Here is a 274,345-nt window from a genome sequence, read left to right on the forward strand (position 1 = left end):
GTAGAAGCTGCAGGTTTGTGAGGTGCTGTCAGAGAAGCTTGGCAAGTAATTGCAATATATTTTGTAGATGGGTAAACTGGTAGTGAAGGGAATTAATGAATAGGGTGGCGGTTTGGGTATCAATCGGGCAAATTGCTTTGTTCTGGATGATACTGAGTTTCTTGAATGTTGCTGGAGCGACACTCCTCACACTCCTAACTTGTAGGTGGTGGAAAGGCTATGGGATTCAGATGTCATTCATCACAGGACACCCAGCCGCTGACCTGCTCATGTAGCCACAGTATTTATGAGCTGGTCCAGTTGTGCTTCTGGTCAATGATGACCTTTAGTATGTTGATGGTGGGGGAACTCTGTAATAATAATCCTATTAAATGCCAGTAGGATTGTTGGAGGTGACTATGGCCTGGTAGTTCTGTGGCATGAATGATAAATGCCACTTATCAGCCCATGTCTGAATGTTTTCTGGGTATTGCTGCATGCAGGAGTGGACTGCTTCATTTTCTGAGGAGTTGTGAATGGAATTGATTATTCCACAATCATCAGAAAGCACCCACATTTCTGACGTATGAAGGAAAGGTCATGGGAGACTGCCCTGAGGAACTCCTGCAGCAGTATCTTGAGGCTGCAATGATTCATTTTCAGCAATTGCAACCAATTGACTTGGCGCAAGGTATGACCAGCCTTTGAATGTATCCAATTGATGCCCATTGCTTTCATTTTTACCCACAGTCCTTTAAACCTCAAGTGGTATTGGTATTGGTTTATTATTGTCACTGTACCGAGGTACAGTGAAAAACTTGTCTTGCATACCAATCGTACAGGTCAATTCATTACACAGTGCAGTTACACTGGGTTAGTACAGAGTACATTGATGTTGTACAGGTAAAAACAATAATAGTACAGAGTAAAGTGTCACAGCTACAGAGAAAGTGCAGTGCAATATGGTGCAAGGTCACAACAAGGTAGATGAGAGGGCATAGTCCATCTCATCATATAAGGGAACCGTTCAATAGTCTTATCATAGTGGGGTAGAAGCTGTCCTTAAGTCTGGTGGTACGTGCCCTCAGGTTCCTGTATCTTCTACCCGATGGAAGAGGAGAGAAGAGAGAATGTCCCCGGTGGGTGGGGTCTTTGATTATGATGGCTGCTTCACCAAGACAGCAAGAGGTAAAGACAGAGAGGTAAAGACAAATAATGAAACCCAAACTGGGCATTGATGAGCAGGTTATTGGAGAGTAAATGCCACTTATATATTAGGGTTGATGATACCATCCATTATATTAATAGCAATTGATAATGAAATTATTGGGTGCTAATTAGGCAGATTAGATTTGTTCTGCTTTTCATGAACAGGGCAGATCTGGGTAATTTTTCACATTGTCAGGTAGATGCTAGTGTTCTCATTGCATTTTACAGCTTGGCTAGAGGTGCAGCTTGTTCTGGAGTATTAGCCTTCAGTACCGTAGCAAGGATGATAGCTGGTCTCACTTAGGTTGATATCACATGGAATGAATCACAAATGGCTGAATGCAAGCTTCACTGATGGTGAGCACCTCAGGGGGAAGCTGAGATGAACTGCACAGGTACACATGTGGCATATACAGCCTGTGGCTTGAAAGGCCAAAGATCAAATTTGCAGCCACAGCTTTGGTGACCTTTGGAGTGATTTTTGTGCCTGCTCCACCATTCCATTAGATCATGACTGATTTTCTGCTTCAGAGTCACCTTGCTGCACTGACCACTTATCCCTCGATTTCCTTAATGTCTAAAAATAATCAATATACTTGGTCTTTAATTGAATATTGAGGCCCTACAACCCCCTTGGGTAGAGAACTGTGAAGATTTATTACCTTCTGGGTGAAGAAATTACTTCTCATCTTTGTCCTAAATTGAGTATCTTTTATTCCGAGATTTACTCCTGGTTCTAGTTACCCCGCGAGAATAAACATTATCCCTGCATCCATCCCGTAAAACTCTTATGAATTTTGTATGATCTTCCAAACTCAAGAGTCCATCGACGAAGTCTGCTCAGTATTTCTTCATAGGACAATCCCCGACCCCACAAATTAATCCAGTGAATCTTTGTTGCACCCTCTCTGCCACAATATACCTTTTCCTACGTGAAAATTGATGGTATTAATGTACGTTTGTTTTCATCTGGTGGTGATGTACGAATTTTGCATTGAAGAACTATACCGCTTGTTTTCAGTGAGGATTATTGCTCCCACAACTGCAGACGATGTGCAGCTTTTATAACAAGAATAAAAGATATTGCTGCATTCTTACAAGTAATAAATGTTAAATGTTTAATATGCCACTTATAAAGCAAATAAAAATAATTCCAAGAATGCAAACACATAATGCACCTTCCGACTTTCACAGAACCCAAATTTTGCTCATTCTTCCGCAGCCGCACTCCGACAGCCCGTTATCCCGCTGCGCTGCTGCTTCTGGGAAGTGTGGCAAGGGAGGTCGGGGCTCCCGTCGATGCATCGGGGTCAGAGTTGACGAGTGGTTACTATGGCGGCTTCGATAGTTGTTAGTAGGCCGCTGGCCTTGTGGCGGGGCGTCGGTGCTCTATTTACTGCCGGCCCGGGGAGGTGCAGCTTGGGAGCTGGGTGTAGGTCCGTTGCACATGAGAGCCGAGGCTGGAAGACTGAGACTGTACGAACGCCTGGAGCGAGGTGCTACAGTGAAAACGCAACGGGACCAGAGCTGCGAGTGCATCACCTAGAGGCAGAGTCGGCAGGTAACCCCTGTGGTCACCCTGCCCCGGGGTAGTTGGATGGATTGTAGATAGAAGGAAGGAGGGAGGGAACAAGTAGCAGGCAGCAACCCTGGTCCGAGTTTGAATTTGCCTTTTTCCTGGTGATCTGAATCCAAGGTTGTCCTTGTATGCAATCTTCACAAAAATATTGCAGCTGGAATCCTTTCTGTTTCTGTCGAAGGGTTGTGGCGGGTTCCCCTCTCGTTACTTCAGTGTGCAATTTTTTCCTAATTGGTTATTTCCTACTTAAATCACCATTTAATGGAGCAAAACCTTACTCCTGAATTTAAATGATCTTTTCACACGAAACGTTTCTCCTAAACGATTATGCCTAAACTCGTTGGAGCACAAGATGCAAACAATTTGATCCTTTCTTTTTCATTCCACAATATAAGACTTTGGTGCCAGCACTGTGAAAAAAGTTATTTTTACATATGGGGAAAAAGCAATTTAAAATGAGGCAAATCCCGAAATTTGCTTTGCAGTAGGTGTTTAAATGTTCGAACATAGAACGCAGAACAGTACAGCAAAGGAACAGGCCCTTTGGCCCATCAAGTTTGTGTGAACATGATGCAGAATTAAACTAAATCTCTTCTGTCTGTACATGATCCATATTCCCCCATTTCCCTGCACGTGTGCCTATCTAATAGCCTTTTAAACACCACTACTGTTTCCGTTCCACCACTCCCATGGCAGCCTATTCCAGCACCTACCAGTCTCTGTGTAGGAAAAAAAAACTAGCCCCACACATCTTTTTTAAAAAAAACTTGCCTTGCACATCTACTGTTTTCTGGCCATCAGACTTGGGTCACAGTTTGTGTCTTACTTCTGTTAAAGTTACAGGACTTTCCAGGAATACAAAATGTTAGTCACATGTATATCGAAACAAACAGTGAAATGCATCTTTGCATAAAATGTTCTGGGGGCAGCTCGCAAGTGTCGCCGTGCTTCTGGTTCCAACATAGTATGCCCACAACTTCCTAAGTGTCTTTGGAATGTGGGAGGAAACCGGAGCACCTGGAGGAAACCAATGCATTCACAGGGAGAACGTACACACTCCTTACAGACAACGGCTGGAATTGAACCTGGGTTGCTGGCGCTGTGATGGAGTTATGCTAACCGCTTGGTGCTTTGCTATCTCTTAACTAAATTTCAGTTTTAAAGCATGTAAATTAAAAGCAATGAATTCAGACAGTTTGGAGGAAATCATAGGGATGGTGATTTGTTTTCCAGTTCTGGTGGATTTCAAATAAGCATAGCTTATAGATACAATCTAGTGGTTAAGTGAAAGGATCGTTTACAGTATGTTGCACATTGAACAAATAAGCATTAAATATTGTCACGTCAAAGTCGTTTATTTATATTCTTAATAGCCTATTTGTGTAAACCCAACATTGGCTTCATGAGTGTTTATAACAGTTGTCTTCTATGTGTTTCCACTTGAAGCTTAAAATAATCTTCATGTAAACAGACAGCACATCCTGGAGAGGATGTTATTAGGAATTGATATTGTGAATAAATTACACAAATAGTATCAATAGATTCAGCTTAAAAACTTAGATACCCACTATTTTCCTCCTGAGTCCTGATGCAGGGTTTCGACCCAAAACATCAACAATTTCTTTCCTGCCACAGATGCTGCATGACCCGCTGAGTTCCTCCAGCAGATTGTTTGTTGTTCCAGATTCCAGCATCTGCAGTCTCTTGTGTCTCTACTATTTTCTCCTTTTGTTAGCTGCAAATTGTTCACTTAACAAACTCTCTGATGCTTCACTCAGTTTTTCAGTATTCATTCTCCTTTGTATTCCCATATTCTCTACACTCCTTCAATAACAATTATTACCCAGATAGTCATTAGTCCTAGCTAGCAGGCTGAATCCTCGGGTACCCTCAGAACCTATCCCAACAAATGCTCACTTTCCCAACTCCTTTCATTATTCTTTCACCTTCTCCTAACTTACGAAGGTAATGTCTTTCTCTCCTAAAGCGTTACTTTTATTGCGTGTATTGTCACAATAGTTCAGTTTTATAAAACATGGTGCTCTCTAAGTAATGTAACTGTAAACATACAATAATACTATAAAAAGATCCATGTACACAAAAATGATCTGTATTACACTTGGTATCATTACTCTCTGTATCATATTTCAAGCAAAATTTTGAGAATTTCTCCAAGAATGCAAAGCAATTGAGTCAGAATTTCTGCACTCTTAAATAAAATTTAATTCCAAAACATGTAAATAAACTTCAAAGTGTCCTTAAAGTGGCACGAATATTCACTAAAAGGAATTCACCAATGTTATTTCATCTTCCTCATAATCTTCCAAGTTCTTTCACTTTACTCACCTTTGCAATGGAACTTGATTTCTCTGAGGAGGCTGTGAGTAATTTTTTAAAGGCGAGGCATTAGCCTTCACCTAATAGCTCTCCTTTATTCATAATTATAACATGACTCCTTTGTAAAACAAAAAGGGTAGATGACAACTATCAGGTTCCCCAAATCTTATGATCACCATTATCCATTCTAGTTCTGAGCGATTCTGTCTTAATGGTAACTCTCATTCTCAGGTAAGCATTTTGCAAAAGCTGTCTAAAGGTTCTTCTGTTGATGAAGCCAGTCATCTGAATTTTTCCAGTGATATTGAAAAATGGAATTAGGTGGTAAAAGATGTCATGTTATTAGCAGCAGCATTTTTGATGTTCTTGTCCCTCTGTCTCTGTAATTAATGAATCCAGGAAAAGAATTGGAGAGCACCACAGTTAGACCTAATTGCATCACCAGTAGGAAAATGATTCTACATGATTGTTCAGAAACATATCTAAGGTGTAAAGAATTAGTCTTTTGGAATGTATAGTAATATACATAGTATAGTAATCCCACAAAATAAGTTTTAGATTTGTTAAATATTATCTTTTCCCAAATAAGATTGCATCCAGAGGTCCTAACATGGATTGCAATTAAATCTTGAGCTGTGATGGAACCACATTTGGAGCTCTGTTTGTCTTTGATTTTATGGGCCTTCATTTCTTGGTAAATATAGAATTTTAAGGTGCAGCAATTCGAACTTGAATTTGTATAGCACCTTTAGTAATAGCAACATTGATTTAATGTAATGTTAATATAGGAGGATTATTGAACAAAAGCTCTCCCCAAACCACAAAAAAAAGTTGTTTGGGCAGATGGTAAAAGCTTTGATGATATTGATAGGTTTTGAGGAGCATAGAATGGGGGAGTGATTAAGACAGAAACTTAAAAAGTGTCACATCCTGGCAGCTAAAGACAAGGCCACTATGGTAATACAAGTAAAATACAAGATGAACAAGAGATATATATTGGAAGTAGGGTAGATAGAGCTTGAACATATTAGAGATGAAGGATTTGGCAGACGTTGGGGAAAATGAGTATTTTAAGATTTAGAAGCTGGCATGGGTCTTTGAGCACAGAGCTGAAGACTGAATATGGGCAGTTAAGTTTTGGATCAACTGAATTTTATGGGGGTAGATGGGAGGCTAGACAGTCTTGTGCTGTAACAGACAAGGCTAAAATTAACAAAGGTGTTAATGAGGTTTTAGCAGTATTTGAGCTAAGATAGTTGTGGAGTTGGGTGATGTTACAGAGGTGCAAGGACGTGATGATCATAGTAATGCTGCTCATGTGTGGCTGGTAGTTTGCCTTTGTTTATGTACAAAACCAAAATTGAGAACAGTCTGGTTGAGCTTCTCAGTTGTTAGGGAGAGGAATGGAGTGAATAGCTAGGAACTGTTTGTAGGAAGAGTTGAAGATGACTTTTTTTGCCTCGTATTTAATTGGCAAACATTTCTGTCAATACATCAGTAGATGTTAAGCAGCCTGGTAACTTGATGACAGTGAAGTGATTGAGAGATGTGATGGTGAAGCAGAACTGTATGTTATGATAAATATACAACTAACATGCACACTACTGGATTGAAGAGCAAAAACGGGGGGGGGGGGGGGGGGGGGAGTGGGAAGAAGTGCTGGAAATACTCAGCAGGTCAGACAGCATCTGTGGGAGGAAGAACAAAGTCAATGTTTGAGGACAATGACCTGAAACCTGACCCTGCTGTACAACACAATCTTCCAACGATAAAAGGAAAGTTTAAAAAAAAACTGCAAATCGTGCAAAATCTAAAATAAAAACAGAAAATGCTGGAAATGCTCAGCAGGTTGGGCTGTATATATGGGAAGAGATCAAGAACTCAAACTTGATGTAAATCTTGTGTTCTGTTGACTGGCATTTCACTTGTTTCCTGTTACTGAGGTTGAGTTGATTGGCCCATAGTACCTTTTAGAATAACAATATAACATTCACACATTTTTTGCATTATTCCTTTATCCAAGGAAGATTGAAATATGGTAGTTAGAGCTTATGATATTATCTGGCTCTGCACATTGGGACGTGCCTCACCTGGACAGCACAGAAGCACAGCTAGTAGAGTCGCTGCCTCACAGTGCTAAAGACTCTGGTTCAATTCTGACCTCGGGTGCTATCTGTGTGGAGTTTGCAGATTCTCCCTGTGATCACATGCGTTTCCTCTGGGTGCTCTGGTTTCCTCCCACCTTCCATAGGTGTGCAGGTTGGAAGGTTAATTGGGCACAGTAAATTGATCTTAGTGTGTCGGTGAGGGGTAGAATCTAGGGGGAGTTGATGAGGATGCAGGGAGAATAAAACTGGGATTATCGTAGGGTTAATATAAATGGGTGGTTGATGGTCACTGTGGAGTCAGTGGACCAAAGGGCCTGTTTCTTCTGTATCTCCTTATGATTTTATGATTCTGTGATCTGGCTTCTAGTTTATTTTGATTAATGCAAACTATGTAGCATAACTCTTCTGCCTTTTTTTTTGTTTTATCCAATATCTCTGCACACCTATCCTCAATTGCAAAATAACTTCATTCTTATTTTGATGTAATGCCTTCTGATTTCACAAAGTCTCCTTTTATTTCTCTATTTGATTTTACTATTCCTCTTGCATACAATAAGGACTTAGTTTAATATTTTACTTTAGTTTGTGAATTCTACAAAAGTTATAGAAGATGGCAGATTATTTCCATTTCTCTATATTTTAACAGGAATTGTTGTATTTGGAATAAATAGACCACAGTCCAAAAATGCAATCAGCAAAAACCTTGTGGAAATGGTAAGCACAAGTATGCACTTACATTTGTATTTCATTGGAAAGGAAAGGAAGAACTAGGGGAAAATAACTGGTGATTTATAAGAACATCATTGGAAAATGGTATAATGCCCAAGGACTAGAAAACAGATAATGGTAGTCTTCGATTTAAAAAGGAGATGGAACAAATCCAGATAGTCACAGACTAATTTCTGAGAGGAAGGATTATACTAATAAAAAAGAAATTCCCCAAACCTGAAATATAAAGAATAGTCAATTTGGTTTCAAACAAGACATGCAGCACCAACCTTATTCAGTACTTTGAAGAAGTAAGGAAATTATTTGGATTGTCAAATGGCTTTGATGAAGTAGTGGATTAATAATTCATGACTGGAGCCTTCATATGTTCAGTCAGGCTACATATCATGGAGAAGAATGGGTAATGCTGGCATTAAATGTATTTTTTGAGATTGGTGGAAGTTGAGAAATTGTGTTTTTGAGCCATTGTTCATTTTGCCATTTATATGAATAATTTGGACTTGGAAACAGAATTACAATTTCAAAGTTTGCATATACCACCAAATTGGTGGACTTATTTAATACTGAGAAGAATTGCAAAAAATATAGGACATAAATACAGTTCCAATATGGACATGTAAATGGCATATTAATTTTTATATAGATACACATCTAATGTTGCAGTTTGATAGGAGGAACAACAATAAATTTTCAATGTGGGTAGAGGAGAAGGATCTAAAAGGAGAAAGATCAAGGGTCACATATTCAGAAATCACTAAAGTGGCATTACAAGTTTGATGGGATTGGCTTAGGGATGATATTTCCATATAGCTTTACTAAAACCAGGGAGTATAAAAATAAAACGAGTGGTTAGAGTGAAAAAGCTTCATGCCATGTGGAGCAGATGACTGAGGAGAAGCTGAGTAGATACGTTAGAAAGAAAGGAATCAAAGAATAAACTGGTGAGGTGGCAGAATGTTCCTGTGTGAGATAAAGATGGGCACACAAATGCTATACATTATATTGTTTTGACATTGTTCCTCGGAATCTTTGATTTATATATTAATGTTTTTCTCTTATTTAGATGATAGCAGCAATGGAAGAAGTGAAACGTGATAATAGTGTTCGAACAGTTATATTGCGCAGTGAGGTACCAGGAATATTTTGTGCAGGTTTGTCATCAGCATTAGCTTTCAAATAAGTTTAAACAACATACTTCCGGAATAGAAGCAATGTGATCAGTCTTTCATTTCTAAAAGACCATTTGAAATGTTTGCACAAGTTTATTTAGCGTTGCTGTAAATTGTTGCTTGCTATGTGTATAACGCATACAAGCATAAACATTTTTACTTTTTAATGTTTAATTTTGAAATATGATTGAAAAATATAGGTTTTTATTAACAGCATTTTCAGTTGATATTGACATCTTTATCTTGTAATGAACAGTTCAGAATTCTTCTGAACACATCCAAGGCAATGAAGTGTCTGTTTATTAACCTGGACCAGGCAGACAATGCTGCTTTGCTGGCCAAGGTGCTTGAAGAATTACAGGAAGATCGTCACACAAATTTAACACTACAAAAAGAAATATTGGTACTGGTGACCGAAACCTGGTAAAGGAGAAATTTTAGGGAGTTGATTAGAAGATCAAAGGAAGCTAAAGATGCTTATGGAGAAAATTGAAGCTCCTGTAGCCTACATAGCTGCCATTGATGGATCAAAGCAAATTAAGGTTAGAAAAAGTTACAGAAGTGGAGATGGGCAATACTACAGAAGGATTTGAACAAAAGAACTGGGGATTTCTCTTGTTTGTGATTGCATCTGACTTTCATTATTGGAATGTTTCATATTTTGGAAATTCTCAAAATAAATTTTAGAGGAAGTATTGTGGAATAATTGGAGTTTGTATTGGAACATTTGTTTAGAACTGCTAAATTATTTTTATTTAAACTTACAACTGATTTTTGGGATAAATACCACAGGTATTTCAAAATGGATAGCAGTTCAGATTTGCACAAACTTGAGACTTGGGTTCAAGCTGAAGTGCAGCTTTCTGTTCCAGTGAACCACTGGCACTGGAATACTTGTACTGCACTAGTGAACAATTCATGGAATCCATTGGGACAGTGGACACTTGCTCAGACTTCTCAATTCTTTGAAATCTGTGTGCTGAGACTGCAGCAGATTAGACATAGTGCAAGTAGAGCAGTCTCATTGAATTCAAAGGAAAAGAATAGCTGCCAAAAGAACAGTAAGTAGACCATTTTATTTGATGTAATTACTTTTATGTGGCAAACAGCTTCGTAACATGCTCCACCCATAAATGAAATGATGACAAGTTCTTTATTTTTTCCAATTTATCATTCTTTTTTTCCCCAGAGAGGGTTAACTATTTTCCCCACTTTTGTGGTGGTCTGTAATAACAATTTTATTATGAAAAAGTTTGCATTATATTTAATAGACTAAAATATTATGAAAGGAGAACAAGTGGTTGATTATCATGCAATTTTGTCAATTTGTAAATCAAGCAAGTTGAATGGAGTGATGCTATCTTTTTATAGAGCTTGTTCTTCGCTAACTTAAAATTTAGGACTGGTTCTAACTTATTGCCTTTATGACAGTAAAATTAAAGACTGCAAGCATGAAAGTAGAAGTGAGGAGATTTTGTTAATGCGGAAGATTTTCAGGACATGAATTGTCCTGTGAGAAACAGTACCGGATGTATCACCAATGATATTTCCCTCTTGATGAACTGTCCCACCTTCTTCCCTTTCCTCACATACTGATGACTTTTGTTTCTCAGCTCATTCTGTTCACTCTGTACTCATCTTTGCGACTTCTCTTCTTCCCTTTAGCCGCTCCCCTTTTGCCCAAAGGAAACCAAGCATTCTTATAGATAATTAAGAACATTAAGCTAGTGCAAAATAACTTAAAAGTAAATCAACTTCCTCTTTAGTTGCTAAACCTTTGCCCTTCAATCCCCATTGAGATCAATGAGAATTTGGAACCTGCACCTGATGGAAGATCTAAGCGATGTGGGGAGTCCTGACATCACTGAGCCCTGCCAGTCAACTACATGTGAATCTATGGGCAACACAAACTGTCGATTATGAGTCTCTAAATTTACCCCTAAGTCCTGGGCTTGTGTGTTTCATTGTTTCTATGTAGAAGTCTGGAACTTGCTTGAATTTCAACATCTGAATGCCAGTGTTTCCAATCAGAACTTTTGGCAAAAAAAAGTCAGCAAGATATGACCCAGTAATGGTTGTATTGGTTTCATAACTGTAGCACTAAGCCAGTAATGCAATTGACTCTGAAACTGAATCTTAAATTTTAGACTAGTCCACTGAAGCACAGAGTGAAATTGATAATGGCCTTTGTTATTTCTGTTGTTCATATTTGCCATAATGCATTTTATGTTGCCCTGTCCACCCATCTCTTCACCCCGAGCAAAAGTATTTGGGTAAACATGCCAATTTTTGATGGTTGCCTTTCTTAAAAAAAAATCAGTCTATCTTGAAGTTTTATGTATGGCTTTTGCAGTGTAACAGCTGTCATTCTGAAATAATCTGTTCTCCACCTTTCAGTAACTAGCTTCATTTGGTGACAACACTTGTTGTAAAACTGAAAATTCTCTAATCTACATTGTTTTGTGCCATTGACTGCCCAGTTTTCTTCTTTGAGCAAGAAGTGTTATCTATTCCCAATTAATAATATTTGGGCTATCATAATAATGCACCATTCTTCCGTAACATGTAAATTAACCCCAGACTTAATCGGGCTCAAGTTTGTTAACTCCAGTAATCTGCTCCCTGAATGTTCAGAAATCCTGATGGTTTGGCATCTGGCTCACAAGGTGCTGATGCCTGTGCTCCACTCTATGTAGCAAGGGCTGAGATTCCCACATTCCCCCCTATGTAGTGGGGCTTGGGGTTCTTGCACTTCCTTGAAATTCACCGGGACCTCCTTTGCATTCTTGAATGAAAGTCACCAGGTTCTGTTCCCCACATTCCCTTGAAACTTAGCAGGTTCACTGGAAAATTTATTATTTTACTGTGTAACGTTTAGGGGGAAGAAAGTGAGTTAAAGGTATCAGAACAAGAAGTTATAGGTTTAAGGTGAGAGGAGGGAGTTTTGAAGGGAATTTGAGGGGAATTTTTTTTACACAGAGTGGTTGATACAGTATCTGGAACTCACTGCCAAAGGACATGGTGGAATCGGATACAATCACCACGCTTAAATGACATTCAGACAGGTAAGGCATAGAAGGATATGGACCTAATATGGGCAAAGGGGATTAGTGTAGGTGGACAGAAAGGTCATCATGGATATGGTGGGTCGAAGGGCCAACTTCTGTGTTATATGACTCTATTTATGTGAGAAATGTGTAGAAGTATTAATTAGAATAACTTCCAACAGTTTGGAAAATCTGCCAGTCCGGCACATCCACAATCCCAAGGATTAATGGAGTATACTCATTTTTTGGCTATCATGAACTCGGAGGCAAGAACAAAGTGCAGTTCTCAGAAGAATGAGTATTCTTTATCACGTATTATAGCTTGGGTCCACTGGATACTGGAAATTTACAATACTTTAGCAATGAGTGAAGTTTTATTTAAAAATTTATAATCAACACTAAAATTCATAATCGTTTGAATTTTCAATTCAAGATAAGTTTTGACACTTTGCCACCATCTGTTCTTGTGAAAATGTTTATAAGGGTTTTAACAATTTTTTTTAAAGAGCCCTTTATACTTTTTGAATTTGTAATGAACAATTGCAGAGTTTTTCTGCAAATATTTATACAGCTGAAAATTGAGATACATTGAAAGTAGCGAAGGAAGCTCAACATTCAAAATAGTCCAGCTGATGCACATAGCTTTTTGGATAATTTAATCATGTTTCTTTCTGTATGATCCTGCTGTTTATGCTGGTTAATTGTTTTTATAGTGTACTCATTGTAATCAGAACTTTCCTAGGAAATCTGCAGAGAGGTGACAGCCAAGCTGTTTCCTGATTCAATGAATTGATATTTGTAACAATGTGACAACACCAGTTAAGTAGCAATTTCCTGAAAACAACGTTGCAGCAATAATGATAAACTTTTTCTGCAGTTTGATCGACTTGCAATTGGAAAACATGGTTTTCTTCTGATTAGCAAGATCATTTTAAAAGAAAAAAAATGGGTTTCTTAATGGCCTAGTGAGTAAAAGTATTCCATGGTACTGAGCTATGTCAGTCAGGAGGGTCCCAGGTTTCATCCTTGCTTTAGGTTTAGTTGATATTTAACTGAACTAGTAGCAGAACAGTACATTTGATCTGTCTTATCAATTCCTGCTCCTGGTCAGGCTCATTACAAACAAACAAAATATCTTGGAAATACTCAGTTTTTACTCCAGTGATCCTGATGTGATCCTGACCTTGAGTGTTATCTTTGTGCAGTTTGAGCATTCTCCTTGTGACTGCATAGGTTTCCCCCTGGAGTTCTCCAGTTTCCCTCTACTTCCCTAAGATGTGCTGGTAGGTATTGTTAGTATAGGTAAATGGCAAAAGAACCAAAGGGGAGGTGATGGGTATGTGAGAGAAAATTGGTTATAGTGAAATAAGATGAAAGGGACTGATGCATCCCTCGGCTGGAAGCAGGCTTAGATGATGGGCTGAAAGGCCTTTGTTGTAACAAGTAAGTTAAGATGTAGTGAAAGTGGGAGTTAAATAGGAGAGGTCTATGATTAGGGAACAAAAGGAGAAGTTAACTGGCATAAGGGGTGATAGTGCAAGATAAAAGGGGTGGTAATGGGTGGTAATATAGCCAATAAACATGGATCTCCAGGGGAATAGCAGAAACCAGTTGAATTGTTGATCTTGGTGTTGTGTCTGCAAAGCTGCAATGAATCCAATCAGAAAATAACATCTGCACAAGGATCAGCTCCTTGAGATTTTTTGACCTCTGCTCCTTAATTGTGCCAAAGTGGAAGTAAGATGATGAATGATAAATTCAAACAACAAACAACTAGAAGCTTGGATCATATTTGGGAGCAGAAACGGTTCAATGCACAGTGCTTCAGTGTTCATATAAATTGCATTTGGTCTCCCCAGTGTAGATGAGACCAGATTATGAACAGTGAGTACAGTATACTAAATTGAGAGAAATACAAGTTATTTGCTGATTCAATCTCGTGGCCTTTGGGAGGAGGATAAGATGTTGGCGGAGAGCCTGGAGTGAATCAGAGAATCAAGGGGAGAATAGTTCCTTTGAAGTGCTGAAAGAGGAGGGTAATATATGTTTAGTGGTGGCATTATGTTGCATGTGCTAGAAATGGCAGAGGATGATCAGTATGAAAGCTGGAAGGTGAAAACAAAGGAAAAGTCTGTAATGTCTCTGGTGATGGGGAGGTGAATGGTTCAAAGCAGACGTAGGAGAAATGGAACAGGTATTTGAGGACCCTATCAACTACAACTACAGTGGAGGAGGATACTCGGTGGAGAAAAAAGGAAGATGGATATAGATGCTACAGGCATGATTGAGGTAGAGGTAAGAGAGGAGGGAGAGATGTGTTTTTGATTAGGGAGAACATTACAGTAGTATTTCGAGAGGATATTCCGTTGGGGGGTGGGGGTGGTGGGGGAGGTTGTCTAGTGAGTCTATATGGGTAGAAATTAGAAGAGGGTAATCACCTTGATGGGATTGTACTATAGGCCCTGCCAGTAGTCAGTGGGAATTAGGGGAGCAAACATGTAGAGAGATGGCAGATAGCTTAGGAATAACAGAGTTGTACTAGTGGGACTGCTGTATTGCTAAGGGATTTATGGGGCAGAATTTGTTAAGAGCATCCAGAAAAGTTTCCTCAAGCAAAGTGCAGATGGCTGAACTAGAGAGGGAGCAACACTTGACCTCCTATTGGGAAATGAGACTGGGCAAATGGCTGAAGTGTCAGTGGGAGAGCACTTTGAAGTTGAAGTCCAAAATTGCATCAAAGCTAATTTTGATGGTATTAGACAGGAACTTGCAAAGGTTGATTGGGAGAGGTTGTTAGAAGGTAAAGGGATGTCTGGCAAGTGGGAGCCTTTTAAAAGTGAGGCTGAGGGTTCAGAGCCAACATGTTCCTGTTAGAGTGAAGGGCAAGGCTGACAGGGCTAGGGCGTCCTGGCTGATGAGGGATATTGAGGCTCTGGTCAGGAAAAAGGAGGAGGCATATGTCAGGAATAGACAGCTGGGATCAAGTGAATCCCTTGAAGGGTATAAAGGATATAGGAGTACACTTAAGAAGGCAATCAGGAGGGCAAAAAGAGGACATAAAATAGGATTCTCTTTTATCTTGTCTGTAAAAGCTAAGAAGTGCTAAAAGTATGCTTTTTAGAGGAAAAGGGTAACTAGGGGGAGAATTTTGTAGTAGTTTATTTTGGAAGCTATCAATGACATCACCAGAACTTCAATAACTACAACCACATCAAACCAATAAAGAACAGCTATGCTCCCTTCATCTTTTCTATAATGTCATGTTGAGACTTGGGGGCACCCTTTTCAAGAAAATCTACAACCATTCCCCAAGCAGTTTGTTGATTGGGAATATTATCATTTGCAGATTTATGGTGATTCCCATACATGATAAATTCTTCTGCTCAAAAAGACATAAATTGTCAAGTTATTATTAACAACATCATATCAATCAACTTGCTCTGCAATTTCCCAAAAATCTTGCATATGGAACCATTGAATGATATAATCAGGAATATTTTCTTTAAGAATATAAGAAAAAGAAGCAAGATTAGGCTACAAGACTCTTTTTGCCTGCTTCACTAGGTCCCCTTAAAGAACAATGTTGTTGTCTATATGTGGAGCCATGGGAGATGGGCAAAGTATGAATATTTCTCATCTGAATTTACCATAGAGAAAGGCATGGATACTGGGGAATTCAGGGGAAGACAATACTGATGTCTGGAAAGATATCTACATTATTAGAGAGGAGGTGCTGGCAGTCTTAAAGCGTAGAAAGGTGGATAAATCCCCGGGGCCTGACCAAGTGTGTCATATGACATTGTGAAGCCAGGGAAGAAATTGCTGGGGCCCTGAAAGAGATATTTGTATCATTGTCCCCCCTTCCTTCCCCTCCCCCCCACCCCAACCATGCTCTTCTTCCCTCTCTTCGCCTATCTTTTTTTCTACCCCCCTTTCCTCCTCCTTTGACCCATCACCCGGTGGATCTACTCTCTCCTCCTCCCCCGCACCTGCCTGTCACTGTCTCTTACCTGCATCTACCTAGCACCACCTTGTGCCCACCCTGCCTCCCCTCTTTCGTCCACCTATCACGGCTCTGCTTTTCCCTCCTATATATTGGGCTTCCCCTCTTCCTATCTTCAGTCCTGAAGAAGGGTCCTGACCTGAAACGTTGACCGTCTGCTTTTCTCCACGGATTCTGTGTGGCCTGCTGAGTTTCTCCAACATCGTAGTGTTTTTCATCTAGATTTCAGCATCTGCAGTCCTTTGTTTCTCTATGTTTAAGGAGATGTAGATTTCTAGACACTAAAGGCATCAAGGGGTATGGAGAGAGTAGGAATGTGGTATTGTGACAGAAGATCAGCTGTGATTGTGTTGAATCACGGAACATGGTCAAAAAGCCAAAGGGCTAACTCCTGGTCCTGTTTTCCTGTGCTTCTATTTCCAACCTTGCCTGTTCCAGTGAAAGGGCATTGCCCTGCTGGGTATTCCAGATTTTCTGCTTTTATCATAGTTCTGCATTTGCTGTATTTAGTTTTGCTGTACTTTTACTCTGTCAAGTACATGTGTGAATGTTAAAAGAGAACAAATATAATTCCACCGAGGAGTCGCTAGTTAGTAACCAGCTGAGATAACTTGTCTATAAGGGAGAGTGCCTCATTTGATGAGGTACCAGGTAACTAGTACTACTGAGAAGCTTTACTATCTGTTTCTTAATATTGTCCTTTCCAGCACCAAGAGGCAACATATCATTTTAGACTTCAGGGCATGAATGCTTATACACCTGGTTCCAGAATCTCCAACGCTTTCTGTTGTAGTATTTTTATTACAGATAGGGGTGCAGATGAATGCATTATGTGTAAGGTCGTTGATGTAGGATAGTTGGTCCTGTGAAATCCAAATTTGTTAAATTTAACCTCCTAAGGATCTTATCTCCTGTCTTAGTTGCCTTTCACTTGTCTTGTCAGATACTTTCCTCCTAGAAAAAAATTACTTTATCATGCTTCCATAGTTTATGTTGAATGCTAAATGAAGAAGAAATATGTACATATCCAGAAAATGCTGGAAACACTCAGCAGGAACTGTGAAAAGAGAAAAAGAGTAAACATTTCAGGTCGAGGACCCTTCATCAGAACTGGGAAAAGAGAAAACAGTTTTAAGTTGCAGAGAGGGTAGCGGAAGGAGGGATAGGACAAAAGGAATGTTTCTGATAGGATTAGGCTAGAGTTGCCATGGTGATGAATTAGAGATGAAGTTGTCCTGTTGATGAGGTAATTAGGGCAGTGAGAACATGAACAAAAGTTATGAAATGAGGCCAGTTAGAGAGTGAAAATATGACAAAGAACATAGATATTGCATCGTACAGATTTGTAGGCCATGTCTGGCAGGTTATTTGATAGTGGGGAGAGATGAACTTAGCCAATATTACAGATGGATGACTTGCAACAAAACTAGTTAGTCTTGATACAGACAAAGAAAGTGAATTACTTGAAGTCAGCCAATTTGTTATTGAGTCTGGAAGGCTAAATTGTGTAAAGAAGGCAGATAATATGCTGTCCTTCAAACTTACATTGGGTATTATTATTAACAGTGCTAGGATGGGAAGGGAAGATGTGATGGAATCTTATTGGAGCCAGCAGAAATTGCGAAGGATGATCCGCTGAATGTGGAGGCTGGTGGGATGGAAGGTGAGGACAGAGGAACTCTATCCTTGCTCAATTCAGGAGTAGGGGGTTTGAGAATGGAGGTATGGGAAATAGATGAAATGGAGTCATGAACTCCATCAGCTATGGTAGAGGAAGCTCTGCTTCAAGAAGAAGGAAGACATCTCTTTTGTGGCAAGTCTTAATATTGGAGTAAATACTACTGAAGTGGAGGGACTGGTAAAATGGAAAGAAGTCCTTACAGGAGGTGGTGTGAGAGGAAGTCTAGCTGAGATAGCTGTGAGAGCTTGTGATGGATGTTTGATGCTGGACTATCCCCCCGAGATGGAAATCCATAAAGAGAGGGGAAGAGTCAGAGATTGATCATATGGAAATAGCAGCAAAAGTACTGGTTTTTAAATTTTGTATGAAAGTACTGGAAAAAAAAAAGTAGTTAAGCATGGGGGATTTTGTAGGACTGGTACAAAGACTGTTTCAATTATCCCATGGAACCACTCGGCCTCGCATGAATTCCCATAGCTAAATCTTTAATCTGGAAAAAGTAACTGGAGTTAGAGGAGAAGTTCAGTGTGAGAATGACTTCAGCCAGGTTAATGAGTGTGATGGTGGAGGGGAACTGGGCTTCTGTTCAAGAAGGAAGTGGACAACCCTCAGACCATCCTGGTATGTAATGGATTATATGTCCATGGTAAAGATGAGTAAGTTGGAGGGCATTAGAAATGTCATGGATGTAAGTGGGAAGGGTTTGGACCTGGGAAGGAAGGATGAAATCAAGAAAAAATAGGTGGGGCAAGACCATGCTGAAACAATGGGTCTGTCAGATAGTCCTGCTTATGGATGGTGGGCTAAAGGAAGAAACGGGTTCAGAAGGGGGCAAGTTAAAGTGGATGAGGAGAGTGCAGAAATCAAGCCAGTCATTGTCATGTGGGCAGGTAGCAATAAATAGATCTAGAGACAGCTCGAGGCCAGGAATGAGGTCCAGGTGGATCAGAAATATGTTTTCTCTCTTTCCCAGTTCTGATGGAGGTTCTGCAACTGATATGTTAACTCTGTTTCTCTTTCCATGGATGTTACCTGACCTGCTGTGTGTTCCAGCATTTTATTTATTTTTATTTCTGATTTCAGAATCAGCATACTTTTGATTTTCAGGAATATATCTAGTTTAGGTTCTATAGCAGTAAATCAAAATGGCCAAGTATTTTGTATCTTTTTTTTCTGAAGGGAAAACAACAAGTACATTGCAATAGGGTCACTGACACTTAACGAGCAATTGAACAAGCAACAAAATCCTCAATTTTTTCTTAATATTAAAAAAAAATTTCAGTACTTTGAAGTGGATGCATATGCTGCAGCCCATCTTAGTAGCTGGAGAAACATAAATGCTAGGAGGCCCATTACGTATTATTTTATAATGAAAGAAATTTTCATCTGATTTCCTAATTCAACAACAGTCTTTCAAATGTTTTTGTTGATATGTTATATCTCTTTCATTAACCACATAACCTAAATGAGCTGTGCAATTCTGATGCAACACAAATTAGTCATCTGATTCTGGGCTTCAATGAATACAGCCAGTTGCTAAATGATAATTTAACTATGCTTGCATCAAAAGTATTTTTTTCCTTTGTAAGATGGATCCTGGCCTCCCCACAACCTTGTTTGTAGGAACAGTAATTTAAAATTATGTGGGATAGAATTTACTTTGGCTGCTGCCATATGTTGTTGCTCTAATGGCAACCAAAGTTTGTGGTTGGAACCATTGACTTAGGAATGCATTTGATTCCTGGAAGAGAGTTTAACCATGTTTAACAAATGATCTTTTAATAAAGCTGAAGCAAGTTTTTTGAGGGAAGATGTGAAGTGCAGACTGGTAACTTTATAAAACTGAGCAAAAATTGCGTTAGCAGAAAGCTCAAATAAGCTGCCGGAAGTTGTTTGTCATTTGAACATTACAGTCTGGTATGCTTGTATCAGATATTAGATGCTATCTAAGAAAAACAACATGAAAAGGGTCATGGTTGAGAAAACAAGATTAACTATTACTATTATTGGTAACTCCAAAAAGTATATTGTTTTTGATTTTTATGTTTATAGTTACATGTAAGACTTAATTTTTAGAGTTAGTCTGTACAGAGGATAGTGCTGTGAAAATATTTAATTTAAATAAGTTGTGTATGTCAAGTTAAGTTTAATTTTAACTTTGTTAATTTATATTGAAGCCATCCTGGACCTTATTTTAGATATTATGGATTTACTATTTATTACAGTCTGAAAAGTTGAAAGACATGGTCTTATTATTTATATTCCGCCTTTAATATAGAAAAGTATCTCCAATGACTTCAATTGAATACTCTAATATATTTTGACTACTATTTGGTTAAAAAGATTTTAGGAGGCATGATGACATACTTATTTAAAAAGATGGGTCTCAAAGGAGGAGAAAGCAGAAAAGAGACTAAGGAGAGAAGGTCAGAACACTGAGTCTATGGTGAAGGTATCGTGGTATGCGGAACTAGAGTGTGGATGCACAGGAGACCAGAATTAGTTGTAATTTGGAATTCACTGCGTAATGGAATGGTAAATATAGATTCAACAATGATCTTAAAGGAACTGGTTAAGTACAAAGGAAGAACTGCAGAGATATAGGGGAATGGGGCTACTTTTGATGGATAGGTAGCTGAATGGCATCCTTTTGTGCTGTATTACTTTATGAAAACTGGTTCTTGGTTTGTTGGGGTGTGAGTGCATGAGATGGTGCAGTGAGTTGGTGGAAAATTATAAAGAAGAGGGGCAAAGTCATGAATTACTTAAAAATAAGAATGAAAACTTTAAAATGAAGGTGTTGGCATACAAGGATCAAGGTCAACATGGGCAAGCAGTGATCGCATGGATAAGAGTATAGGCAGGACAATTTTAGAAAAGTTGACAATTAAGGAGAATGGGAGGTTGGGATAAAATTGGCATGGTATAATTTGAATGTGATATGCAAGGCTGAGGTTTTCATTGGCAACTGTGCTCAAGTGGAGAGAGGTCAATAATCTTATGAAGGTGAGAGTAAGATATGATATCTTTATCAAAACACAGTAAAATGCATCTTTTATGTCGAGTGTTCTGGGGGCAGTCCTCAAGTGTCGCCACGCTTCAGCGCCATCTTAGCAAGTTCACAACTTCCTAACCTGTACATCTTTGGTATGTGGGAGGAAACCAGAGCGCCTAGAGGAAACCCACGCAGACACTGGGAGAGCATACAAACTCCTTATAGACAGTGGCTGGAATTGAACCCGGGTCACTGGCGCTGTGATAGTGTTACACTAACTGCGACAGTACCGTGCCTGCCCCCGAAAGTGACACCTACTTTAAAAAAGGAGGAGGAGTGATGAGGTTGAAAGTTCTATTCATAGTTGTATAAGATGCAGAGGCTAACAGCATTCTTGTTCAGCCACAGATAGTGGTTGAGGACTGGGCAGAAATTTGTTTCTCAAGAGGAAAGAAAAGGTGTTAGCTTTAGTCTTGCCACTGTTTAATTTTTGAGTGTTCCAACTTGTCCATTACTGATATTGGCCAAGGAATTGCAGTGTTGAGACGAGATGGGAGAAATGGTGCTATAGATCATCAATATACAACTGGGGACTGATCCCATCTCTTCATCTGTTATTGGATCATGCAAATAATGAAGGGGGGCAATATAGAACTATGGGAGATTCTAGAGCCAATGATGCTATGGTAGAAAGAGAACTGTGGTTGTCAGTCCCATTAACTGAATGGTTGATAAAGATTAAGCCACTATGGTCAGTATGAAAACAGAAAATGCTGGAGGTACTCACCAATGCTGGAGATGCTCACCAATCAGGCAGCATCCGTGGAGAGAGAAAACAAAGTCATAGAGTAATACAGCATGGAAATAGGCCCTTTGGTCCAACTGGTCCATGCTGACCACAGCATCCTCTCTGCTAGTCCCAGTTGCCCACATTCGGCCCATAACCCTCCAAGCTCCTCCCTTCCATGTACCTATCCAAATGTTTCTTAAATGTTGCAGTTGTACCCGCCTCGACTACTTCCTCTGGCAGCTCATTCCAGGTACTCACTACCCTCTGTGTAAAGTATTTACCTCTCAGGTCTCTTTTAAATCTCTGCCCTCTGGCTATGGACTTCCCAACCTGAGGAAAAGACTATGACCGTCCACCTTATCCATACCCCTGATGATTTTATAAACTTGTATGAGGTCACCCGCTAATTCTCCTAAGCTCCAAGGAATAAAGATTCGGTGTGGCTAACCCCTTCCCATAATTCAGGCCCTTTAGTCCAGGCAGCGTCCTCGTAAATCTCTTCTGCAACCTCCCCAGCTTTACGATGTCTGTCCTATAACAGGCTGACCAAAACTGTACACTATACTCCAAGTGCGGCCTCACCAATGACTTGTATAACTGCAACATAATGTCCCTACCCCTAAACTCGATGCCCTGAGGTTAGTATGCTTAATGCCTTCTTCACCATCCTGTCTACTTGTGCGGCTGCTTTCAGCAAACTGTGCACTTGTGCTTCCAGGTCCTTCTGTTCCACAACACTCATCAGTGCCCTGCCATTAACTGAATAAGTCCTACCCTGGTTGACTGTCCAAAATGCATCACCTCACAATTATGTAAGTTGAAATCCATTTGCCATTTCTCAGCCCATCACCCTAACTGATCAAGATCTCTTGGCAATTCATTGTAACCTGATTCACTATCAATAAGACCCCCTAACTTAGTATCATCAGCAAACTTGCTAATTGTGCCATATACATTCATATCCAAATCATTTACATAAATAATGAATAATAGAGGTCCCAACACTGACCCTGGGGCACCCTACTAGTCACAGGCCTCCTGTCGGAGAATCGACCTTCAACCATCACTGCTTCCTATCATTGAGCTAATTATGAATCCACCTCACTAGCTCCCCCTGAATCCCATGCAACCTAACCTTCCAAGTAAGCCTGCCTTGCGGAATCTTGTCAAAGATCTTACTAAAGTCCATATAGACAACAACCACTGCCCTACCTTCATCTATCCCCTTAGTTACCTCTTCGAAAAACTCCAAAAGATTCGTCAGACATGACCTCCCACACACAAAACCATGCTGACTATTCCTGAACAGGCCTTGACTATCAAAGTGATGGTAGATTTTGTCTCCCAAAATTCCCTCCAGTAACTTCCCTACAACTGAAGTCAGGCCTGCCAGCCTGTAGTTCCCTGGCCTGTCCTTGCTACTCTTCTTGATGAATGGAACAACATTAACCACCCTCCAGTCTCTGACTAACGACGAAGCAAATATCTCTGCAAGGTCCTCTGCGATTTCTTTCCTGGCCTCCCGTAACGTCCGGAGGTGCACTTGGTCAGGCCCTGGGGATTTGCCCACCTTAATGCGTTTAAAGGCTGCAAATACCTCCTTCCTCATAATATGCATAGGATCCAAGATCTCACTAATGATTACCCTCATTTCTCTGGCATCCATGATATTTTCCTTAGTAAACACTGAGAAGAAATAGACATTAAAAATCTTGGCCATCTCCTGCAGCTCCAGACGTAGGCGGCCCTGATGGTTTTTAAGAGGACCTAGTCTCTCCCTAGTCACCCTCTTACTGTTAATATAACTGAAGAACCTCTTGGGATTATTTTTAACCCTGCCTGCCAGATCCATATTGTACCCTCTTTTTGCCCTCCTGATTTCCCTCTTAATCCTGGTCTTAAACTTCTTATATTTGTCGAGGGATTCATTTGTACCCAGCTACCTAAACACAATGTACACTTCCTTCTTTTTCCTGACCGGAGCCTTGATATCTCTCATCAGCTAGGGTTCCCTGAACTTGGTACGTCTACCTTTCACCATATTAGGAACATGCTGCCCTGGACTCCTGATGTGACCCTTTTAAAAGCTTCCCACTTGCCAACTGTTCCTTTGCCTTTAAATAGTGTCACCCAGTCAACCCCAGCTAGATCCTGCCTAATGCCCTCAAAGTTGGCCCTGCTCCTTTTCAGGAATTTAACTTTGGACCTATTCTATCTTTTTCCATAACTGTTTTAAAACTAATAGAATTGTGGTCACTGGACCCAAAATGCTCCCTTACTTGGACTGCCTCGTTCCCTAAGAGGAGGTCCAGTATTGCTCCTTCCTGAGTAGGTTTCTCTATATATTGCGTGAGGAAACTATCTTGGACGCACTGCACAAATTGCACCCCATCCATGCCCTTTGCACTCTGGGTGGCTCAGTCCATATGGGGTAAATTGAAATCTCCCACTAGCACTCCCCTACTATTCTCACAACTACGTGTAATTTGTCAACACATCTGCTCCTCAAGCTCCCACTGTCTATTGGAGGATCTGTAATATAGCCCTATCAAGGTGTCTATTCCCTTCTTATTTCTACGTTCTACCCAAATGGCTTCGTTAGATGATCCCTCAAGAATATCCCCTCTAAGCACTGCTGTTAAGTCCTCCCTAATCAAAAAGGCAACAGTGCCTCTACTCTCATCTGTTCCTCTGTCATGCCTAAAGCATTGGTATCCTGGAATACTGAGCTGCCAGTCCTGCCCTTCTCCCAGCCACATTTCTGTTATGGCCACAATATCCCAGTCCCTGAAGGCAATCCATGCCCTCAGTTTGTCCGCCTTACCTGTTAAGCTACATGCATTGAAATAGCTGCAATTTAAAGCAGCTGCTATCTGCCCTTTTACTGTAAACATGGCTATCCTGATTGCTAGGCTCTTTGGTTTCTGCATGTATCCCTGTCTTCTCAATGACTTTGCTCTCTCGAGTCCCATCACCCAATCTAGTTTAAACCCTCCCTAGTGGCAAAAGCAAATTTCCCTGCTAGGATATTGGTCCTACTATGTCCTGCTTAATGCCCTCAAAGTTGGGCCTGCTCCAGTTCAGGACAAATTTCCCTGCTAGGATATTAGAGTCAATATTTCAAATCAATGACCTTCAATAAAAAGTGATTAACCTGAAATGCTAACTCTTGTTTCATTCTCCACAAATGCCGTGTGCCCTGCTGAGTAAAGTCATAGAGAGATACAGCATGGAAATAGGCCCTTTGGCTCACCAAGTCTGTGCCAAACATAGACTGCCCTTTTATATTAATCCCTTTTTTTGGCCACATTCTCAACAACTCCCCCCCCCCCCCCCCCTATGATTCTACCACTCATGTACTCATGTACACACCTGGGGTAATTTTACAGTAGCCAATTAACCTACCAACTCTCTTGCCTCTCTCGGTGTGCTGTGCCATTCTGATGCGACACAGATATGTTATCTGATACTGAGCTTTTGCGATTGCAACCAGTTGCTAAATGGTAATTTAGCATGATTGCATTAAAAATTTGTTTTCCTCTGTAAGGTGGATCCTGGCCTCTGCTCATAACCCTCTAACTCTTCAGTAGGCTTAAACTACTAACACTTTGGCATCTCTAGTACCTCTGTCATTTTTTTGTGTTTTTGACAGATTTCCAATATCTGCAGTGTTTTTTTTGTTGCTTTTAGGCCACAGTCAGAGTATGTAATTTTTAACAGAGTAAGGACATTCCAGAGTCCTTGCAGAACTGAAACCTGATTGGAGAGATTCAACATAGAGTTGCAGAAAAGTTGCATCTTGATTTGGGAATTGGCATCATATTCAAGAACTTCAGAGGGGTGGATATTTGCAAGGATAATAAAAGGCTGAGCTTGTGATGATAATTTTGAAAGAGCAAGGCATTATGAAATACTTCACAATTATTTTATGATCATATCATTGGATTTTACCCTTTGTCAGGTAATCATGCTTTAATCTACAGCTGCTATTTGAAGAAAAGCACTTGACTTTCTTTGCATTACTCATGCACATACTGCTATCACTTTCCTTCCAAGAATTTAATTGTTTTTTGTGATATATTACTTCAGTGACACAAGTAATTCAGGTCACCGATTCTAAGTATCTAGAATCCTTCTGAGAATATTGTAAGTAGTCAGGCATAAACATTGAGACAATATTCAAAGCACAGAAAGCAGAAGTCTGTAAACATGTATTTAAATCTTATTCTCTAAGGTATGACTGATCATAGAATCATAAGTCTCTGATCAGGAACTTCTAGGTGTCTAGGCGAGCATTTGTGTTGGCAGCAATCCTGACCTATAGTGATATGGTATTGGTCACATGCCTAACATCACCACCTGGGAAGCATTTGTCCAGGATTGTCATTTAACCAAGTGTGGTTTGTGTGTTAATGACATATCAGTGCTTGCTGCTGACAAATAACCTGCACTTGATTTGTGTTGTTCTCATTTTAGTGGTGACAAAGCACTGTGTGGTGACAGGGTCTTCCATAAAGTAATGGTATCACATGAAAGGAGCCAGAACAAACAATGCCCCCAATTTCTTTGTCAGGTGGCTAAGCCACACCAGCTGGCTGTTAAAGCTACAAAACGTTAAATGTTTCTGACATTCAGAAACAATTGAACACTATTTAATGTTCTTATTTTAAAAAAGGTTTAATAAAAGGCTTAACTTACAGACATTTAAAACATCCAGGTTGGTCTGTTTTGTGGATTCCCCACAATATGTGATGGGAGATTGCCACAACTTTGGGCTTCTTCGATTCACTTCAGACTTGGGATTGTTGTGAAGGAATTGACATTAACAGAATTGCATGAGTTGCTTGCACTAGTTGGAGTAATGCAGGTCAACACCGGCAGCATTGTTGAGAAGTTCCTGCAAAATCTGGGCCATCGTAATGCAGTGTGGCTTGAACACAGTAAGCCAGTGGCAAAAAAAGTTATGGAATCTGCCTTGTAACAGCCACAGTATTTTGAAGTAGATTATTTTATTTTTAAGAATAGATTGGCTAGTACCAATGTAAATAACTGCTGTGGTCCAGATAATAAGCTGATGGGTTCTCAACAGAAGAAGTTAAGCGAGTGGTGGAAATGGCCTACTGGAAAGTAAATTTAGGTTCTGGCTCTGCACTAGAGGATATAGTTATAGATTTAAGGGACCAACAGTTGAAAGGAAAACATTTTGTTTACTTACTATTCAACCTATCAGGTTCCTACTGGCTCCTAGCAAAGCAAATCCCATCAGTCCCATTCCCTCCTCTCATTTCCCCATGGCAATTTATTCCCTCTCGCATGCCCATCAACTTCCCTTTGATTTTTTGCCACTTATCCACACTGAGGGGTAATTTATAGGTGCTAAATAATGCAGCAGCTCAAGTTTGAGAAGTTGGAGGAAACCAGAGTACCTAAGTGAAACCCATGCAGGCTCAGGGAGAATGTGCAAACTCGACACAGACAGAGCCTGAAGTCAGGATCGAACCGGAATCCCTGGAGCTATGAGGCAGTTGTTGGATGTGTGGAAAAAGCATCTAGAAAACCTTAGATTGAAACAACCAATGGGATTGTCAATATTTTAAAATTAATGGACTACGCCATCTGTAGTCTCTTTAAGCTGTAAATTTTAGTTTGAAAAGCCTACCTCAGTTACACTTGAGTGGATGGGATTGGCAAAGTAGCATCAGTTAGTGTTTTTAAATTCTGATGTCAGAAAGCTAATTTAGCAATTTACAGGTGTCAAACATTGTACTGCATCAGTGCAAGATGTCATGTTACTTGTGCATGGTTTATGTTCTGCTTTTATCTGGTCATTAATTTTTCCTTGAACTTGAGAACATGCGTTCATATGCTCATTTGAAGTCAGTCAGCTGTTTTGTTTCCTCCACTAAGTGATGTAATTTAAAAAAATACATATGTTGATTAAACAATGCTAGTATAAAATTAAAAATCAACAGAATAAAATTCTTGACGTCACCGAGTATCTGGCTGGTGCCAAACAAATTATTTTAATATCAGCATTATATGCCTAGAAAGTTAATTGCATGAAACTTTGTTTCACCAACCCCCCCCCCCCCCCCCCATCCCATCCAAGTGAAATACAAATGACTATAGGTTGTTTCATGTCACTCTAGAAATCTGTAAAGCACTTCTGAGTGCAAGTTATTTTGCAATCCCAATCCAATTTGTGCATCAGGTGTGTATAGGATAACAGCAAACTCCCAACCATCTGCCATTCTGCTGCCATCCTGATTCATTTATTCAGTTAAATCTCTTCCAAATCATAAGCTCTCTGTGGCAGTATCCTGACTCCTACCAACTATTGCTATGCTGTTGTCTTCCCACTCTTATTATCCATCATTGCATGCAGCAATGCCACCCCAACTCACCACAGCAAACTGAATCCAGATGGCACAACCTGGGTGCATGTCTCAGATGTGTAACATCTGGTCTGTTGTGCCTGAGGCCTAGGTCATCCATTAGGGTGCATGAGAATTTTAAGGCCATAGCTCTTGTAATTTGGTGTAGTTGTGATCAATTGTGGAGCTGTTGACTTTATCAAAGTTTTACAGTACAAATCTACTTCCACATTTTGGCTATAACCTTGTAAAACCTGGCAAATTAAGTCACCTTTAGTACTTCATTTCAATGGGGGGAAATTTATACTTCATGACTTTTTATTATCTGATTTCTGTCTGCTATGTAAATCCACTTTTGAATTTGTTCATGTTCTTTATTACTGACAATCTTTCTATGTACATATGCAGTCAACTTATTCAAATGCAACAACTGACTTCTTTTCAAAAGGAAACACCACTACCTTGCAAAAGAGTACCACGTGACATTGGAAATTATGAGTACTAAAGGAATGTGTTATACACCACCTTGGCCTTTTGCTGGGTCTGTGAATGTACATGTCTCTCGTTTATTGCTCACATACAGAATAAAACCCACATTCTGCTCCTGTGATTATTGTTTGCTGTGGATAGACTGAGATCATTAAAAATATATATAGAACCTTTAATTCTAGAATGTGTAATTGCATTTTGTTTTGTCAGTAGGCTTCCTTTTAAATTGCAGAACTTTTACAGGAGGGATTTGCATTCCAAGAAATGCTTTGTGTGAGCATTTTTGTAGTTGACATTTTGATCATTCAATTTCTTTGAACATTGTTTCACTTGCGTATTTACGAAGTAGGCTTAGAAACTTCTAACTTGTTAATATTTATAATCACTTGTTTAGGTGCTGCTGATCTCCATGAATTGCTCATTTGCAGCTAGCCCAAGCTGAGGTTAAAGAGTTCTAATTTGATACTGCAATTTTGCTTAATTGAGGAATTGAGGAGTAATTGCATTCATCAAAATCCAATGTTCTGATTACACCATAATACTTTTTTTCACAAAGCATTTTTGTTTAAATGTGCTAATTACCTCATGCAGGAACTGACTTGGAAAAGTTCTTCCATCTGTTGATCCAAAAAGTCACATAATTGGTCGTTAACAAAGGTACATGAGCAGTTTGCCACTGCCTCTGATTTCTTTGGAATTTCTTTCACTGTTTACTGTTTTATGGCAATGACAGAAACTCTATTTGCACCATAGAGGTTCCACTTCACTTTTGACAGTAACAGTTGTGGAGAATTGAATTGTCCTTGACTTCCTTTGTGTTATTTAACTAGTTCAAATGTGTTTTTTCTATCATGTTATCAAAATAACAAAATTATTGCAAATGAATTAATCAAGAAAATTTTTCAAATTTTGTTATTGCTGTTATTTTCTGAAAATCTGAAGTTGAAGTGGAGTGGTTGTTGTGCTGTATTAGTGGGATGCATTTTCTTGTAACTCAAAAATAAGAATTTGGTAAGCCTTCAGATAGAGATGTCTACTTTGATGTTGAGCATTTTTACATGGAATAGTCCTGCAGAGCAGCAAAGGCTATGGGGAAAATGTGGGAGCTGAGCACAAACAACAGGGTGAGTCATTATTTGGTCCAGTTCATTATAAAACACCAATGAATACATAATCAGTATTACATGATTTTGCTAAGTTTTACCTTAACTGAATCAGAGAATAAGGCAACAACAGAAATTCTAGAAATGATAATTATTTTGGAACCACAATTGTTATAATTTACAACTTCACTTTATTTAATCATTTGCTTTATCTGAAATTTCATATACCTTTTTTTTAAAAAAGGGAGACTGAGTGGTTTGTTTTAAGATGCAACCTGTGTTGTGGACTTCTGTTAAGTCCATGCAAATCACAGTTACTTCAGCAGTACTGGATTACATTCATGAATAGTAGGGTTTAGTATTTTCTTGAGTTGCCTGTAATTTTAACTTACAAGTGAATGATTTGGTTTTGAAAGATTATGGTTTTTTTTCCTTAATGAATGTAGTTATAATCATACTCAAAAAGCTCATTGCCAACCATGAATGTGAGGCATTTCTTGATCATTACTTCACTGCCTTGCATATTCAGTCCCAATAACATTGGTGCACAATGGCTGCATTGTACTATCTACAGGATGGACTGCAGCAGGTCATCAGACTTTTTCACAACACTCCTTAAATTTATGGCTTCTAGCAGACATCATTGATTCCAGTTGTTTTCTGTGTCATAAGGCAGTCCAAAAAAAAGACTTCATTTTCAAGTAATTAATTCCTGGATCTACAGGTCATTTTGGTCAAAATGATCTAGGAGTTTATTCACAGGTGTTAATCATGGTGAATTTCTGAGCAGGCTAGGCATTGTGGACACTCTGCAGTATGTTACTTGGGAGTCACCAAGTTAGCTGTGAGACATTGACAGAGTAGAGCTTTCTTTGTGGAACAGTGCCCTTCGGCATTAATGTTTCTGTGGCACTGTTTCTGTTGCCATCATTATTTAGGTGCCAAGTTGACGGAGGTGAGAGACCATACGAGGAAGTGGTTTGTTCAGCAGTCATTATTGGCAAAAGTGACATTGATGTTCTTAGAGTCATAGAGTTATACAGCAAGAAACAGGCCCTTTGGCCCAACTCATCATGAAGACCAAGATGTCTCTCTGAGCTAGTCCCGTTTGCCTGCGTTTGTTCCATATCTTTCTAAATCTTTACTATCCGTGCACCTGTAGTCTCTTGCTTAGATGATGCCCTTATACTTGGGCTTTGGTTATGACACAATCATGTTCCAAGCAATTCTTCAAGAGGAGGGCAGTGTTGGAGTTGTCTTTTCCTACACCTTCTATGCCAGTCCTTTCCAACTCTGGCATTGAAGTCATCAAGGTGGATCCCTTGGGTCTTTGATCAGTGATAGCTCAAAATTGGAGCAGAATTCTTCTATCACCTCACCTGTTACTTCCAGATTTGGGGTATATCCACTAATAAGTGAAGCATGCCCAGTACCTTCCACAAAATAAGTAGTATACACAAGATAGATATTATTCTAAGAAGAGGAATATGAATCACTAATTTTTCAGAATTAATAACCACTTTCATTACACAAATTAGAAGCAACAAAAGTCTGTAAATGTTCAACTTCTTTGTTCCAATTTACTTTGGTCTCAACTTCATAACTTATTCAAATCACTCCTCAGAAAATTATTAATCTGCATGAAACAGTACTTAAAAAAAGGAAATACTTAAATAAGAAAGAGGAACAGAAAATGTAATGCTAATAAATATAGCATTTCAATACATTCTTGTACAAACGGTGAAATACAAATGCATTTGTAAAATCAAAGTTTTCACACCTTTGGCTTCACCACAATTATGATTGACACTTTACATTAATTGTGCCAATTTAACCAAATCATTACAGCTTTGTATTGTTAAGCTATATTTGAAAGTTGAATTCTTTCAACTTGAGTGGGCACGTAAAGCTTATGTTATTGGCTGCTTACATAGCTAAAGAAAGGATAATCAGGCTGGGCATATAACAAACAAATGATCAATACAATACTGAAAATTTTACACCTGCACTGGAGTTTTTTTTTCATTTTTAGGCAAGTTGTTGTTATCAAAGGGATGTTTGGTCATCAGGAAACATTTTTTATCATCTCTAATTAACAAATTTTGCTTGTTATTTAATTATCTTTTTGTTGCACTTCTACCCAAAGTATCAAACTGCTGAATAATTTCTGACCAGATATTCATCTGGTTCCTCATTGTCGTAATTGATGTACTACTAGCTGCTTCATCAGATGAATCCACTTCACTTCTGTAATTTTTGAAGTTGGTGAAAAAAATCTTTAAGATCTTGGTTTTGAGACTGTAACATAAGTAAGGCTGAAAAGTTATCCATTGTATTATTCTGAGCGATGGCTGACATCCAAAGGAATTAGGTAACTTACTTTTCTGAAAACAAAGCAGAACTCATTTTGGGATGAAAGAGCCTTTTTAACGCCAGGGCCTAATGAGCTCTAAATAGGAAACAAGCAAGCTGGTTGAAAAATGGCTGTTTGCTTCCTTTCATAACAAATCAACAATTGCTTTTTTTTCCTTCTTGCAGACCAACTGCTAATATGCAAAAGAATTCAGTGCCCCTTTGAGTGAGAGACATCTTGCTGTTAATTTTAAAACTAATGAAGACAGGTGGTGCTACATTTGGAATACATTTTGTGCTATTTTAAGTTGATTGTTAAAACTTAACTGTTCTTCAAGATGGGGTAGCAAGTTTTTCCCTCTGATTTACACCTCTCATCTCTATTACAAAAGTGACATTTCATATTGGATAGTAGTTATAGTGATAGTTGTGGTCTTCCAGCATTTCACCTTCACTTTGCATGTGGATAGTGAATGCTGATGGGCTATTGGAATTGATCCAGTCTTTTTCTGTATATGTATTCTTCTGACCTGGAATTGCTTTTCTGGTTGGGTGCCGAAACTAGCAGTAAACCCTACACTTCCTTAAACTTAATTGACTAACTCAACATTAAATAAATCAAAAAGTAGCTGAATCTAGGACCTTTTTGTGCTACGTTGTTTGGAATGGCATTGCATATCACTACAGATCGACAAACAAAGTTGACTGTAGGTTTTATTAAATCTGGGAAATTAAAGGTCCTATTTCCTACATTTTGTGATGTGTCTATTCATATCAGTGAATGCCCTTGATATGTAGAAAACCTCCTGTTTGAAGACTAAAGGTGCAAAATTGAAGAGCTTATTAATTTTGTTTGGGGGGGGTGTGGGGGTGGTGGATAATTACCTTACTATCATGGATTAATCAGATATGACAGTTGGGTGGAGGGCGGGGGGTTGTTTTAGAGTCATAGTTATACAGTCCAACTCATCCATGCCAATCAAGATGCCTACCTGAACTGGTCCCATTTGCCTGCGTTTGGCCCATATCTCTCTAAACCATTCCTATCCATGTACATGTCTAAAGGTCTTTTAAACGTAGTAATTATACCCACCTCTACCACTTCCTCTGGCAGCTTGTTCCATATATCCACCCCCTCTGTGTGGGGGAAAAGCTTGCCCCACAGGTTCCCTTTTAAATCGTTCTCGTCTTACCTTAAACTTGTGCCCTCTGGTTTTAGACTCCCCTATACTGGGAAAAAGACTATTATTCACTGAAATCAAATTCACGCGATACATTGTCAATGCAGTAACCTTAGTATTTTGTTTTGGAACCATTGGCGTCATGGTGGAATCTTAAATGTTGCACCTCTTTTAATATGATCTATTGATCTTAGTTTTAACGAATAAGTGAGCTTACAGATCTCATTAAATCCACTGTACTTTGTATGAATATTTTTAGAAGTCTGATGTGATATGCCAGTAGGTTTAAAAAGTTGTTTAACTATTGTAGATTTGACAATAGATTATTTAGTAATCAAGTGCAGATGATTGGTATTAACTGTATAGTAGACCCTTAGCAGGTAGGGGCTTTTAATTAGCTTGAGTATACTGCACCATTCAGTACCTTACCCACTTTCCCATCTGACCCCTGTATCCCTTGATTTCCTTCATGTCGAAAAGTGAAGTGAGATTGACTGCCCTTGTTATCAATGCAACACTTAGCTGATTGTACTGTGTTAAGGAACCCTAGAAGAACTGAAGTCAGTGGACATCAAGGGCAAAATACTTCTATGATTGGAATCACACCTCCCACTAAGGAAAGATGATTGTGGTCGTTGGAAGACAATCACCTCAACCCCAGGATATCACTGCTGGAGTTCTTCAGGCATTGTCCTGAGCCAAATATCTTAACTGCTTCAATAATCATCTTTCTTCCATCATATGGTCAGAGGTGAGGATGTTCGCTGATGATTGCACTATTTTTGCAATCCATGTCTACATGCAGCAGGACAATGACAATATTTAGGCATAGGCTGGTAAGTGTCAAGTAAAGAGAGTCATTGCTAGACAATGATCATCTCTGACAAGAGAGTCTAGTCATCAATCTATGACATTCAATGTCATTACTATTTGGTCCCCCATGTGGAGTAACGATTGACCAGAAATTTAACCAGACCAGCTACATAAACACAAGTCTACAAGAACAGGTCAGGATTGGTTATTCTGTGGGAACTGACATACCAAAGCCTTTCCACAAGACAGGAGCATGGTAGAATACTCTCCATTTGCCTGAATGAGTGAAGCTTCATTTATATTCAAAAAACTCGACACATTCCGGATCAAAACAATCCCCTTGATCAGTGCCCCATCACCACCCTAAACATTTATTCCCTCCACCACCATCACACTGTGGATGCAATGTGTGCCATCTACAGCAGGTACTGAAGTCACTCACATAGGTTATTCTTCCAAACTGTGACTTCTGCCGTTAAGTAGGAGAAGGGCAACAGGCCATTTGGAATACCACCATTTAAGTTGCACACCATACTTGGAAACATCATCATTCCTTCACTGGATCTAAGTCATTGTATTCCCTCCTTGAAAGCACTGTAGAAGAACCTTCAACAAAAGGGCTGCATTAAGGAACAGGCAATGAGTTGAAATGTTACTTTCAATCCATGGTAACTTATTAACTCCATTCATGTGAACCCTTATTTTATGCAACACCCTTTTCTTTTGCTACCTTATCAAATAATTTGTGAAATTTCATGATGCCTATGGGTTTCCCATTAATCGACATTGCTGGATACATGCTTAAAAAAAGAGCAGTATGGTTTTTTGAAGGGAAATTCTGTTTGACAAATCTATTTGTTTTTTTTAAAATTATGTATCCACCTGTGTCGATTCTTCCTTCGGAGGAAGCGATCCAAAGACTCCCGAGTCTTTGAGAGAAAACATTTTGCCTCCTCTCTGTCCTAAGTGGGCAAACCATTCATTTTTAAATAGTGACTCCTGGTTCTAGGTTCTCCCAAGAGGAAAATCTAATCTATTCTACACCCATCCTCAGAATTTTAGAAGTTTCACTGAACCTGCCCCTCAGTGGTTACAAGCCTGTTTATCCATTCCCTTCCTCGTAAGTCACACTTATTCCAGTTATTAGTCCACTTAACCTTCTCTGAACTATTCTAATGCATTCTCATCCTTCCTTAAATAAGGAAACCTCAAGAAGGCAACATCTATCATCAAAGATACCCACCAACTGGGCCATGCCATCTTTTCACAGCTACCATTGGGCAGGAGGTAGAGAAGTCTGAAATCCCACACCACCGAGTTCAAGAACAGATATTTCCCTTCAACCATTAGTTTTTCATTGCACCTGTGCATACACATACTTGTGCATATGACAATAAACTCGACTTTGACAATACTGTACAGTGTACTCCAGATGTGGTCTCATTAATTTACTATGTAACTGAAGCATAATTTCCCTACTTATGCGTCCAATTCCCCCCAGGAATGAACAATAACATTAGCTTTCCTTATTATATCTTATACCAACATATTGTCCAAGGGGAAACTCTTGGCTTTTCCTGTCCATCTCATCTGTTATTGTGCGCTCCCATCACATGGAGGCCATTTGGCTCATCAAGTTAAGTGTGCTCTCTGGGCAGTCCCATATATTCAATCCCTACTTCTTTCTCTGTAACCATTTCTCCCTCACATGCCTACCTCCACTTTGACTCTCCTCACTGAGAAGAAATTACAGTACAGGTGATCCCTGTGTTATGGGGGTGTTCCTAAAAAAAAAGTCTGTATCTCAGTTTTCTGTAATGCAAAGCCTCGTCATATGTGCATATATCAAGAAACCAGAAATGGAGGAAAAAAATTGTGTTTATTCATTTACTTTTTTTGCCCCCACATAAATTCCGTGAGAACGAATTTTATTTTGTATCTCAAGTTTTTTGGGTTATGATCTCTGAATTCTGTAAGGGCGAATTTCCTTTACCTGAACAGCTATAATGCAGGGGTTTCCTGCAGTCAATTAATTTGCCAACCAGAACATTTTTGGGATGTGGGAGGAAACTGGAGCACCTGGGGGAAACGCATGTGGCCACACTCCACAAACCTGCAAAAGGTTGAGCTTAATATTGGTGTAGTTAAGATTTCTCTTGTCATTTAAATGTGGAAAGACCTCAGGTATGCAGTTCAGTACAATGGTTTCAGCCCAGGAATGAGTGATGCCTAAGCTTGGTCACAGATGGAGGGGTGGGATGGGAGCTGGTGGGAATGTGCAGGAAAAGTAAAAATAATTTAGTGACCAAGTTTGCAGGAAAAGTAGAAATAAATTGTATTTGACAAGCCATGGGGCTATGTGTACTTCCCAAGATTCCTTGAGAAGCCCAACTTCTTGAAAGATGTGGCATATGACATCATCAGGAGATGGGGTTGTATTTTACTGCATGTGAACAAGTGGGGCTTTCGTTCATCAAGGTTAGGAAGCATTGACTTCGTATTGGATAATATATTATGTAACAGTGCAGTAAAACTTGGTGCTGTTTGCTTTCAAGGCAGGTGTTTGTAAAAATAAATATTATTACTTCAGTTAGTTTAAAAGTAACCTGCTGTGATGGACAATAAATGTAGACATTCTTGACTGGAATTAAAATAACTACAAGCACCAATAACAACTCTGTAAAGGAAATGTCGGATTGAGAGAACAATTCTGATAATGGGCGGAATTGTTCTTTTTTTTGTTGATGTCATGTCAGTTTCTACCACAATAATCTTGATATTCTTTATAATATACTTTCTGCTTAAGTTCTGTAGAACTTGAGCAATTGTAGTTTCTGGGAAAGACATACTGTTTCAATATAATCTTGGCTTGAATGCAAAGGTTGACGTAACATCAGGGATAACAGAAGCAACATTTGAATACACCATTGTTCAGCTTCAGAATTTTTGAAGTAAATGTTGTATTGGTGAAAAGAATGAATCAGTACAGGCTTGCGGATGTAGTGCATTAGTCTGCCTGTGTAAAATGTAACTGTTGGCACATGGATCCATTCCCACTGTAAAATGCTAATATTGTCTGCAATAATTTCGCTGTGCCATTATTCAGTTCTAGAGTTACTAAGTCAATGTTATTTGGAACACCGTGTGTTTAATTTTTTGGTGCTAGTTAGATACCACTGAGCAGAAATGATTGATTCTGATTGTCAATTGGTGCTGTTAAGTTTTCTATGCCATCTAGTTTCTCCAAAGTCATCTAGTTTCTTCACAATTTAAATTTATTAATCTATACTTCACAGTAACTTGTTTATTGATTTACAATTTTTCTAATGTTATATGAATGGAATTGAATGGTTGTAAGACAAAAATAAGATTGTATCTTTCCAGGAAAGGTTACCATATTTTTGGTTCAGTCTACTGTAATCCTCACTAGTAGTTTACATTGCTATCTGCACTTGACATAATGAAATAATGCCAGTGGTATTTAATATATATAAGATACTGTGGGACATCAGGCAGTTTGTTCAAAGGTTGTTATTTGATTGAGGTGTTTAAAGAAAATGGCAAATACTTGAGTTTAGTTTTTGTTTGTAACCATTTTTACACTTAAGGATTATCTTTAATTTTAGATTGTGTGAATTTTAAGTTTTATATATTTATGACTTTAATTATGTCTTCCTTAATCTTGTGCTTGAAAATGGCAATGAAGTGGGTGTTACACCTTTTGAGCATGTTTTTTCAGTGCACTGGTACCTTGCCCAGCACTCAGGATATGATCTTGAATGAAAGCTGTAAAGGAATTGGCAATAAAGGATATTATAGCATTATACATGGAGAGATGTGTTACTGACAGCAGTGCTGTGCTGAGAATTTGGTGCAAACCCTGTACTCCTGTTGCTGTGTATTGAACCTGAATGCTGGGAATCTGATACTCCCCGACCAATGAATTGCCCCAGGGCTTGGTGTGAAGATACTGTCTGTAGCGGCTAGAGTTGTGCAGGCTGGTGTGAGCAGTGCAGCCACTCAGTGCTGATCTGTGGGGCTTAGGCCTGCATGCTGGCTGGCTCAGTGAGTGTGGGTTCGGTAGGCTTGTTACCATTGAGAAATCTCTGGGCCAAGAAGAGCTGTGCAGCCGAACAACAAGAAGGGGTCTTGGCAGCTTTCATCATATCTGACAAGAGGTGATGCAAGAGACCATGTGGTCTGGACATTTTATTGACACATGGCTCAAGTGGAGTATAACCACCTGTATAATCCCTATTCTAACTAATTTGTATTCTTTAATGAAGAATGGTATTATATTTTTCTTGTATGCTTTACTGGATTTATCAATACTAGCTTCCAAATAAGACCACAAGAAAGAGGAGGAAGAGTAGGCAAATAGGCCCCTTGAACCATCATTATTCATCAGTTCATGGTTGATCCATTCTTGACCTCTATAGGACTTCCCATGCCCCTCAACTCCCTTGTTGTTCAAATGGATATCAGTGTTTGCCTTAAGTATATACGCAATGACTGTGTCTTTACAATTGTCTGACATAGAGAATTCCAGAGATTCATAATCCTCTGTGTGAAGACATTCCTCCTCATCTTTACCTTAATTCTAGATAGGGGAAACATCCATTCAGCATTCACCTTGTCAGTTCCCCTCAGCCTCTTCATATACCGACCCCTTCATCCTAGGAATCAACTGAGAAACCCTTCTCCCCATTGCCTCCAATGCAAGTATTACAAATTCTTTAAATAGTAGGTTATGGAATTGAACATGAGAAATGATGAAAAGTCATCTATCTGAAACAGCAACTTTTTTTCTCTCTCTGTTGATACTGCCTAACTTGCTGAGTATTTAAAGTATTTTCTACTTTTGTTTCAGATTTCTAGTGTCCTTTTCCCTTCTTTTGGGTCTGTGAAGTTTTTTAGTTTTTATTTGTTGGGAATGTTTTATCTCAACGTTTTCCACTGTTCATTTAACAAAAAATCCACTGGCCATCTGGGGAACTCAGAAGAGTGAAATATTACTGCTATGTGCATTTTGTTTTACTTGCATAATTTCTCTAAATATATGTACCCAAGCCATCAGACTTTGAAATGAGATATCTTATTTTTTCGATGATGTTTATAGCCCTTTTGAGAAATACAGGGCCCTTGTGTTCAAGTTAAGAGTACATTCTGTATTAATCAGATTTATTTATTTTGCAGGTGCTGATTTGAAGGAGAGAGCAAAAATGCAGCCTAATGAAGTTGGTCCATTTGTTTCCAAGGCTAGAAATGTAATTAATGAACTTGGTAAGTTGTGATCCAGAGAATAATAAACATTTGCTATTGTAAATACAATATTTGGAAATATGCTTTCTTATGGTTAAACTTTGACATAAAGGTAATATTTGAAATATTTTTACAATATATGTTCTGATGGTTTTGCTTATTTTGATAACTGTATCAATGCATTCAATATGGAATTGCTGAATGAAACTTTTTAAAAAACCTATAGTTCAACTATGTCATGAGAAAAATGAGACCATCATTAATTTACAAATTGGCAGTTGTGAGAAATGTGAGGAATGTAAATCCAGGCTATAGAGCAAAATTAAGGGAAGAAACCAATATAATTAAGTGTAGAATCAAGTAAAATTCAGGTACCTAAAAATGGGATAGATTCAGAAAATCTTCAGTAGCTCAAATGTGATGTGCGCAAGGCCTGAATTTGCATTTTACCACAACTAAATCTTATACCCCAGCATATCCTGCACTCCATTACTATTGAGTCAGGTGACCAACCTAAGTTCAGTGAATAGTGTAGAAAAGCACGTTAGGAGTAACATTCATTATTATTGAAATTAAGGTGCCAACTTGATAAAGCTCCAACATCTGACTTTTAGCATGGTTGAGGACCAGAGAGAGGAAGCTAAAGGGCTCAATTCTGCAGTTCCTTTCCCTACTGAGTTCACAGGGCTTGTTCTCTTTTTGTCATCTTTGAGGAGCAGTGGCTTCGGAGGCTAAATTTCTCTAAATCACTTGTAATGGAGGTATATGGCCTTCCAGTGGGCAGATCTTGAGTTTCACATCTGTGGCTGGACTGTTTTGCTGTTCAGGTACTGTCATCCTCCATGTACTAGTTTCTAGATTATCTGAGGTAGCAGTTGCTGATTTCTGCCATATCCTGCACTTGCTATTCACCATGGAAATTAAGCTGAATATTTATGCTCTACACTCAAGGAAGACAAGCTTCCTCTGTATTTCCTTCACAGAGAACATGAGGTTGAACAGACACTAGCATAGTGGAAATGCATAGTTGGCCAGGTAGCAGTTGTGGAGAGAGAAACAGATATAATGATCTTCATCAGCATTTGGTCATTCCTAATATTCAGGCAGTGAAAGAATAAATTGCGCTGCATGTTGTGCTGCTATGTGGAACCTGGAGCTCTTGATGTATCGCAGGGGATATCACACTGATCCAATGTTCAAATTGTGGTGTTTTACAACAGAAACTTTGAGATACAAGTAGTCCACAGATTATGACAGGGTTCCATTCCTGAGAATCGTTTGTAACCCGAGCTATTCATAAGTTGGAAATGAGCCCAGCCGCCTGAGTTGTGGCTCATGGGATGGGGGTGGAGGTAGATGGGGAGAGAAGAAGGCACGCAGAAGTGCCCTGTTCCTGCCTAGCAGAAGATGCCTGCAGCCCTGCAGCAGCTGGCAAATCCATCCCCATCTATCCTGCTGGTCTCCCAAATGCTCAATCACATGTACAGGCTGTCCATAATTTAGGCATTCGTAACCTGGGGAGGACCTGTATTCAATACTAGGAATCAAAGAAGCTTGCATTACTCATCTATTCTCCGGCAGTTCACCTTGCATAACATATTTCAGGGATGTCACTGTACAAAGGGGTGGATCTTTGGAGACTGAGATCCCCTACTTCCTTGTCTTCTGTTTCCTTTTAGTTCACCAGCTGCTGTACATGAGTACAGCCATTGTGAAAGCCACTAAGCCACCAGGAGTTATGTTGATAGAGCCACTTTCCTCCTTAAAATGATATCCTGCCGTCTACACTATGGATGCCTGCCTGTCGTAACAAGCAAAGTATTTTTTTTCCGGCAAAAATTAGCCAAAGGTGAGCAGAGTCCTTGCCTGAAGACCTGCAATGAGAGAAAGAGCAGGAGAACAAGAGGATGGATGTGAGCGGTGGCAAGATCAGCACCTGACACAGCAGAGAGAAGATCTTGGTAGGCGGTATGGAGGGAAGCCCTTTCTGGATATGTAGTCGTAGACAATCTAATAGTGCACAGGTTCTCTCAAGGACCACACTTCAGAAGTTGTCAGCCCACCCATTCACATTCACTACTGATTAGGAACCTGTGCACAACAGCTGCCAATTATTTTAATTTGAGAAGACCCATTAGCAGATCACAGGGGCATAGCCATTATCTTGGGTTCCAGTGGACCTTTCGTGCAGAAGCTCCTGAAGGACCTGATTTCTGTATTCAGAGATCAGAGGAACACATTAGAGTGGATTACTAATATGGAACTTCTGCTCGTTGACACATCATCATTATCATACTACCTGTGCAATGATAACCCTTCAAAATGTTGGTGCATACAGAACTTTCTAATTCTCATAACTGTTCATTGTTTCAGCAAACCTGTATATGATGTATCCTCAAAATAATTTGGCGCAACAGCATACCAGCCTTGACTCATTAAACCTGTGGTTTTGGGCATCCTTCACCAAATAGCAACCAATTAGTTTCTGCATTAAATGGCCTTAACAATCTCAAATGACTGAATTCCTTGAGCCTTGGAGGTATCTGACTTGATAGGTGTGCCTACGGTAACAATATTGCGAGGAATGCCCATGATCAACTCTTGTTCTAAATGAGGTGGCTTCTAGTGCAGCTTTCTAGTGTGATTGGCTGCAGTCTGGGATAGTGGGTATGGAATATAGACAGGGGCACTGATTGAAAGCGAGTGGTGAAAGGAGAAAAGCTAATGTCGTGAGTGGGGACATTATGTTCAAGTTGTTTTGCTGCTTGGACTCATGACACAGGTAGACAGTGGGGTGTGCCTTTACTTTAGGCTAGAGAGCACAACTGGTTGTAGAATTGTCAACCCATTAGCCAAATCCCACAATATAGCTGTCTGTTCCAAGTCAGTTCTTTGTTGCAAAGTACTGCTTTTGTTCCCGTTGGTGGAGAGCCATCTATTCTGGTGACATCTCTGTTGTCTGTTCATGGAGAACAATTAGCTGCTCTTGGGTGGAATCTTTTTGTACACTCTTGACTGCAAGCTGCTCCTGGGTAACAGCAGAGCTGTGTTAGCTTAGTCTCATTCTATATAGAAATACAAAGGTTTTGTCAGTACCAGCTTGGGATAGGGCATATTACCTCCAAATTGGAAATGATACTCTTGTGTCTTCTCATGTTCTCTTCACTAATTTGAATACTGACTTCTTCATATTGTCGTGTCTGGTAGTCCAAAAAATGAGCCAAATATTTCACTATAAGTTTGTACCAGCCTTCCCTAATGCTCCACTATTATGGTCTGAAGGGCATGGTAATGTGCGTAATCACTAATGTCAAAAAGTTGAAGAAAGAACTTTCTTGAGGAAGATGTACGCTGCAAATTCTCAGGCAGTGGCCCAAGATGGATTTGACCTTTGAGGAGGAAGCAAAGCTCAACCCTTCAATTAATATTATGGAGGAAAGGCTTTTTTTTTGCAAGGCTATTCATTGCATGAGATAGTTGACCACTATGCAGTAAAATATTTGGAGTAGGGGGCCTTCATTGTTTAAGGCCAAGTGAATGTAGTTGAACGTTATATGGCATTTGTTGTCACTGTGGCATGTGATCTGTGTGTATTTGCATAGGATACACATGAAGGACGTGACTGAATAACCAGAAGTGTGTAAGATAGTCTTTTTGATAAAATGCTTCCATATAACACGATGGACATGACATTCTATTACATTGCTCAATGTCTTAATGCGGTAAGTTTATAGAACAGGATATTTGGCCAAAATCCAGCAGTTAAGGCAGACTCAAAACATATTGAGGGATAATTGAATGAAAATTGTCATAGTTATGGAGTCATAAAGCTTAGAAATTGCCCACCTTAACCATGCCTACCATCAAATACCTATCTATAGAAAAAATGTAGCTGAGAAAGATAAGTTATTAGAAGAGACTAGGAGAGTGATGTTAGTTTCGGGTCAGTTCAGCTAAGAGCCATCACACACACTATGGCCTGAATGGCTACCTCCTGTGGCATAAACATCTGTGATTCCATGGATAAGTGTGGGAATGGGTGAGGGGTAATCACTAAAGGAGGGTTTTGTAAGACCTGATTTTTCTCAGATTCTTCCAGCTTGAGTGTGGCTTTCTCCTACACTAGTTTGTGTGGTACTATATGTTCTCATAGTTCTCAAACTAATTGAAACATTTAAAATTGAGGGTGATCTCTGTTTTGGGTTAGTTCCCTCCCACCTTGCAGAGTCCTACAGGCAAATGTATTGCTTAAGTTTTGCTTGCTTGAAGAGTGTAAATAAGAATTAGGCAAAGTTGTCAGGCTGCAGAGCAATCTGTGTGCAAATAAATAATTGATAATTATATTGGTAGTAAACTTGCTTTGTAGAGTTAGTTTATTGAATTCAGGCAGTCAAGCTATGTAATGAAACTAATCAGGCATTAGCTGCTGCAGTATAGATATCTGGTAACTTGGATAGAGCATTTTTGTTGGGCCTTTGAATGCAACATTAGTCAGGGTACAAAAGAGTAAGAGGAAATATTTAGTTTCCTGCATTCTTTACTCAATATATTGCAATGTTGGCTAGCTTTACATTGGCAGTCTTTCAGAGGCGATTAATCATTTTCCTCATCTGCCTCTACGTCCTCTACATTTTGGATACTGCAATTACACTGACAGCCATTTCCTGCCAGGTCACCAGGTTTCCTCTAAGTAATTGCCTAGGATGCCAAAGAAGAAATGTTCTGTGCTGCATTTTATTTCATAGGAGCTAATTTCTTTCTTTCTGGATCTGTCTCTCCCTTTGCCAGTAAAAAAAAAATTATCTGATTTTTAAATAGTTGTTGGAATCTTCAAGGGCTTGTAGTTGGATATTTTTTTTCTAGCAACAAATGCTCACTTGCAGCCCTAATCCAATATGTAATTGCCTGATTTTTGGTATTTTGCTTGCCATTTGTAGCTCAAGGTGCCTTAATAACGTGCTTATTTTGTACCTCTGATACATTTTATTTAATATCTGTGAATGCAATTGATTTTCTTTTCCTATCTTGACTTACAAACCTGAAAATATACCATCCATATGTAGTCTATTTAACAATATTGTCAAATTTGATCCAAAGTAGTTCTAGAATTATTAAAGACTTTTGGATAGATGAAGGGTCTTGACCCGAAACGTCGACTGTTCATTCCCTCCACAGATGCTGCCTGACCTGCTGAGTTCCTCCAGTTTCTTGTTTCTTGCTCCAGATTCCAGCACTTGCAGTCTCTGTCTACTTTTTGGATCTTGCAATGTTCACTTTGGGGAGACTATGTGAGAGCATTTATACATCTGGTGATAATTGCCAAAAAATTTCTACAGCAAAGTATTAGAAGTGCACTGTCTAACATAAACATTTTATTTTGTAAGTAAAATTACTTACTAAGCTTTTTTTTTTAGCTCTTCTCATACAATTTTCTAACTTCAATCAAAATGAGTTTGAAATCTGGGTCCTTTCTATAAAATGTATTGGAAAAGATATTGTTAATTGAAGTGTTAAAGTTTTAAGTGATATTTGTTTTCTTCTGTTGAATCAGTGTATTTTTACATATATGTGTGTTCTTGTTAAATTCAATGCATATGAAGCAGTTTTTATTGGTCATCGCAGTTTTTGACAAGTTCAATATACCATTTTTTGGAAAGATCTTAAACAAATAGGAAAGCAGTGCATTTTGGATTGGAGGAAATTCCAAGTCAGCTGCAAGAATCAAGACCTAGAGCAGATGCATTTTGTGGGAGAGCAGAATGAGAGTATCAACTTTAGACTCAAAAGAGCAGAGTGAGCATTTGGACTAGATTCTTGGTGGAAAAGATTGAGGATCTGGATGGATTTAAAATTCATGATTAAGATCTTGTAATTGCTATATCAGTGGATGGAAAGCCAGTACAGCTTGACAGAGCAGTAGTGATGGAAGCTTGAAACTTAGTGTTTGAGAGGGCCAAGGTGTTTTAAATCAGGCTTTCAAACTGGAGGAGGATGGATTGGTGGTGGTGAGGAGTGGGGTGATAAAATTAGAAGGGAATGCAATTTTAAAGAAGAAATTGATGCACAAGTAGAATAGAGAACGGGAACCAGAGGGCATCAAAAATCCATTTCCATTGGGGCACAGCAAAAAAATGTTTGAATTCCGCTGGATTAGTTGATCTGACTTTAATTCACTATTGGGTGGAAGAATTATCACACAAGGATTACAATGGCTGAAGTAGACTGTGATGTCATCAGGACAACTGGAAGTGTGCAATAAATGTGGCTTGTAGTAATTGGCCATGTTTTTATTGTGGATAGGAGATTACCGAGTAATCTTTCATATTGCTTGACAGTTGTAGTTTTCTATATTTGATGCCAAAGGCAAGAGATTGCAAGTCGTCTTGATGCTGTTTGAAAGTCTGATAAAGGTGAGAACTCCAGATGCCTGCATGCAGGTGTAATCTTTGCAGCCAGGTATTAAAGAGATGTCTTATTTGTGGCACATTCCAGCTACAGGGTAGTGTAGTTAATAAATAGATGCTCCAGTGATGGGAGGGAAGTGAAAAAGTGTTCTCAAGGGGTCAGAGGAACCTGGACAGACTGGTAAAGAACAGTGCTTTTCTTTCAACATTAAATTTCAAATGACATTAACAGTAGAGCAGGTGACTTTTTTTTGTGCAAGGGGGCCTTGGAGACCAATGAGAGGTTGCTGTAAGGCCTCTGTAATAATTTAAGTGTGTCGATAAATGTCTGCACTATGGGGGATCCTGCAATGCAGGCACATGCCTGTTTCTGCTATGTCTACTTCTGAGAACTGAAGGAGAAGTAAATGTATCCTTTTCTTGAGTAATGGAGATCAGGAGAAATAGCCTGGAATGATTTTGAGGCTAGGAAGCTGGAAGCGTATTTGGGCTGCAATGAAGACAGGCACGGTAGTGTAGTGGTTAGCGTAATGCTATTACAGCGCCAGCGACCCGGGTTCAATTCCGGCCACTGTAAGGAGTTTGTATATTCTCCCTGCGTCTGCGTGGGTTTCCTCCAGGTGCTCCGGTTTCCTCCCACATTCCAAGACGTATGGGTTAGGAAGTTGTGGGCATGCTATGTTGGTGTCGGACGCATGGCAACACTTGTGGGCTGCCCCCAGGACACTCTATGCAAAATATGTATTTCACTGTGTGTTTTGATGTAGATGTAACTAATAAAGACATCTTATATCTTTGTGAGGTCAAATATATTTGAGTTTTGTACCTTCTAAGCAGCATGGTTTCAGATGAAATTGAGTTAGTGAAACCTTGTGTTCTGTGAACAATAAGAAATGCCTATTTATCATACTAGTGAGACTGATAATCTTGCTGTAGGTGAATTTTGCATTTGGCTATACTGTTGATGTCATTTTGGTGAAATTGACAATGGATAAAAAGTGCTCAGGAGAATGAAAATCCTGCTGATAAATGAGGAAATGAATTTCCCAAAGAGTGCTAAGGCACCCAGGCATGTGCAAAATTGCTTTACTCTGGATTAAATCAATTTTCAACAGCACAATGCTGTTATTTCACCCCCTGAGTTGTATGATTGAATTCCTAGTGTTTTCAGAAAGCATTACGATGTGAGAGATAGATGAAGAGTAAATAAGATATAAATTTCAACACAGAGGGAGGCTATTTGGTTCGCTGCCACTTTGTTACTCGGTCTTAAAGATGGAAACTACTTGAAGATATTTAGTTGTGTAGATATCACATGAAATATAAGCATGATGATGTCTGATAGAAAAGGATCAACATTTTGGTGTGGTGCTTCCCAGGCAATAAGCATACATGCTCAAAAAAAAGTCTTTCACCATCATAGTTCCCCTCACTTGAAGACAGCTCAATGTTGATTTATAGTTTCATGAATATAGTTTATCATCTGGTCCTGTTAACCCATTAGGAGTTATGGTGACCTTGATAAGGTATTTGGCTATTGGAGTCGTTGCTGTATTGGAGACAGCACAGGATATAAATTAAGGGTATGTTTGTAATAAACTATTTAATCTGGCAGTATTCTCCTGCTTTTAAATTCTGGCCTTAGAAGAATGGATGACTATTTATTTTGTTTAAAGAATGATTTCTAAGCATGAATGTGGGGAGAGTTTTGTCTTGTAGCTTTTCACTGAGGTTTGAATTGCAAAACAAGACAACCTTATTTAAGTACGCAGTGGTTGCATTACAGAATGACAACTAATCGCCCTAATAATGCTAGCCTTTTAAGAACAAATTGAAGAACAGTTGGTAGAGCTTGGTTTTCAATCATAAAAATTAGTTAGGAGGAGCTGTTTAATATTTTCTCCTCATGGTTCTAGAACTTTTTCCTTCTAATGAATGCTGTAATACAGAAGTAGCCATTTTGAACACAAAATGGGCTGGATCATCCTCTGTTTAGTCCCCCACCTACGCCACCTTTCTTCCATCTCTCTCCCTTCTCTACACTTCATGTGTTATTTGTAGTTCTGTAGATCTACTTCCCCTGGCAACCTGGCTATCATGGCCATTCCACGAAGACCAAAGTTGCCTGATCTGAAACTAGATCTTGGGTGGCATATCCTGTCTGTAAACCTTGACGGCCATTTAAGTGTTCTACTCTCAAAGGCATTTGAACATTTTTTTATCATTTAAGTGTCTCCATCATTTAAAAAAATCTAAAATATTAAGATATAATAAAGAAAAATAGAACACACTCATTTCTTTTACTTAGCTTTTCGGTCAAAGTCAGCGAGCTAATGGTTGTTTGTGCTCTGCCCTTGGTCTTAATGGTGAGTCCAGTAGTGGAGCTGGAGGTCATATACGCTGGAATAAGACCTACCATCCCCCCCTCAACTCTTAGGTTGTTTCTGCCTTTCATATTGTAATGCACAGATATGGAAGACAGAGGTGAGCTCAACCATGAAAAGGGTTTCACCAGCAGTTTGCTGCAGAACAGCCAGAAAAAGCTGTTTGATACAGGGCTTTTTTTATTTGTACGTGGGATATGGATATCTCAGGCAAGACCAGCATTTGTTTCTCATCCCCAATTGCCTTCCATGGATACTTTAATTTTATTACTGCTTGTACATGTAATGGCTTTCCTTTTCAGCAGCCATACTTTTTCCCCAAATGAGCATACACTTGAGTACTTGGTGAATGCATTTATGGGCTCCAGCCATCTTTGTCGACTGGCTTGTCTAATGGAATTTATTTCTCAGTTGTGTTAGTTTAAATCAATGTAGATTTAATTAAAAGTAAATTGAGTGAAGGGTAAACTGAAAATTGAAGTGCTTCTACTGATCTCATGGTACCTGGATAGGAAAGTTCTAGAGGGATATGGGCCAAACGTGGGCAAATGGGACGAGCTTAATGATCATCTTGCTCGGCATGGACGAGTTGGGCCGTGGGACCTGTTTCCATGCTGTATTGCTCTATGGCTATGAATTGCTTTGTTTATTCCTCTTGTATATGAAAATTTGTGCAGCAAGATAAAACAGTACATTAAGGCTTGGAGTACTGTACAGTAGATCATGTACATGGTAAGAAAGAGTTCATGCTTCCTGAGGTGCTAATCAGTGATTCATTGCTCCTACTTTCACCATGGACAACAGCACTTAATAAAAACAAGTAAAGCATTGCCATTAGGAGGAACGGCAAGAATGAAATATTTAATGCTGCATTTACATACTTGTGAAAGTGGTTTTTTGAATAGAATAAACCCATGAGGGTTAAATGTTATAGTTATCCTGAGGGCCTACCTAAGAATAAAATACTCCCCCAAAGTAGAAGTTAGTAATATATTTTGCATCAGTTTTTGGATAAGTGTTGATGAATTATGAAAATTTCTGTTTTTATTGTTTAGTGAGAAATATATCAGTTTATGAATTAAAATTCTTCTAATTAACCTAAATTGAAGAACTGAGAACATTATTAAAGAATGATTTTATTTCATTTGCTGCTGTGCATGACCCAATTTGATAAAGCATAGCCCATGAAGAAAAGCTTTTGTGCAACGTTTAACTCAGTCATAAAAAAATTTAGTCTCTAACATTTCTTTCAGTCATTGTGAATGTCTGTTCAATGAAGTTACTTCAGTAATACAAGCATGCCGTATGGATGCTTTTCATTCTTCTTCAACCGCTATAACCACAGAAGGAATGCAATTGACTGACCTGTGCTTTTAGTTACAGGAAAAATAAAATGTAGAAAAAAGTAATGGCAAGCTTAATGCAGCTTGATTAGCTGTTTCTGAAATATGTGTATGCTAATGGTAAAATTTTGTAGCTTTAGGAAAGTTAAGAGCAATATAAAATCCATTGCAACAAAGTTCCCTTTATGAAATTATTTTAATACTTCAAAGGAAAACTATTTAATTTTGAGTTTTGGGCAACCTGCTTATTAAATCCTACCTATAATTACATCCATTTAGGAATGCACAGAGTTTAAATATTTTTTCAGTGATCTTGTTCCAAATTATGAACAGATGTTTGCTACTTTTATATTACCTTTGTACCACCTTATGCAAATAAAATGTTAAATAATTAAACTGAAATCCTAGAGTAAATGTGGCATCTTTATGCATATTTATTAACTTGTTTCTTTTAAAGGACTGGCAGATCTTAATTGCATCCTAAAACAACTGATTGAATCTAATTGTTAGTGGTTACTTTCCAGCGCCCTGGTCTGTTATGGAATCTGAATAAACAGGAAATTGTTTATACTGATTAATGTGGCACATTTCTGACTTAATGCAAGTATCATTATGGCTTTCTCCAATGGCATTTAAATTCACAAGAATGGAACAATGGATTCTTGTGATTTTACCACCAAATCCTTTGACGCAGTACAACAGGATTATGTTGAGAATGTCAAAGGGTGATCCAAAAGGAGTGCATTCATACCTCCTGCCAAGTATAAGATGTATGTCTAAACAACTCCTTTTGAGATTCAAAGCTGCTGTGTTTCCTCCTTGGCTGCATACAAGATCTAGGACCATAATATTGATAATTGCCAGAAAGAGAAGACTGTTGTTTGAAGAGAAGGACAATGGGTTGTATGGTGCGCTAACACCTAAGAAACCACATCAGCCAGAGAGGAAGCACATCCCTTTGCCAACATCCATAAATCTCAGGATTCGGCAGATGGTGAGGAATAAGCCTGATGTATGACATTTACGTGAAACATCAAGGTGTTTAACACAAACACAAAGTCTCCAGAGCTGAGGAAAAATATTTTGCTGTGACAGATGAACAACTCTGAACTCAGGACAGGAATTGCTGGAGGGCGTTGATGGATATGGAAACATGCATCCCTATATTCTGTCTGATGGAATACAAAGCTAATAGTGGCTGCTCAGCTCCACTGATTCTAGCAGGTGGTTTTTGGTCATGCTATGGTCGTGTAGAATTACAGTAATATATTTTATAGTGAGTTTTGCTGCATATTCAAGCTTTTTTTGGAGCCTTCATCATAGAATGTGCTGAAGTGACTGTTTGTTGTCTAGTGTAGAGATTACCAAACTTTTTTTTTGCTGCTCTCTACTTGAGAAAGTTTTGATTGCCAACTAATTATAGATGTTGAATTATAACTATTATAGACAGGCTGGTCTTTAATGTTGTAGATTATTGCTGATTGTTGACCAGATGACCAATGCTCATTAATAATACTTGGCTCTATCATCATATGGGGATAGGTGGTGGGGATGTATGATGCATTTTTATCTGAGGTGGTTGTATAGCAGAGGATGCTATAGTTTGTTGAAGGGAACGTTTGAGTCAATGCTAGTAGTATGTATGTCCACTAGTATATTGAACATAGTAAGTGTACATTGAAATATGGTAGCCTTGAATTCCTTTTAATTAAAATAAAATCATAGAATTATTTTAGCACAAGAGGCCATTTGATCTATCATGTCTGAGCTGGGCCTTCGTAGAACAATCTGGTCAGTCTCTTTTCCCCCCGGCCTTGTTATAATCTTAATGGAAAATAATTTTCATCTTTTTTAATCATTGTGGCCACGCATCCAACCTATTTTCTTTAACTTCTCTGAACATCTTGTTTTTAGGAATATTAAGTGCCCAGCCCTGTCATTGTTTTACCGGTTATTGTCATCACATTGTGTTTCCACGTGGTTATTGTACCTTGTACCTTCAGCTCATCAACTTTATTAATCATGTTTTGTCTGATTAGACATGTGTATTCTAAATCTGTCTTATATCTCCTCTTGTGTCTGGTCCCACCAAATTTTGTACTTCCTACTCTAGTGCTATCCAACACTCCCACTCATTTGTGCATTATTCCCTTGTTCTACTACAAATGCTAGTGCTCACCCACTAAATAATTTAGTTTAAACTCTACCCAAGCACAAAGGTGAACCTCTTCACAAAGACATTGAATTCTGTACAAGTACAAACCCATCCATCTTAAATTAGTCTCTCCTACTCCAGAGCTTATGGAACTATTCCAAACAACTGATGCTTAAGTCTCCAGATACATATTAATATATCCTATCCAATGAATTTGACCCTTCGATGCTCAGAGTAATCCAGGGATTCCTATCTTTGGAGTCAGACTCTTTAAATTTCCTTCCCTTGAGCATCAGCTAGAACTGAATGAAAGAAAAATGCCAGTGTAATTGGGTTGGAAAATTGAGATATGTGCTATTTTAATTTATGGAAAAGAGTGTGAGTTGACCCAGCCTAATGGGGGAAGAGAGTAAAAGGGTTGGAAGGTGGATGGAACGGCCCTTAAAGAGTATGGGGACTAAATAATCTTTATGAATGAATTGAAATGGCTAGGTGGTGAATGTGGAAGAACATGTGAATTAGAAGTAGGGCACATGTTCCTTTTGTCTGCTCCACTCTTCAACAAGATCATGGTAGATCTGATTTTAACCTCAACTCTGCATTCTAGTATACCCAGAGTAACCTTTCAGCCCCTTGCTTATCAAGTATCTACTATCTCTGCCTCAGAAATATTCAAAAAATCTGCTTCCACCATGCTTTGAGGCAGAGTCCAAAACTCATGGCTCATGAGAGAAAATTCTTTGCTTCTGCTGTTTAAAATGGACAACCCTTTATTTTAAAGCAGCGACCCCCTCCCTGCCTACACACCTAGTTCTAAATTCTCCTGTAAGAGGAAATGTCCTCTCCATTTCCAGCTGCCGAGGATGGATATGGAGGGGATTTAATGTTTCTTAATCGAGTCTCCTCTCGAAACTACAGTGGTACAGTCCTAACCTGTCTAACCTTTTGTCATAGGACATCTGGCCTATTCCAGGTATCAGTTGAGTAAACTTTCTCTGGATTCCTTCCAAAGTATCAACAACCATTCTTAATTATAAGATCAATACTAAAACAATACTTCAGATGTAGTTAGAAACAGTAGTAGGCAACTTGATCCCCTGAGCTACTCTGTCTTTTAATAGGATCATAACTGATCTGACAGTAACATCAACCCCAAATTTCCACCTACCCTAGTACCCTTTTAACCCCTTGCTTAACAAGACTATCTGCTTCTAATTAAAAATATGGAAATATGCATCCATTGGAAGAGAGCTCTGAAGACTAATATCCTTTTGAGAGAAAAATAATTGTCCTGTCTCATTCTTAAATGGATGACTTTTTTTTTCTAAACAGTAACCACTAGTTGTAGATTACCTCACTTGAAGAAATAGCCAATCCAAATCCACCCTCTCAAGACCTCAACCCCTTCTTCCCACCACCCCCCCCCCCCCCCACCCCCAGGAGGTATTTCAATCAAATCACCTCCCACTCTTCTAAATTCTGGTGAATACAAGCCTATCCCGTCCAAACCTTTTGCATAAGACCACCTGTCCATTATAGCAAGCTGCAGAAATTTAGTTCAATTAGAACAATATGTTTGTTTTTTTTACACACCCATCAGTACTAAGAAAACTGAAGCCACAGATCCCCACATAAGTATTAGGTGTACACAATCTCTAATTTGAAAGAGTGATATACAATCTATTGGGGTGTGCCTGAATCACGCCCAAGAGCAATGAACATGGATACAGAAGTCCCCAATTTTTCTGATGACTCCTTCATTACCTTTAGCCTGACCAAGCTCCAACATTAGATGCCTCATTGGGTCAAGATGTGAAGCACAAGCATCTTGTTGTCTCCCAACAGTTATGCTAGAAAATCTGGACATCCAACTCATGCTAGATTCAGTATCTCAATGGGCAGGAACAATGTTCTTTAATCATATTTAATAATATTTAACTTAATACCATGATTAACTTTTAGTAATTTATGAATATTTTCCTTTGTTTGTGACAGTCATAAAATGCCTTTTGACAGCTGGTAGGCCTGGGGGCAAGGCTTTATTCTGAAATGATTTCTAGGCCCAAACATGTATCCTCTTCAGGAAAGACCTGTGCCTCATTGATCAAGGGATGCCTTCCAGGACTAAATTTGTAGCTGTAGGTGCAGAGTAAGCAGGACAGCAGAAAATATGGTGGACAGCTGGAACTTTGATGTTGTGGCCATTACGGAGACTTGGTTGCAAGAGAAACAGGCAGCTCACCATTCTGAGGTTTTGATGTTTCAGACATGGAAGAGGAAGAGGTGGAAGAAATGCATTAACTAATCAGAGAGAATGTCACAGCTGCATTCAGAGCACATACTGGAGGGCTCATCTACTGAGGCAATATGGCTGGAGCTCAAAAATAAGAAAAGTGCAATCACTCATAATTATGCTATAGGCCTCCCACTGGGAGATAGAGGAACAGATATGTAGACAGATTAGGGAAATATATAAAAGCAACAGGCTGACTTTAACTTCACCAATATTGACTGGGACTTCTTTAGTGCAAGATGTTTAGATGGGACAGTGTGTGGATAGTTCAGCTAGAGGAGGGACCATACTGGACCTTGTATTGGGAAATGAGCTGGCCAGGTGACTGATCTTTCAGTGGGAGAACATTTTGGAAACAGTGATCACAACTCCTTAAGTTATAAGATAGTTTTGAATAAGGATAAATCTGAACTTTGCAGGAAAGTACCACATTGGGGGAGAGCAAATTACATTACTAGATAGGAGCTAGTGGGAGTTGATTGAGAGCAGATGTTATTAGGCAAGTCCTCATCTGACATGATAGCTGTTTGAGGACCAGCTGATCAGAGTTCAAGACTGGCATGTTCCAGTAAGGAAGAAGAACAAGGATGGTAAGGTAAGGGAACCTTGGATGACAAGAGAGGTTGTGAATTTAGTCAAAAAGTAAATGGAAGATATGTAAGGTCTAGGAAACTAAAATGGGATGAGGCCCTTGAATATAAAGAAAGCAGGAAAGGACTCAAGCAGGAGATGAGGAGGGCCAACAGGGACCATGAAATGTCCTTGGCAAATAGGATTAAAGAAAATCCCAAGGCAATTTGTACTTGCATTAAAAACAAAACTAAGGATAAAGGAAGGCATTTATGCTTGGAGTCAGAGGATGTGGTCAAAGTACTAAAAGAGTATTTTGCCTTGGTATTCGCCAAGGAGAAGGACATGGAGGATAGTGAGAGGAATGTGGGGCATGCTGATGTGCTAGGGCATCTTGAAATCAAGAAGGAGGTGGTGCTGGGTGTCTTGAAAAGCATTAAGTTAGATAAATCCCCAAGGTCTGATGGGATATATCCCACGTTATTGAAAGAGGCAAGAGAGGAGATAGCTGGGACCTTGACAAAGATCTTTTTATCCTTACTTGCAACAAGTGAGATCCTGGATAACTGGAGAACAGTCAGTGTTGTTCCTTTGTTCAAGAAGGGAAATAGGAATAATCCAGGAAATTATAGGCCAGTGAGCCTTACATCAGTGGTAGGGAAGCTATTGGAAAGGATTCTTAGGGATAGGATTTACACATATTTGAAAAAACATGGCCTAATTAGGGACAGACAGCATGGCTTTGTGCGGGGCAGGTAATGTCTCACAAGCTTGATAAAAGTTTTTTGAGGAGGTGATGGAAGTGATTGATGAGGGTAGGGCAGTGGATGTTTTCTACATGGACATCAGAAAGGCATTTCACAAGGCCCCTCATGGTAGGCTGATCCAGAAGATGCATGGGACCCATGGTGACTTGGTAGTTTGGATTCAGAATTGGCTTGCCCATAGAAGACACAGGATAGTAGTGGAAGGATGTTATTCTGGTTGGAGGTCCATGACCAGTAGTGTTCTGCAGGGGTCAGTGCTGGGAACTCTGGTGTTTGTGATATACATAAACGACTTTGAAAATGTAGATGGATGGGTTAGTAAGTTTGCAGACGACACAAGGATTGGTGGACTTGTGGACAGTGAAGAGGGTTGTTAAAGGATACAACTATAAATCAGTTACAGAAATGGGAGGAGAAATGGCAGATGGAATTTAATTCAGACAACTCTGAGGTGTTGCACTTTGAGAGGTCAAATGTAAGGGGGAAAGTATACAGTTGATGGCAGGATCCTTAACGGCATTGATGTACAGAAGGATCTTGGGGTCCAAGTCCATAGATCCCTGAAAGTGGCCACACAAGTAGATATGCTGGTAAAGAAGGTGTATGACATGCTTGCTTTCATTGGTCGGGGCATTGAGTATAAAGGTAAGATAGTCATGCTGCAGCTATGTAAAACTTTGCTTAGGTCACACTTGGAGTACTGTGTGCAATTCTGGTCACCCCCATCACGGGAAGGATGTGGAGGCTTTGTAAAGGGTACAGAAGAGATTTACCAGGATGCTGCCTGGATTAGAGGTCATGAACGATAATGAGAGGCTGGACAAACTTGGGTTGTTTTCTCTGGGGCGTCAGTGGCTGAGGGAGAGCTAATGGAGGTTTATAAAATTATGAGAGGCATAGATATGGTAGATGGTCAGAATCTTTTTTTCCCCAGAGTAGAAATTTAAAATACTATAGGATATGCATTTAAGGTGAAAGGGAAAAAGTTTAAAGGAGATGTGTGGAGCAAGTTTTTTTTTAAAGAGTGTAGGTGCATGGAAATGAGCTGCCAGGGGCAATGTTGGAAGCAGATACAATATTAGTGTTTAAGAGGCTTGCAGATTGACACATGAATATGCAGGGATTGAAGGGATATGGATCATGTACAGGCAGAAGAGAATTAGTTTAATTTGGCATCATGTTTGACACAGACATTGTGGGCCGAAGGGCCTGTTTCTATGCTGTACTCTTCTATGTTCTAAATGTAGGCCCTTAGTTTCAGGTATGAAGCTATTGCAGAATCATTAACTCAAGATTATGCCTGTATCTTGTGTGAACACTCAATAATAGGAATGGTAGGTTAGAAAAAAATGAAATAAAAAAACAAAAAAAAATGTGAGCAATGCCATAAAGAGATCCTTATGAGGGCATGTTAAAGGACAAAGATAACTAAGCCATGAAAATTACAAGATCAAAGGGAACTCTTGTTGCTGAGAATGATTTGAATCAGAATTAAATTCCTGGGGGAACAACTGTTTTTGAGCTTAGATACAGAAGGCATCCATTTATTAGCGCTGTGTTAGAACAATTTGAAGGATAGCTGAACAAACATGGACACTAATAGTGCAAAAACAGCATAGGTTCATTGGTTGGGATTTTGTTTTCAGCAGTGAACAAAAAGCACCAGCCCTTCACTTCACATTCATTCACACACACATTTTCTTTTGGAATGGGGTTTGGATTTCCGAAACAGGCACTCCATTTGTCATCAAAAGGGCCTACCAAGTGCATAGATAAATGAGATTTAAGATGTTCTCAAAGTCTCCTTGAAAACGTGCGATGTCCCACTGATTTCTGGGAATTGCTGGCCAATGACTGTTTAAAGAGCAGAGGTAGCGTTCAGGATGGTACTAACAATATCGTCCATGTACTGGGAACATGCAGAAGCCCAAAGTAAATGACAGAGGAGCACACCAGCTCCAAATCTAACAGCTGAGGCCCCACCTGCAATAAGATCTGTGGGTCTCATATTAACTTTATCAGTGTAGAGGAAGCAAATCATTCTCAACCTTGAGGGATCACTTAAGAAGAAAAACAGAGGTGAGTACCAGAACCTCGCCATTACTTCTGCAAAATTCAACTGGAGTATAATGCTGGGAATACAATGGTTTCATAACACAGGTGGTTTGGGAGGAAGGGGAGAAGAGTTAAAGTAATAGCAAAAAGCAAACCTATGTTGTCTTATCTGGTGCACTGACATAAGGAAGTGGTGGGTAGAGAGGAAGGACAGAAGATTGAGTATCACATCACGTTTACAGATCCATTATTTCAGGGGCATATTATCAAAATTTAGACAAAGCTCAACCAAACATACACTTGAACAACATTTATTGGTTTCTTATCCAAATGTTAACATAAACTAGTTTAGAATAAACAGTGGAAATTCCCAGATTATTGAAAGTTTGAGAAATGGCATTTCTCATGAATTTGATACACTTGATACATTACAAATATTTGTGGGGAACTTCTGACTGAAAATTGTTTTTGGCTTTAATGCAGCTTTTTGATATTGTGTAGGTGTTAAGGCAGTATATTGGCATATAATATTATCTTATTTGTAATGTAGCAGCGTTTTTGCTGTTGTCCATTTTCTGTTTTTCATTTTGATTTAGATTTTGTTGAGATGCACTATTCTGAATGTGTAAACCAGCTAACAATTGAAGGCAAGGAAAAGGCTCCTCAAGAATTGAGCATTACTGAAGTTTCCAGATAGATTGAGGCATTCATCTAATAGGTTCATGAAAATATCCCTTATGTTTATTTTCTGGATATTAAGGAAATCAAGGGAAATACAGTTAGTATAAGAAAGTGGTACTCAGATAAAAAGATCAGTGATTATCTTACTAAAGAATGGCACATGTGCAAGGGGCCAAATAGCCTATATTGTTCTCATTTCATATGTTTTTCATTATCTTTCAAGAATTCATTGCATTTTTATATCAATTACAGACTAAACTTGGCGTAGATTAAATCTAGTAATGAATACAAATACCATTTGCACAACTTAATAACGTTAATAACTACAGTCAACCTCTGATGCCTAGTAAGTGAACAATTTTAAATAGGACACATCATTCCTTGGAGCTGAGAATTACTTTGGCAGCTTTAAAAACATCAACATGTTTTTTCCCTCCTATGTAATATCTTTCTTACTCTATTTCTTTATGTAATTGATTCATCCTTCTTAGTCCTATTCATTTCACAAATTTTTTTGTCTCATTGGTTAAGGAGGTAGTGTTTGTCCCAATGTTAACCAAAGTTCTAGGTCCTCTATCGGCCTCCTACTGCTATCATTTCAGTTCCAGTAACACTTAGCAAAATATATTTAATATCTAAAAATACATAAACCAGCCTAGAAGCCCATTCCATCAAGATCTAGACTAATTTTGTCAATTATAATTGTTATCTTTCACTCTCTTTTGTTGATAATTGTGCTCAACCTTATTTTTTCTCTACTGTTTTATTGACACTAAAACATTTGCACTTTTAAGTACTTGCTGAAAGAGATGGCTTTTATGCAGGATCTGAAGGGAGGAGAAAGCACATTGGCAAAGACTATTGAGGAAGGAAATTCAGATCTAAGGGCCTAAAGAGAAGGTAGCTAGGAACATATACAAAAGTTCTGACTCGGAGGAATGTGGAAATCATGTTGGGTTTTGTAAGGTTAGAGAGAGGAAGGTGGCTCCATGAATTGATTTGAAAATAAGAGACAAAAATTTGTTTAGCAGAATTAAGTGTTTTGTGAAGTTGTGAAAGTCTTTACTTGCTAGGTGCACAGAACACACTGTTGGTTTAGGACAAAGAATAGAATTTGAACTTTAACAACATGACTTTAGTGGAAATGGGGTTGATCTGCGAATATAAAAAAACTGTAAATTTTTGGACCAGTAAGGCTGAAAATCTCAACAGTGACAAATTTGTGTGCTGCTTTACACTGATGTCATTTGAAGGGAGCTTTATGCCAAAGGAAAAAGTACATGTGCCAATGAAAAACCTGTCAACGACTCAGGATTCAAAACTTGATCAAAAACTTGGATTCCTAATAAATGTTAAGACAGTCATATATGTGCACAAAATTTCTCCATTCTGGGGTAAGCCAATTTTCAACTGCACAGGATTGTTGTTTGGGAGTTGTGCAAACTAATTTATAGGCCAAGGCCTTTAAAACTAAGGCTTTCTAGAATCATTGTAGTACTTATGATAATTGGCACCTGGGAACTACCTGATCAAAGGTTTATTAAATTCATTTGCGAAAAATAAGTGCAGACAGCTTTCATGGCATATAAAGATCGCACATATACAGCTTACAATTTATTCTCTAAAATATAAAATAAAAATGCATTCACTTGTGTTTGTGTATTAAGTTTTGTGATTATGTTCACCACACAATTTCCTTGGTCTCTGAATCATTATGTTGTAATATTTTGTTAAATCCATTTTGTTCAACCAATCCTGTGATTTAAAAATAGTACATGGGCAGCTCTTGAAAATTTTCTGCTTGGAGCTTTGATTAAACTGGCAGCTCAGGTGGTTAATCCTTTGGCACGGGCTTATGCAGATAGTTAAGGACAAACAGGCAGTCGTTAGAGAGCTGGTAAATAAGCTAAACAAAAACTCCATGCTGGTTTTGGAGAAATTATCAGCCATAAATGTACATGTGGCTAATTATCAGGCACGTGTGCCATTTTTATAGTCTAAGGAAACTGCCAAGCAATGATCATCTCCAGCAAGAGATTCTCTAACCATCTACCTTTGTCATTCAATGGCAATGCCATATGTCCCACCATTAACATCCTATGACTAGAAATGTAACCAGAGCAGTCATGAAATATCATGCTGATAAGAGCAAGTCATAGGTTGTATATGCTGCAGAGAATGACTTGCTTCCTAATGCCCTGAGGGCTTTCCATCAAATATAAGGCACAGATTAGGAGTTTAATGGAATAATCTGCACTTGCCTGAATAAGTACAACACCAACAATACTCAAAAGATTCGGCAGCATCTCCCTAACCTGTGTGATATACCACCAAGAAGGACAAGGGCAGCAAGTGCATGGGAATCACTACCTGCAGGTTCCCTTCCAAATCACATACCATCCTGACTTTCAAATAATAGTCAGTCCTTTAGTGCCTAAACCCTGGAACTCTCCACCCAACAGTACTGTGGAAGTACCTTTGCCAAAAGGATTGCAGTGTTTCAAGGCAGTGGGTAACCACTACCTTCTTGAACACATTGGGAATGAGCAATAAATGCTGGCTTTGCCAGCAAACCACAGACTCTAGAAAAAAGGAAAAGAAATGGAATGAAATTCCTATAATTGACCTTGACTCACTCGGTAAAGGTAATTTCCTGATTTCGAGGCACCACGTTGACTTACAACACAGACTGACAACAATGCACCTAAAGTAATAATGAGTGCATTACTGAAATTTGCAGTGCTGACCAATATTATAAAATGTGAAAGCTCCTCCAAAATGTTGACAAATTAAAAATGTTGTCTTGTAAAAACGTATGGTTGCAGATAAGTAATAAGGAAAACCCAAATCTTGAAGTTACAACATTTCCATTGCATTTTTTTAAAAAAATGGTTAGAGTTTTCCTTTAAGGAGAAAAAAATGATGATTTTTCATTAAAAATCCATTCTTTGAAAAAGTAATTCTGAAAACAAAATGAAACTTGGATTTTCAACAGCTCAACTGGTTCAAGATCTCAGAAATGGAGTAAAATATGGAAAATGCATTGTCCAATTTGGCAGGAAGAATAAAATAAAGCACTTCATCTAAATGGTGAGAAGTTTCAGAGCTCTGAAATGCAGAGGACTCTGCATGTTCTGGATGATTTGCAAAAGGCTAGTGTCCAGGTACAACAAGAAATTAGGGAAGTTAACAGAATATTATTGCTATTTGCTAAGAGAATAGAACACAGAAGTAGTGATGTGATACTTTGGTTATGATCCTATTGAAAGATGGATTGGGCTCAGAGGACCAAGTTGCCTACTGCTCCTAATTCCTGTCTTCATGTGTGCTGCCAGGGTGGTGGTGGAAGCACAATAGTGGTGTTTAAGAGGTATTTCGACAGGCACATGATCATACAGGGAATAGAGATATATGGATCACGTGCAGGCAGATAGGTTTAGTTTAATTTTGCATCATAGCACACATAGTGGGCCAAAGGGCCTTGTTCCACTGCTATACTTTACGTTCATAATGAGTATCTTGCCATCACATCCTTTAGGCACAGTAAAATAAAATGTTTCAACATTGTTTGGGCCTTGTGTAAAACACTATGGAAGATTTGGCTAGCTTTTGGAAAGTTTTTCTACAATTGTCATATTGTCATAAATTTTTGACCATATCATCTGGTAAAACAATTGGACAAGATTAATTTTAATTATTCAACATGAGCATGCTTATGTTCACCAGCTTTCTTGATATAAAGCCCTATTTAGGTTTGACCATCCAATTAGGCTTCAACCACATTATTACAGGCCACGACTTCACACTACTAAGGGCAAAGTAAATTAACTATGTTATTGAGGATCTGATCAATTCATTAACAGCCAGGGTCGTTTTTATTAACGTTGATTGCTCCAGTTTCATCCCATATCCCAAAAGTGTTTTTTAAATTTAAATTTTATTTGCAGCGTGGTAACAGGCCCTTCCGGCCCAACGAGTCAGCGCCGCCCTTTTTTTTAAAACCCATATTAACCTACCCGTACGTCTTTAGAATGTGGGAGGAAACCGGAGCACCCAGAGGAAACCCACACAGACAGGGGAGAACGTACAAATTCCTTATAGACAGCGACGGGAATTGAACCCTGATCGCTGGCGCTGTAATAGCGTCGTGCTAACTGTGGGTGGATAGGCTAATTGGCCACTGTAAATTCTCCCCAGTGTGTGTCTTTGAGTGACAGTAAATGGGGGAGTTGATGGGAATGTATGGAAAATAAAACGGATTAGGGTACGATTAGTGTAAAAAAAAAGGGTGCTTGATGTTTGACTTGGACTTTGCGAGCTGGAAGGTTTGTTTCCATGTTGTATCTCACTATAACTCTAAGTTGCCTGGCTACTGGGAATTGAGAGGGGGAAATGAGTCTGATGGGATTACTCTACTGGGAGCTAGTATGAAACTGATGAGCTGAGTGGCCTTCTCTGTGTCCTCTTCTGTGTCATAATTAGAAGTCTGACCTCTTGATTTCCTGGATCTGGAAATTGTGACTAAAATAAGTATCTGGAAAGCTGGCAGGCTTTTTCTTTTGAGGCCATTGACAATATCATGGGAATAAAGGTAACAAGATTGCTTACTCAGAAGTGCTGCAAGGCCAGAGAATGGCCCGAAGGAATGAGATATCAATGTCACTCACCACTCCACTCATTTATCATTGGTATTGATAAAGTTTAATGGAATCACCAGATCAGCTAAAGCTGGAAAATCCAGCATGAGTTTTCTGAGTGCTGTGCACTAAGCTAACATAGAACATAGAACATCAAAGATTTTGAATGCAGTCATGAATGCTCGTGGTGTTGTAGGCTGCATTTTACTGAGTATAAACTCTATTTGAAAATATTGTCTTGCTCTCAGTTTTGCCTCTTTTTGGTCTGGAAGAGCTCTTGTATTTAATGTAGATATTGTACAGGATCATGTACATGTCATTACATTTCCCATGGTCTATGTGTTGGCTTTTATGTATTATCATGGATAGAATGAAAAAGCAGTCTTTGAGAGGAAGCAATAGAGGACTCAGCAAATATACAAGTTTATGTTTCTTATTTTCCCATTTAAAAAGTCAATGCTGATTTAGTTGTAGCTTAGTATATGAGCCTTGATGAAGGTGCATGTTGTTCGGAAAGTATCTGCTTTTTTTCTAAGTGTGTTACAGTCAACAGTACTTGGCTCCAATAAATCTGCGTACCACCCCTCCATCCACAAAACACTTCCTTTACATCCCAAATATCACATACTTTACAGTAGAGAAGTATACGGAGTGAAACTAAGGAAACAAGTAGAAACAGATAGGAGTGACCAAGGAGGGATAAAAATCTGCTTCTCAAGATTTTTTTTCAGCTTGTGGAGCAGGACTGTGTGATACTTAAAGTTTGTTATTCGAATGCAAACAGTGAACTTAAGCCACCCCTCACATTACGGCAGGTGGGGAGGGAGGTTATGTTGCACTCCTACAAAGTGGTCTGTATCACGATTTTACGCAACGTGAAGCTGTATCATCTGCACGTGCGTGAAGAAATGCGAGTTGAAAAATAAATATTTGTTTATTTAAGTTTTTCACATAAATTTTGCAGCAGTAGTGTGGTTAGTGTAATGCTATTACAGTGGCAGCAACCCGGGTGCCATTCTGGCCGCTGTCTGTAAGGAGTTTGCACATTCTCCCCATGTATCTGTGTGGGTTTCCTCTGGGTGCTCCGGTTTCCTCCGACATTCCAAAAAGACATATGGGTTAGGAAGTTGTGGGCATGCTATGTTGGCGCCGGAAGCGTGGCAAAATTTGTGGGCTGCCCCCAGACACTTTACGCAAAAGATGCATTTCACTGTGTGTTTTGATGTACATGTGACTAGTAAAGATATCTTATTTCACATCCTGGATTTTTTGGCAGTGATATCTGAATTCTATTTAGGGCGAATTTCCTTAACTCAAACTGCCATAACTCTGGGGTTGCCTGTATATTTTGCCGATCATGAAGTCACATGGGCGCAAGGGAAAACAGACATAGATGGAATACAGCCAAAATTGTAATTTCAAAGTAGGAAAGAAATGAAATAATTGGACAAAATATCATGATATATTATGAGTGATGATCAAGAGCAGAATCAAAGCACTAGATTTAATGCATGAAAATAAATAGAAATTACAACTCAAAACTGGGCTGTTGAACACAACTTAGTCATGTTGTTGTTTACCCTCCAGCCATGCAAGTAGCTGTAGTCATATTTACTCAACCCTCTTATATCTATTTTACTTCATACACCTACAAATCTAATCTTAAGTGTTCAGTTTCTGACTCGTCCACTTCTCTTGTGTGAATTTTGTAGCCACATATCTCTTTAAAGATATGATTCCAGACCTCTGATCTGAATCTCTTGCTAAATCAATCTTGTGTTTGTGACCCTTCATTTTTGTCTCAACTGCTGAAAGCAATCTTCTATTCTGTTTTTCCTTGCCTAATTATAAATATATCTGTCACTTTATCCTACAATCTGTATTGTTCTAATGAAAAAGGCTCCTGTTTTTCAAGACTTTATAGATCTCTTTATAGATCTTCATCCACTTTTCACCTCCCAATCTAGTTGTTTGTGTTGACAGCTGCTGCCTCATCCACTATCTCTTGTAGGTGAATTTCACAGCCTCATGGCTTTTCCTTTTGGCATGGAACCTGATGCTCAGAACAGGCCTTATTAATGTATTATGGAGCTTCTTGTTTTTTCTTAGCATTTATATTCTGTGCCTTGAGAATTTCATTATTTATGTATTTTGCTGCATGGATATTGCATTTCATGTCCTGTGAACCTGCACTCCTAATCCTACTTCTATTTGAATGTATCAGACTAGGATTTGGCAGAGAGCTCCAAAGGATGAGATTTGGATGGTTGAATACATGACTTCTAATTATGAGGAGTGAGAAGGGCTGCAGGATTGATGAAGGTTGAAAGACTAGAAAACATTGATGGGAGACTGTAGTGCTGGTCGATCTCATGGGATAAGGATTTAAATGTGGATGAGAATTTTAAATTGAAGACATTTCAAGATAATGTGCTAATAAAGCTGTATAAGGATAAGCATGAATGCAACTTATGATGAGATAGGATAGTAACATTGTTTTGGCTGTGCTGAAATTCATAGAAAGTGGAAGGTGGCAAATTGACCTAGAAAGCATTGGAGGTATCAGTTTGGGGATATAAATGCAACATAGAACGTTTCATTAGTAGATAGGCATGTTGATTGACGTTGGGGAAATAGAAGTAATGGTTTTATGGCTGAAAGGATATGGAGCCAGAAGCTCATCTAAAGTTTCAACAGGATACTTGGATTGTGAGTAGCCTGGTTTAACCAGAGACGATGGAGAGGAATGGAATTGATGCCATGCTATCAAATAATTGGCTGGATTTGCACAAATGTTGAAAGCGGTGGAAGGTGGGGATAAGTTACCAGCAGATAGATGCTGAATTTGTGCATCCCATAATATCATCATGGTTGATGAGGAAGAGGAGGGATGCAGTTGAATTCTTGAGGGCCTCCTGAGGTAACATTGTGGAGTATGGAGGTGAAGTCGTTTATAGAGATACTCTAGCCATACAGAAAAAGTGATTGAAATCAAATCAGAACAGTCTTGTCACCCTGAGTAATTTAGTGGAACATTGGCAGAAGATCCAGTGAGTGTTGTAAATTAGGGAAATGTACAGTATGGCTACAAATGAGAAACTGCCAACATTTGTTAAACAGTACTTAACATGAGAATACTTGCATTTTGAAAGATCAAAGGCAACATAGCATGCTTTCATGTAGTAGATTTGTCTTGTGTGTAACATGAACATATATGTCAGAATTTGCTGGGAAATGCGACCACCAGCACCTCCCCCCCCCCCCCCCCCCCCCCCCCCAAACAACGTCTCAAATATGAGCGAATCTGAGACTCTCATGTGAAAGTGAAAGCCCAAAATGTGTTAGCCTTCTAGTAAAAACTGGGGTCATGGCTTCCCCACATCCTGATGGACTTCATCTTAGGTTTTAAAAGAGGCTTATGAAATTGTTAATGCATTGCTTTTAAATTTCCAAAATTGGAAACTAGCAATATTAACCATTTTATTTAAAATGGAGGGAGGCTGAAAGCAGGAAACAAATTGCCCTGAGGTTAACATTTGTTTCAACATATTAAAAATATTATGGTAGGGCACAGAAAAGTTCAAGGTTATAAGACAAAGTTAGTGTGGTTTTGTGAAATGGAAATTACGTTTGACCCATTTATTGGAATTCTTTGAAGAGGTAAGGGATGCTGGAGATAAAGGAAAAACAGTCCAGAGGGTGTTTGATAAGATGCCACAGAAAAAAAATACCTGTGGAAGTGATATGGAGAAGTTATTAGATGCAGAGCCTTTGAATTTTGTTAAGGCAAGGGCAGAGAGATTCTTGGAAGGGAAGGGGATATGAAGTCACCAGGTACAGGTGGAAATGCAGTTGATATTACCATCAGATCAGCCATGATGATATTAAAGGCCAAGCAGGCTCAAGGGGCCGAGTTGTCTGCTTCTCCAAATGTATATGATTCATATTTATATGATTTATATTGTACTTTAATCAGTCACATACTGTACAATATACAAAGCGATAATACATTTAGCGTAGGAGACTGCTGGGTGCTGTGTGTAATCACACAGTTATGATATCCTAAACCAAAGGAGTGAAACTGCAGTCATGTATCAATGTCATTTTAACCTAAAGATGTATTATGTGCTAATAGAACATTCTGACTTGACCTATTTGTACATAATATCACATGAAAGTAATAATAAGTTTGTGTGCAGGATGCCATTTGGCTCACATTCCTTATCCTTCAGACAAAAGCAGTGGTCTCTATCACAGTGGTTACCATATATTTGAATAATTTCAAAGATTTTTCCATCCATTACTACCATCATAGAAAATAGAAAGGCAGTTATGTGTATAGAAGTTTTTTTGTAATGTCACAAAGAGATTTATTGCATTTTCATTGAAATTGGCTTTTGCCAGTTTGCCCTCATGTTCCCTCTGTCATGGTGCTCAGGATTAAATGTTGCTTTTTCTGAAAGTACCTTAAGAATTTCTATATGCTCATTTATATCCTTTTAAAACTTGAGTTCAAATTTCTCTTGTCTTTCCTTGTACCTTACACCTTGCCTCAAAGGGTCAGACCTTGGCCTTTCTCCATATCACTTCCACAAATCAGAGATTTCACTTGTGCCTTAATGGTCAGAACTGAATACAGTTCTCAAAGGGAGACCTGACCAGAACAGTATACAGCTTCAATATGCCATTCTTCGGGTTTTACTGTATTAATTTACTAATCTAACTTGACGTGTTTATTTTGTTAATTACTGTTCTGGAAAGGAAAGAAAATGTAATTATATTTATTCTGTCTTTTGTAACCTCCGGATATATAATCCACCTTAGAACCAAAGGAATAATTTTTAAGTATTGGCACAGCAACCAATTTGTGCACAGCAGGGTCTCACAAACCACAGTGAGATAATGACCAATTAATCTATTTGTGAATAGAGATGACTACTGCAATGCCTAGTACCAGTCTCTCTGCTTCTTTCTCAGTTAGTTCAGCATATTTCACAAAATACAACCTTTGTTTTCTTCTGGTATGTAAGACTTGTCCTTTCATTTTGTAACTTTCAGCTCGATTGTTCTGCCCATTTAAAAGTATTTTCCAGATCTTTCTAGAATTTAATCCTAGCAGACAAAATTGGATTACCTTTTGGGCAATTGAACCATATTGAAGCAGGTTGATTAACCTCTCATTAAAAGTTATGTTTATCAGATCACAATGAGAATTTTGACATGCTTTGTCATTCTTGTTTCTGCACGGTTTCCCTTAACAACATCATTCAAAAACTACATATATACTGATGGCTCCCACCTGCAACTATCACCTTACCTCTACTTTCATTAAATTGTCAGGCTATGTTATCAGCATGTAACAAACTGCGAGAGGAACTCAGCTGGTCAAACAGCATCTGTGGAAGCAAAGGGATGTTCGGTGTTTCGGGTCGAACCCTACATCAGGACTGAGAGCGTAGAGGGAAGATAGTGTAAAGAGGTGAGAGGGGGGGCTGAGACAAGGTGGTAGGTGATAGGAGGAACTAAGTGAGCCGGGGAATGATGGGCAGATGGAGCTGGCTGGGAGAAGGGTGGATAGAGGGAAGGTGGAGGTTTAAGAGCGAGGGTCTTGGGTAATAGCTGAAAACAGATAAAGAAAGACTAGGTGGGGGAGGGGAAGGTAGAGATGGAGGCTGGCAGGTAATAAGTGGAACCAGATGAGGGAGGGACGACAGGCACCTGTCCACAACTATCTCGACTACATCTGCTCCCACCCTGCCGCCCGTAAAGATGACATCCTCTTCTCTCAGTTTCTCCATCTCTGCAACATCTGTTCTCAAGGTGAAGCTTTCTGATCCAGGACTTCTGAAAATGTCCTCACCTTCAGGAATCATGGTTTCCCTCCTCTTGGAGCTGATGGAGCCCTCACTCACATTTTCTCCATTTCCCAGATGTCTGCTTTCATCCTCCCCCCTCCCCCCAGACAGAACAGAGATAGATATCCCCTGATCCTCGTCTTTTACTCCACCAGGCTCCACATCTAGCACGTCATCCTTCGCCATTTCCGCTACAAAAGGATACCACTACCATTCACGTCTTCCCTTCTCCAGCCCTTTCTGCTTTCTGCAGGGACCACTTTCTCTGTGACCTTCTAGTTTTCTCATCCCTCCTGACACAACACCTCCCCTCCCCCCCCACAACTGTGGGAGGTGCAACACTTGTCCCTACACCTCCTCTCTCACCACCATCCAGGGACCTACATAGTTCTTCTAGGTGAGGCAGAGATTTATGTGCATCTCCTCCACACTTGTCTATTGCATTCAGTGCTTTTGATGCAACCTCATCTGCACTGGTGAGACCAAGCATAGACTAGGCGACTATTTCATAGAGCTCACATGCTTTGTCTGAAATGGCCATCTTGAGCTTCTGGTTGCATGACATTTAAACTCCCCTGCCCATTCCTATACTGCCCTGCCTTTCCTTGGCCTTCTCCAGTGCCAGGGTGAGGCCAAACTCAGACTGAACCAAACCGTTTATAACCTAGATGACATACTTGATCCTGAGGTGAATTTTAGACCATGAAGTAACGCTGTCCATTCCCATCACAGTAACATCCGCTGCCTCAGCTCATCTTTCGAAATCCTTTATTATTTCACGTGATCCCTGATCAGTCTTAGTGTGAGGTCATCCAAGACTCTGTCTACATCTTACTCTGCAATGTCTCCTTTACCCATCATCTGTCTTTTGTATTCTGAATTGCTTATATAATATGCATTGCCATGTTTTTACAAGTCTTTGTCTTCAGATTCTCCCACAGCCTTATCTCACCCCCTCTCTGTAATCTCCTCCAGCTCATTATAATTCTCGAAAGGATTACAGACGTGAGAGCTATATTCTTACCTCCAGCTTTTCAAGGAGCAAAATACCGAAAGGCTAAACTTTTCCAAGGCAGTGATGACAGATTTTCAGTGTTCTTCAGGAATGGTTTGCGTCACATACCTGTGCTAAGGTTGCTTTACTTTAGAGGTGAAGGTCACTAAAACTCTAAACTACCTAGCCTCTGGAACTTTCCAAGCAGAGCCAGAACATAGTTTGCAGCTCACCTTTCCTTTAGGGACATCACTAATATTCTCTTCAGAAAAAAAATGATTTTCATCTGTTCCTTTAGTACAGACCAGCAGTTAATGAGTGTGTGGATGTACTAAAACTGACTGCTTTGATGATGCTTGCATAATTATACTGGACTCATTGTGCTTTGGGTTCTCAATGTACTTGGATGTTCTGAAGTCCATCATAATTAGTGCCTGTGAAGACATTCTAGGCTTCTTCACTGGAAAGAACCAGGACTAGATTGATGAGATTAATCAGAAGATCCAGATTGTCTACAGCAAACACAAGGCATTCTTGCATGCCTCAAGCAAAAAAAAACAGCTCTATGGACACCTGAGGCTGAGGTCCAACAGTAAATTATTGATCTAGAAACAGATAATTGGTGGAAAGGGAACCCACTGATAATTAAGGCATACATGGATCCTTCAGGCTCTCATGGTTATCTGTGACACAAGAACCCAAGTCCCTGTCCCACTGAGAGCCACAGTTGCCAAATTACCAGTGATGGGCAGACAGTTAGCACCTGCTGAAAGATACGTCAAAGAACTCCTCAACAATGACTGTCCTTCTTGTGAATGCCCTTGCCTCCATCCCACAACAACCTATTTGATCCTGCCTCATTGCTATCCTAACCGACAAAATGTCGTAAAGGTGACATGCCAACAAAAAAACAACAATGTCATTGGGAGCAGCTGGTATCCCCGCTGACTTCCTAAAACTTGGCAATGGGGGAATTCAGTCACAAATTCAGAAGCTCATCTTTCACATATGGGGGGAAAAAGACATACAAGTGGATATCAGAGACATTGTAATCATGACCATCAGTTTCAAAAAAAGAGACAAATTTGACTGTGGTAACCACAGGAGGCTCTCCCTACTGTCTGCTGCAGGGAAAGTCATTGCCAGGGTTCTTCCTCCTACTTGAATCGCTGAGTATATTTCATTCATCTAGCAGTACAATGTATGTGATGTACATGGTATCCCAACTTCAAGAGAAATGCAGGGAGCAGCACCAAACACTAGACATGGTCTTTATTGACTTTTCAGAAGTACTTGACTATTGTCAATCAAGAGGGTCTGTGTAGCGTCTTCAATTTCGGTTGCCCGCAGAACTTAGTCATCTTATGTCAGCTTCATGATGGCGTGCACGTTGTGATCCTAAAAAGATGGGTCCCAACAGATCCAATCTCATTACAGATTGGCATCGAGTAAGGTGGAGTCATTGCCTCCATTTTGTTTTTCAATCTTTCTCAGTGCTGTCGTACTTCCAGAGAAATTGCATGACTTATTTTATTCTCAGATTGTCTGCAGTTTACATCATATTTCCGCTGTCATGCATGGAGGTTTGGCTGTTAGGAGATGCCTATTACTTACTTTGGCTCCTCATTCTTGCTTCAGATTGTGGCATTCAGGTACATTGAGCCACTTATTTGGTCAGACTATGATTACGTGACTTTCAAGTGCAGTTAGCTAAGCTATCAAACTCCTTGAGTCATCAAACCTTTTTCTTCTTTTCAGCCTAAGTATTAATGACCTGCCAACAACTGTGTCACAAATAAATTCAATGTTAATGGTTGTGCTTGTGGAATCCAGATCATCACTTTAAAATGTAAAATTCGTATTTGATGGGGATGTAAGACTGAGATCAGAATGCTGGCAGATAGCTGAAAGACCTGTCTCAAATAATTTCTGTCTCTAATATGTCAGGGTTAATCAGTACTTCAGGAAACCCCAAGTTTCTAGTTGCTTTTCATTTTAGTTCTTCATCCCATTCCACTGTGACCTCTCTGTTTTTGGCCTTCTACACTGTTCCAACAAAATCCAATGTAAATTGAATAAAGATCATCATAGCACATTGCAGCCCTTGGGATCTATATTGGTTTTAAAAATATCAGATAACCTGCTCTTTCTATATGTGCCAAAGTTGGTCAGTTCTGATGGAAGGTCATCTACCTTTAACACTGACTCAGTTTTTTATTGCTGAAACTTAACTTGCAGGTCTGTGTGCCTCAAACATGTACCAATGGGGACCTTTGCAAAAACCACGAATATCCTTGTGCATAAGGTCAAACTATGTTATGCATGTTTGACTCATGTCCACTGACTCAACTACCAGGTGGCCTTCATCTTCCATATACCACTGATTTCTTAAACTTTATGTGCAAATTGCATGCTGTAAATAAAAATTTCTCCCCATATCCACTGAGTGCTACAGTCCTTCAGAAAAGGTCTCGAAGGTTAACAGTTTACAACAAGTGTAATCTATTATGAACCTATCAGGAATGACATCCGATGCACTAGTATAACACAGTTGCTGCTACAAATTGATTTCCTTTCACTTTAAACGCACTTGATCAGCTGATGTTACCACCCCCTTCTGCATAAAGACCATAGCAGGTGTGGAAGGTACAGATTAGGAACACAATGTTGATTTCGACATTATCACACCAAACTGCCCCTTCCAATATGGCTAATAGCAATCACAGCTTATTGAATGAGTCAGTGAGATTTGAAATTGCAACCACTGGGTTGCTCATTGAACTCTATAACATCCATACCAGGCCCCAGTCTTATAGTTTGCTTCTATCCAGCAATGTTTAGGAGTACTTTCATCAGGTAATTTCCATAGTGTAGGAAAACACACCATCATTTTCTCAAGGTCAAATATGGATGGACAATAAACCCTGCTCTTGCTTGTAGCACCCATTATCCAAGAATGAGCCAAAAATAGTTTTTAAGCCATTAGAATTGAAAAGCCAAAGTGAAAGCCTAGTTTATTGTCATATGCACAAGTACATGTATGCAAAGGTGCAATGAAAAAACTTACTTGCAGCAGCATCACAAGCACATAGCATCATACATGCAGCAAACAAACATAAATGAAACACAATTCTTATAAGAAAACACAATTAGAAGCAATTTAAATAAAGTCCATTTATTGCAAGGTGATCAAAGTGGTCAATGTTACTAAACTCTAATGATTAGGGTTGTGCTGGTTGATTCAAGAACCAAATGATTGACGGGAAGTAGCTGTTCTTGAACCTGGTGGTGTGGGACTTCAGGCTTCTGTACCTCTTGCCTGAAGATAGCTGCGAGAAGATGACATGGCCTGGATGGTGGGGATCTTTGATGATGGACCTTGCCTTCTTGAGGCAGCGCCTCCTGTCGATACTACTGATGGTGGGGAGGGATGTGCCCATGATGTATTAGGCAGAGTCCACTATTCTCTGCAGCTTATGTTCCTGTGCGTTCGAATTGCTGTACCAGACCATGATGCAGCCAATCAGGACACTTTCAACAGTACTTCTGTAGAAGTTTATTAGAGTGTTTGGGAACAAGCTGAACCTCCTTAACCTCCTAAGAAAGTAAAGACATTGGCATGCTTTCCTTGTGATTGCATCCATGTGCAGGGCCCAGGACAGGTCATCTGATATGTTAATGCCCAGGAATTTAAAGTTGCTGACTCTCTCCACCGCTGATCCCAATGTAGACTGGCGCATGTCTGCCCTCCTTCCCCTTCCTTAAGTCAACAATCAGCTCTTTAGTTTTATTGACATTGAGCGAGAGGTTGTTGTTGCGGCAACATTCAACCAGGTATCCTATCTCACTCTGGTAAGCTGATTCATCACCACCTGTACACATTATGCTTCCTACTTTCAATGGGTTCTCTTGCTTGAATGGTAGCTACTAAGTATTCTGCTGCATGCTGAACTTCTGAAGCTATCAAAATCTTTCCTTAAGTTTGTAAACTTGTTTGAATTTGTGTCTCTGTGCCTTAACCTTTCCTCTCTGCATTCATAAGCAGAGGGGAAGGCTTGATGAGCACCTGGAATTGGATCCGTTCTTATACAATGGACAACTAAGTTTATTAGGTACTGATACATGCCAAAATATTATTTTAAGATCTGTAGGGAAAGAACTTCAAACTCCAAAATTAATATTTTAACCACTTTTTCTAAAATGATTAATGGTGACTTTAATTGAAACATGTCAGTTTCTGAAATGATAATGTGTCTGTCAATGAATAAGGCAACTATTCTGTTTTACAGAAAAGAAAATAATAAATAAATTGCGACAAATCTCTGCATGCAAATACTTTCATACGTCAACAATTTTGGAAGTAGTTAAAATTACTAAGAATATGTAATGCTTTTGTTACATGTGAAGTGACTATTAATAAAACCACATTCATGTCGTTGTTCATCAACACTGTTACCAGCATTTTTCCCTTAGCATTGATGTAAAATTGAAATAAAACTGAAATTCTGAATGGAATGTTATTTCTATCACTACAGTTATAATGTACTGGAATTTTTTCGTGTAATCAACAGGTAATCTTCCAATGCCCACAATTGCCGTACTTGATGGAGCTGCCTTGGGAGGAGGTCTAGAAATGGCTCTAGCCTGTGACATTCGTGTAGCTGGTGAGAAATTAAACCATTATGTGAATGGTGAAATCTATAGCTCCCTTAAATGTGAAGTAAAAGTATGTCATCTTCAAGAAAGTGTTTTTATTTTTAAAATAATATTGTGTCCTTTGTGCACTGGATTGTTACCACAAAACACCAGTTAACACTTTTCAGTCATTCTCTTCACACAAAGAAAGGCTTAGTTACACTTTAATAAAAAAGTTTACTTTTAATACAAAATCATTCTGAAATCTACTTGTCTCTGATTACTAGTGATGAAATGAACTGGGTCAACTAAGGATTGCTGAAACCTCTGTAGACGCAGAAAAGTGTGTACGTAATTCACAAATTATGTGTTTTCTCTTGACTGCTTTGCAATGACAGAGTCTCTGTACAGATGCCATACAATTTTGAGATTGTTGATTTCAGAATATTCTTCTTTTTTGTTGTCATTCCTGAATAATTTTATTGAAAGTGACAGTCATAACAATATAGTATCAATTTCATTATATTATTGCATAATATTGGTTATGAATGCAGCTTGAACTTTTGGTTTTTATTTGTCAGTTCACGATTTTTTTAAAACTTTATTTTCACTTGGAAAAATGAGTTTTGTTTATTAATGATCATTGAATGCATGCATCAGCTTTAATCTCAATGAGCACATTTATCTCAAAATAACACCACATCCACATTTTAAAGTCATACTAAAATGTATTTAATTATTGCTCTTGCAGCTTTTCAAAGCTGCTACTACTAAAATATTAAATATTTAAAACATGAAATAAAATGTATTCCTCTAGATCTAAATATAGAACCAGGTTAATTTTGGAGAAAAATAGTAAATGCTGAAAATAGCAGGTCAGGCAGCATCTGTTGAGAGACTCAAGGACTGAGAAAAATGAAAAATGAAATGTTTTAATTTGTAGAGAAGCAGGTGAGGACGAGAGAGCAAATTAAATGCTTGTGGTAAGGTGGAAACCAAGAAACTGAATGACACAAGCTCGGGGGTTGGTGATGAAGACTTGTTAGACTGAAAACTGTCTGGAGGAGTTGCAAATAGAAAATGAATGTAGACAGAGAAAAATGGAGAAAGGGAGGGAAAAAAATTATGCTGGAACTATGAGATACAAAACATAGCAGTTGCTTAAAATCTGAAATAAAAACAATGCTGGGTATACTTAGCAGTTATCAACTTAAAAGTAGCTCTGTTTGTCTCTGTCCACAGATGCTACCTGACCTGCTGAGTATTTCTAGCATTCTTTTTTTTCATTTCAGATTTCCAGCACCTTTAGCTTTTTGTTTTCTTGAAGCATGGATGACTACATTTAAGACTAACATTCAGAAAATCTATTGTAGTTAGTGATAACATAATTTTTAATGAGTGTACAGTTATTAAAGTTCTTTGCAGTCATTGATGACTCTAGCCTGAGCGAAGGAATGGTCCACATTTGTTCTGGCTGTGGGCATTGTTATGTACATGAAATAAAACTTTGACTAATTTTGGCTACTGCAAAGATTACCCTTTCCAGAATGCTATATGGGAGATTAACAGGGCACATGTTTCAAGCCTATAATTACAACAGCCTCCTTCAGATTGCTGTTGAAAGTGTGGTTTTAATTCTCACTCTAAATTTGGCATAATTCTGGTGACTGTGGGTTGCTTCACTTTCTAAAACTTTGATTCAATCAGAGGAATGATGTATATTACAAACTTAAGCAAGCAAATTAAAAAAAAAACATTTTCTTCAAAACAGAGCATGTTGTTCACTCTGAGCTCAGAAGCTGCATGAATAGTTCCCAACAATATTCAACCAAGCAGCAAACAGTCTCAACTTCTATCATAAAATCACAAGAGATTCTGCAGATGCTGGAATCTGGAGCAACACGCATGAAATGATGGAGGAACGCAGTAGGTCAGGCAGCATCTATGGAGGGAAATAAACTGTTGATGTTTCAGGTTGAGACCTTTCATCAGGACTAGAAAAGAAGAGGGCAGAAGCCAGAAAAAAGGGTGGGGAAGGAGGAGGAGCACAAGCTGGCAGGTGATAGGCGAGTCCAGGTGAGAGGGGGGATGAAAGGGAATGATGCAAGAAGCTGAGAGATGATAGGTGGAAGAGGCAAAGGGCTGAAGAAGGAGGAATCTGGTAGGAGTGGACTGTAGACCATGGAATAAATGGAAGGAGGTGGGGAATAGGAGGGAGGTAGTGGGCAGGTCATGAGGAGGGGAGGGGAAAGAGAAGGGGTGAGGGTCAACAGGAATGAGGGAAAACAAAAGGGGGGGAGGAGAGGAAAAAAGGTGGGGGTGGGGGGGAGGAGAGGGGTTACCGAAGTTAGAGAAATCGATGTTGATGTCATCAGGTTGGAAACTACCAAGGTGGAATATGGCTATGATATCCCAGTGGCCAGCCACTTTAATTCCACTTCCCATTCCCATACTGACATGTCTATCCACGGCCCCATCTACTGCCACGTTGAGGCCAGACGCAAGTTGGAGGAACAACACGTCATATTCCGCCTTGATAGTCTCCAACCTGATGGCATCAACATCGATTTCTCTAACTTCTGTTAACCCCTCCCCTCTGTTCCCTCTTCCCCCCCCCCTTTGTTTTCCCTCATTCCTGTGGCCCCCTCACCCCTTCTCTTTCCCCTGCCCCATCCTCATGACCTGCCCACTACCTCCCTCTTAATCCCCATCTCCTTGCCTTTATTCCATGGTCTACTGTCCTCTCCTGTCAGATTTCTCCTCCTTCAGCCCTTTGCCTTTTCCACCTATCACCTCTCAGCTTCTTGCATCATTCCCTTTTGTCACCCTCTCTCCCACCCACCTACCTTCTCCCTCTCACCTGGCAACGTGTGCTCCTCCCCCTCTCCCTACCTTTTTATTCTGGCTTCTGCCCTTTTTCCTTTCCAGTCCTAATGAAGTGTCTTGACCTAAAAAGTCGACTGCTTATTTCTCTCCATAGAAGCTGCCTGACCTGCTGAGTTCCTCCAGCATTTTGTGTGTGTTGTTCAACTTCTGTCACGCTGCCAGGCCATTGACTAATCCATTTCATAGTCTATGGAATGGGTCAGTAGTCTTAATGCATTTTGAAAGCCACATGAAGTACTCTGGAAGCCAAATGTGAATTCTGTGTGGTTTAAACGGTTACCTGTTTGATTGAAGTGGTTAAGCTTTTAAAACTGCTTTGATATTTTGTGTGCTTTACAAGGATTTGAGGTGAGAAAAATGATTGGTTCCTTGTATTGAACTATCAATTCAAAGTGCTCTCCAAATCCTTTCATTGATCTTGTTGTCCAGTTGCCAAAATCTGATTGCAGAGATTTACATTTGTCCTACCACTTGGGTGTATCAAACCTTGCCCAGTTAATACTTTATTTTTGAACCCTACAAAATACGTTGTCAGCATCCACTAGCATTTAGCAGCAATATCTGGGCTAATGTGTTGTAATCTTTTTTTACAGGTCAATTTAAAAAAAAATAGAAATTCAGAATGTAGGAAGAGGAAACAGCCATTCATGCCCTTGGGCCTGTTGGACCGTCCAATATAGTCATAGGTAATCTGTGACTGAACTCTACGTAGCTGCCTTTGCCCCATATCCTAAAAAAAAATCAATCTTAAAATTAAAATTACAGTTAGCCTGAGTTCAACCTCCATTTGAAGGTCCAAGTCCCAAACTTGCACCACGCTTTGGTCCTTTAAGGCCGACCTTAACTTTTTAATTTCTCTCCCTTGACAATATGAGTCCTCTGTATATCTTGAAACCTTAAATCAAATCAGTTTCTAAATTCCATAGAAAGCATCCTTTATCTATGTAATCTCTCCTCATAATTTAACCTTTGGATTGCAGGTATCATTCTCGTAAATGTACGCTTTGGCCTATCCAAGGCTAATATATTGTTCATACATTGAAGTGACTATAGTATCTGCTGGGGTGGTCTGATTAGAATTTTGTTTCCTTAGCAAACATATCACCTTCTGTTGCTCAGCTAATTTCCTAAACTGGTTAATGATTTCCTTTCTCTAAACTTTAGTTAGCTGACATACTTTTACAAATGACTTTATTGAAAGTCACCTCAGCCTCCATATAATTAACATTCACAAACATTTCATTCCCTTCTACTTTAGACAACCTCAAAAAAACTCGGTAGGGTTTGTCAGACAAGATATACCCAGAATTAATCCATATTCCATCTCCTTGAGCAGTTGAATCTCCCTGGGTATAATCATTTTTTTGATCAACAGAATTTGAACTAATATTTATAATTCGCCTTTTAAAGTAGATGGACGTGCTATGTTCCAGTGGAAGGAAATGATTGCTCAATTGAGAGAACTTTGAGAAGATTATAGTTGAGGCATTTGGCTTTCTTTGATAACTAAATGGTCCTGAGAATTTTTCACCATTTGTTGTTATTATATTCCTCATAGCTTGTTACATCAATTGGTTCTGGTTCTCCACTGTGAAAACTATTACAATGTAATTATTCAATATGTGTGGCATTTTCTTCTACTAGTTATGAAAGGGCCTACACTGCTGTTGTCCACCTTTTTTTCATTTAATTATAATTTTTTTGTCCTGGAACTACTTGAGCATGTAAATATGTTCAAGGTAGTGATTCTTCTCCTTTGGCAGTCCCTCAGGGTCAAGGCTGACCAGCTTCCATCCTACTTTTGTGGTTCTGAGGTAGCTGATGAGGCCAGTGTAGATCCACATATGTCGCAGGAGGTGCTTGACCAGATGGTGGGGGGGGGGGTAGTATGGGAACTGGGGCTCTTGCTGTTTTCATTCAGCTTCTGAGTGCTCCTGATGAGGAGTCTGAAGGTTCTCGGTGTCTTTTTGGATGCTTCTTCTCCATCTTGAGCACACCAGGGATTCCCTCTGGCTAATGAGAATTGCAGTTTTCAGGGGAGTTTTGACAACATCTTTGAACCATTCTTCTGCCCACCTGGTAATGTCTTGCTTTAATGGAATTCAGAGTAGAGCGTCTGTTTTGGCATTCTGGTGTTGCACATGCAAAAATATGGACCAATCATTGAAGCTGGCAAACATTTCCTAGTATTTTCTGGCAGTAAGGTCAAGAACCTCTTCACAAATACTAATAATGATGGACCTTGGAGTTGTCCAGGCACTATGGGTACTCTGCATTTGCTGTTGTTTGAGAATCATCAGTTTGATAGTTAGGTGGTGTGTGAGAAGAGCCATCTTTGTTGAGGTACTTGACATCATTGACATTGGTTTTGTTGCAACAGTGTCTGTTGCCAAAGTTGTGTTGGGATCAGGCTGATGGAAACAGAGCAGATTGGGAGGCGGTCAATCCAATATTCTTTGTTCTTGCCATGATGCGGGTGATGTGCAGTCTCTTGCTCGAACAGTGACATATTCTAATGGATGCCATTGTATGGATTGGGAATGTTGCCGTGACCTCATTTTCTTGATTCTCTGAAATATGATGTTGGATATGATGTTCATGTTCCAAGTATTACATTAGGAGCAGTTGTTAGCTTTCCTCTCTCCATAAATCAGGCCTTTCCAGAGGACTGCGTCCTTTCCAACCCTGGCAATGAATTCAACCAAGAGAAGCAATTTACTGCTCTCTCTGGAGGCATGGCAGGTTTCCTCAAGATTTTGCTCAGGGCAATGCCAGAACATCCAAGTTCCTGGGCTGTGATAGAAAATTCAGGGTTGTCACCATTGTTCATGAGGATCCTGAATTTCCAGATCCCAGTCTTTATATTGACAAGTGATTTGTTTTAATGTGAGATGTACGTTACATATCAGCCACCACATGGGATTGACAGAGCAAGGTCTTGGTCCAATGGCAAAGGGGACCAAGATAACTGGAGACCAGTCTCTGCTAATTGAACATTAACACTCAGAGAACTCTTCCCTACTGCTGGTCCCTCCTTTCTCCATCCTTCCCCAGATTCAGCACCCCACCTCCACCCGCACCAATCCTTGATTCTGTCCACTGCTGAATCTTGAAGGAACTCCCAGCCCACTGCCTATGCTATCTAGAGACAGAGATAGCTACCACCTCCTTGCCGGCCTGTGGCTATACTAACCTATTATGGCCACGCAGTGCCTGATGATCTCAGCTCATGTTCTCCGATTGCCTTTTCTACTGTTTCTAAATATTTCTTGTGATCAGAAACATTTAAGAAATAATGGGGGATAAAAAGCAAATGATCATAAACATATTAAAAATAATATTGTCACATGGTTAACTGATATAAAAATATTAATATTAATTAAAATAATGTTTTTAAAAAATAGCTTCTTTTTGCTTACCTTTAGAATGAATGTTGGTGGTCCCATTCAAGTGAATGAGGTCATGCTTGATGCATATCTGGCCCCTCAATTCAGTAAGTTACAGAAAACTCCTGGACTGAATGCTGATTCCAGGGGTAAAGAGAGAGGTCTGATGTGAGTGCATCTGACCATCAGCATATTCTGTTCTTCAACACAGCAGTGTATAGGTGTGGGAGTCTTGAAGGTGCTGACTTGTGCACTGCATGTTGGAGAACCTCTACATCCCACTGCAGAGTGATCCATTCTATTGCATATGAAGCCTAAGTCCAGCTCAGTAAATTATAACTAGTACCAGAAGCTTTAATCTTGTGGAACCATACCAGTGAGGTACAGCTTTAGAGGGGATTCTCAACTGCATTAACTATATTTTATTGACTTCTGAAATAGAATACTGGGTCATGAACTTAAGCACATTGATTCTTTGGTTTCAAGTCAGGATTATGATGGTATTGCCAAAAATGTTTGCTGAAACCTTAGTTATAAATTCATTTTTTGGATACAACATGCACAGAGACAATTCTGTCTGTACTAGCTATTTGCCACAGATATCCAGAACTAATCCTACTGCACAATTTTCTCCTTAAAGCCTTGGATTTCCACTATTTCAGTTAGTTATTCTATTTTTGTTTAATAACTCCAATAACTGCTTCATTTACTGTTCCAATAATATTCCAATAACCATCTAAAAACATACATATCCTAATGTTGCTCCTTGCTCTCTGTGATCATTTTAAATTAATGTCCCCACTTCCTCTTTTGTTATTCATTTCATTGAAATATATTATATCCTTAAAATAAATATTAAATTTTCTTTTATTCATTCTACATTATAATGAATTCATCTTAGATTGGAATACAGCAAGGTCTTTATTTTTCAAGTGGTGTGGATTCTTCACATTACATCATTTCTTTCACTCAGCCCTACACTAGGATAAGGGATTAACCTTGAGTGATGATTAGTTAGAATTTGGCTTCATATCGAAACAAAGTGCTTCACTGGTGCAGTGTAGACCATAGCAGCATTGTCCACCCATAAATCATGACCATATTTCTTGTTAATCTTTTCTTGGAACTCATCAATTTAGGCTGTACCATTACACTTGATAGAGGATGCAACATTGAAGGCCTTATAAGGTGGTAAACTTTTAATCTATAAAGAAAACAATATGTACCAAGATTAATGAACATCATATTTATCTAATAATGCATTTCTCCACTTTTATTGTTACAGCCTCTTCTGCAAAAATGGGACTTGTTGAAACCAAATTGGCAATTATTCCCGGTGCAGGTATGGTCTTGCATTGTTTATTAGCTCTTAACGTTAAGGCTTTCCTTCCTTAAGATATCAAGCTCCACCATCCACCTTAACCCTTCAAATCTCCTATCATCAACCTTTTCCTCAAAGAAGTCTGTACATAACCCTTTGTACTTTTCCATTTATGCTTAATTTCCAACAACTTTTTCATCTTCAAAATCCTTGAAATGGCCACAGAAGAGGTGCCAGATAACTGGACAACTGCAAAAATAGCACCTCAATTCAAGAGGGACAGCAGGGATAAGCCATGTAATTACAGGCAGGTTAGTCTAACATCACTGATATGCAAATTACTGGAAAAAGTTCAGAGGGAACAGATTAATTTGCACCTGGAGAGGTAGAAATCAATCAAGGGTAGTCGGCACGGTTTTGTTAGGAGGAGATCCTGTCTGATTCATTTGATTGAATTTCTCAAAGAGGTAACCAAGTGTTTCAATGCAGGCAGTGAAGTTAATGAGGTCTTTGTGGACTTCAGTAAGGCCTTTGATAGGTTCTGAATGGAAGACTAGTGCAAAAGGTTAGAGTTCATGGGATCCTGGACAGTTTGGCAAATTGGACCCGAAATTGTCTTGTAATAGGAGGCTGAGGGTGACTTTCTGTAACTGGATGCCTTGACCAGTGGTGTACTAGATGGATAGTTGCTGAGATCCTTGCCTTTTATTCTAAACATTAACAATTGGAATGTGAATGTAAGAGGTATGATTAGTAAGTTTGCAGATGACATGAAAATTGGTAGTGCTGATAGTGAATACACAAGAGAGACTGCAGATGCTGGAAATCTGGAGCAACACGCACAAGATGCTGGAGGAATTCTGCAGGTCAGGTATCAAACAGTCGACGTTTCAGGCCAAGACCCTTCATCAGGACTTCATCAAAAGAAAGAGAACAGAAGCCAGAATAAAAGGGTGAGGGGAGATGAAGGAGCATGAGCTGGTGGATGATAGGTGAGAGGGGGAAGGTAGGTAGGTGGGGAAAGTGCAGAAGAACTGACTGGCAGGCAGCCAGGGCCCGCTCAACACTCCCTGTCTGCCACCTCGGGGAAAGGAGCAGCATTGAACGGTGTGGAGAGTAGTGCTGATAGTGAGGAGGATAGTCTTCACTGTCGGAACAGTCTTGGGTTGGTGAGATGGGCAGAGCAATGGTAGATGAAATTTAATCCTGAAAAACGTGAGATGCTATATTTTGCAATGATAAATTAATTTAGGATATGCACAATGAATGGAAGAACCAAAGGAAGTACTAAGGAACAGAGGGATCATTGTGTACGTGTCAAGGAATCCTGTACACAGCAGTGCTGGTAGATAAAGTGGTTAAGAAGACTTGTCTTCATTAGCTAGGGCAGAGAGTTTATGGTGCAACTATATAAAACCTTAGTTAGGCCACAACTGGGGTACTGTGTGCATTTCTGACCTCCACACTATTGGAAAGATGTGATTGCCACAGAGTGGGTGCAGAGGAGATTCAGCAGGATATTGCCTCAGACAGTCAGTTTCAACTTTGAGGAGAGACTGGATAAGCTAGGTCGGTTTTCTTTGGAGCAGAGGGGGGATCTGATAGAAGTATATAAAATTATAAAGGTAATAGATAGGACAGATGGTGAGAAACTTCAGCCCTCAACAAAGGTGTCTATAATGAGAAGTTGTTTAAGTGAGAGAATGTTTAAGGCAAGGGTTAGGCGATTTAGAGCAGCTATGAGGAAGGTTTTTTTTCACCCAGAGCGTGGTTGAAATCTAGAATGCACTGCCTGAAGAGAAAGGGGATGCCAGCACTTGCGCAACATTTAATAAGTACATTTGAAATGCCAAGGCATTCAAAGGCTATGGGCCACATGCTGGAAAATGGGATTAGTATAGCTAGGCAGTTGATGGCCAGTGTGAATGTAGTGATCTGAAGGGCCTATTTTTGTGCTTTCTGACTCTATGATTCTGTGGTGTTGCATCTAAAATCCCTATCCATTTTTCCTGCAATTCCATGTTTGAGTCCCTCAATCAGGTTTCTGGCCTTACCATCATACTGAAATGGCTCATATCAACGTCGTAAATGACATTGTTTGTGATAAGCGTACCCCCAGCTTCCCTTTTCTTATTGCTTTCTGTTAAGTTGTGGACAGAGGTTACATCATAGGTGGTACACCATTGATGTTGACTTGACCGTTGTCCTATCTACTTAACCACCTCATTGATGCTACTTCTTTATTTTTAAAAGCTTTAATAATACTGAAGGCAATGCAAGAGGACTTGTAGAAATACCCAAGCAGATATTACAGAACTTTAAATACCAAGTACAGAAGGAGATTTTGCAGCCAATCATATAAATTCTGTCCTCTCAAGTTACCACATAAGAGAGTTGTTACAAATATTAAGAGGTGGGAGGTAATTTCATTCCTCGTCACCTGTGATTTGAAATTGGTTTGCTTGCCACATTTTTTCGGCTCTGGAATATTGTTGTGTTTGTGGATTTCTTGATGGATCATATGCACTCTTTTTTGGCACTCTTTATGTTATTAGAGAGTGTGAGGCAAGGCAAAGCAGGACAGCTCAGCTGAGTGGAATGCACATCCTGGGAAGGTATGGATGCTTTCATTGTTTCAGACCAACCATGTATGCAGGATGTGTTTACAGCTACAGCAGCTTGAGCTTCATGTTTCATAGCTGAAGTGGTGGCTGGAGTCAATGTGATCCATCTTTTCAACTGGACATTTAGGGAATTGGTCACACTACAATTTAAGTGTTAACAGGCAGAAAACACATGATTGAGCAACAGTTGGACAAGGTGGAGCAGGCAGGTAATCCCTGAGTTCTCTTTGTCAATATCATTTTAACAGATTTTACCTTTTGGATATTGTGGGTGATAGTTCTCCAGATGCATTCAGAGTCAGAAGCATAGCACTGCAAGTGGCTCAGCTGCACAGGAGGGGAGGAAGAAATACGAGAGAGCAAAAGTGATAGGGGATTCAACAATTTGGGGAACAGGCTGGCATTTCTGTCGTCCTAGACGTGACTCCAGGATGGTATGTTGCCTCACTCGTGTCAGAGTCAAAGATGTCATTGAATGGCTGCAGAGCATCTTGAAGGGGGAGAATGGTCCCTATCAGTGGCAGAAAGAGGGATGAAGTCCTGCAGGCAGTTTAGCGAGTTAGGAAAAAGGTTAAAAAGCACCACCTTAAATGTGATAATACCTGGTTTACTGCCAATGTTACATGTTAATGAGTACAGAAGTAGGAAGATAAAACCAGCTGGAGAGATGGTGTAGGAGAAAGGGCTTTAGATTCCTGAGGAAATGGGACCTTTTCTGGCCAAGATAGGATCTCTGCAAGCCAGATACATTGCACCTCAACAAGAACATACCAGTTTCTGCATGGATGAATTTGCTAATGCTGTTAGGGAGGTGTAAGTTGGTATGGCAGGAGAATGGGAGCCTGACGGGAGAATCTGAATGGAGAAAAATTAAGCTGGAAACTGAAGATAGCGGTTCAGGTAAGGGGTTTTGCAGGAAGGAAAAGTGTAGGACGGAGTGTACACAAGGGTGCACAAGCAATTAGAGTCAGAGTCAGGAAATATGAAAAGATAAAATTAAATGCAAACATGCAAAAGGAAATCAGGAAGACAGTTCACATTAGATTACATCAGCATAAGGCAGCATAGTTGCACAGCTAGTAGAGCTGCTGGCTCGTGCTCCTGACTTCTGCTGCTGGCTAAGTGGAGATTGCACATTCTCCATCAAACACTTGGGTTTCCTCCAAGTGCTCTGATTTTGTCCCATTATCTCAAAGATGTACTGGTTGGTAAATTAATTGGTCAGTGTAAATTGCCCCTAGTGTGCAGGTAAGTGATAGAATCTGGAGGAAGTTGATGAGAATATGGGGGGAAAATTAGATTAGTTTAGGATTAGTGCAAATAGGTGCTTGATGGTCAGCATGGACTTGATGGGTCAAAAGGTCTGTTTCTGTGCTGTACGACTCTATGACTCCGTAAGCATTTTATTGGGCTCTGTGAAAATGGAAATGGTATAACTTATTTATTTTACTATACAAGTATGTGAATGCGCAGAGTCTGGTAAATAAGGTTAAAGAATTACAGCCATTGACAGCTATGTAGATTTATGAAGCAGTGGTGTTCAAGAAGGGAAAGGGATAGTGAGGAAAACGTTTGCAAGGCCACAGAGAAGGTGTTGGGGGATAGAACTAGTGAGTTGTTCCCGTGGACTGTCGGCATGGACGTGATGGGCTAAAAGGCCTCTTCGTGTGCTGTAACCATTCTATGGTTCATACGGACTATAAAAGTGTGGGTCTTTTGGTGAATACGCATTTGGGATTGTGTTTCTAATATTGCAATACACTGAGTTAGGTTAATTTCTCCCTGAAAACTGCTGGTCAATGTGCCTTTTTGCTGAGAACATTCCATTCACCGAGCAACTTATCCTGCTCCATGTATTCTCTGTGTATATTCATAGCCATGCTGCACTGTAAAGGAAATAATTACAAATAGCCCTACATCTGGGACTTAATGGTTTGTGCAGGAGCCTTGAAGTCCTTTATCTATTGTACCACTCCAGGTAGACTTAGGAACTTCAAAGATCTCCAGAAAGCATCATTCATAATCATTACAAAAGCCACTAGTAATCATTTGCCAACTTACTTGTAAGTAATTAATTGCTTTAAATAATGCTGATGTGGGCAGTTCATCCAATGTTGAATGGGGTAGGCCATATTTGAAGCAAAGAGCTCTAAAACCACAGCATTGGTGTCAAATCGGCATGAGCCTGACCAATCTAGTTGTCCAGAATGAATCATTAAAATAGGGCAGATGCATATTATGTACCATGTTGTAAATATTTCTGTATTCAATGTGCCAAAAACAAACAATGGAACTGACTTTACAGCCATTTGTCATTTTTATCTTGCCACGAAGCAGAATTCATGATGTGCTAAAGCAGAATTGAAGGGGCAATAACGTGCTTATTCACAGCTTTCATAGAGATTTCTTTCATTAAGTCTTGCAAACTTTACTGATTTGGGTTTGCATTTGACAAAGCTATTTAAATACAAATATTGTAATGTTCATGGATACATTTCTCTCCTTTAAATAAAGGATAATAAATAGTTAAGTGCATTGAGAATGGTGAGGCTGGTAAGGGTATGAAAGTGAAGCAAAATTGCATAATAAACAAAATACAGCTGATACGGGTCAGAGAGAATGCTTTAATGTTAGGCAGCTTTTAATACCAAATATTGAAGTTTTCATTTGTGTACTATCTTGTATGTTTTCTACATGTGTATCTTTATCTATTAGATGTATTAGTCCCTTAAGTTGTTCATCTGTGAAATTTAAGTAATGGAGGTTCCTTGTTAATCTGTAGGTTTAATAGAACGCAGAACAGTACAGCACAGGAACAGGCCCTTCAGCCCACGATGCCTGTGCCAAACACAATGCCAAATTAAATTAAATCTCTTCTGTCTGTACATAATCCATAATCCTCCATTCCTTGTATATTCATGTGTCTATCTGAAAGCCTCTTAAATGCCACTATCGTATCTGCTTCCACCACTACCTCATCAAAATACTCAGTCAAGTTATCTAAGAAATAACCTGCCCCACACAAAGCTATGCTGAATGTCCCTAATCAGGCAATGTATTTCCAAATTCACATAAATCCTTTCTCTAGAATCCTCTCCAGTAGCTTCCCTACCACTGATGTGAGGTTCACTGGTTTATAATTTCCTGGATTATTCTTATTTCCCTTCTTGAGCAAAGGAACAACATTGGCTACTCTCCAATCGTCTGGAACTTTGCCTGTTGGTAGTGAGGATGCAAAGATCTTCGTCAAGGCCCCAGCAATCTCCTCTCTTGCCTCTTTCAATAACCTGGGACATATCCCATCATGCCCTGAAGACTTATCCACCCTAATGCTTTTCAAAAGGCCTGGCACCACCACCTCCTTGATCTCTATGGTGCACAGTATTTTTACATTAATTCCTTTGTGTATCATTACATTGCATCACATAGCAAGGAGGGTCATGATACAAAAGAGTTTATTTATAAAGGGATAGAATTCAAAAGAAGGTAAGTTACGTCAAACTAGTTTCAAACCTTGATTAAACCATACATAGAGAACTATGTACAGTTCTGATCACCACACTATATAAGTGTGTAGAGGCACTAGAGAGGGTTCAGAAAAAGATTGAAGTGGAAAATATGAAGGTGTACATATCAGGAAAGGTGAATAGACTGGGACCCTAGTGAAGAAGGAAACTGAGGTGTCTATTAGAGATCTTTAAAATTAATTAGAGTCTTGATAGCATTTATCCAGAAAGAATGTTTCTACTTATAGGGAAGAGCATAACTAAAAAGCCACCAATATAAAATGGTGAAAATCAATAGTGAATTTAGAAGACACTTTTTGCCCAAAGATTAGTGAAAATAAGGTACTTGCTACCACAGGATACAAGTTGTGGGAGCTGGATAAGCACATGAGGGTGAAGGGAATAGAGGGTTGTACTAATAGATTTAGATGAGGGACCTTGGGAAGAACTTGAGTGGAGCATGAACACAGGTATGGTCTGTCTAGGCCGAATAGTCAGTTTTTATTCTATATAACCTTCATAGTTCTTGTGCAGGTGCTCAGACGCAGAAACTCAGCATAAGTGTTTAACAGAAAGTACCGAATAATGCTTATGCATAAGCTTATTAAAACAAAGGAAAAGCTACTTCTGCTTAATTTGTAGTAAACTAAAGGGAAGATAGGAGACTGTTCAATGCTTAGGGATCAATTTGGAAAGTACTGAGTACAATGTTGGTTTGAAAGTACAAAATATTACAGAGATGCACAAATCTGCTCACTTAGTAGAGAGCCCAGTAATCGTTGTAATTACAAATGTATCTCTAAGTTTATGTAAATATAATTTATCACCATATTTTCTTTAAATAAAAATGGTTGAAAGATGCATTTGTAGCTGCATAAAATTTAGCTATGGTTTGAACAGTAACAAAACTTAAGTTTCTTTCACAAGATGAGAACGTCGAGAAAATAAAACACCGAATCTGTCTAAGTCTATTATTCTACTACCAGCTGTCCTTTTACTACTCTCACCCTTCTACCTGCACCTTTATGAAGAAATATGGATTCTTTCAAAATACAAAAAATGGGTCAACAGATGTTCTTGTCTGTGAACTCGGTAAAGTGATACTGAATGAAGTAAAGAATTTTTCCACCATATGTAATTCTGGTCAGTTAACTCCCTTGAGAAATACCAGTCCACAGAATTTAAGCTGGTTGTGAACTTATAGATGTGCTTTGAAGTAGATCAGAGACTGTTTCAAAATTAAATATCTACGTGGGCTGCTAAGACAAGAATTTGCAGAGTTTATTGTGTAAAATAGTAAGACTTGCACTATTATTAATTTCCATTTCTATCCTTGAATTTGTATGTTTTGATGAACTTTTATATTTATTAAAGCAACAGTTTTTGGAGAATGAAAACATTTTACATTTTGCATGATTAACATCTAAGATCATAGTAAAATAAAAAGAAAGATACTACAAATGCTAAAAATCTGAAATGAAACAAGAAAATGCTGGAAAATTCAAGCAGAGCAGCAGTCCATAAAATGAGAGCGGAGATCATGATATGAAATTGTTAAGCTCATTATTGAGTCCAGAAGATTGTGAAAATTTATTTGAAAAATGAGGGTGATATCTGTTTAGTTTCTGTTCAACTACATTGGAACAGCGTCGAGAGCTGAAGGCAAAGAGATTAGAGTGGGAGTGAGGTACAGAATCAAATCAGCAGTTCCTTTGCAATTTCCTGATCCATTCTTCAATCACTCTCAATAGTCACTCTCCAGTCCTTGGCAAATTCTTATGCAGACAGGAGATGCATCAATTATCCTTGTCCCTTCTCTTTGATCAAAGCACCATTTTAATTTCCATCTCACTTCCACTCTAATCACTCCGTCTTCAGTCTCTTACACTATTCCAGTGAATCTCATCAATAAGTCAAAGTGCAGCACTCACCTATACTTATTTTTACTGAGAATTGGTGACCCGGATTCAAATACTGTTTGTATGTCAATCCATTCTGCTTGAGGAACCTGACGTAAAGTGCAGATGGACCCTCACTGCAGAAGGTCACTGCTTTGTCCTGGACCTGGTGGTCACTGCAGTGGCAGAATGGATGGTCATATGCATCAGCATCTGACCTCTGGCTCTTCTCAGCATTTCATATTTGACTAGGACACATGAAGTCTGAATCATGCTGAGGTCCAAAGGCCATTTGGTCAGATCACTTTGGACAAGAAAAGGTCAAAATACTGGAAATATACAGTAGGCCAGGCAGCATTCAATCTCTTTGACGTGCTGAGTATTTCTAGCATTTTCTGATTTTATTTCAGATTTCCAGCATCTGTAGTTTTCTGATTTTTCAATTACTAAAATAGTGGCTGAGATTAGGTAATTCACTCTTGTGTCATTTCCAGTTTGTGGAAATTTATTGAACAAACAATGCTTAGAAATAGTACTGTCATGTCAGCAAGGCCTAATTTTAGAAGCCTACTGTTGAGTAGCCTGGAATAAATTAATTCACTGACCTGATAATAGAGAAGGAGAGGAGGAATTTAGAACTGTGTCATTGGAATATTTACAATTCTCTTGAAATAAGTTAATTCATTAAGTACATTTGTAATTATTAGAACTAGCGTTTAAAACCATATTTTCAGCAAGCCATTTTTTTCCTCTGTTCGGTTTATTGGAAATATTAATTTGTAAGGTTAGTAGGTCATGGGTAGTTTGACAACAGTTTGAATTTATATTATATTTTTAATGTAGAAAAATATTCCGTGCTATTCTATGGCAGCATAATTAGGTAAAGATGACACTAAACCAAATAAAGATCATATTTAGGTGGGTGATATAGACACTTGGTATAAGGGGAGATATTAAGGAGGAAGATGGCCTTAGAGAAGGGGAGAAAGGTGGAGAAATTTATCAATGGAATTCCTGAGCTTGGGGCATATGTGACAGAAGACATGGATCCCCAGTGGGATGAGTGGGATGTATTTTAACTTGTTAGCCTATAAAAGGGTACTTTCACTCATAAGGGAACTGTTTTCTAACCTTATTAAATAGCAGAAGTGGTTGTTAAAGTTAGTAGAAGTCAGAGTGATGAATTGAAAATGACAATTTATGTTTCCATGTCATCATCTGAACAGGAAAAAAAGTCTGGTGTCTTTTTGAGATGAGTTAATTTCCTATTTTATAACTTTCACAGAAAGATCTGTTGTTTTACTGAGAAGAGAAATTAACATGACTAGATAGAAGTTATTTCAACTATTGAGTTGTAATTAATTAAATTCTTCAACCTATTATTTTTCAGCAAGGACCATGTTGTATGTGTTTTCTTATACTATCACTGGGAGAAGGTAATTCAGGAGTTTGGGCTTCTATGATAATTAAATAAGCCAATCTTTTCAACGAATATGGACTATTGACAAGTTTTTTAACAGCTCCCTTGCACTCTAATCAGGCCCCATATCCTATGTTTTCCCTCGCCTCATGGCAGCCATTTCTGCTGAAGTACTGTGGCTGCTATGGGGAGAGTTCTTTCAGCATTGGCCTGTTTCCAAGCACTAAGCTCAACAATGAAGAACTAACTGCAAGCTATGCATACAGGTCTTTTTTTAGCATGTGAATTTGTGTTCAATATGCTGCTTTCTAACATTCCAATTGCCAGATTTTGTGAACTTGGATGAGATTATAGTTTGGAGTGGGTGTCAGCACTGTGTGGAGCACTATATTTGCACTACATTTTCAGCAGACTAAAAGAGGTTGACCTCCAATTTTTAGTCAGGTGAATTATATGAAACAATGCTGGAAATAATATTTCAGGCTGATATTAATGTGATAGATGCAACAGACTTTAAACGAGCTTGGGGTGAGGTTAAATGTGGAGAGTGGAGGGGAAAATCAAAAAGATAGGTTAAAAGCAGGTGGTAATGGCACATTAAAATGCAATAGATGGGCCCATGGAAACTGTAAATGGCAACAGCAATTCTAAGATATATTATCCTAGAATATTAGAAAATAGGAACTCCTGTTATGTTCAACGTTGTTCCATTAACTGCTAAGTGTGGAAGTTGGTAAAGTGTCAATCAAAAAGAAATGCTGCTCATTTTTTTTTCCGGCAGGATAGTTGGAAATATTGTGACCCATATTGTTAGAGTTGCAATTAACATGACAAATATTGAGAAAAGTGCATGTGAACTAGAAGTGCTTTTGTGCATTAACTTAATTTCAATAGAACATCTACTATGCATTGCAGATAGATTTTTGATAGATTAAAAATTTTATGGAACAAATTTACCCTAAAAATTATTAGCATTTGTATTTGTTGCTATTAAAGCGCAGAGAAATGGTGAGATTCTTCATTTGGATTACCTATGATGATGTTAGTGTGATAGAAATAAGTAAGTTCATCATTTCAGCTGCATCTTTATTACTTGTATTAATAAATACAACAATCTTTATATGAATTTGCATTGTAGGTCACGAGATTTCCAATTACTATGAAAGCCAATCAATTTGCTTTTCAAGTACAGTTAATTCCACTCAAGAGCAAGAAATAATTTTCAACAAAAAAGTTGTTTGTGAAAGAAATGGTGCTCATTAGAAATTCATCTTTGTACTCTAAGAATAGTTGGAAATATTCTGACCTATATTGTGACAGTTGCAATTAATTTGATGAGTGAAAACTGATTGCGAGCTAGAAGCCAAAAGTCTGAGGAAGGTGGCTTAATTAACTTTATTCAGTAGAAAATTACAGTTTAGCAGAAGTTTAGCCTGTGGTATTTTGGCAATTGCTGTTTAATGTAAAATATTTTAAATTTATAAATTGGTCTTATAAAACTCAAAAATAGCATATTAGTGAACTGAGCTGTATGGATTAGCTGTATTTGGATAGTCATAGGAATGTGGAAATTTTAACTGGAAGGAGTATTTGAGGTGAATATGCATTTAAGGGCAAGCCAGATAAATACTTGTGGGACAAAGGAATAGGAAGTTATGCTATTAGAGTAAGATGAAAAACAGAGAATGAGGTTCACATGGATTATAAATATTGGTATAGACTAGCCTAGCTGAATGACTGTTGCTATGCAGTCCATTCTGACATATGCAGTTCTCTACAGATTGGTCAGAAGCAACATTTGATGATAATTCTATGCAGTATAGCTTTATGCTGTATCGTTATACAGATGTGTGAAAACAATGCCCATGTGATTAAAAGAGACAGGGATCCACTTATTCATGTGGTTCAAATAAACCCAGCAACCCTCAAGGCACAGATAAAAATGAAAATGAAAATTAATGCATTGGAAATGGCAATGTAGCATTATCATGAGAGGTGGCTGATTAAAAACTAGAACCTTGTGATGCATATCTTGTGACATTTTTGTAAGTTTAGGGTAAAGAGGTCAGAAAGCAGATCATAGGATTTATGTTTTTATTCCTCTCATAAATTTTACTTTGTAACTTTCCCTCCATTTTTTTCCCTTTTGGATTAAATATGTAATAACAATTTTGTTTGATCAGATTGACTCTTTAATTTTTATTTTATTCATTTCCTTTTTTAATTTTTGATTTATTGTTTTCTTATTTCTGTTTTCATTTTGCTTTATTATATGTGTGTTAATATTTCTTGTTGGAATCTACCAGTTGTTTATTTCTTGAACTTCTTTAAAGTGATTATATTTAAAGCTAACTTTTTCTTCATTCGCTTATTTCCCCTTGAGTAAACCAGTTTCTTTAAGTACTGCTCACTTGGTGATAATGTGTTTTAATAAACAAGTATCAACAAGTTGTTGATAAAGAAAACATATATCTGCCCTTAAATATGAGAATGTACAAGACTGTTGGAGTTTATTTGGCCACTTCCAAAGTCTGAAAGATATATAGTAAAAGAGGTTAAAAAAAAAAGACATGAATCAAAAATAAAATAACAAATGAATAAATCTAAATTTAAAAAATCAATGTGATGGAACAAAATTGTAAATAAATATTTCTTCTTTGGTCAGTAGCTGTCCACTGGATCTTGAATTAGTCATACTTTGCCTATGAAGGTTTGTAAGCTCTTGTGCCTTCCAGGAATTAACTGCAAAAATCATAGTTTATGTGAGTAGGAATGCCAGTTTAGTGATGAATAAGAGGTTCATGTAAATGGGGAACTAGATTGAAATATGCCAGACTGATTTCTTTTATATTTAATTAGCTTTCAAACAATTATTTAAACATTAGCCACAAAGAAAATTGATAATCACCTAACCCAGTGTTGTTCAACAAGATCTTTCTTGCAATGAGAAACTTATTCTAGATTATGGATCGAATTTCACAAAATCTTGACTTCCAGGTTACAACTCCATGTGCCATCCTGTCTGTGTATACTTCCAATCACCTACTCCCTCCCAAACCACTGTGGTGTTGGGGTGAGAAAAAATTGACCAGCTGTGTCACTGTCCACATGATTCAGGACACACAATCCAGCAAATTGTGGCCCCTAAAGTCTACTCTCAATCAGCAGAAAATGACACTTGAAACCTGTTCACTCTGTCAGTTTGACTTAAACCAAGATCACTCAACTCCAGGCCTCATGCACCTTGGATCCAGAGACAAAAGAAAGTGGGGTGAGATTGGCAGCCTTTGATATCAAGGCAGCATCTGTTCGTATACTAATTCAGAGCCCTAGTAAAAGTGAAGTTAGTGGGAATTTGAGTAGGTGGGGATGAGCTCTCCACTGGCTGGATTCGTACTGTGCAAGATGGTGGTGATTTTTATTGTCTGAAGCCCTCACCTTTGTCCTAGGAGTTTGCTGCAGCTCCAGTGCCTTAGGGCTAACTATAGATCAGCTAGGTCAGTAAGATCAGAAATGGAGAGGTTTGCTGATGACTGCACAATCTTCATTTCCGTTTGCTGCTCCTCAAATAATGTATCATTCCGATGACTCTGTGTTGCAAGACTTGGACAGCATTCAAACTTGGCCTGAAAAGTGGTAAGTAACAATTATACCACACAAATGTTAGGTATTGCTGTCTATAACAAGAGAGAGTCTGACCATCTTCCTTTAACATTGTGGTATTACCATTTTGAATTCCCCTTACCACCCATATCCTTTGATTGCCATTGACCAGGATCTGCATTGAACCAGTCGCAAGAATACTGTGACTGCAAGAGCAGTTCAGAAACTGGATTTTCTCATGAAGTCATCGAGCACAGAAACAGACCCTTTGGCCACTGAGTGTGCCCAGACCACGAAGCACCCATTTACACTAATCTTATTTTATTCTCCCCACCCTTCCATCATTGTGCCCCAGATTTTACTACTTACCTATAAGCTGGGAAAAATCACAGTGGCCAATTAACCTACCAACCTGCACATGGTTAGAATGTGGAAGGAAACTGGAGCACCCAGAGGAAACCCATGCAACCACAGGAAGAATGTGCAAATTCCACCCGTACAGCACTGAAGGTCGGAATTGAACATGAGTCATTGGAGCTGTGAGGCAGCAGCTCTACTAGTTGCACCACTGTGCTGCCACTGCGATGGGCTCATCCTCTGATAAACTAAAACTCCTTCACTACTTGCAAGGAATGTGACAGGTGTCTAATGGAATCTTTGCACATGCCTTGGTGAGTGAGTCTCAACAACACTCACTTTTAGCACTTGGAATATTCAGGGCAATGCAGATTGTTTGATTCTCTTCCCATCCACTGCCATAAACATCCACTCTATCCACCACCACCTCTGCAGCATAAATGTAAAGTTTATATACTGTAGCAACTAGCCAAAGCTTTGTCAGCCACAGCTCTCAAATCTTTAACTTCCACATCCAGATAGACAAGAGAAGCAGTCACATGGGAACACCCTACCTGCAAACTCTCCTCCAAGTTGCACACCATCCTGACATGGAAATAGCTCATCCATTGAATCAAAAATCCTGTAACTGCCACTCTAAGATCACACAGACATGTAGTTTAAAAGGGCAGCTCACCACCATCTTCACAAGAGCAATAAATGCTAGCAATGTTGCCCGAATCCTATGAATCAAAATTTAAAAAAAGCTTTATTGACCAAAGCATCCATGACCGTTGCATTGCCAGAATACATTTAAAATAGCATTGGGATGCTGTGATTTAGACGGATTAATTAAAAGACATGACCTGACTTCCCAATAGAAAGTTTGAGAAAAATGGTGCAGAAAAATGACCATAAATCTGTTAATTCTTATGTAACTTCCCAGAATTTGGGAGGATGACTCATTTAAAGTTACAGAATTCTGACGGGCATAACAGGGTAGTTGCTGGGAGGATGCTTCCCTGGTTTTAGAGGCACGAACTAGGGTTTACAACTTGGGCACCTCTACTTTTTGCTCTGATGGGATTTCTGTCTGTCCATTTTGCCTTGTTCTTACAGTGTTTTCTATTTGGCTTCTCGTCTCCAAAAGGTATATATTCCTTTTGTCCTCTCCATCAATCCCCCACCCTCTCTGCAACTGAAACCTAACATATTCTCAATTTCCTAGTTTTGATGAATGGTCTTTGACCTAAAGAGTTGATTCTTTCTCTTTTTGTAAATGCTGCTGAGTGCTTCCAGCATTTTCTGTTTTTATTTTCAACTTGAAGTTTGTTTCAAAATTGTTAAAACTGAGAGTGGGTTTGGCAAGTCAGGTCTCTAATTTTTTTTTACTGGTTTCCCACCCACATGCTGGCTGATTTAGAGGCTAATGGTCTGTTAAGTAGGGAGCTTGTAGCACATCTGCAGTCAATGAGAGCAGTTAGGTATAGAGAGATTCTAGCAGATATTATCAAGGAATAAGAAAATGGATGAATGTGCAGGCCATGATTGTGTTGGCAGTCCATGATTGTGTTGGCAGTCCAGGAAGATGTATGGTGATCAAGTGAGCATGTGATGGTGGTTTTGGGAAAGGTCAGAGTGATCTGAGCAAGCAGAGAGTAGTCGGGGATGGCTGAAGGAATAAATGGAGATTGTGGCTCTCATGATTGTGCAAAGGAGTGGTGGTCAAGATGACCGAATGGCAGATTCGGATGCTGACAAATTGGGTGGGGGGAGGGTTATGATTTATTTTGAATCTTGTTGGGCCAGAAGAAAATATTCAACCTATTCCTAGCCCAAAGTGAGTGTTGTAAAGGCACTTCCCTCATGATTGGTTTCTGCCTCTTTTCACTTGCCAGATTTCCTAAGGCTTGGGTTACCTGCTAGATGCAATTTAAGAATATAGTGCCTGCTAAGTAACTTCTTAACTCCACATGAGGATTGGATGCCTGCCCCTGTGTGTGATTGCTTTGAAACTAGAAGTGGGAAAAGTGGATTAGGCTTTTGCATCTAATATTTTTTTCCCAATTTTCACCTGCCATGACTTTTACTTCCTTTTTGAAAGTTGAGTTTCAGCACTATTTCATTAGGTTTTTTTGATTTTTTTTGTTCTTGTCCATTAACGTAATGGTCTGTACATTTTTTTAATATTTTCTCTTTATTCGTCAGCTTTAAGTGAAGATTTCGTTTTTTGGTACAATTCCAAGTAGCCCTTACTTCCCTACACAGGCAGTCCCCAGGTTAAGACAGGGTTCAGTTCCTGAGAGTTGTTGGTAACCTGAACTGTTTGTAAGTCAGAAATGAACAGAAACAATGTGGGAGAGTATCACAGAAACAGTTGTGATGGGAGAGAGAGTGGGCAGGCACATGGGGAGTGGCCTCCAGGAGGCCTCACTGACTCAGTGAGTGAGTGAATTTTCTCAGTGCTCCTAGCTCTGATCGGCTCAACCCAGCCACTGATTATTGTGGTTCTGTGGGGGGGGGGGGGGGAGGGAAGGGAAGGGAGGTGGGGGTTGGGTGGAAGGAAGGAAGAGAAGGTATGTGGAAGTGCTCCATTCCCACCAGGCGAAAGATGGTATTGGTATTGGTTTATTATTGTCACTTGTACCGAGGTACGGTGAAAAACTTGTCTTACAACCTGATTTTACAGGTCAATTCATTACACAGTGCAGTTACATCAAGTTAGTACAGAGTGCATTGATGTAATACAGGTAAAAACAAATAACAGTACAGAATAAAGTGTCACAGCTGCAGAGAAAGTGCAGTGCAATAAGGTGCAAGGTCACAACGAGGTAGATCGTGAGGTCATGAGGTCATAGGTCAAAGTCCATCTCATTGTATAAGTGAACTGTTCAATAGTCTTATCACAGTGGGGTAGAAGCTGTCCTTAAGTCTGGTGGTACGTGCCCTCAGACACCTGTATCTTCTACCCGATGGAAGAGTAGAGAAGAGAGAATGTCCCGGGTGGGTGGGGTCTTTGATTATGCTAGCTGCTTCACCAAGACAACGAGAGGTAAAGACAGGGGAGGGGAGGCTGGTGTCCATGATGTGCTGGGCTGTGTCCACAACTCTCTGCAGCTTCTTGCGGTCTTGGGCAGAGCAGTTGTCATACCAAGCCGTGATATGTCGATGCATAGATGCATGCAACCTCAGTGTCTGGCAAATCCATTCCCATCCATCCCTCCGGTCTCTCAAATGCTCTTTCATATGTATGGGGTGGACATAAGTCAGGCATGCGTAACCTGGGGAGGACCTGTAAAACAAATGTATTGCACTTCAAAGTAATGTATTTAAAGCTCCTTAGGACTCCCATTATAATGCAAGTTATTTGCTTGAATCAATGTCTTCTGATAGTGGTAAGATGATTTTATTGCTCTCTTACCTGCATTAGTTTTCTCCACAATCTCCCTGTCCCCTGCTGCAATCTGCCATGATGAGCAGGGAGCCATCAAGCAAGGTTCAAAGGTGTTTATTAAGAGTGAAAAGAAAACCAAAGGATAAATCATCTCTGAATCATTTTTTTCTTTCTTGGAATCAGATTTACACTAACATTGGCTGTACCCTAACAATAGGTTGTCACCATTGTTTCTGTTTGTGCATCCACCTCTCAAACTTAAACCCTCCCAATTAGGACTGTGGTATGAGGAAGATGAAGACAAAGAAAAAGGACTTTTCTCCCTTAAAAGATGTTATTTTAAACAAGAGCCAGATATATAATGATATAGATAAAGGTTGAGTACTAAACTTTGAATGATATAATATTATTTTACTAATTCCACCAACAGTCAAAAGCAATTCTATGATGGTACATTTTGTTGTGATTGGTCATCTCTTTAAATCATGGTAATCGCAATTCATGTTGCACAGAGCTTTACCTCCTCTTCCTTTACCTCTATCAACCTAAAAAAAATCAGTGACCTATTTAAGTATATTAAAAAAAGTCACAGTCTGGAGTAATCACACTGTTGCACAGGTGGTACGATGAAAAGACAGACATTGACTGCTCAAGAGAATCACAAGATATTATAATCTCTTCACTTTGCACTCAATGATCACCAGCTTCAGAAATATTTTTGTGGGTAGTGTAGTAATTAAATCTTGGTTACTTCATTATCATGGCTCCAGTTACTGTTTTTTAACAAATTACTTCTTAAGTTATCTTTTTATATGCATTACTTACTCTACTTTTTTGCAAGGTGGATGCTATTTAATGGTCATATTAGGGTTAAATTATAAGGACCAGTTTCTGACTTCTGAGGTTGAAGAGTGATCTATTCGAGATGTATAAAATAGATTAAATAAAATAAGCTATTTTCAGGATAATCCAGAACAAGTATAAGCTGGAGCTAGCCTATTAATAGAGGCAGTGCATCCTGGATGCTCCAAATGTCTTAGAAATACATTAAAATTCTGATAATCCTGCACTGTCAGGGTTTTACTGGTGCCAGACGATTGGATGCCATTCCTACTAATACTCCCAACACATTTTTAGATGTTGCATAGCAGTATAATATCTTTTCCAGTGAAGCAGTTGAGTTTAAAAGGAGGATGGGAAATGTGGCCCTGGTGAGTTTAAAATGAGTATGAGAATAGGGCCCTCGTGAGTTTAAAGTGAGTGTGGGAAATGGGGCACGGTCAATTTTAAAGAGAGTGCAGGAAACTGGAACAGGTGAGTTTCAAAGGGGCATGGAAAGAGGGCCCTCTGAGCTTAAAGTGAGTGTGAAAAATGGGGTCCCAGTGAGCTTAAAGAGAGCATATGAAACAAGGTGAACCAGACGCAGAATCATGGGGTTTCTAAAAACAAAAGGATAGTGGATTATCTGAATTTTATTGTAATAGTCTTTATTTACCAGAGATCTCTAAATTACTTTAGTTATTTAAATTATTTATAAAATGTTTCAAAGAATAAATTTGTAAGACTCTGCAAATGAATCAGTGGCCAAATTAACCATGTTGTGAACTGTTTATCAGTGTAAACTGTAAGTTTTCAAATTTTAAACTTTGGAATTGAATTAACTTAGCTTAGCCAATGCAGCAGTGTTTGTGTGTTTATGTGCATGTGTGTCCCATCACCAGTTGAACATGGGACTAGATTGCTGCCTGAGGGCTATATTTGGGGTTGTAGAAGAAATGAATGTTTTAACAAATTAAAATGCAATCTTATGCTGAGTCACAATTTGTAGCAAAGCAGTTTCAAAATTTTCTGAAGTGAAAATTATGCTGCTTCTCAGAAATTGCTTAATAATGTTGCCTCATGAGTCATTGCAAAATCAGCAGCTGACTTAATTTGCACATTAATTTATCTTGACTTATGATTTCAAAATTTAAAGTTGTAGCACGGCTGAGAATCTTATGGGTATTAATTTTAAATGGATGTCATGCTAAAGTGTTACAATCCATGGATGAAGGTGGATCACTCTGTTTCCCCAAAACAATGATTTTTATTACTGTTTTTAAAAATCGTAAAATGAAAGAAGAAATGATTATGCAGCTTTGCATTTTCTTGGTGCCAATGTGTCTGACTCTGATTAGATCAGCTGACCTTCTGTATTTCAGTGTTTAATTCTGCCACAAGAGCAAAGGGTGAACTGTGTTTTGTTCAACGTAGTTTGGTGCATACATGTGATGGGAAATTATAGTTTTGTGGCGACTCACCTTACTGGTATCGAACCGGCTCCCGAGATCGCGAGCATCATCAGAGGCCCCGACCCAAGATGGCGCGGAGCCCCCCTCCTTCTCCATCATTGGGCTAGGAAACCCCGAGCGTGGGAAGGTTAGGTGACCCGCGTGTGACTTCAGCGCGGGAAGAGTTTCGGTATTAAAGGGCGCACCGCACCCCTGTTGATCAATCGACTTCTGACTCCAAGCAACAGACTCCGTGTCTTTATTCTATAGTAGTGTAGCTAGCTGCTACATTGGTGACCCCGACGGGCCCAAACGTTTTTGGACCCACGATGTCTGTGCAACAAGAGGTACAAGCAGTAGCCCTTAAACTGCCCACCTTTTGGACCCTCCGGCCACGTGTCTGGTTCGACCAGGCTGAGGCCCAGTTCCAGATTCGCCAGATCACCAGGGACGACACCAAGTACTACTACGTGGTGAGCACCCTCGACCAAGACACCGCAGCCCAGGTTGAGGACTTCATCCAGGCGCCCCCGGAGGAGGAGAAGTATGATAAGTTCAAGACCTTCCTTCTTGAGACTTCCGGCCTTTCCCGACGCGAACGGGCCTCCCGCCTCCTCCAACTCGATGGGTTGGGTGACAGACCCCCCTCTGCGCTCATGAATGAGATGTTGGCCCTGGCAGACGGCCACAAACCCTGCCTGATGTTCGAGCAGGCATTTCTTGAGCAGTTACCCGACGACATCCACCTGCTCCTGGCGGATGCCGACTTCAGCGACCCCCGAAAGTGGCCGCATGTGCTGATATCCTTTGGCGGGCGAAGGAGAGCGGGGCATCTGTCGAGTGCATTGCCACGCCACGTACCCAGCGGCCCAGCAGGCCAGACCCAGCAGATGACTGCACCCCATCCGCCTCCAGGTCTGAGATACCGACCGACCAATGGTGTTTCTACCACCAGTGGTGGGGCGCAGATGCCCGCAGGTGCCAGCCACCATGTAGGTTTCCAGGAAACACCAGGACCAGCTGCCGCTGATGGCTATGGCGGCTGGCCACCTGGATAGCCTCTTGCATGTGTGGGACAGGCGTTCCGGCCGTCGTTTCCTGGTAGGTACTGGGGCAGAGGTCAGCGTCATGCCTCCCAACAGCCACGAGACTCGCAACCGCACACCAGGACCCGCCCTCAGAGCCGCCAACGGCAGCACCATCCGGACCTTTGGCACCCGTTCGGTGCAACTCCAGTTCGGCACCAGCAACTTTACCCGGAAATTCACCCTGGCCGCCATTGTGCAACCACTCCTCGGGGCAGATTTTTTTTGCGCCAACAGTCTGCTGGTTGACCTGCGGGGTAGGCGTTTGGTACATGCCAGGATGTTCCAAACGTTCTCATTGGGTGAGGCCAAGCTACCGGCCCCACACCTCGACTCCGTCACCACGTTGACCAATGAGTTCGCCAGGGTCCTGGCAGAGTTCCCGTCTGTAATAACGCCCCAGTTCTCCACCACCTTGCCCAAGCACAGCGTCCAGCATCTCATTCACTACCCAGGGCTCACCCATCCATGCCCGCGCCCGACGCCTACCCCCGGACAAGCTCCGCCTCATGAAGGAGGAATTCAAGAAGATGGAGGAGTTGGGGATCATCCGCAGGTCAGACAGCCCATGGGCCTCTCTGCTACACATGGTCCCCAAGGCAGCTGGAGGGTGGCGACCCTGCAGCAATTACCGACACCTGAACGACATAACTACCCCGGCCCGGTACCCCATGCCGCATATTCAGGACTTTGCTGCCAACCTGCACGGGCGGTCCATTTTTTCCAAGGTCGACCTCGCCCGTGGCTATCACCAGATCCCGGTGCATCCGGACAACATTCCAAAGACGGCGCTGATCATGCCTTTCGGCCTCTTTGAATTCATCCGGATGCCCTTTGGCCTCAGGAACGCTGCTCAGTCCTTCCAACGACTGATGGACGCGGTCGGGCGCAACCTTGACTTCGTCTTCATATACCTCATCGACATCTTGATCGCCAGCAGCAGCCGCCAGGGACATCTCACGCACTTCCGCCAACTCTGTTCTCACCTGAGGGATTTCGGCCTGACCATCAACCCAGCCAAATGCCAGTTCGGGCTCGAGACAATCGATTTCCTTGGCCATCGGATCGACAAACACGGCGCCTCGCCCCTGCCTGCAAAGGTCGACGCCATCTGCCACTTCGCCAAACCCACCTCCATCAAGTGCCTGCAGGAATTTCTCGGTATGGTAAACTTTTATCACCGGTTCATACCATCCGCGGCCCGCATCATGCGCCTGTTGTTTGCTCGCCTGTCGGGCGGAAGCAAGGACATTGTTTGGTCAGAGGAGGCTGACACCGCGTTTGTCAAAACCAAGCAGGCCTTGGCGGACGCAGTCAGGTTGGTGCATCCTCGTACGGACATCCCGACTGTCCTCATGGTCGACACCTCCAGCACAGCGGTCGGAGGCGTTCTAGAGCAGCTTATCGAAGGGCGTTGGCAACTGCTGGAATTCTTCAGCAGACACCTTCGACCACCAGAGATCAAGTATAGTGCCTTCGACCGTGAGCTGTTGGCATTGTACCTGGCCATCAGACACTTCTGATACTACTTAGAGGGCAGACCGTTTACAGCTTTCACCAACCACAAGCCGTTGACCTTCACTTTCAACAAGGTCTCAGATCCCTGGTCAGCACGGCAGCAGCGGCACTTGTCGTACATCTCAGAGTACACCACTGACGTCTGCCATCTGGGAAAAAGAATGTGGTCGCGGATGCACTTTCGTGGCCCACCATCCAAGTTTTGTCCCGGGGGTGGATCTCGGCACCTTGGTGGAGGCACAACAAACGGACATGGAGATGCCCAGCTATCGCACCGCAGCCTCGGGCCTGCAATTGCAAGACCTACTGGTAGATCCCGGTGAGCGCACCCTGCTCTGCGACATCTCCACCGGTAAACCCTGCCCCATCGTTCCAGCTACCTGGTGTTGACGGGTGTTTGATTCCATCCACGGTCTGGCACACCCAGTAGTCTGGATGGTGTCCGACAAGTTCGTCTGGCACGGCCTGCGTAAACAGGTTTCTGAATGGGCCTGGTCCTGTACACACTGCCAAACCTCGAAAGTACAGCAGCATGTCAAGGCCCCTCTGCAGGACTTTCAACCTACCCGCCGGAGGTTCGACCATATCCATGTTGACCTTGTCGGTCCCCTCCCAGTCTCCCGAGGAGCGCGGTACCTCCTCACGATTGTCAACTGCTTTACCCGCTGGCCTGAAGCCATTCCCCTCACGGACACCTCCACCCAGTCCTGCGCACGGGCCCTTTTGTTAACTTGGGTGGCCCATTTCGGTGTCCCGGCCCATATCACCTCAGACAGGGGAGCTCAATTCACCTCCGGCCTGTGGTCTGCCGTCGCCGACTTGTGGGGTTCCCAGGTCCACCTCACCACCGCCTATCATCCGCAATCCAATGGGCTGGTGGAGAGGTTCCATCGATACCTGAAGTCAGCACTCATAGCCCGCCTTAAGGGGCCCAACTGGGTGGACAAACTCCCCTGGGTCCTGCTGGGGATACGTACTGCGCCAAAAGAGGACCTGCATGCCTTGTCCGCAGAGATGGTCTACGGAATGCCCTTGGTCATCCTGGGCGAGTTCCTACCAGCCCCTCGGGGGCCAGAGGAAGAACCTGCTGCGACGCTCGACCGGCTGCGCAAGCGGCTTGGCAACCTGGCTCCGATACCCACCTCGTGACACGGACAGGCCCCGACCCATGTGCCGACGACCCTCTGAGGCTGAGGGACACGCACCGAACACTGCTGCAGTGGCCGTACGAAGGGCCATTCCGGGTCATCAAGAACAGTGGGTCTACATTTGTGCTGGACATTGGGGGGCGCGAGGAGGTTTTTACAATTGACCGGCTGAAGCCGGCTCATTTAGACCTGGACCAACCGGTAGTGGTCCAGCGAGCGCGACGCAGGGGCAGGTCACCCAAGTCATAGTTTATTTAATTCTGGCTTTCACAATGGTATCGCCAGTTCTGGGAGGGGGGGGGAGGGTGTGGCGTGGTGATGTGGCGACTCACCTTACCGGTATCGAACCGGCTCCTGAGATCGCGAGTGTCATCGGAGGCCCTGACCTAAGATGGCGCGGGGCCCCCCTCCTCCTCCATTGTTGGGCTAGGAAAGCCTGCACGCGGGAAGGTCAGGTGACCCGCGCGTGACGTCAGCGCAGGAACTGAAGCGCGGGAAGAGTTTCGGTATTAAAAGGCGCACCGAGCCCCTGTAGATCAATCGACTTCTGACTCCAAGCAACAGACTCCGTGTCTTTATTCTATAGTAGTGTAGCTAGCCGCTAGTTTCATAATTGTAGCTGCCTGTAAATATTATGATTATGCATAAAATATTGTTAATTAGTGGGTAGAGAGCCCTTGTACATTTAGATTGAGAAATTGACACCTCAAACATAAAATAACCGCTAATAAATTCAAAACTAAAGTAAATGTGCATTTGATAGGTGAGAAATGTTAATTCTTTTTTAATCATTTTTTTTTAAACTTTATTTTCCACTGGGGAATATTGCTCTAACTTTGTCCATAGAAAGAAAAGACATGTGCAAGCCAGTTAAGTCATCATTAAAGGATGATGATTTCCTCTTTATTGGAAAAGAACAAATGTATGGTTCTTAAAATATAGCAAGACCTGTAAGTTTTGTGAATGAAAGAGAAATACCTTCAAGGCTCACCACAGCAAAAAGAGTAGTTAACAGTGCATAATAATTCCCATCTCTGTTGCTTGGGTGTAGATATTGTCAGTCATTACACTATGCAGCAAGAATTCAAAGAGAGGATCGCTCAGAAACATGAAAAGGCCAGAAAAGCACATTGCTCATGGAGTATATTAACCCAGATAAATAATCTATGATAAGAGACTCAACTGTCTGGACCTTATGGATGTCTAGCACATAAAGATCTGAAAGCAAGTAAGGAAGTTCTGTTACTTTATTGTTCTGGTGGGTGTTCGGTAAAATGCAACCCTACCGTTGAACATTTTTGCATTTACAATAATCAGTTGATATTGGCTTGATATTCAATGTACAGTATGTGTACATCATACATCAGTACTATAAATATAAATATGCAAACATCAGTGTTAATTTCCTGTGGACTACGCATAATATTATTCTAAGTCAGCAGGATGACTTGTAGCAGCTCAAAGTTGAAAGAAAAGAGCGTGATCTCCCTTTGTATTATTTAGGCTACACAATGCATCCATGATTTTGCCAAAATTCAGAAAGTAAGAGAGATCAGATGGGAATTAGGAAAAACAACTATTTGGAATGATAATGCAATAAAGAAGGTATTTTGCTTTGTTAGCAAGAAAGAAAAACTATAATGGTATAAAAACAGAAAATGCTGCAAACACTCAGCAGATGAGGCACCATCTGTGGAAGGAGAAACAAAGTTAACATTTCAGGTCGAAGACCTTTATCAGAATTGAGAAAGGGAGAAAACCACAATGACATATTGAGTTCTACACTGAGTTACTAAGTATTTGGATTCAAACCCATAACGTGTGCCATTCTTGCATACATTTTAATGCTAATTATCCTTCGGTCTTTTGGATGAGACGTAAACTGATCTGTTTTCTCAGGTAGGCATAAAAGATCACTCCCAGCTCTTTGAAAATTCTAAGAGTTCTGGCTAATATTATCTCTCAACCAACGTTACTAAACACAGATCAGCTTCTTATTAACATTGCTTTTGTGGGAGCTTGCTGTGCATGTTGGTTGCTACAATTTATTGATTCATGGAATGTGGACTTTGCTGACAAGGCCAGTACTTAATTCCTTATCCTTAAATAGTTGCAAGTCATTTGACTGATTTAGAATAAAACATCATATACACTCCATAGGAAATGTATGCTGATGTTTACGTATTTATAATGCTGATGTATTATTTGCATATTGTTGGAATGATAAACTGAGTTATTTGTGTCTTTGAACCATCACAGTCCTTTTTGTGAAAGTTATCCTGTGGTATCAAGTAGGGAATTCACGATTTTGACTTGTTGATAATGAAGGATTGGCAATATATTTCCAATAATGCACGACTTGAAGGGGAACTTGCAGGTGGTGGCATTCCCATGCACCAACTACCCTCGTCTTGCTCGTGCAGTACTCTTAGGATTTGGTCCATGCTGTCAAAGAAACCTCAACGAGTTGCTGCAGTGCACCTTGTAGATTATACAGATTGCAACAATGGAGGTGAATGCTGGGAAAGATCCAGAAAAGGATATTAAAGACACTACAGGTTCTCCCTAGCTTACAAATGCCTGATTATGTACAGCTCGTGCACACAAATGAGCATTTTCAAGATGGGGAGTATGGATTTGCTGGCTGCTGTGAGGCTGCAGGCAACTTCAGCCACCTGGGAACTCAGTTTGTGGCCACAATTCTGACTTGTGAACCCTTTGTGGTATGAACAGTTCACAAGAACAGGACCCTGTTGTCCACCTGTGTATAAAATCCAGTTTATTTTAGTTGTGCATAATACCTGTTTTCATTAGACCTTTGTCTCTGAGTTCTCATACGTAGCCTAGCACTGCTGGAAGCTACTACCATGGAATCTTTAATGTAAAGGCAAACTGCTTTGGTCTAATTTCTCATTCAAGAGTTGGCACCTCTAATAATGTAGCACTTCGCCAGTACTGCATTGAAATGTTGGCCTAGAATCTTTTTATGGTCATTTCTTGGTCTGCAACTCAGACCTTTATCCTCCTCATCAAAGGCAAAAGTTCTACCAACTGAGTATAATTGAAATTATTAAAAGTAGGATATGTTTGCAAGTGAAAGAGGCTGTGGAATGAGGTGGAATTGAGAGGCGGGGGGGGGGGGGTGTGAAGATACTGCCATTTCTATGGTTTCAGCCACTTTGGGGGGCCTTGATATAATGGTCAGCTCTATCTCTTCCATAGAAGTGAATACATGCAGGTATGCTCCTTGCATTTTTTTATTCCTGGTTAGCTCCTGCTCCCTTTTGTAGAAGATGACTTACAACAAAATTTATCATTGAGTGTCTCATATGTTTGGATAATGTTGCTGTCATGGTTAAACAACTGGCATTGTGCTTTAGGTGCGAGTTTTGCAACAATCCTAACTATGGGCGAAGTAAGCATAAGCATTTGAATATTAGTTAAGAGTTTTGATGACCTGTGCATTTGGTGGGGAATGGCATTTGTGGTTGCATTACCTAACCTGGAACATTTATATGGGGTCATAAAACTTGTTGTGACACTGCATCTGGCTTCTTGGTGCTTTTACTCTATTTAAAAATGCTCTGTATGGACACATCTGAGATGCTTCACTATACAATGAAATCTGTGAACTTGATAAAGTTGTTGTTCAGATGGTATGCTCTGAAACAAATGTAATGGTAGTTGTGGTTGATTGTACAGGTGTACGCCAGTCTGTTTACATCAGTGACTTAACCCTGATCTACGTCCAGTTGTCAGGAGTCTGAGTGTGAGTCTGTGCTATTGCTTTGTAATGTGGCTACTGTGAGGAGTGGTGCAAGGCAGTGTAAAGGTAGAAAATTACAGCTGACATAAGTTGTATCGCTTGTGCCTTTCCGTGGTATGCCATTGTTTGTGGTTATCTCTTTGAGGCTCGGTACTTTGAGCACAAAACACTGTGCCATTAGGGAGCCCTTTTATTATCCCCTGAAAGTTTTCTTTAAAGCAAGTTCAAGCCTGCCTTGAAGAATTAAAAGCAGCACCCTGCCCATATAGAAGATATTCCTTCTGCTTAAAGTAAGGTATGTGATCTGTTGTCCCAACAGTAATTGGCACTGAAATAAACACAGTAGGTCAGACGGCTTTACTGACACTGCATCTGGCTTCTTGGTGCTTTTACTCTATTTAAAGAGACACATCCGAGATGCTTCATTGTACAATGAAATCAGTGGAAAGAGAAACAGTTAATGTTTAGGTCAAAGACCCATCATCAGAAGTAAGAAAGAGGGAAAATAAGTTAGTCAAGGTTTCAAAGAAGGTGGGGTGGGGCAATGGGTAGGACATGAAATTTACTGAAATAACATTGCTGTTAAGGGGTTGTTAAGGTCCTTTGAGTATGTAATGTGTTGCTAATATTGCAAGGTTTATGTGACTGTGTATAGCTAGACCGACTGGGAGATGTCCAGCAGACCAGAATATACAAATGAAAGAGGGGAAAAAAAAAGAGCAAGTTATCTAAGTCAATATAGAGTTCTGGAAGCTCTAGTGTGCCCAAAGATGAGGTATTGTTCCCTGAGCTTGCACTGGGCCTCATTGTAACAGTGCAGGAGGCCATAGACAGAGAAGTCAAAGTGGGAGAGGGATGGAGAGTTAAAGAGGCAGACAACCAAAAGCTCAGGGTCACTCCTGCTGACTGAGCGCAGATGTTCCACAAAGCGATTTCCCAATCTGTGTTTGGTTTCTCCAATGTAGAGCAGGCCACATTGTGAAAACTGAATGCGGTACATTAGATTGAAAGCGATGCAAGTGATTCGCTGCCTTACCTGGAAAGACTGTTGGGTCCCTGGATGGTTGAAAGGGAAGAGGTGAGAGAACAGGTATTGCTCATCCTTGCACCTGGACAGAGTAAGAACAGAGTTTCTCCTTGTCCTCCCCTTCTATTCCACCAGCCTCCACATTCAATGAATCAGCCTTTGCAATTTCCACTGCTTTTATGAGGTCCAATGCACCTCATGGAACAACAATTTTATCTGGATGTGTTGAGTCCTGCAGGCAGCTTAACAGCTACATTATTTAAACCTATCACAGAAATTCCCTTTGTTCTACCGAGTGCCTTCCCCCATCTTATCTGCTACCTAAACTAACTTATTTTCTCTCTTTCTCAGTTCTGATGGTCTTCAACCTGAAATGTCAACTGCTTTCTTTCCATGGGTGCTGCCTGATCTAAATTTTTCTAGAACTTTGTTTTTAATTCAGATTTCCAGCATTTTTTTTATTTTCACTAATTACAACTGGTCTTGTTCGCATTTAAATAACCAAATGCTGGCAACCTTGCATCCATTGCCTTGGGTGTGAAGTCGAGTATGTATTTGGTAAAGATAGCCAGAAAGCGATGTATCAAAAAAATCTATTGGAATATTTAATACTTAAATTGCCTGCTACTCTTTCAATGAGCATCTCTCACTTTTCCATCTGTGACTTGTCTCTTTTCATCTTCATATCATAAAATGAAAATCACAGAATTCCTATCTGAAAAATGATTGATTCAACTATGGGTCGTGAAGCAGAGTGCTTTGGTGAATCTTCTTGTTAGGTACTTGAAGAGCCCCTCTGCCTTTTCTTTGCCTGTAAAAGGAACATATGGGACCCAATTAGTATATTGGCATAATAGATCCATTTAGATATTGTGTTTTCATTAAACTAAGTAGCACTTGTATACAGCTAATCTATGGGGACATGTTGATATAACGTATTCAGATGTAGTGCAGTCTTCTATAAGATCTGTAACTTCCAGAATTTCCCTCTTGTAAGTCACTGGATAAGCTGTTCATGTGCTGTCATTATCCATATAAGAACCTACTGCTTTTCCCACTTCAGACCTTGTTCATAGCATTTTGGCCTTTAAATACAAGTAGTGCGATTTTAATTAGGACAGTCTCAAGAGCCACCTGGCAATACATTCATCAATGTGACTGTGACTGTCTGAGCATTTGCTTTCTTTCTTTTATATTGCTTAAAAATAACACTTCAAAGCATGTTCTATTTGTGTCCTTGACAACCATGTTAAAGTTGGATTATGTTTATTATTTACCTTGGTGCTGTTTCTCAAATCATAAAACTTCTTGCACTTAACCTCCCGGGTCTTTCAACTGACTCCAGATAGCCAATTTAGTGAACTGTTGTCATACTTTCCAAGTTTGGATTGTTTCCCTAGACTGATATTTGCCTTATCAGAAGTTTTATTTTGAACAATAAAGATCTGGATATCATGTTGTACAAAGCAAATTTGTAGTAAAATAAGAGCAGCTAATTTTGCTCCTCTACTTCACTCAAGCAATACTTAATGCCAGGCGGTAAAGACAATAACCTACCCTATGTCCTCTTCACTTTAAATAATTTGCATTTGACTGAGAAGTGAAAATGCAAGTCACACCTAAGTAATCAATATTGAACCTTTAGCACCCACAGGTTCAAATTACATGAATTTAGTAGAACGGTAGTATATTGGTTGGCATCTTCAGTTGCATTTTCTTCAAGATATTTAACTTTTAATTTGTGATAATATCAAATCAAAAAACTTCAAGACTGAAAAAGCAGAAAATGGGAATTGGTATCACAATAACTTTTGAAACTTGCCATCATCATCTTGTGCATTACAGGAGGCTAGCTGGCAGGGTCAGTTTTCCCTCTGTGTAATTCATCATCAATATCCTTCAGGTTGAGGATGGACTAATAATAAAACATCCAAAACAAAAACAGAAAATGCTAGAAATACTCAGCAGGTCAGGCTGCATCTGTAGGAAGAGAAACAGAGTTAATGTGTCAGTTCAAGGACCCTTTGTCAGTACCAAAATATCTAGATGTTGGAAGGTAGTTGGCAAGAATGTAACTTAACCGGTGCTATGTAAATGATTCTTTTAAATTTCAATTCAATCACAGTATATTGGTCTTGCTAGCAAACTTAATATTAAATGCCAATCCCTAATTGTCATTAATTAGATTATTTTACAAGGCAGGTAACAGTCAACTGCAGTGCTGTGAATCTTGGCCATGTGGACCAGATTAGGTAAAGATGACACATTTAATTCCCAAATTGGGCTTTTCCAACATTTTGGTATATTAATGGTTTTAAACCATGCTGGATTAAAAACTGCACCCTGACTTTGGTGAGGCACCCTGAGGAGATGTTCCTTCTGTTGTAACCAAGGTGTATTATACACAATCCAACAGTGGATTACTGATACTAAATTTCTAGTTACAGATTTGTTATTTAACTTAAATAAGTTACTGTCTGGATTCTGAATGCTGATCTCTTTTATTGCCATTTTGGGTAGTTTAACAAAACTTTTTCAGCCTGTTGCTGGGTAACAGGCAAGCAATATAGGCTAGCACTCTTTCAAAGCGTCACTGTGAATTATACGTCCATTCAAAGAAACCGCATACAGACCCAGGAAAACAAACTTTTTGTTTTAAATATAGTATTTTCTTCTATTAAAAAGGTATATTTTAAAAATCTCACTTTACATCCCCTTAGAAGAAAAGACAGTGACATATATAGCATATGATAACATAAGATTTACAGTTAAATAATGTTTCATTTTTTGCATACTTAAGTATATTTTCGGTTTTTTTGTGTGTCTGAGAGGTGGGGCTGGCAGTATTCTTTTTTACATCGTTGTAACAGTTCATTCATTCATGATAGCAGTTTGCTGAAGCAGTTTTGCACTGTTTTTTTTAAAACAGGTGGTACGCAGCGCCTCCCTCGTATTGTAGGAGTATCCCTGGCAAAGGAACTTATCTTTTCTGGACGAGTAGTTGACGGCACTGAAGCAAAAGCAATTGGTCTGGTTAGTCATGTTGTGGAGCAAAATGAAGCAGGAGATGCAGCCTATCACCGAGCAGTATCCCTTGCAAAAGAATTTTTACCTCAGGTACATAAATCCTTTAATATTTTTCTTTACAAGATTTCGCAGTACATTTTTTTAAATTTGCAATTTCCTTTCAAAGAATTTATAATACTAAACAAAGCTGTGACACCAGCAATAGGATTGCTAGGACATGGGCCCAACCCCCAAGTGACTAGCTCACAGCAGAATACTTCTGTTCATGGATTTGATCTGTACTTCAGAAATGGAACACACCTCTGACAGTGCAGCAGTCCCACAGTACTCTGCAGAAATGATGGCCCAATTTTTTTGTGCTCAAGATTCTGAACTTCCTGATTCTAATACTAATAAATGTGAACATAGAAGACTACGGCACAGTACAGGCCCTTCGGCCCACAATGTTGTGCCGACATTCTATCCTGCTCTAAGATCTATCTAACCCTTCCCTCCCACATAGCTCCCTATTTTTCTATCATTCATGTGTCTATCTAAGAGTCTATTAAACGTCCCTACTGTATCTGCCCCCACAACCTCTGCCGGCAGTGCGTTCCACGCTCTGCGTAAAAAAAAACACTTACCCCTGACATCCCCCTTAAATCTTCTTCCAATTACCTTAAAATTATGTCCCCTCATGTTAGCAATTATCACCCTGGGAAAAAGTCTCTGACTGTCCACTCGATCTATGCCTCTTATCATCTTGTACACCTCAATCAAGTCACCTCTCATCCTCCTCCTCTCCAAAGAGAAAAGCCCTAGCTCACTCAACCTATAAGACATGCTCTCCAATCCAGGCAACATCCTGGTAAATCTCCTCTGCACCCTCTCTAAAGCTTCCACATCCTTCGTATAACGAGGCAACCAGAACTGAACACAATACTCCAAGTGTGGTCTGACCAAAGCTCTATAGAGCTGCAACATCATCTCGTGGCTCTTGAACTCAATACCCGGACTAATGAAGGCCAACACACCATACGCCTTCTTAACAACCCTAACGACCTGCGTGGCAACCTTGAGGGATCTATGGACGTGGACCAAAAGATCCCCCTGTTCCTCCACGCTGCTAAGAATCCTGCCATTAACCTTGTATTCTGCCTTCGAATTCGATCTCCCGAAGTTTATCACTTCACACTTATCTGGGTTGAACTCATCTGCCACTTCTCAGCCCAGGTCTGCATTCTATCAATATCCTGTTGTAATCTACAGCAACCTTCTATACTATCCACAACACCACCAACTTTTGTATCATCAGCAAACTTACTAACCCACTCTTCCACATCCTCATCCCAGTCATTTATAAAAATCACAAAAAGCACGGGTCCCAGAACAGATCCCTGCGGAACGCCACTGGTCACCGACCTCCGGGCAGAATACGCTCCATCTACCACCACCCTCTGTCTTCTATGGGTGAGCCAATTCTGAATCCACACAGCCAAGTTTCACTGGATCCCATGCCTCCTGACTTTCTGAATAAGCCTTCCATGAGGAACCTTATCAAACACCTTACTAAAATCCATGTACACCACATCCACTGCTCTACCTTTATCAATGTGCTTTGTCACATCCTCAAAGAATTCATTCAGCCTCATGAGGCACAACCTGCCCCTCACAAAGCCATGCTGACTGTCCCTAATCAGTCTATGCTTCTCTAAATGCCCATAAATCCTGTCTCTAAGAATCTTCTCCTGTAATTTGCCCACCACTGAAGTAAGACTCACTGGTCTGTAATTCCCAGGGTTATCCCTACTTCCTTCCTTGAACAAAGGAACAACATTTGCCACCCTCCAATCATTCGGCACTACTCCTGTGGCGAGTGAGGATGCAAAGATTGTCACCAAAGATGCAGTATTCTCTTCTCTAGCTTCCCGTAATAACCTTGGATATATCTCGGCTGGCCCTGGTGACTTATCTATCCTGATGTTTTTCAATAGTTCCAACACATTCTCCTTCCTCACATCGACATGCCCTAGCATATCAGTCTGTCGTACGTCATCCTCATAGACGTTAAGGTCTCTCTCTCTCTCTCTCTCTCTCTCTCTCTCTCTCTCTCTCTCTCTCTCTCTCTCTCTCTCTGGTGAATACCAAAGCAAAGTATTCATTAAGGACCTCCCCACCTCTTCCAACTTCCTCTTTTATCCCTGATGTGGGCCTTGGTATTGATGTAAACCAAAGTGATACACTGCACAATGGTCAAATAGTTAAAAGAAAAATGTGGAAGGTGACCTTGAGGTAATTATGTTCTTGACCTTCTTTCCAGCAATAATTTGCAGGTTATCCAACTTTCCTGTGTTGTGTTGAGGCACTTGCATGGTATTACACATTATTTATTGCCCTGAAGCAAAGCTTTCTCCCGGTGTTTGTGCTTCCCAAAGCCTCTTCCCATCCTCATTTGTCTAACCTCATCAATCTCTTTTTCCATTTCTTTCCCCCTCACATTTATATACATCTGTGCTAGTCACCTTAAATATTTCTTGTAATAGTACATTTTACTTTCCAACCACTCTCTGGGTGAACAAAGTTTGTAAGTAATTATGTATCAGATTTATTCATGACTTCTATTTTGGCCCCTGGTTCTGGTCATACCTGTAAATAGAAACATTTCTAGATCTAGCTAGAGAAAAGAAACTTAACTCTTCAATCTTTATTGATGGACATAATTGCTGAATTCAGTAAATCTTGTTTGTGCCTCCTTCAGTGACTTTGCAGTATTTCAGTAGTATGGAGAGCAAAACTTTTCTGTCCTCCAAGTGAGCTGCATTATGGTCTGTGCAAGATGAATGTTAACTTTTCAAATGTCTTTCTAAAAATGAGCCCAGAGTTTTGTTTTCTTTTGATCTGGCCAAATGAATTTACAGTGTTTTTCTAGTTGTTTGTAATCTGGTAAACCCCATTAAGACACTCATATTCCTTGGAGATGTAGTTTCTTTTTACTTATCAAAATACATTACTTCATGGTTACCTACATTGAAGTTCATTTTCCAATTACATAGCCCATTTGAATTGTACCTCCAATTCCAAAATACAAATCGCTCATATGAATAGTTCTCAACAGGGATCACAGCACCAAACTTTTTGGAACATTCCTTCCCAGTTTTAATCTGTGTTATCACCTTTAACTAACATAATCAGTTTTCTATTTTATAGATGCTTTGCCTACATTCACCCACTTGATTGCTGACTGCTCGATATTTTTAATAATTAACATTATTTAAAGGCAGCTCCCAGAGTGCAATAAGGAGCTTGGTTTTAAATGTATTATTACTACGAGGGATTTCTTAGCAATGGGAGGTGGGTGGAACCAGCCAGCACAACCATATAAGCATCTCTCTGTGACTGAAAGACACAATATGGAAACAGTCCCTTCAGCCCAACAAGTCTGTGCCGACCATCAACTACCCTTCAATTCTATCACTCACCTACATGCTTTACAGCAGCCAATTAACCTACAAACAACACATCTTTGGGATGTGGAAGGAAACTGAAGCACCCAGAAGAAACTCACGGGGTCACAGGGAGAAGGTACAAACTCCACCCAGACAGCACCGGAGGTCAGAATTAAACGCGGGTCTCTGGTGCTGTGAGGCAGCACCTCCGTCAGCTGTGCCACTCCACCAACCCCATCAGCACTGCTGGTGACTAGTCCTGGTCTTTCAAGAAAAACTTTGGCTTTTCCTCTTTCCCCTGTGATTGCAGACTCCTCTCTGATCATACAATGTCCACGGACTGACTCCGGGGACTTCTGTAGGTGGTGATACCTCGTGCTTGTTGACTTGGTCATTCATATGGTGGGAAATTTCATGTTAATGAAATCTTTCCAGCTAGCTCTCCACATTAAATGACCTTGCCAGATTTGATGACCATTTTCCCTCCCTGCTTACGGGTTATATGTTGGGTGAATTTGAGAGTTAAGACCATCCTTAAGACCAACAATCTCGACCAAACATTTATTCATCTGTCTTTCTTTCTTGTGTTTAGCATGTGCCAATTTTTTTTTCTGCTTAACATGTTTAGAGGAAACTCAAAGAATGAGTTTGCCTTTTGGTGTCATTTATCCAATGGCAATGTCGAGAACAAAGACTCACTGTGTGGGAAATTTGCAAGGTCAAATGCCCCTCCTGTCACTCCCTGGCATTGTAGAATGCAGCAGAATTGATTGTGGTGTTTGGGAAAAGAGTATTATAACCTGCTGGGAAATTTATTTTAAGTGCAGTATTCTTACCCCTTTCTGATCAAATGTGTTTCAAGACAAGTAGTTTTAGTTATGTGAGCTGCATAATTTACATTGTTTGGATTGATTAAAAGACTTTTGTTATACACTTGACTAATTAATATGTTTATTTACCATGTGCGGCTAAGATTCTCAAGTTAGGTAAACCTGTGCTAATAATTTATTATTGTTATATTTTTAAGGGGCCTATTGCAGTGAGATTAGCAAAACTAGCCATCGACCGAGGGATAGAGGTAAATTTGGTTTGACTATGTTTTGTCTCTTATTTGTCTTAACACCTCCTGTTGAATAACAGTACAAGAAACATAGCTGATATTTAAAATTGGTTATTCTTAGTCACTGTGCAAAATACTATCCATCCTTATTTGGAGCTAAATTTTCAAACATCACGATAAATTCTCAACTGTAGCTTTAGGGGGCTGCAGCCATCAGGAATTGGTGTAAAAGTGAATATTGCCACTTGTTATTTCACTTGTGAATTGCACAGATGGTGCAAGAGTTCTGATGCAAATAGTTGTTAGCTTTGCAACACCACCAGTCTGATTCACAAAATGCTACTGTCTTATCCACTTAATGTGGCCATTCTGTTTTAGGCCACCAGGAATTGAGGTGCGTTTACAAGGGATGCCTCTGTTTTATTCTTATTCCAAGGATTTCCAGAATAGTTTCCTTGAAGGGTCTCTAGATTTTTTTAGTCCTAGATTCCTCTTCCATTTCTGGTCAACATCCTCATCTGTTATTTCTTTTCTTAAGGTCAGGCAAGATTGTGCTTTTTGAAGTGTTGTAAGTGTGAGCAGACACACAAATAATGTGTGGCATAGCCACTTGGATGTATATGAGAAAACATGTATATGAGAATGCATGTACATCAAAGTTTTATCATGTACTTTGTGACTCTTTCAAAAGGTTACCTTTTTTCTCTCTAACCTTCTCTGTTCCATTATTGCTCCAAAAAAATACTGACATTCCTCTGAATCTGACATTCTCGCATAATACTCCTCTCCATTCCACGTTGAAAGGCCTTCTGCCACCTAGGACCTAGACTCTCAAAATTCTTGCCTAAAGTTCTGTCTTTGTCTCCTTCCCTGTAAGACCTTCCTTGATCAACAGTATGAAGGCTTTTAGAACTTATTATACGGTAAACTAGATAATCCAGTATCCAACTATTCAGAAATCCCCATGGTTCAATATCTGGCTTGCCAGGTAATGTTTGCTGAGGCTCCCTTTCCACTTGCAGAGGCCCCCGATTCCTGCACTGCCTCTCCATTTACCTGTTTCATTGGAAAATTTATTATACTGTATAACATCTTAAAAAAATGGATTGAAAAAGTGCTGAGGTATTAATAGAATAATATCCAATAGTTCAGAAAATCTGCCAATCCAGCACCATGAAAGTTATGCCACATTATCGAAGTTTCACTGTATCCCTTTCAGCAGTTTTCCAGAACAATTAAACGTTTGTCTAGGTGTACATCCCAGAAAAGTAATATAGCCTTCCTAAATAACTGAATAAATAGCAACTGAAGAAATGTTTATAACCGCATGCTGCTTATAAAGAACTTTACACTGGGTGACAAGTATTGCACAATGAACCTTAGTGTAGGACCTGGAATTTAAATTTGCAGGGTGTTTAAAATTGTGTATTTTTTTCCCAGACCAAAATCTATACTCAGAGTTTGTTGGCTATTAATGATGCAAAATCGCTTGGTTCTGATGAAGAGCCTTTGGCCTGAAAACATTAGCTTTCTTTTTCCCCCACAGTTGCTGCTAAGCCAAGTATTTCCAGCATTTACAGTTTTTGTTGGATTTCATAATTTATACTTCCTTCATTTTTAGTGTTGGCCTCCTTATGTACTATTTGTTAAAATAAGACTCCGTAGATACATCAAAATGATCAAATTGTGACTGAAGAATACTTAGGGCTAACATGAACTTCGAAGCTTTATTTCCATTAGCTAGCCATAATCTTTCCCCCAGAGTGATATCCTACAGTGGCATGGTGTGAATGAGTGATGTTTGATTATCAATACAAAGCTCCATCTACTTGCCTTTATGAAAATGGATTTTGTTAACCCTGGAGCTGATACATTAGGTGACTTGAATTAGCATGGACTTTGCTTCTGGATACCGAGTTGGTCTGATGGCTCATATTTCCTTCAGCTCGAATAAAACTTTTAGTTGTCCAAGTTTGGTAATACCCCATGGTATTTTTTTTTTACCCCTGCAGCTTGAGGTTAGTACTGGAACAAAACTATAGCTAGTTAACCATTCTGATCTAGGGCACAAGAATCAGTGATTTTTGGTAAAGGTAAAGTAAAAACACATTTACCAATCTTGAATGTATATGTTGGGATGGGTGTGATGATAGTTTTACCCATCAATGGTCTATGACTTGCTATTGTTTGGTACTAAAAGTGAAGAAACATTCTTTCCCCAAAGAATACAAGACACTTAAAAATCTTCTGTGGATTCAGATGATAAACTGGACACAGTGTCCCAGGGCTATCTGAGCTTTCCATTTATAAAAGAAAACTACATATCACCATAGAATTACATGTAATCTGCAAACACAAACAAGCTGTCAGCCCAATTGGCCGTTATTGTGACGCCACACAGAGGCCTCCTTCAATTTATTGTTTCTATACTTTTTTCATCTTGCATTTATTAACTTTTCCTTAAATGCATCTTTACTGATTTATTCTACCATTGCTTGTGTCAGTGAGATTTTCATCTGATGGCTAAACCAGAACTATTGAACACAGAATATTACTGACATAATTCAAACATGATTAGAGAACTATCATAGAGTTAAAGACAATTTTTGTTAATCAAAACTAAGCACTTAAATACACAACATTTTAAAACTTCTAAATCAAGCTATACAATTAAGCTTCATTGTTTGCAATTGTTTCCCCTTCATTGAAATCCAATGGAAAATACTGTTCATGTGCCAGAAATAGTCCTGCACAGGTTGTTTATGCAGATTCCCAACTTCCAATGATAAGGATTTGTTGCAGTTCAACTCTTTGCCTCTTCAATAAGACCAGAATTCATATCCAGAGCCTACAATGACGACAGGCCCACTCTCACTGCAAGTTTCATATGCCATGAGGCTCTTACAAACCGGCCTAGGCACAGCAACTATTTTAAGATTTTGGAAAGATGGTCCACCTAATTAGCCTCTGTCCCACTTCAATATCTGCCTATGTTTAAAATTGACCCTAAACACTCTAGGTGGTACTTGCAAATGTCAAGTCATTTATCAGATTAGCCGCAGCTGAAATTGACATAGGATTTTTAAACATGACAGAGCTTCTATCTTTACCAGCCTTGTAGACGTTGAGCTCCTGATAAAGTGTAGGATTTTAAATAAAACAGCCAGTGGGTTACAGCTTAGAAGTAAATACCATAGGGCCTCATTTTTGATGCAATTGCAATGACCTGAAACTACATTTAACAGTTTTGGCTAAACCCAATTCTTGAAAAATTAATTTTTTTTTTAAAAGGAAAATAAGGCTTTGCTAACAGCATTTAATTTTAATTTGGTCAGTAAACAGAATTCTCAGTCATGAGCAGAGGACCACACGTAGTGCGCAGCTAGCTCATTCTGTAGTCTAACTTGTTTAAGCATTTTTTAAAGAAAGATACTTTGAAACATTTGGTTTGTGCGTTTTGTTTAATGTTATAATATTTATCCTGTTGAATAGGTTTTTAAAAGCACTAACATTTCGACTGGCAATTACCTTTCTTGTAATTTGTGTCATCAGTTATTACTGTTGCATTTGTAGTTGCTTGGGGATGATTTTGCCAGGTTCCAAGTGTACAGCTAGCTTCAGATTGAACAGTTCAACAAGGACTATCCTTACAACTGCAACTCTACCCGAGTTGCTTTTATCTAAAGCTATTGCTACCCAGGGAATCTGCAAATAATTAATTCCTTTACATGTTCTTTGAAAATAAGTCTCGTCTCACGGTCTTGTGCTGCTGCAGATCAAATCACCAATCTACCACCTTTTGCAGTAAAGGAATATCTGGAATATAGCTGTTCCTTCTATGAAGTTGAAGTGTACTTTGGTGTCATATTGCAAGATTTTTGTATATTAATTATTGTGAAAATAAACTCACTAACAAATTGGGTGTGTTTTATGTTAAAGTAGGATCACAAAGTTAACAATTTTTTTAGTCATATTGTGCAACCAATGAAACTAAAAGGAGTTAATGAGTCAGGCTATCACATGGAGGAGCTGTTAGTTGATTTATTATCTTAAGCGTCTTACAAACATTTACTTTACTGTGGACAAATGACCTATTGGTAGGAAGGCAGCATGGAATACCTAGTAGGTGGGGTTGAGTAGCAAGGTTGATCATTTTATGCAGGTCTGTTGGAAACAAATAACCTGAACTGAGAAACAAATGGAGAAGAAATAAGTTTTCCCTGCTTATACAGGATAGGCTAAGCATTAATGTTGATGTACGCAAGGCTTGTCTGTATGAGTGAATGCTTATGTCCAAAGGATGATGGAGGATATTTAAATAAGGTTAATAACATATGAATATGAAACTTACAATTTGTAAGTTTGGCATCTATTTGATGATCTGTAGAATAAACGAGATAGCTGTTAACATCCGGTGTCACTTCAGTGTCAAATAAAATATGTAAAGATGCAGGTGAGGATTTCATAACTTGCTACAGTACCCATTACAGGTAAGATTCAGTTTATTTTTCCACGTCATCCTCCTCCATCTTTCTCCCTCCCTTCCCTGTCTTTTCCTTTCCCATTTAATAATATTTGGTTTCTTTTTTCAGGTTGATTTGAAAACAGGCTTAGAAATTGAAGAAGCTGGTATGCTCAGGTAGATGTGATGTGTTCATGTTGGTTGTTTTAGTCTTTTAGCTGTGTTGCTCTTCAGTATCATGTAGAAGAGCTACTCTTTCACATCCTTACAATATTTTTCTTTTTGTCCTCCCTCAGCTTTAATTTTACTAGTATATTTTCTGGCCAAAACAGCTGATTAAATGAAAGATTACATTTAGTTAATTCCATTAAATAGAGGATAAATGTAAAGGAGGACTGTACTATCTGGTTAAAGTCTGAACAACAGCCAGGTGATTCTCAAATAAAGAAGGGCACTCTTCCAAGCACCTAGTTACAAAGCAGGAATTACAACAGTTACACAAGTCACATTAGCTATTCAGGAGAAAGCCCTTCTCTGTTGGGAATCATTTGGCTCCTATTCAGTCTTTTACCAGATAAATACTTTCTTCCTTCACATTTAACCTCTATTTGATGGGCAAAATTAAATGCAATCCTTTATTCATCTGCACAGTAAGAATCTAACACAATTACATCCTTTCTTTATCAAATCTCAAATTGTCCATTCTCCCCTCAGCTGTCTGCTTCTTCCAGCAACCTCATTTTGTTTAATTCCTTTCGTCTCACAATGCAATGCCTTCACAGATTCTCATCCTGATTCCTTTATGCTCCCTCTTTCAACTACTAAATCATTGAATCCCTGGCAAAGACTACAGCATTTCAAGAAGAATGCTATCCCCATCTTCTCAAGCCATGAGAATGGAAAACAAATGCTGACCTTTCACAGGAACATCAAAGTCCTATGCATGACAGAGTTCTTCCCCGATTTAATTGTCTCTCCCTTCCTCCTTCCTCATCCATACAAACTCTCATACTCATTCACAATCAGTTTCTGACCACCCTCACTATTTTAAGTCACACTCAAAACTATCTCCAACCACAATTTTCCAAGCTATATGCCGCTATCCTCTTAAGTTTTCTTCCCCCTCATTCTGGTCCTTCTCCTGCTGAGACTTCCATTTCCATTCCCTAGGGGGCAAGGAATGATACAACAAACATTCAATTTATCCATCCATCAGTAGATCTTGGTTGGTCCAGGTGACATCACAAAGCATTGAACAATATAGGTACCTTTATCAAAGATACTAACTACTTCAACAACATTTTTGAAATGCAAGATAAGTCCTGGTCTCTTCACTACAACTTGTTTTATTTAATTTGTGCTGCCTCGAGACTCGGACTAAGATGCTGAAGAGTGCAGAATTCCACTATAATCTCACCTGCTCGTGGAAACCGAGTTAATTTCAGTACACTATAGCCAAAACAATGATCCAATCCTTGCCCTTCCTGGAGCAGCATATGTGGGAATTTTCCATAGTCACATTGCATGGAAATCTAACAGTTGCAGATGTCTAACCCACACCAGCTTTGCTGATTCAAAATTTTATCCTAGTGTTGCTAAGTCACATTATCACCCTCTGAATTAAAGAGGAATTATAACTACATAATCTGCAAAGGGAAAAAAAGCAATATGATTGCTGGTCTCAATCTACAATTTTGCCTAAGGTGATTCCAGACTAAGAGGATGAAATATCACAGAAATTCACAATACAGAAGATACACTAACTGCCAAAATATAAACTTTCTCAAGTCAATGTGATGAGGTTTTGTTCAAAAGTTTTGAAGCAATCTTGGTGTGCCTGCCAACATATCCTGCTTGAGAATTGTCCAGTCTGGTTACAATGACCTTCTCTTTTGAAAGCGCAGTTACTTTTTAATGTCAGGCTCACCCATTACAATGAAACTTTGGAGAAGGGAAAATAAACAGATTAATCATCTGTGAACAGTTGTGTTCAGTTGTGAAAAAGTTTATAACTTTTGGCCATTTATTCCTGTAAGCTGTATTTTAGTATACAAGAAGTTGTCTGGATCATTATTGCTCTAAGCAGTAGTTTTAAAAATCTATCACATACATATCCCTTTAGAATTTTAGCAGTATGTTTAATGAAGAGTGGATAAAGAAATGTATTTAATAAAATTTAATGAATAAATATAAAAGGAGATATAAGTATTCTTTGGTTGTTTTCTTCATTGCTGTCTGCTTTGTCATTGCAAGCCCCTATAAAAAATACAGGATAAACAAATTAGCTGGTCAGTATGAAAATGAGCAGCAGCACATGTTCAGCCAATTTCCTTTGTGGGTAGGAAGTAGTTTGAAGATATTCAGATTTGCTTTTGAAGCTAGGTTTCAGTAACAGTGTTTTTGATAAATTCTTTCCTAGAAAGTCAGCAACAAGAGGAAGTTGCATCAGGAGTGATCACATCATAATGGAATTGTTCTTGGCCATTATTTAATGAGAATGGAAACACCAAATGGGATGTTTGAAAATGCCAAGGACTGACTCAGGAGTCTTGATGTAATGTGTTAATAGAGATGAGGGTTCATATTTTTAAACAAGATAATTATTGCACTTAACATTACCGTTAGTCTGCAAGAAAGAAAAACTGTCTCTGGGTGTGTTCATATCTGATTGGAAGCAATACAGAAATTAAGACTAGAGCAGTATTTAAGGTGTCCAGAATCAACTTCATTTTTAAAATTTGAAGTCAGAATCTCATCCTATTTCTTTTAAATTACAGGTAATTCCAACAAAGGACAGAATTGAAGGACTTAATGCCTTCAAAGAAAAACGACCACCCTGCTACACTGGGGAATAAAAAGACACAAGTAGCATGTGGAATGAAAGAAAATATTTATGGTGTTTTTCTATCTGTGGTGTTCAGATGTTTACTGAAGAAATACTGTCCAAGAGCCATAAGTGTATTATCTCATGGAAAATGTATAGTGCTGCTGTATATTTTTCTGTACATTAAACATTTGCTGCATATAAAATTTTGGATTCATATTTACCCTATTTTATGAAGCATAAAATATTGTAGCTGAGGTCCATTTCTCCTTCTGATTCAGAATAAATTTGAAGCAGTTACTAATGCCAGAAATAAGATAGGAATTGGCCCATTTAGCACCTCAAACTGTACCACCACTCAGTAGGTTCATGATTGATTTGTATTCTAACCCATATAAGTGTTTAATTGTATAATACACCCTGTTTAAATGAAGAGGCATGAACTATTAATTTCGGCCCTACCTATCGCTGTTGTGCCTTTGATATAGCTTTGTTAAAAATGTTAATCACGTTATTCAAGTTAGCAATTGACCCCATGAATTTAAATATCTCCTTAAAACTTGAATGTTGTGGATAAGATATAATTCTGAATGCCCAAAACAAACTTTTACAATTTAAAAATGGAGCATAAAGCACAGAGTTGTCAGCATTGATGAGAAAAATGTGATTTTGTATAGCATTATCAAATAAATGGACTTTTATGCAAAGTATGTATTTGTTTACATTTGTTCTCTTACCATTATTGAAGAACGAGTATAAATTGGTCAGTTTGTTAACTCACAGTTATTACAAAATAGTTGCAAGACATTGAGGCATCCTCCAAAACTACCTTAATAATCTGGCAGTTGAAATTGCTGCTGCACCAGTAAGTGATACTTAATGCAACACACTGAGATTGTCTGACCCTTCACATCTCAAGCTCTTCAAAACTTAGAACATAAACATCGAAAGGAAGTAAGAATAGTTGTAGTTTTTAGGTGGTGAGAAAGAACTTGACACATTGTACATTATATTTCTAATCCTGTTCAACAGCCTTTTCAAATTAAAGTACTGCCTAGAATATTGTAATAGTGCCTTCAGAAAATGCATAAATGCAGAGCCAGTGCAGATTTGCTTTTGGAATGCAACCGCATCATCTTATTAAATGCTAATAAGTTAGATGATCTTGGTTGCCAGCTTTTAAAGCAGAGAATATGAATAGATCATCAGAACTGTAATAATAAATTAGGAAAAGCACCAAAAATTATGCGCAAACCCCAGTGATCCTCCTGCAATTCTAATATGAACAGGCAATTAACTTGAATTTGCTTCACATGGTTGTTGAAAATTCTGATTTTTTTTACACCCAGAGCATTCTACTTAGCTTCTCTGGAAGCAGTAAAAAATTTTAATTGGTTATATTTGCAGATTTCAATAATTTTCATTAACTTCTTAAATTGATGTCAATACCTACTGTACATTGAAGCCTATCTTAATTAGTCAGTGCTTTGTAGGATCTGTAGAACTCATTGTATTTTTAATCAATATCTGTACTGACAGGCCTTACTTCAGCAGACTGTGGATGGTCAGCTTATTCAACTGCAGACCCTAAAGTGCAAATACATTCGAAATATTAGAAGACTAATCAATACCAAGATTGTTTTGTTGGACCAGCAAACAAAATGATATACTTCAGGAGCATTGCTATTTCCAAAAGAAATAAAAGCTGTCAAAACAGTATCAGTAGTAATGTGTGGATGGTAAGATTTGTGTGAAAAATGGTTATTTTAGGCATGTTAAGAATGTAGTTTGAACCACTGACACCTAAATCAATAATTCTCTACACCAGTCAGTTGAAAACTACACCACAAGAACATGTTATTGCATAGTTCTAAATTTGTCAGCATCCAGGACTTGTAAAGTTTAGCAGCAAGTATTTTGGTCACCAAGATGCTGCACATCATGTTATTAAACATGTGCAATAATTTTCTTGTCACTTCAAAAAGCTCCTACTGTTTGATTGCTTTCTGATCTCCGCAGGCAAATTCTAACACCGAATCAGAAATCTGCAATTGATCTTAACTAAGTTTATGCAAGATTGCTGGATTGTTGACATCCTGATCAATCTCTAAGAATTCACCAACATTTACTTCTGCTACAAAATGTATTACCACCAGAAGCAAAAAGAATCTAGTTTACTTGACTATCTGCCCCTCATGGATGAGCGAGCGCGCACACGCACACACACACACACACACACACACAGAATTCACACAGCTCTAATCCACATCATGGAAATAAGCAGAACCTAAAAATACAGACAGGTTCGGAATGATTAAAGATGTGTATGTGCAGATGCAACGTTTTCTGAACATGACCAGGGGTAAATATGAAAACAAATTCATTATATATAGTGTGAATGAAAAGTTTTGATTCCTTTTAAAATCTTCATTGCTCCACTTTACATTTGACTTGCAACAAATTCAGTAAAGTGCAAGCCAAGTAATGGGAAGCTATGTTTTCTCCACCACGTAGAATGTGTACTCCAAGTACCATACTGTAAGTCAACATAGACTATTTTTCATATTTCTATGAACTTTCAATAATATTATTCAAACAAACTGTAATAGAATGTTTTAAATATTGACTGTAAATCAGACTATCTTCCAGATAAATATTTGGAAAATTCTTCAAAAATAGAGCAAATAATGCACATCTGAAAAGCAGTAATATTATTAGGACTTGAGTTTTTTTTGGTTTTACCAATAAAACCAACATAACAATCCCCAAAGGCTTATTTGGAAAAATTGTTTTTCTCCCCCCACTGACAACGCTCTGCAAAAATAAATGTCAGCCATCCAAAATTCACATTTTGCTTCTCAGACTGTAAGTAACTTCCAAACTTGCATCTGAACTACAGACAAATCCCACTTTTTTTCTGTGGGATTTCCTGGCCAATAGTGTGATGGTGGTGAAACAAAAAATGGAGTAAAAGCACAGGCAGGAAGGGAGCAACAAACCAGTGTTGTGTACAACCACATGTATGAAAATGAAGATTTTTTCAATGATTAATGGACCCCATAGTGAGCTGTTTCTCAAAAGGAATTCCTGGAAGTGGAAACTCCTCCATATCCCCACCAGCTTCACAGCAAGTATTTCCCAAATGTTTTCCAAAGTTACTTGCGATGTAGTGAGAGCATACAAATAGCAATTATCCCTGATAAAAACCCCAAGGTACAATGGTGATCCAACAATAAACATCCTGTCTATGCTCTATGACGATGAGAATGAAAATGGGAAGAGTGTAGTGATGGTAGGCATAAACATTGAGGAATTGCTCACAATTAAAGGTTAGGAAGTTGAATCAGAGATATTTACATTACAACTGAAGGCCATTGCAATGAGTCCATTTGGCCTAAATGCATTTTTTTTGGGTTACTTCTACTTCCCATCTCTCTCTCTGTCTGTAGCCTTATAGGTTGCAACTCTCTCTTTGAGGGATGATATTTAAACATGGTAGATAACCTTATTTATAACCATGTAAAATATCCAAACTGTTGGCAGGTTAGCAAAGCTTGTGCAGACATTTCTATGAAACCAGATGTTTATTATAGAGGAAGTTGGAAGGCAGATAACAATTCTCAACATGTTTGCAATGGAGAGAGGAAAACAATGGTCCTGAAGTTTCACATCTTCACTTGCTTAACCATAGCCACGCTGGACCGTGGAGGATCCTAGCAAAATATTGATTTTATGTTTTTGTTTCCATTGCTGTGAATGTTGATTATTTGACAGAGTGAAGCATGCAGTGGTCAAATGGTTTAAATACTACCTTTCTTTGGCAATGGATTAGTTCTGTGAGCAAGGTAGATCTGAGATTCCAAAGCTGGGCATGGAAATGTCAACCACAAATACCTGATCTCTGAGCTAAGCTCTACTGGGGTTATTGCAAATGGTTGAAAGATGGCTCAATAGAAGCAGCTGTAAGATGTTGAGTTATAAGTGGGCTAAGATTTTAGTTGAATTGACTCAAGATATCCTGCAAATCAAAGGGGTTAAAAAGATGGAATTGTCTTCATTGGATAAACGGTGGTAAAACTACTGATAGAAAGCTGGAAGAATTGGAAGGCTGCTTGGTTTTTTCATGAGATAACTGCATTGGAACTATACATTAGCATTGTGGACAAACAGAAATGCGCTGGTTCCTTTTAGATCTTAATTCACCATATTGGGCAAACAGAATCTTTGCCTGAATGAATTTCTTAGTAATTTGATAGCTGAAATCAGTTCATGTCAAGCTTATGACTGAGCCCCCCAAAAATGTGTTCAGGCAACCTGAAGGTGAATTATCAATCAGGGACATTCCACAAACTTGGCTGAGGTGAAGAACAAAATGTGTCAAAGGTTTTAATAATTTTTAAATAGATAATTGAAAAAGTTAGTAAATTATCAACATACAGTCTGTTATTTGATCTTTATTCCAGCTGGAGTTTATCACATATGCTGCTGATTTCTGTCAGACCATAGTGGTTCTAGAAAACATGATTAGACAGATACCATTTTAATCTCCAGAATTTTGCTCCATTAGCAATTTCAGTCTCTGCATTCAATTGAAGTGTTCTGGGCACTGTGCCTAACATTTAACCACATCCTTTCAATACTTAGTTCACTCATGCTAGTGAACTTCTGCCCCATATTAATGCATATTTATACTATTTTAAAAAATAAAATGTAATTTTATTTGCATTCTGTTATAATTCATTATTACTTTAAAGCCATTTACTTATCCACAAGAAAGTCTATTAAGTCCTGGTGCTTAGTCATCCTGTTAAAACTTGTCCATGCCACTCCATCTCAAAGTCAGGTGCAGTGTCAAACACAACAGTTAAGTTGTTGAACTTCTACCTTTCAGAAAACCTCATGCAAATGACACGCTCCGACTTGCAGCCGGGTATAGCCTACCTACGTTAATATGTGATAGGTCAGGCTTTTGGAATGCTTAACCAGAAATTAGCGCCTTTCCCTGTAGTGATTGCTAATTCTGGTATTTCAGTGTAAATGAGAACCTGTACACTTGCCAGGCCAGGAAATCAACCCAGAGAGTTAGGTTGTAGCCAGGAGAACATCTAGCTCCCAATTCTTTCTATTATTAAGGTACACCGTAATCCAGTTATACCTTCCTATATCACCGTGAATCCAGGTCAGATGTAGTGTCAGATTCATTAGAGGTGCCAAGAATGGCAGAGAATGACAAATTAATGCAGAGGTTTATGAGTAGAAGAGGAAGCTTCTATTGGTGTACTGAGAGGAAGGAGAGGATGTGAACACAGAATTGTGGGAAATGGAACAGACATTGGTGAGAGACCAGTCATCTACAACAAAACAAATTCTTGGGTGACAAAAAGGGGAAAAAATTGTGATTCGCACCAACAGGCATGAATGTCTCCCTTCTGTCTCCTTGCAGTGTTCCCTCCACGTTCCTATGCATACTTAGGAGATGTAACACCCACCTTTTTACTTCCAAAGGCTTCTGTTCAATCTGCAAATGTGAGCCCAACCTTCTGGTCACCCATCACCAACTCTATCCCACTCTATGACCTCTGCTCTTGGGTTTTTATATTGTTCCAGTGAAGTTTGATGCAGGCTGAGGAAAAGCTCCTCATCTTTCAAGGTGGCACCTTAGTCTTCCTGACCTAACAACTAGTGTAATAATTTCAGATAATAGTTTACTGTCCCTCTAGGTCCACATATTATTCATTTGTCTGACTACTAATTCACTTTGCTTTGTATCTTCATTTCTTTTGCCACTTAAGTATCCTACCTTCTCTCTAATTCCCCCCACCTCTTTCTTGCATCTGATAAAATGTTAGATTCCTAATTTTTCTACAATTATGAAGGGTCATTGATATGAAACATTTACACACTTTCTTACCACATGGATACTCTGTGACCTGCTGGGAGTATTTCCAACATTTTCCATTTTCATTATACCTACAAAATTACTCTACAACTTGATTCCTTTTTTTTTGTAGTTTCTCTGCAATAGGGTTAGTCCTTGGTTGGGCAAAGATTGTTCACATAACAATAACTTTTTCAAGCTGCAAGATCAATTGAGGCCTGTTTATTTTTAAATAAAATTTACCATAGTCCCTGATTAACTAGATCCAATTTACATAATACTCTCAAATCCACAAGTTTTCTTGCTACTCAAAAACAAATGAGAATGCAAGAAAATGTTCAGATAATACAGTACCAAAAACAGTAAAGACATCAGCATTCACTGTTTTTAAGATGGTATAATCACTCAGTGACTTCTGGTACCCACACAAAAATTTAATGTGTTTTCTGTCCAGTTCGCTTTCTCTTATTTCTGTAATTTTTTCTGTCCCTTCATTTTGCTTAGCGTACCTCTTTTTACAGTGAATTGGATATTCTAACAATGGTTTGCTGCTTCAGTCTTTACATGCCTAAGTAAGGATTCTCAATCCTAGTGGCTAAAGAGACACTGGTCCATAAGTTCTATTGTGTAGCCCAGCACAGTTGAATTTATATGAAAAATAATATGTTAAAAATAAATTAGGGATTTGTTCTGCTTATTACAAAGACTGCAATTTTCTTTCCAGGTTCTCACTGCCTCTAAGTCAATGATTCATGGATGCCTAGAAATGTGCAGTAGGAAGCAATTGCTTTAGTGATTTCCACATACACATACAGAGGCAGTCTTTCACAGCACCCGAGGCCCACTTTAGTGCGACTTAAAGTTGAGATGGTTGAATCAGACCCAGGATACGGAGTCCAGTATTGGGAACCAACTTTATCCAAGTTAAAATCTCACCTCTTACAAAGACATGTAATGAATTTAATGCCATTTCTCTTCCAGACCCCTGACCTTGAAGAACTTTATTCCTTCTGACTACATATATGCTTGTCTTAATGCTGTTCACCTTTATCTGCTTGCTCCAACAGATGCTGTCTGATCTGCTGAGTATTTCCAGTATTTTCCACTTATTTTTAATTTTCCTTTTGTTCCATAGAATGTAGGAAGTCAACAGCAAACTTCTGCTATTGTGTCCAATGATTCTATTCAAGAGTGGGGAACAGAAGATGCACACTGTAGGAGGAATCTTGTCAATTCTGCAACCTCACATTACTTATCATGGTGCCCGTAAGCCACCATTATGAGAGTTTCTTTCAAAGGAAAGAACACATTTGCAGTGCAGCTAGCTTCTGAAAAAGGTCAAGACCAAGTTAAACTGAAACCCAAACGATGTCCCTTATGTGCATAATCTCACTGGCCATAGAACATCTCTTAGGGATAACAATAGAGGTTGTAATTGGCTTTGTCCCATCCTTATTGCAAGGATTGGGGGCCCAGGACCTCCTGGAATACATTTCATGTTTATTTTACCCTAAACTTTTTGCATTTAGTGCAGAAAGCAGCAGTGGTAGGAGAAACAGAAAAATTCCAAAGGATGTATGGATTGTATCTCTTTCTTCCAATTATTCCCCATCTGGGTTCCAAAATTTAATACTATCCTTAATACCCAGACAAAAAGCATGAATTCTATGCATCTTAATGAAATAACCTTTCATTATTCTAAACTCCAGAGAGCACAAGCCCATTCTAGTCATAGGCAATATGTTTAGCCCTGAAATTAACCAGATCTTGGCTTTTGTTCTTTCCTCCTCCTAACCACACCCACCACTCCTCCAGCCTTCCTGCCTCGAAATTTTATCTTCTCTACCTCTTTAAAACTTGCAACACACTAACTGCTTCCTGCTTTGGTGATGAGATCATCCAAAAATGTTAATTCTGTTTCTCCTCCTAGATGTTGCCTGACCAGATCATTTTCAGTTTTCTGTTTATATTGTATGTATTTGTTCCTGTTACTGGAATCAATATATACAAGGCAAAATAACAAAAGTGGCCCTGTACTCTAATTATACAAAATGCAGGCCTAATAGTGTTATGCAACACTGCATTGTGCTGTTTGCATAGATAGCATGTGATCCATTATGTATATACTGTGAATTATTTACTTTCTTACATAATACAGGCATTGTTTAAAATGAAGATATTTTCATTTAAACAGCCAGTTGCAGTTGAAATGCCTTTTGTTTTAATGAAAGGCATAAGTAACAATAGCCTGTGTGAACATTAAAGTGACTCACAATGTGACATTACCATTTTGTGCTATGGTTTAGTGACATCTTTGTGTCAGGCTACAAACGTTACCTGTACTAAACAAATGTATCCAGCTAAAAATCAGCAGCTTTAAAGGTTAATGTTGCAATAGGCTGATCTTAAACCAGATTTATGGGGAGATTTTGTTTTAAACTTTCAATGTTCCTGACACATTAAAATTAATGGTGAAAAAAAAATCACAGGCTGAGGAGCAAAAGAATATCTATTTGATTTAACAGAAGTACCCATTAGAAACTAAATTATTTGAGATGATTAAAGAAACTGACATGTTAATCATATCTACTTTCAGACTAAATTAGCAAAGCACGGAAATTTAACTTTAGCTACTCAAAATCAAAACACAAAACTCATGTCAAAGTTGTTGTCATGTCGCAGCTGAAACATTCCCGAGCAGACATTGTCATTACATGTAAAACAAACACCAAGAACATTGGATGTTTGGATCTGGAATTGGCCAAATAGCCATAAAATTGATTTTGAAGATGCAGCATTGACTTTGAAATATAGTTTTGAACTAGCTGATCTCAGACAAACCATATGTACTGGTTTCTGTCTGGTTGAACACACAGCAATATATTTTCATTTATCTGCAAAGGTATTCGGTGACGTGCTAATTTTAGCTGCAATATTGTATGAAAGTACACATATCTGGGATTTTCCTGAATTATAACAATGCCATTCAATCCTTAACTCACTCAATTACATTTTTTTTTAAACTGGATATCAGCATGTCAAGGACTTCCAGTTGCTTAAGAGCTCACAAGGCCAATTTTTTTTATTCCCTATTTCCTGCCACAGGAAACTTGGGCAGTGATAATTTGCCCAATTGCCCATTGTTTGCATCTACAAACAATGATGTAATCTACTTTACTGATGTTACTTGAGGGATTTATGATCCCTGGGGTCTATTAGGTCATAACTTCTTATAGGTTGTAATTAGGCTTGACAGAATTCTTTTTTTTAAATCAATGTGTCAATAAACACTGATTTTACCCCATGCTTGCAGAACGAGGAAAATGATATTTCTGCTGTTAATAATCAGAATACATTAATGTATGCACTCCAATAACTGTAACAAGAGCTGAGATGTATGCATTTTTCAATCTTTTTCTCCATTTTAATGACAAATGAACATAATGATTTAAAGCAAGTATGATTTATTTATTTTTATATCAACCTACACATTTAAAAGGGCACTTGGACAGGTACATGGATAGGAAAGGTTTAGAGAGAATTGGGCCAAATGCAACAAACTTAGATGGGAATCTTGGTTGTCATGGACCAGTTGGGCCGAAGGGCCTGTTTCTGCGCTGTATGATTTTATGACTCTATAACTTTCAATGACGTAACATCATTGATAAATTATCTGACTCCATGTCCTGAATTTCACGAGCTCAAAACAAAAAAAACCTGTAAGTTACCTTCAAATAACAAGTGTTGTTTGTTAAAATTATTTAAAGATATTAAAAATATATTTAAACTATGGTGAGCCTACTTTTAGTGAAACAAGTACACCAATGATAAATAAATAGTTAACATATACAATTTTAATGAAGTTTGGTGTACAAAACTATGCCTGCTGAGACTTTCCTACATCATGACAATGACATTTCAATGCTTAAGCAATTGTGTTTTTAGCTGAGTAAAAGCCGGTGAATAATATCAGCATGCCAAGGGTTTCCAGTTTCTTATGAGACTGATACTTTCTCCCCCACCTTCTGCCAGAAGTAACTTGAGCAGTGAACCATCTCCAACTGACCTAAACCCTTTCACATTTCTATATTCAGGTTATTTGCATAAATGAGAACTCTCAGTGCACATGGAAAATCTGGGACTGTAACACAAAAAAATGTGAGTATTGCAAGCCCTTAAAAACAATGAGGTAATCTATTTTAGTGAGGTTAATTGTGGAATTCATATTGTCAGATGAACAATATTTCCTAGGAAATCCCATTATTCAGTGGAAGTGCCAAGTAATCTTTTTGCGCCTCCCCAAGTGCTCACAAAAGGCCTTGTTTAACATCTCAGTGTGTTTCTATCCTTTTTGTACATCAGTGGCTCTGTGGATTTACATGTTTAGGACGTTATGGTTTGGGAATTTAAATGAAATTCATTGATAGAAGAAATGTTTTTGTGACCCCATCACATTAAGCAGATTGTCATCTTGTTCCCCGGATGTAGCACTGCTATAATGGATTAATGAAAAAGTTTGATTATTATTTCCACTGATTCGATGAAAATGAGACAAGATTTTATTACTTGATGACCGTCAAGGTTGCTAGTTCTACAGTCAGGTGGCAGGTTGAAGATCTATTCCCATATCACCCAGTTGTGTCTATCTTGGGAATTACAACCTCACTGCTCTTCAGAGGATCAGATTTCTGTTTCCTTGACAGCAATGCTAATATGTTTCACAGCCAGTCAACATTTGCCCGACAGTTGGGAATTTGCCCAACATTAGATGTATTTCAGATAGGAATCATGCGTGGAAACAGAGCTTAAAAGGCAAGTTGTATTGTGAAGTTTCCTGGAAATTTTGATATATTTAACACAGACTTTAGTCAATCCTGACACACAGAACTGTGATTTATCACAGTCATACAACAACATTTTAAGTGAAGTGTTATAATGTTGGCACAAGGAGCTGTGATTCATCACAGATGCACAGTAACATATATAATTAACAAATCAGTTGCATTAATTGTTTATAAAAATGAAAATTTGCAGTATCTTTTATTAAAAATACAAAGTCAATGCATATGGGCAAGATATTTCTTCAAATTGATAAACATTAAAAAGAAGCTTGACTGCCAATATAGAACATGGGCTTAAATTAATGGATCTTGAGAATGTTACTAATGGAAAATCCATGAAGGAATCTTTGAATAAAGCTTCAAAAGTAAGATCAATTCTGACTGGGAGGAAAGTACTGAACAAATGCATCTCAGTACTGTATGAAGTGTAACTCTGAGACCTACCAGGGCTGGATAGTTGCACAAATTTATTGATATTTTACTATTCAGTAATACAGAAAGTGCAGCAACAAGGAGACCAAGTAAAAATAATCCCTGAGGTTAGGTGAGAAACTCACTTGCAACTGGAGTCATGCCTGGCACACGGGAAGATGGTTTTCACTCTTCAAGGCCATCATCTCAGTTTCAGAAAACTTAGGTGTTCAAGGACAGCATCCCAGGCCCAATTAACTTCAAATACTACCTCACTAATGTCCCTCCATCATAAGTACTGTATGTTGATCTCACAACATATCCTTGTCGCTGACGATCAACACAGGTGCACCTCGAGTCTCTGCGTGGGGCAGGCATGGTAATGTAGCAGTTAGTGCAACACTATTATAGTGCCAGCAACCTGGGTTCAATTCTGGCTGCTGTCTGTAAGGAGTTTGTACGTTCTCCCCACTGTCTGCATGGGTTTCCTCTGGGTGCTCCGGTTTCCTCCCACATTCCAAAGATGTACAGGTTAGGAAGTTGTGGGCATGCTATGTCGGTGCCAGAAACATGGCGACACTTGTGGGTTGCCCCCAGAACACTCTACGCAAAAGATGCATTTCACTGCATGTTTCGATGTACATGTGACTCATAAAGATATCTTATCCCGCTGCTCTGCTCTCTAGGATACCTGTTTGAGTGGTGCTAATGACAACAACCTCTTGCTCAATATCAGTAAAACTAAAGAGCTGATAGTTGACTTCAGGAAGGGGAAGGAGGGCAAACATGCATCAGTCTACGCTGGGGAATCAGCAGTGTAGAGAGTCAGTGGCTTTAAATTCCTGGGTGTTAACATATCAAATGACCTGTCCTGGGCCCAGCACATAGATCCAATCACAAGGAAAGCGCGCCAGCATCTTACTTTCTTAGGAGGTTAAGAAAATTCTGCTTGTCACTGAACGCTCATAACAACCTTCTACAAATGTACTGTTGAAACTATCCTGATTCGTTGCATCATGGTCTGGTACAGCAATTCAAATGCACAGGGAATGCAAGAAGCTGCAGAAAGTAGTGGACTGAGCCGATAATACTTCATGGGTACATCCCACCCCACCACCAGTAGTATCTACAGGAGGTGCTGTACATCCCCACTATCTTCTTGCAGCTGCTATCAGGCAGGAGGTACAGAAGCCTGAAGTCCCACACCACCAGGTTCAGGAACGGCTACTTCCCTTCAACCACTTGGTTCTTGAACTAACTGGAACAACTCTAATCACTGGTTTAAAAACACTATGACCACTTTGATTACTTTGCACTAAAATAGACCTTGTTTTTTTTGTTGTTCTAATTGTATTCTTTCTTGTAAAAATTGTGTATAATTTATGTTTAATTTATGTTTTTCTTGTGAATGTTGCTTATATGATGCTATATGCCTGTGAAACTGCTGCAAGTAAGTTTTTCATTGGCCCTGTGCATACATGTACTTGTGCATATGGCAATAAACTTGACTTTGATGATTGTTGTGTTCATCTCCATTTGCAGCTAGTCAAATAGTGAAACAATCCATACCTGCATGTACCAAGAACTTGGCAACATCTAGACTTGAGGTAAGGTATATGGTATGTCAATGTCAGACAACAACCATCTCCAATAAGAGACCTTTTCTTATATTCAGTGGGCATTACCATTACCAAATCTCCCATTATAAATATTACCTAGTTATCACTGACAAAAATTGAACTGGACTAATGACATAACTGAGAGCTGGTCAGAAGCTGTGAGGTCTATAGCAATTGGTTTAGTGCCTGATTGCAAAGCCTCTACAGCACCAGCAAGGCACACTTTTATCAATGTGATGACCTACCCCAAGTTGACTGACTGGATAAAGCAGCAACAGCACTTAAACAGCTCTACAAACTGATTTGTTTAATCTGCACTTTGTGTGTTAGTTAATACATTTTCCTCTTCATTACAAATACAACATGGCAAGCAATACAGTGGAATACAACACAAGAAATCACCAAGCTTTTTTTCAGAAGCACCACCCAAATCCATTACATCCATCTCTGGAAGGACAAGGACAATAGATTTAGGGGAACCCCATCACCTCCAAATTGTATATCATTCTGACTTGAATATATTGTCATTCCTTCATTGATGCTGGGTCAAATTCCAGGCTAGAAATACCCTATCACTTATAATAATATAGTATGAGTGCCCCAATCACATACAATCACAAAATGATTCAATACTGAAGGAGGCTTCATGTAAATCTATCTGAACAGTTTCATTCTCCTGCTCCTTCCCATTGCTGAGAGAATAATTCCTTTTGAAATATGTGGCTAAATCAGTTTTGAAAGGAACTATTGAATCTTCTTCCAATGTCTCTGCAGCAGTACCTTCTATACCTTGTTGCCCCTATGTCATTTGTCAAGTACCTTAATTCTGTATCATCTGGTAATCAACATTTCTGCTTCTCTTCTGAAAAAGAGCAAGAGAATGGTACTCCATCATTTTCACAATAAAACCCACAAATAGGCAATAAATATTAATAGTGTCAATTTTTTTTAAACAAATCCTTGATGTTGCTTCCAATTAACCTCTGGCTGATCATGCTCTTCCTTAATTCCTAAGTTTGAAAATATCATCTATTTTGGTTGCTAATAGAACAGATCTTCATTCCCTTTCTTCTTTCTAATCTAAAGAAGTTAAATTAATTTTCTTCCAAGTTTGATTCTTGGAGCCAACTCTTATACAATGCATCCTATAAACTGTTGATTCCACTGGGAATTTACAATGGCTATAGCAAATGTTCCATCCCAATTAGGTTTAAAATTAGTCCTCTTGAATTAAAATCTGTTTTAAAACAGCCTCCTGCTGCTAATCATGCTCCGGTATCTTTGCATTGTGACTTCTAGGCAGTGAATTAGCAGCATATTAGCAGCTAAACTGAATTAGTAGTGATTGTGTGATCACTAGTTGCTGTAAATGTGTTTCTGAATAAAATCTCTCACTGTTTGCTTGAGGATTTAATTTGCCTTGCAAAAAAAAGGAGCGAACATGTACTTATGTGGTGTGAACAGTTTCACAGCCAAAGATGCACTTCAGAAATATAATCCATGGTTGTAATGTAGGGAAACCTGGCAGACCTTTTGCACATAGTGAGGTTCTCCAAACAGAAACAAGGTAATTGACCAGATAGTTTGATCTAGTCATGGTGGTTGACGAGATGGTTGGGACGATTTCCTTGCCCTACTTTAAATAGTGACACAAAATTGATTTTCGGCGAACTGAGGAGGCCCGATTGGGGTTGTAAAAGAAAACAGAATCCCAACATGTGATGCATTCCCTCAGCGCTCACGTTTCTGAAGTGGGACTTGAATTTGCAATCTTCTGTTTTAAAGGAGGCCACCAAATAAAGTGAATCCATAATAGATCAAGCAATGGACACTGCTGTCATTAGTACTGCCTCCTACCACTTCACCATAGTTTGAACCAGACCATGAAGCCATAAGATATGGGAATAAGAGCCAGCTTTTTGAGCCTACTCTGTCATTCAATCGGATCATGGCTGATTCTACATACTTCATCCACCTTCCTGCCCTTTCCCTATAACCCTCAATTCCCTTACTGATTAGAAATCCGTCATGCTTATAACTATGCCCAAGGACTCCGCCCGCACAGCTCTTTGCGGCATGGAGTTCCAAAAGCAAACAATCCTCCAAGAGAAGAATTTCCTCATCTCACCTTTAAATGGGTAGCCCCTTATTCTGAGACCACGCCTTCAGTTTTTGGACCTTCCACTGACAGGAAACGTCCTCTCAGCGTTTACCCTGTCCAGCCTCAATATGCCTCTCATTCTTCTACGCTCCAATGAGTAAAGTCTTAACTTGTTTAACCTTTCCTAGTAGGACAATCCCTCTATACCTAGGATTGTCCTAGTGAACCTTTTCTTAATCACCTTCAATGAAATAGTATCTTTCTTAAATACAGAAAATTGTTTGTGGTACTCCAAATGTTGGCTCACTGGTTCCTTGTCCAGTTGTAGTATGATTTCTCTATTTTTATATTCCAACCCCCTTGAAATAAGGGCCAATATTCCATTAGCCTTCCCTCATACCTGCTGCACTTGCAGTATGATAAGATAGACTCTTGACCTCACAGTCTACCTCGTATGACCTTGCATCTTATTGTCTGCCTGCACTGCACCTTCTCTGTAACTATAACACTTTATTCTGCATTCTTTTATTGTTTTCCCTTGTACTACGTCAATGCACTGATGTGATGAAATGATCTATATGGATGGCATGCAAAACAGTTTTTCACTGTACCTCAGTACATGTGACAATAATAAACTAATTTACCAATTTAAAAGAATGACTTGTGTGTTGACTTGTACATGTACAAGGTCCTCCAGATCCCTTTGTGCTGCAGCATTCTGCAATTTTTTCCTCTATTTAAGATTTGGAAGATTGAATTTGAAGGCAGAATACAAGGTTAATGGCAAGACTCTTAGCAGTGTGGAGGCACAGAGGCATCTTGGAGTCCACGTCCATAGATCCCTCAAGGTTGCCACGCAGGTCAATAGGGTTGTTAAGAAGGTGGATGGTGTGTGTGGCCTTCATTAGTCGGGGTATTGAGTTCAAGAGCCGCGAGGTAATGTTGCAGCTCTATAGATCTCCGGTTAGACCACACTTGGAGTATTGTGTTCAGTTCTGGATGTCTCATTATAGGAAGAATGTGGAAGCTTTAGAGATGGTGCAGAGGAGATTTACCAGGATGCTGCCTGGATTGGAGAGCATGTCTTATGAGGATAGGTTGAGTGAGCTAGGGCTTTTCTCTTTGGAGAGAAGGAGGATGAGAGGTGACTTGATAGAGGTGTACAAGATGATAAGAGGCATAGATCAAGTGGACAGTCAGAGACTTTTTCCCCAGGTGAAAATGGCTAACATGAGGAGGCATAATTTTAAGGTGATTGGAGGAAGGTATAAGGGGGATGTCAGAGGTAAGTTTTTTTTTACACACACAGAGAGTGGTGGGTGCATGGAACGCACTTCCAGCAGAGGTTATGGGGATATTTGGGAGACTCTTAGATAGCCACATGAATGATAGAAAAACAGAGGGCTATGTGGGAGGGAAGGGTTAGATAGATATTAGAGCAGGATAAAATGTCGGTCCAACATCGTGGCTTCCTCACTGCCATTGATATATAGTATAAACAGTGCAGTTCCAGCAGTGACATCTGTGATACGCCACTGGTTGCTAACCTGAAAATGACCCTGTTATCCCTACTCGCTGTTTCCTGCCAGTAGGCCTCTATCCATCCTACACCCTGGGCTCTCATCTTGTAACTTAATATTTTGTGAGACAGCTTGTCAAACACCTTTTGGAAGTGCAAATACATCAACTGATTTCCCCCTATCCACATTGGTTGAGACGTCCTCAAAAAACTCCAATAAATTTCCCTTCAGGTAGCTATGCTGATTAGATTACCATTTTCCAGATACGCTGCTGTTAATTCTAATATTTTTCCAAGAGATAAGATAAGGTTTCTTTATTAGTCATACGTACATTGAAACACACAGTGAAATGCATCTTTTGCATAGAGTGTTCTGGGGGCAGTCCGCAAGTGTTGCCACACTTCCGGCACCAACGTAGCATGCCCAGAACTTCCTAACCTGTACATCTTTGGAATGTGGGAGGAAACCAGACCACCCAGAGGAAACCCACGCAGACACATGGGGAGAACGTACAAACCCCTTACAGACAGTGGCCAGAATTGAACCCGGGTCGCTGGCACTGTAATAGCGTTACTCTAGGTTAATTGGCTTTTTGCCCTCGTTTTTGAATAGGGGTATCACATTGGTAGTCTTCCAATCCTCTGGCATTTTTCCAGAATCCTTGGAAGACTATAGCTAAGACATCCACTGTCCTTGTGGCCATTTCTTTTAGGATCCTAGGATGTAACCCATTTAGGTCATAGGACTTACCAGCCTTCAGCCCCATCAGCATGCCCGATGCTGTTTCTCTAGCGATGGCGATGGTATTTAGTTCCTCCCCAGCATTATTCAGTAGTACTGGGATATCTATAATATTTTCTGCCAGAAAGACTGATTCAAAATATCTGTTTAATTCCCCTGCTATTTCCTTGTTCTCCATTACTATTTCCTCAAGCTCATTCTCCAAGGGATCTATGCTCACTTAGGCCTTTCTCTTCCCTTTTATATGTTTAAAGAAATGTTTCATTTCTTTTTTGTATATATTCCTTGCTTCCAGTTTATTTTCTTTCTTTTACCTTTTATTGTCCTCCTTTGCAGGGGATTTTCTCCAAGCTTTTCATCTCACTGAGGTATCCAGAGATGCATCTGATCATTGGGGTACCATATCTATTTACCTGAACCCACAGTTACTGTACTCAAATAGTGCTCAGTGCGTAATGATAAGATAAGAACCTCAAAATACTCCAAGAAAGAATCAAATAGAATAACATTACTTTTTGAATATCTTTCAATCTAAAATCTTTGGCTAGAGACTAACTTTAAAGATCTGCTGGGAAAGGGTCTTTGGTTGAGATTTCTGCAACTTGGAGGAAATTTGGGCTTTTCTTATTTGATCCAGTGCAGGTTGTGTCTAAAATTCATATTCACAAACCTATTATCATAATGGGAGCTTTCAGTAAGTGCCAACTGTCCTGTTTGTTGAATATGCAAGGTGTACAATTTCTGATATTGCTTGAAGCTTTGGTAGGGCTTTGGTTATTATCTCCAACAACTGCTGGAAGTTATTCCAAATATTTTGGAAGGTTGAAGTACACATAGGTTCCCAATTATCGGATACATCTCTGGACACCCGAGTGAGGTGAAAAGGAGGAGAGAGAACCCCTGCACTAGGAGCCCAGGAATCCATCCCAGACCATAACTCAGTCACGAGCAGAATGGGTCTCTGAAGAATGCAGTGTTAGGTACGAAGCCCCAAGGATACAGCTACATTGCTGCATGAGGCCTAATGTCCTCACACACATGCTCAAAGTTATTGAAGAAATTAACAAACACCATCTCCCACGTGCCCCTTAACTAAGCTAATATCTGTCAGTCAGGACTCAATTTAACATTCACATGCCCAACAGCACTACAGCTTACCACCAGTCCAAGCTCCAAACACTGCACTGTGGTCATGTAATTATCAGAGAGTACAAAATTAGAGTGCTGTCTGGGTCAGATGCAATGATGCAGCTTTTCACTACGGAACAGCAAAGAAACCAAAAATTAAAATCTACCTTCAGTCATTTTATTCATGCTTAAAAGTCACCTGCAGAGTAGGCCAGGCATGTTGGCAGATTCACTGACACACAAGGCCCACCCGCTTCTATTTACGTACAGTAACAGACAGTCGCCTTGATCTGGGTGGAGACAGCGCATAGAGAAAATAGACTTGCACTTTCTCCTTGCTGCACCTTAAAGGGGCTGCAGGAGATGGATCAAGGTCCAAAAATCCCCACAGAAAATTTTTGTCAGCCAAGGAGGAGAAAGAGTTCTTGTCCTAACTCCTCAGAAAATTGTGCTGCTGCTAGCTGGTACTTAACAGTCCACTGGGCTGGCTACCTGCCTGCCAGTAGTCAGTACCCAAGGCCTTTATCAGGTCATCAAATTAAATTGACTGAAATGCAAGTATGGTTTTCATTTCTGCAATCTTTGTTATTACCCTGCCCTCCAGAGTAATACACCCTTCTAATTTAATCATGTTATTGTACTGACATAGTTACCAATGATTGTACATATCAAGATCATAGCCAGAAGGGGAAAGTCCTTGAGGGAAACCAATATTTGTCAAAGTATACTGTTGTTAGGAGTCAGTTCCTTCAAAAGAGATGAAGGATTGGGGGTAGTGGAGAAAAGGTTGCAAGAGAAAGCTTAGTCTTAAAAGGGTCTGGGATCGTTTTTAACAATGGGATTAAAGGTTGCAAGAGTAGACATACAGTGAATGACAAAACACTTCACAAAGAAAATCTATAGTGTCTGTCTTCTTAACCTCAATAAATACCCCATCTTTGGGAAGCAGCAGGTTAGGTCTGAGTAATTTTAATTATAACATCAGATTGATTTTCTGCCATTTACACGTGACTACCCTTGTGGGTCAGAAAGTGAAGTCAAATCTTTATTTCCCAGGCTTTGGAGACAAAGTAAGCTGGCGAGATTCCATGAGTACAAATTCTATGTAATCTTTTATCAGGAATGGTCACAGTGGGCCAACAGTCCTTTTACTTAATTCTTCCTTTTCATTTTATCCTTTCAGGATGAGAATCTGCCAGCAATACCTATTGTAGCTCATCATTCCAATTCATCGAGTATCCTGTCATGACATTGCACATTATAACTTCAATGTTTTCATCTCTATTATCATGGTCAGTTAATTATTCCACAATATTTTACACTTACTGAAAGGGATTTCCCCAAATTTGTATTCTATGTGCTTTACTTATGAACATTTTAGTACTTGGGCCTGGTTTTTGGTGCAATGCAATAGCTGGAGTTGACTGACTCAGAGTAAATGAGTCTTGTACTGGTCCATTCACGTGCAGTGTTATTCACCGTACGTTACAGAACAGATACCGATTGAACATATGGACCAAATTCAGAATTAAACATTCAGGTCTTTGAGAAAGACAAAATTGGCACAGAATCCTTACAGTCTTTACAACTGTTGCCTTCTGTAGAATTTATTGAAACCGAATCCTGGAATGAATGTGATGTTGCTTTGTTTGAAGTTACTGCCAGTTAAATCAACAGCAGGTGATTAAAGTTAATCAATACCAAAAAAAAACAACCATGGGGAGCTGACAATTCCTTAATGATAGATCATTTCAGTTACCAGAGAAGACTCTCAACTTATTTGCTGCCATCTTAAATGTGTTGGGAGCTGAATGTCTTAACAGCTTGATTTGTGCCAGACGTGACAATCTGATCTGATAGAAAGTTAAATGTGAGTATAATCGGATGTACATATGACTGTGATGTGTACTTTTGATCAGTAGGAAAGCACGTTGGGAGATTTCACAGTACAGCCTCAGAAATCTCATCATGTTGTATCCATTTTACATTCATAAAACACATATGTCAGCGTCCAATGTGATAGGTGAAATGTTTATTCTCACTGTGCCAGAATGGCAATATCTTCGATATTAGTTTGGGTTCCAGCATAGTGTTACGGTTAAGCCCCAGAAATATTAATAAAATCTAATTACAGTATTTAAGGTATACATTCATATCCAGCAGGGGGGAACTCACTTGCAAAATAGTTCTCCTCAAGTGCATGACCAGTAACTCAATAAATTATCGCACTACCAGGCAACAAGAACACTGAGCAGGACCACATAAGGTTGTCACCCATTCCACACAGGCCAGACATCAGTTTGAAGCTTTAGGCTACAAGTTAACTGATATGGATTCCCTCACCAGTTTTCTGCCCTCTTCAGCTGAGCATTATTCAAGTTTTTTTTGAAGGTGTAACCAGTAGGGTAGATGAGGAGAATTAGTTGATGCAGTTTGTCCAGATTTTAAACATTTCACAAAGCGTCACACATGAGGTTGTTACACAGGATAAGGAACAAGGGGTTGTGGCTGTTATATTATGAACTGATGAATGGCAAAAGACAGCTAACTGAGAGCAGGATTAAGTGGGTAACACTCAAACTGCCAGTTTGTTATTAGCAGTGTGCCATTGAGGATCAGGGCTGAGTCCTTAGCTGTTTGTGATCTATATTAATGATTTAGATGGAACCAAGTGTACTGTATACATGCCCACAAACATATAGCTAACACCACAGGTTCCAGTTACAAAAAAAAAAGCAACTTCCATTTATATGGCAGCTTTGATTACTTTTAGACACCCAGAGAAATACTAGCTACAAACATTATGAGCAACACATTGGAACAAGAGACAACTAAATTGGCAAACACTAGAAATACTGTTCTGAAGTTGCAATTCCACAACTCTCCACAAAATTAGTTGATCCCTGCATTTCCTCATGACATCGTAAACTTTTACAGTCAAGAAATGATGAGTCTAAGAGTTTGTGATATTTTAAGTTATCACTTAAATATGAATGTTTAAGTGTAACTAAATTAAAGGGAAATGCATGAATTATTAACATAACAAAACATTTAAAATATAAAATTTTTGTACTCACCAATACCAAGCTTTCCAACTTCCCTCTTGCTGGGGTCCTCATTGAGTAGAGACTTGTTTACTCCTTGCATGCAATTCACTAATAACCAATCAAAACTAAGTGGGCCTTTCCATCTGAGACAAAGAGCCAGGCAAAGACAAGATGGGTCCCATTCTTAACCTTCAATTTGAAGTCCTCCACATCCCAATCATTGCCATAAATTACTGGAATTTCTGGTCAAAAAGTTTCCTGGCACACAAATCTAAATTTTTTGATGCTACAAAACCAGGTAGAAAATCAAGATGTGACAAGAACGTAAGAGATGTAGCTAGGTTTAGAAACGGCCATAAAAGTGCCAAATGAAGCATTATGTTGGAAAACACAGTCACTCATTTTTGTTGAATACATTTTTCTAATTGATGAGAAACTAGTAAATGTTGCTGTTGCAAGGGATTTATATGTCCTTGACAAAATACAGAAATTTGACATTTCTAAAGGGGTTGTAAAGGTGATGACAGGAGTAATGGTGATTTGACATAACTTTACATGGCTTTTTTGAGACAACACTTGTCATAATTGTTGTTTTGGGGGTGGGTGGGGGGGGAGTGGTACCGGAGGAATGGAGGATGACAAATATTGTTCCATTGTTCAAGAAAGGTAAAAGGGATAATCCTGAGAATTATAGACCAGTGAGTCTTACATCAGTGGTCGGCAAACTATTGGAGAGGCTTCTTAGGGACAGGAATTATGAGCATTTGGAGAAGCATAGTCTTATTAGGGATAATCAACATGGCTTTGTGAAGGGCACATTGTGCCTCACAAGCCTAATTGAGTTTTTGAGGAAGTGACAGAACAAATTGATGAAGGTAGTGCAGTACATGTGGTATATATGGATTTTAGCAAGGCGTTTGACAAGGTTCCCCATGGTAGGCTCATCCAGAAAGTCATGAAGTATCGGATCCATAGAGAATTGGCTGTGTGGATTCAGAATTGGCTTGCCCACAGAAGGCAGAGGGTGGTTGTAGAAAGGGAGTATTTTACCTGGAGGTTGGTGACTAATGGTGTTCCTCAGGGATCTGTTCTGGGACCCCTACTCTTTGAGATTTTTATAAATGACTTGGATAAAGAAGTGGAAGGGTGGGTTGGTAAGTTTGCAGATGACACGAAGGTTGGTGGTGTAGCAGATAGTGCAGAAGGTTGTTGTAGGTTGCAATGGGATTTAAACAGGATGCAGAGCTGGGCAGAGAAGTGGCAGATAGAGTTTAATCCGGAGAAATGTGAAGTGATACACTTTGGAAGATCAAACTTGAAGACGGAGTACAAGGTTAATGGAAGGATTCTTAGCAATGTGGAGGAACAGAGAGATCTTGGGGTCCAAATACATAGATCCCTGAAAGTTGTCGTGCAAGTTGATAGGGTGGTTAAGAAGGTGTATGGTGTTCTGGCCTTCATTAGTCAGGGATTGAGTTCAAGAGCCAAGAGGCAATGTTGCAGCTCTATAAGACTCTGGTTAGACCACATTTGGAATATTATGTTCAGTTCTGTTTGCCTCATTATAGGAAGGATGTGGAAGCTTTGAAGAGGGTGCAGAGGAGATTTACAAGGATGCTGCCTGGATTGGAGGACACGTCTTATGAGGAGAGGTTGAGCAAGTTAGGGCTTTTCTCTTTGGAGCAATGGATGATGAGAGGCGACTTAATAGAGGTATATAAGATTATGAGAGGCTTAGACAGAGTGGGCGGCCAGCATCTTTTCCCCAGGGTGGTAATGGCCAATACTAGAGGTCATTAGAGGTTTAAGGTTCAGGGGAGATGTCAAAGGTAGATTTTTAAAACAGAGAGTGGTGGGTGCCTGGAAGGCACTGCCCGGGGTGGTCTTAGGGGCCGATAGGATAGGGTCACTTAAGAGGCTCTTAGTTAGGTACATGGATGAATGAAAAATCTCATTATTAGGGTTATGAGAGGTGAAGTAGAGAGGGGGATATATTGAATATGGATAAGGTTGACATAGGTCAGCACAACATCGTGGGCTGAAGGGCCGGTACTGTGCTGTACTGTTCTATGTAATTTCAGACGTTGTTATTTCAGACTCCACACTTAAGGAAGGATTTTTCTGCCTCAGAGACATTGCCACACAAGCTATCAGACTGATTCTGGATGAAGTTTCCCATGAGGAGAGATTGAAATAGATGGGCTTCTGCTCTCTGGAATTTATAAGAATGGAATTAGATCCTGGGAAAAAAAATCAATGGCGTAGATGCTAAGAGGTTGCTTCTTCACAGTCCAGAACTTAGGGCCCTACTTACAGAATGAGAGATTGACAATTCAGTATGAGACTAGGAGAAATTTCTTAATGCACAAGATTGTGAATCTTTAGAATTCTCTACCTGAAGGAGTTGTGGGTGCTCAGTTGTTGCATGTATTCAACACTTCAATAGATTTGTTTTTACTTAGAGAATCAGGGGATTTGTGTATCAACTAGGATTACATGGAACATAGAATATAGAATGGTACAGAGCAGGAACAGGCCCTTCAGCCCATGATGTCTGTGCTGACCATGATCCCAAGTTAAACTAGTCCTTTCTTCCTGCACATGATCCATATTTCTCCATTACCTACATGTTCATCTAAAAGCCTTTTAAATGCCACTATCGTATCTGCTTCCAGCACAACCCCTGGCAGTGCCTTATGGGCACCTATTGCTCTCTGTGTAGAAAACCTGCCCACACAACTCCTTTAAACTGTCTCCCTCTCATCTTAAAGTTATGCCCTCTAGTATTCAATATTTCTACCCTGTGTCACGAACCAGCAACAAAAGAAACACACTGAGCATGATTCAGTCTTAAAAACTATTTTATTAATTACTACTTATGATAATACGTAAAATAAAAGCAAAAATGTTAGTATGTTAGAATTCAAAAATGTTAAACCTCGAACGTTAACCCCAAAACTAAACTCGTCGTGTGTGTGTGTGACAAAGTCCCAAACTCCAAGTTCCGGAATGGTTCTTAAAGTTCAGTTCCGCAAGCCATAAGGTGAAACATGAGCAAGGGCTTCTTCAACAACCACCGTTGTCAGAAGATAAGACGTAGATGTAGAGAACATAGAGAGAGTAAATACGAAATCCAAATGTTCCACGATGGAACCCAAATGACACTTCAGTGTTTACTCGGTAGTGACTTCCTCACCCCGAAAAGCATCCGAATCGTGGTCGTCCACACACAAATACCTGTTTCCCTCTACAGGTCAGCAACAAAGTGAACTCCACCGGATTACTTCCAACTTCCATACATGGATTTCAGTGGCAAACACAGTTATTGTTTCTCATCCATCGATAGAGAAAACAAGCAGGCTGGTGTCTCTCTCCCTTCTCTCTCTCTCTCTTCTTCTTCTACTTCTTCTTCAACATCATTACGTCCTTTATCTTCTATTGACGTAAGCACGCCCCACACACACATACACACACACTCTCTATCTTAAAGGGACTTTCACTGAGTCTGTAACACCTGGGAAAAAGATTCTGACTGCCTTCCCTATCTATACCTCTCATAATTTTATAAACATCTATCAGATTATAGATTTAAATTTCAGTATCAACCATGATCTTGCTGGATGGGAGAGTTGACTCGAGGGAAAATACTTGTTCCTCCAAATTCTTGCTTTCTTTAGTTATTAATGTTTTGTTAGTGCTACACTATTTTTGACAGCCTTCTGTTCCCTTTATTTGCAGTGATGAACCACCCAGTTGGTCTCTCTTTGCCCCCAGTTATCCTGCATCTCACTGAAAGCAATTTCTTAGGAGATACAGCTGATAAAAAATTATTGTAATGCAAAAATAAACTTAAAAAGATCAGGTTTCATTAATAACCGACCATTGTTCAAAAAAGACAAGGTAATCACTTAGCTTGTAAGTTATAGGCAGATCACATTTGCAAGAAACTCGTTGTCTGCTAACTGATTTGTTAATTGCATGAGAAGTGATAGCTCAATACTTAGTGCAGCAATTGGAAATTATTGTGTGCTGCTTTTCAACTGAAAAGTGGTTGTTATGACTTATGAGCTGCTATTTTTGTTTTTCACTGATGTGAATTATTATTCCACTGAGATGAGAGAATATCATTCATTTACATAGAGTAAGCATCCCAAACAAATTAGACTACTGCCATAGGGTTGCATCAGATAGATCTATTGCTGACTATCTCCATGCAGAGCATGGAATTGGAGCCAGCAGTGGTTATGCCCAAACATGGTCTTAGTGAAGAGAGATAAAAGGCTATCCCTGCGTCTTATTGACACAAGCCAAGAAAACTATGACTTTCCATTGGAAGCATACAGTTATTTGCATGGCAGAAGTAAAACATCAAGGAAGGAAGGAATAAAGTATGCAAGGCTCAATGTCAGTTCAGGAATGGAAAATAGGATTTGGAGGATGACAGTAGACTAAAATCCATTCAATTCGGCTTCTATCACCCTATTGTTATATGATATAGTAATAATGGACTTGTCGATTAGCCATGGTAGTCAAGTTCTTGTCAAAAGTAGCCCAAATATAAGACAATAAAAATATAAGATGTGGAAAGCTTTGGGAAACGTAGATCCAAAGTTGCTTGTTCCTTAAAAGCTTCTCTATCTATTGTGTGTTGTATTTCAAATTGCTCATAGATAGTTTCTTAAAATATTATTTTCTGAAAAGAAATCTATTTCATTTATCATTTTTGACTATTATGATGAATTTAGTCATCCCTTTGAAGACTATTTATCAGCCTGTTCAAGAACTGAAAATAATTACACTGTAAGTATTGTTCTTATTTGGTTTGATAATGGATAACTGGGGTATGAGGACACGAGCAGCAAAGTTTAGGATGGCCTAAAGAACCAGGAAACAAGGGAGAAAGAGAAATTGAGGAGAATTGTGAAGTTGAAAGACAGCCCAGAGAGAAGAAAGACAGCAAACAAATTGTAGACTTTAGCAGATACCCTTGAAGCCAACCATTACATAGGCAGCAAAGAAATGCAAACAAATATAATTTTCCCTTGCCTGATTTAGTTTTGCCAACATTTCAGAGAATACATGAGATAATCAAACCATACGTCATGGAACCAAATAGGGAACAAGCTGTCTTAAATGTTTTTCTGTTAAGTGACAGGGTTAATTAGTAATTTCATGTTTAGGTGTTAAGTGATCACAGTACAATAGAATTTTGCATGCAGTTCAAAAGAGACACAGGGAGTTGACACTGAGCCAATATATGCATAATAAAGGGTACATTGGCCAAGGTAGACTCCAAAATTAGATTCAAAAGTTGGCCAGTACATAAACAATGACAATTATTTAAAGAAATATTCAAAATCCTCAATCAATGTACATTCCATTGTGAAATAAAATCTGACTGAGAGAAATGATTCCCTCTATATCTGTCTAGAAATTAGCAAAGGCATGGAATTAAAAGCTTATGATGTTGCCAAAAGAAGAAAGGCTGAGGATCGGAAGAGTTTTAGGAAGCATCAATGGATGACCAGACAGATAGATGACCGGGAGATAGATTATGAGAGTACGTTATCAAGAAGCATAAGGGTTTGGAACATTCACAAGAATGCAAAAAGAATGAGAAGCAGCAAAAATAAATTGGTGTCCATTGAGACAATGACAGGGAATCAAGGGATATGGAGATAGGACAGAAAAATGGAGTTGAAGTAGATGATAAGCAAGGAATTTGTTAAATGGCAGAACAGGCTCAAAGGGCAAAATGGTGTCCTCCTTATGTTTTTAGAAGTTATAATAGAGCATGTAGAAATGGCTGAGTCATTACTTTCTGTGTGTCTTTTTTATAGAAGGTTCAATAAATGTAGCAAAAATTAAGGGGAACTAACAATCAAAATAGTTAGGAACTTACAGGTAACTAATATATTAAACAATACATCAGTGATGATCTTTTAAACTTTCCTTTCTATTCCTATTGGCTCCCTTCCCCCGCCTAGATGACCTCCTCTCCTCCCCTCCCCCATCCTTTACTCCATGGTCCACTGCCCTCTCCTACCGGATTCCTTCTTCTTCAGCCCCTTGCCTCTTCTACCTATCAGCTCTCAGCTTATTACATCTTCTCCCCCTCCCCCACCCACTACCTTCCCCCTCTCACCTGAACTCACCTATCACCTGCCTGCGTGTGCTCCTCCCCCTCCCCCCCCCACCTTCTTATTCTGGATTCTGCCCTCCCTTTCCAGTCCTGATGAAGGGTCTCGGACCGAAACATCGATTGTTTATTATCCTCCATGGATGTCGCCTGACCTGCTGAGTTCCTCTCACACTTTTTGTGTATTGCTCCAGATTCCAGCATCTGCAGAATTTCTTGTGTCTAAACTTTCCTTAATTCTGGTTTAGTGACAACAGACAGGGAAGTAGAAAAAGTGACACCTCTATTTAGGAAAGGGGAGATAAATGTAGGGAACCATAGGACAGTTAGCCTGAGATTTGCAATCAGCAAAGTCCTGGAGTCCATCGTTCAGTACATGGCATTGTATGATTCCGTGATTCTAACAAGGGATTTAGGAAATTGTAATATGATTGGCCAAGTCACTGAGGTGAAAATAATGTTTGGTAGTCTAATGGAATCTGTGTGGATTTAACTAGTAGTTAAATAAAGGGGTTGGGGTTGTAATTAATCTGGATTTTCTAAGAAGTATTTGATAAGGTATCACAAAAGACATATAGGCAATATAATGGCTCAGAGATTTGTGTGACAATCAATAGAGACATACTAAAGGATAGAAACTAAAGATTAGGGAGAAATGACCAATGTTTAGGCCTGCTGATCATTACTTGTGGACAGATCTGTCCTAGGCCTATTGTTGCACACAACTTATAATATTCATCTTAATGGCTGGGATGAGTGTTTGAGGATGATAGAAAGCTGGCTGAGAAAGTCGATCTGAAAAGATGCAAAATGTCTGCAAAATAATATATACATACAATATACATCACATACATGAAGGGAACTGACAGATAATGTAATGTTCACATTGAAGGAAGAATACAAAAAAAAGGATTTTTTTTTAATGGTGGGAAACTACTCTGCATTGGTGAGCAGAGAGATCCTCATGTTCTGGATCATAAGGTACAAAAATTTACCACAAAGGTACAACAGGAAAATAGAAAGACAATGGGATATTGATCCTTATTGCGAAGGAATTATAGTGCAAACATAAGGAAATCTTGCTGAGATTTTTTTGAGACATTATTTGTAATAATGTGCAGTTTTAGTCTCTGTAAAAATTATCTGTGCAGCATAGATTTACCAGACTAATTTCTGGTATAAGGGGATAAAAGAGAGGGAGTGATATTGGCCTATACCCGTTGGAGTTTAGAAGAATAAAAGATAGTTATATTGAAACGCACGATTCAAATTAAGGTCAACAGATTAGATGGCAGAGGCTGTTCCCTCTGCCTGCACAATCCAGAACTTTAGGGCACTATTGAAGAAGGTGGTCAGCTACTTAACACTGAGATGAGGAGAAATTACCCTATATAGAGAGCTGTATGTTTTGGAACTCTATCTCTCAATGACTGTGGATGTCACTTATTGCATATATTCATGATTGTAGATGCTCACACATTGCATACATCAGTGCCGAGATTAATGGATTTCTGATGTTAAGTGAATGAGAAGATAAATGGATGAGTTATAAGATCTGTCATCATTTCTTTGAATAGAGCAGCTAGCTCAAAGAGTTTTATGCCCCAGTCCTGCTTCTGTTTCTTATATTCTTAAAGAAAATGTTTCTGATGATACCATTCGTTTGTTCCACGTGCACAGGCCACAAGACATTTTGGGAAATTGCAGAACTTGGCCATTGAGTCAATTTGTAGAAGGAAATGCACAAAATGTAATTGAAAACTGATCAGTTTGATGTTGTAAATAATAATTTGTCAACTTGCATCTTTTTGAACAAAAGCATTTATCAGGAACTCTACATGGGGAACAGAAGGGTGCCCCAAAATCTCAACATGGTATCATTACAGGATAGATAGAGGAAGCATTTCTGTTCTTTATTGGTTTGGTGTGGTTGTAGTTTTAGGAGTTCTGGTGATGTCATTGAGGTCATGATAGCTTCCAAAGTATACAACTACAACATTTGCAAAACAACTGGCAAAGATAAATAAGGTTGCATTTTGACTAATTTTGTTTTTTCACAGTGTGTTTATATCTTATAGAAAAACTATCCTTGAACTTCTTGACCCAAGCTTCAGATCCTTTCTGACTTGCTTCTGTTCCCCATGTAGAGTTCCTGATATATATTATTTCACTTATCAGCTAGCTTTAGTGTGTAAACTTCTGCTATTGGTTCTTTCCTTATTCCTCTTAGAAATGACAATTTTAAAATTAGCGGTTCCCTTGTCAAACACAGGTCATTTCTCTATCAATGTCTGATTTAGAAACCTTTCTGATACACCCACTGCCTTTTCATGAAACACAGTTTTTGACCTGCTAAGGTGTAACATCATACCCACAGATTTAATCCATCATAATATTTCCTTGTTCATTTGAACCCAAAACCGAGATTAACTTTCATTTGAGGAGAACACTTTATCTTTGCTGTTTGAGCCCTTTACTTTTTAATATGCATCGCTATTCCATATGGTTTAATAATGCTGTGAAACTGTTGAGTTTTTCTTATAGTTGGTTACAGTATCTACTACACCAGGTGTGTTGAATCAAAGTATATCTGTAACATTTACCACAATCAATTACAATACTAAACATGTTTCTCTTCTGAAGTCTATTTAAATATCTTAAGTTCATCTTTGGTCAAGTTATACACTAGACACTCATTTCTTCTTCAGGAACATTCACCTACTTCAGTTAGTCAGCAAATCTATTCTGAGCATCTGTGAAACTTTGGAAGCAGCATTTGAGAAATTTAATTACCCAACCTTCAATGGATCTGGAAAATCTTGACCGATTTCAACTCAAATTTGGAGGTGTTTTGGAATTTTGGTTTAAATCATACATGGATGTGGCATCACCGGCAAAACCAACATTATTGCCCATCCCTAACTGTCTTTGTGAAAGTGAGGGTGGGCTGCCCTCTTCAAGTGCAGCAGTCTGTACAATGAAGTTAATGACAGCATGTGGTTAGTGAGGTGAGACTAAAATATTGCAAGAGCTGATGGCAATTCCACAGACCTGCTAACATCACCCTTCTGAATGGTAGGGGTCAAAATCTGAGAAGTGCTGTTGAAAACTTCTTGGCAAGTTGCTGCACTGTAATGCACACTGCAAAGGAGGTGTGCCAGTGGTAGAGGGAGAACATTTTTATGGTGTTGGATAATGCACCAATGCTATTCCTTTATTCACAAGGGAGGGAGACAGAAAGCTAAAACTCCCAGTCAATTAGCCAGAAATTATGTTTGACCAATTTATTTGAGTTCCTTGAAGAAATAATAGACTGTGGATAAAGGGGAATGGGTGGATAAACTAGACTTAGATTTCCAGAAGGCAGTTGATAAGCTGCCTGCAACAAAGGGTATTGCAGAAAATGAAAGCTCATAGTGTAGGTGATAAGATTTTGGCATAGATAGACTGACTAGCTAATAGACATAAATGTTTTTTTTCTGGTCAGCAAGATGTAATACATAGTGTGCCATAGGGATTGGTGTTGGAGCCTTGACTTTTAAAATTCGTATAAATAATTTACATAAAGACACTGAAGCTATGGTTGCTAAATTTGCTAATTATACAAAGATCGGAAAGAAAATGAATTACAAAGATGATATAAGGAAGCTACAATGTGATTATATAGGTTAGCATCTGGCAAATGGAATATTGTCCTGGAAGATGTGAAAAGGAAAAAATGAAAAGTCATATTATTTATTTGTTTATTATTGTCACTTGTACCGAGGTACAGTGAAAAACTTGTCTTGCATACCGTTTGTACAGATCAGTTCAAAACACAGTGCATTGAGGTGGTACAGAGTGCATTGAGGTAGTACAGGGTAAAAACAATAACAGAATACAGAGTAAAGTGTCACAGCTACAGGGAAACGCATTGCAGGCAGAAAATAAGGTGCAAGGTCATAACAAGGTAGGTTGTGAGGTCAAGAGTCTGATGAGGCCAATATGAGAACTGCAGACTCTCCCACAGAAGTGGCAGAAGGTATCTGAGGGGTGAGTGGGTATTTCATGAAGCTGTGTGCTCCTTCTGCCACTTACGCAGGAATTCATTGTGCTCCTGCTGCATGGAATCGAAGTTCTTTATACTATCCTGGATATTCCTTCTCCACTTTGAGCAATCATGTGCCACAGACTCCCAAGTGTCAGTAGGGATATTACATTTTCTTTTCAAGGAGGCTTTGAGAACATCTTTGAATCTTTTCCTCTGACCACAATGTAGTCACTTCCCATGACAGAGATTGGACTAGAGTATCTATTTTGGGACTCTGGTATCAGGCATACCAACTATGTGACCTGCCCAATATACAATTAGGGCCTCAGTGCTGGGGATGTTGGCTTGGGAGAGAACATTGACATTAGTTTGCATATCCTTCCAGTGAAGTTGGAAGATTTTGCAGAGACAGTTTTGGTGGTATCTTTCCAGTGTTTGGAGGTGCCTGTTGTAGGTAGTTTAGATCTCAAAAGAATAGGAGGACACTGCTACTCGGCAGACCATGAGGTTAATGCATGGTGCAAAGTTTTGATTTTCAAACATCCTTACCCCTCAGTCAACCAAAGGCTGTGCTGATGCATTGAATGCAACAGTGAATTTCACTACTAAAGTCTGCCTTTTCAGAGAGGTGATTCCAAGCTCTGGGAAGTGGTCCATCTTTTCTAGGGTTTTGCCATCGAGCTTATGGATATTGAATGCAAGACTCATCCTCTCGTATGCTTCATTGATGGCTTGGAGCTTGGCCTAAATGATGGGACATTGCAGAGGGATTTGGGTATCCTAGTGCATGATTTTCAAAAGGATAGTGTGCAGATACAGCAAGCAGTAAGGAAAGCTGACAATGTTATCATTAATTGCTTAGGGAACTGAAAACAAAGGTAGAGAGACTATGCTTCAGATTGATGGGATCACAACTGGAGTAAAGTGTACAGTATTGGTCTCCGTATTTAAGGATAGAAGTTATTGCATTGGAAGCAGGTCAGAGATTTACTAGACTAGGCTCATACCTGGAATGGAGAGGTTGCCTTATGAAGAAAATTTAGACATGCTATGCTTGCCTCCACTCCATCTCAGAAGAGTTAAAGCGGACTTGACTGAAACGTACACGATCCTGAAGGGTCTTGACTGGGTGGATCTGAAGAAGATGTTTCCTTTTGTGGGAGAATCTAAAACTACAGCTCACTGTTTAAAATAAGAGGTGACAATTGAAGAGGCAAATTCTTTTCTCTCAGTAGGTCCTGAGTCTTTGGAACCCTCTTCCTGAAAGGATGGTGGAAGAAGTAGCTTTGAATATTTTTTTAAAAGAAAAGTGTTTGATAAGCAAGAGGGTGAATCTTTACTGGGGATAGACAAGAATGCAGAGTTGTGGTTAGAACTAGATATCCACAATCTTATTAAATGGTGGAGATGGCTAATAGGGCCAAGTGGCCAAGTTATATATTCTCTCAAAGATGTAAGCACTTAGGTGCTGTTACTTAGTCTTTTTCCCCATTAATCATCATTCTGAAGCCACATGCACTAGAACAATCTATACCAGTTCAGAGGGTGTTGAGCTCCGAATCCAACCACAGTGAGAAGTTGTTGCACAGTTGGGGAAACCATTTCACAAACCTCAAGATTCTTGTGGAAGAGATAAATACCTGGATGGAACTCTTGCAGGTAAGGAAGGTTCTGGGACCAAGAGGAGAAGTGAAGAAACATTAGGAGGAAGTATACAGAGATTTAAATGATACCCCAAGAACCGGTTTCCAAAACCAGAAAAATGTTGCAACCTCAAGTATTCTGTCAAGAAGGCGTATCATATACACATATTACAATCCACTCACTAATATTGCTCAATCATTTGGAGAAGAGAGTGATGGTGATCGTTGGTTCGGCTGCCATATAGCCAATGACAATTCAGAGATAATGAAGGATGATAGTACAGTAATATTAATCACCCAACTCTCACCCTTATAAAATGCCAATGATTTTGAGACATCCCTCTCATCACCACAGCCATCCCCTATGCCTTTTTCTCTTTTGATACCCGAAAGGGAAATACCAGTCCAGGTCCCTGGATGGTGTATCCCTATTAGATCCTATTCTTCCATTGGGCTACCTGGTCAGAAGAGCTCATGATGACAGGCTGTTGCTGTTCAGTTGGTATTCATGGATAACAACAGCCAGTTGACCTGTTAAAGGGTCACCAGAAGGGCCTGCAGCATTTGAAGTAATGGCTGTCTGCACCAACTTCACTTCGACTGGGCTGAATTGATGTATTGAAAGGATATACTGTACCTCCCTCTTCTGGCAACATCCCTGTGATCTGAACTCTGCAGAATAGAACATAGAACAGTACAGCATAGGAACAGGCTCTTTGGCCTACGATGTTGTGCCTAACTAATTAAACCAGTAATTAAATTCCTAACTAAACTAATCCCTTCTGCCTACACAATGTCCACATCCCTCCATTCTCTGCACATTCGTGTACCTATCTAAGAGCCTCTTAAATTCCTCAATTGTATTTGCCTCCACTACCTTTCCTGGCAGCGCATGTGTGGAAATAATTGGAGTGCACTTTGTCTGGTGGAACAGATAACAAAGGCTGGGCAAATCCTTTGCAATTTGAATTATCCTGAAGTTTGGCCTTCTGGAAGCAACATTCATCAAATATGGATGTTAGACTACATAAAAGCAGGAACTTGGGCTTGTTATGGCCGAGTATTATCTGCCTCTCACACTTGTCATTCAGATTCCCCTGACCTGCTGTATTTATGGCATTTTTGTTTCTATTCCAGATTTCCAGAACTTTCTGCATTTCGCTTTTCAGTTTCTGCCACCTTCACTATATACCTGCGGCCTTTTTGCACTCTCCATGTGATTTATTTTCCCACCTAGCTTTGAATCATAGGCATTCTTGGAAACATTATGGGTCATCCCCTTCCCCTATTTAGATACAGACTGTAAATAGTTAAGGCTCATGTACTGATCATTATAGTATATCACCAGTTACTGGCTGCTAACCTGATAATGACTCATTTATTCCTATATATGTATTCCCTTCACTATCTAACCCTCAATCCTTGCTAAGACATTACCCATAAACCCACATACTGATGCAATCATGAAGAAGGCACACCAATGGCTCTACTTCAACAGGAGTTTGAGGAGATTTGGTATGTCACCAAAGACTTGCAAATTTCTACAGATGTACAGTGGAGAGCATCCTGACTGGTTGCATCACTGCCTGGTATGGAGGCTCCAATGCACACGTTCGAAAGAGGCTGCAGAGGGTTGTAGACTCAGCCAGCTCCATCATGGGCACAACCTTCCCCGCCATCGAGGACATCTTCGAGAGGCGGAGACTCAAGAAGGCGGCATTCGTCATTAAAGACCATCACCATCTAGGACACGCCCTCCTCACGTTACTACCATCGGGGAGGAGGTATAGGAGCCTGAAGACCCACACTCAATGTTTTAGAAACTTTCTTCCCTTCCGCTGTCAGAACAGTCCATGAACACTACCTTGTTATTCCTCTTTTGCACTGTTTATTTATTTTTGTAACTTACAGTAATTTTTATGTCTTGCACTGTACTGCTGTCGCAAAACAACGGATTTCATGACATATGTCCGTGATAATAAACCTGATTCTGATCCATATACTTAATTGTGTATATCAATCACACCTATGGCATCTTTTCAAATGCCTCTTAAAAATCCAAAAACACTACATCCATTGGTTTTCCCCTCCTGCTGGTTGCACCTTCAGAAAGCTAATGTAATAGATTTATTAAATTGATTTTTCTTTTATTAAACCATGTCAAGTTTTCTGAATCATATTTTGACCCAAGTTCCCTGTTATCTAATGATGGATTCTAGCATTTTCCTGACTACTTTCTTGACTGGGACTCCACCAACTTATTACCTCATCAGCTGAACATGTGTTCATATGAAAAGGTGGAAATTCAATTTTCACAACTTCTTAAGTATTTGTTTTCATGTCTGGTGCTCTCCCAGTTCCTGAAAGTGGACAATTCTGGAATGTGGACGATACTACAAATGAAACTTCACATCTCAGGAACACCCACATGTTTTCATATACAAATTATTTTAAATGTTCATATTAGTTTATTATTGTCACTTGTACCGAGGTACAGTGAAAAACTTGTCTTGCATACCATTCGTACAGATCAATTCATTACACAGTGCATTGAGAGAGTGCATTGAGGTAGTACAGGGTAAAAACAATAACAGAATACAGAGTAAAATGTCACAGCTACAGGGAAGTGCATTGCAGGTAGACAATAAGGTGCAAGGTCAAACAAGGTAGATTGTGAGATCAAGAGTCCACCTCATCATATAAGGGAACAGTTCAATAGTCTTATCACCGTGGGATAGAAGCTGTCCTTGAGCCTGATGGTATGTGCCCTCAGGTTCCTGTGCCTGATGGGAGAGGAGAGAAGAGAGAACGACCCAAGTGGGTGGGGTCTTTGGTTATGCTGGTTGCTTCACCAAGGCAGTGAGAGGTATAGACAGAGTCCATGGAGGGAAGGCTGGTTTCTGTGATGCGCTAGGCTGTGTCCACAACTCTTTGCATTTTCTTGTGGTCCTGGGGAAAGCAGTTGCCATACCAAGCCCTGATGCATCCAGAAAGAATGCTTTCTATGGTGCATCAATAAAAGTTGGTGAGCGTCAAAGGGGACATGCCGAATTTCTTTAGTCTCCTAAGGAAGTAGAGGTGCTGGTGAGCTTTCTTGGCTGTGGCATCTACATGGTTGGACCATGACTTTGAATCTGAAACAAAATCTGAATGACTCTGGATACCACCCACCCCACCCAGACCATCTCACAACCCCCCCCCCCCCACCCCACCCCTCATATCCCATCCCATCCCTGTCTGCAATGCAAGTGTCTGGTGTTTTTTTATTTGTAATGTTAACTTAGAACAGGGAATATTCACCAGGATATGGGGAAAACTTACCATTTATCAAATAACAACCCTGGCCTAGGCTGATAAAAGTGCAGCACTCTTGTGTCACTGCATTCAATTGCTAACATTGATAATGTGTTGGAATAAGTTTTAATACTACAAAATTCTGACACTCTGCTGGGAGTGCAAGTTTTTAAATTTACTCCATTGAGTCAAAAAGAGAAAAAAATAGATTATTTATGAATTAATGGAAAATTTTATATCAAAAGAAACAACATTCCTTTAAAGGGAGAGTTGACTGAACAAAGAGCTATTTCAGTATTTGTAGGCGAAGAGATCTGTGGTGAGTAATTGCACCCAGCCACACTGCCAAAAAGATAATTTGTAGATTGGTAGGACCAAGAAATTGTGCAGGCTTCTCACTAAAAAGGAAAATTAACTAAACTGTGTTTTTACAACCTTGAAACAGATACAACTTAGTGAATTGTAACTGCTCTCAGAGTTTTAAATCATTTCCATTTATGCAAAACAAGAGTAAATGTGAGCAAGGGAGAGGGACAAAAAAAAAATCCTTCTCCATTGATGCAGCTGCACTTGGAAGTTCTGGTCGGGAGTTTATGGACCTTGAATCCTGGGCCTACGTGCCGAGTCAGTCGAACGGTCAGCTGTGATGACGAAATGCCGTACATTTCTTTCTGGAATAGAATGTAGATTAGAGAGGCCATTTGGCATTCTAGGATTTCAAATGAACTCGGTGGGAGTTTACAGAATGCTGAACAGACATTGCTTAAAACACAGTGTAGTCTGAAGAACTGTTCGTTTGCCAGCAGCACACTCTGGTACTCTTACTAGTTTCAGCAATAATAAATCTGAAAAGGAAAGAAATTATAACAACATTCAGAACACTCTGATAACTCAAAGTTAAAACTGTTTGAAAAATGTGCACCTAATTTCATGACAGAACTTTCTGTAATTGTGAAAGCTATTCTATAACAAAACAAACATAAAATATTTTTACTATTTGTATCCCCCTGTTTTTACAAACTCCAGTTTCTGGAAAAAAAAATCAGACCATCTAAATATTTTAAAATTTCCTGTGGGAAAACAAGTTAAAGAAAATATTTAGTATTCGCCAACTTTAAATTCCTAAGAGGAATCCTTAACAGCTAGAACACAGCTGGAGATTTTTCTCTCCTGTACAATCTATTTTTATGCTGCAAACAACACTAAAAATATAACCAAATATATGCTGCCTTGTTCACTGTGCTATTAGACTGTCTTTCATCAAGTGTAAGGAAATCTCAACACCCATCTCATACTAATCAGCTGACTGACAATCTCTTGAATTCTAAAGATAGATTTAACCATTAAAAAAGAACCAAATCATCTTTAAGTTTTTAGACCTGGCTGCCTATTCATTTGGCTAAGCTCCGGAGTCTAGTAACGTCACTAAGGCATAACAAATATAAGCTTGCAACATGTACTAATTCAGCTCACTGCAGAGCATTTTTGGGAGTATAGTGTGCTAAATGCATGTGGATCAGGGCCAACGTTAACAGAATCCAACGATTATGTAATTTCATTACTGATACCACAATCTTACATTTTATGGTATGAAGGAGGAAAAGGGCTTTGAATTTCTTTGAGATACCCAAGCCTCTGGTCTGAGACCTTGAGGAAGTTATGGGAACATTCCCGTCTGTCTAAATTTGGTGCAGTGATTCTATTGCCTGCCACTGTACAGAAGTATTATTCAGCTTGCACATTAGAGCTTAGATGTGACAAGCTTGAAAATACAAAATGGAGGATAATAGATCTTTTAATTTTGGCTGCATCATGAAGATAATTACTCACTGGCATGCAATAAAACAGATTTAAATTCAGAGGGCCATAAGAAAGATGTGTAATGAATACCATGTCTGGGCTAGCCTACACTGTCTTGCTGTGGTGGCTGAGCCCATCTAATTTGAAGAAGAATTTACTATTTAGAGCTGTCTGCTGCAAATGCTGGAAGACTCTCAAACAAACTAATCCCACTAGTGGAAAAAGTTAAGATACCTTACTTTTATTATCAGCTTTTTTATTTTTAGCTGTTGCACATATTATACTAGATGCCATGATCACACACAAGTCAAACCTACACACTGCCAGGTTTGTGGTTATGGGAAACAGATCCTCAAAGTGAAATAAGAAGTAATATTTTCCATCTCTTGTTCTAAAGTAGATTATGAAAGAGAGTAGGCCATTAAAGAAGCATTTATCTCCCAAACTAATGCTTTCAATTTTCCTTTACTTCACTTTGGAAGACAGACTAAAGGACAAAGGTGGAGAGCAAAAGAAAAGAATGTATAAAAACAAAATAGTGATCCTGTAAAAGGAAAAGGAGAGACATATCAGCAAAACAAGGCAATAAAAATAACAGCTTTTGAAAGATCAGGGAATTAAACAGGAGAAAAGATTACAAGTAGGGATTATAAATATAGCAAAGATTAATAGTATGCAATGCTAAAAATTAGGATAACCTGGGTTCACCGTTGGCTTGAAATGTTTTTTTTCCTTGGCAAGAGAAACTAGTAGGTGGTCTTTAACCCTGAACCAGGGGCAAGAGTTGGGGGAGGGATGCTGAGAAGGAGCTGGGAGGGAACAAAAAAAACCCCTGTGTGCTAGGACAGCTGGCAGTGGGCAATGAGGCAAGATGTCCTGATCACTGGGGTAGGAAGACCTGAATGGTGTTGAAACATTTCTACTTTGAGACCTCAGTATGTTTTCAAATCCAAGGATCTGAAGGGGCCACAGAGTAGACTTAGACTGTGCAATAAAGTAAATTAAGGGATAGCAAATTAGAACATTGTTTGATATCTCTTACAGTTTTTATTGGAGTTAAAGGAATAGCATATTAGCAAGGCAAAATCCACCTCCTGTTCAACAGTTAATGCGTGAACACAGTGCAAAATCTAAGGGAGTTCAAAGAATATATGAGGGCTGTTTTACTGCAGTGCACACCTTAGAAATGCTGCACTGGCGAAGGGTGCAAATGTTTATAGGTGGTGGATAGGCTGCCAAAGGACTGTTTATTCTTTGAGTGTTGCTGGAGCTGCTCTCATCCAGGCAAATGGACTGTGATCTGATATGTCTTTTAGCTAGCGGAAATCTTTTGCAAGGTCAGGAGGTGAATTACTCTCTGCACAATACCTGGCTTTGCTGGTCAGTGGTGTCCTGCTGGTGAAGAAATTTAACGACATTACCAATTCCAAACAGAATTTATCACCAATTGCATCATTTCCTTGCAGATTTTTTCTCCAATTATGAAATATCTTGAAGCAGCAAACGATCTGGGGAATTAAGAAAAAGCTGCCTTGTGAAGAAATGTAATATGAAGTCCATAGTCCAATAACAATAATCCTTCTGGATAATCAAGCTTGAAATAAAAAAACCTTTAGCCTCATTTGTTTGAAATTTGACTGCCTAAGCGGATTATTCTAATTTCTTAATGTAGCACCTTAATCCCTCCTTGTTTTTTCACTAAATGGCACAAATCTAGGACTTATAAAAATAATTGTTTTGAAATATTGCATTTTTTTCACTCCTTTTACCTTTTTCTTTCTTAAGCAAAAACATTGCTGGATCCATATTGTGAAGTATATAGGCCCAGGGCTTAGACCCAGAGATGATGAAGGAACAGCAGAAACATCTATGTCAGGATGCTGTATGACTTGGAGGGGAACTTGCACAAGGACATAAGAAATTACATCAGGAGTAGACCATTCAGCTGACCTTGCCTGCTCTGCCAGTCAATAAGATCATGACTGATCTTTTACTTTAACACCACTTTCTTGCACTAACACTTTGATAAGGTACCATATAATAGACTTATCAGCAAAGTTGAAGCACATGGCTTAAACAAATTGCAGAATGGTTACAGCACAAAAGGAGGTCATTTGGCCCATCTATGCTCGTCTCTCCCAAAGCAACTCACCAGTTCCACACCCTGGCTCTTTCTCTTAGCCTCATATATTTTTCCTCACCATTTATTTCTTGAAAGCCACAATGGAACTAGCCTCCATCACATCTGCAGATGGTGTATTCCAGGTTATAACAACGTGCTGCATAAAACATTTTTCCTCATGTTACTCTTCATTCCCTTCCCTTTTAGTTTATACTTGTGATGTCTAGTCCTGAACCCCTCCACAAACAGAAACAGCCTTCCACTACCACTTTCTCCAGACCACTCATTGTTTAAGATACATCTATCAAATACCCCCTCAGCCTTCTTTTCTCTAAAGAAGACAGTCCTAGCTTTCTAAGGTCAGAGTTATCCAGCACAGAAACAGGCCCTTTAACCCAAATTTTCCATGCTGACCAAGGTGTCTTCCTGAGCAAGTCCCATTTGCCTACATTTGGCTCATAACCCTCTATACCTTTCCTGTCCATGTACCTGACTAAATGTCTTTTAAACATTGCAGTTGTACCCACCTTTACCACTTCCTCTAGCAGCTCATTCCATATACCCATCACCCTCTCTGTGAAAAAGTTTTCCCTCAGGTCACTTTTAAATCTTTCTTCTCTCATGTTAAACCAATGTCTTTTAATCTTAGACTCCCCTACCCTGGGAAAAACCCTGTGACAATCCAAGTTATCTATGCCCTTATCTAGTCTATCATTCTTCTAAATCTTTCCTGAACTCTCTCTAATCCCTTACATTCTTTGAGGTGACCAGAATTGAACACAATACTCCCAAGTCATAGAGTCGTGAAGTCAGAGCACAGATCCAGGCCCTTTGGCCCAGCGAATCCACGCTAACTACAGGGCCCACCCAGCACGTCCCAATTTCCTGCTTTTGGCCCATATCCCTCTAAGCCCCGCACCTCCATGTACCCATCCAAGTGCTTCTTAAATGATACTATTGTCCCTGCCTCAACCACATCCTCTGGCAGATGATTCCATATACTCACCACCCTCTGTGTGAAAAAGTTGTACCTGGATCCCTTTTAAATATTTCTCCTCTCATCCTAAACCTATGCTCCCTAGTTTGGACTCCCCTACCCTGAGGAAAAGACTATTACCATCCACCTTATCTATGCCTTCCATAACTTTAAATACTTCTATAGGGCCGCCCCTTGTTCTCCTATGTTCCAGGAATAAAGACCTAGCCTGGCCAACCTCTCCCTATAATTCAGGCCCTCAAGTCCTGGCAATCTCCTCGTAAATCTTCTCTGCACTCTTTCCAGTTTAACCACATCTTTTCTATAATAGGGCAACCAAAACTGTACACAGTACTCCAAGTGCGGCCTCACCAATGACTTATACAACTGCAACATAATGTCTCAACTCCTATACTCAATGCCCTGTATGACGAAGGACATCAAGCTAAATATCTTTTTCACCACCCTGTCCACCTGTGAGGCTGCTTTCAATGGCTATGCCCTTGAACTCCTAAGTCTCTCTGTTGCATTACACTCCCTAGTGCCCTACCATTAGTGGTATACATCCTACCTGGTTTGACTTTCCAAAATGCATCACCTCACACTTATCTGTATTGAAATCCATTTGCTACTCCTCAGCCCACTTCCCTAACTGATCAAGGTGCCTCTGTAATCTGTGATAACTCTTCTTCACTATCAAAAACACCTCCTAATAATGTGTCAGCCTCAAACTTACTGATCAAGCCTTGCGCATTCGCATCCAAATCGTTTATATAAATAATGAATAACAAGGGTCCCAACACCATACACTGTGGCACACCACTAGTCACCGGCCTACAGTCCGAGAAACAACCTTCAACCTCCATCCTCTGCTTCCTACCTCCAAGCCAATTTTGAATCCACCTAACTAGCTCTCAGTGGATTCCATGGGACCTAACCTTCCTGACCAGCTTACCATGTGGGACCTTGTCAAACGCCTTGCTAAAGTCCAAATAGACAACATCCATTGCCCTACCCTCATCCACCTTTTTGGTTACCTCTTCAAAAAGCTCTACAAAGTTCATCAAGCACGACTTTCCGCACACAAAGCCATGCTGACTCCTCCTAATCTGACATTGTCTATCCAAATGCTGGTAGATCCTGTCCCTCAGAATTCCCTCCAGTAACTTCCCCACTACTGATGTCAGTCTGACTGGCCTGTAGTTCTCTGGCTTGTCCTTGCTACCCTTCTTAAACAACAGAACAACATTAGTCTCCTTCCAGTCTTCTGGAACTTCACCAGTGGCTAATGATGAAGCAATTATCTGCACAAGGGTCTCCACAATTCCTTCTCTAGCCTCCCTCAAAGTCCAAGGATGCACTCGGTCAGGTCCTGAGGATTTATCCACCTTAACGCGCTGTAAGGCTGCAAATAGCTCCTCCCTGGTAATATGTATTTTCTCTAAAACATCTCCACTTGTTTCCCTTACCTCTTGAGTAACCATGATTTTCTCTTCAGTAAACACCAAGGAGAAATATTAATTAAAAATCCCACCCATCTCCTGCGGCTGGAGACATAGGCGGCCCTGCTGATTTCAAGGGGACCTACTCTTTCCCTAGCCACCCTTTTAATATAGCTTTAGAAGCTCTTGGGATTTTCCTTAAACTTACCTGCCAGATCCATCTGATACCCTCTCTTTACCCTCCTGATTTCCCTCTTAATCCTTGTACAGTTATCAAAGGATTCACTCGTTCCCAACCTCCTAAACCCAATGTATGCTTCCTTCTCTTTCCTGACCAGAGTCTCAATATCTCTTGTTGGCCAGGGTTCCCTAAACTTGCCAGGTTTAATTTTCACCTGCCCCTAGATTCACCTGCCCCTAGATTCTTAATGGCACACTTGACATTCGTTCTTTTCCCTTCAAACAGACTCACTCAATCAACCTTTGCTAGATCTTGCCTAATTCCCCCAAAATTATCCCTGCTCCAATTTAGGATCCTAAGCTGTGGACTTTTCCTATCTTTTTCCATCACTATCTTAAAACTAATAGAATTATGGTCACTGGACCCAAAGTTCTCGCCGACAGAACTTCCGCCACTCGTCCTACCTCAATCCTCAGGAAGAGGTCCAATGTCACACCCTCTCTCATAGGTCCTTCTATATATTGACTCAGGAGACTTTCCTGGACATACTTCACAAATTCCACCCCGTCCAGGCCCTTAACACTCTGAGTGGCCCAGGGAAAATATTGGGGAAATTAAAATCTCCCACTAATACAACCCTGCTATTCTTACAACTATGAGCAATTTCTCGACACACCTATTCCTCAAGTTCCCACTGACTATTGGGGGGTCTATAATACAGCACCACTAGAGTGACCCTCCCCTTCTTGTTTCTAAGTTTTACCATATGGCCTCGCTGGACAATCCCCCAAGAATGTCATCTCTAAGCACAGCTGTTATGTCCTCCCTTATCAAAAAGGCAACACCCCCTCCTCGCTTACTTGTACCTCTGTCATGCCTGAAGCACCTGTACCCTGTATCTATTTGTAGCTGAGGCTGGAAAAAATATTTTACAAAGATTCATTATACAAAGATTTAGTATGACTTCCCTGCTTTTCTCATCTACGTCTCTGTTGATAAGACAAACACAAGGTTTTAGTAAATGCTTTCTCTACTTGCCTTGCCATTTTCAATGATTTGAACACCCATAGCCTGGATCCCTCTGCTCCTGTGCTACTTTTAGAATTGTATCCTTTATATTTGCTCTCCTCATTCCTCCTACCACAATGTATCAGTTCCTATCTCTCTGCATTAAACTTCATCTGCCATGTGTCTACCCATACCACTCGCCTGTTTATTGATGACAAGGACATTGATGGGAAGGGTACAAAGTTGGCTAAATTACAGACAATGATCCTGATGAATGTTTTTTTTGAACAAGAAGATAATTAACTCGGGATCAGAGTTGAGGACATTATTTTTTTAGAAGTATTAATTATGGGTGCAATTGGGGGTGCAAGCCACAGTTTGTGTATTGCACAAAATCGCAGTATAGTGAGCTGCAAAGAAGATAGTGAGTGATTGCAGCAGGATATAAACAGACTGGTAGAATGGGCAGACACATGGCAGAATTGGGAACATTGTAGCTTGGGTTTAATTCTGAGCTGCAGCTTCACCAGGTGTGCGCATGGTGCTGCCCCTAGTACACCTTTCTGCATCACTCATTGAACCTGGATTGATTCCCTGGTGTGATTGCAATGGTGGAGTGAGGCATAACCAAAATCATGATATTCCAGATTGTGGTGGAGATCACAGGTTCTGCTGCTGCCGCTGGCCCATGGTGCCTCGTGGATGCCCAGTTTTGAACAGGCACGCACAACATGGAGAGCTTCCCTGATGCCAATAGGAGAGTTTGTCTCCAAGGACCATACTGCAGTCATAGCCATCAGTGTGGTCATAAGCAGATGCACCTGCCACAGTATAATAGCAAGGATGAGGTTAAGTAGGTTTGTGCTCTGTGTTGGTTCACTGGATCCTGTTGGAAACCCAATCCTGCAGTTTCATCCTTCAGAACTTGGCCAGCTTGCTTGATGCTAGAAACCCACACTTAGTGACGGAATTGAGGTTCCCCACCCAGAGTGCTTTCTGTGCACTTGGAACTTTGTGTTTCTTCTAAATGTTGTTTAACATAGGACTGTTCATGTGAGGGAGGACAATTGGTGGTAATCAGAGATTTCCTTGAATAGGAGTGATTTGACGCCATGAGACTTCATGGCCTCTGGGTTTCACACTGAGGGCTGCCAGGGCTACTCCATCCCACCCTTGTACCATGGTGATGCCATTTCCTTGGGCCTATCCCATCAATGGAATAACATATACTCCAGGGATTACGACAGAGGAGTCTGGCATATTGTTTGCAAGGTACAAGTATAACTACATCAGTCTGATACTTGACTGGTCTGTGGAACAAATCTCCTGATTTAGATACTCATTCCCAGATGTTTGTAAGGATGCTGGACTGGATGAGAGTGGGGTGGGGGGTGGTCACCTTTCCAAATTTGTGCAGATGTTAATGTTGAGCAGCTTACCCATTTTCAGTTTTCTACTTTAACATAGCTTGCCATTGCCATTTCAAAAGGAATCCAAGAATAATTCACAGGGATAGGAAAAGTTTAGAGGGATATAGGCCAAATGCAGGCGAATGAGACTAGCTTAGATGGGCATCTTGGTCAGCATGGGCTGGTTGGGCCGAAGGGCCTGTTTCCATGCAATATTACTCAATGATTCCATGACTGAGCAGATTTCCTCTCCTGAAGGGCACTGATGAAGCAAATGGAGTTTAATGATCATCTCATATTTTGTGGTCATCATTACTAATGCTAGTCATTTGTTAAAAATTCTAGATATAAAAAAAAATTAATTTAAATTCCATAGCTGCCAATGTGGCATTTGAACTCAGGTCTCCAACCTGTCAATCAAGGCCTTTGGTTAAGTTATCACCTGGTAACCAGTGTGTCATTCACAAGATTCATAAACCTCCACTATTTTTCCCCGATATCCCAACTCCTAATTTTTGAGTTGCCAGGATGTCTCAGTATGTGCACTCTTATCGTGCAGAGCAGATGTCTAACTGTTTGGGTTGTGATTCTTATTCTGTTTAAACTGCCTTTCCTCCACTATTCATTCGAAATTGAGCTGAACAACAACGACTCTCCTGTACATTCGTACTTCCACTGGAGCATATCCTGGCTGCAGTGTTGCATTGTACTGTAGCTTTGATGAAAATATGCAAGCTGATGTTTATTGGCAATGTTCAATGGACCCATTTCATTGATGCCTCCTTTCCCATGCAAACTGACCATTCTGCTCCCCAGTTTGAAGCTTGAAGCTGGTGGGGTGGGGGAAAGGGGGGGGGGGGGTGAAGGAAAAGTAAAAAGCGCTTCATTTCATTGCTCTTTATAAATTGTTCAAACCAGAATTATCTATTCATGGGCCAGTGTCCTATTACTTCCCACTGAAGACTGTGTCAGGCAAAGATAGATCTCAGTTTCCTCCAATGTACACTTTGCATTGTGCATGACTCTCACAATTTAAGTCTAACCATTATGAATAGCTGTTGATTAATAATAAAGGTTATCCACACCATTTCCCCCCACAATTTTCCACATGGGTTCAGTTGGGACACAGCTCGACTGCTACATCTGTAGCTTACTGTACACAGCTAACACTGGTTACTGCGGCTGTGTTCTCTTGCTTTCTATAATTGAGACATCTTGCTGCTCCAAACTAACATGCTTGTGCAGAATGCTTCCTATTGCATCAGTGGCAGAGCTTTCCATCTGAACTCAAGACCCAGACTTTATGCTGAAGATCCTGCTAATAATGGTCCATATCCCAAGGTTGCATTAATATTCTGATCTCGCTGAAATTTCTTCACATTTAAGGAGGCCATTTCTATAATACATAGCTATTTTAGATGCCCATTCAAACATTAGAGTTTAGCATTTAATAATTTGGAATGGACATGTTCATCAAATAGCCCAAACACAAACTTCTCTTGCAGAACACAATCCAAGAGCAGACTTAAAGTACAATGCAGTGCTAAATTTTTGTTTAAGTGACTGACTATATGCTAATTGTTTCTCCTGATCTCTGATTGTATAAGTTTGGAACCAATATCCAACTCCAATGGCATTAAAATGGCTTTTCAACTTTTCTATTACTTCAGGAGCTGTAACTTTGGTTATCTTACAGGGGTGCAATGCTCACAATGTTTTACCAACACTGTACAAGTATCTGATTATGTCTCTCTGAAAGGTATAGCCTTCTTGCATTCAGCGTTTTTTTGCCCTTGCCCTTCCATTTTGATCACTTCAATGTGGAAGGTCTCCTATGTTGTAGCTACCAAGATTTCCAATGTGACTGCCTCTTTGTAGCGCCTTCCATTTTGACCTCATTGTTCCTTTTTATTTGCAACTGTGTTGCCAGTGCTTCTTTTCTGTCCTCCACCCCCACACCTCAGAACTTGCTGCAAATAATTGCAAGCTTCACAGATTAAACCTCCCCCTCCCCCCAATATAGTCATGAAGTCACTTGTCTACCAGCATCGGTATCCTATCCTCATTGGCAGTGCATGCTCAGTAAATTCATAATCACTAATGGCATCTCTAGCAGGATGCACAGGCTTTTTATATGCGAGAAACAAAGCCCTTGAATTGTGTGCAGTTTATTCAAGGGCTTTTCACAGAGTCTTTCAGGAATTTACTGTAAACATTTTTGCAATCCTGAGTACAGTTAGTCATATGATAATTCTTGCAGCAACATTTACTGTTCACAACTAACTTTACATACGCAATACCTGCTGTGAACAAAGGCTGTCATAAACTATTTTTGATTAATCATGGATATTGCTCATTTTGTCAAATATACCATGCTTCAATAGCATTAAACAGATGACGTATCAGTCAGCAACATTGAACACAAACACCTCTCTATTTCATCTTTAGGCTACAGACTTTTTAGCTAAATTCTCATTTTACTCTACTGAGCAAACCCCTTAGGAATAAGACAAGAATGTTGAGGTGCGAGCTCTGAAACTAGAAATAATCTTGTGTGCTGGAATGAATGATTAACTATAAACAAATCACATGTCAGCAGACTGGCAGCCTGGGGCAATTCTTCAGGATAAATACACAGCTCAGTCGCAAATGACATAATTTGTTGACTGAAGTTTCCTATCATTGACAACCCAATTCATGTGAATTTCAAGGCTTCTTGAACCCCAGTAAACTTATTTATCAAGTAAAAAGAGCAGACACAATTTCAGAGTACTTGTATCATCTTTTGCATTAGTTCACCAAGAAGGAAGTAATCACTGTAGAACGATTAGTTTTTTCAGTGCCTAACATGGGCAATATTTATATAAAGCATTTCATGTCTATTGACCTATGGTCATGTATCACTGTCACTTTTACTTTTTTAAAATATTGCTTCTTGTGATGACCTCATCCTTTATATTGCAAAAACTCAGCACTGACGGCATGTTGTCAGTAAACAAGTTGTACACAGAGGCTTACAGTCAAATGCGAATGGATGCATTGCCACAGGGAGAAGCTACTTAGAATCTTCTGTCTGTGGCTAAAGTGTAAATTTAAAGTTGCATTTTTTGCTGAACGTTTGAACATTTGTTTCCCAAGCAAAGAATGCAGTAAACAATGTCATTTGCTAGCAAATCAATCCCCTATGATAGTTGTTATGTAATGTGTCTTATCATTGTCTTGAACAAATCACTGCAGTCCTTATAAAGTGGTAGAAGGGGAATACTGTATATGTCAACCATGCATGCAGTTGTTATCAGAGAAATGCAGGATATTGCACAACATTGCAAATACAAGCTTCACACACCACAGTTCCTGTCCAAACTGTTTTAGAATGACACAACTGAAATTCTTGACTTTTTATGGAAGATTAGCTGATGAATTGCCACTTAGTTGAAAAGTTCAGGCATTGAACTAGAGGGAAAAAAAGTTTATAGTTTGCCAGATTAATTCTGGTTAAATCCATAGAAGTCTTTCCAAAGTTCCTGCAGTCACCAAGGCTAACTGTGCAAAAGAGGCATCTACCATCATACAGCACAAAAAACAGACCCTTCGGCCCATTATGTCCATGCTGATCATCACCAGCACATGGTCCATAGCCTTCCATGATTCAAGCTCTTGTCTAGTAATTAAAAGTTGTGAGAGTACCTGCCTCCTGCCACCCCTCAGGTGGTGTTTCCAGATTCCAAGCACCCTGTGGGTGAAAAAAAAATTCCTCCTCTGATCCTCTCCAAATCTCCTGCTCTAAGTTCATGACCTCTAGATCTAGACATCTTTTCCATGTGGAAATTTTCCTTTTATCAATAACTCTCAAAATGTTTAGCCCTCCATCAGGACCCCCTCAGCCTTCCCCACTTGAAGGAAAACCAATCCAACTGTTCCAGTTTCTTCTCATAGCCGAAATGCTCCATCCCTGACCTCCTAGTGAATCTTCTCTGCACTCTAGTACCTTCACATCCTTCTTATAATGTGATTACCAGAACTGCACACAGCTTTTCACTTTTCTCTAGCTCATTATTATGATATTTTAGTTGTTGAGCAAAAAGGTGATTTTTTGCAGTGACATGAGGAGAATATCCTCCACTTGAAGGATGGAGAGATTTGCAGTGGTGTGGTTATGGGAGACAAAGCAAGGGGGTGTAGATGGTGTATGTAGTGGGTGAATCTCGGAGTACTCCAATTGCTTTGGGATAAAACTAATCAACAAACTGTCACTGTCTAAGGATGGTGGCCTCACCCACCACTGATTACTGTTGGTAGAATTGTACAGCATGGAAACTGATCATTCAGCCCAACTCATCCACACCAATCAGTGGGCACCCTTCCATATTAACCCCATCGCCCAGAATTTGGTCCATAGCCCTTCATGCCTGAGTGGTTCAAGTGTTCATCTAGACACTTCTTAAATGCTGTCAAGGATCCAGCTTCAACCACTATTTCAGGCAGTGCATTGCAGATACTTTCCATGCTTTGGGTGAAGAGGATCACCCTCATATCCCCACTGAATCTCGTCCCCCTTTTCCTAAATCTAAGTCCTTTAGTTTTATCTACCTCTGGTATGGGGGAAAGTCTACCCTATCTATATCCCTCATAAAATTTTATACACCTCAGTCAAGTCCCTAAATCTCCTCCGCTCCAGGAGGAACAGACCTAGCTGTTCCAGATTCTCCTTACAACTAAACTGCTCCATCCCAGGCGACACCCTGGTGAATCTCCTCTGTACCCTCTCCACCACTATCACATCCTTCCTACACCTTGGTGACCAGAACTACATGCAGTACCCCAGCTGAGGTCTGACAAAGGCTTTATAAAGTTGGAGGATAACCTCAGTACTTCTGTATTCAATGCCTCGACTAATGAAGACCAATACCTCATATGCCTTCACAATCATGTTGTCTGCTTGCATTGCCACCCTTAAGGATCTATGGATTTGTACTTCAAGGTCCCTCTGTTTCTCAGTATTCGCTAAGACCCTCCCCCTCATGGTGTATGTGCTAGTCCTCCCAAAATGCATCACCTCTCATTTTTCTGGTTTAAACTCTATCTGCTATTTTTCAGCCCATTTCACAGTAACTTCAATATCTCACCTTCCACACTATTAACAACTCTGTCTATCTTTCTGTTATCTGCAAACTTATTGATCTTGCCTCCCATATCCACATCCAAATCATTCATGTATATCACAAGCAACAAGGGTCCCAGCACCAATTCATGCTTTGGAAAGGCTTGGATAGATAAAACCTGTAGATGGTGTTGAATTGTCAGTGAGACATTGGGCCATGTTTCCAGGCATTATTTGGCAGCAAAACTCTCCAAACAAGATACTAGAGCTGCTACTTCACAGTTTGGTATTGGTTTATTATTGTCACATGTACTGAGGTACAGTGAAAAGCTTGTCTTGCATACCGTTCGTACAGATTAATTCATTACACAGTGCATTGGGGTAATGCAGGATAGAAACAATAGCAGGATACAAAGTAAAGTGTCACAGCTACAGGGAAGTGCAGTGCAGGTAGACAATAAAGTGCAAGGTCATAACAAGGTAGATTGTGAGGTCAAGAGTCCATCTCATCATATGTATTCAAGGTGCCGAAGTTTGTTAGTATGGAAGCCAAAGTTTGGAATTCTTGAAGGAAGAAATTATTATTGCTATGGATGTGCCTAATAGATTTCAAAATAACAGCAGTCCTTTGGGTGCAGTGTGGATCACAAAAAATTAATAAATTACATTCATCTGGAATCAGCTATTACAGATTACTTTCATGTGCAATTTTTGGGTTTCAACACTGGAGTTGGGGCAAATGGTCCCATGATAATGATTCAGTTATGAGCTCTTTGGGAATTAAGAATTTCAAGGGATTCACATCAGGGCCCAGGGCTTCCCTCATTGGAATTAAAATAAAAAGATGGCAAAGAGCAGGTAATGGACAAAATGAAGGAAAATCCCCAAAATTTTTAGTATACTAAAAGCAAGAGGTTAACCAGGGAAAGAGTTGGTCCCCTTAGGGACCAAAAGGGCAATCTATGCATGGAGCAAGAAAATATTGGTGAAGTCTGGAATGAATATTTCTCATCTGTATTCACTAATGAGAAGGATATTGTAATTAGAGAATTCAGGGAGATGGACGGTGAAATTCTGGAACATGTCATCATTAAAATGGAGCAGGTATTAGATGTCAGGGCCTAAAGGTGGATAAATCTCCAAGTCCTGATGGTATGCATCCTATGCTGTTTTAGATTGAAAGGGATGAGATTGCTCAGACTCTGACAGATTTCTATATCTTTTCTGGCCACAGATGAGGTGTCAGATGACTGAAGGACTGTAAGTGTAGTAAATTATTCAAACAAAGAAGCAGGGCTAAATCAGGTTATTACAGATTATGTATAAATTAACTACTCAAAATGTGAACAATTCTGATTTTGGTCAGTATTAGCTGAAATCAATCAGAGTGAGAAGTAGCAAGGCTGAAAGAAACACTCATGCCCCTGAGATAGGTAAGAAATAATTCCTATTCTTGTACATCATACTTGGCCTTGCGTGAAAACTCAAGTGGACATTTTCCTTCTTAGACAACCCCTGGGATTGATGTTCTGTTTCAGCAGAGCAGAAGGTGCCCCTGCACGATTGGTTTTAACGCTGTGAGACAACCGCGACCCCCCCCACCCCCTGCACAGCAGCGACCTGTATTAACAGAGCATGCTTAGCATGGAGGCTCTTATACACACACACACACACACACACACACACACACACACACACGCACACACACACACGCATACACACACACACACACTCACATACACACACACTCACACACACACATACACATACACACACACACTCACACGCACACACACTCTCACATACACACACGCATACACATACACACACACTCACATACACACACACACTCACACACACACACTCACATACACACACGCATACACATACACACACACTCAAACACACACACACACACTCACACACACACACACACACACACACACACACATTCACACACACAAAATTTATTCATTCTATCTTTCATAGCACCTCACCCCCTCTCTCACCTCTTCCCCCCACCCTTACCTTCCTCATCCCAATCTCTTCTGTCTCTCCATCTCACCGCCCATATGACACATGGATAAGATGGGGCAAGCCATGTAGTATCATAGTAGTAGTAACTTAGTCTCCCACATAATTCTAAGCCACTCAACAAGTACTGGAGAGTTATCAGTGTCAGTGGGATTGTTGAGGAATAGATTCAGCCACCTGATCACTATTAAAATGCTTATCGATAGGACACTCTGCCACCTGCAAAGCTTTCAGTTATAAAGTCTTGTTCAAAATGACTGCAATGACTATTATTCTAAAATTGTTAGATATTCAATTACATGCAAAGTCCGTGTCTTGTTTGACATGGAAGCTGACAGCAAGGTAGATCAATAAAGGAGTGACAAGTTAACATGAGGATACTGAACTGGCTGGCTCCAACAGAAATAGCTGATAAAATGATCAATGAATTACAGGGGTTCTCATTTATTCATAACAAGAAGTTAACCCCAGCTTTAACCCCATTGAAACTTACAGCAAACTACTCACTAAGAAAATCATCAAATTGCTGCTCTTGCAGAGGACTGAAAAGATTCCTGGACTGAGCTCATGGTGAAAGGTATTATTTTTCAGTGTTGTCTGGTAAAGCTGATGATGTAGCAAACCCGACATGATGTTGAGGTCTTCTGCCGCATCGCACCCACTTTTGGTCAAGAGTCTCCATACCAAAAATGGAGCCTTTATGAATTGCATTCCTCCCTCTGGTCCCTTACTCTCTCTGGATCTATTCATTGCTAATTGCCAGCATGAGTTTGACCAAATCAACTTTCCATTCCACTGACTCTATCTAACCCTACAGCATGCCACTCACCAAGCCAAATATTATCTTCCAACCTGATGACAAGTGTGGTGCAGCTTTTATTTAGGGAAGTGACCTCAACCTCAGGGAGGCTGAGCTTCAGCTCTCCGACTCCTCCTCACATCTCCTACTGGACCAAGGGACGTCCATTGAACATCAGGCCATTTACCTCCCACAGAGTCACTGACTTTTCCTCTGTTGATCCTGCCTCCACCCTCAGCATCTCAACCTTCCATAGCTCTCTTCTGCCTCCTCCCAAGATGCACAAGCAGGACCAAGTAGAATCATTACTTCAACATCTTCCTGTCCCCTCGAACTCATTTCCATTTACGTGAACTATTCTTTCCTTCCTCATCTTACCTACACTGACTTCTGAAGCCCTCCGCCACTTTAGCAGTTTCCAAGTCCCAACCAGCGCATCTTCACTGCGGACATCCAAGCCTCCAACTCACAACAGGGACAATCTGCTTCTTCCTTAAAGAGACACCCAACCTGTTTCCCCGCTACCATCAATTTCCTTCACCTGGCTGAACAACTTCTCCTCTAAAATGTCACTTCCACCATAACAAAGGTGAGGATCTGCAAACTCAAGTGGGTCCAAGCTCTGCTGGTCTCTCTATTGAAAGATGCAACACTCTTTGGTTTTGGATGTATTCAGGTCCTTGGCCACACTTCTTTTTCCAGTATGTTGACAATTGCACTGCTGCTTCCTGCTCTTGTCCAGATCTCAGAACTTCTCATCACCTTTGCTACCAATTTCTACCCTGCTCTCACATTCACTTAGTCCATCTCTGACTCTTCCCTTTTTTGTCTCCAGTCTGGGAAATAGGTTCACAAATCAGAATTCACATCAAACCCATGAACTCGCTCAGCCATCTTGACCATAATTCCCCACCATCCTGCAAGGATTCCATCCCTTCTCCTAATTTCTATATGTTGCATCTGTTCTGATGACACATTTTCCACTCCGATGTTTACAATTCACCTTCTTCTTTCTTTAACCATAGTTCCCCCTCACGTATAGTGGACAGGTCTCTCAACCACATCAGTCCCATTTCCTAAAATTCTGCTCTCACCCAAAACAAAAGAAACAGATTTTCTATGTTCTCACCTTCCATCTTCTACATTCAATGGATCATCCTCAGCTTCTTCCCCTCCTGTCTCTTTCAGTATTCTGAAGTAGCTATGCCCTTTGCAATACTCTTCTCCACTCTAGCAGCCTCAACAAAACCCACTCCCTTTCATGTGTCAGTTTCCCCTTGCAACACCTGCCCTTTTACCTCTATCTTCAGAGTTCTTCAGAGACTGAAACACTCCTTCAGGTGAAGTACCAAATTCCCAGTACTTCACTATATTTGGTGTTATATGTGATAGTTTCCCCTATTTTGGGACAACCAAATGAAGACAGATTTTGCAGAACACCTTCTGTCGGCTAGAGTGACCCCGAGCTTTCAGTCACTCTAATCTCAAGGAACAGTATCCCACCTTCCAATTTAGTACATTATAATCTTTAGGATTCACAAAATTCAGCAATATCAGACAGTAGCCAATCCAGTCTTATAATGGTATGTTTCCAGTATTTAATCACTTTGTAACTTAACTGGATTAGTATTTGCAAGTTTCCAGATTTCTCCTCATTGTTAATTCTTGCAGGAGTTCAATAATGTTGTGTGCAGCGCATTGCCAGTTCATTAACATGCCAACCGAACAAATACAGTCATTAGCTCCAGAAATGGTTTATTGTTTTATTTGGAGTTTTGGGATTTAATTTTAACTGTTTCAGATGGCATTGTGGACCAGGTAAAAAGTTGTAGAAGGAAAAGTCTGAAGGATTTATTGAAGGATTTAGCATGAAAGAAATATTCAAACTATTGAAAGAATTATCTTCACAGATTGATCAAAAATGGCTTCAAGCTCTTAACTTGTTAATCACTTGGTTTTTTGAAACTGGCAGTTTTAGGAGCCACAGAAGAAAGGGCTAAGTTCTGCTGTTAAAATTATTGCAACAACCCCAAACGTCTGTGGATGTTCAGGCACTTTGCTGGCATCAAATTAAAAAAAATTCTCCCAGGATGATTGTTATTGATGAATGATTGTGTAACCCATTGCATTAGGGATTATTTCTGAGTGTAACTGGCAGGAAATGTCTATAATGTGTAGTGAACAACAATGAAACTAGAGTTCAAATCAAATGAGATTTTCTCACCCCAAGAGTTATGGTGCAATTGCTGACAAACTATTCCAAATGACCAGCACAATTCTTTGCTGAAAAGGGCCGTTTCCACTCAGAGCACCCACCCTGCATAATGACTCACCAAATATCAACAACTGCCAGCTGGAACTGTTAGTAGTAACAACGTTGTTAGTTTAATTTATGGACACATGTGTTTCATTTAAACATCCCTCACTCACCATGCATGTACACTGCACTCAAAATAAAAAGCATCCCTGATTTATTGAGATATTATTTCAATCAATGTATCTCAATGTTATTGTTGATAAAAGCAGAAGACTTATGTTTACTGCACTTTTAAGAAATTGTCAGTGCAACTTTTGTCAAAATGAAGGAATCAACCTATTTAAAAATAAACATCTTAGCACTTATTCTAAAGTTTTGGTGTAAGGAATTCATACCATTTTCAGCCTATTTTCAACAATAATTGACAATCAAATGGGTCTAACTATAAAATGGTTAGTTTATTATAAGGCCATTTATTGCAATATTAATGATTACATACAAGTCACAAATGTATGAGCAATGAACTCATAAAAAGACCTTCAAAATGTTAACCACAAAAAACCTCTAAAAAATCTGAGTGCTATCAATAAAGTTCAGTCATTGAAGTTGTGTCAAATATTACTCACAAAATCATTTTCTTTTTGTTTGATCTCATTAAAATCAATACATTTATATCAACTGCTGCTCACTTCCGATATTATGGCTTCTATATTCAGCCCTGATTTTATATTGAGTGTACCTCCTTTTAATTTTTTTTTCATGGGGATTTGAACTAAAAATCAGGAACTGAGCGAGACAGCTGTAGTCAATCTCACAATGGCTGAAAGGAATTCAATAATGCTGTTATGTAACACTTTCTTTGCATTTCGCAAGAAAATCCAATTTATTTCATTGGATTTGCGAGTTGTCATTACCTATTAAACCAGCTGATAAGTCTGACCAATTATTCTATTGGAGCTCAGAATTAGATTCTTCTTTATGGGAGGTGATGATTTATTTAGAGTTTGTTCCTAAAAAAAAACTGTGAGCAGCAAACGTACAGCTTTCCAAATCCATTCCTTTTGCAAATAAAATTTCATGGCTTTTTGTTGCTCTTGTCTCTTGGTGAAATTTATTTTGTTAAATGTGTACTTTTTGACAAGTATCCCTTGGGTGTTTCCAGGTTCCAGGGCTCTACCATCAGTGCTATCAGAAATCAGAAATAAAACAGAGAAGATTGGAAACTCTCAGCAGGTCAGACCAGTATCTGTATTGAGGGAAATAATCTTGATGTTAAATGTCATTCCCTCCATAGATTTTGCCTGACTTTCTGAGTATTTCCAGAATTTTCTGCTTGATTTTGGATTTCCAGAAAATGTAGGGCTTTATTTTGGCTTTCAGAATCTGCAATTACCCCAGCATGATCTAACCCATTACTCATCCCCTTGTGTAGCTCCATACTTGTGCATGTTGTCTTCTATCTCGTAAGCCTTTAAAAACGATAAGAATAAAAGGTAAAATATTTTTATGTACGTAATACTTTATCATTCTTTTACTGAATTTTTGAGAAGTTGGCTATTTAGACTTGGTAATAATCACAGAAAGACATGGAATAAGAATCAAAAAATAACTTAGTCACTGTAATTCAGTGCTCAAGTATTCTACTGGTTAATGATGTCCACATTGTTTAACAATGTAATGGTGAATGCGATAGCTTCTATTCTCAGAGTGTGGGATTTGGCAGTATTGTCCTTGCTGCCCATCCCTATATGTTCAGAAGGTGCTGTGAGCCCTATTCTTAAACTGCTGTAGGTGCTAATGGGCCTCTTGTGATGATGTCAGGTGTGGAATTTCAGGATCCACTCAACAGTCATGAAGGAAAAGTAGTGTTTCCCAGCAAGGTAATCTGAGGACTAATTCAGAGGGAAAGTTAAAAAAAATGAGTACTTCTCTAAGCATAAGACAAACAAAGAAGTACTGGAAGTATTCAGCAGCAGCCCAGTTCATTTATTGAAAGAGAAACAGAATTAACATTTACCGTCATCGGTATTCTCTGGATATTGCCTTGCTTATCTCTCTTGCTGCGATTGGAGGGAGAAATCATAGTGCTTGTGAGCAAGTGGATTTGAAAGTAGCCGAAAGGTTAAAGGCAAAAAAACCTGGTGCCAACCCTTTAACTTTGACTTCTGTCGAGTGGGTCATGCATTGTGAGGGAAGAGAGTTGGCATGTCACTCATTTGAAGCAATATTGTAGGAATTTGTGACCCTAACTCAGTGAGCATGGTTTCCTGAGCTTCCTGTAACTCCCCAGTGAAATCAAGGTGAGAGAACAGCAGCATTGGAGGGAGCTGAACAAACAAATCTGGTGAGAAACACAAGTTATATAACTGAAGTCACCTTGCATCTGTTTCCTTCATTGATTCATCTCAAACGTATTGGGATTTTATTTTGGAAACTTTTTCCAAAGTTTTGGTATGATTTCAGCTAAGATTGTGAACATTTCAAACTCTGGACAGGCCCACTATATGAAACATTTAAAAAAAACTCTCCACGGTCACATTTGTGTGGTGCTGATTGTGCTGTGATAGTATAGGATGTAGAGAAGAACACAATGAAAAACAAGAGTCCAAAATACTTTAGCAGCAAACTAGTTTCAGCTGCCTGCACAGGAAAGTGGGCATCAGAAGAGAGCTCCAATATTCAGGAGGCCCTGCCTTGCACAATCTGTCAGTTCCCATTAAAATGACCAATGCTGTTAACTTCCTCTCCTCGGGATGCTTCCAGAATTCTGGCAGTTTCTTATGGCTCGCTGCACATGCGTCAGGCAGATATGTCTTATTTCCAGGGCATGAAATCACATCAATTTTGCTGCTGATGCGGCCAGTCAGAATGAGCAAGTGCTAGGGCTTGCACCATGAATGGCTTCTCACAGATGAAGGATTTAGTCGACTGTGTATGCCTGTAAATCAAGGCATCCCAGATCACTTGTAACTGAAAAGGTTTTCACTCCATCAGTGGCAGCTGGTTTGTAAGTTCCCAGGCATCTGACAAGATCCCTACATTCACCCTACATGATCCTCACACTCCTAAGCAGACTTGGGAGCTGGCTGCGAGGACACTAGTGATACTGAATTAAAACATGTTTAAGTCATCACAGTGATGACCTTGAACAATCAGGCCCACAGCCACCCTTGGACCAGAAATATCACTGAGCAAGGTACTGGCAGCTTAAAGGTGCAGTGGGGCCTCTGATCAAAGGTCTTTTACTTCTCTGCATTGACTACTCTGGAGACACCTTTCTAAATGCTGCAGCCAAGGTGTCGAGAATGGTGTTGGACAGCTATGCTCTGCACAACATTGAGGAGAGTTAAGTGTTTGAAGTACAGGCCAAAGAGCACAGGATCTCTTCAAAACAATGAGCAGGAGGAGCCAAAGAGGAGGAAGAGTTAGACTCAGGCAACAACAGAGGTAAGAAATATATTGCTGGCAGGAATGCCTCAGCTCTTCTAACTGTACAATCCTCTCCTCAGATTCAGATTAGTTTATTGTCATATACACCAGGTGCAATGAAATTCCTTGCTTGTGTGAAGCTCACAGTGTAAATGGTGTTCACGGTAATAATAAATCCAATAGTAAATACAGCGATGAATTAAAAAAGTCTCAAAACATCTTCAAACTGAGGTAGTGCAAAAAAAACTAAAGTAAAATAACAGAAGAGGTGGAATTAAGGGTCCGAGAACATAGCAGCACCACTGGGAAGGAGATGTAAAAGAGGTGATTGGTTCAGAAGTCTGATAGCAGTGGGGAAGAAGCTGTTCTTGAGTCTGGTTGTCCGGGTTTCAAGCTCCTGTATCTTTGCCTAGAAGGTAGAAGAGAGAAAAGGGAATGGCCAGGGTGGCAGGCATCCTTGACACTGTTAGTCTTCCTGATGTAATGAACCATGAAGATGAACTTGATGGAAGGACTTGGCAAGTCTGTGATGGACTGGGCAGTGTTTACCACTCTCTACAGGCTCCAACGGTCCAGAGCAGAGCAGTTGCCATGCCAGTTTAAAATGCAACCCATCAGGATACTTCCTATAGCACATCTGTAGAAGTTTGAGAGAATCCGTGTGGACAAGCCGAATCTTCTCAGACACCTAAGAAAGTACATGCGCTGACGTGCTTTCTTGATCACCGCATTGGTATGGAGGGACCAGGAGAGGTTGCTGGTGATGTGGATGCCTAGGAACTTGAAGCTGTTGACCATCCCTACAGCAGCTCCATTAATGAGGACAAGGGTGTTTTCACGCCCTATCCCCCCACCTCCTTAGCTCAATAATTAGCTTTCATTTTGCTGACGTTAAGGGCTAGTTTGTTGTTCTGACACCATGACACAAGGTTCATGACCTCTTTCCTGTACTCATCATTGTTGTTGATCTGGCCGATAACAGTGGTGTCATCAGTGAACTTGAAGATCAAGCTTGTGCTGTATTTGGCCATACAGTCATGGGTATACAGGCAGTAGCGCAGGGGACTGAGCACACAACTCTGGGGACTACCAATGTTGAGGGTCAGGGTGGATGACATTTTCTGTCCAACTCTAACCTGCTGAGGTCTGTCAGTCAGGAAGTCTAAAAGCCAGTTACAGATGGGGACCCCAAGGCCAAGGTCCAAGTGTTTATTGATGAGCTTATTAAGTATTGTGGTGTTGAAGGCTGAGCTGTAATCAATGAATAGCATCCTGATGTATGTATTCTTATTTTCAAGGTGATCCAGAGCTGAATGTAAGGGGTTTAGATTGTCTAGGAGGCTGGTGCTGATGGAGGCCATTACCAGTCTCTCAAAGCACTTCATTACGGTCGATGTTAGAACAGCTGGTCAGTAGTCAGTGGGACAGGACACGTTACTTTTCTTGATGACTGGAATGATGGAGGTTTCCTTGAAGCAGTGGGGGACAGTAGAACGTTGATGTGAGAGGCTGAAGATATTGGCGAAGACAGTGGCTATTGATTGGCGTATGATTTCAGAACCCAACCAAGAACTCCATTGGGCTGGCCGCTTTCTGAGAGTTTACTTTCATGAAAACAGATCTGACTTCTGCCACTGAGATGTAAGGGACAGAGCTAGTGGGGGATGGGGGGACATATCTTGGTGGTACTTTGTTTGCCTTCTCAAAATGGGTGTAGAAGGCATTGAGCTCAATGGAGGAATGTCTCAGCTCTTCTACCTGGGCAATCCCCTCCTGCAAACAGCCACTCTTGCTTTGCTCAAGCTCATTGCTCAACATCAAATGTCTCATCACTCCACATGACATGAAGGCTTCTCTCCAGCTACTAACCACAAATGTTCCAGACCAGCGGGTTATGTAAACAAATCATTCTTCTGAGTCCAAGGATCTGAAACTTAATTTTCTAATATTGTGTAAAGCACCCATGTGAATATCCTTGTGCAACAACCAATAAACATTCTTCTTCTTCCTGGAGCTTCCATGTGCTGCAACCCCTGTGACTTCAGCGGAAGTTGAGGCCGGCTTTTCAGCTCTTTACACTGACAGCTAAGAAATTCTTCACTGATGTCCTCTGGGTTTTGGAGCCCGTGAGTATTTTGCCATTGCCTGTTGCAAGCGCACCTGCGGAGAGGCAGACCCAGCCATTGGGGCACAAGGCAACATGTGGGGTACAGCCCAAGGGCAGAGAAGTGAAAGACCTTTGACCAGAGATCCCACTGCCGTATTCTGCTGCTCACACTTCTCTACCGACATGTTCCCTCATGCTGCTAATGTCTTCACTGTAGCTCAATGGGGCAGGGAATGGCCAAGGCTGGGGTATCATGTATTTGATACAAGGTGGTATTAGTAATGTGGAAGAGTGTGCTGAAAGTCTCCATCTCTCCTCTGATTTCTACATTTGATGTCGCATTAAAGTAGGCACTCTGCATGGAAGAGGCCTCTAAGTTCAATGCTCAAGATGGACTATCCCAATCTCTCCATGTGTATTGTGTGTTGAATAGCTACCAGAACCTCACAATTATCTTTGATGCATCAGAAGTACTCTCATCATCAATGGCCTTTGAGGTACAACATCTCTACCTCAGGCGAGTTGTGCTTGAAGCATTCTGTGCCCTTTAGCCGCAAGCAAATCAGCACCTGCACAGTCTATATCTAAAATCGGAAGGCCCTTCCCCATTTCCCAAAGTTATTGTAACAGAGGGCAATGAGCTGCTGGAGAATAATTCACAACCCCTAGCCTCACCTCACCACTGGTATGGTCAACTAACCTTTGCCAAAAACTTTCTACTGCTGTCCCTATCTCCATGAGCTCTTGAGATGTGAGAGTCAGCAGTGGACAACACAACCCTTTCTTAGCAGACTCATAGTCTGAATTGTCTCATGCTCTGTGTGAATGCCGTGATGGTGCACCCTGAGTGCAAGTGATTCTTTATTTGAGGAGGAGTCACTGCAAACACTGAGGATGGGTGGATGACTTGTTGGTAGATTGTTTAATGCACATAGTCATTTTACACGCTGCAGACTTCCAATCCACATGAGTGAGCATTGCACATATTTGGCTTGGATAAGATAGTGTGGTTCCCATCTCCCTGTCTCCAAAGTCCATTGACTCCAATATTCTGGTTACCTCCAACCGTTTGCAACACTGTGGGTTGCCTTTGTTTTTCTCTCTCTCTCTCACCCTGCCACAGGGAGGGAAAGTAGAGATTATTGAAGGTGAGTAATATGAAGCAGTGAACAGATGAATGGAGAGCAGCTGTTAAAATGAACAGAAAAGACAGGCATAACACATGAGGCTGAATGTTAGTTGTGGTTAAACAGCTGTGTATGTGAGCAAGTGTACAGGGAGAGGGATGGGTGTACTAGGCAGGCGTGAAGAGTGATGTGTTGGCAGATTGATGGGATTAGAATAATAACGTATCAAGGTGAGAGTGTATATGACACTGAAATCACGTTGTCGACAGTCTAATGTCTTCTCATCTTTTGTGCAGCCAACCCTGGATTCCACCAAATCTCATGCAGCATGTGCCTTTAAGAAGTGGAGCTACAACTAAGTTATGTGCATCGCTCTTATGCCCACTCAGCTCAATTGTTGAAGAAACATGTAGATAATATCTTAAAATCATGGTTGTGATAAAGTGACTCTGATAAGTGCTCTGCCGAAAGTTTCGGTTTTCCCGCCTGCCAGCAATAACTTTAGAGAGGAAGACAGAGCTAACATTTCAGGTCAATGACCTTTCATCAGATGCTGCCTGACCTGTTGAGTCTTGCCAGCATTTTTTTTGCATTTGTATCAAATTTCCAGCATATGCAGTATTTTGTAATATTGTTTAATTCACTCTCATTCTCTTCCAGGGATGCCTACATGCAAGAAGTCTTACACTTCTGCTGGACAGGATTTCTGTTGTCCCTTCTATCTTTTCTATTTCTCTTCTCATCTTTGATCAGTTATCTATCAAAACTCACTTTCACAGTCACACGTCTTTCCTCAGCAATTGTGTCTGGCTCTGACTTATTCATCGTAGTTCCAAACTGAAATTCCACTCTTCATGTTTGGGATCCATCACCATCACACACCTCTCTAAGGTAATCAGTGGTCCTTGAACCATGCTTTTTGCTAGATCCTTATATCCACTTTAATAGCATGCACTGGGACATGTGCGTTCTCACCCATTATTTAGCGGCACTAACTCACTCCATTTCACAGGTCCACAGTTTCATTTTATCTGGCACTTTAACAAAACACTATTTTGCCTTTTTCAGGTGCCAAGTATTGCAACTCTCAACAATTCTTGGATAATAAAGCTCAACCCTTTACTTTCTTCTGACCTCATCCTACCTCATCTGTGTTTCCATAATTACTTCTGATCTTCTCCCAAAGAATGAGTCCTCTGCTTCATTCCCTTAATCCCCACTTTAAAGCATTTTAAGCAACATGATGTTAATCTCTTCTTCCTTTTCTTTCCGACGTGTTTGGTGAGGAGTCTTCCCCTTCCTAGCAGTCACTTTGTTCAAGCTTCAGAATTCCCATTTCTCCTGGAGTCCTCCTTCTGGCCACCTTTCCTCTTTAGATCTTTCTACTGAGAACCAACAGTGGGACATTGACTGCTTCAACTTTTCTACTCAAACTAATGTATATCTGTCTGAACTTACAAATCCCACAAGAAAACAAGAAAATAGGAGAAGGATTGGCCCTCCTGGCCTCTCAAGCCTGCCCCATCACTTAATATGATCATGCCTGACCTACCCCAAGCCTCATCTCTCCGTGCCAGATTTACCTGCATCGACTTGTGCTTCACCCTGCAGTGTCCGCACCCTTTTCACATTGCCCAGTCCACTTCCAATCACCCTGCTTTACCCTGTGGCTGATTGCTCTTGCTCATTCCTTGCTTAGTTGTCCCTTCACTCTGTCCTCCCCTGCTCATGGTTTGCCCAGCATGGTCAGCCAGGCCACCACCCTTTCAGGTCCACTTGAGCCACACCCTGACTTCTCCCTTCCAGTCTGCCTGAGCTCCACCCTGCCGGGTCTGCAGCAAGTTTGCCACTTCCACTCCGGATCATCCTGCTGCCTCTGCACTTACCCCTGCGGCCTGCAACCTCTGCGCCCTCAAAGTTCACTCTCTCTTCACTCTGTCCTCTCAGACTATTCATGCTTCACCCTACCGTTCCACTTCTGGTCACTCTGCGGCTGATTGCTGTTGTGCATTCCTTGCTTAGTTGCCCCCTTGCTCTGTCCATCCCTGGTCCTGGTTCACCCTACATGGCCCAGTAGACCACCACCCTTTCAGGTCCACAGATAGGCAGATATTGAATCTGCCTGCCATAAATATAGATTTTCCGCAAACAAAATTGCCACATGAGACTCCAACACAGCAGAAAGCTATACAAGTGGTCCCTGGCTGCCATCCATAGAGATCTAGTAATCCAGTGACATTGAGCAACTATATTATAAGGCCAATATGATTATATGGGAAAGGAGTGAAAATTACACTGTAATCCTGATCTGGACAGTCAGAGACTTTTTTTGGACAGTCAGAGACTTTTTCCCAGTGCAACAATGGCTAACACGATGGGACATATTTTTAAACTGATTGGAGGAAGGTATAAGGGGGATGTCAGGGCTACATTTTTTACACAGAGAGTGGTGGGTGCATGGAATGCACTGCCTGCAGAGGTTGTGGGGCAGATACATTAGGGACATTTAAGAGACTCTTAGATAGACACATGAATGATAGAAAAATAGGGAGCTATGTGGGAGGGAAGGGTTAGATAGATCTTAGAGCAGGATAAAATGTCGGCACAACATTGTGGGCCGAAGGACCTGTACTGTGCTGTAGTGTTCTATGTTCTACGTATGTTAATGTACTCGCATACTTATAATACTGTGGTTAAGCTGTGTGGAAGGCAAAAACAAAAAAAAAATTAAATGTGGTCCTCAGTATTAATGAAAAGATTGATTTAAAATCCCTGTAATAATTGTAGCTGATATTAAAATAGCAACATAACCTAGGACATCGATTTGTTTGAAAAAAAACTGTAAGCATTGAACTATTTGTATCCATTCCTTCATCTATGAGTGATATGTTAACTGCCGTTTTAATTTTTGGTTGATTTCCATGATTCTGCATGTAAAATTGCACTAGATCATTATGCATAAGTTAGCAAACAAAAAAAAACTAAATATTTTTGCTAAATTGTTTTGAAGTGGTTGTTAATGCTGTTATCTTTTGGCTTGCATTGGCTACTTATTACTACCCATTTTTGAATGGGATTTGGAAAATAATTGGGGAATGAAGTACCAATGACAAGGCCTCAAATGAATCAAGTAAATTCATTTTCTTCACTGGTCATGCAGAAAACAAACAGGTCCTATATTGGTAACTTACTCAAGAGCTTGTGATTCAACCTTTGGGTTCTTGCCATTATCCCCACTCATGGGATCCATGGTGACAGAGGGTAGTGTTCAATGGGACTTATTCTGGCTGGAGATCTGTGACTAATGGTGTTCTGCAGGGATCTGTTCTGGGACCTCTGCTGTTTGTGATATATATACACACACATATGTGTGTGTGTGTGTGTGTGTGTGTGTGTGTGTGTGTGTGTGTGTGTGTGTGTGTGTGTGTGTGTGTGTGTGTGTGTGTGTGTGTGTGTGTGTCTTGGATGAAAAGATGGATGGATGGGTAGGTTAGTATGTTTGCAGACGATACAAAGATTGGTGGCATTGTGAATAGTGTAGAAGATTGTCAAAGGATACAGTGGGATATAGATCAGTTGCAGACATGGGTGGAGAAATGGCAGATGAAGTTTAATCTTACCAAGTGTGAGCTGTTGCACTCTCCGAGATCAAATGTAAAGGGACAGTAAACAGTTAATGGTAGGACCCTTAGTAGTGTTGATGTACAGAGGGAACTTGGGGTCCAAGTCCATAGCTCCCTGAAGGTAGCTGCACAGGTTGAACGGGTGGAAAAGGTGAGTTATGGCATGCTTGCCTTTATTAGTTGAGGCATTAAGTTCAAGAGTCAGGAAGTTACCTTGCAGCTTTATAAAACTCTGGTTAGGCTGCATATGGAGTATTGCATTCAATTCTGGTTGTCCCATTATAGGAAGGATGTGGAGACTTTGGAGAGGGTGCAGAAGGGGGTTTACCAGGATGCTGCCTGGATTAGAGGGCATGTGCTGTAAGGAGATGTTGGACACACATGGGCTGTTTTCACTGGAGAGGCAGAGGCTGAGGGGAGACCTGATAGAAATTTATAAGATTACGAGAGACATAGAGTAGACAGCTGGTATCTTTTTCCCAGGGTTGAAATATCTCATACTAGAGGGCATGCATTTAAGGTAAAGGGGGTGACTGATAATAAAATTGGAGGTGAGTATGCTTCAGACAGATTGATTGATTGATGGTCCCTAACTTATTTTTACATTTTAACCTCTATTATTTCCCCATCTCAACTGTTTTTGGAAATTAAAGTTTAGCCTTACATTTTCATTTTAGTGCAAGATAGTATGGGATGGCAGGAAAGGGAGCCTGGGGCTGCGAGCTTAATATGATTTGGAATTCCCTTATAATGTTAGGTCTGTTCACATCATTCCCTTTGATCCTATTACTAATTTCCCCACTGCGTCCTCTAAACGTTAAGTTTCCCATCTTGAACTGTTGAAATATATTTCCCAAAGTGTTGATTTTAAGCAATATAAAGTGGCTGCATATCCATTAATATTTGCATTATTGCATTTCATATTGGTAATATTGAGGTATTGAGCCTGTTGAATATTCAACAGATCTTTCCAGTTTATATTTTTAGATCCTATTTTCATCTAAAGACACAACTTCCTTATGGCATTGGCAATCACCACCATCACCAACCACCCACCATACCCTCTGACCAACATCCCTTCTACCTTCCCCATATTAAGGGGAAATTTCCCCAAGTTATGGTGGTATTGGAGATTCTAATTTTCCTTGGCTCTGTGAATTGTAGTCCCATTTGAAAGCTACAGTTATTCATTCAGTATCTTCTATATCTTCAATTTTTGAATTTGTATCAGGCTCCTACCTGCCCTGATGCAGTGGATTTTGGGTTGAAGCTCCAGTTTGGGTTGACAATTTAGCTTGGTGCTGAGATACCAGACATTAAACTAAATCAACACTGGTGAAAACAAATTATATGGTCATTTATCTGACAGCTCTTCGTTGCATGCAATTTGTCTATCATATTTGTGCACATAACAACAGATTCCTGTGGAGTCTTGTGTGTGATATATAAATACAATTTATTTTATTCATAGGATAGATTGTGAGCTAATTGGTCAATAAATAGACTCAGTCCATTTGGTAGCCCCAAGCCTCCTCCACTATTCAGTAAGATCATGGATGACTTTTTCCTGAGTTCCATTTTCCTGCATTATCACCATGTCTTTTGATTCATCCGAGTTTCCAAACATCTATCATTTTCAGTCTGAAATATACTCAATAAGTGACCAACTGCAGGCCAATAGCAAAAACAATTTCAAAAATTCATCACGACTCTCTGAAAGAAGACATTTCTCAATCCTAATTGACTGCATTTGGACGCTGTGACCCAAGTTTTAGACTCTCCAGCTAGAAGAAGAGTCACCCTGTTTAGCTCCTTAAAAGGGTGATCTGAGTTAACAAGATTACGTCTAATTCTTTTAAATGATCAGCTTTGTCTCACTCAATCACTTCTTGTGGGCCAATCCTTCCATCCCAGAGATCAACCCAGTGAACCTTTGTTGCATGCCCATGAAGAAAATATCTTTCCTCAGGTGAGCAGATCTAATTACAACAAGATTCTATAATTGCTGCAGGACTTCTTTCATTGTAAAATTTTGTCAAAAGAGCTCAATTGGATTTGCATCTTGCCTAATGAAATACAATGTGAGGAAGCACAAGAAACTACATGCTGAAAGTAAAATAGAAAGCACTAGTAGAACAGAATTTTCCAAAAAGAAAGCTGAAAGAAACCCAAGCTTTCGTTCACCATGTCTGGACAATGAGATTTGACACTGAACAAAGTTGATAATTGCTTAAGTTGCTGCATTGATAAAGTTCCTATACATTATACTAGGACTGTGTCATAGTGCGTTAGAAATTAGCAAGAGGCAGAAAATGAGCTCATACCATGAAATACTGTCCGAGAGTAAAGAGGCACCTGTCCTTCACCACTTGATGGCATCTGACATGGTCTAATGACAATGACAGCACATTTTTTGGCTTATATCTTTCTGTATAATAAATTAAATTTGCATGATTAGTTGGAATAAATATGGTTTTACATAATACTGTGAGCTAGAAATAATAAAATCTCTGCAAAGATATCATCAGCAGCCTGAAAGATAGAAAAGAACTAAAGCAAATGAGAAAAATAGCCCTGGAATGAAATTCTGAATAGATTAACGTCAGGAGCTATTAGAGAAGAATTTAAATCAAACCAAGTTAAGAATCTGTGCTGTGAGGTAGCCATTAATAAGAGAAAATTGGATTTTTTCAGTAATCTCATTGAATAAACTGAAATTTTGATCGTTTAACTTTTTGCTCCTATGGTCCCATTTATCAAAAAGATCAGCAGTAACCTGTTCCTTTAGAACGTCTGGAAATGAGAAACATGTAAAATTGAAAATATTACTGTTTAACCCTCTCCAAGAATGAGTAAATGTATTGTTGAATGCAATCTGTCAAAACTGTAGCAACACTTATCTATGAGGTGATTGGTTTGCAGGGTGAATTGGAGTTTGGAACAATCTCTAAGTCTTGTAGTAGCTTTACTCTTCTTGGTGCCATTAGTCTGCCCGGTTGGCTGGCCAATTATTAATAGAGTTCTGGAGTACTGCCATGAATGAGGTTAGTTTCCAAACATTTTCCATCAGAAATGTTTCCTTGAAGCCAATTCAATTTGTTAATAAAGAGACTAATCTCGGTTAGATTAATCATAATCTAGATTTATGATTAAATCATGTAGCCTCAAGTTTAACTCAAGGCAGGAATATAGCTGGTTGTCTGTTGGGTAGAAAGGAAACAGCTGGATGGCATTGGAGGAGGATGGAGAGGTAAACCATGTTAAAGGCTGCAGATTGATCAATGAAAATAACAAGACAGTTCACTTTATCCATATTCATATAGAGTGTCATCTGAAACTTTGATCAGGGATTTTTCAAAATTATGGCAGAGGCGTAAATCTGAAAGAGGAAATGGTGATTGAACCACTGAAGCCCATCCGGTGAAGGTCCTGGTGGGGAGTTCCAGTATTAAGACCTGACATTGATGAAGGAATGGGAGTATATTTCTAATTCTGTGGTCTGTGACTCAAATGTTTTGGTGATCACATGCAATTGGGAAAAGGAGAAATAGAAGAGAAGGGGATAGAGGAGATAGGTTGTGGTGTTGTGAGTTTGGCGGGTGCTGTTAAAGGTGATTTGATGAGGTACTGCAGAGCATTTTATAGATGATACACACTGCAGCCGCAGGGTTCCAGTGGTGGAGGGAGTGAATGTTGATAAATTGGGATGGTTAATCAAGTAGGTTGCTTTGTTCTGGATGGTATCAGGTCCCTTGAGTGTGTTGGAGTTGTATTCAACTAGGCCAGTGGAGGGTATATACAGACCTGTGCTTTGAGGAATCTGGCAAGTCACTTGCCACAAGATATATGATTGCTCCAGCCACATTTCTGGGTAAAGATGACTTCCAGGCTATTGATGGTGAAGGACTTGATAATGGTTATTCCACAGAATGTAAGGGTGTATGGTGATAGTTATCCTCTGGAATGTGTGGCACAAATGTTAAACATTATCAATGAGCTCATGTCTAAATGTTGTTTAGGTCTTTCTTGATTCGGGCATGGGTTGTTTCATCATCTGAAGAGTTGCAAATAGAATTGAGCTTTGTGCAATCATTAAATTAAATCCGAACCTCTTCCACAGTGCCAATAAAAATCTGACCAGGGCTCTTACTTCATCTTTGTTTAATTTGTTTAAGTGTACTTCATATATTGTACTCTTATTTCCTGGAGGTGGTCTTAAAGCTTCAGAAGAAGGATTCTCCTCCAAATGGACTCTCCATTCTTGCATTTAATTGCCTAATTATATCACACACAATTAGGTAAAAGTCAGAATAATACTTCACAGAAATTACTTCCTGGTCTGCTTTCAAATCGTTGTTCTGATTGCTGAATCCCTCTTTGCAGTTTCTAATGGGCCAGATCACGTTGATAACTAATCAATGGTTCTGTGGAGAACTGACCAGCTACAGTGAGCATGTCAGAGGATTCTGGATCTCAGTAACTGCACACCAGGGTGCAGTGCTAGCCCCTCAGTTTAATGCTAGCCATTGCTGGTGCATCTAATGTGGTCCCATTCATTGGAATTGGTTACTGACCTTCACTGAAAATATAAGTTAAGGTAAGCTTTCTTTTATACTTTATTTCAGTTGTTATTATTGTTTAAAATTGAGTGATGCCAGGTAAATATGTTTTAAATGAATGTGTTTTAAATTCTTTTGTAAATAATTAACATTAAATATTATTAATATTTTCCCACCATTTCCAGATATGTCTGAACACTGATGACTTTTGAAAGCAACGAAATGTATTTCTGTCATTTTGAGCTATCAGAAAGTCATTTCTATTTATTTTTCAGGATGTGGGTGTGGATGGCAAGGCCAGCATTTTTCTCACATTCCTTTTTACTCTGGGAAGATATTGATGAGCCACCATCGGGAACTACTGTTGTCCATCTGGTGAAGATATTCCCACAATAATTTTGGGTAGGGAGTTCCAGGATTTAGACCCAGTGATAATGACAAAGGAAAGGCAATATCTTTTGGGTTAGGGTGTAGGTTGAAGGGGACCTGCAGCTTGTGCTGTTTCCATGCACCTGCTGTCTCTTAACCTTAGAGGTGCTGCCAGAGTATCCTAGGCTAGTAACTGCTGTACATTTTATTGATTGGATGCACTGTATCATTGTGCACTGATAGTGGAGGGGATAAATATGGTACAAATCTTGTGAGCTGCTTTATCCTGGATGGCGTTGAGCCTCTTGAGAACTGTTGAAGCTGTACTCATCTAGAAAAATGCAGAGATTTCCATCATACTCCAGACCTGTGCAAGAAGGACAGGTTGCACCTAAACTGGAAGGGGACCAATATCCTTGCAGGGAGGTTTGCTCCCTCCCTCCTTGAACTAATCTGGCAGGGTTTGGTAAGCTTAGTAGCAGGGCAGCAGGTGGGAAGACTGACTCAAATGGAGAGCATAAATGAAGCAAGTCCAGTGGGCAGAGCAGAAAGAGTCAGGCTAGGGAGCATGGGAGGGCTGACAGACTCAACTGCATTTACTTGGATGCAAAAAGCCTCACAGGTAAGTCAGGTGAATTCAGAGCATGGATCAGTACTTGGAATTACGATGTTATTGCAATCACCTAAACAGGATTGAGGGAAGTGCAGGACTGGCACCTTAATGTTCTGGGATATAGAAATTTCAGATATGAAAGAAGGGCTGTAAAAGAGGAGGTGGAGTCACATTTCTGATTAGGGAGGATATAATGGCACAACTTAGAGAGAATGATTGTCCAATGAGGTCATATGGGTAGAAGTTAGAAATAAGAGAGGAGTGATCACTTTGCTGGGATTATATTATAGACCCCCCAATAGTCAATAGGAATTAGAGGAACAAATATGTAAACAAATTGCAGAAAGGTGGAAAAACAGTAGTGATATAGTAGTGGGGGATTTATCTTCCCAATATTTATGTATGCAAATAGAATTGAACATTGACTAATCATTAGCAAACATCCCCACTTCTGACCTTATGATGGAAGGCCATTTATGAAGCCAGTGTCATCACTGTGACTGGAAGCACAGCTAATTCTGGAGCGTAGGCCTCCAGTACTCCAGCTGGGACATCGTCTGTTCCCACTGCCTTTGGTGTATCCAGTTCTTTTTGGCATTCCTTGCGATCTCATGGAGTGAATCAAATTGGCTAAAAGCTAGCTTCTGCAATGGTGAGAACTCACAAGGAGGCTGAGATGGATTATCCACTCAGCACTCATGTGATTGCAAATGACTCAGCCTTGTCTTTAGCATTCATATGTTGGGCCCTGCCATAACTGAGGATGTGAATGTTCTTGGAGCTTTCTAAATCTAATAGTAGTTTAATTGCCTATTCATGAACAATATGGCAGGACTGCAAACCTTTGATTTGATCCTTTGGTTGTGGTGTTGCTCAGCTCTGCCTGTTGCTTGTTGTTTTTGCTGTTTAGCTTACATTTGATTCTGCTTTACCAACTTTGGCAACTCATTTTTAGATATGCCCAGAGTGGCTCTCTGCTTCAGTGAGCTGGGCATTAGAAAGAAAGTGCTGTTTAATGGCAGGATTAATGACAGGCCATCACTATGCTGGTGATTAGGAATAAATTGATAAGCACACATATTGGTTTCATAGAACATAGAACATAGAACACTACAGCACAGTACAGGCCCTTCGGCCCACAATGTTGTGCTGAGATTTTATCCTGCTCTAAGATCTATCTAACCCTTCCTTCCCACATAGCCCCTTATTTTTCTATCATTCATGTGTCTGTCTAAGAGTCTCTTAAATGTCCCTAATGTATCTGCCCCCACAACCTCTGCAGGCAGTGTGTTCCATGCACCCACCACTTTCTGTGTAAAAAACTTACCCCTGACATCCTTCTTATACCTTCCTCCAATCACCTTAAAATGATGTCCCCTCGTGTTAGCCATTGTCATCCTGGGAAAAAGTCTCTGACTGTCCACTCGATCTATGCCTCTTATCATCTTGTACACCTCTATCAAGTCTCCTCTCATCCTCCTTCTCTCCAAAGAGAAAAGCCCTAGCTCGCTCAACCTATCCTCATAAGACATGCTCTCCAATCCAAACAACATCCTGGTAAATCTCCTCTGCACAATCTCTAAAGCTTCCACATCCTTTCTTATAATGAGGCGACCAGAACCGAACACAATACTCGATGTGTGGTCTGACCAGAGTTCTATGGAGCTGCAACATCACCTCGCGTCTCTTGATCTCAATCCCCCGACTAATGAGGGCCAACACTCCATACACCTTCTTAACAACCCTATCGACCTGCATGGCAACCTTGAGGGATCTATGGGCATGCTTCATCTGTACAGGACATACGTGGGCATTTTTCCATATTGTTGGGTAGATGCCAGTGTTATTACTCTACTGAAACTTGGCTAGAAGTGCTCCACAATATCCCTGTTCTTAGTCTCCATCAATATCCCTGTCAATAGTGGGGCCAATAAGAGAATGCTAAACACAAGGTGCAACTATGCATTAGTCCTGCACTGCAGCTTCAGCAGCTGGGCACTTCAGTTTTTGCTAAGCCTGTTGCTATTCCCTCCAGCATGCCTTTCTGCACTTCTCATTGAACCACAGTTGATCCTTATCTTGATACTAATGGAAAAGTCTGCTGGGCCAAGGGATTGCAGACTGTGCTGGTGCACATGGTGCTGATGATGATCCAGGGCACCTCATTATTGCCCACTTTTGAATTGTTGTACATGCTCAGATCTATCCTATGTAACATGCTTGTATTGTCACAGAATACAATGGAGGGTGCTACGTTCTCTACACAAGGACTGTACAATGGTGACTACTGCTGTGTTGCTGAGATACATCTGCTACAGGTAGATTGGTGAAGACAAACACATCATGGAAACCAGCCTCCCCTCCTTGGACTCTGTCTATACTTCTCACTGCCTTGGTAAAGCAGCCAGCATAATCAAAGACCCCACCCACCCTGGATATTCTCTCTCTTCTCCCCTCTCCCATCGGTTAGAAGATATGAAAGCCTGAAAGCACGTATCACCAGGCTCAAGGACAGTTTCTATCCCGCTGTTATAAGATTATTGAATGGTTCCCTAGTACGATAAAGTGGATTTTTGACCTCACAATCTACCTCGTTATGACCTTGCACCTTATTCTCTGCCTGCATTGCACTTTCTCTGTAGCTGATACATTTTATTCTGCATCCTATTATTGTTTTACCCTGCACTACCTCAATGCACTGTGTAATAAATTGAACTGTATGAACGGTATGCAAGACAAGTTTTTCATTGTACCTCAGTACAAGTGACAATAATAAACCAATTCCAATTCCATTTCCAATTCCAAAGTTCAAATTAGTCCATCCCTTGTTTTGGATCACTCACCTGCTGCTGTAGACCTAATCTGGCATCTATGTCCTTCAGGACTCAGTGAGCTTGGTCAGTAGTAGTGCTACCATGCCACACTTGGTCTTGAATATTAAAGTCCAGAACCCAGAGTACATTCTTTGTCCTTTCTACTTCTAGTGTTTCTTCAACATGGGGCAGCATTGATTCAGCAGCTGAGGGAGAAAAGGAAATTGTCATCAGGAGGGGATTCCCATGCCCAAGTTTGTCCTGATGCCAAGAGACTTAGTGAAATCTGGAATCAATGCTGAGCTACTGCTCCTGCCTGTATACTGCTTTGCTTGCTCCTCTGGTGAGTTTGTCCTATCTGTGGGACAAGGTGTACCCAGGGGTGGTGATGAAGGAGTCTGGAACATAATTTATAAGATATGCTTCTATGAGTGGAGTGTTTCTATGTGATGCTCTTCTTTGACTAGCCTGTGAGATGGCTGTTCCAATTTGGATACTAATGACCAGTTGTTTGTGAAGAAGATGCTGCTAGGCCAACTAGGCTGAGGGCACTTTACTATGTCCTATTTAGATGCCAAGATCAATGCCAGATGTTCCACTCTTTTACTCTTTTCCAACTTTAATAAACTTGCAACAGAATGGCTTTCTCAGTATTTTCAGTGGGTATTTATGTGACTCCAAACCCCCATTCTCCTGGGGATCTGGAGTCACATATAGGTGAGACTAGATTTCCTTCCCCGATGAGTTTTTAACAATGAACCAGTAGTTTACTGGTCACCACTGGAGTGCAACAAGATGTATCATTCAGATACCATCATGTTATCAACCCTCTAATTAATGAAGTAACTGATTTATTAAATTGCTATGTTTAGAACCGTTGCCGAACTGAGCAGTGCCAATAACCAAGAGATCAAAGCCCCTGCTTTTGAATATTGGATTTATACCCAGTAAGATTCTTATGCCTGGTGGGGATGGAGTAGCGACTCACTCATTGTAATTGGCAGGTTCTTCTGTAGGAAGTTATGAGTCAGGCTAATGACTTATCCACATGAAAAGGGACAGCTTGATAGACATGCTAATGGTAATGGCTTATCCACATAAAGAGAGCTGCTTGACAGAAACTACCCAGACATTAATCTGCTGGACTGAAACTAAATGAACAAATGGGCCATCTTATATGCAAGGAGACACTGAAATAAACTGAAAATTCAACTGAGCCATTGAAAATCTGTTAAGGCTAAACAGGTCTTAATACTATACTCTGCATATTCAGACAGCTGAAAGTATTAAACATTTAAACTGCTTATAATAGAGGTAACAGGAACAGAAACTCGATTGAGAGCCCAATTCGTGGCTGCACTAAGTGATCTGATTTCAATTCCTGAGCAATAGTTGGCTTAAGCAACAGTAATTTCCTAATGTTAGCAGACATTAATGGTAAATATGGCTGGAATCTGATCTGAGTCTCTTGGACAAGAGCCCAGAAGGAGTGCTAAATCCAAACTCAGAGGACAGTTAATGAGTCAACACGTACACCATGTTCCAAACACTGTACAGTTGTAGACAGTGAATCAAAGAAAACATCTTAACTATCTTTTAATGTTTTCATATTTCAGCTTAATATTGAATAAATGAAATATTTGCTTGTTGTTAATATCTTCACTCAGTACCATGATGCTTCAGATGGTATAATATATGACTGCACATATTTATTACAAAATCTGTACTTGCTGGTTTTATGTAATAACTAAACACTGATAATAGAATTACAGGAGCACAATGGATTACAATTATTGCATCCTTGAATAGACTAAAATAATCAACCTTTAATTTTAGTTCTGGAGCAAAATTGATATCAGTTGTATAAGGTCAAGGCAACTATGTGTATCCACAATTATAACTTGGCAAAATGTAAATTGTAAACATTCTTTCTCCTTTGAGGGTTTTTTTAGTATGCTTTCTACATTTATAACATTCTAGGCTTTGTCAGTTGAGGAATTGATTTGCTAATCTAACCTTTCTTGTCTCTTTTCAGGCCAGCTGGAATGTCATTCCTGAGAAACTCAATAAGGTGGAGAGGCACAAAGAAGATTAATAATTGGTGGTGGTGACAGGGTTGAAAGGGGATCAGTTTATAAAAGCAATATGTGTTAAGTTAAGGGCCTAGCACATGCTACCACATGCTAGCTTCAGACTTGAGTGGGTTGGAATGTACGATGTAGGTTGCTGATCCTGCCCACCTGCACAATTGAGAGTCTGACATGTATGGCACTCACTTCTAATTAATTATGGGTTCCTTTGTTAGGTTTTTATTTTGCAGACAGCTTTTCGTAAATCTGGAAATTAGAAATTCTATGCTTAACATCACTAAATATGTTAAAGCTCCTACAATAGAATATTATAATCTTAGGTTCTTGCCAGAGATTCAGAATTAAACATAAGTATTCCAGGATTCATTTGCATATGATCTTGATAATCTTTTTATTTTCTAGTTTCTTGTTTTTGATACTGACAGCCTTTGCCTAATTACAAGTAAACTCATTGGCAAACTTTTATATTGGAAAATATCAATTGCATAAACAATTGTGCTTGTGATATTGAAGAAATATCTTCAGTACATGATATATTCTTTCAAAGGATTAAACTTTCATACAGAAAAAAATAAGCTTTTGAATTTGTCAGATCAAATTGTAATTGATTATGAAGGAATCACACCAGTTGCCAGTTAACTCGAAAATATAAGGCTGTAGAATGTCTACCATTTCCAGAAAAATCTAAAAATGGAGGAGATATGAAGATGATATATTATGAGATAATAGAACTATGTAAATAGATTTGTGTAAGTTTGGCATAGGTCCTGAAAACATTACTGAATTAGTGCCATCCAGTGACTTTTAACTGTTACCACACCTAAGGAAGTCAGTACCCTAAATCAACAGAATGTGGCTTTGTAAAGCAGATTATAAACCCACATCCAATTTGGCTTAATAAACGATGTCAATCAAGTGGCACACAATAATTCCAAGATCCAAAATTTTAACATGTAAGCTCACAAATATTCATGGGGCTCATGAAAAATATAATCATAGAGTGTACAGCAGGGATCTGTGGGATTTGGCTGCCTGTTACGATCAACTAATTTACAGAGATTTAGCAAATTCTAATGAATTAGACACACATGGAATCTATGTACCACCCAGCAGATCTATTATGATCATCATTTTGCCACACATCTTTCACCTGTTTTTAAGTAATCTATCATTTTAATCTGCACCAGTCAAGAAGCAGCCAAATGGGAATCTTGATATTCCATAATTATAGTGCTCCAAATGTCATATAAGGAAGGTGCTCCCAAGTGAATGAACTGGTCATTGTTGTAATAACAACAGAAAATGTTGAAACACCCAATAGGTCAGGCAGCATCTCTGGAAGGAGAAACAGAGTTAACGTTTCAGGTTAGAGACCCTTCATCAGAATTGGGGAAGTGAGAAAATAAGTTAGTTTCCGTTTGCAAAGAGGGGGTTATGAAGCTAACGTGTTTTCTCACTTTTCTGATTTTGACAGAGGATCTCTGACATAAACATTAACTCTGTTTCTCATTCCGCAGATGCTGCCTGACCTGCTGAGTGTTTCCAGTATTTTCGCTGTTTATTTCAGACTTCCAGTATCTGTGACTTGTTTTGATTTTTAGCATTGCGTAGAATGTCTCAATGAACCCTCTCAGTTGAAGGAGTCAGAGTCAGATCTTTGGCTGACTTTCAGTGCATTGACAAGCCACATTGACTTGTTGAGCATTATGTTCAGTCTTTGTGTTACAATGGAGCTGGCACAACAGCAGCTTTGCTACTTTGGATACCTTCCAGTGAAAAGAAGTAACTTAAAGAATGTTCTTGTTGTTTTATGCTTGAATTTAGATGTCCATTGCTGCTGTTACAATAGTACGTTTGATGTGAATTTTTTTATATACTCAGATCTAAAGGGAACATATAGCTAGAGTATGCAGTTGTAAATGCTTCCAAATTTTCCCTTTGCCACTCTCCAACTATCTCTAACCACCACCAGCATAAACGATTCACAAAGATAGTAGTATTGGACTATCTGTTTTTTCATTTGCCAGTATAATACAAATACCTTTAATGCTTAAATTTAAACATTCCCCTCCTTCCACCCCCCACCCCCCCCCCCCCCCCCCCCCCCCCCCCCCCCCCCCCCCCCCCACCACCAAGCTTCCACTATATATTGGGAAGCTATGTTGTTTCTTTGTTTTATACTTAAGTTCTTTAAGACAAGAGTAGTTAATTAGTCTGTGACCTGGATATAGCTTTCCAGCCCTTTCCAGCCTTTGTTGGTAATTTCTCTCTGGGGCAGTTTTTGGTGGAGCCTTTGTTGATCTAAATAATGGTACTTTACTTGAGAAGATGGAGTTGATATGAATGCCAACATATTCTTCTTCTGAGATCCACAGAAAGGTTACTGTCTGGAATACTTCAACTCTTCCACCAGAATCAAGGGCCCATGGATGTTTGCGCCCATTCACTTCCTATTATTACCTGAGTGCTTCGGCTCCTGACCACATACCTGCCAATATGAAAAACAGACAAGGGAAGATGGAGACCATTGATTCTCTTTCTTTGATTCAATATGATCCTCCTGCATTTTTTTTCATTTTTTATTAAGTTCAATATAAAGCAAAGAAACTGTACAGCTATTCCTCTTAACTGTCTTATAAAGAATGATTTGCACAGCTTTTAGTTTTTCTCCAGAGTCAGAGAAATAGTCTGCTATAAAAAAGAAATTTCTTGCTGATCTTTAATGATAATTGGGGGAAAAGTCCAAATTGATCTAAATTTATTATCTATTTTAGTCAATTCTACAGCTGCTTTCCATAAATTCAGTTCCAAAAGTCCAACTGGACTGGAGGGATAGGCATGAATGTAAACTCCTCTCAGGTAAGTGCAGTAAAGCAGGTCTCCAGTGTGCCCCTGCACTAGATTGAGACTCCATCCCAAATCAGAGGACAATCACTTATATGTACATGATGGTTACTAGTGCTCATGAGGGTACTTCAAAAAGCATCCAGTCTGATTCACTCCAGTAATACAGAAGGACCCACATATAGACAGTCTTTCACAGTATTCAGCTTCAACCTTCTATTTTACATTCAAACAAAAGGTGATTGGTCCTCTTTGGAAAGATTTACAACTGTCAAAAGGGTTTAATTGGCCTCATGCCAGTTCTGTGGGGGCAAGCTTTTACTTTAGAGCTATAAATGGATAGTATAATCAGGTTGGACCTCGGTAGCTCAGCTGACATGGGGTTGCCAGTGTCTGGGAGAGTTGAGAGGGCGTGCAGATGAGGGTTACTAAATATTTGAATTGTTCTCTCATTGACTAGGATTTAAAGGGGCACTCTAAACTGGCATGGAATTGTGACAAAACTGCATTTTGCAAGCCCAAATTCCAGGGAAACATTTTTTTATGCCTTTCAGGGGTCCTGGAATTTCAAGAGCAAATTTACTTAGTGTTGCATGTCTTATCATTTTAACCTTTAATTCTCTAGGTATACAAAATACTCCTCCAGCTATTTTTGCAGGAGGTAGTCAAAATATCATTCATTACTTTTGATCTTAAGACTATTTAATGGATTTATGATTCTTTGATTGTTTTTGAGCTCCAATCACATTGCCTCCCCTTTATCCATCATACCCTTCAAAAGGATCTAGCTAATGCCTTTTCTTTGCCTTCTGCACTCAAGCAAAAAAAAAACTTCAGTTTTGCCATCTTTATCATTTAACCGTATTACAGTACCATAATCATCTGCTCTCTTCCTTTGCCACAAATGATAAGCAGGAAGGGAAAACTAAAGTCATGGATGTGAATGACTTCAGGAAAAGTGAAGAAATAGGAATGAGTAGGAGCAGAACAACACATTGGGATAATACAGATTAAATCTATAAATTAGACAGATCTTGTTAAACTCTGCTGGGGAAAGTATCTTTTACTGTAACATTTTTTCCAAAATTAAGGCCAAAGGTTTCTCTTTAACATTAGGTCACCTGAGACAACAGCATTCTGAAAAGAGTTTTCTTGGGGACTTTGCTTGCAATTTTCTTGAGGTTTAGCTTCATTTTATAGATGTATCGATTAGGCCCAATATATCTGTGCTAGCTCTGAGGTGCTTTTTAACTGGCCTCATTCTCCCACAGTGAACATCAAATTTTATTTAAGTTATTGTCATGAATAATGTGGAATCATTATAAATGGTATAACATTTTAATATGTCTCTAGAATTGTACTCATTGTTCACGAAACCAAGTGGCTTCTGTAGAAGGAAGTTGACTTTTTGCTTCACTGGTGACCCAGTCATGTCCCACTTTGATCCTTCTCCCTGTTCTACCTCTTGTGTCCAGATATCATCACTGTCACATCATGTGGTGTTTCATGCTTATCACAAAAGACTGTTATTTATGGCTCCTGTGCAGCAAATTGATATTACTTGGGAACTTTGACAGTTTAATTTTTTTGCTCATTTTAAGTTGAACTTTATCAACTAGTTTAAAGAGCAGAATTTTTTTTTGCACACAATAAACAGGAATAAGTGCTGGAACTATAAAGCTGGTTAACAGTGCTTGTGTGAGAGAGATATTTAAAAATCAGTATGTAACACTTCATTGGGACTGCTGTAATAAGTCCTGGAAGAGATAGGAAGAGGAGCCAGACAGTGGCCATTTGACGTCACCCAGACTGAAACACTTTCAACACACAACAGTGCTATTGTCTGTTCGGCTGGTTTGAAGACATTATCAGCATTAGGAAGAAGGGAGAATTTTTGACCTTTCAATGGAAATGTTAAGGTGATTGCATCAATTTGTTGCCAGTATTATTTTTAGACGGACTTTAATTCATTTATCAAGCTATATACAAGCATTCAGACAAACTGCTGTTTAACCATTCGAAGCTTAAGCCATGGTCTTGTGAAATGCTTATTTTGTCATATTTATTGGCAGCAAGCCAAAATACAATAACAAGGGGTTTCTGTTCAACCCTTCGGCTCACTACCAATCTGCGTTAACATTTAATAATCAGAATTTTAAAGTAAAATGTCATCAGCTTGTTGTCACCATTTTACAGCAGGCCAAAGGGTCATCTATAAGGACCAAGAAATCCCGCAGCATGGTATAATGATTTTATATGCTGCTCAAAGGTTGATTGCATAGTTTGTGCACTGGTAATGTACTTCTGAATTTTTGATCTGGGTCCTTTAAGTGCTTACTCCTGTTTATTGTGTGTAAAAGAAAATTCTATTCTTCAGGCTAGTTGATAAAACCCGACTTAGAATGCACAAAAACTTAAACTGTCAGAATTGTCAAGTAAAATCAACTCAGTGCTCAGAGGACATAAATACCAGCCCTACTGTTTTATGGTCAAAAATCTATGCCTTTGGTCTGGATGCACATGCAAGTTGCTGAGCATGTGTTGTAACTACAAATGATGCATAACGTTTGGTTAATATCAATTGTGTGAAGTGCTACTGCACATATAAGTATGGTAAATGGCACAGGCCTCAAACACTGAAGCAGGATTTAAGTGGTCAAGTCAAGACCTGTTTGGGCACTAGTTAAAAGGCCCAGTCCCCAAAACAGGTTCTTTAACTTTTCATCCTGGCAATCGCCTCTGACACCACTCTCCTCAACAACACCTACCCCAACACTGATCATCTGCATGACTGGGTCTGATCATCAGTTTATCATACCCTCTCTGACCCTCTGCACTCCTTGAGTTTACTGCAGCTTCATGCTTCACAATAGTGTGAGTTTAGGAAGGAAAGGCTTTTGTTCAGGTTTGCGCGTGCATGATCTGCTCGACTCTGTATGATATTTTGAGCCTTGCATATGGTAAAATACTGCAGCCTTGGAGCCTCGCACAAAATCACAACTGGCTCCCCCTCTGTGCAATGTGTATTGTAATTTCTAGCTCAAGATCTACGAACTGTCGTGGTTCCCGTCACCCACAAAGTTCAGCTGCACAGTAGGTGGAGCTATCGAGCTACCACATGTTCCAACTTCCCCATTGCAACAGACTGACTTCAGGTATTTCTTCAGGTTTTCATTTTCAAATTCTGTTGCAGTTGTTTAAATCTTCAGCCCGTTCCCTGGTTATATTCTGAAATACATCTTTTAGAGTAATGAATCTTTTGCCCTTCTCTCTTCGCCATTTTTTATCAGCTTGGGAGACTCTCCCACTGAAACATCATCATCAGCTCTCTACTTCTCAATGAACTTGATTTCAACAGGCTTTGACCTCACAAACTACATATCTGCCCATCCCTTTGGCCACTTGCTGCTCATCTATGGAAGAGCCTGCATTAATCATCTCGGAACCCACAAAAAGAGTTAAATTAAGTCATCCTCAATCTTGAGGAACTGCCTAAAAGAGATAATCGAATGAAAGTGAGAGTTGGGCAAGTGGGACCTGTCATTAAGGTGGTGCATCAGCAGTATTTTGGAAACAAATTAGCTGGGATAAGGGTGGATGAGGATGCCAGAAATATGTGAAGCACAGGAAATGAGAGTAGAAAGAGCATCTGGAAGAGAATAGACTGGGAATTAACTCTGCTGCAAATGAGTTGATTAGTGCAAATGGAAAGAGAGGCAGCCAGTGGACAAGAAGAAAGAAATGGAATGGAATGTAGGAGAAAGCCTTTAATGCCAGAACTAAGAAACAGTGAGTTCAACTTATCCCACTGTGAAACAACATCTTTACCAACTTAATGTGAGGGGTTTGTCAGGAGATTGATTAGTCTTCTAGATGTGAAACCTATTCTAGTCTGCAGAGAGTGAGAATATGTTTATGGCCTTGATCAGAGATGTGGGATCTGAAAAGCTCTAAGATTAGTACACAGGACATAGTGTAGTACTCATTTGGTTTAAATGCATTAGTACTTTCATTGATATCAGCAACATCTGTGTATAAAATTATGAGGGGCATAGATAGGGTCAATGCACACGGTCTTTTTCCCAGGGTTAGGGAATCAAGAACTAGAGGGCATAGGTTTAAGGTGAGAGGGGAGAGATTTAGTAGGAACCTGAGGGGCAACTTTTTCACCCAGAGGGTAGTCGGTATATGAAATGACCTGCCAGAGGAAGTGGTTGAGGTAGGTACATTAACAACATTTAAAAAGTACTTGGACAGGAACATGGATAGGAAAAGTTTAGAGGGATATGAGCCCTCTAACGCGGGCAAATGGATTAACTTAGATGGGAATTTTATGCTGTATGACTCTATGACTCTATAACATATCACATGCTAGTTGTTTACAGAATGTGAGGTCATGGAAAGAGGATGTGTATTTAAACAGAGAATCAGAAGTATATTCAGTTCATATCCATATGTTTTCAAATGTTTTCTATGCTGACAAAAAATAAATTTGCTTCTGATTTGGGAGGACATTCACAGCTTTCTTAAATGTCTTGCATAATACTTTTCATACTTTAACCAGGTCAGGTTTTACCTGATGGTGAAATTTAACAAACATCCTGAATTTTTCTTCACTCAAGTTCCTGGAATTTGCAGCCTTTTGGGAAATAAGCAAAAATATATTGGTTTACATCAAAATAATATGCTTAATCTGATTTGAAGTGGATCAAATGTTCTTTTTATGGCAATTTCCTATTTACCTAGGAGTAAAATCTAAATGTTAAAATAAATTAGGTGTTTTAGCAAGTGTTGAGATGTGTTCTGTGTTCTCTGCTTCCACTAAATCTATGTTAATATGAGTCAATGTAAGAAATGTGCAAGAATCTGTTGACTGTAATTGTGCTGTGGAGTATGAAAAATGCAGGCATTAACATGTTTCTTTGAGTTCCCTGGTTCCTTATATCAACAGGGACTTAAGCTTATTTATTGCAATTGGATTAATACCGCAACTAAAATATTGACAGTGGGTTTCAGAAGAACATATTAGCTGCTGTTGTCGCACTCAACATCAAAACTGTAAGAAGATAAATAAGTGGGGTTACATGCAAAAAGCAAGTGCAAATTGAACAGTTTTTGTCCTTGGTGTTTCAGAAAGATCATTGATGTAACTTGGGTCCAGTGTCTTTTTGAGACCTCTGAACAATAGTGGATACAAATGATCTTTGATACCCTTGTGCTTCGCTGGTTGGGACACAATGGGGAAAGCCTGAAAACCTCATATACAAGGTACACTGAAGGATGAGCCTTGGTGTAGGGGACAACCAAAGCTTTTCTTTACTAAGGAAGTGAGGTACAGCTTAAGATGCTCAATATCCCTTTGGTGGCTGGAATAAGGTTGCCCATGAGCAACTGGTCTACAGTCAAAACAAGTGCAATAATTATTGAGAACTACCAGGGGCTGAACCTTAAAGACAAGCTGGAAGCAGACAGTGCTCCTTACTACTTCTGGTAAATGGATATGTGGTCACTGTGAGATGGTGTACCTCTTTCAGATTGGCCTCTTCTCTCACACTGAAGCCTTGTATTCCCAACAGCTTTTTATCACATCCTCATTATCTGTCGAGATGTCGGATCGTCATAATAGACATAAGGGACAAAAAAAAATAGAGAAGTCTCTTGATTACATGATGCAATAAAGCTCCAGGAGGCTCATCAAAGTATAAACCTGCATAGACCTGTTGAAGTAAATGTCCCATCTCTATGTAATCCTATGTATTATTGATAAAATATTCTTGCCTTTCACTTTCATGTTTCTTTCAGTATTTAACATAATAACAATTTTAATTTTTGAACAGTAGGATGTCATTCCTTTTGGACATGCTCTGCTATTTTTCATCCTATCTTTCCCCACTCTCACCACACAGTCAGTTCCCAAACACATGGTTTCATTTAAGTGACTTGTCATCAGGTCATAACTAATGGTACTCCAAACACTGAATAGGTTCTCCTAATCCCTTCTGTTTTTCTGGGACATACAGTAAAACATATTTATGGAAGCTTCTCTTGATTTTCTGGAGACCATTGTTTCAGCCTGGAACAATTTCACAGAGTGTACAGTACCTTATCTATAACCCTTCATATATGAATTAATACATTAAATGTTGGCAGGGTCTGATGAAGGGTATTCAACCTGAAACTTTAACCCTACTTCTCTGCGTACAGATGTGGCCTGACCTGCTGAGGGTTTCCAATATTTTCTGTTTTTATTTTAGATTTCCTGAACCTGCATTTTTTTTGATTTTCACTTAAAATGTTGGCAGGTTACCTGGCTATAATAGATCACAACCACTATCTACATCTATTTCATTCTACATGTACATGTGTATAAATAGCAGCAACCACTTGGTAGCAGTAAAAACAGGAACCATGGCTGACATTTTTTTCATGAATGCAGTACTGAGGCCAATTGCAGCACCCTTATCATCCCTGGCTGAGATAAGCCAACCGGGTTCATAACAAGACTCAAACATCGGACCTCTCAATTTGGGCAGGCTCTACTTAACAGCAGATATGGTTTATCAAGAGAGGAAACTGGACTGTCAAAACTTCTCTTAAGATTAACTGTTCTTGATGTTATGTCCACTGTGGCTTTTCCTGATTAGCTACTGGTGTAAAGTCAATACAGTCACAAAAATGGGGTTTCTGTCTACTTGCCACCATTACAGTAAGTGATTAAGACTGTGCAAAATAAACTGATACTGTTAGACTAGAAAGCTAGGAAATTATTTTAAGAACCCAAATAGATGCTTAAGTTACTTGAGGTGCGTATATAATTTCTATGAAGGAATTATGCACTGAAAAGCTCTCTACACTGAAAGCAGAGAACATTCACTTCCTTAATCAAGGACTAGATTTGTTGCTGACCCTGGAATTGATGAATTTTAGCTCCAAATAATCGGATAGCTTGCCACACTTAACATTAATGTGGAAGGATATTCAGGCTGGTATCAGGATCTTGCTGAATGCATCTTGAATGGCTAAACAGACCTTAAGTGGAGGAGGTACCTCACCTGCATCATTTGTACACCTCACTATTTAGATAATTATGTTTAAAGTCATAGAGACATAGCCCAACTCGCCATGTCGACCGAGATATCTATCTGAGCCAGGCCCATTTGTCTGCATTTGGCCTCTAGGCCTTTTCTATCCATATAGTTGCCCAAATGGCTTTTAAACACTATAATTGTACCTGCCTCTACAGCTTCCTCTGGCAGCTCATTCCATATACCAACCACCTTTCTGCCATGTAGTTCAAGACAACCAAGGCAGAACAAGTTCTAATGTACTGCACTGTGATTTTTACACTGATCTCTTTGAGAATATCATCAGCAATAGTTAATGGGATAGACATTATGAATCAAGACTTCTGGAAATGGAATTGGAAGTGGTTTATTATTGTCACATGCACCAAGGTACAGTGTCATCCAGGCAGACCATGGCATACATTGAGGTAGTAAAAAGAAAACAGAATGCAGAACATAATGTTATAGTTACAGAGAAAATGCAGTGCAGGTAAACGAATAAAGTTCAAAGGCCGTGATGAGTTAGATAGGGAGATAAAGAATTTATCTCTAGCATATGAGTGGTCCATTCAAGAGTTTGATAATAGCAGGATAGAAGCTGTCCTTGGGTCTGGTGGTCTGGTGGTGGTTCTGAGGCACAGCTTTGTTTAAAGGGGGTATGTGGCCTGAATCAAAGCATGTAGACCTTTACATCTGAATCTTACCAGTAGCTTTCAACTCAACAAAGGTTATTTGTGAAATTTTGGTCAAACTATTTTACAATAACTTACCATTATAATCAGCAATATTAAATAGAGTGAGGAAATTGCTGTCACTTGGATCTGGCCACATATCAGCACATTTTTTTCTAGTACTAGACAATCAAAAAAATTCTTGGAAAAAGAATTATGTTTGTGATTATCTTGGTGAAAATGACCCAAAAACAAAATTAGATCAGGTACTTCAGGACAAGGTCCATCCTACCTTGTCCAAAGTTTGCCCAGTATCAGATGCACAACTAGTGACATAATTTGTTGTATAACACACATTTGAACACTTACTGATATAAATTGCAGCTGCCAGGTTCAGAAAACAACATCAAAACAAGGAGCACAAACTGTGAGGTTCTAATTTTAGAGGGCTTTATAGGGCGGTTTGACTCACAACAGGACATTTCACAAGGTAGGTCCAAATCTCACTATAGATTGATCACATATCGCAAAGTGCTCAGATTGTGCTCAATTCAGTGAAGTGTGCTATTTGGAGAATTTAATCACGCAGGAGCTGATATAATGGACCTCTCAGGGGTCCCTTTCCTCATGAGAAGGGGATTTATCTCCTCTAGCCTGATGAGGTGCTGTGCCAGAGAGGGTCCCTCTCCTTATTTTAGCAGTTTCTACCTCAGTGGAGGACAGGAAGCAAATCATAATTGTATTGTACTTTTAAAGGCTTGATCCATGTGTAGGAGGCAGATGTTTATGGGTGGGCTAAAGGAAGAAGAGATGGAGGGTGGAAGAGGAGGTGAAAGTGTGCAAGAGTGTGTATCTGAGTGAGTGTCACAATAAAATCAGTATTTATAGTGCTGTAAAGCTCACCTTGACATGTCTTGATACATCGTTCTATTGCATACAAGTTCTCCCTCCTACCATGTATCCCATTCATCAACATCTCTCACTCGCTCTCTGAAGTTAAGTGATCATTATATTCCCTCTCCCCCTTTCAAATCCAGTGTATGATGCTACTCTCTAGTTGCCATTGGGAGAGAGCCCTGATATGTTGACACCCTTTTCTGATTGCTGCAGAGTAAAGTGCCAGCTGCTCAAATAAAATGAGAATGCTCCTGTTGGAACCTGCACAGGTCACAATTTAACACATTTCTTTTCTTGGACAGAATAGTAATACAGTTGTACATCCCTTGTTTGCTTCCTGACTCAATTCAGTAAAGCCTTGTGCCATTTCTTCCACAGTCTCTACTGGATCAATTCTTTGATTATCTCTTGTCTATCTCTTGCAGAAGTTAATTGGTTTATGTTTACATTTCTTACTTTGTCCCTTATTTTCCCAAGATCTCTCTTTGCACCATGTAACCCAACCATCATAGCAACATCCTATTTCCGAATGTCAAGATTTTCTGGGTGGTGTTAACACACAAACTCTATCATATTGTTTAAAACTTTTCTCTTCCTAGAATGAATCATAATTTTGTTTCTGTCTTAGCTGCCTTTGTCTACTCCCCCCACCAGATTTGGCTGAACTAAACTCAGTCATGTTCTACAGATCAATGATTCAGCAGAAGTATAACCTTTTGTGGAATATGATATCTACTGGAAGGACATCCCCAGCACAGAGCTGTATTTACCCTCAGTTGAAATGCTGGAGGAGCTCAGCAGGCCAGGCAGCATCTATGGAGGCAAATGAACGTTGACTGATGCTGCCTGACCTCCTGAGTTCCTCCAGCACTTTTTGTGTATTGCTCAAGTTTTTGGTGGTACGTTCTGTTGTAGTAGAGGACTCATTGTGTTTCATCTTGATCCATTTTAAGTGACAATTTAAGAGAACTACAAAGTTATCTAACCTCTTCCCACAATAACCAATGTACACACTTTGAAAGGGTATTGGACTTTTTCACCTCTGTAAAGGTGCCTTTTGTGATTCGGCTGTGTAATCTTAACGGTACACTTGTCTCGTGGGTTTTCAAGAGTTTTATCTGACCTAAGCTAATAAACAAAACCTTTGGCAATTCTCTTAATGCTCATGATGCCAGAATGTTCAGTGTGAAATTTCTAAAATCTTCTCAACATGCTTGGCATGACATCCCTCTATCCCCATTTAACAGAACCATGTTCTCTTGACAACTCACATAGTTGATTATATTATAATCTTCTGCATTCATATGGACATTTGCCTTATTCATTCTACTTCTCAAAGATTTTTTCCCTACACATGTTTAAAAATGATATCTTTGTGTCTTCCAGGCTATCTTCATTGCTGTAAATTGGAAATCATCATATACCAGCTTTACTGTGAAGATCTTGCTTTCATACCCAGTGCCTAAAATCTCACGTTATAACGTATCTACAATTGCAGCTTTTTCTGAATTTTTATACTCCATCAGGTCGATGTATTAAAATTACATAATGGCCAGCCTTTGCTTTCTCAGCACAGCCATTGTCAGGACGGCCAACTTTAGAACAAGAATTGCGAACAAAGGTTGTCAGTCTCCGACCAAGGGAAAAGGTCTACATGACAGAAATTTTCTTCACTCCAAAGGTAGAGAGGGTTGAGAGCTTCAAGTTCTTGGGAGTGAACATCACCAACAGCCTGTCCTGGTCAAATCATGTAGATGCCACAGCCAAGAAAGCTCACCAGTGCCTCGACTTCCTCAGCAGGCTAAAGAAATTTGGTTTGTCCCCTTTGACTCTCATCAACTTCTACTGATGCACCATAGAAAGCATCCTATCTGGATGTACCACGGCTTGGTATGGCAACTGCTCTGCCCAGGATCGCAAGAAACTGCAGAGAGTTGTGGACACAGCCCAGCACATCACGAACACCAGCCTCCCCTCCTTGGACTCTGTCTTTACCTCTCATTGTCTTGGTGAAGCAGCCAGCATAATCAAAGACGCCACCCACCTGGGACATTCTCTTTTCTCTCCTCTTCCATCGGGTAGAAGATACAGGAGCCTGAGGGCACATACCGCTAGACTTAAGGACAGCTTCTACCCCCACTGTGATAAGACTATTGAACAGTTCCCTTATACAATGAGGTGGACTATGACCTCACGATCTACCTTGTTGTGACCTTGCACCTTATTGCACTGCACTTTCTCTGTAGCTGTGACACTTTATTATGTACTGTTATTGTTTTTACCTGTACTACCTCAATGCACTCTGTACTAACTCAATGTAACTGCACTGTGTAATGAATTGACCTGTACGATCAGTTTGCAAAACATGTTTTTCACTGTACCTTGGTACAAGTGACAATAATATACCAATACCAATACAACTTCCAATGTCTCCTTCTTAATATGAATCATTCCTCTCACTTATCATCAATGTATGTGAAGTGAACATAATTGCTTGTTCTTGACTATCATCAATTAGATAATTTAAGATAGCTCCTACTTAGTTTAAATTATCACACACCTTTCCACGGTTATGTTGTATTGTAGTGAACTAACATAGACTCATTTCCAAGACTCCATTTACATAAATTATTTGGCCTTTGCTATACCTTGCCCATCTACACTTATCCCATTTGCCTGCATTAGGACCGTATTCTTCAATGCCTTGCATATTTAAGTGTCTGCCTAAATCCCTCTTAGTATTGTATCTGATTCCATCATCTCCTCTGGCAGTGTGTTCCAAACATCAAGCACTGTCTGTGTAAAAACTTAATCCTCAGATCCCTTTTAAAACTCCTTCCTCTCACCTTGAAACTATGCCCTTTTAATTTTTGATACCCTTAACATGGGAAAAAGATTTTGACTATCCACCCTATTGATATTCCTCTTATAATCTTATATACCTCTAGCAGGTCACCCTTTAGCCTCCTTCGCTCCAGGAAAAACAAGCCCAACCTATCCAGTCTCTTCTCATTACTAAAGTCATCCAATCCAGGCAACATCCTGGTGAACCTCCTCTGCACTCACTCAAACAAAATCACATCTTTCTTATAGTGCAGTTACCAGAACTGCACAAAGTACTCCAAGTGTGGCCTAACTGTTGCAAAATCTGACAAAAAGCTAGCATAATACTGTATCAAGAGAAATTACCTAAGTTCTGCAATATTTTCAGGTTTCCTGATCTCCATGATTGCTTCCACTTTTTCTTTGACTGGCTGCAATCCATTTGCATCTACTTTTAGTCTAAAACAGACCTCATTTCTGTATGAGTGAAAACTTGCTTCTCTTGACCTTTACAATGTGGTTGTGTACCCTTCTGAACTTTTCTTCTAATACACCAAGATTTTCTTCCTCATGTTTATTAGTACATCATCTTTATTGCACAGACAATGTTCCATACCTTGTAGCATGCTTTCCATTGTAGCTTGACAGACCTTTGGTGATAACTTCACACCATAAAATGTGTACAAATAGCAGCTCTTATGTACATTAATTGATAAGTATTTCTGATCCTCCTTATGAACGTTCAACTTAGCGTAGGCATGTCATAGGTCAATATTGGTGAATACTTTAACTCCTGCCAATATATAAGTTCTGTGAAGTAGGTTATGGTTATTAGTACATCATCAACTACCTAGTTCAACGTTATCTTGTAATGACCATGGATGAAACCCTAGACCATGTTAGATACAACCACAATTGATGTTGCTGAGTCACTCCAGCTTGTCTTCTTTAGAAATCTATTTCATTCTAATATACTTAATACTTCTTCCACTTTGTTCTTCAATGTACCCAGGAAAAGGTTAAACTCAAGGCTGATGGCAGATATATTTTGCACCTGGCTTGATATCCCAATTAGCATTATAAACTGTAATACCCATGTAAGTATTTTTTAAACATTTTTGTATACTTCCCAAGAATATTTCTAAACATGATTTTAAAGAATCCATGCTGAACCCCTCTTCCCAGTTTAACTTCAATATTCCGAGCCAATTGTTGTCCGTCAATGATGGTCAATTAGTTTAATCAGCTACAACTGCTGGTAGCCCAACTTGCTGATTGATAGGACTCACAAAACATTTCATCTGACTTAATGTCTTCAGTACTTTGCATAAATATGCTTTCAAGTCCACTCTGTGTTTTGTCAGTGGTATTTGGTTGAATTGACCAAGATAAATATTCTTCCCCATGACCGAGCAACCTGCTGCTGTGTCTTCAGGTCATAGTGCTTTCTTCCATGCTCCCTTGTGGTATAAATGATATATAACCAATTATTCATTGTTCTCACTGCCGTCAGCTCTGTGTAGACTTAATTCTTTGGTTCCTTTTTCACAATGAAAACTTCCCTGTCTTGAAGTCACACTACTGAATGTTCTCCATTGCACTATCTTGGCTTTAGACTTGCATGCTGAAGATACATGCATTATTATCTATAATACACATATGGATATTTTTAACATTTTTGTGTACTTTCCCAATAATATGTCTAAACATGGTTATGAAGCATGTTGAAAATGTGTGTCTTTTTTCTGATTGTTAAAACATTTACTATTATGAACTTATATGTGCATTGGAAGGCTTCTGTTCCATTTATGACAGCAACTTGGACAAATGTCATGCATGTCTTTTGGATTTGCTTTGGATACTATTCTATAATTGGAAACTGTCACTTACATTGGATAATTAGCATTTCTTGATGTGACCTCCTTAAAAAATGTGCAATTTTGCATGCAAGATCAAATGTGAGATTCCGTGCATTTCATTTGATCAAATTTGCTAATCAATTAAGCTGCAAACAAACAACATACAGTCCAGAATCTAAAAAGGCATCAAAGGTACCAAAATCTGTCCATTCATCAAACAATGTACCTGCTAATGATATCACCTGACCTCTGATTCCAAGTTCCAAATTTGTAGCAGTCCGCAGTTTCTGAGAGTTCAGGGCTGAAATGATCCTGTAACTTCTGTACTATTTTGCTAAATAAAACATCTTTTGCTTTCTATGTTAAAATACTTGCTCATGGACTGTTATGTTTTGAAAACCTTTTCAGTTAGAAGAATGGCTTCCTTGCGCTATGATACAACATCAATTTTGTAGCATTTTCTCACCATTAGTTTCAATTTCCATGAAGTTATTTACTCTAAATGTATTTCCTTGTCTATGTATGAATTGAAAAGCTCATTTTTTTCATCTTATACACCAATGATTCCAATATAATGGCATGAACCTGAACACACATTTGTTGTTCTGATGCTGTTCATACGAAACTGATGCCATCACACCGAAACCCATGAACTTTCCCACCGCTTCACTGTCTATTTAGTTTATTAGCTCAACTTTCTGACTCCTTAAATTAACCACAATGACTTTGTATTGCAATCCCAATGCTATGGGGCTGTCAGGAGCTCTTGTATCCCAGTACCCACACACCAAAAGTGGCTGCCTCTATCTTTGTAGCTTGCCTCTGCAAGTTTTGTGTCAGTCCATGCCCAAAGTATTCACCAAGAAGTTTCCCTTTGTTATGCAAAGTTTCACTAGGTCTTCTCTTCCATGCCCACACTTTCTGATACTCACTCAGATTTTGCTGGCATTATACTCAACAGCATTGCTGATGCCTCAAACCGATCTGCTATCAGCTTGTATTAAGACTTCTGGCTTGACTTGAACTCTTCACCCAAGGTTTGTTCTTTACATCCTTCATTTCCAATGTGGAACATCTTTTCTAACTGGACAGATTGTCAGGAACACAATGAATAATGAATCAATAAGAGACTTGGAGAATGGCTAAAATACATGCATTTTATTTATTCCTTTCTAACTACACTGTGCACAGGTGCACACATATGTATATGACACTGATTTACATACACCATGATGCATATAGCTGACTAAAACTCTGGTAAAATGGGTTACATACTTTGTTATTTTCCCAGAAACAAAGGAAAATAGTGGGTGAGAGAGCAACCAATTTCTGTCTTTTGATTGGGCTTACATTGCTACAAGCAGTAATGAACGCATGAATATTGCATTCACAGCCTCATATGACAACCTCTCAATTTTATGAACAGGACAGGCTTTCATTCCATTTATCTGCAGCTAATGTGCAATGTTAATCAGCTTACTATACATGTTGATGCCTGATACCCAAGGATCTATGATGATACCTTTATTGTGTACCTATATATTATATTGGCACCTGAAGCCCAGTGCCAGACGTCAAGGGCAGATAGGCAGAATCTTTTGCCTAGCATAGAAATGCCAAATACAAGAGGGAATAGCTTTAAGGTGAGAGGGGGAAGGTTTATAGGGGATGTGTGTGGCAAATTTTTAACACAGAGAGTGGTACATAACTGGAACTGCTGCCAAGGGTGGTAATGGAAGCAGATACAATAGTGGCGTTCAAGAGGCTTTTAGACTGCACGTGAATATGCAGGGAATGGAGGGATATGGATCATGTACAGGCAGAAGGGATTAGTTTAATTTGACATCATGCTCGGCACAGACATTGTGGGCTGAAGGGCCTGTTCCTGTTCCTGTTCCTGTACTATTCTATGTTCTATGTTAGTTGAAATAAAACCAAAAATTCTCAGCTGGTCAGGCAGTGAAAGAAAAACAGAGTTAACGTTTCAGGTCAAACACACGTCATCAAAACTGGGAAAGAGAGGAAAAAAGTAATTAGGTTGCAGAGAAGGTTGTGGGAGGGGTGGTTAGGAGAGGACATGTATGATGGGATGAGGCCAAGTTAAGTGGGTTAATGGGGCAGTGAGACAAAGAAATGGAATTTGTTGCTATTAGCAAAGGCTGTGGGATGTGCCCAGCAGGTTGACCTGTACTAATGGAGAGAGTAAAACTGAGACAATATCATCGGTGGATGGCTTACAGCAGAAGTGGCCAGTTCTGATACAGAGAAAGTGAGTTACCTGAAGTTGTAGAATTTGATATTGTCCAGCAGGCTACAAGGTGCACAGACAGAAGATGAGGTGTTGATCTTCAAGCTTGCATTGGGCCTCTTTGCAACAGGGCAGGAGCCCACAGACAGATAGGTCAGAGTGGGAGTGAGATGAGGAATTAAACTGTCAGGCAACTGAAAGCTCAGGTCATTCCTTCAAAATGAATGCAGGTGCTCTGCAAAGAGATCACTTAGTTTCTCCAATGCAGAGGAGACCACTCTGTGAACACTGAATACTTTATAGTAGATTGGATGAAGTGCAAGTGAATCGCTGCTTCACTTTGAAAAGCTGTTTGGGTCCCTGGATAGAGGGAAGGGAAGAGGTGAAAGGATAGGTGATAGTTGACTGGGTAAGAAAGTAGGTTACAACACCAGTAAGACTTCTACTGAAAGAGAATGACAACATATATAATAATCCTTACAGGTTACATGAATTCTCACAGGGAGTGTCTAAATCTGGTGGAGCTTTTTTTAACTAATCCAGTAGTCTCTAGAATAATTGCACCTTGTGCATTACTGTCTGGAAGCTGAAGAGGACGCCATTTGCAATCAGGCGAAGGAAGGATAAGATGAGACATAGTCCAGAACCTTCGAATAAAAGTCACATGATACCTCTTGTGCTCCCTTCCCATGTTTTACTGTCAAGTAATTCCGCTTTTTTCCTTCAGAAGCCAAAGGCTAATGGTTCTCCTGCCATCACTTGGAAAAACTTATAAGCATACACAGAAATACAGGTATCACTGTGGCCTCGTTATGTTTGCTCCTTGCAGGTCCCATTACAGTCTTTGTCCAAATGTGGACGAACTGCTGAATTCCAGAGGCAAGGTGAAATTTTCTTTCTTTGGCACCAAGGCAGGCCTTGGTCGACTGTGCAACAATGGGATCTGGTAAAACTGATGTGAATAGGAATTGAGGCAAAGACTCTCTGCAAACTTGAGTCGCAATTCACAGAAAGGGAAGTTGTTGTTGGAAGCCAATTCTCTCAGCACCAGGACAATGTTGCAGGAGTACCCTCAGGACAGTGTCTTACACCTGACCAATATCGGCTGCTTCTTGGATGAGTTTAGGATCCCTCAATGTCAGGCATGCAAGACATAGTTGCTACTATTCTGTCTGTGATGCCATAACTAACAGCACACTGAGTCAGTGCCATATGCCAACAACTAGCACAAATATAGCACTTTTAACATTAAGGTGCTGCAACTAGTGGTGGGAGAAAGGGAGAGGAGAGTAAATAGAAGATCTATGTTCCTGGAACAGGAATCTGGAGGGGAAACTGCAACTGGAAGAGATGCAAAGATGGGCTTGGAAAGGACCTGGAGAACTTTGAGGATTTTTTTGAAATGAATGCATTGAGCGATGAGTGTTTTTGAAAGATACATGCTCCTATCCTTTAATTACTGTCCCATTTCTAATTTCTTGTTCTCTTTGCCTTTATATTCATTGTCATTTTGCTTACCTCTCAGAATGCTCTGTTCAAATCCCTTCATTTTACTTCAATCCCAAAATCACCTGTGACAAATACCATGATTGCAACTAAGGGGTATTATACCTCCTTGATGTCCTTAACCTTTCTGCAAAATTCAATATAGTCATTCTGCTGCCGCCATTTCCATAGATCAGTCCTCCTTTCTTTTCACTAATACCTTCACTTTCACAACACTCTCTGATGTTAGACTACATACCAAATTCCATCAATGATGGGGCATCAGAGAGGAAAATCAAAGTTGGTCTTTATCCTCTTACATTTTACCCTAAAATTTTTGGTTATGTGTTCTAGTTTAAGGAAGTTGCGTGCAACCTTAGAATCCTGTTCTATGCTATTCCTAGTTTTAAATCTCATTACAGTTTCAATTTCGTAATATCTCCCATTTTTTCACTACAACATCAACCACTTTCTGCTAAAACCATAAATCCTAATTTTCTTGTCTATGACAACTGCATCATCCTCTTCACTCCAAGCTTCAACCACTATTGAGGCATATCTTTCTTCTTCAGTAGTCCCTCTGGTCAATAATTATTTGCTTCTGGTGCTTTTCTGTGGGTTCTGAGGTGACTAATGAGGCCAATATGGGATCCACAGACTCTCCACAGATGGCGCAAGAGGTGCTTGACAGGGTGGGCGGGTAGTCTCTGCACACAGGGACAGGCAGAATACAGTGAACCAAAATACTGGCAGTCAAGCAAAATCACAATGGAAGGGAAATAATTATTACAGCAAAAAAAACAGAGAGAAGATTTACATAGCATTAAGATGGAAGAGCCATAGGAGGAATTTTATCACCACGAGTAGTGATAAAAAAGTAATTTCAAAATTAGGGATCAATAATCAAAACATTGCTACGAATATTGGTATTGTCATGAATCGATACTTATAACCAGAAGTTTAGTCAGGTGCCTTTGGTCAGATTCATCGTAAAATTAAGAACAGAAGTCTGGTGTAAACCTGATAATACCAGGACAAGTGGAATGTGCATGCCTTTACCTTCAACAACTTCTCTTTCGAATCATCCATCTTGGTGCAGATCAAAGCCATGGGCCACAGTTGCACCTGTGTTTTTGTTGGCTACGTGGAACAGTCCTTGTCCAAGCTTATTCCAGCCCACGCACCCAACTCGTTCTCCACTACTTCGACGACTGCACCGGTGCTGCTTCCCGCACTCGTGCAGAACTCGTCAACTTCATCACTTTTGCCACCAACTTGCACTCTGCCCTCAAATCCACCTGGATTATCTCTGACACTTCTCTTTCTTTTCTGGGTCTCTCGGTCTCCATCTCACTTGTCACTGAAATCCTCTATAAACCCACCAGTTCCAACAGCTACCTTAACCATACCTCCTCCCAGCCCACCTCCAGTAAGGATGACATCCCTTTTTCTCAATTCCTTTGTCTCCACTGCATCTGTTCTCAAGGTGAGCCCTTCCTCTCTAGGGCTTGTGAAATATCCTCCTGCCTGAAACACGGTTTCCCTTCTGCCACAGTCGATGGAGCCCTCACACGCATTTCTTCCATCTCCCGCACATCTTCCCTTGTCCCCCATCTCCCCAGGCAGAACAGAGGTAGAGTTCCCTTGGTCCTCACCTTTCATTCCGCCAGCTTTCACATCCAACATATTATCCTTCACCATTTCCGCCAGCTCCAACACAATCACACAACCAACCACGTCTTTTCCTCTCTGTGCTTTCTGCTTTCTGCAGGGACCACTCTTTTCATGACTCCCTTATTTGCTTATCCCTCCCCACCCACACACCCCTCCCCAGCCCATTGTACTTTCCCCTGCAACCATAGGAGGTTTAACACTTGTCCCTTCACCTCCTCCCTCACCACCATCCAGGGACCTAAACAGCCCTTCCAGGTGAGCCAGAGGTTCACAAGCACCTCTTCCAACCTGCACTATTGCACTCAATGCTCATGATGCGGCCTTCCCGTCACTGGAGAAACCAGTGCTAGGCAATCGTTTTGTGGTGCACCTGCACTCTGTTTGCAACAGCCATCTTGAGCTTTTAGTTGCATGTCATTTTAACTCTCCTTCCCACGCACACAGCCTGTCTTCAGATTTCTCCATTGCTATGGTGAGGTCAAACACAAACTGGAATAACAACATCACATATTCTGCTTGGGTAGCTTACGACAAAATGGTATAAGCATTGAATTTTCCAGTTTCAGGTAACCCATACCCTCAGTGTTCTCTTCCCATACACATTCACCTGTCCATCTACCTTTGTTCACCTTTTTCACCCTTTCTCTCCTCTCTCTCTACCACCTGGCTCCATCTGCCCATCATCCCCTCCGCATCTGGCTCTACGTATCACCTACCAGCCTCTGCCCCACCCCTCCTTGTACTACTATGTACTGGCAATCTTTCCTTTTCCTTCTCAGTCCTGATGCAGGATCTCGACCTGAAACGTCAACATGCATCTTTGCTCTCCACAGACTGCTTTCTTCCAGCATTCTGTTTTTTGTTCCAGATTCCAGCATCTTCCATCTCCTTCATCTTCAGATGGAATGTGCAATCCTTTATAGGTAGAACAAAAGGCTGCTGATCATGTTGGCTCAGTGTGTTAGTAGATCAACCTTGTTCAGAAGAGATTGGTTTAGAGAGTTGACAATGAATTGAAAAGACTTATTTAGCATAAATACACCACAACCAGGTTTGAACAACTTTTGCAACATTATGACAAATGTATAAGATTCATTGGCACATAAAACTGGATATCAGACCAATCTATTGTAAACCCCAACGCATCTCCTATGCATTGAAATTGATGGAAAAGAAACATTAGCTAGCTTGAGTGGAAGTAATAGTGACACAAAATGAGTGGTAAACACCCACCATAAAGAACCTAAAGGCAAACAAAACATCTGGCATGGTAAAGTTACCCTTGATAGCACAGTAAATCACAAGGAATACTCATTCTTTACATCTAAAAGTTTGTATGCTCTTTTGGCAAGGGTGAAGATCTTGACAAAGCTCAACCTCTCCCATGCTTGTGTCTGGCTTAATATAAGTGAAGAAACACAATGCTTCTTAACAATTGATACCTACAGGGTTTGTAGTCAAAGACTAGACTATCAAATGTTTAAAATCTACAACAAAATTATTTCAGGCCAGAGGAGATAAGATGCTGCAGGGTATCTAGCATTGTTTGTGTAATTGGGATTATATTCTAATTGCAATAGCAATAGAAGTAGGGAACCTTCAAATATTTGAGGAAGCCTTCAGTAGATTGTATCCAAAAATCTCAAAGTTTTAAAAAAACTAGATATGCTTTAATCCAGAAGAGGTACTTTATTCAGGTCTGTGAGTAGATGAAAATGGTCTGTCGAGAAAGTGCTGGAGAAAGCATTAGCAGAAAGCCTGAAGTGTGCACATGAAAAAAGCCTATCAGTGATTCATTTTTAGTACATTACAATACCAACCAGCTGCTTAAAGTAGCTTATATTGCTTCCAATTATGCTGTTGGAGTGTTCATGAATAGTGAACATGACAGACCTACGAGTACCCATCCTGCATGTTGACCAACTGTAAAAAAAAAATTCTATGAAAATTGAGAACACATTGGCTTTTATATTTGTTCTGAAAACGTATCATTGATTCTTCCTGGAATGACCATTTGCACTAGTTACTGGCCATAAACCTCTGCTACCCACACTGGGTCTGATATCTGCCATTCCTCCACAGATGCAGAGGAGGATCATATTATCCTCTTACCACATCTACTGCTTTGACTAGAGGGCATCAAAACAAAATGCGTTATCTGAGACAAACTGATGAAGTAGACCCAGCAGAGAACCAAGTATTTAACTATACAAGCAGTAGATGATGATTTCCGTGTCATGACTACAGAAATAGCTAACGCTACACAAAAGCACCAAAATTTAAAGGTGTATGAACTAATGCTCAGTAGATGGACAGATTCAGACCTAGATCTGCCTGAAGGCAAAGTCATTTCATTACAGATGATATGAATTATCTACCAACCAGGATTGTATAAAATGGGGACACTGGATAGTGATTCGGAAAGCACAAGAGAAGATGGTTATGGAAGAAGTCCATGCAAAACACTTTGGTGTAATAAATATGAAGGCAGTAGCCAAAAGATTTGTCTATTGGTATGTCATTAATAAAGACATAGAAGACCTAGCCAATAGATGTACAATATGTTAGGACCTCCTAAAGTGCCACTTCAGGTGTCGAAGTGGCCAGTGAGACTGTACCAACAGGTCCATATTGAGTATTACAAAAGGGTGAAGCCCAATTTTTGGTTACTAGTTGACAGTTATTTGAAAGGGCTAGAAGTCAATAATCCAAGCTCACACACTAATATCAGTGTACAATAGAGGAATTAAGATCTATATGACAAAGACATTATGTCTGGAGAAGCTGTGTCAGACCACAGTCCCACAGTACAGATCCTTCCAGCTTCAACTATTCTTGATTATGAAAAATAATGAAATACATCACAGTTTCACTTGTCTTTATTGCCCAGCTTCCAATGGGGAAGCAGAAATATTAGTCGGTATGGTAAAGAAGACATTGAAGAAACAGATCAAGGAAACACAATCATGAAACAGTTTGCAATATTCTCCTTAAGCTATGAACCCCCATCTTATTCTACAACAGGATATACTCCTGTTGGTATATTAATGAATTGAAGACTCAGACTGTTAAATTTTGCCCCATGAATTTGGTGTAGGAAGTGGAGGAGGAGAAATATTAAACAGGGTCATAAGTCACAAGGAGAAGAGTTTCCATCTGCATGATGGAGTCCACATACTCCTAGTAGGTGGCACATGAGAGAGGTAGTGGAGGTGTATGGATGATAATCAGCAATAGGTACCACAAAATCCATGTTGACCTAGTGCACAATAACTGTGAGCAAAGCAAGAAGGATTGTAGTATTGAAGAAGCTTCTGAAGTGAGTTGCACAACAGGTCAAGCGTAATCTTGCTAATGATAGCCATGATGAGACGACATCATTGAGTACAGAGCTAGGTGTTAACTCCAATATCTGACAAATCTCCAACCTCAATGTAGATTAACCCAGCACGTGGAGAAGATCACACAGGGTGCATAAACTGATAACTCAATTAAATCTGTGAAATTTGGAGATTGTTTTTGAAAAAGGATGCAGCATAGTGTATGTAATAATGGTTGTGAATAATTGTTATTGCTTTAAGGCTATTCTTTCTTAAAGGATTGTGCCATGTACCTAAATACTCTCCCAGCAGCACAATGTTCATCGAATGTTCTAGGTAGCCTTTTAATAAGGTGAACCTTGTCCTGAACTTCTTGCGTCTCATGTATTTTTCTGCACACTTTGAAAATGGACATTGTTGGAAGTTAGAGTTCCACAAAGAATACCAAAACTGTATCACAAATATAGACTCCACCATATATAAGGTAATGCTCCCTGTATCCAGTCTTGTGTCAACTCCCACTCTTGGATAACTCCCATCTCACTGATCAACCCCCATCTGCACCTTTCCTCAAAATGTTAATTCAAAAACTCTCACCCAGATTTACAGATTCCTTCCTTCAGTATCATTGTTGCTGGGAGATCTTAAAGTTGGTTGAGCATGCCTCCCTGGATCATCCTCCTGTCTTTAAAAACTTTCTCAAAAACATTTTCACTTAACCAGTATTTTTTTTGCTAATTTTCTTACTAGTACTCAGTGACCATTTCTCTTCCAAAAAGTATCTTGGAATGTCTTTTGCTATATAAAACCAAATAGTTATTATATTGAATGAGCCACACAGAGACTGGAGCTGCAGATGTAAAAGTTCTTCAAGCAGGCATTCTGCAAGAATCTCTCTTGGATGAATCTTGAAAGAATCTCACTGAACTCTAAATACTTTGAGGTTTTATACTGTTTGAGGACAAAAATAACAACAGGTATTAAATACAGTTTCAACTTTGACATGTTGGGTGTGGGCAAATGGCTCCATAGAATAACAATATTTATAATGGGAGCACATTTAAACTGACAAGAACATCTTTGAATATTCAAACATATGTGGATGGTCTGAAGGCTTCTGAGTATAAAACCCTTGACACAAAATATCATTGTGTTGAGGGATGGCTCTCTGGATATTGATTGAGAGAACAAATACGTCTTTAACCATGTATTCAGTGACAAGGAGGCCACTTATTTCCTTTTCTGATCTTACCCTGGGAGTTTCAATATGGGCCAATTAACAGAATTGTTTTGTCCTAAATTATTTACAATAGTGAAAAAACCGAATGGCTGGATTCAGTGTCTTTAAAGTATTGATGGATGTCACATTGTTTAATGCAGTATAAGTGTCAATAGAAGGGATTGCCATGTCAGTTTCCAAAGTATGTCTCTTAAGTGATCACCTGCTGTGAACAGCTTTTATTCAAAGACTGGTTCTTGTTGGCATTAATGATTGCTATCCACCTAATTCTGGATTAAAATTGACCTTCAATTCCAAACAGTTATAGGAATCAAGGCTATATGACTAACAATACAGTAAACAGATTAAAAAAAAATAAAATATTTTGACACATTGTGACATTGTATTGCTGCATCCCCAATAAAACCAGTGTCCAAAAATGTTAATGTTGAACAGTTACAAGTAGGAACCACACAGGAAGAGGAACAAAAACCTCCAGCCCTTGCTTCTTCTGTTTGTGATCAGCAGCTTGCTTAGCCACAAACTGAACATTTTATTAAGAAAACACCCAGAATAAGTAGACTGAACAAACCATAAATTCAAATAACCACACAGTGACCACAGCGCAGCTCTAAATGTACTGGTAATTTGCTTCTTGAAATCAAACTTTCCAATTGTCTTTCAATGAAGGATTAGATAGGTACTGGTTGTGCTGTAAAAATTCTTGGCAGCTCAATCTTAAAACTAACTTAGTGTTTAAATATGATGCTTAGAACTGATAATTAAAGGGGGCACCTGTAACCTCAAAAACCACTTATTCTTGTCTGGGGAAGAGCAGAGATTTCTCCCAATGTTCTAGGCAACAATTCTCCTTTTCTAATGTTATGCAGAAAACTGGAGATTAGATTTGAAAAGAAAAGCCAGGGGATATGTAAAATGAGATGCCAAATTCCCATCACTTGTTGTACACTCGTCTACGAAATCAAATTCTAGCCCTAAGCCATTTCTATTCCTAACTGATTTTGCATTTCTGCAGATTAATATGCAAAAGATTTGAATTTAGAATTTATCAAAACTCCATTAGCCTAGCAACATGACATTTGCTCAATAATTACGTCAACTAAATGTCAAGTGGAATTAGGCAAGGATTATTCAAACGAGTTGTAGTGACATCAAAAACTAATAGTCAAAATCAAGCAATGTATAAATAATACTAAATCCCCAAGACTGAATTACTGCCTAGATTCTTTGCTCAACTTTTAGTAACAAGACATACATAGCTTTTTGGGGAAAAAATGCTTTATTCCTTTTATATTTCGTAAGAAAACATTAAATGCAAAAGAAGCAGCCAAAATAATTATAGATGTGCAACATCCGATATGGATTTCTTAAGCCATTGATTCTAAGGCCAGTTATTATTCCCCAGTTGTCATTCTGGCTGATATAACTTGAGAGGGAGAATAGAATCTGGAACTTTCATCTGAGCAATGTGGTGCTATTTTATAATTTTTAATGTAAGATTATTTGCAGTATCAATGCAATGATTTTCCCTCAAAATTGGTTAACCTTTGGGCACAAATAAAATAGTATGAGGTACTGGTACAAAACTTAACAGGTACTAATGTTGTGCATGGAGCCTCACAACATAAACACAAAATAATATAAAAAAGGTGCAAAGGTATTAATACAGGATGGAACAAATCCCATGGGCCCAAATTAGATCTTCTAGGACTTCTACTCCAGAACTAGCTGTTCTTCTAATCAATTCATTCTAGTACAGTGACAACACTGGCAAATACGGTCCTTAACAAAATAAGTCAAATCTAATCTATCCAAATATTGCCCTATCTGGTTATTCTCTATCATCAGAAAAATGATGGAAAGTGTTGTTGAAAGTACGATCAAGTGGCACTTATCACGAATAATCTATTCATCAATACTCAGTTTGGGTTTCATCAGGTCTATCACTGACACGAAGGCAGCATTTGACCATGGGACATAATAGAGACCTAGTAAAACTTGTCAATGAGGATCCAAGGAAAACTATACAATTGCTGGAGTCATGTCTAAACCAAAGGAAGATGGTAGTGTTTGTTGAATGGGGTCATTTCATCCCGAGAACATTGCTGAAAGAATTCCCTAGGGTAGTGTCAGCTGCTTCATCAATGGCCTTTCCTCCATCTTAAAATGGGGCAATGATCACCTCCAACAAGCAAGTCTAACCACTTCCTCTTGACAATGAATGGATTTACCAGTGTTGAATCCCCCATCACTAACATCCTGGTGTTCAGCATCTGCAAGCTGCAATAAAACAACTTCTGAAGGTTTCTTCAACAGCAACCCAACTTGAAATTTCTATCATCCAGAATGGTGGGTAGCAGGCATATGAGAGTATCACTATCAACAGGTTCTCCCCCTCCTCACTCACCCTCCCAGCTTGAAATATATCACTGTTCCTTCATCATCACTGAATTAATAATCCTGAATCTGTACCCAACAGCAATGTGTGGTGTTTCACCACAAGGACTTCAGCAGTTTGAAAGGACAACTCATCACTACCCTGTCAAGGGATTAGCGAATGAGCATTTAATATTATGTGCAAAACCCAGATTCCAAGAGAAGAATAAGAAAAAAAAATTGCGTGATTATTACTCCAGGTTTAATGAATGACAAAATTCAAGTGCAGAAGGAAACATTATAAATTATATCAAATGTTTACTGGGAAATTCAGGCAGTGTACATTTTTAAAAATTTGACAAACTGATATTATTCATAATTTTAGAATTTCATTATAATGCCAGATGATCACCAGACCTTCTTGCACTCTGCTGCTATACTTTTGTAGAGTTCAGCTGAAACCTCATTCAGCGAAAACCATTGACAAACTTATGGTAACAGAATGCGGAGAAAACTTGAAGCATAAGAGGGTTGGTAAAGAGAAATAACATATTTTTGGATAAAGGGAGGCAGAAAGAGAGAAATAAACAGATCAACAAAATTGAATTTATATATTATACATACGTTTCAGGCAATTAAAAAGTCTGATGAAAAGTTATCAATCTGAAATGTTAACTCTGTTTCCCCCTGCACAGATCCTGCCTGACCTAATGAGTATTAACAGTTTATCAGTCTACAGTTCAGATATATAACATCTGCAATAACTTTTTTTTGAATTGAATTTTTTTTTCTTTTTAGTGACAGGCAAGTATTATCCAAAACTCTTGACTGAACTCTTCTGCATTACTGTTCCACAGGGCAAGGGAGACTAGAATTTCATCATTGGCAATCTACCAGTACTTGATACCGGTTCACACAGAAAATGCAAGCTTATTTGCTAATGTCAAGATCTGCTAATGTCAACTTTCTGACCAAAACCCTTGCAGACCCTTGCGTTTATAAATGGGGCTGTGACATTGGGGAGGGGTGGGGGAGGGCATGGGAATTGCAGAACAAGCCTAACCCCACAAAACACCTGAATAAAATGACAATTGACTAACCCATGTTCTCATCTTAGCCAGGTATCCAAACTGCAAAACATGGAGTATTTCTAGATTTTATTCAAAGACTATCAAAACAAAATCAATCAAGTAATTAAAAATTATTTCACATAAAAATGCAAACACTCAGATAATTGAACAAATGTAAATTACCTCAGGTACTGTCTCTCACAGCCTTTCCTCTCTATTCAAATAAATGGAGACATCAGGATCTGGGGCAGGTTTTTTATGGGTGGATTTTCCAGCATAGATGCCAGGGAGCTCTGCTACTATACTCCATGAGGAGTGCTATATCACAGTGCAGTCAGGCAAAGGGTGTTAAAGGGTGACCAGCAAGTTCAGGACCTTCACACTCACGCCTACATCCATGAGAACCCCAAATTCTGTCACACTTCTACACATAACTGAGCCAATGTTTCATCCAAAAGACAGATAAAGAAGTTCCTCTTAAATTGTAAGCATTTTAAAGTAAAGTCTCCATTGTTTTGTAGGCAGCTGATTGCAAACAGCAATGGGTCATAAATGCCAAAGGAGATTGGGATGCAGTTTTGTTTTTATGTACCTGGCTGAAAGAGTCAAAAACAATGGTGTGGGCTGCTACTCTCAGGTCAAGACTAAGGTACAACATTGAGGCAGAGTGAAAAGACCTGAGACGAGTTGTTGCTGATACTGGACTCCACAAGGTGGCAAAGCATTGTATTACTGATCATTCATATCCCAGTACTCAATGATCACACCAAAAATGGTGAAAATAGAGACTTTTTTATAATGATAAGCTTTGTGACAGTTATAACTGCGCTTTACTATTTCCAACAAATTGCTTGTTTAAAAAAAGTTCTTCTATTACTGATGAAGGAGAACATTTCCAAGGATGCTGGCAAGCTTCTGCTCAAGTAATGCTAGGAAATTTAGAGATCCTTATATAATTTGTTGGTTTCATTCTGATCAATTTCATGTGTGAGAACTCCAATTTCAGTTACACTCTGACTCAAGAATTGTACCTTCCTTATTAGATTGGGAAAAAGTTTAGGACTAACAAAATTTAACTCCTCTCTGCCAAGATATATGAAACAGTCACTTGATTATAATTCCCACACTCATTGTACAATATAGTTATCTTATTCTCTCATTTATCATTAGGACATTAAGGTCTGTGGGATCCTGGCATACATACAACCTACTTTTGTTTCACCATTCTCATTTGCAGGTGGAGACAGTTGTGGCTCAGTGGATAGTTTTCTCATCTCTGAGTCAAAGGATTGTGGGTTTGCCCCTGCCTAGAGATTAGAGGTCTTGGCCAATAATCCAGTGTGGTAATGAAGGAATGCTGCACTGTCAGAGGGTCTTTTGAGGATGGGCAATGAATGCCAATCTTGATAACAAAATGAATAAAAATACCATCCAAACTTTTATAACAATAGATTTCATTGTTCGAGTTTTGGAAGCACTGCCATCAAGTGGTTCAGCCATACAACTGCCTCCTGTGGTCAGATTGGCTTTGTCTATCTAACTGTCTACGTGCCTGACAGCCATCCTGTCTATGCCAATGTGTAGGTGTATGTAAAGAAAGATGGGATCTCAGAAGATCTATCAAGCTTCGTGATGTTGTTATCTAGCTTACTTTTTTATAATTCAAAATTAAATTTAGTGATGAGAGGAAAGTCCTCAAGTTCAAAACTAATTTAAAAAAAAGGGTCAAAAAATCAAAGGGTCTGAAAACCCTTTCAGTGTGGGAAAACATGTCTGTACATGTTTAGTCCTTGTGCCAGAACAAACCACCCTCATGAAATGTTCTTTTTCCACCCTTCTCTCTATCTCTGTTGATCATTGTTTTCATGCATTTTTGGTTCAGTTTTAAGTTTTGGCACAGAGTACTATCTAGATAGTTTTGGCTACCAATTCCCTGCAATATCTTGCATATGTTTCTGTTTAATTTATAGATTAGTCTCATTTTCAAAGTTTTGCCTGCATTTGCAATTTCTGGTGCATAACTTATGTTGTGCAAAGCTGTCATTACTACGATTTAGAATGATTTGCAGGAATATTTCCATGAAGTGGCTTAGAGCTTCCCAACTACAATTTCTGTTAAACTACTTTCTTGAGTGGGGCTGTGCAACCTGTGAAATATTTTGCTGGTGTAGGAGGAACTACATAAGGAAAGCACGTCTCCTGTGTGTTATATATTCGGCGTACAGGAACAGCCCTCCAACGATAGTTCAAGAGCACCGAAAATACAGGTTTTAAAACTTTCTAGGGGGTCAATCTACAGTAACAACTTGGAGCTATCATAATCATTTGCTCTTTTAGGATTTTAAAGAGGGTGGTGGCAAAATTTTGCAATGCAATGACTGTTTTTTGGCTCTGATTTGTGTATGCACACCAAATTTTAGTGGGAGTCACTCTGACCCCCATTTGAAAAGGGTGCTTGCATATGCAATGCTCTTGCAAGTTTAAAAAATTGATGAGTAGGCAGACAATGATTTGAACCAGACCTGCCAAACTGGATCTCAACAACTTAGCAAATACCAGGTGCTCAACCTGTACTTGAAGTAATACAGTACATTTCATTGTTCTTTCAGGACATCCCAAAGTACACTACAGCCAATGAAATGTTTTTGAAGTCAAGTGTGATCATTATTGTACCAGAGGAAATGAGCTGCTGAAGTACTCACAGCAAGCTCCCAGAAAACTCCTATATGCTAGTGACCATATAATCTGCTTTTAGTGATGTTGATTGAAGGATCAACTTTAACCAGGACACAAGGGATCCTTTACATCCTTTATACCAGAGAAAGCAGTTGGGGTTTTGGTTCACTATTTCTTTAAAAGGTGGCACCTCTATCAGTACCACAGTCCATGAGTACTGCCTGAAAATCCAGCAATTAGCAGCAGCACCAGAAACACTCCCCTCCCACCACACCACCCCCCCCCCCCCCAACCCCTGCTGTATCAAGGAATCATCTGTTTGATGGGGCAAAAAAACAAACTGCTGGAGGACTGCCTGATGCACGGTATTCACCTGAAACGTCAACCATCCCTCTGCCTCTACAGATGCTGCTTGACCCATTGAGTTCCTCTAGTAGTTTGTTTTATTTTATTCAGAATACAGCATCTGCAGTCCCTTGTGCCATCCTATTGTGAACCCTACTGGAAGTAAAGTGTCAAGAGCAAAGATTGTGACTTCAGCAAAATCCAATTGCTTCCTGACCTGGAATCTTTACTATCCATTTCTTGCTGGAAGAGGGAGCAGGAAGATAAGAGAAAAAGAAGCCTCAGTGGGTGGCCCTTTGTAACAAGGATTTTGCATGGGCAATTTTCCCATGTTCAACTCAATGAAGTGCGATGGGTGAAACAAGCTGAATTTTATTTGGAGGTCATCACTGCTACATCCTGCAGTAGCAACTAGAGTCAGGACTGCTTTGCAAATGCCTTTGAAGTGCATAAACTTTTATGCTTCTGGTTCATTCCAGGTTGGAGCAGACAATATTTGCTACAGTTTACTATATGCAGCTCACTGCTGCCCTTGGAGAAGCCACAGACAAGCTGTATTCCCAAGAGCAGAGAGCAGTAGACTCAGTACTCAGTTCTGTCAGAGCAGTACTCAGTTCTGTCAGAAACGTGGGTCCTCTACAACATGACCTCTGTACGCACACAAAATGCTGGAGGAACTCAATGGGTCAGGCAGCATCTGTGGAGAGAAATGGACAGTCGACGTTTGGGGTTGAGACCCTTCATCTGGACTGAAACTTAGAGGGGAGAGAACCAATATAGTTAGGGGGAGGGAAGGGGTGGAGCAGGAGCTAGCAGGAGATAGGTGGATCCAGGCGAGGAAGGGTGGTAGGCATACGGGGGAGGGGAGAGTGGAAATAGTGCCAGAAGCTGAGAGGTGATAGGTGGAAGTGACAAATGGCTGAAGATGATGGAATCTGATAGGAGAGGAACGTGGAGCATAGAATCAGGGGATGGAGGTGGGGAGGGCATAGTGGGGGAGGGGAACCAATGGGAGGAGTGTGTAGGTGATGGGCAGATGGAGTGGGGGGTAAGAAACCAAGTGATGGGGGTTGGGGTGAGTGTGGGAAGAAATAGGTAGATCCGGAGGAGAGAGAGAAGGGACAGAGGGGGAGTAATTTACCAGAAGTTAGAGAATTCAATGTTCATGCCATCGGGTTGTAGACTACTTCATATTCAGGCTGGGTAGTCACCAAACTCTAACATCTGTAGTCTCCTGTGTCTCCATGACCTCTGTATAACCTTGCACTCCACAGAGCTGGCAGGAGTTGCCTTTTGAAGATCTATGAGCTGACCTTCACCGGGCATGGTGAATCCTTCAAATTTTTGAAACACCATGTGTCTATTCACAAAGACCTCCTTCTTTTTGCCTTTTGGGCACCCATCTAGAGGGCCTCCTGGCACCATGCAAATGGAGGACATGAAATGAAATGAGCAAGTTCTCCAATATTGTATCAGAAGATTGCATAATGTTGTCTTGTGATGTGGCATCTCCCACAATCGCCTCTGGAATGACCTTCTTCATTTGATTCAGGCACTGTGCACTTCCTCTTTAAGAGACACATGGTACTGTTAAACAATGGAAGTGAGATTGAACTGGTGATAAGATTATAAGAAATTGGCACAGAATTATGCCATGTGGTTCCTTGAACCCGCTCCACCATTTAATAAGCTGATCTGATCTTGAACTCAGCTCCACTTTTCTGCCCATTTCCCATAACCCTTAATTTGAATATATTCAAAGATTCAACCTCCATGACTCTTTGGGGTAGACAGTTCCAAAAATTCACAACCCCCCGAGAGATGAAATTCTTCCTCATCTTCACCATAAATGGGCAGCACCTCATTATGAAACCACGTCCCCCAGTCCTTGTACCATGACAAGGGGAAAACATCCTCTCAGCATCTATTTTAACATGATTCTTCATAATATTATGTTTCAATAAAATCACCTCTGTTTTTCCTAAACTTCAGCATGTGTCGCCCCTAACCTGCTCATCCTTTCTTCATAAGAAAATCCTTTCATCCTGGGGGTCTACCAAGTGAACCTTGTGAACCATTTCCAGTCCATCGCTTTTAAATGAGGAAAGAAGAAGCCTGTAGTCCATGTGTGGCCTCACCAATGCACTGTACAGTTGTAGCAAGGCTTCCCACCTTTCACACTCAAACACAATAAAGCCCAAGATTCCATTTGCCTTCTTAATTACTTGCTGTGCCTATGTGCAAACTTTCTGTGTTTCCTGAATGAGGACACCCAGATCCCTTTGTAAAGCAGGATTTTGTAATTTCTCTCTCCCTCTCCCCACCAAAACTAAAATGCTTTTCCACTCTTCCTCCCAGAGTGGATAAACTCACATTATTCTCCACATGCCATTTTTTCTGACTTGCTCAACCTATCCACATCCTTCTGGAGACTCCCAGAACCTGTTTGCCCACCTATCTTTGTATTGTCATCAAATTTGTCTGCAGTACATTTGATCTCTTCTTCTAAGTCATTAACATAAATTGTAAATGATGGAGGCACCAGGGCTGACCCCATTGGTACCCACTCATTACAACTTGCCAGCCTGAAAATAATCAACTTATCCCAGTTCTGTTTCCTCCTCATTGGTCAATCTACTCTCCATGTTAGTATTTTCTCTGCAATACAATTTTCTCTTACCTTCTGTGGTAACCTTATCTTGCACCCTATTGAACCCCTAGCAGAAACTTAAATACACTCCATCCACTGGTTCCCCTTTATCCTCCACGTTCATTACATCTTCAAAGACCTTAAGTATAATTTTGCCTTCATAAAACCATGTTGACTCTGCTTAATTGTGTTTTGATTATCTAAATGTCACACCACTGCTCTGTAGGCGCTAGCCACTCATGAATTTAACCCAGTAGTGGAGCTCCAAGCAAGTAACAATGTGATTAGCAATGGCTGAATGCTGAATTTGTCAAAGTGAGTGGGCTGAGGAATTTTGCACTGTTGATTTTGCAGGTTACACACAATCCAGTACCTGTTTACAAGAGTTGTATAATTTAGATCACCGTGACTTTGGGCAAGGTCATCACGGCCTTGTTCTACATTTTACAGTGCAAACTATTGCTCATAACAAGGTACCGACCGATTAAAAATAGAGAAAACTTAATGGTTAAGCCAAGCAATGTTGCAACTTGTGTTCTACACTGTATCTGAAGTGTAAGTAACATACTCACCATGAAGTAGTTGATTTTGGAATAAATCGCATTCCATTTCTTACCCTCATCCCAGGATTCTAAACAAGCACATGGAATGGACAGGAAAATGACAAACCATTATTATTCAGGAAAGAAAGTGCATTTTTTTATTAGTAACTGATCTCCTCCAGTTTATTTTCCACATCCTTCTCATTATATTGACATTGCCATGCATGGCTGAATGTTTTTAATTTAACATCGTTTGAGGAATCACACATCAATAAAGTAGATCTGCTTTTGATAAATGTACTTTTTGTCCAATGACTAACAACGTGGGACCATGAAATTGCACCATACTAATTATGTGGGACGCTGCTGTGAGTCACAAGGTCTATAGCTGGTGAAGTGGTGTTTTATTTATCTCATTCAATTTACTGCTCATCTAATCTCCCAAAATACACAGTAACCCATTGTTAAATTGCTGCTCTTGAGTTCCAAAGTGACTCTTATGACAAGCCAACTAAATCTATTCAATTTATAAAGAGGAGGTATTTTTTTAGAGTAAAGGTCTAAATCAGTCAAAAAATACATTTTTACTTACAAATCAAACCAGATGTTACCACGCAATACTTGGAACAGTCAGGTTAACAGAATATCCAGGTCATTTTTTTTTTGTCTGCATTACTATATGATTATATTAGTTAAGTGCCAAATTAGTCCATGATAAGCATGTGATATTATTGCTCACATGGTTACAGAGACCAATTAATTCATTATGTAAAGCAATTCCAAATCAAAAGCATGGGTGGGGGTAAATCGACAGCCCCTGAAAATGAGCATGGGCGTTGTGCCTGTTTGCTCTGATGCGGGCAACATTTTAGATGTAATAAGATATTTATTTATTTGTCATACGTACATCGAAACACACAGTGAAATGCGTCTTTTTGTGTTACTGAGAATGTGCTGAGGGCAGCCCGCAAGTGTCGCCACGCTTCTGGCGCCAACGTAGCATGCCCACTACTTCCTAACCTGTACGTCTTTGCAATGTGGGAGGAAACCTGAGCACCCGGAGGAAACCCACGCAGACACGGGAAGAACATACAAACTCCTTACAGACAGTGGCGGGAATTGAACCTGGGTTACTGGCGCTATAATAGCGTCACGCTAACAGCTACACTACCGCACCACCCTTTTGCACTCTTTGCTGATCTTAATTTCAGCATCCACCCAGTACTAACCACGTTGCTGCTGAATTTTCACCTCAGCAGTGGCTCAGATTTGTAAGAGGCCAGCCACAGTTGAAATGAGGTATCCTCACCTCTAGTCCTTCTCCTCACATCTCCTGCCCACATTTCAGAATCTCTTCCAAATTACAAGTTGCAGACAGAGTAAATATGCATCTCTTGTATTCTGCTTCCCCCATGTGACAACCCTGCCCCTGTACCTTTCCCCTTGATTATAGCCACAAACTTTAAGGCAGAGGTAGCACGATGAGAAAATCATGAAGTTAATTTGTTTTTACTTAATGTTTATAGTCAGATACAACATCATGTAATTTGGTTAGTTCAAAGGTGGGACCTGCATGTGGCAAGACATTGAGTGTGACCTGCATGCAGTCAGGGCATAAGGTCCAGGTGCCCAAATCCAGGCAAGGTCGTACAAGTTTTAGTGCAGGGCACATAAAGAGGACAAAAGCAATCAAAACGATTCAAAGTCAAACCTTCTCGACCTACAACTGCTCGAGATCATCTGTAAGGCAGATGGCAGCTTTCTTCACTGAGATGCGGCAGCTTTCCACCCGCCTTGCTGCAGCCATGGGGGTAGAATTGCACAGGAGCACCAGGGCAGACAAAGGCATGCAGAAGGCAGAATTATGGGCGCGGACATGGATTGTTAATTCACTTTGATATGGCATTTGGCAGGAGTTGATTTATAAATTGCATTTGAAATGACTACTTTGAATTAGCTTTCTCTTGCTCATTGTGGACAAGTGGTCTCTGGTGGTCAACAAGAGCGGGCAGCTATCAGGTTATAACATTTCCAGAGTTTTTTTTAACAATAAGAATAGTTGCTAAATACTGTGAGTTCTTGTGGGTTCACTGATTTCTGAAGATTACACTGGAAAAATGTTACAAAGCAGGATACAGTACAGAGGAACAAGGAATCACTGCAACTGTGTGGGTAACTGCACATGTGTGCACTTCAGAAGTTCCTGCCAGATCCCCTCCATTATAATGGACAGCATTGATTGCTTTTCCATCCTTTCTCAGTTCAGGCCCATTAATTTGTTATATTTGCTTTTAGTCTCTAAGACACAAGCAACAATCTATTGTGCCATTAGTAGCATATAGATAATATGAATAGCTGATCCAACTCTAGATGGAATCTATTTTGGATCGCATTTGCACTGGAAACTCAATGAATTGGATCTGGCTGTATCTGGCCTGTCAATGAGGCTTGCTGCACGCAGTCCCTGCCCAGCTGCCCTCACCTGTGCTGATGTGGGGGCTGATCTTTACTGGATCTCTGTACCCTCAAATCGCACAGTAAGACATAATGAGGTCTCTGCAACAAGTAGGCCTCAGTCAGTGTGTAGAGAGGCCTGTCCCAGATTGCCCTGACAGCCATTGACAGGAGTTGGTGCTTTGACTCCAGACAAAACCAGGAGTCTAGAAGTTGCTAAGTGTCTTTGATATTCAAAAATACACAATTTATGAAAATTAAATTATTACAAACAAAAAATAATCAAAATTATTAAACAATAAGAGTAATTAAAAACAGTAAACATTAGTAAAAGCTAAATAACTTTCTTTTCTCTTCCCAATCTGCAGGTAGAGAATTCCCATTAAAATGCAGAGGGTCTCTGATTGTATATTAGGTCTGATGTTCCTTAACATTGGAGAGGAGAATTCCCCAGTGTAATTTGAGGCAATCCAGCTAAGGTAATCCTTTGTTGCTAGACTCCATAGATAAAGCATAGGAATATACTTTACAATTTAATATTTACAGTCCATTTATCAGGAAAAAAATTATTTTCATATTTTACACATCCAGTAATACTACACTTTGATAAAATAACCAGTCTGGGTTTGAAAAGAACTTCAATTTTTTTCTTCAAATAAATGCTATTTAACTTGGTTTTCTGTAAAGAAAATTGGCTTATTTTGAAGTGTTGCTGTTCCTGTCATTTTTCTCATCCATTTATACTTAACTAAGTCCTTCTGTTTCTTATAAATGCTGACAGTGCCATGTTTTTTTATCATTCATAACAATTCATAATGGAGAAAGAAAATATTGTAGATTGTTAGCAGAACAATGTTCACGGAAAGTTATCGGTCATTTTAATGTAAGGATTGAGCCATATAAAAATAGGATTAAAAGTTGCTGCTACGCAATGATGGAATGCATTAAATGTCCATTCATTTTCATCAGCTGCACTTCCTAATCTATTAAAGCATAAACTCATTTTTTCCATTCCTGTAACAACCCTGTGGAATTTGGTGGTCCATAGTATGGTTGAGTGCTCTGTTGCCGCCACCAAGTGGTCAGTCTTCACAGCAGGGAAGTCTAAATATGACTTATTTCACCAAAACTAAAATCCCTCTTACTTAAAGTCAAACTAATTTACAACTGCAATGTGAAATAAATGCCTTATTGACACCCCATGAATATTATATCTGTAGTTTGCTTACTTTGAAGTGTTACATCTTTCAAGAGAAATTTTAGGACAATGCACTCCAAGCTCATTTGACATTCTGGTAAAGGCTTAGAACATTCAATGACTTTAACTGCTTGTGATCACAATCTCATCCTCACTGAAATTTCTCTCCTAATAATCTCCATGTAGCCTGGGCTAACCAGGCATTATGAAGATAAGGCTAAAGATTTCTGGCCAAACTGTTTCACATATTAGAGAGTGCTAGAGAAGTAATTCAGCCCTGAAGGCATTTTCTGATTATCTCATAAGCTTCCCACAGAACTAGGAACATTTCCTGAATGAGTGGCAATTGATCACATAATTATTAAGAATACTTGGTCACTGAATGTTTTTCAGAGCTCTTACGCCGCTGGACACCCATTTACAAAACTAAACTACTTGGCTGATAATTGGACCTGGAGAACCTAATACAAACCAAACAGGAATAAGTTAATAGTCAACATTAAGTAATTAAGTTCTTCAAAGCTAGAGACTTCATTCCAGCCAGTGCTAGACACCCAATGATCTGTCCAAATAATTTCCCCATGTTAATTTTGTCTGCTTTCATCTCTCAGCTCAGCTGGATGTAAAAAAAAGAATTTCCATTTGGATTATTTGTCCTAACTCCAGTTGAAGAGCAGTGGAAACTCCAGAGTTTAGACAGAACTTAGCAAAATAATGCTGGATAACTTGGGCAATTCCAGGAAAAAAATCATCATTCATGATTTGGAAAACCTGTCTTATTACAGCAGTAGTAAAACTTCTGTTGCTATTAGCTTGCAGTTGAATGATAGTGAATGTCAAGAGCCACGACCAGGAACCCTAAGGAAGATTTATTAGTGCAGCTCACATTTGTAAAGGTTAGTTATTAGATGTTGTCACTTGTGATACTTTACCTGATTTCAAAAAAGTATAAAGGCCTCGGAGGTGGCGTTCAACAATATTGTTTTTGCCATGCCTTTATCAATTCTGAGCTCAGTGTTACAAACTTCAGTGGAATCTGGACATCAAACTTGGTTTATTCATTCAGTACTGTGGAGTGTGCCAACAGGATTGATGCCAGGTTTGGGGTTAGTGAGCAGTGGGGGAGAGATAACCATGATCAGAGGTCATCAGAGGATCTAGGTCAGAGGAGAGTGGTATGGGGGGTGGGGTGCAGTGCTGGAAATTGGGGACTGGAAGGTCAGGCAATCAGGAGATCAGGGCCAGTGACAATCTGGGTGCCTTGGGGGTTAAAGCCAGAGCCAAACTGGTTGGTAAGAGAATGAAATCAGTGGGTTGGGGAAACAGAACTATTGGAGGGATGGGCTTAAAGGATGGTTGTGTATTGCATTGTGTTACAAAAATATGGTCATTTCTGGGATCAAAGGATCCAATTTCCTCCACAGTACTACAAATGGAGCTTAACAGGGGGAAAACAACATCTGATGTGAAATTCATAGCTAACTTGAAGGGTGGTTCATACCAGGAAGCACCCAGTTGAATTTCTGGAGTGATACAAAATGATCCAGGAATGGTCACCATGACATTTCACTTTGTCCAAAGTACATTTTGACTGCAAACTGCTGAAATAGTTACACAATATGATTTTTTAGCCCATAGATCTGTTTCCTCAATTTTTTACTTCCCTCCTTTGTGTTTCTCTGTTCTTTCCCGCCTGCACCTTTCCAGAAGTCACCTCAACTCTTCTATCTATCTGGCTAAATCTTTTTTTCTGTCTGCTCTTTCCCTGTTTATTTTTTCTCTCATCTCAAGTGTCCTTCTCTTTCATTTCTTTTGTGTTCTCTCCTTTTCTTCCCTTTTATTTGCAACACCATCTCCTTTTCTTCCTTATTATATTCTTTTTCTTTTCATCCCCTTCTTTTGTTCATCTACTTCTGTTTTCTTTTACTCATTGCTGTCTCTGGTTTCTTCCTCCATCTCTCTCTCACTGCATCTGCAATCTGCATCTCCCCGTTGCCAGTCACTTCAACTCCCCCTCCCACACTATCACAGATATATCAGTCCTCGGCCTTCTCCACTGCCAGGAGAATTCCGAGTGCAAAATGGAGGAACAGCGCCTCATTTTCCGTCTTGGAACCTTGCAGCCTAATGGCATGAACATTGAATTCTCCCAGTTTAAGTAATCCCCAAACCCCTTCCCCACACTCCCCTAACCAGGCTTCTTCTTTTCTTCCCTTTCCTAGCCTATCTCTCTTTTTTCTAGGCCCCCTTTTGTTGTCTCCTTACCTTTGACCCATGCCCCAGTGGATCTGCTCTCCCCTCCTCCCCTGCACCTGCCTACCTGCCTATCACTATCTTTTACCTGCATCTACCTATCATCACCTTGTGTACACCCTGCCTCGCCTCCAGCTTTTGTTCTCTCTCTCTCTCTCTCTCCCTCCCTCCCTCCTTCCCTCCTTCCCTCCCCCCGCCTCTCTCTCTCTCTCTCTCTCGACTTATGGACACCCTACTTAAAAACAAGCTCCTATAATATCATTAAACTCAAAAGTCCAACGTACACACATATGTTCATTCCTATGAACAGCAGAACTAGTTTCTTCTCTCTCTCCATTCTAGTAATTGTTTTTTCTTATCTGTCTTATGTGCTTTTGATGTCATTCATTACAATATTGTGGAGGTATCGTTACCAAATCGCGTGATTTTTCTGTATTTTCCCAACTTACAGATGAAACCGACTTATAGACCTCTGTAAAAATGGAACCCATTCATTACCTGGGGACAGCCTGTACCTCCACACAATATACTTGCATCCTTTAGCTAATAGTGTTACTATAGCACAATATCTGCCCTGTAAAGAAAGTTCTATGTTCCACTCTGCTTTCCAATCCCCTCAAGTTATTCTATTAAACAATAAACCATTAAATAATAAACAATAAACTTCATAAAAGTCATAAAGGTTCTATAAGAATTGCCAAAAGTAAAACAATGTATTTAGATCATAATGAGCAAGGGAACAGGAGTGAGGCAAAGTGAAAGAACAGAAACACCTTGCATACTTCACATGTCATGCTTCCCGAAGTGTCTAACGTAAAAGGCGTTCACTTTACTATTATTTAACTGCCAGGTAACAAAGTATATTGAGCCAAAGTATCTGCCACACCTGTTACAGTTTAGATCAAACTGGCATCAAAATTTGCAGCAGTTCAAACTTGTTGATATAAATTCCTTTCATTGGTTGTGAGGGGCTTTGAGACATTGAGGTTGTGCTAGGTTCTGTGGAAATCTGGGATGTGTCTGTTTTTTTCATGTTAATGAATCCCATTTATTCCTTAGCAGTTGAATAATGCCATCTACATTACCAGTAAGAATATTGCTTTCCTTTGAAAACTTCTGAATTACAGGGGATTTCCTGATAAAAATCTCGTATTTAAATATTACTCTGTGTCCTCAAAAACAACTTGAAATAATTCACAGCTAATGGAGGATGACTAGTTAATCTATCTTTAGTGATGAGAGAAAAAAAATCTTAACCTCTAAGGTTTTGATTTTGAAGGGAAAGATGATTGAGGTATTCGAAATAATGAGCAGTTGCAACATAGTTAATAAGGAGAAATCATTTTCTCTGGCAGTAACAAATGGACACATTTTGAGATAATCAATGAAAGAACAAGACAGAACAAGTTGTGAGCTGTTGTAATGTAGAATGCACAATTCAAAAAGGTGGTGAAAGCAGATTCAATAGTGGCATTTAAAGGAGAACTGAATATATGCCAAAATTGCAAGATTATTGGGAAAGAGCTGGGGAGAGTTACTAAGTGTGTAGTTCTTTCAACCATGGGCAGATTGGCCTTCTCCAGAGTTGTAAGATTCTATGCATTCTAAGACCATTGTCAATGTATCTTGCAGACCAGTTTTACTGCTAAGATTGGGACTTCCTTACACTTTCCCAAGCTCTGGAGGTATTGGCACCATGAAAGAAAGACAGCCATTGCCAAGGAGCAACAAGTAGCAGCAAATAAGTAAAGACAAGCACCACTAATGGAAGTAGGAGCTTCCTAAGGATTCCTCCAAATTCTTAACCTCAGCTTAGTTGACAAGGGGAAGGAAGGGAAAGAGAAGAAGCTAGGCTTTTTCCTTCCACGTGCATTCAGCAGAATTTTCTGCTGCAGAAGCAGGATTTGCCAGTGTTCTTCTGCTGATACCTGGAACCAGCAGCAATTGAGTTAGAAGGCTGGACACTGAAGTCCCTCTAATTGATGCAGAGAAATATTTGTTTTATTTTTAAAAAGTGGGCTTCGTCTGACTTAAGCTTCCGGGTAAAAGAAGCAAAGAATGCATTGAGTCGCAGATGTGTAAGTGTCTTAGCATTCTGTTCCTTTATAAACATGATTCTGTGCAAAGAGAGACACAGAAAAAGCATGGAGTGCATGCCAATACATCTTGGCAGGAAGAACAAATTGAGAAATATTGTGAATAGTCATAAGACTCTGTGTTCTCTGAGTCAGGAAATGTCAGAGCTTGGTTAATAAATAAAAGCTGTTCAAGCATTTGTAAGTATGTGCTTCTTGACCATAGTACTTGAGCTCCACTTATTCTTGATATATTAATGAAAATCATGACCTGTGTCTGCATAATTAAAGAATTAATGATAATTGTAACCACCAGTTGTTCTTCTAAGACGTTCCAATAATCCTTTGCTCTGATCCACATGACATAACAAATAGTCCAGTATGTTTGGTTTTAATCTCTAGCATGATCCAACTGTCTTGGAAAAATTGTGGGGTCTGGCAACCTTTAACATAGTTTTGAGTGCCAAACTTCTCTTCCTGGCAGTTAAACCAAGGAACTTTTGGTAATGTTATCCTGTAAATCCATTAACTGTGTGGGATGCTTGATTCCTTTAAAACAAAGAAGATTGCAAAATTTGATTTTCTTTGCCATAACCATCCTCAGATTATTAACATTACCATGTGGGTTTCAAAATGTCTAACTGGGACACTCATTTAAATATTCCAAAAATTGTCTGGTAACCATTATGATATGCAATTGGAAAAATAAAAAAAACTTATAGTTCTAATAAAACATCTTTCACTTTCAGATATCAAGAGGCCAGCTTTGTATTGTCAGTGGAAGCTGATAAGATAGCAATGTTTAAGGGTCATTTAGACAGACAAATGAACAGGCAGGGAATGGAGGGAAATATATGTGCAGGCAGATGTGCAGTTGAAATTATCAGCACAGTCTCGATGGGTTGAAGGGCCTGTTCTTGTGCTGTCGTCTTCTCTGTTCTATTCTATGTTGTTGTACATAATATGGCATTGTTTCCTCTCAACCAAGAGATATGAAAGAAGGAAACTCTTGGATGAATGAACTGTAGTCAGCCTCCCTTTATCAGCAGGAACTAGAAGTTCAATTACTCCTGAAATTAGCACCTAATTAAGCTGGCGCAGGACAATGCACTCCATTCATTGTTAACTGTAGGAAGTGTTGGTGCCAATTATGGACCCAGAGAATGAAGACTGGACAGATGCACTAGTGGCCCAGGTAGCAAGCAGATTCTGGAGGAAGTGGTTAGGCAACTGGGAAAAGGGAAAGTGATGGCTGCCACACACACCATATTCAGTCAGCAGATTTCCTCCTATTTCTCCTGGCTCCAAGGTAAGTTAAGTTTTACATAAAATCAAAGTTTACCTTTTAGAAGGCAGTCCTATAAAGGTGCAAGACATAGATGCTCTTACATTTGTCTTTGTCAATATAGTGGGAGGATAAAATCAGGCAAGAAACCTGTGTGCTCATTAGACTCCTAGATGCTTGTTCTATGTTTGTTGAATGAATTTCCAGACTCCAGGGGTCATTTCTCATCTGTTCAAGAGGCTGTCGTAGGAGCAGCAGGAAAATGAAAAGCAATTACTTGAAACTAAGGTCAGCAAACTTATAATTTTAATTATCAATTAAGTTAGAGTCCATAGGTGAGATCATTGTGTTGTCAGTCAACAATAGTATACATATTTTGAACTTCTTGAAAGAAGTTAGTGGAACTAAATTGGTTATATGGGATTGTAAAAAGACCAAACAAATAATATTGCAGATTTTGATATGTTCTGGGTATTTATTCTTATTTTAAAAAGTGGGTCTCCAAATCTTCAAAGTGCAGGAATTTTGTTGCTTATTAGAAATAACTCAGCTGAGAAAGATGACTGATTTGCCTGACAGCTGGAAATAACAAGGTGATGTTGAAAACATCATTAAGTAACCAATAACGAGCGTTCCATATCAACATCAAATTCCAAACATTCTTCAGCTGCAAAAGAAAGGCTAGAGTGCCCAATAGGAATGTGAAAGTGACAGTCCAGTAATTAATTTCAGGCTCATATAGATCTACAAGTATCACTAAATCTGGCTGTACAGCAACCACAAAAGATCATGACAAACTTCCAGTGGTTTATGAAGCAGCTGAATCATGCAATATTCACTTCAAACTTTGACCATTAACCATTTCATTGACTTGATAATCTTATTAGAGTATTTTGATTCATTGAAACAAAGATTCAGGAACACAAAGATTAAACGTATTCACAAGTTTGATAACAATCTTACTGAGAAACAATCTAAACCCAGAGGATTATGGTGGTTACATCACTGAAGTTATTTAAAGAGGAGGTGGATACATTTTCAAAAGACTGGGGAACTGAGGCTGTAGGAATTGGCATAGATGGGGAGTTAAGGCCTGGGGAAGATCAATCATTATCATATTGAATGGTGAGGTAGACCCGAGGGGACGGATGGCCTATTTCTGCTCCTATTTTCTTGTATTCTTTCTTGTGTTCTCTGCATTTGGTAAAGAATCAGCTCTTAAAACCACCACTGAGTGATGGGCAAATGCAGTCCGCAAATCAGGAAATTGTGGGATCGGGATCTGATCTATACTAATTGAACTGATATCAGTTGGAGCTCTGTAGTTAGGGTCAGTACAATGACAAGAAGAGGAAGAGAAATCAGCCAGATCTCCTTCTATTGATTCAGAAGCTCTCATAAGTCAGTGCTTCAGCATGAAGAATGGACAAACCAAAAAGAGAAATCCTGTGACTATCCTATGTGCCATTCAACATCGATAAGGAAAAGAGGGTAATGATGATTTATGTGCAGCTTTCATCAGATGGAAAGCTTAAGGGATGAACAGATATTTTAATTGGGTTGTGTAAGAGAGAGCAAAAGCCTGAGGCAGAGAGATGAATGGATAAACCAAACAAAGTCAATGTATTTAATAGTCTGCAAATTTTGATATCAACGGATTGACAGAGACATAATGCTGCAGTGCAGAAGCTCAGTAGTAATTGGCAGTGGAAACAGTGATCCACTTACCTCAAAGCATCAGATGTAAGAAATGATGAATATTGATGGAGACAAGCTGCAGATGCAGCCAAACTGACATTAAAAAGGAAAATACAAGTAAAATATTCTAAAATTAAGAAAACATGCACCATGATCAGAGGGTCACACCGGCTGACCAGCTTTGCCAATTTCCATTGTCACTGACAGATCCTTCCACATCACCATCAATACCAGGAAATAAATAAAAGTGATTACGATTTATAGAGAAGTATATGAAGAAAGGTCTTTTGTTTAAGATTTTGTAGGCAGTTGGGCTAAAGAGGAGAGGGATCATTGGGTGATAGTAACATAACAAAAGAATTAACAGCAGGAGTGAGTCATTTGGCTCTTTGTGCCTTCTCTGCTATTTATCAAGATGATAACTGATCTTCTACCTACAAACAAGTATACAAACATGCAAATTAGGAGCAATCATAGGCCATTCAGCCACTTGAGCCTGTTTTGAAATTTAATAAGGTCATGATTAATCTGATTTTAACCTCTGCATTCCCATGTACCCACTGTAACCTTTACCCCCCCTTCCTTATCAAGCACCTATTGACCATTGCCTTAATCTATCGATAAAATGGCTTAATCAACAGTTTGTCACCACAGCCTCATGCTGTCAGATATATTTCCTTAGTCCCACACTCCTCTCCCTCACCCTCTCTGCAAATTAAAACTAACTTGTATTCTCTCTTTCCTAGTGCTGAAACATTAAATCTTTCTCTTTCCACAGACACTATCTGACCTGCTGGGTGTTTCCAACATCTTTTGTTTTAATATTAGTTTAATCAACCTTTCCTGGACTGCTTTCAACATATTAACATCCTTCTTTAAATATGTCATATGCCAGATATGGTCCATTGAATGCCCTGTATAACTGAAGCATAATCTCAGCTCCATTTTCCTGCATTGTCCCCATATCCTTTGATCGCAGTAATATCCAGAAAGCTATCAATCCCAGTTTTTAATAAATTCAACTACTGAGCCTCTGTATCCTCTGGTAGAGAATTCTAAAGAGCTACCACCTTTGAGTGAAGAAATTTCTCCTCACCTCAGTCCTAAATAACATACCCCTTATTTCAAAAGGGTGAACCTCTGTTCCAGACTCCCACCAAACCCAAACACCTGCTTGAACCCTATAAAAATTTTGTAAGTTTCAAGCTGAATACCTCTCATTGTTTCATACTCTAGAGAGTACAGGTCTTGTCCACAGCAATGACTCTTCATAGGGTGAACTAGCCATCCCTGAAACAAATCTGGTGAATCTTTGTTACACACCCTCTATGCTAAGTAGATCCCTTCTTAGACGAGGAGACCAAAACCATACACAAAACCTGAGGTGCAGTTCCTCAGCAAGTGCCTTATATAATTGCAGTAAGACATCTTTACACCTGCATTCAAATCCTTTTGTAACAAAGTCCAATGTAACATTTGTCTTCTAATGTTTACTTCACCTGCAAGTTAGCTTTCAGTGAGATGTACAAAGTCGCCTTTGTCCCTTTGACAATGTCATTGTTTCCTAATTTATCACACTTTAAGAAACATTCTTCCATTATATGCATTGAAATGGATGATGTTACGCTTTTTCACATTATTTTCCATCTGCTATTTTCTTGCCCTCACACCTAGCTTGCCTATATCTAATTGAAGCCTCATTACTCTCCCCCCAAGTCACAATCCATCCAGTTTTGTATCATCAGCAAACCTTGAAATGTAACTGTTAGTTAAATCGCTGATATAGACAGTGAATAGCTGGGACTCAAGACCTGTGGTACCCTACCGGTCACAGCCTATCAACTTGAGAAAGACCCATTTATTTCAACGCTTTGTTTTCTGTCCAATAATGAAATCTCAAGCTGTGCCAGTATACTGCCCCTGATTCTATGTGCCCTAACATTGATGACCATCCTCCTCTTTGGGACCTGATAGAAAACCTTCTGAAACTCTAAATAAATTACATTCGCTGGCTCCCTCTTATCAATTCTATCAGTCACATCATCAAAGAAATTCAACGGATCAGTCAAACATCATTTGCTTTTCATAAATCCATGCTGACTCTGCTCAATCCTATTGTTCTTTTCTGGTGTTCTTTTATTATATCCTTCACAATAGACTCTAGCATTTTCCCTACTACTGTTGCGAAGCTGGCAGTTTGGTAGTGCCCTGTTTTCTCTCTCCCACCTTTCTTAGATGGTGGGATCACATTGTTTTATTCTCCAATCTGCAGGAAGCATACCATTTTCTATAACCAATGCATCTGCGACATCTACATGTAGGTCTTTCAAAACTCTGGGATATGGATCATACTTCTATAGCATTTTTTTCACCAGTGTTAATTTGCTTCAGTTCCTTGTTCTTGCTAGAAAACTGTCTTCCCTATTATTTCTGACAAGAACTTTCTTTGTGCTTCTTCCCTGCAGACAGACACAAAGTGTTTCTTTAATTCTCTGCCACTTTCTCATTCCCCATTATAAATTCACCCATCTCTCTCTGTAAGGTACCCACATTTGCCTTTGCTGGTCTTATCCTTTATGCATGCCTACAGAAGTTCTAACAGTCCATTGTTATGTTTCTCACCAAGTGACCCATCCAATTTGTACAGGTGCTACTTGCCCCAGAAACAGAAGGCATGCCTCAGAAATCTAAATCCTTTCATCAGCACCATCTCTCCACCAATGCATTCAGTGGCTCTATCGTCCTATTTCTGAACTTATGGAAAGGGGCACAAATCCACTAGTTCTCATCGTGAACTCGAAAAGTGGCAAAAAGCATCCATACCAATGAGCAGTCTTTTGTAGGATGCATTTCAATTTCAGCGAGCCATAATCCCAAGAGCAAATTCATACAAGGAATCTTGGAATTATGATCAGAAATGAATCATCTTATTCAGTTTAATTGAAATGCAAGTGTAGTAAACAGATTACCTGAATATTATTAATTTTCTGAGGAAGACGTAATGATAATTGAAAATGCAGGGAATTCAACAGCTCAGGCAGCATCTGTGGAGAGAGAAACACAGATAAATGTTTTAGGTTAATGACCCCTGTTACACTCTACCAGTTCATAAGGGTACTTTTAATCCATTTAAAATGAACCTCTGTATTACAGCTGCTACTTGCTGTACATTTCATCAGCAGGGTTTCTAATTGTGCTGTGCCAATTCTCACATTTAGTCCTCTGTCATTTATTTGGGGAATTTATGGCAAATCTTGACAGTGAAAACAGCTCTGTGAGGAAGGCAATGATGAATTGAGTGGTAATTCAAACTGCACACAAAACAGGTGCAACAATAACAGCACTGAAGCTTCCTTAAAAATGTTGTCAATTGAATGGATGGTAGATTCCTGAGGATATTGCAAAATCAGAGCCAAGATGACAGGTGAATTAATTCATTCTACCTTCCTTGCTGTCCTTTATGGCAGGTCCCCTAGCCTAAAACTCAACAAAATCTGATTTTTTTCATTTCAGAAATAAAAATTCAAACAAATTGCAGATTATTCCATGTTACAATAATGATCTTTCACTGTGGAATAATTATGGAAGTACACTTCTAATTATAAATTATCACTTTTCTTTTATTGATACTCTCTATTACATTTTCTGTTCCCTCATAATAATAGTCTGCACTTAAGCAACACATTTAATATAATAAAAACAACTCAGGATACTTCATAATTGAGATAGATAGAGGAATGAACATAAATCTATAGATAAAGAGGTTTGGTTGAATTGCCATTATGTCTGTAAAGGTGCAAAGTGATGAGGAGAAGAGGAGTAATTTAGGGAACGAGTCCCAGGATGCAGAATCAGATAAACATTGCATCACCTGTCGTAGGATAAGGAGGAATAAGGATACACAAACTGGCTGGTATAAGGGGACAAAAGACTGCAGAAAGAAGATTTGATAAGTTCCAGGGAAAGGATGTTCAGAAGGAATAAGTCTGACCTATCCATAAGAACCTGATGTCATCAGCATTTATATGGAAGCTGACTTCATAACTAAGGATTATGTCAGAGAGGGCCAGCAGGTGTATGAGGAAGACGAGGAGACCAAAGATAGTATGTTATAGGACTTAAGTCATTAGATGGAAAAGAATATTGGATCTTGTATGGCTTCATTGAATATTACCTTTATTTACTGTTCTCCAAGCCACAGTATTCCAATTTTCTTGTCCCCTTTGCTGACTTTGTTGATCTCATTCAGGGCTCATTTTTCTTATTTCCAACCTGAATCTGTGATACTAATGGTGCTAAACTTGCAGAGTGTAAATTTGTTGTAAAATAATAATTTATTCTAACTTTCCCATCTCAGCATCAGCTAGGTCTTGATCAACCAGACGATCTTTTTCCCCAAAACAAGAATCTTGTCTCTACTATCCCAAAACTGTATTATTTATTTGAATAAAAATACTTTAATCATGTATTCTTTTTCATTGATTTACATTAAATTACATTTCTAGTAAAACAGCATATCATTTGCCACAAGATACTGAAATCATTGTCTGATATATAAATCTAAAAAATATATGTTTACAATTTAACTTGATAAATTCTTGTAATGTTGATAAGAGTTCTCCAGAACAGCCAGAAACTTGGGAAGATCCCAAGTATGTGTGGCCCATGTCCTATGCTCCAGTTTCTAGATGAAATGGAAGACCACCACTTCTGCTTAAAAGGTCCATCAATGTAAAGGAGTTAAGGGCCAAAGGGCAGGGACTAGATATTTTATTTGTCTCAATCCTCAAAGGTGCCAAAGCATATGTGTGTACCTGTTGTCTCACTAGTGAGAGTGAAGTTGACGTGGTCTAGGCTAAAAGGCCACTGGAGATTTCTAAGGGCTACAGCCCTAAGTGCATATCCAGTCTGTCTGATCTTCATTTCAGATGGGAGGAGAGCTGGTACCACAGTTGTGCTACCTGTATGTACAGTCTACTTGAGGACACTTTAAAATCTTCCTCAGTGGAGTTTTGGGGCCTCGGCCTCTCTCCTCTTCATCCAACTTATAGAATGTGAAACATATTTTCCAACCATAAATCTAACGCAGATATTTGGCAATCATTTTGCACCAAGTTTAGGTTGGACAGGTTACTGATGCTGGCCCTGGCAAAACCCATTCCTGCTTTCTGATATTCAAGAATCTATGTTGACCTTCTGACACGATAACATTTACACCAATATACCACTTCATTTAGAGGATATGAGCCCAAAGCAAGTTGTAAAATTTACTATTGATCTGGCCACCATTCAGTTCGTGTTTGTGAGTTTTCATCACACTTTCCCTTCTGGTGGAGTATGAAGTGAATTTTGCTTCACTGTGGATTCTTGATAAAGACTATGGAAATCTGCCACTTAAGTTAAAAAAATTGGCTCAGGGGAGGTTCAACTCAACAGTTTCTCTGCTTTCTAATATGAAGATTTGGCAGCAGCTTCTGCTTTCGCCAAATTCAGTAGAAACAACTCAGGGGGGATCTGAAGGTTAATTTATAGGTGCACCTTCATATAACATTTGTAAAGACTTTCATCAGGAAAATGTCCAAGGCATTTCATTGAAGAAGAGTTAAATGAAACAGTTATTGAGGGAAATACCAAACTTTGGTCAAAGGAACAGGTTTTAAAAGGAGAGGGAAGTGGAGAGCTTTGCGGGTGAGGGGGTGGGGGTGGAATTTTATGGAGAATGGCCTGATCTTTTATGGAGAATGGCCTGATCTTTGAAGGCCATACATATAGAGTGGTAATGAAGTGCACACTGACTGAGAAGACTTCTTGGAATGAAGCGTCTGCCTACATTCAGGCAACATTTACTTAAGGGTATGCAGAGACCATTTGCTTTTCGTTTCTGTCTTCTAAATCTATGCCCATCTGGAACTGAATAAGTTTGTTCAGACTTATTTTAGATAGGACCTCGACAAAGGAGTGTGGAATTCCCCAAGTCCAGCCTGAGTTTGAATCATGTGCCATGGCTGCATTGCCTGGTTCCAATAAAAATTTGTTGACTGTAATATAATTCTTTTGACACTATGCTCTCAGCAAAATGTAGATACAGTATTATTTCTGAGGTAAAGGGCATTTTGAGACCCATTAACATTGTATTTCAGCATGGAATTCATCTGATTTACTCCCATTGTAGTCTGGCAAGGGTTAATAAATATGTAATTATTTATATCTTCTAGAATGAAGAAACAGGAGAGTTTGGTCACCATTGACAGTTGAACCGTTTAATTTTCATTTTTAGTGTCCAAATTTACCTTTCGTGAGGAGAAACAGATGTCTTGTCCGAGACACACCACAAGCATTGGTGAACCATTGGCTTCACATTTTTACGGAAATTGAACTGTGTGCCATGGTCTCTTTTCCACACACAAGGTTCGCTTGCGATGTAAAAAAAACTTACTCATATCAGATCGAAGCAGGCTGCTACTGTCTAACCAGACTTTCATTGCAGGGATAGGCTGTGGCTTCAGCTACTTGCAGAGTGGGACCAGCTGAGATGAATGTGGACTCCCACAGAGGATGGCTTGCTTCCGGCAGGTGTCCCAGACGCTAGGCCATCAGATCCCCCCACAGATCCTCATGTGCAGAATGTTGCGCAAAAATATACACTTTCTGTCTGATGTGAGAAAAATGGACTCTTCCGTTGGTTAGTATCGTGGAAAGATCAAGAATAGTCTGTGGCAACATCCAGTAAAGCTTCCTTCATGAAGATACAGTGAAGCACTTTAAATAAAAAAAAGCAAAAAACAAGGGGGAAATAAAACCACCCTGTTTCCCATTAAACATCTAAAGACAAGTTACAGATTCAGACATTTAAAAGCTATTTTTAAAAACTAAACAATTTAGAATACAATTTAAATGAAATCATGTCATATAATAAAAATGTTATAAATATTTCAGGGTGAAATCTTTTAAAGATAAATTGTCTTTTGCATTTAAAGTCATATTTGGCATATAAGAGAGATTAGTTGTGTGTTTCACCTTGATAACATACTAAAGCATATTGTTTAAATCAGATATGATCCAGTATCAGATCCATTTTTTCACTTGCGATATTGTTTCTATATTTTACTGATATGGTGGTCATATTTCTGATTTCTCACTAAAATTTGGGAATATAAATCTAGAATAAAAACTGAAAGGCATTGGGTTAAAATATCTCAAAATTGTATTTGCTGTCATTTTTTGTTTATTAATATATTGGATTTTAGAAAAGTGTCATGTGCCTTGATGAGGCATTCAGATTGTGATTCTTGCAATTTCCTGCTTGCATCTTTTTCACTTAAACGTTATCAAGGAATAGTTACATATTTGATGCTTACATTACAGTGCTAAAAAAACATGAGAGTGCACACATTTTTCCAAATGCCTTCTTCCTATTCTCCACTGATTTATTTCACGTGAGGATCATTTACAGGAATTGCTCCTCATTATGCTTGGCTTGATGAAATATTATTGAGGATACTGAGACGTATGCAGGAACAAAGGGATCCAGGAGTGTATCTACATGATCCTTAAAGATTTCTAAGCTGGTTAAAGAGGGAAAGAGTAGGGTTTTCTTGAGAAGCTGAGGGTTAGAATACAGGAATAAAAAATATATGCTGGAATTGTATACAACACCAGTTAGACCACAACTACATTGTTGTTATATTTTACTGAAATGGTGGTCATGGTTTTGGTCCCACATTAGTGGAGAGATATGGTTGTTGTGGAGAAGGCACAGTGGTGATTCATGAGGATGTTGCCAAGCCTGGAAAATTTTAGCCAAGAGGGAATAGTGGGTATGCTGGTATTTTCTCTAGAACAGAGGGGGCATAAGAGAGACTTGTATGAGATGTATAAGGATATATGTAAGGCATTAATTGAATAAATAGGAAAGACTATTTTCTCTTAGCAGATGGATCAAAAACTAGGGGACATAGATTTAAAGTGGTTGATTGAGGAATTAGAGGGGAGATGCAGAAAAAGAAATTATCCAGAGAGTACTAGGGGTCCGGAACCCTTTGCCAGAAAGGCGATAGAAACAGAAACCTTCGTCACGTTTCAAAAGTGCTTGGTCATGTATATGAAGAGTCATGACCTGCAGGGCTGAGGAGCAAACATGGGAAGGTGGGATTAGCTATTTTTTGATGACGTGAAAAAATGGCTTCCTTCTGTGTCATAAATTTTCTTTGTTTCTACATTTAATTTTAGGTAATTATATAGTGTAGTGCTCTACATTTATATTATTAAAAGTCTCAGAAAGCTGCCATAATATGGCATATTTATAAAGTTTTGAGTTCATTTATTCTTTTGAGCTAAGATCATTTTCGTGACTGTGATATCGGTGATACAAGTGTTTAGGGACCTGGAGATAATTTATTCTCATTTTATAAATGCTATTAAACTTCAAATCAGGCAATAATGAGTTGAAACCTTGGGCTTCTACATCATTCACATTTGTTGCCTTCAATGGATGACTTTTCCCAATTCTTCTCGCTAATGTACAGTAAGGAACAAAAAATCCACAAGCATCACTTCCTTAGTATACTTCCATTCACTGGGTCAGAGTAATTCTCCTGGGGTCATATACAAGGATAGAAGACCCAGATTTTAGCACCAACTCAACAAGGCAATACAATTGAACAAAGGTAAAGAATATATTTGAACACACAGAATGTTAAAATTAGCTTTGTGCAGTTTGCAAACTTGCACAGTTGATGCAGCATCCAGGAAGATAAATATCTTTTTAGCATTTATTCCAAGCTGGTGGCAGAACAAACAAACCTCATTAGGCCTTTGCTTTATGCTAAGAATCTATGATTTCATTCAATGATTATAACTTAGCTCCATTGAACTTAACTCCATTCTTCAGCCCATTGAGGCTCTGCTGCTTTCTGTGTTATCTGGTTAGTCCAGACTGGTGTCCTTTCACTGTATTCCTGAAAATTGTTACTTTTTAGGTATATAAATCATTCAAGCAGTTCTTCCCAGGTTATAAAATCAATTTGCTCAACCAATCCAAATCCAGAGACTAAGCTATGTCCTGACTCTATCATCAACCTCAACCAAGAGTCTTAGTCACAAGCAAGTTCACTCATATATTGCCAGCAAAGCTGTCTTTTTGTTCTTAATGATGTTGTTTTAGTAGAATCTGCTACAAAATCAGTGCTTCCCAGGAGACCACATTATCTTTGATTATGAGTTACCACACCTCAAAGGCACATGCGGGAGGCAAATACTTACTTTCAAAGGTTACTCATCACTGAATCAGTGTATTTGTGGTCTTTCATTGCACATTGTCACCTGCATTTGAATCATGTGACAATAAAAAAACCTACCTGAATATTAAATCAAATCACTGCCTTATGTTTCATATGGACTAATCTATTGTAACCCAAGGTTATTGCTATCAACATGAAGACAAAAGCCAAAGAGCAAGTCAGCGGCCTTTTGATAGTTAGGAGCTGATAAGATGTTCGGCATTACTCCCTGTGGGTGAATATTCAACCTGTCTTCCCACATAGCACATAAGAGAGCATGTAGGCTATAATAACCACTTCAGAAAAGCACTTCAACAATTTTTGCATGTAGAGCTAAAATCTTGCTTCCGGAAAATAAGCTTCCGGAAACCAACTGTGGTTCTGGCTTGTCTATATCTATGTATTGCTGCTACTGGTCTTTTTAACCACCTGCTTGTGGGCCTTGTTTTAAGCTTCTTGGTTTGCTTCTCGAATTCTTACATTATTTCTGATGCAGAGGAATCAATCCTTTCCTTCTGAAATATGAGGATCATAAACACTATATGTCATTAGTTTCGACAATGAACTTATACAAATGCAATTTGTTGCTTATTTTAATTAGAACAATTACACTTTGATCTAATATTTTGTTGCATAGTTGAGTTTCACTATGTTTTGTTTCATAGCCTTATATTTCAGTGAGGTATACATCAAGGTATAATGCCAATTTCTGCATTGGGCATTTCCTATTGAAACACCATTATTGAAACACTATTGAAACACGGTCTCCACATCTCCCTGGAATAAAGAATCCCAAAGATTCACAACTTTGAGAGAAGAAATTCCTCCTTATCTCCATTTTAGGTGGAAGGCCCATCACTCTGAAACTATGCCATCTGGTTCTAGATTCTCCCACAAGGGAAAACATCCTCTCAATATCAATGGCAGCAATGGATTCCAGAAAAGTTAAAATCATAATCTAGCAAAAATAAGAACAAAATTGGGAGATATATCATCTGAAGCATTTTTACAGATGCTGCCAGACTAGCAATTTTTTACTTTTATTTTGCATTTTTACTACACAGTGGCTCAGTTCCCACCAGGTGAATCAGATTGGAATCTGCTGCATTATGTAAGCAGAAATACTGTGAGTCAGCTTGGATAACCTTCAAAATGCCGCACTAGGATTATGATGGATGATAACTCTGTGCCCATTGATTGCAATGCGATGCAATGCTTGCCTGCTCATTTTCACAAATGCTATCTGTCGACTTTGCTCCCTGCAGAGTTCATTGGCTGCATTGCATCATAGGGGAGCCTGATGTCACCAGTATTAAAATAAAGTGTGAAAACAAAATAAGGTGTTCAGTTGCTTTTACATAAATAACAATTTGAAACAGAAGCCAGGAAATGCAAAAAAAGGTATATAAATAATTTGTTACCATTCTGCAATAAATGCTGTGATGGCCATTTATTGCATAGAATGTTATATTTATAGTTACATTAGGGAATGATTCAATACATGTCCACTTTTTCCAGAGGATCATATTTTCCCTTTCATAATGGAAAAGGTGAAGAAGATGAAAGGTGATCTGCATCGTCAGTGGGTTGAGGGGTTGTGGCAGGGGGTGAGGGGTGGCTGGGTGCCATGAGACCCAGGTGATTGGGAGGACAAGGGTGGGGGAAGCACTCCAAGCACATGCTCAAGTGAGTGGCAAGGCCCACTGCCAGAAGAATACCAACAAGAGCCTTTATTCATTCAGGAAGAGATTTAATAACGCCATTCAAGATATCAAGGCAATTTGCCTTAGAAATTAGATAGTGCAATATTATGTTATTTTTAGTGCAATCAAATTTCTATGAAAATGAAAGGTGAAAGAAAACCAGGGACTTAAACTGTGGATCACAAAACAAGGGAAGCAATTGCTGGGGCCCTGCCAGAGATTTTTACGCTAAGCCTTAGAAACTACCACTTTCACCATAACTCCATCTCTCATTTTCTACCAATCAGGCAATATCAGTCATTCATATGCTTTACCACATCCTCACACACTTAGTAAAGCTGCCAACTCCACAACTCAAAAAGGTACAGTGGTGGTACAGCAGTTAAATTACTGGACTAGTAATACAGATACCTGGGCTAACAATCTAGAGATAAAAACAGAAAATGCTGGAAATACTCAACAGGTCGGGCCAGATCTGTGGAAAGGGAAACCAAGGTAATCTTTTAGTTGACATCTTTTCATCAGAAGAAGTTACTCTGTTTCTCTTTCCACTGATGCTGCTTGATCTGCTAAGTGTTTCCAACTCTTTCTTGTTTTTATTTCAGACTGCCAGCATTTGCAGTTTTGTGATTAACAATCTGGAGATTGGAGTTCAAATCCACCCGTGGCAAATTTTGGATTTCAATTCTGTTCAAAATCAGGACTGTAAAAAATAAACCAGACTAGGCATAAGTAATGATGATCATAAAACTACTGGATGTCATAAAATCCATGTAATTCACTAAAACCTTTCAGGGAAGGAAGTTTACCATCCTTACCTGGTCTGGACTGTGCTGACTCCAGAGCCAATTTTAAATGCCCTTTGAAATGGGCTAAGGACACGGAATAGTCACTCCAAGTCCAAAGTCTTTGCAAAGTCCTCCTCATGAGCATCTGGGGATTGAGATCTGAAATAGGAGATCTACCAATGGATTTGCCAAGCAACAGCCAGACACTGTTGTGCTTATGGGCAACATGGCAGATGCATCCATCATGATTACTGGATACATCTTGCTTCACTGACAGAACCCACCCACCTCCCGTGTGGGGAGTGGTGAAATATGGCACAATGGTATCCCGATGGGATGGAATTGCCCTGGGAGCCCTCAGCATTGACACCAGACACGATAGAGTCTCCTGGCATCAGACCAAACATGGACAAGGAAACCTTCTGATTACCAGCTACTCTCAGCTGATCAGCCAGTGCTCCTTCATGTTGCACAACAGTTAGAAGAAGCACTGAAAGTAGCAAGGACCTAGAATGTATTCTGGGTGGGAGATTTCAAAGCCCATTGCAAGGAGTGACTGAGCTGGCTCAGTCCTGAATAACCAACATCAAGGATAAACCTACTTAGTCTTGATCTCATCAATCTACCTGTGCAGATGCATCTGTATCTGTTCATAATTACATTGCTAGAGGTGACCACTTCACGACCTTTGTGGAAACAAAGTCCTGCCTTCACACATTCTTTTGTGTGGCACTACAGTTGTGCTAAACAGGATAGAACTGATATGCCTACCTAAAATGGGGTATCCATGATGCACTGTGGATCATCAGCAGAAGTGTGCATCGCCACAATCTATATATTCATAGCCCAGCATGACCATCACTTTATGATCTCAGTCGAGACTGGAGTCAACACTGGCTCAATGAGGAGTGCACAATGCATGTAGGGAGCAGCAGAAGATGCACCTAAAGATGAGATTTCCAATTGCTGAATCTTCACTACAGAACTACTCACTATGTAGAGTTAAGTGATATCACAATGAACTGATCAGGTCAAAGCTCTGCAGCTCTGTCACATTTAGTCTTGAATGCTGGTAGACAAGAATATTCCCAACCTGAAAAATGGCAGGGTTCAGCACCCAAATCCTAAGAATAAGGGTCCCCAACTATGTTCAGCCACAAGTGCCTAGTGGATGATTCATTTTGGCTTCCGTCCCGCTTTCACAGAGCTCATCTTTAGCCAGATTGGTTCACTGCACGTGATATCAAGAAATGGCTGAGAGCAGAGGTTATGAGACCAGGCAACATCCTGCGTGTTGTACTGGAGATTTATGCCCCAGAACTATCTAGATCTCTAGCCAAACTGCTCCAGTACATTTTTAACACTGATGTCTCTCCAATAATGTGGAAAACTGACCTGGTATATCCTATTCACTAAAAGGAGGATAAATCTAATCCAACTAACTACTGCTCAATCAATCTACTCTCAAGCAAAGTGATGGAGGGTTTTGTCAACCATGCTATCAATAAGCTGTTTGCTGATACCTTGTTTGGGTTTGCCCAGGACCATTAGGCTTTTCATATTATCACAGTCTTGGTTCTAAACATGGACTAAAGAACCAAATTCACACATACTGATAGTAAAGGGAGAAAATGCTAGAGAGAGTCCACAGGTCAGGTAGCATCTCTGGAGAAGGAACCAGAATCAATATTTCAGGTTGGTAACCTTTCAGCGATACACATACAGATGTTATTCTCCATGCAAAACATCTTCTGGAGAATTGCAGGGGAATTTTGATTACACTGTCTTGGGGGTGAGTTCATTGAGCATTCCCTAGACAACATGGCCTTAAAAATAAAGAGCCAGACTAACAGGACAGCAAGTAAAGTACTCACCTATCTCTTTGCTGCCAAACCGCAAACCTTTCCCACAACTCCAACCCCCATGATAAAAGAACATCCTCAGATTCCCACACTTTCACCCCATTCCTGAACCCTTTCTTTTTTTCTATGTGATTTGACATTGACTTCACCATCTCTTAACCATCCTTCTTCTCAGTCCTTCCACTCAATCTTTAATCTCGTTTCTTTGGGAGGTTTACTATTTATCCTGTTATTCACCAAGCTCCCAGCTTCTAGTAAATCACAGGATCCCAGCCTGGTCACAGCACCATTCTACCAATCAAGTCTGTGCCGGCTCTATGTAAGTGCATTCCAGCTAGTCCCATCCCGCAAACCTTTCCCCACAGCCATGCAAATCCTTTCTTTTCAGATACTTATCCTGCTCCCTTTGAGCTCTACAATTGAATCTGCCTCCACTGCTATCCCTGGCAGTGCATCCCGGACCCTCAAAACATTGTAAGAAATAGTTTCCTCATGTTACTTTTTATTCTTTATGAATCACCTTCATCCTATGACCCCTGGTCTTGACTTTTCTGAGAATAGGAACAATTTCTTTCAATCCATTTAGTCTATCCCATTCTTGATTTTAAGTACATTTACCTCCTCTCTTCCAAGAAGGACGCTTCCATTTTCCCCAGTCTATCCATAGAATAATTTTGGTAAATTTCTCTTACACCCTCTTCAAAGTCTTCACATCCTTGCTAAACAGTAGCACCAGTATTGAGCACAGAATTCCAGTAGGAGTTGAATCAGTGTTGTATGAAGGTCCATCATGGCTTCTTTGCTCTTATACCATATGCCTCTATTTATAAAGCCCAGGACCCCCAAACTCTCCCACCACCCCTTTGTCTTCCCTCATTTCTGTGGCCCCCTTCACCATCTTTTAAATTTTTTGAAAATTTGACTTACAGCATGGTAACAGGTCCTTCTGGCCCAAAGAGTCCACGCCGCCCATTTTAAACCCATATTAACCTACCTGTACATCTTTGGAATGTGGGAGGAAACCAGAGCACCCGGAGGAAACCCACGCAGACACGGGAGAACGTACAAACTCCTTACAGACAGCAACGGGAATCGAACCCCGATCACTGGCACTGTAATAGTGTCGCGCTAACTGCTATGCTACCGTGCTGCCTCATGACCTGCCCATCTATTCCCCACATCCTTCCCTTTATTCCATGGTCCACTGCCCTCTCCTACCGGATTCCTTCTTCTTCAGTCCTTTGCCTCTTCTACCTATCACCTCTCAGCTTATTACATCTTCTCCCCTCCCCCACCCACCTACCATTCCCCCTCTCACCTGGACTTACCTGAACCCACCTATCACCTGCTCGCATTTATTCCTCCCCATCACCCGACCTTCTTATTCTGGCTTCTGCCCTCATCCATTCCAGTCCTGGTGAAGGGTCTCGACCCAAAATGTCGACTGTTTATTTCTCTCCATAGATGCTGCCTGACACGTTGAGTTCCTCCAGCATTTTGTGTGTGTTGCTCCAGATTCCAACATCTGCCGGATCTCTTGTGTCTGCATATGTTTTTAATCACTTTCTTAATTTGCCCTGTCAATTTCAATGAATCCTCAGAGCTTTCTAATCTCGTATCCTTTTTAGAATCATGTCCTCCAGTTAATATTGTCTCTGCTCATTCTTCCTATCAAAATGTAACACTTCATACTTCATCCACTCCCGTCCACCTATTCTACCAGCCTGTCTTTATTGCTCTAAAGATAATCCTCTTCACTAGTTCATTATGCTGTCATAAAAAAGATATTAATTCATTTTTGTCTCTTAGGGAATAAAATCTACTCTTATCTCTCAATATTGCTGGCTTTTAATTTAAGCTTTATGTTGTATTCATTGCAAAAGTGCCTAAACTTTAAACAAGCTCTAATGGTTGTAAACCTCATGTGGAATCTCAAGATCATGAAAGGTGCTTTACAGTAAGAAGCACAATCCATACCATAAATAATGTCCCGACTGTAAAAAAAATACCAGATTAAAAATCGTTGTCTAACATATCTCCGTCCAACAGAAGAAACTCAGCTGACTCTCAGCCCCACTCAACAGATGAAAATTGACCTACACTTCCCTCACCACAAGAAAGCTGGCTGGTCCAGGTCCTTCCCTCCGAAATGAGGAAGCTGATCCAAGGCCTCTGATCAATTTTCCAAGTCTGGCCCTTAGACTGAAGGACTGGGTGATGATGAAAATATGAACAATTTATCTTTTAGTGTGAACTGGAATTTCTAGGTATACATAATTCTCTTCACAGGCTAAAGAAAAGGACAAACAGTACTGAAATAATTCCTACCCAGTACCTAATAGCAATACATCATAGCACAAAACTGCTCACAGTTTGGCAGTAGTTGATTTGCTCATTTAAAATGCTTGATCTATCTAGCAAGTCCCTTGGAATCTGTTTAATCTGAATAATACTTAATTTTCCCAGACATTTATCAAATAGTCCCAGTAAATGCCACAGCTAAAACGTTAGCTGATTTCTCTTTACAGGTGCTTTGCAGAATTTTCCACTTATAATTTATATTAGGGCTTTTATTTCTGTTTATGGCACATTTAAAAATATGCATCAATTTTCAGATGGGTTTAAATAGAGCTGCAATCTTTTCAATGAAAAAATGTTAAAATGCTACTATTGAATTACTTCAATAGAGAGTTAGAAATCTACCAAAATAATTCAATAATAGCATTTATCAAAACAAATATTTATTTAGTTCAGTTACTGAATGATTGTTGCTGCACCCATTTCTTGACCACACTTCCTATTTCATTACATCCATAAAACTCTGGTAATCCCCTTTATATTGTAATATTACAGTGTCTATTTGTAGTTTCCTCACTCACAGCTACAGAGGGGTGATGAATTTTGAGAGATATGTATCAGGCCACATCATAAATATGGGTCCGTCTTTGACAACGTTGTGGCTTCCTTAACAGGACAGCTTGTGGCGAATGCATTGTAAAGGAATTTTAAGACTAGGGTGTAAGGTGTCCTTGTTAAATACACTGGTTTAACTTTAGTAAAAGATCTAAGTTGTTTTCTTGATTTTAACTTGACTGAGTTGTGGTTACTTGGCAGTTTTTTATTCTTTAAGGGGACGTTGGCATGACCGGCAGGTCCAGAATTTATTGTCCAACCCGTGAGCTGTCTTCTGTTGGTTTGGGGAAAGTACAGTTAGGGAAGGATTGCTGTGAAGTTGGGGGTTCCAGCATCAATCAAAGAAGGGCAATGAATTCCTAAATCAGGATAGTGTGTGACTTGGAGTCAAGTTTTAGGGTAGTGATGTTCTCCTGTGCTAATTGCCCCAGCCTTTCTAGGCAGTGGAGTCATGGTTTTGGGAAATGTTGTTGACTTGATTAAATGGAAGGCTTAACTAAATTAACATAATTTTACAAATTCATGGGAATTTTTGTAAATAAGGGAAAAGAGAGAGAGAGAGTATAAGGGAGTTATAAAAACATTGCTGCTACACAACACCCTGGGTGTCTGGCGATTAAAACAATATTTAAATGAAATAGACAGACCCACCAAAATTAATCACCCTAAATAGTCAGGAGGTCAGAGGCTATCATGTCGGGACAGAATCACCTCCTAATACTCCAAAGTCATCCAGTTCTATAGATGAATAAGCCTCCAGCAATCCCATTGATATTGCACATTACAGAGTTGAATTATAACTCAAAGCTACACAAGGAACTTTGAACAATACACAACAAGCCACGCTGTAAACATGGATCCACTTTTGACAACGCTATGGCACAAAGCATAAATCAGGAAGGAGAAGGGAACCCTCGACTTGCCTGGATGAGTACAGCTCCAATAACACTCAAGAAGCCATTACCTTGTCAAAGAAGGGCCTTTATTAAGAGGTGGTCCAATATGTCTTTTATGTTTGAGAAAAAAATCTAGCCTTTCAAGATTTGAGATGTCCCAACTGTGAAAAAATACCAGATCAAAAATCTTTGTGTATCATATCTCTATCCAGCAGAAGAAACTCAGCTGACTCTCAGCCCCACTCAACAGATGAAAATTGACCCACACTTCCCTCACCACAAGAAAACTGGCTGGTCCAGGTCCTTCCTTCCAAAATGAGGAAGTTGATCCAGTCCTGTGACCTCCACCAACCAAGAAGGACAAGGAAAGCAGAAGATTAGGAACACCACCACCTGCGTGTTCCTTTCCAGATCGGACACCATCCTGATTTAGTCCTTCTAAGCCTTTGGGTTTAAATCCTGGAATGTCCTTCCCAAAAACATTGTAAAAGTACTTTCAACAGAAAGAATGCAGAGGTTCCTGAAGATGGCTGCCCACCACCTTCTCAAGCACAATTAGAGATTCATAATCAATGTTGGAAGTCAACACCCTCATCTCATAATTCAATAAATATAAGAAAAAAAGGGCACTGATAAGTAAATAGGTGGGTGACTTTGCCAGGGACATATTCAGTGCCCATGTTGATGCCAGGTGGCTGATCCAGTATTAATTTTATTCTCTTTTATTGTAGCAGTTCTGATACAACAGAATGGCTTGTTAGGCTATTTCTGATATGGTCATGAGTCAACAACATTGCTGTGGATTTGGAGTCAAATGGCAGGCACGGTAGTGTAGCGGTTAGCGTAACACTATTACAGCGCCAGCGACCTGGGTTCAATTCTGGCTGCTGTCTGTAGGGAGTTTGTACGTTCTCCCCAAGTCTGCGTGGGTTTCCTTTGGGTACTCCGGTTTCCTCCTACGTTCCAAAGACGTACAGGTTAGGAAGTTGTGGGCATGCTATGTTGGCGCCGGAAGTGTGGCGACACTTGCGGGCTGGCCCCAGAACACTCTACGCAAAAAAACGTATTTCACTGTGTGTTTCGATGTACATGTGACTAATAAAGAAATCTTATCTTAAATGTAGGCCATACTACGTAAAGAGAGTAGGTTTTCTTCCAGAAGAACATTATTGAGGCTGTGTTTTTTTAAAATGTAATTCCAGATTATTTAAGTAACTGAATTTAAATTTCACAGCTACAGTGTTCAGGCTTGCTCCTGACTCTGGATTCTCAGGATTATTCCTGGATTGCTAAGAGCTTATTCCAAAAGGCATTCAAAAAAGTTAAGGGGACAAGTTTTGGATGGTGGGGATCTTTGATGATGGATGTTACCTTCTTGAGGCAGCACCTCTTGTTGATACTACAAATGGTGCGGAGGGATGTGCCCGTGATGTATTGGGCAGACTCCACTACTCTCTGCAGCTTCTTCTGCTGTGAGACCTTGCAATAGATCAATAGAGCAACACACACTGGCATTGATCCAAGGTAATTTTACATTGCTAATTCCAACAGTGCTGTTTTTGGAACTTTGCCATGGAAGATCACAATCTTTGTGGGACCTTTAAAAACAGCATTAGGGTGAAATACATCAATGTTTTAATACCATTAAAGCCTGTTCCCAGAAAACTGTCCATATTGCAATTTTCCGTAATTCCAATCCACATGTGCCAAGAAATGAAAGCCATAATTAAAATAAAAATTAACACATACATTCCTTGAGAGTAAATTTTTGTTCTGTATTTCACTTTTTTTTTATAGTGATTTGCAAATTCTGTGAGGGTGAATCTCCCTTACCCAAACTGCTGTAATGCGGGGCTACATGTATTACAATTTCTAGGTCAGTGCCTGCAACAAAGGTGGATAGATCAAGTAGGCAAAATGGTGGCAGGTGGAGCATAATGTAGAGAAATGTGAGATTATCCACTTTGGTAGAAAGAGTACAAGAACCGAATGGTTGAACGGAAGTAGATGTTATTAGCTGCTGCCAGACTATTACATTTTGGTGTTCAGAGAGATCTAGAGACCTGGTACAAGAAATGTAAGGTTGACCTGCAGGTACAATAGGTAAATAGAATCTTGATGGAATGGAAAACAAAGAATAAAGATGTCTTCCTACAATGCTTTAGGGCTTTGGTGAGACCACACTTGGAGCACAGCATACAATCCTGTCTCTTTATTTATAGAAGCATATACTTGTCTTGGAGGCACTGTAGAAATAGCACACTAGGCTGATTCTTGGGATGATATTTGTCGTCCAATAATGAAACGTTGAGCAGAATGAACTATATTCTCTGTAGTTTAGAATAATGACGGGGGGGGGCAGCCTCTTTGAATCATATATGATTCATATGGGGCTTGTGGAATCTGCAAAGATGTTTCCTCTGGTAGTGAGTCTAGAACTAAGGGAGATAGTCTCACGATGAGAGGTTGACCTTTTAAGACTGAGGAGGAATTAAGCAGTTTTTCTTTCACTTTTTTGTTTTCAATTGGAATTCCATCAGTAATATTAACCTTTGGATATCTTTGCAGATGGATGGTAAATTGGTGAGGCAGCAGGAGACCAACCATGATCTATCAAAGACCTATTAGCAAAGGACACTGGACACAAGTAAACTTTCCTAAAAGCTATGAATCAAATTCCCATCATATATTTTATAGATCCACTTTATTAGTTGGGGATTTTGACTGGAGCTAAGAGGCAGATTTCCTCCTTTTCCACCAGGACATTAAATAATTGCAAGGTGGGTGCATGAGGAAATATCAGGTGGGGAGCATCTGACATGCATAATAGAAACTGCCCCAATGTTCAGACATATAAAGGAGTAGCGTTAATTGGGTTGTTTGGTGATGAGGGGATGATATAAGATCTGATCTGTTATGGGACTGCAATGGCCCTGCCCAAATTTCTTCAGAGTGCATCATTCAGACAATTATTAACACAGAGTAGAAAGAAGGAAAATCTGCCCCAAATTATATACCTTCTGATCTATATGTTAAACTTTGGAGAGCAGGATTAATGTGCTCAGTGCTTCTTAAACCTGTGGCGGACTGAAAAAAAATCTGGTTGATTAAATAAATATAGCAACATACTGCCACCTAGTGACCTTTTTCTGTAGCTGCTACCTTATTAAAGAGCAAATGAATTCTCATGGATACCAAAACAGGCCAGATAAGTTTATTGCAATAAAAAGGCATGTTTCATTGATGTTCAGAGACATTCATAAGAATTTTAAATAATGAAAGATAAAACTATTTTAAGAATAATTTATAAAGATGATAAGTTTAAGTAGAAATACATCAAACTTCCGTCAGTTAATATATATAGTTATAATTTATTAATAATATGTTAATAAATATACCATCAGTTTATTTATATATATATATATATATATATATAAATATATATACTAAGTATAGAGTGAAACAAAAAAGTAAATAAAACGCAGCATAAACTCACTTTTTTAATGGTCAGAAACTTATTCCTATGAATGGTGGTGGTATAGTGAAAGGGTTGGATGTGGTCCTCGGTTCAGTGTGATCCATGACAGCCTTTGGTCTTAGTAGTGAGTCCAGTGGTGGAATGGGAAGTGAGATGAACTGCCAAATGTCCTCCAGCACGTCTCAGACAACCACATTGCAGATGTGCCAGTTGAAGATGTGTTGGCGATCTGTGGGGAGAGGATGGTTGTTTCCCTATGGATTTACCATCCACCTTGGAGTGTGATCCAACTCATTGAAATTTTAAGTGACAGAATCTGTATTTCATTACAGAATGGATAATAAGGATTGAAAATTAAAAAAAACTCCTACAAGTGTTGGAAATCTGAATAAAAACAGAAAATACTGGAGACACTCAGCAGGTTGGGCAGCATCTGTGGAAAGACATACAGAGATAATATTTCAGGCTGAAGATCCTTCACCAGACAGAAATATTAACTTTGATTCTGTCACAAACCAGCAACAAAAGAAACACACTGAGCATGATTCAGTGTTAAAAACTATTTTATTAATCACTACTTATGATAATACGTAAAATAAAAGTTAAAAAAAATGTTAGTATGTTAGAATTCAAGAATGTTAAACCTCGAACGTTAACCCCAAAACTAAACTCTTCGTGTGTGTGTGTGTGACAAAGTCCAAAACTCCCAGTTCTGGAATGGTTCTTAAAGTTCAGTTCCGCAAGCCATAAGGTGAAACATGAGCAAGGGCTTCTTCAACAACCACCGTTGTCTGAAGATAAGATGTAGATGTAGAAAAACATAGAGAGAGTACATACGAAATCCAAATGTTCCACAATGGAACCCAAATGACACTCCAGTGTTTACTCGGTAGTGACTTCCTCACCCCGAAAAGCATCCGAACCGTGGTCGTCCACACACAAATACCTGTTTCCTTCTACAGGTCAGCAACAAAGTGAACTCCACCGGATTACTTCCAACTTCCATACATGGATTTCAGTGGCAAACACAGTTATTGTTTCTCATCCATCGATAGAGAAAACAAGCAGGCTGGTGTCTCTCTCCCTTCTCTCTCTCTCTCCTTCTTCTTCTTCTTTACTTCTTCAACAACGTCATTACGTCCTTTATCTTCTATTGACGTAAGCATGCCCCACACACACATACACACACACTCTCTATCTTAAAGGGACTTTCACTGAGTCCGTAACATTTCTTTTTCCACATTATTGGGACTATGGGATTGTGGCTTTAAATATCCATTCTAGGCAAAGCTTTATCTAGTTTTGGACCATTATATTTTAAACGTTAAAAATGTTTTATTTTAGAATAATTTTGCCACATTTGTCTGCTCTTCTTTTCCAATGTTGCCAATTCCAGTGGTATTATATTTCCTTATAGTTAGTATTGAATGTGTGCATCACATGTGCCCTAGGGAAGAATAATGGACATGGCAACATCCTCTATAACTGCTGCTGACTTCCAAGGAACAGTATTGTTTAGTACAAAAAGCAAACTGCTGGACGAACTCAGCGAGCCAGGCAGCATCTGTGGAGGGACTGAAAGAGTATAGGGGAGATAGCCAGTATAAGAGGTGAGGCAGAGGGGTGAGGCAAGAGCTGGCAAATGATAGGTGGAGAGTAGAAATAGCAACAGAGGCTGGGAGGTGATGGGTGAAGGCACCAAAAGGCCACAGATGATGGAATCTGATAGGAAAGGAAGGTGGGTCATGGAATCAAATAAAGGAAGCGGGGGGATTGTCAGCTGGGGACAGTAGCGGGAGGGGAAGCAGTAGGAGGAGTGTGTGGGTGATGGGCAGATGGAGTGGTTGGAGAAGGGAAAAGAGTGCATGTGTCTGTGTGCCTGTGTGTAGGAGTAATGTTCATGCCATTGGGGTATAGACTACCCAGGCAGAATATGAGGTGCTGTTCCTTCAGTTTGCACTTGGCCTCACCCTGGCACTGGAGGAGGCTGAGGACAGGCATCATTCCCACCCCCTCCCCCCCCAGACCGAATATTGATAGATTTCCCTTGTTCCTTGCCTTCCACCCCACCAGCCTATGCATGCAGCACATCTGAGGGGACATCTCAGATATCCTGGAATGGAAGGTCTCATCTTGAGAACGGATGCGATGGATTCAGAGAAACTGAGAGAAGGGAATGGTGTCCTTACAAGAGACAGGGTGGGAGCAAGTGTAGTTAAGGTAGCTGTTGGAGAAGGTGGGTTTGTGGTAAATGTCAGTGGATAGTTTGTCTCCTCAAATGGAGGCAAGAGAGATCAAGAAAAGGGAGAGAGGTGTCAGAAACGGTCCAAGTGAATTTGAGGGCAGGGTGGAAGTTGGTAGTGCAGTTGATGAAATTGACGGGTTCTGCACGGGTGTGGGAGGCAGCACTAATACAATCATCCATGTAGCGGAGAAAGAGTTAGGGAGTGATGTCAGAGTAGGTTTGGAACAAAGACTGTACCAACCAAAGAAAAGACAGGTGTAGCCAGGGCCTATGCAAGTGCCCATTGCTACACCTTTGATTTGTAGAAAGCGGGAGGAATCATAAGAGAAGCTGTTCAGGGTATGCACAAGTTTCGCCAGGCAGAGGAGGGTGTTAGTGGAAGGTAACTGGCTGGATATATGTTCTAGAAAGGAACAGAGAGCCCCAAGGCCTTCATGATGGGGAATGGAAGTGTAGGGGGACTGGATGTCCATGGTGAAAATGAGGCCATTGTTAAAATGGTGGAGGGCACGCGAGGTGTCCTGGATGTAGATGGGAAGGGACTGGTCAAGGGGGAATGAGATACAGCTGAGGTATGAGGTGATAAGTTCAATGGGGCAAGAGCAGGCAGAAACAATGGGCCTACTAGGGCAGTTCTGTTTGTGAATCTTGGGTATGAGTTAGAGATGGGCAGTATGGAGTTGGGGAGCTATTAGACTGGAGCTTGTAGAGGGGAGATCCCCAGAGGTGATGAGATCTGTAATGGTACATAGTGACTTGATATTTGTCGGTGGGATCATGGTGCAGGGGTAGGTACGAGGAGGCATCTGAGACCTGTCGTCTGGCCTCTGCAAGGTAGAGGTCAGTCTGCCAGACCACAATGGCACCACCTTTGTCTGCAGGTTTGATGATGAGGTTGGGATTGGTGTGGAGTGAGTGGAGAGCTACACGTTGCAGTGGGTGAGGGGAATGCAGAAGTCAAGACGGTTGATGTTGAATCAGCAGTCGGAAATGAAAATGCTGACAGAGGGTAAAAGTCGAAGTCGAAAGTCAAAGTTGAGTTTATTGTCATGTATGCACAGATGCAATGAAAAACTTACTTGCAATAGCATCACAGGCACATAGCATCAGAGACACAACATTCATAAGAAAAACATAAAGTAAATATAAATTCCACAAAATTACAGAACAAAGAACACAATTAGAATGAAAACAAAACAAAGTCCATTGTAGTGCAAAATAGATAAAAGGCCAGAAGGGGTGTCCAAGAGGAAGAGGAGCATTGGAGACGGGAGAAAGGGTCATCACTGGGGAAGGTAAGGACCAAAGAAATAGGCATGGAGGTGGAGGCAATGGAAGAAGAGCTCGACATCATGGGGGGGGGGGGGGGGGGGTGGGGGGGTCTGAAACTCCTTGAGGTGCGGGCGCAGGGGTACAATATTGGAGCCCCTGCTGAGGACAGACTGCTCAGCATCAGAGGGGATGGTAAAGATAGGGTAGGGGTTGGAGCTAGGGTCAGGTGTAGGATCAGGACAGTGGGCTGCAGGGTTCGTGGGTTTGGGGTGACGTGGTGGTGGTAAGGGGGCTCGGAGGAGAGGGGAGGGTGATGGGTTGGGGGCTGTGTATGGGTTGGGGGTGGGTGGGGGAGTTTGGCGTGATTGGTCCCAGGGGAAGAGCAGCGGGACCCAGCGGCGGTGGTGTCAGGGGCCCCAGCCTGAAGTATTGTTTGGTAACTGGATTAAAAATTCAGAAAACTGGACTAAGAAGAGTTCAAAACCCACAATGACACTTCGTGAATTTAATATCAGTTAATTCAAGAAATCTGGATCTAAGATGAAACTTTGATTTGTACTTATGACCATGAAGCTATGAATATTGTAAAACCCACCTGGTTTATCAATGCCCATTAAATCCATCCTTAGCTTACACATTGTATGTAATATTGGTATGCACTATATATAATAAACACTTTCACCCTTTCAAAGACTGCGTTGTATGACTAACTGCTTCCTGAGTTTAACAAAGTTCTGTAAAAGTTTCAGAGACAGCTGTGAAGAGCCTATAAATGGCATGGAGTCCATGAATCACATACCTTTTGACTGAACTCCTTATGTCTCATGTGCAAAAGAATCTACATTCTGCAATGGACTTCATTAGAAGCTAAGAATTCACTGACCACACATGGTGATGAGGACAGAAAGCAAGCCATAAAAAGTGACAAAGTTATTGAGTAGAGAGAGTGTCCACATGACTGTGTTAATAGAGTGAGTGTGAGAAGCTCCCAATTAACCACAGGAAGTCTGAACTGCAGACTTGAGCACAAGGAATAATAAGACTTTGTGCAAAATTTAGACTGGTAAAGAATTCTGGTCTAGTCATGGCCAAAATAGCAGGCCTAGTCCAGCTGAAGGATCTCAACCCGGAACGTCAACTGTCCATTTCCCTCCACAGATGCTGAATTCCTCCAGCAGTTTGTTTTTTGTTCCAGATTCCAACATCTGCAGTCTCTTGTGTCCCTAAAATTCTATTAAGCTGGAAATGAGATTAGAAAGGCTTTTTATTCTTTTTGAGGAGTAAATATGTGTAACACACCCCAAGATTAAGCAGGTGTAATGGTCTCATTTAGCACTTGAAAGGGGCAGAACAAAACCTGGTCAAAATACAAGATACATGAGTTGATACAAGTAAAAATGACTTGTTATTTGGGATGTGATGGCTTCTGGAAAATATCATGTCAAGAAAGTTAATTACTCAGGGATAAAAAGTGTGAAAAAGATGAATAGCAGTTTCAGATTTAAAAATGAAGCATACCTTTGGCTAAAGTTAGAATGTATTTTTAGGCATCACATGATAGAACATGTGTTATAATCATGAACAGCATTTATAAATTAATTTCTCACACTCAAGATCCCCAGAAGAACTTTGCTGCTAGTGGAGTATTTTTGAAACCTAATTGGTTAGGCAGCTAATTTATGCATAGCTAATGGAAATGGAATAATTCATTGGATAACCTGCTTTATGAGATGTTAGTTGAGGGAGAAACGTTAAACTCTTGTCTTATTGGGTCAAGATCCTGTATCAGTTCTGAGAGAGTGGAGGGAACGTGGTCAGTGTAACGAGGTGAGAGGGAGGGTGATATGGGGGCTGGTAGGTGATAGGGGGAAACAAATGAGGTGGTGGTTAATGGGCAGGTGGAGCCAGCTGGAGCGGGGTGAGTTTAGAGCCAGGCTGGTGGGCGAAAGTAGATCAGGAAAGAAAGTAGGCAGATGGAGCCTGGTGAGGGCAGGGGAGCGGGAAGGTGGAAACAGAGGCTGGAAGGTGATAAGTGGAATCAGATAAGGGCAGGGTGATGGGCAGATGGAACCAGATGGGGGAGGGGGTAGGGTAGGCTAAGGGAGAAGAAACCCAGGTGGATGGTGGGTGATGGGCAGATGGGTGTTGGCAATGAATCTAGGTAACTGGGAGGGGTGGGGATTGGAAAAGAAAAAGTGAACAAGTGGAGAGAGACCCTAGGTGGACTAGTTGGAGTGGGAAAGGAACAGGGGGTGTGAGCTACCTGAGATTGGAGAAGTCAATGTTCATACCATTGGGTTGTTGGCTACCCAAGTGGAACATGAGGTGTTGTTCTCCTAGTTTGCATTTAGCCTCACCATGGCAGTGGAGAAGGCCGAGGACAGACTGCTTGGTGTGGGAATGGGTAGGGGAGTTGAAATGACGTACAACCATAAGCTCAAGAAGGTCATTGCAGACAGAATGCAGGGGCTCTGCAAAATAGTCGCCTGCTCTACACTTTTCTTGCTGATGTAGAGAAGGTTACATTGAGAGCACTGAGTGTAATAAACAAGGTTGGAGGAGGTGCACATGAATCTATGCCTCATCTGGAAGGGCTGCTTAGGTGATGAGGGAGGAGATGTAGGGACAAGTATTACACCTCCAGCATTTGCAGGGGAAAGTGCCAGGGAGATGGGGAGTGATGGGTGAGCAGGGATGAGTGGATCAGAGAGTCACAGAGTGAGTGGTGCCTGTGGAAAGCTTCCAGGGGATCCTTTCACTTTTCTCTGTAGAACAGGTTGGAGGTGAAACTGAACCCATTCTAAATTTATTTATTCCAAGGAGCCAGAATAATTCCAGAGGAAGATCTACCCACTGTGTGATTTGATAATTCCTTGAGCTGGTGAGGTCTGGAATTATCCTGCCTTGGAAGGTAAGTAGTGAGTAATAAATAATGTGTTCCCACAGTTTTCAT

General features: G+C 39.7%; 1 protein-coding gene across 1 annotated transcript; it reads left to right on the forward strand.

Annotated features, from left to right (window-relative positions):
• The first annotated feature begins 2,446 nt into the window (after positions 1-2,446).
• Positions 2,447-124,345, forward strand: auh (AU RNA binding protein/enoyl-CoA hydratase). The gene is made up of 11 exons (XM_052020632.1): positions 2,447-2,749; positions 7,859-7,926; positions 9,005-9,092; positions 39,135-39,221; positions 73,910-74,002; positions 81,531-81,587; positions 112,091-112,278; positions 116,641-116,691; positions 121,266-121,312; positions 123,407-123,473; positions 123,913-124,345. The coding sequence occupies exons 1-11, from the start codon at positions 2,521-2,523 to the stop codon at positions 123,988-123,990; spliced, it is 1,053 nt and encodes a 350-aa protein (XP_051876592.1). The 5' UTR covers positions 2,447-2,520; the 3' UTR covers positions 123,991-124,345.
• The last annotated feature ends 150,000 nt before the right edge of the window (positions 124,346-274,345 follow it).

The sequence above is a fragment of the Pristis pectinata genome, chromosome 7, assembly GCF_009764475.1.
Source record: "Pristis pectinata isolate sPriPec2 chromosome 7, sPriPec2.1.pri, whole genome shotgun sequence".
NCBI classification, from domain to species: domain Eukaryota; kingdom Metazoa; phylum Chordata; class Chondrichthyes; order Rhinopristiformes; family Pristidae; genus Pristis; species Pristis pectinata.

Bases quoted from the DNA above. Each gene is read 5' to 3' on its own strand.
- auh (XM_052020632.1), top strand. From the start codon at position 2,521: ATGGCGGCTTCGATAGTTGTTAGTAGGCCGCTGGCCTTGTGGCGGGGC. The intron at 9,093-39,134 runs GTTTGTCATCAG...TTTATTTTGCAG, and splicing joins ACCAGGAATATTTTGTGCAG to GTGCTGATTTGAAGGAGAGA. The intron at 121,313-123,406 runs GTAGATGTGATG...TAAAAAATACAG, and splicing joins GAAGAAGCTGGTATGCTCAG to GATAAACAAATTAGCTGGTC.